The 282695-nt window shown below is 42.7% G+C and overlaps 29 protein-coding genes across 42 annotated transcripts; 17 read left to right on the forward strand and 12 right to left on the reverse strand.

Annotated features, from left to right (window-relative positions):
• Positions 1-8502: 8502 nt before the first annotated feature.
• On the forward strand, positions 8503-11928 carry LOC128309729 (cathepsin K-like). Its single transcript, XM_053046192.1, has 3 exons — positions 8503-8553; positions 11499-11656; positions 11733-11928. Exons 1-3 carry the CDS (start codon positions 8503-8505, stop codon positions 11926-11928), a joined length of 405 nt encoding a protein of 134 aa, XP_052902152.1.
• A 6639-nt stretch (positions 11929-18567) lies between these two features.
• Positions 18568-25436, forward strand: LOC128309854 (uridine-cytidine kinase). Of its 2 annotated transcripts, XM_053046336.1 has the most exons (7): positions 18568-18769; positions 18961-19026; positions 19119-19455; positions 19524-19621; positions 19683-19731; positions 22114-22233; positions 24544-25436. In XM_053046336.1, exons 1-7 carry the CDS (start codon positions 18662-18664, stop codon positions 24618-24620), a joined length of 855 nt encoding a protein of 284 aa, XP_052902296.1. In that variant the 5' UTR covers positions 18568-18661; the 3' UTR covers positions 24621-25436. The 2 variants fall into 2 exon arrangements, with proteins under 2 accessions (XP_052902296.1, XP_052902297.1); XM_053046337.1 differs by lacking the exons at positions 22114-22233; positions 24544-25436 and adding an exon at positions 20394-21759.
• Positions 25437-27732: 2296 nt separating this feature from the next.
• LOC128297777 (protein crumbs) lies at positions 27733-57698 on the forward strand. Of its 2 annotated transcripts, XM_053033471.1 has the most exons (13): positions 27733-27903; positions 29613-29615; positions 43008-43148; positions 48021-49229; positions 49472-49678; positions 49950-50644; positions 50707-52841; positions 53285-54432; positions 54496-54620; positions 54688-54932; positions 55012-55183; positions 55409-55480; positions 56099-57698. In XM_053033471.1, the coding sequence occupies exons 1-13, from the start codon at positions 27846-27848 to the stop codon at positions 56327-56329; spliced, it is 6441 nt and encodes a 2146-aa protein (XP_052889431.1). In that variant the 5' UTR covers positions 27733-27845; the 3' UTR covers positions 56330-57698. The 2 variants fall into 2 exon arrangements, with proteins under 2 accessions (XP_052889431.1, XP_052889432.1); XM_053033472.1 differs by lacking the exons at positions 29613-29615; positions 49472-49678; positions 55409-55480 and having other exon boundaries at positions 27737-27903.
• Positions 57699-57913: 215 nt separating this feature from the next.
• Positions 57914-71812, reverse strand: LOC128297776 (protein pecanex). The gene is made up of 10 exons (XM_053033470.1): positions 71660-71812; positions 64427-69947; positions 64180-64340; positions 63957-64113; positions 63646-63888; positions 63430-63582; positions 63162-63355; positions 62434-63093; positions 60767-62353; positions 57914-60700 (listed from the first exon to the last, which is right to left on the reverse strand). Exons 1-10 carry the CDS (start codon positions 71810-71812, stop codon positions 60113-60115), a joined length of 9417 nt encoding a protein of 3138 aa, XP_052889430.1. The 3' UTR covers positions 57914-60112.
• A 1442-nt stretch (positions 71813-73254) lies between these two features.
• On the forward strand, positions 73255-78149 carry LOC128297791 (uncharacterized). Its single transcript, XM_053033490.1, has 2 exons — positions 73255-73647; positions 74523-78149. Exon 2 carries the CDS (start codon positions 74604-74606, stop codon positions 75414-75416), a length of 813 nt encoding a protein of 270 aa, XP_052889450.1. The 5' UTR covers positions 73255-73647; positions 74523-74603; the 3' UTR covers positions 75417-78149.
• A 1498-nt stretch (positions 78150-79647) lies between these two features.
• Positions 79648-81963, forward strand: LOC128297780 (uncharacterized). Its single transcript, XM_053033479.1, has 3 exons — positions 79648-79689; positions 79756-81799; positions 81881-81963. The coding sequence occupies exons 1-3, from the start codon at positions 79648-79650 to the stop codon at positions 81961-81963; spliced, it is 2169 nt and encodes a 722-aa protein (XP_052889439.1).
• A 244-nt stretch (positions 81964-82207) lies between these two features.
• Positions 82208-85994, forward strand: LOC128297779 (MICOS complex subunit Mic60). Of its 2 annotated transcripts, XM_053033477.1 has the most exons (6): positions 82208-82383; positions 82721-82872; positions 82984-83183; positions 83249-84448; positions 84684-84704; positions 84896-85994. In XM_053033477.1, exons 1-6 carry the CDS (start codon positions 82339-82341, stop codon positions 85519-85521), a joined length of 2244 nt encoding a protein of 747 aa, XP_052889437.1. In that variant the 5' UTR covers positions 82208-82338; the 3' UTR covers positions 85522-85994. The 2 variants fall into 2 exon arrangements, with proteins under 2 accessions (XP_052889437.1, XP_052889438.1); XM_053033478.1 differs by lacking the exon at positions 84684-84704.
• A 196-nt stretch (positions 85995-86190) lies between these two features.
• Positions 86191-87658, forward strand: LOC128297787 (thioredoxin domain-containing protein). Its single transcript, XM_053033486.1, has 5 exons — positions 86191-86461; positions 86529-86853; positions 86925-87086; positions 87161-87286; positions 87357-87658. The coding sequence occupies exons 1-5, from the start codon at positions 86332-86334 to the stop codon at positions 87568-87570; spliced, it is 957 nt and encodes a 318-aa protein (XP_052889446.1). The 5' UTR covers positions 86191-86331; the 3' UTR covers positions 87571-87658.
• Positions 87659-87941: 283 nt separating this feature from the next.
• On the forward strand, positions 87942-88654 carry LOC128297792 (ribonuclease P protein subunit p20). Its single transcript, XM_053033491.1, has 2 exons — positions 87942-88291; positions 88355-88654. Exons 1-2 carry the CDS (start codon positions 88055-88057, stop codon positions 88652-88654), a joined length of 537 nt encoding a protein of 178 aa, XP_052889451.1. The 5' UTR covers positions 87942-88054.
• Positions 88655-88712: 58 nt separating this feature from the next.
• Positions 88713-89503, forward strand: LOC128297794 (transmembrane protein 203). Its single transcript, XM_053033492.1, has one exon. It carries the CDS (start codon positions 88713-88715, stop codon positions 89166-89168), a length of 456 nt encoding a protein of 151 aa, XP_052889452.1. The 3' UTR covers positions 89169-89503.
• Positions 89504-96513: 7010 nt separating this feature from the next.
• LOC128297790 (transmembrane protein 235) lies at positions 96514-114039 on the forward strand. Its single transcript, XM_053033489.1, has 6 exons — positions 96514-96639; positions 102449-102578; positions 111927-112077; positions 112159-112357; positions 113210-113375; positions 113460-114039. The coding sequence occupies exons 1-6, from the start codon at positions 96514-96516 to the stop codon at positions 113564-113566; spliced, it is 879 nt and encodes a 292-aa protein (XP_052889449.1). The 3' UTR covers positions 113567-114039.
• A 1051-nt stretch (positions 114040-115090) lies between these two features.
• On the reverse strand, positions 115091-116150 carry LOC128297788 (carbonic anhydrase 7-like). The gene is made up of 2 exons (XM_053033487.1): positions 116075-116150; positions 115091-115983 (listed from the first exon to the last, which is right to left on the reverse strand). Exons 1-2 carry the CDS (start codon positions 116148-116150, stop codon positions 115091-115093), a joined length of 969 nt encoding a protein of 322 aa, XP_052889447.1.
• A 1633-nt stretch (positions 116151-117783) lies between these two features.
• Positions 117784-118737, reverse strand: LOC128309738 (carbonic anhydrase 2-like). Its single transcript, XM_053046204.1, has 2 exons — positions 118662-118737; positions 117784-118577 (listed from the first exon to the last, which is right to left on the reverse strand). The coding sequence occupies exons 1-2, from the start codon at positions 118735-118737 to the stop codon at positions 117784-117786; spliced, it is 870 nt and encodes a 289-aa protein (XP_052902164.1).
• A 1627-nt stretch (positions 118738-120364) lies between these two features.
• LOC128297784 (carbonic anhydrase 13-like) lies at positions 120365-124496 on the reverse strand. The gene is made up of 3 exons (XM_053033482.1): positions 124277-124496; positions 121684-121761; positions 120365-121590 (listed from the first exon to the last, which is right to left on the reverse strand). Exons 2-3 carry the CDS (start codon positions 121757-121759, stop codon positions 120530-120532), a joined length of 1137 nt encoding a protein of 378 aa, XP_052889442.1. The 5' UTR covers positions 121760-121761; positions 124277-124496; the 3' UTR covers positions 120365-120529.
• Positions 124497-128093: 3597 nt separating this feature from the next.
• Positions 128094-130598, forward strand: LOC128297789 (ADP,ATP carrier protein 2). Its single transcript, XM_053033488.1, has 4 exons — positions 128094-128206; positions 129166-129602; positions 129700-129827; positions 129908-130598. Exons 2-4 carry the CDS (start codon positions 129178-129180, stop codon positions 130255-130257), a joined length of 903 nt encoding a protein of 300 aa, XP_052889448.1. The 5' UTR covers positions 128094-128206; positions 129166-129177; the 3' UTR covers positions 130258-130598.
• A 411-nt stretch (positions 130599-131009) lies between these two features.
• LOC128297795 (vesicle transport protein GOT1B) lies at positions 131010-132900 on the reverse strand. The gene is made up of 4 exons (XM_053033493.1): positions 132589-132900; positions 132423-132514; positions 132049-132348; positions 131010-131157 (listed from the first exon to the last, which is right to left on the reverse strand). The coding sequence occupies exons 1-4, from the start codon at positions 132611-132613 to the stop codon at positions 131137-131139; spliced, it is 438 nt and encodes a 145-aa protein (XP_052889453.1). The 5' UTR covers positions 132614-132900; the 3' UTR covers positions 131010-131136.
• A 338-nt stretch (positions 132901-133238) lies between these two features.
• LOC128297786 (beta-parvin) lies at positions 133239-135135 on the forward strand. Of its 2 annotated transcripts, XR_008287249.1 has the most exons (4): positions 133239-133389; positions 133737-134098; positions 134167-134906; positions 134975-135135. XR_008287249.1 is itself a non-coding variant. In XM_053033485.1 (3 exons), the coding sequence occupies exons 1-3, from the start codon at positions 133272-133274 to the stop codon at positions 134782-134784; spliced, it is 1098 nt and encodes a 365-aa protein (XP_052889445.1). In that variant the 5' UTR covers positions 133239-133271; the 3' UTR covers positions 134785-135135. The 2 variants fall into 2 exon arrangements, 1 of the variants encoding a protein (XP_052889445.1); XM_053033485.1 differs by having other exon boundaries at positions 134167-135135.
• Positions 135136-136203: 1068 nt separating this feature from the next.
• Positions 136204-141701, reverse strand: LOC128297785 (glutamine synthetase 2 cytoplasmic). 2 transcript variants are annotated; one of them, XM_053033483.1, is made up of 5 exons: positions 141465-141701; positions 137749-137930; positions 137130-137662; positions 136815-137058; positions 136204-136738 (listed from the first exon to the last, which is right to left on the reverse strand). In XM_053033483.1, the coding sequence occupies exons 2-5, from the start codon at positions 137927-137929 to the stop codon at positions 136590-136592; spliced, it is 1107 nt and encodes a 368-aa protein (XP_052889443.1). In that variant the 5' UTR covers position 137930; positions 141465-141701; the 3' UTR covers positions 136204-136589. The 2 variants fall into 2 exon arrangements, with proteins under 2 accessions (XP_052889443.1, XP_052889444.1); XM_053033484.1 differs by lacking the exon at positions 141465-141701 and adding an exon at positions 138239-138246.
• Positions 141702-145696: 3995 nt separating this feature from the next.
• LOC128297778 (ecotropic viral integration site 5 ortholog) lies at positions 145697-154429 on the reverse strand. Of its 5 annotated transcripts, none has more exons than XM_053033473.1 (10): positions 153068-154429; positions 152633-152992; positions 152402-152560; positions 152085-152321; positions 151850-151873; positions 150918-151091; positions 150258-150848; positions 150081-150179; positions 148344-148453; positions 145697-145857 (listed from the first exon to the last, which is right to left on the reverse strand). In XM_053033473.1, the coding sequence occupies exons 1-10, from the start codon at positions 153668-153670 to the stop codon at positions 145704-145706; spliced, it is 2511 nt and encodes an 836-aa protein (XP_052889433.1). In that variant the 5' UTR covers positions 153671-154429; the 3' UTR covers positions 145697-145703. The 5 variants fall into 5 exon arrangements, 4 of the variants coding, with proteins under 4 accessions (XP_052889433.1, XP_052889434.1, XP_052889435.1 ...); XR_008287248.1 differs by lacking the exon at positions 145697-145857 and adding an exon at positions 148766-149348 and having other exon boundaries at positions 148341-148453; XM_053033474.1 differs by lacking the exon at positions 151850-151873.
• Positions 154430-175550: 21121 nt separating this feature from the next.
• On the reverse strand, positions 175551-176926 carry LOC128297782 (lipase 3-like). Its single transcript, XM_053033481.1, has one exon. The coding sequence runs from the start codon at positions 176924-176926 to the stop codon at positions 175682-175684; it is 1245 nt and encodes a 414-aa protein (XP_052889441.1). The 3' UTR covers positions 175551-175681.
• Positions 176927-177724: 798 nt separating this feature from the next.
• Positions 177725-186253, reverse strand: LOC128297781 (cellular tumor antigen p53-like). The gene is made up of 7 exons (XM_053033480.1): positions 186079-186253; positions 185405-185501; positions 185288-185321; positions 184166-184604; positions 183664-184032; positions 183181-183579; positions 177725-178428 (listed from the first exon to the last, which is right to left on the reverse strand). Exons 2-7 carry the CDS (start codon positions 185458-185460, stop codon positions 178367-178369), a joined length of 1359 nt encoding a protein of 452 aa, XP_052889440.1. The 5' UTR covers positions 185461-185501; positions 186079-186253; the 3' UTR covers positions 177725-178366.
• An 8827-nt stretch (positions 186254-195080) lies between these two features.
• Positions 195081-202410, forward strand: LOC128297482 (nuclear pore complex protein Nup98-Nup96). The gene is made up of 6 exons (XM_053033126.1): positions 195081-195561; positions 195726-197966; positions 198042-198282; positions 198347-201348; positions 201431-201543; positions 201612-202410. Exons 1-6 carry the CDS (start codon positions 195291-195293, stop codon positions 201927-201929), a joined length of 6186 nt encoding a protein of 2061 aa, XP_052889086.1. The 5' UTR covers positions 195081-195290; the 3' UTR covers positions 201930-202410.
• LOC128297483 (troponin T, skeletal muscle) lies at positions 202411-215032 on the reverse strand. 4 transcript variants are annotated; one of them, XM_053033131.1, is made up of 9 exons: positions 214984-215032; positions 212475-212519; positions 205387-205753; positions 205062-205280; positions 204867-204959; positions 204696-204776; positions 204390-204468; positions 203569-203702; positions 202411-203485 (listed from the first exon to the last, which is right to left on the reverse strand). In XM_053033131.1, exons 2-9 carry the CDS (start codon positions 212495-212497, stop codon positions 203396-203398), a joined length of 1086 nt encoding a protein of 361 aa, XP_052889091.1. In that variant the 5' UTR covers positions 212498-212519; positions 214984-215032; the 3' UTR covers positions 202411-203395. The 4 variants fall into 4 exon arrangements, with proteins under 4 accessions (XP_052889091.1, XP_052889088.1, XP_052889090.1 ...); XM_053033128.1 differs by lacking the exons at positions 204390-204468; positions 214984-215032 and adding exons at positions 203894-203972; positions 210955-210993 and having other exon boundaries at positions 203551-203702; positions 212475-212512; XM_053033130.1 differs by lacking the exons at positions 204390-204468; positions 214984-215032 and adding exons at positions 203894-203972; positions 210955-210993 and having other exon boundaries at positions 203551-203702; positions 205381-205753; positions 212475-212512.
• Positions 215033-221897: 6865 nt separating this feature from the next.
• LOC128297800 (uncharacterized) lies at positions 221898-224575 on the reverse strand. The gene is made up of 2 exons (XM_053033500.1): positions 224428-224575; positions 221898-224362 (listed from the first exon to the last, which is right to left on the reverse strand). Exon 2 carries the CDS (start codon positions 224338-224340, stop codon positions 222580-222582), a length of 1761 nt encoding a protein of 586 aa, XP_052889460.1. The 5' UTR covers positions 224341-224362; positions 224428-224575; the 3' UTR covers positions 221898-222579.
• A 227-nt stretch (positions 224576-224802) lies between these two features.
• Positions 224803-226326, forward strand: LOC128310134 (uncharacterized). Its single transcript, XM_053046695.1, has 2 exons — positions 224803-224924; positions 224986-226326. The coding sequence occupies exons 1-2, from the start codon at positions 224859-224861 to the stop codon at positions 226225-226227; spliced, it is 1308 nt and encodes a 435-aa protein (XP_052902655.1). The 5' UTR covers positions 224803-224858; the 3' UTR covers positions 226228-226326.
• A 1-nt stretch (position 226327) lies between these two features.
• Positions 226328-228692, forward strand: LOC128310135 (N-acetylglucosamine-6-phosphate deacetylase). Its single transcript, XM_053046696.1, has 5 exons — positions 226328-227344; positions 227406-227680; positions 227749-227967; positions 228039-228360; positions 228429-228692. Exons 1-5 carry the CDS (start codon positions 227116-227118, stop codon positions 228626-228628), a joined length of 1245 nt encoding a protein of 414 aa, XP_052902656.1. The 5' UTR covers positions 226328-227115; the 3' UTR covers positions 228629-228692.
• A 245-nt stretch (positions 228693-228937) lies between these two features.
• Positions 228938-229633, forward strand: LOC128310161 (40S ribosomal protein S14a). The gene has a single exon (XM_053046730.1). It carries the CDS (start codon positions 229067-229069, stop codon positions 229523-229525), a length of 459 nt encoding a protein of 152 aa, XP_052902690.1. The 5' UTR covers positions 228938-229066; the 3' UTR covers positions 229526-229633.
• Positions 229634-229763: 130 nt separating this feature from the next.
• Positions 229764-232491, reverse strand: LOC128297159 (anaphase-promoting complex subunit 4). Of its 2 annotated transcripts, XM_053032740.1 has the most exons (4): positions 232385-232491; positions 231991-232330; positions 231784-231929; positions 229764-231717 (listed from the first exon to the last, which is right to left on the reverse strand). In XM_053032740.1, exons 2-4 carry the CDS (start codon positions 232232-232234, stop codon positions 229798-229800), a joined length of 2310 nt encoding a protein of 769 aa, XP_052888700.1. In that variant the 5' UTR covers positions 232235-232330; positions 232385-232491; the 3' UTR covers positions 229764-229797. The 2 variants fall into 2 exon arrangements, with proteins under 2 accessions (XP_052888700.1, XP_052888699.1); XM_053032739.1 differs by having other exon boundaries at positions 231991-232419.
• A 6280-nt stretch (positions 232492-238771) lies between these two features.
• LOC128310238 (E3 ubiquitin-protein ligase TRIM33) lies at positions 238772-243898 on the forward strand. The gene is made up of 5 exons (XM_053046828.1): positions 238772-239442; positions 239662-241812; positions 241918-242081; positions 242163-242395; positions 242615-243898. Exons 1-5 carry the CDS (start codon positions 238826-238828, stop codon positions 242717-242719), a joined length of 3270 nt encoding a protein of 1089 aa, XP_052902788.1. The 5' UTR covers positions 238772-238825; the 3' UTR covers positions 242720-243898.
• Positions 243899-282695: the final 38797 nt, after the last annotated feature.

The raw sequence follows: 282695 nt of genomic DNA on the forward strand, positions 1-282695 counted from the left end.
ATCTAGAATAGCAACTAGGAAGTTGCTAAAATGAAGAAATTCATGAATTCTACGGTCAACTCATTATCGTGAAACGAATTAAAGTCACCAAGTATAGAAGACTTCTGCATGATTCCAACCCAGTAAAACAGTTCCTGTGTCCGATAAGTAAGCAATCAAAGGGTAATAAGGCGATTTTTATGTAATTCTCCATTATTAACAAGTTTCAAATAAAAAAATACCCAAAATCGTCTTATATCCTAATTCATTGCTCATTGTACCAGAATTCAATAGATAGTGCCAATATCGATAAATATCGCCGATCGCCGTCTTGATTGATAAATAAATCAAATCTTAGTTTGCATGCTCATGCAGATCGGTATCAACTTAAAGCCCTCGATTACAAGCCTTAGCCGGGCCGGTATGGGCCCACAACAGATGGAAAGCAACTCGCCACCGGTAATAGCCGATTTTTATCACCTTCGAACGGTAATTCTGGTATTTTGCTACCATGAATCGCTACGATCCAATATATTTTACCCACCGGCTAGCCGCCCGCTACGTGCACAGCGTGACGCCCCCGTACCCGGACATCTTTCGGCCGCATCTAATGCGAGCTGCGAGTCTATAAAAGCCTCATAAAAATGCGATTTCGTACCGAAAGTGCTTAAAACAAATCAAACCAATACGGTCGAACGGTTTCGCTTCATGCAACTGGCCGGACCCGGGAAAAAGGCCAAGATTAAGTTTCTGGTTCACCGTGCCCGTGCGACGACAACTCGGCGACACCAGGACGTCCCACAGTGCTCCTTCTAATCAGTATCCTCGTACCGCTGGATGATGACCGTGTTGGCACACGACGGCTGCCCGACTCCCTCGCGCAGCTTTGATTTAGCTGTTTTACGAGCCAAATATTTTACGACGAATAGTTGCCCCCCGATCCGCTGCTCGACAGGTGGCGAACAGGCGACTTTTTACTCGACCACGCGTTTTGAGTGCACCCTGAGGAATCTTCGACATTTCGGTTCGGTCACGCTGTTAAATTAATTTATATGTTATGGAACAATATTCGCCCATCATTGTCTTGGGTGAGGTACACAATGAGCTGGCTTGCATTTTTCCCCCCAAATGGACCTACGGACTGGCCATCGCCTAATGGCAGCAGTGTGGTTTAACCATTGCCGAGACACAAGCGATCGGTCTTGTCGATCGACATCAAGTAAAAAAAGAAACCCCAGTAGCCCCGCTGCGATCGAATTCGTCTCGGATCGGCCCATTCACGGGGTCGCCATTTCTTCCCATTCCAAGCGACCTTAGCTACTCCCGAGGCGTCGAGGTGATGATAGAGCCCGAAGGGAGGGATTGAAATATATGAAAACGGGTTTATCATCGCACTACCGATCTACCGTACCGCTGTGCACCGGGTGGGGTTGGTTCTGCGGGCAAGGTGTTGGTAGAATTATTAAATTTTGATTTGTCGATTCGGATGGCCCGTCGACTTTTTACGATCGCGTCGCTACGAACACCGAACCGGATTGTCGTAAATGGTCACAGCTGATACGGTGCCGTCGAAATTTACATTCCGGCCGGCCGGTTCCTGGTGAATTATTTTGACTGCTGCACAATGGGCGAAAGGCAAACAGAAATTAAAAATTATTGGATTACCATCCCGCTGCTAGTTCGCTATTGTTCACTGCAGCACGCATGTATGTGTCACGCGACATGACAACGAATTGGAATTGTTTAGTTTTTCTCCCTGTTCACTGTGTTGGTTTTTGGTTTTGTGCTTATTATATTTAACGACGTTAGCGCTCGAGAACACTCCTACGCGATCAATGCATTCGATAACTTATTTGCATTTCGTTTTGAATTTGGGAATATGCAACTCCTGCCATCGTAAGCAAGCAATTACATTATAAAAGAAATTGAATGGAATAAACTTTAATACATTTTCTTATTAAATTACTAACATACTTACTTATCAGGCGCTACAACTGTTTCGCAGTCTTGGACTAGAGTCCTTGTTATTGGAGTCCTCTAAACTGTTCACGTTCGAACACCGTCGGCTGCCAATTCATTATCCCGGCCATTCTGGCATACACATAAACGACATCACTCCATCTCAATTTGGCCTATCCATTTAGCCGATCGAAAAGAACTTCAAGGTCTGGGTCGCCCTGGGTTATTCTCATGACGTGACCAGCCCATCGGAGCCTGGCGAGTCCATAACCACGGTACGACAATAGATCCATCATACAGCACGTTGATTCTCGTCATTGTAGCGGTTCCTCTATTGTTCTTACACACATGAGGGGCCAAAAATCCTTCTAACCATCAATCTGTCGATGGTGATGTAGAGAGTTTCGTCTGTTTCTGAGGCGTATATGAGTAGAGGAACTATATAAGTTCTATATAGTCCCAGCTTCTCGCAACAAGGGTTTTGAGTAGAGAAGTTTAATCAGAGTATAGAAGGACACCTTAGAGCGTATCTCAACATCAATGCTGTTATCGGTGCTTACTTTGGACTATTTTTTAAACTGTACATAATTATGACAACTATCATAGTTTTTATAGCTATTTAACATTCATTGAGTTAAAAAACTAAACAAAGAAAATCGTAACAAAATAAACGTAAAAAGACACCTAAGTTTGTTTAAGCCATAATAAAAAACCATAATCAATATAAAATAGTTAATGAGATATTAATATTAATTAATATACATTAATGACACATATATTCATGAGTAAATGTATTAATCAGGAAACCACTAAAACCAACATTTCTATACCAGGACATTGTATTCTAAAGTGTTTTGAACCTTAGAATACATTTAGCAATCTGAAGGTTTGAATTACTTAGAATCGATTCTATATGAAGATCTTATACGAAAATAAACATACTACTATAATATACCGAAGATGAAGTAGATGAAGCTGAAATTGAACATATATAAAAACGAAAAGTAATAAATACAATTGAATTTTGAAGTAGAAGTAGATTCAAACAATAAAACAATACAATAAAACATGAAGAAAAAAATACAATAAAACGAGATAATGAAAGAAGTTAGAACAAAATACAATTAAATATTGTTAGCTTAGGGTTCGAGGCTGTCAATTTTATATGGAATATATGCTGTGATGAAATCTAATAAAATGAAATGCAGTAAAGGAGTTTACAAAAAAATTTTACACAAAGGCGAACAATATAGATCATGAGTGTAACTTTAATATAACTAAGCGAATTAAAAACAACCGCGTGTAGCAACGGTTTTTCTAATGTTGCAACAAAAATCACACAATATAACAGCAAATGCTTAACTACACTATAAATCTAATTCACCAATTTTTTAGTACAGGTTTTATTTTTATTTCTTGCCTAGCGTACTTGTAATGAAAATATCAAACATATATTACCTCACCAGGACATGTCGGATTGATAGCATCAACACCGCGACCCATAACGCCATATGCCATACACCACAACACCCAGTTACGTGTGGCTGAATGAAATCGAACTGACAATGAAATCAATTTGCAACATTAGCAACAAGGTCGGAGGTGTGATTGCTCGACACATGCACATTAAACGCCAGCTCCCCCCTTTTTCTTAGCTCCCTGCAAATGCACCCGCTCGACGTATCATCAATTAACACCAATCCTTCACACCAAATGAAGGTGTTATTTATTGCCAACAAAGCTACAGTTGCAAGCCGGGAACGATCGATTATCAGCCAAACTTGCAGCACAACTAACTGGTCGTCGTGCGCTGCATACCACTGTCATATGTTTCCCATGCCGTCCTGGGGTAGTCCGACTGTATTTACCAGATCACGTCAGCGGAGAACCATAAACTACCGTAATAACTTAATAAAGCCATTAAATCGATTGCAATTATCGGCTGACAGTTTCTCATCAAACTTTTACAGCTCACTTCTTTCAAAACGATCCTCTAAGGCACGCAGACCGACCGGGATGGGACCGAGGAGGGGGGGGGAGACTTATGTCGTGTCGTAGTTGACGCTGTTGAATGAAAACTCTTCAAAACTCACCATTCCGGGGTGCCGGCCCGAGCTGATCCACTCCCGGCGGTGGTACGATGAAAATGCCCCAGGAACTTAACCGAAGGGAGTTTGGAAAATTAATAGCTCCATCATAAATAACTCAATAGGCAGCTCGAGCACGGCCGATCGACACAAGCGGCCTGGTGATTCGAATGCGCATGAAGACGCGAAGAGATGATGGGAAGTCGATGCACGACGGGCACTGAGTACATGCACTGCATCAGACGCATCTTGCATCGGGTCAGCAAAACCATCGCACCCACCATGATCATGATCGGGTAACGCAATGCAATGTGGGAAAATGCAATTAGTTTTATATTTGCTGCAGTGGGCCCTGCACGGATGCCACTTGGTACGGTTTCCCGCGCCGCAGATCTACCGTCGGCTCGAAAACAGTCGGTGGTCGAACGGCAACCTGTTTGCTACTTCATTCATAAATAATTGAATAGGAACACCTGACAGTTTGTTGCGGCAGCAAAACGTTACAATATCAATACGATGGGAAAACACCACGTCCGCCGGGTCGCTTTGCCTCAGAAATGCAGGCAATTTTGTTTGGTTTTTAATTAATTTTTCCCTTTTTCGCCCGACGGTGGAAGCAAACATGCTTTTATGGATTCAATCAGCATTCATTTGCGCGAGTTGATGTATGAAAATCGTAAACCGAACACCAGCAATCAACTAATTTCACTTTCGGTTTTCCTCACTTTACACCCGTCGGGCGTCCTATTTGCATATATTGGAAAAAAATACTGTTCTATTGCATAAAAAGGACGGAACAATCGCACGATTAAATTTCTTAATCAAATCCCTACACCAGTCCACATCGGGTGACTCAATATGTTCATCAACTTGTCAAAGGTCTATGCCGCAAATGAAGCGTGCGTAATCATGTAGCACCTTGCAACCATTGCCCGAACATGGCCAACCGTACAGGGGATGCACTCGGTCACCACCGCCACCTTTCGTCGACCATAGCTTTCCGAGCAGTTCCGCGGCCGGCCCGATCCGACCACATCGCACAAACGGGACGAAACCGTGAGAAAGCATAAAATTGCGCCAAATAATGTTACAACCGGATCACCCGCTGGGTAGACCGCAACATTCCTTGCGGTGGCAGGTTGCGCCTAACCCTAATGCACTCTCCGCACTATTCCGGCCAGCGCTCACTTGGCCCGGTGCGGGCCCGCCAGCCACTTTGCAAGCGCGTCTCATTTGACCAAATTTGGATCTACCTTGCATCGCATAATCAAGCGATTTGACGCGACCGGACAACGGCGCACGGGGCAAAACCCGCTCATTACGGGCGTGTTGCAACGACCTTCTCGACAATAACACCCCAGCACCACCATACGGTAAAAACCGCTTTAATATTCCTCATTACGCCATAAACAGAATATTTTGCTAAAATATGCGCTCACTGTGAATTCGTACGGGTTTGGAGATACTTCTGGGGTTGTTTTTTATATTCGTTGCTCTCATAATTAGGCGCAACGACAGAGCAAAAAAAAATAGCTTGTCAGCGACATAAAACGACTAATTAAACACCCGAACGATCGGGCGTTGAACTAATTATTTACTATCCGGAACGAATCCGCATGTATATAAATCGGTAACGTGGGCAGCAACCCGCAGGACAGTTTGTGACGCCTGCGTCACTCAAAGGACAGCATGGATGTTGAATTGTGAAACTCGATTTAAAAAAAAAAAACACTCTTTCCCTGATCCTTTCAACGAAGCACAATCAATTTAGCAACCGAGTGGAGTGTAAAGTGCGCTAAGGATGGCCATAATTAAGAAGTCGTTAATACATACTTTTACATCCGCGCTGCATCCCACACCGTGTTGCTGAGAGAAAGATGGACAAGCTCGAAAGCAAACCAAGAACGCCTCTCGTGTGATCTACCGGACATTGCATCGATGAAACGTTTTGGTCGAAACCCCACGCGCGCATTAAAAAGAATTAATTTAGAGCAGTTTTTTGTTTGCTGTTGTTGTGGTTTGGGGCCCGTTCAACGGTTCCACCCATAAAATACGCTCAATTCCAGGGTCATGGACAGCGTCTGGCGCGAAATGGCGTGGTTGCGTGGATTCTGCGCGTGTTAATTGCTAACGCCTGTTTTGTGATCGAACCCGAATCGAGCGAACTGCCTTTGCCCTCCCGGGGGCAGTTGCAAACGAAGCGATATCGCAGACCTGCAGAAGGACATAAATATTCGGACGGAAATTTCACGCTTTGTCGCTTCGGCACGGTGGGTGTGGAATCTGTGTTGGATGCACATTAATTTTGGGGCGTGCAGCTGAAAGGTGTCGTGAGTGCAACCCGGCATCCCGGACTGTTCCCGCCCATGGATGCTTCGTGCGGAGTAGCTTTGTGGCTATTTTGTTTTGTAATATAACAACCAATGACTAGTTTTTGGCAATGTATACAGCTCAGGTGTGTTAAAGATTTTGTTAAATAAATAATGTTAAATATTGTGGAAATGGAGGGCATAATTCATGGATGATTCATGACATTTTTTTCAGAAATTATTTTTTATGTAAAACATTACATCGAATAGTTGAAATACAATCCTAAACTAGACGGCCATACCTAATACCTTTACTCTAGTGAACAGAGGCGTTTAACAGAAAACTAAATAAATTATATCACACATGTAGAATGCGATCATTTCAGTGCTGTTTTTCTCCTTTCACATCAATCTTAATCTCGCCAAGTACAAGAAATGCATAAAATATCAATAAAATAAATAAAGGTATCTTCCCAGAAGATTCGCCCTTCATCGTGCGTCTTTGGTTGGTTTTCCAATTTCGAATTTGGATTTTATACACCGGTAACTTCATGTACTCATTCCAAATCTCCTCCACCATCTGTCAGATGAACTTGAAAATTTGTTTCAAATCCCGGAGCGATCGAAACGAATACGAAACGAAGCGAATTGATGGTGATCGTCAGAATCGCTGTTACATGCTAGTGATCGCAATTCAAACTGCACATGCATGTCGATCTTAAGGCGATGATTTTAACCTGCTGTGCTGAAGGTGTTGCGATCGAAATTATTTCCGAGTGCGTAAATCACCCCGGTTCTATCCGATCTTGATATGCGGAAAAAGGCATTCGTGTGCTCGATATTTTGCAATGCTTAAAATCAACCCGTCATGTTTCGGTCGAATCGGGACATGATTTATACGTTTGAGTTTCAGTTAAGTGAAAACAAAAAGAATTGACCATGTTTTTGCCGGAGTTCCTTACATGCTTTTTGGATACTTGAGCTCCAAAAGTTTGGACAACTTAAACATTTTTATTTTTTTAATACTCCATGAAATTCTTTTCTTATTTTGTCATACTAAATACTAAGGATGAGTTTTTTTTTCAAAAAAATATTATGCCAACGAGTATAATAGATGTGGCCCCAGGGTTCCCCGATACACTATTTTGAATCGCCTTCTCATGTACATCCACATCTATCGCTTCCCAGCAAGAGCTCGTTGCTACGTGTTATTTATTTAATTTTACGAGCTCGTTAAGATTCCATTAGCACACCCAGAGGTTGGTACACATTTCTAATCATACCTGACACTAATTTTGCTTATCGATATTCATCGATTAATTGCACCGGCTCCCTGGGACGCCAGACGATACCTATCGAAACATGCACCGTTCCATTCGCTCGATACCGACGCTTAACATAAAGAGTAAATGCACCAGTAACGACAGTGTTGATAACCTGCGTGAACCTGCCTGAAGGGGCCACTGTAATGTCTGCAAGACATCATCATCATCACACACACACAAACACACGGTCAGCATACGTATCCTGGCCGGCGTTTTTACTTGCCGGATCAATGATCGAATGCTCTGCACTGCTCATGTCAAACGGTGTTATCGGTACGATCTCTCCACACCGTCAGACACGTTGTTCCAAACACTTTGTACGTCAGATTGGTCTGAAGATGATTAGCTAGCCCCGGCCCCCAGCAGATGTGGTCAGTTGATTCTGGTTATAGTCTTGCGCGAAAGCCGGTATGAACAGGTTGCAAACTCATTCTGAACCGCAGCAGCCAACAGCGGGACCTAGGACGCAAGATGGTGCGATAAGATGTTGAACTGAGCACGACGAAGCAAAAGATCAATATTTATATGTTAATTAATGTTAGATAACCGAAGACGCTGAGGCGAACGAGGGTGTCCGGCACTGTGTGGAAAAACTCCTGGGCTTGGGATGCTCCACAAACCACTGAGCGCAAACCAGCTCTTCAGCCCAGGACGTTTTACGTTGCAAGTTGTATTAAAACTACTAGGCTATAAAAATACACCCAAACCGGACTCCGGTGTGGCGTTGGGCAGAGGTTTATCACCACCACCGGACAGTGATAATAATTTATTTTCAGTGAAAAACTGCTCCCGATTCTATTACCTTCCTTTTCACGCGCCCATACGTTGGTTGCGCTGCTACACATGTGGAACAACAAGTTCCACTTCCTTTTGCCGGTGCCAGTTATCGGTCCGGTAAGTGTTCGGGACCCGCGAATGAGTACGTGTGCATCACGGTGCACATATAATCTGCTTATCGATGTGCTTTAATCTGAGACACCCGACACTGGCTGCAGTCGAGACGATCGTTGAGACAGGTGAAGTGAGACATGTAAATGCGGAAGGAATACGATCGATTCCCTCGTGGTTCCACAGATGGTACAAAAATCGCAATAGGACTACTCCTCAAGGATGCATGCAGTGTTCCATCGATGCACAAGATGTCATGAGAGAAATGGGTCCCGCAGAAGGATGCAGATAGTCCCAACGTTCCTCAGGCCATCGGCAGGACGTTTAACCAAATCGATAACTTCAAAGGGCACTAATAATAGGGCACCTCAGCGCAACCTAGCTACCCGACATCACGTTACAGCAACAGAAGATAGAGAAAGCAGTAGCAGCACGCGGTCCTGTCCGTTGCGGATGAAAAGTGTAGCGAATTTTTCACCTTAATGGACGCTGTAATTAAATCATGTACCGGTGCCATCTTCAATTCGTTCTTCCGCGGTATGACAACGAGATGGCGGTGGCTTCGATTTACGATCCACCGGAACCGGAGCTGTTCGGGGAGTGGGATGAAAAAAAACCATTCGGCAACGTCAGGTGATAAAATATGCACCATTTAGCACTGTGTGCGCGCGTCACAAGACACCGCCAAGCGCAACGCGCGACATTCATGCTTGCGGGCAGGGAAAAGCATTTTAAACACAATTCTTCCACGGGGCGCGAAACGTATCGCAGTCAATCGATGGCACTGTCATTAAAATAAATCAGTTGCAGAAATGATCTTTAAGGCCACGGTTTTGCGATCTGTAAATCATGCCTTGATGGTGTTGGTGGTGGCAGTGGTAGCGATTGCAGGAACGTTTGGTGTCTGGAATGTACGTAGCCTTCGTTCCACACTCGATCTGGCATAGCTCGTCTAATGAAGCACCTAATGGTAGATAAACAGGAAGCTTTTAATTTATTGCACACCAAACCCAACCCATCCCAGCAGCACCATTTAAACGATCTGTTGTAAATTATAAATGGAATGCCAACAGGTGCTTCATCTAGTTAATTTATGCAACTGAATTGCTATGTTTCGCATATTTGCGAATATCTTACAGGTATCCTAGTACAGTTGATGTAAGGCTAAAACAAAAATTATTTTATTTTTTAGTTTATTAGCAACTCAAAACCCACCAATATGACCTGCTTCTGTGAGTTTAAAAGGGTTTATTGCTTAACACTCCCTTAGTCCTTTTGTTTTGCTTTTACCTCTGTTAAATTAATAATATTTGCTACAATTTTCTTAACAAACATATATTATTTTTTGCAATAGTCTAGAAAGAACAGTGAAAATATGTTTACTAGTTCAAATCAACATTAAAATAGTTTAAAAAATATTATTATTAGAGAATACCTAGATAGAATACCTATTAGAGAATATTAGAGAATTAGAGATACTTGAAGCATCCACTACGATTACATGCTACCTAAAAGAGCTTCCAAACGAATCAAATGCCCCTTTTTATTTAAAATAATTGTGACTGATTTCCAAATTTTATCTAAAATTAAAGCCAAAATCATAAAATTTTATTTCTTCAAAACTAAATTTTTTTAATAAAAATCTTCTTTTATGCCAGAATAAAATTGCTTGAACGGACTAACCCTGCTTTGTTTCCACTTTAAGCAAGTTCTGCAGTTTCGCTTGGTCATCAATACTCGTCAGCTGTGTTAACCACAACAAACCAACAATAATTTGGGCCTCCAACCAAAAAATAGTTCAGCTAAAGGTGCCAACATATTGAGCCATGCTTGGTCAGTACATTCATGCAGTGTGAAACACTTGATCAGTTGAACAGTTGATTAACGCGACGCGGAGTTTAATTATCTGCGCTAGACAAACGTGAAAAATAGCGCCTGCATGTTCCGTTGGTTTTCGGGGTGGTTATACAAAATACAACAAGTTCCCTTTTAGTTTGACCCGGTTCTTATGAGACGTGTGTAAATGACACGTCAATCATACGCACAAGCGTGATACCGAAAGTGCATGATTAACAACTCACCACAGCGCACGCCGCCAGTTCAAAGTGCATGTCAAATCAATGTCCCAGCCACCGGGGAAACGCCCAACCGGCGAAGGCAACCTTTTGCGCTCGTCTTCCATTCGAGTTTGGCAAGAATGCAAACAATGCACCTTTCGGTGCACCCTTTTGCCACCGAACGCCGGTGGTTTAACGTATGACACTGAAGTGTTTGCTTTTTTTTGCTTTCTTTCTGTCCCATTGCAGTAGACGGCCCGTTTGATCCAACCCGCGTTACTGAGCACCAAGTGTGATTGTGAATTTGCAACAAAAATAAGCGAAAAAAAGCTAGCAGTGAAATATCTTTACCGCATTCTACGCACATCATGCGTCACGGGCGGCATTTATTTCGCGATCGTATCGCGATCTGTTGCGACGCGCGTATTTCGTGAAGGTGTTAAGCCGCGCTGTATGCAACGTCATTCTTCGCGGTGCGCATAACACGTCAGGATATCCCCATCCGATGACAACCGGATAATGTTCCAAACCATGCTTCAATCAACGCAGCTGATGAATGTCGGACGAGCCGGTGAAGTTAACCATCGGATATCACCGTATCTCGACGGTGAAAGTGTCATTCAACGGTGGTGTTGTTGCTCGGTGCAAGGGACCGGATATGTACCGAAAGATGGTGGTGTACTCATTTTATTGCCATGTCACCTTTTTGGGTGCATGATATTGTGCATCTTAAATTGTTTGCTTCTTCCTTACAGACATCCAACCGTTAATAGTCTTCTGATTTCAAATTAAACTTTAAATTAATGTATTTTTCCGCCAGGTTTTAAATTAAGCAGTAAAAAGCTAGATACAATTGTTCTTCTTATATCTCATCCTTCCATTTTCCTGATACAGCAAGGTCAATGTGCATTCAACAAGGACTATGCAATCGCCAACATTAGCGAGTGGGCGATCATGCCCAAAAATGAAGATGCCCTTGCGTATGCCTTGTGGAAGGTGGGTCCCATTCCGGTCAGCATAAATGCAGCTCCAAAATCGTTCCAGTTGTATAGGTTAGAAAATGTTACCAAAAAACAACTATTTCCTTTTCCTAATGTTGTTTGATTTAATTTCTCCACGTCTTTATAGCAATGGCATTTATGATGATGAGGCTTCATGTGACAACTCGAAAGTGAACCATGCTATGCTCCTGCTCGGCTACACTAAGGATTACTGGATACTAAAGAACTGGTGGGGTAGCTGGGGAGAGGACGGTTATATGCGGTTGGCACGCGGAAAGAATCTTTGCGGCATCAGCAACTATGCCGGTTATGTTACAGTTTAATTATTTTTGACACATTTTAAAACAGATTATTTAAGTATCTTATAAATAGTTCGAACCGAAACATAAACTCTAAACAAACTATTAAAAGCATAAATACAAATATTCAGTACACTTCATTTGATTACGAAACTCATAATAATTCTGAACGAGATTATTGTCATGTGTTATACTATTTGGCATCGATTGAATCTGCTCTCGTTCGAATCGCTACATTCCAATTTGTTGCACAAAGTTTTGCTTTCATATTTTATTAAACTAACCGTTCAGCCTGGGTATCAAGAGATAATAATGAATTCCACCAACACGATAGAACATTTAACGTACGCCGGTTTTCCGAAATTGGATCCAGCGCCCAAAACACCGCCCATTTCATTTTTTCATTTCGGCTGTGTCGGGTTCGATCCAGACGTAAACAATCATGCATAAATTTAACCTAATCTGATCTGTTGCTTTCTGCGTTGTGGTAGAAACAGAAACTCAAAGCCAAAATCCGTGCTGCATCCACGAGAATGGTTGCAATTGCTTCGCGTCGTATAAGAACCCCGAGAAGCAAAAAAAAAAAATGCATTACCACAATACAAAACCATTTCGAATGAAGTGTGAAAACGTCTGTTTTTGGGGATGTAAGGCGAAGCAAGAAGTGATGATGACACCTTTCGAAACGATTGCTCGTCCACCGCAGAAGTCACTTAGAATCGATCCGGAGAGGAAGAAAAAAAAACAGCTCAACCGATTCAAACCAATTGTGGGTTGTCTGCTTGGTCGAGTGCGGTCGACAAAAGTGGGCAATGGGCCTGCAGCATTTTCTGGCGGAAGACAACCGTTTGCCAAATTGTGTTTCCAGCATCAATAAGGTGTCCAGCTAAAGCCGTGAATTATTGCAAATCAAAAAACATTTATTCCAACACAATATACGATCCTGGATTTTGTGCGTGTGAATGTGGAGGAATCTTCCCGGAACGGAAGCGTTTCAGAAGCGACCAATGATACCAAGCAATTGACCAAAATGAGGACAGTTTTCGATGCGGTACCGGTGTCGTATAAAATTTAACCGATCGTAACTGTACGGTAATTTTCGGTCGTAAAACCCGTTCCGGAATTTTTCTCCCCCGTACTCGGAACAATCCTGTGGTGAAATTTCAAAATGACAGTTTGATAACCTTGTACAGCTGCTCCCCGAGATACACGGAATCTGAATTCCGTGGATTTGACTGTTTCATAGTCCAATGTGTTATCAAATTTATCAAATAAAAAGATTAGTCCATTACCAACACAATTAAAAAAAGCTTTATTTTGAAAACTTTAGTGCCCAACTTGTTTTATTGGTATCAGATGATAATTTTAGAGTACCTCTAGAGTACCTGCCAGAAATACTTCATTTGGTCGTTTATAGTGCGTTTTGTTGTATGTGGAGTTTTTCTGGAAACATCTTGTCAAAAAAGTGAGCAGTAAATATGTCAAAAATTATTATTCTAACAGATTGTGGCTGAATTAAATTTATTCTAAACTGGAGAAACACAAGCATTAGAAACAAAATTCGAAGATATTTAAGAAAAAGTTACAATATTGCATGAAAAAAATAGGTTTATATCAAATTTTAAATCCTATGTTGACTTCTGCAGATGGCCAAGTTAAAATAAAGTCTTCGCCCCTAAGATTTTATACCTCTCAGGAGGTAATGGATTAAGTATAGAAAAAAATGCTGATTATAAACCATTATTAATAAGTGTTTTGGTCATTAATGAGAATAAAAAACTACTGAGCAGCAAAACTGACAGATAATTTACAAGAATTTTATAAATATAATGGCTCAAAGGCTTCAAATTCTAAAATATTTAACCTTTTTCACATTGTTAGTCCGCATTACTGATAAACAAACCACCTATCTATGAAATTTATAATTCTTTGAGCATTGTACTGCTTTCCATGATACTACATCGTCAGCGCAAACATTGCAAGGAATTCCTTTTCCAAAATTCGATTACTGCTTTACTGTTCACGCGTTTTGTTTTCTTTTTTTTTCAACCATTACTGAACAATCTTCCACCGTCGCATTATCATTACTCAACCAGGTATCTTTGCGCAGGGCAGCAGGATACGCTAACGCCTTTGAATTGCCTGCTAATTGACGATGAAATGCAACCGATAAGAAACACAAACCCGAACCGTGCGCTTTTGACACCACAAAGCCGCATAACGCAGACTCCACCGCACCGGTGGTTTCTGGCCAGCCACACAGACCGCGCGAAAAAACGGGGTGAAGCTCATCGTCACCTCGGTCCGGCCGGATCCGCCGGCCTGTACAACAGGTTGCTACCATGGACCCCGCCCGTAGACGCATTGTATTCGGTTGATTTCGCGCGTCCGAATCGGAACGCTTCAAAGCCATTGTTCGACATTTCTCTATCTTGTCGAAATGCATCAAAAGGTAAAATAAATAAAGTGCATAAGACAGCAGCATCAGGTCCTGCAGATCCTGCTGCTACTTTTGCCAGCTGAAATGGATCTTACGGTAAGATAGGTGAAGCATGGTAGGGCTAGCAGGAGGCGGGATTTGGTTTACAAATGATCAACACTTGTAAGACGTCAGTGTGGCAATGGATTGCATTTTCACATCAGATGCACTGATACGATTGGTAAAAAAAATGATGGCAGGTTTATGGTTTAAAATTTGCAGTCAATTCCAGTGCTCTCAATGATAAAGAAGAATAAACTGCAATAAAATTATCCTAAAAATTTACAACTGGGAAGAAGAATTAAAACTTATACTTTTAGGGACAACATAGAACATAATACATAATAATAACTGTACGTTCTCTAGCTTTCTTAAGAATAAAAGATAAAGTTAAAGGGATGGATTAACAGAAAATTTATGCAACAAATATAATGATATGTGAATATACAAAGATTATTAAACTACTATTATTAACTTTTATTTTATTTTTAATTGCTTTTATAGTTTCACTTTAAGCTATGCTTAATTTGCAAAAATTTTATAGCCATAAACTTCCTATCTTACTTACTGTACCTTATAGCTACTACAACTTCTAACATATTTTTAATATTTCCTTCATGCCAACAAGAGCCAAATAATTTATCGTGGTCTAAAAGTCGTTTTTTAAATTTACAAAAACTTAGATTAAAACTGCTCTACGGGATGCTTGCATCTCGTTAGTTACAAGATACCATAAATCAACCCCAAACAAGCCCAGTCACAATGGGTGGTCAGCTTGACTCATTTTAGAACCACATTTTAAGCTTTCAACACTCGTGTGTGATCTTCTCCGCCGTTGGGAAGGCATTTTGAACCAGTAAAAAAATAACCTTCAGCAAATATGATAAATCATTCGCCCGGTATAAGTATAAATCAAACCCAGTTAGTAACGTTACCACTCAAACGGGAGCCTACCGATAAGGTGTTTCTTCTATAAGCGGCTTTTAAGTATTAGAATAGAATTAACGATTTTAATCGCCGATTCAGACAGTTAGTTGAAATTCAGTTTGATCACCCGCCACGAAAATTAAATTACGTTGAAATGTCCTGTAGCAATGCTGGACGTTGTGGTATGCTTTTAAGAACAATAACTGCCAAAAGTTTGCTCCCAATATTGGATTCCTAAATTTCAATGCATCTATTATCGGCTCGTCTCGTATCCAAATTCAAAGCCGCCTTACACGGTTGATTCATCTGAATATAATCTTACTAACCTCTCGTTATGATCTCAATGTTTGCTCAATTTCAGCATCGCGTCATGCACGTCGAAGGCTCATCAACCGTTTGCTTTTGGACACGGGAAAGTGAATAGTTTGATGGACGCATATATGCAATCCGTCACCCATCGTCCCGGTTCAAGCCAACTTTAACATCATCCTATTGGAAGGATCGCGCACGCAAATGAAATCATCACGGAACTGACGCCACTGTCACGCTCTTCTTTGCGACTCGAAGGTTCATTATTTTATTGCCTTTGTGTAATGCAATTAAATCAATATTAATTGGTACACCACACTCACACATATCTCTGGTAGTACATCCAAACATTGGCGCCTCATAGGTTACCCAAGCGGTGTGTTAAGCACGAGCCTTGTGGTTGACAAGAGATGGTTTTTGCACAAATATTGACGACCGAACAAAACGGCATCGCGTCTGCTTGTACCGCTTTAATGTTTTATTTTTATTAGCACAGTCGATCTTTCGCTCGTCGATGCATCTTCATTAACTTGCGTTTACAAAAGGAAGCTCACATTTACTTTAGCCGGTGAATTGTGTCTGTCGATCAAATTTGGTCTACTATCGTTGCTTTGAGGCTCGTATGTCAAGCGACCTTAAGTTATGTGCTACAATCTTTAGGCATCGACACACTTCCACCGACCATAATCAGTAGAGTTTCTAGTCTTTCTTTCCTTCTTGCTTTTAGCTTGATTTATGAGGCATGGTTTTTGGCCACGCCGATTTCGACCATGACACGATCGCGCGAGTATTTGGCGTCGTGCGTACAGATTGACTGCCATCGGCCACGAATTCGACATTACGAAAAATTAGCCAGACAAACCAACCACACTCGCACCCGAATGGCCCTCATACCGGTCACGTGCTAACATTCCATTGTTTTCATTGCTAGCATCAGAAGGCCAAAAGTTCGCGAGCCAACAGTGCGAAAGTGGTCGCGTTGCCTGTAAGCGGGTTGCGCTGATTTGACTGATCGGTTGGTTCATTAGGGCGGATTAGGTACGGGATTAACGGATGCTTCCATCCACGAAATCGTCGCGACCTTAACAGGACGGATAAGATTAACACATATTTCACCAACCATATTGACAGTACGTTAATCTCATTTCCAATGCTGCTCCACCACCATCGCTGATCGTCCGCAGTAAACCGGAATATTCCCGCCCACTAGCGTATGCATCGACTATCACAAAACTTCAACGATGCATACGGAACGGTGTTGCTGTCGCTTTTTTGTGTAGATAAAATTGATTAACCTATCCCACTGGTTCAGGTTCATACTTAAGACGATACTTTAATAACTGGACGATTGTAACAAAGAATTTTAGAAATCATAAATATATTCAAAGCATACAATCATCTGATACGATGCATTCTCAGAGAGTTAAATATAATTTAAGTTTAAATTTTAAACCAAACACAGAAACAATACATAGAAACTAAAATATATAAGAGAATAGAAAAACATGATAATGGACATCAAATCCTTTAAACAACGATGAAGTTACCCCGTTCACAACTCCTAGCAATAACTACAGACTTCTGACATGATACATTAAACAACCTAGCCAAGTCTTGATGGAAGGATATAGCTTTCAAAACTTTCAAGGGTAGTTGTAACAGAGAAATAGCATATTAAAATCATAATTCCCCAAAAAATTGTACTTGTAATTGGTTAATTGATCAACGGACCTCAGTACGCTCTCCTCGAGGGGCATTAGTTAAAATAGCAAACATCTCGACCTATAATGCAGATGGATTCCAGGAGGGCAGAGCGAAGCGAGTAGACATTCGCTGGATGGATTCAAGTCGTGCGTGCTGAACGATACTATGCTGCAGGACAGAATGCCAAAGCATTACGTTTGAACCAGGATGAAACAACTCGAGCGAATCCTGTAATATCTTTAATTAATAAACATGAAACAATATGGCATGACCGGCAGGACAACGAATAGCACGGAATATGCTTGCATCATCAGCGCAAAGGAGATGGTAGTTAGCTATTAGTACAATTGAAATGTCGTTGATGAAGATGATGGAACAGCAAACGACAGAGGTTGCTGCTTCGCGGTACGCCTGAGGACGTCAGCATGGTGCTGGTGTAGGGAATCTCCTATCCGTATCGAAAAGAAGCGATCGCTGAGGTAAGATCTAAGCACTGCAATTGTGTCTTTCGAACTGATACTGTCCCGAGCAAAGACGGCTTTACTTTACTACAGCAAACCGGTTCTGTATGTCGTTAGCGAGTTTAAAATAAATGTGGTAGTTTATATTTTAATGACAGTTTCCAACTAAAAGAGGTACTTTTCTACTCCACTTTCTCCAGAATATTCAGCAGACACTCCTACCGCCTTGTCCCTGTCACAAGTATTGCATACGCTTAGGCGAATATATAGCTTTGTGTCTGACTTTGAAGAGCGCAGCAGTATCCAAAGGGAACTTATCGGATTCCGATGGTTCACAATTAATTTTTATCCACTTCTACTGAGGAAGGCTTACATGTGGTGAACGAGTGGACTAAATGTAATTCATGCGGAAGGCTACAGTAAACATTAATAACATATAAAGGTGTTTGAAAAAAAACAGCACTTCATTGCATACCTTTAGGCGACATATCAATTTTGGCATTTTTATCCATGAGCATCGCTTATGTTATTTGTTTGCTTGTGGTGATCAAATGAGCTAGCGCATATGGAACCACGAAGCAAAAATATATTGTTTTCCATCAATTAAAGTTCTGCATTGCCTGTTCCAGAGCAAAATTTGTGTTTAGATACATTTACACTCTTCCAAAAGATTCAACTCGGTGATATACACAGAACACAATTTGACAAATGTCATTGTTTGTTTTAAAATATAAATAAACGTCTGTCACGGGGAAAATTCCTCAGAACCAGATGTCAAGATAGTAAAAAGATTCTCGTTTGCGTACTGCCGTCGTGCAGATTGATTTTCTCCTTTTCCCCGCCCAAAGTTAGCGAAAACTAACATTATTCCGTTGCAATGAGTGACATAGAATGTGTAAACGGTGCGCGATTGAACGGCAATTCAGCCGATGTAGTGAAAACACCATTTTTGATCGGAGTTGCTGGTGGAACGGCGAGCGGAAAGGTGAGTGCCTAGCGCGTACCAAGGGGTTTACCCAAAAGATTGCTGCGCAGTCTGCAGTGCAAATCAAAATATGGCCCCGGCCTTGAAATCGGTGCCAAATATAGACGGTCGTCATCTGCATGCCCCATCAATTGCTAAAACCTGCAGTCACCACCAACACACAACATTTCTCCTCCCTTTTTGTTCCGTAGTCTACCGTATGCAAACGAATCATGGAGCAACTAGGCCAAGCTGATATGGACCATACGCAGCGACAAGTGAGCAAACACAGCGTCCAACTTATTTACGTAATCATCGTTCGCTCACGCTGCACAATATGCAATTGTTTTCATTTCCATTTGATGCACAGGTCGTCACTATAAGCCAAGACAGTTTCTATCGCGAGTTGTCCGAGTCGGAAAAGGCGCGGGCCGAACGCGGTCTGTTTAACTTCGACCATCCGAGCGCCTTCAACGAGGAATTGATGCTTCAAACGTTGCAGGAAATTCTTCAAGGGAAAAAAGTGGAGATTAACGAATATGATTATCGAAGAAACGCAGTTTGCCCGGAAAAGCGAATTGTTATATATCCGGCGGATGTGGTGTTGTTTGAGGGCATATTAGTGTTCTATTTCCCCGCCATCCGTGATCTTTTTCACATGAAGTTGTTTGTCGATACCGATTCGGACACAAGACTAGCACGACGAGGTAATGATTTCATAAGTTTGTCATATGATGTTCGTCATATTCAACAACATTCAACTTGTATGTTCCAGTTCCACGGGACATTAACGAACGAGGACGAGACTTGGACCAAGTACTCAATGCTTACATGAATTTCGTCAAACCTGCTTTTGAAGAATTTTGCTCTCCGGTATGATACTGATCAATTTCATTCGAAGTACTGTATCTCACGAACGACCCATTCATTTCAGACGAAGAAGTTTGCGGATGTTGTAATTCCAAGAGGAGCTGATAATACAGGTAAATTACAGCTTTGAGTAAAAGATTTCCAATTTATAATTTGTGCTTTATTCTGTATAATCCAATACTGTTCGGTTGTGGAATTTTCTATCACAGAATTTTTCCTAGTTTGTTTACGCTTTCTTAAGCAGTAAAATCTTATATTTGATCTTTGATTTGTATAGTCATTTCTGGTCTGACTAAAACTGTACCAATTAATTACAATCGTTTTTGTACCTCCCATTTGCCTCTTAATTTCTTTTATAATTGCCTTATTGCACTTCTACCTTCACTGAAAATTGTGCGCAGTATATCATCAGTATGGAACGGGTTTTATTCTCTATCCTTTATTGTGGCTTGATTTAATACTTCTTCGATACTTTCCGACAATACCTATCACTATAAATTTATGTATGGTGTATGTGTGTGTGCGTTTGTTTTGTGTCTTTATTGTGTTTGTGTCAAAACAATTTCATTTTATTTTTCTGGGTCATGCATATAACAAAATCACGTATTTGTAGTTTCGATTCTGAAACTGGACTTTATCCAACGTGTTTATCCTTTTGTTGAGAAATAATGGCATTTCGCGCCGAATTTAACCTAACGGAGCAACAAGCAGCGAAATAGTTTCTACTGGATGTGTCTCTGATTTTTCTTGCTCATCTTTTTCTAACATTTTACAGTTGCGATCGATCTGATAGTACATCACATTAATGAGATCTTGCATCCCAGTGGCGGATTCAACCAGAATGGACATTAAATCGTGTGGGGTCAGTTAGGTCATGTTGGTTCTCGGCAAAAAATAGTCCTGCATCGATCATATACTACAGTACAGGACCAATCTGTGTTACTGGTATCACATGTAAACGCTGCCTGAGGATACAAACCAATGATCGTACCAAAGCACATCATCGCGAAAACGCAACCAGTGCGGCTCACACTTCTAACTGTCAAATGTTGTTTCGTCCGGACTTGCCACCGGAACTTAGTAATTAGAGCGTAAAAACATAGGCGTAACGGCAAAAAAACCTCAGCAAAACGCATGCCAAATCAATGTTCCAAGCTAACATACTGCATGACAGCTATTTTTTTATACAGTTTTTCACTGGGAGTTTAATAACTAGTATTTTTGCAGTAATTGGGCATTTAAATTCTTTACTGACATACATCCCGTAACTTTAATGGTAAAACGCTATTTAGACTGATAAATTCAAACAAATAAGCTTCTTGTGAAAGTTTATAACGTCCAGATAAAGTATTTGTTGTGGATATTTTGCAACCGATCCCGTTCATAAAGTCTTGCAACAAAAACTTTCTCTTTACTCAAATGCGTTGACATTTTTGTAACCGGAAGCTTTTGTAACAGCAGTTTCCACCAGTTCTACTAATGAACTGTTTAATAATACATCTTATCGTACCCCAGCACTTGTTAAAACAATAGCCTTTACAAGGCCTTCAGCCTATTGTGCCACATATTCGAAAATTTTATGCATTTATGCAACAACATAGATATCCTGTTCAATCGCATCAAACTATTGCAACCGCATTTTTCCCAACATTCCTCAATGCAGTTCTATAGTTAATTTGCAAGCGACCCAATTCAAAACACATTCCTCCTGCATCATCTGTCTGTTCGTGCCACTGCCAGGTTTAGATATCTATTTCCACGACCATCATTCAGCTAAACCAACTTTTCGTTTAACCATAAATCAGTGAATTGCTGCAGCGCAAGATTACACATACAAATGATAGTTTAAATACCAAAAACACAACTTTAGCCGTCTGCATTCCTCACTCAGACAAGGCTAATTGTTAAAAACACTCTTACTCTGATTTAAGATCTACGATCGCATCATCTGATTAGATGAACATGCGAAAAGCATACGTGTTTAGCATTAAAAAAAAGAAAACAGTACATCAGGAAAACGCAAAACAAATACGATACTACATAATCGAAACGAATGGTGATCATACAATCGATAAGACCAATACCCTAATAATCTGATAAGGCATGTTTTGTGTATGGCACAATAAAGAGGACATTTTTCGACAACGCATACATCGGTACGACTTATTTCATTTTGTTTTTGTATTTTATCATACTTTCCCTCATTTCGTATTTTTTGTGGGTGCATGCTCTTTTTTTATTTACGTACAATTTATTTCACCGTTGGATTTTCGACGACTCCACTACACTTACACACGTTGGTTGGTAAAGTCTTCTAATGCTGCAATTCTCGTCCTTGTATTAATTGTGTCTTTTTTTTGGTCGTACTTCAGTCCTCCTGGTGTAATTTGGTTAAACAGATACTGTTTTTGATCCTCTTTGTTGATAGTTTAGGTAATGCAATTGTCGCGTATAATCTCACTAAAATAATGTTCTGTTTATTCTCTTATTTCCAGTCGCAATTGATCTGATCGTTCAGCACATCCGCGAGTTTCTGAACAATCGCACCCGTAGCGATCACAGTCCGCATCTGGCCGCGTGCGGTACCAGTGCGATGAATCTGGCTAATGGTAGAGGTAAGACATCATTTAACGATTCCGATCCGCACTATCGGCCACACTGAGCACAGTGAGCAGGACAGCCGACCGTTGACCGTTCGAAGTTCACTCTTCTTGCTATCTTTCGCAAGTTCTTGTGTTTTTAGAATAATCATACCTGCCTGTGTCCTCCTTACACTGAAATGACATTTATACAAGTTGTAGTAGCTCCCACATCAAAAGACCCACCACAAAACTGATATTTCGTTTTTTCACCAAAAAATTGCATAGCTGATAAGCAAACGTAACAGCCAGCCGATTTAGATTTGGAATCTAATGCCAGCTGGCGATGAAACATCGATTACGTTAATAACACAATAGCAGCGATCAACTAAACACGTTCTGTCCACACACACACAGCCGCGTGCGAGCGCGCAGTGTTACTTATCGTAAATCATTTCTATTTAGTGTGAATTACTTCAGATTATTTCAGTTATCACTCATCTTTGAATCGTGCGTTGATACGTACATTCCGATTGATGAAACATAATTGCGTTTTGCAACATTTAACATTATACCACATGGAACTGATACATTTATTAACCACAGATTAAGTTATCATTACTAAACAATTTCTCTGAAACAGATTCATGCAATATACAAATTCGGTTGTTAGTAGAGATATTTAAATTGTTGCTAATGACACGATAGTTAGTTTACATAGCAGTTTACCAAATCATGACCGAGAAATACAGGCAATATTGCAAAGCAATATGTAGAGTAGATCATTAAGTTGTTTTGACGCGAGGGTTTTTCTAAGCGCTTGTTGATAATTTATCTTTTGTAGAATCGATAACACACTGCTTCCAACATTGGCATTTCAATTTGTAAAATTAGTCCTTGTAGCCACACAAAAGGAAATATCTTTATCCACTCGGATAGTGCTTACAGAACAGCAATTACACGCCCATAAGCTAGAAAAGTATAGAGCATCACCACTGTGCGGTACATAATACAACACGTGAGAAAGACTAATGCCATCTAGAGCAGTGGTAGAAAATTTCAGTGGAAGAAGCATGTAAAACATATACATTTTATATGCGTCTGTGTATTCGCTACACGAAGGGTAATTGCAGTAATTACCTGTTTTTCATTTTAAGATAATACGGTTTACATCATTGTTTGCATTTTAATAGACGCTGTGGCACTAATATTATTTCGTCTGCTTGATTTTTTGTCGCATATTATGTTTTTTTTTTATATAAATCAAATGTTGTTATGTTTATTTTATCTTATTTATAATCAGTCTTTTTTCTTTCATTAATCTTATGTAATCTTTACCACTATTAACTCTGTTTCGTTTCCTCTCTTTATACCGTATCTGATATTTTCTAGTCCGTTACTTCGTGTTCCACTAGAACGCATACATAGTATATAGATGAAACAGGAAGCTAAAACCCCAAAATTTACAATGAAAACCAATTTCTACGGGTTATAGAACCTTAACAATGCTACAAATATAGCCCAGAAAACTCGAAACAAAACTTTTCTACGGACACCCAACATCATCAATAGTACGGTTTTTAAACAATCAAATAATTCAGAAACAATACTTTCCATTTTGGAAATCAGCATGAAGACACAATAATAAAAAAAAAACATACACTCGATTATATTGAATAGCTCATTGAACATTTATAAGTTGATAGTAAAATCTCAACAAAGTTACAAACTAAATCCTAAATACTAACGGTTGGTAGGGATCAACAAACAAATGACTTGACTGCACCTTTTTTTGTTTGTGTTGAGAGATGGGTAAAATTTACACATATATTTATGTAGAAAGATAAATGTTTTGCTTATTCCTAATCTTGTTACCAAGCTGTGTATTGTGTAAGCACAGCTCAAGCTTCAAATTGGTACGGTCCGTTATACTGTTGTCCCACAGATGTCAACCATACCACTGTGAGAAGTGCCATTGTTATTAGTTTATAATTTATCCTTACATGTACTGCAACCATTGTACTGTTTTATCTGTTAGTTATTTGCTCAAACCAAATCAAAATTGTAATAAATATTCTGCTACTGGCTCGCTGTCTGTACTGTACGTGTCTTTGCACCTGACCAAAAGAATAATACATTCGTTGTGTACCCTGTGGAATTTTCGAACCCTTACTCGATTTAACTGCATACTTTTTTCATAACGATTTTCCACAACTTACGCTTACCACCACCAAGCTGTTGTACAGCGTATTTGATTTGTCCTATTGTTTTTTTTAACGCTTCACGGATGATAATTATTACAATTCTTTCACCTCTCTTGTACCTGTTGCTTTGTATTATCCGCAGCTCAAACTAGTATGCACTCGATATCCCCTTCCATGATCAATAGTCAGCTTTACGCGGTACTGTACGAGTACAGTTGAGCAGCACGTGAACGAATGCTTGTAAAGTATAGGGAAAGAATTTTTAAACGTCCAATAAATAGAGGAAAATCTGTGACAAAAACGTAGCAAATATCTTGAGAACTATTTAATATTTCACTTCAACAAATTGAAAACAAATTCTTGACAGTAGCCATTGAAGCCACCGGTGCATATAGCAAATAATTGTAAAACGAACCGATGGTACCCTTTCGGCCCTACAATAACTATTCAAGAGCAATATATCTTTTGTCGTTAGGATTAGATACGTTTGTGGTAAGGTATAGGCGAATGTCGGCACCAGGCGAATGTCGTTAACGCAGGTGTTTTGCTATTTACTAAGTTCGACATTCACTAAGCTCATAAGCTTGCACTTAGACTTTTCTTAGTAGTGAGCGATGCGAAATATTGAAGCAGTAGCAAAAAACCAATAGGAGAACAACATATGGTAACAAAACCTTAACCTAAACCTAAAGGAAACAATTTTGAAATCCCACTGTGTGATATCGTACAAAACGGATTATGATTTCGTGGATGTAAAAAACAAAACAAAACATATTTAACATTTTGTTTGACAAATGCACAGAGGCACACGGATCGTACGCTACCGATCGTCATGGTGCTTTGTATGCTAGAATCACGCATAATGGGCATAATGGACGAATGTACAACCGTAGACGTTTGCTAGCAGAGAGAAGAAAAACCAAACAAAAACTTTAAACTGTATGTACAATAGGGTAAAACACCACCAAATATTTGATTTATTTTATATCTTCTATTTGAAAATAAAGTTGTTCGAATCCATTATAAGTGATTTAGGGATAATAAAACTGTTTACTTTTCCGGTACAAGCGTGATGACAAGAAACGAAAGATTTCTTTTACATTTATGTAAAATTTGAAATTAAATTTTGTTTAGCTCATATTAAAAAATCAGCCGTTTTGATTTATTTCATTTCATATCGATCTTGTCGATATCGGTGTCGATCGATATCGAAATAAAATCAATTTTATATAGATGAGGATTTATGCTGCTTCGTTTAAAATATTAAGGGGGTAGTATACTTTGGCGCAATGAAATGCCTTGATGTTTGGGATATAAATATATTTTCGGAAAAAAGATAGCTTTAAGTAATTTATTATTTTATTACTATTTATTTATTTGAGTGACGATACTCATCAACTTGAAAAATATGGTTTCGAGATCAACGGGTTTGAAGTCCTCGATCTTAACGTTAAGCGAAACTGCTTCGCTTTTCAGTCTCTAACTTTGTAACGGAGTTTCTCGTGAACTTTATATAAAGTTTACGACTAAGCAAACACTCCGTGGAATTTTTTAAGCCAAAAATCAAGTTTTTTAATTAGCATACTGTAGGCGCTACACTTATTGTGTACGGTACTGTATTAGCTAATTGTGCATGCAGTACCGTGCCCACTGTCGGTGGATTTATTAGTTATAAATGTAATTTTTTAATACACTTTTTCTTCGATAAGTTTAAACACAATAGAAGGTATGTTTATTCTAAACACCCGTACGATATATTTAATATTTTTTTACCAACATATTGTTATGTCCATTACAAGCCTCTACTGTTATTTTTCACCTGTCCACACGAACACACTCACGCTGCGCCTACGCATACCTGCAGTTTATAGCAAACACACGGTGGCTACATTAGCAAAAGGGCCCATTTGTTTGGTTCCGTAGACCCGTGGCACTGTTTAGTGTTTTCGTGCGTGTTGTGCTGTGCGTAAAGGGTACTTCTTGAAGCTGTGCTTATACTAAACGTTCCCCTTCGAGCTAGTGCGTTGTTTGCGCACTACCATAATACAACCAATCGATCTTGAGCAGCACATTCAATCGTGCGTGAGAAGGCTCCATAGTAGCGGCGCGACTAGAATCTCACAGTGCGTAACGTGAGGAGAGCCTACAGTTGTGCCGCAGCGCTGCAGCCAACACACCAACACACTTCCAGTACGGCAAGGGCTGCAAGGGCGCCGTGTCGTCATGCTGCCGTGTTCCATTGTCTCGCCGTGCTGCGCCGTTGTCATGGTGTTCGGACGCCAAAGCGTGTCCCGTGTCGTGGTGTAGCCTGCTTGCCACAAACCGCGATGCGTACGCGAACGACGACGGTCAGTTGAGTTCGAAGTTTGGTCGCGTACGGACGGGTTTTGTAGCGTGCGTCCGGCGACCAGTACACTATTCGCGACCGCTGGGAGTGCGCGAACCGCATAGAAATATCGTTGTATCCCCATCGAGTTGGTGTCCCGCCGAAACAACAGCAGTGAAAAATTTATTTAATGTATTTTCTCTGTTCCACGTGTATGTGTTGTAGTTCATAATTGCTATCTGTGTGCAGCAATAATTTCAAAGTGTGAAGCAATTGTGCTTAGACCGGTTTTACGCCCCCTTCTTAACACACGTGAATGAATCGAGTGCTAGGCGATAGCAAAAAAAAATGCTTGCATAGATCAACACCGCAAGGGGGTTGATACGAGCAGCTCAACATCCATTCTCCCCCGTTGGCAGGGGTTCGTTTTGCGTGTGTGTGTGTGCGTCTATTTGTCTCGCGAAAGTGTGCGAAAGTGTGCAGCAAGTGTTGATCATTCTGTGTGGAAGAGATCGCTCGTTCTACGGCGTGTCATTTGATAGCGATTTTAAAATGTGTCACCCAAGCACCTGGAAGCAAGAATCCACCGGTAGTGCTTAGTGTTGTTGATGTTTGTCTGTTGGTACAACATTTTGCAACACGAGCTAAATTTTACTTTCCCTTCGCGAGCTGAAAAACCCCCGTCATCCGAATACACACCGATGAGAGTAGAAAGGAAGCACATGCGATCGTGCACCGTGAAGAAGAGAAAAACGACTCGAACCAGCATCATCATCATCATCATCAGTAGCAGCAGCAGCAGCAACAAACGCATCCCCAAACGCCACCCAACGCATCACTAATGCATTAAGCCAAAGCGTCATCAAACGGTAGTGAGGCGAAGGTTTTTGGTGTTTTCGCTATCCCGTGTTTGTGTCGGTGGAAAATTGAATGTTATTTTGCGAATAGTGCGTGAGTGTGAGTGGATGTGAAGGAAGAAAATATTGATAGAAAAGCGAACGCGCGAGTTGGGCGCGACGGCCGTTCAGATAGCCGGCGAGAGCGCGTGAAAGTGCATCGCGCTGGAGGGGGGGACCGAACCAAAAGGAAAGAAATAGGCGCAAGCTACGAACCCCAAGATGAGGATCCGCAGCCTGATGCTTGCACCGGTCACCACCCTCGGGGTGTTTATCATTGGTAAGTGTTTGGGGATTTTGTGTGCAAATGTGTTTAAATGTTGTCGTTTGAACTGCACAAACAGCTTAACCATCTCGCCACAACCAGTTTCAATTCTACGTTCAATAAATCCAGCGTAAATTCCCCTAACGAGTGCGCCGCGAAAAGACAAACACTTTTGGGTATGGAGTTTGAAGTCTCGGCAAAATGCAAGCAATTCATAGAGAGGGTAGTCTAAGCCGCGCGTGTACTAGACACCAAGCCCCAGGTATGAGTCACGAGCTGGAATTTTAACACCGTCAGCGCCGTTACAACCACAAACATCCGCTGTAGGGGTGGGTTTAATATCATGTGGTAACCACCACAACCAGCGACAACGGCGTTCATCGTAAGATCTTTTTTTTTTTGTGTATCTGCCTCCCCTTTTTCATGGCGTCACGTTTCGTTGGGGTTTTGAATTTTAAATGTAATCTTTTAATTATAAGCACATCATCTGATTGAACGTGCTGAAGATCGCTCTGGGGTGTTATTTATTTACATTTGTTTTAAGTGTTGTCGAGCTTCCCTATATATAAATGAAGAAAATGATTCCAAATAATATTAGCTTCCTTCAAACGGATCGCTTTACGTTAAGATTCAAAGCAGCAAAGTTTATCGCGTCGCATCCCGTGTCGTTTTGAGGAGACAAATCAGCCAGGTGCCCTGAACGAGCATGATCGTTTGTACCCATACACACATGCAGGCTACCTGTTCACACACAGCATAAAAGATCGTTTGTGAGGATGCCAACAAACGCACCCAAATTCCATCGGTTTCCCACTGACCCGAGCCGCACGAGAAGGCAACATAAGAACGTACGGCGAAACTCCTTAAGAAAGTCCCAGGCCACAACCTGCCTCGATGTTGGTGTGTGTCTCTGGCTGTGTGGTTTAACGCACACAGTCTGCTAAGTAATGTAAGGTTGTTTTATGTTTCCTTCTGGTTCTCTTGCTTCCCTACGCGCGACGATCTGCCGTGTGTTTCGTGATGATGATTGTTAAAAACACAGCGGGTATCAGCGAAAACCAGAAATCATCAGCATGTGTACAAGAACCTCAACGCAAAAGAAGGGAAGCGAACGTAGCGCTCTACCACCAGTGCGAACGGCATCGAAGTCGCCGTTCCTTCGGGGCACAAAGCAGTGGTATAAAGAGAACGAACGGACTGATCATCACACACACACGCACACAAATGCCAACCAGAATGATGGAAAGATCACGAAAGGAAAGGGGCAAAAGCAACCGTACCGTAAAAGCAGCACATCTTACGAGGGTTCGTCGTTTTCGTACCATTGAAATCTATCGTTGGCGGTGTTACCTTTCACTGACCCTGCGAGCGGAGTTGCGTTCTTGATCGTTGTTTTTGAACAATTTTACGAGAAATCCGCACAGTCCCTGCCCTTGCGTGTGTACCTAATTGGTAGGTTTTTGGGGGAAGATCGCGTTTTTAATGGGAACCAGCCATGGCTAGAAGATCGTTCCCCCAGTTAAGCGTGCGTAAGCAAATGGAATTTTACCCCGGTGGCATAGCTGTGCAATGAAACAATGAAGTTACTTCAGGTCGAACCGAAGATAGAATCATAAAATTCTAATTAGAAGCAACGACATCTTATTTTCCTTTTTAGCAGGTAATGAACAAACAAATGGATGAAATCATGTTGGGTAGCAGCTAAACATTTTCACCCCACCTAGTTAGTAGAGGGAATTTGTGAGAACGCTTCTGCCAGTGAGAAATCTGGTAAAAAGTGTCATGGGAACAAATAAATTTCCCAACATAAAAAACCAAATAGAACGATCATTAGATTGAACGATCAACACAACCCGGTGTCAAGTATTGATAAATTATCTTAAGCTGTTTTACAAGTATCTTAACTCAGTGTATACAACAATTTTGTGCTCTAACAGGCATCACATAATCATTTCCATTGTTGTGCTTGCCTCGTTTTATCCTACCCTTGATGGAGAAAAGTCTTGACCTTGAAAAAAATGAGATTAGAAGCTAAACAAGGCGAAAGGAAACAAACTCAAGCCGCTAAGAACATCGTACCCGTGATGAGACTCACGTTACACGGAACACGTCACTGAGGTTGGTCATTCTACGAATCGATAAATTACCGACAACAGTTCCGTCAGCCGGCCGGTCGATAATCGTACCGGCGAACGAATGCTGCATAAGGCAAACCGATGCCATTTAGTGTAATGCAATTAGCACAATGCATACGATGCCCTGTTGCTTTTTATGCGATGCAATTCAATGGAACTTTTGTGGAATTTATTAAAGAGAAACTCGTTTTTTTCTCAACAACACAAAAAACATTTCGCATTATTCATAGGTGAGGTAAATGGTTCCTCTTGCTTTTAACTGGAAACCTTTCCATTCCATTCGTCATAGAGATTAATGATCGTGAGCTAAAAATAAAGTTCCTTCCTATAGATGCCTGTTTGCCCTATGCCATCGAATTCTATCGAGCTTCTTGAAAGGCAGTCTCATGCTGCGTTGCGGGTGCGACAAACTTTCGCAACATGGCGTAATCTCGCACGTATGTGCTTTCTTTCACACCTCATCGTAACCGACAATATGCGTCAGTTCGTCATTCAAAAGGTGAATTCTTTCCCCGGGAAAGACGCCAAACAGCGCGCACCAAACACGCAAGACCTTCCCGGTCACTGTTCGACGAAGAAATGAGGCCACCGCCAAATCATCGACGGAAGAACCTATCGGACGACGACCAGAGGATGGGAGTTCGAAGGGAGGAGGGTTCGCTTCGCCCAAAACCGGATGGTTTGAAAATGTGTACGACGTTCCTTTTCTTCGGCCTGTGCCGGTGACCGCAATGACGCGACGATTCCAATGGCGGCAAAACGGCCAGCATCTTGATCTGGGGCAAGTTTTCAGGCTCTACGGTGCGCTACAATGCTGTCGTTGTGTAGTACAATCACGTGGAAGTGGACGAAGGGTTCAGAATAGGGCCGAAAAATCTTCGTCTCTTCCATAACTTGTTTCCGCCGCTGCGGTGATACGGTGAGGGTTTTTAAGCGTTTCGAATTTCACGACAGGGGAAGAGAGAACCGTGCACCAGCCGGAAAACGGGCGGTCACAGTGGAGAATTGTTGGAGGAAGTGAAGGTATTTTAACGCAAAGAAAATCGATCAAAGATCGTCTGCTTTGAGGCGACCTGTTTCCCTTACGTTTTCGATTTGAAGATCGATCGGACAGTGGATCGGAGATAGTGAAGAGGTCACGTAAAAGGAAAGCAACATAAACATGTGCGGTTTACAATGTTCCACAGGAAATTGTGGGCTTTAGAATACCACAATTGCCTAAAAAGTTGGTTGGTGCTTGGCAAGAGTTTACTTTACCTGCGGGCAAGTTCGAGTTCCTAATACAGCCAGTTATCGAAATATATTTTTAAGGTATTATGAATAAACAGGTTATTCCTTAATGTAGCCATTTGTAAATACAGCAATATGGAAGCCATCGCCAACACACACATACACCAATGATCCCATTCGCCATTACCATTTCACACACTAGTTTTGGCCCAAAGCGACCCGTGAGTGGGACACCATTGTTTTACAATCTTGTAACCCCACGCGATCTACACCGCACAGGGCGGCGTGTAGTAAACAGCAGTAAGCTACCGAAACCACCCGCTAAGTAAGCCATTTTTGCACACACAGCTTCACACCTTTTGCCAGTGTTCTTCCAATATGTGCCGTTTATTTGCATGTCGAATCGGGTTAATCGTCATATCGACCTCGAACTCATCGCACGCGGGACTTGGTTTGGTGCGAGATGGAAAAATGGCACATATTGGAGAACGCCCAACAGTTGCCAGCACAACAATAATGCCCGTTGGTTCATCAGTGGCAGTGGTTTTGGTAAGCGACATATGTTTCTTTTCTTACTTGAAAAGGTTTGTTTGCGTTACCATGAAACGTAACTGAACATATTGTCTCCTTCCAAGCTGTTCAGCAGCTAGCAACCATTCAAACAAACGGACCATTTGGTAGCTGGACTTTAATTGAAGCGAATTTTCACTACTGGCATTGTATTTATTTTGTGTACTATCAAACTCATAGGGGAGGGGGTGTTGTTGATTGGGGTTTGAAAATTATTTGTTTATGTTGCATGTAAAGTCCCTGAAGCGTCACCATGGGAACGTCACGCGGAAAGGCACGAGCAATTTTATGCACGTTTGCTACCGGGGAAAATCGAGTAGCCAAAACAAATTTGTCTTGTTGTATAAACATGTTTCGGTGAATAATAACAATAAACTTTAAATCGAGTCGCTTAATTCATCAACCCAACAGACATGTTGCAAAAAAGGCTTCACAAAATTGTTTTAATTTGAGCTGTTTTTATATAACATGTAGTAAATACAATTCAATTAATTGTCATTTGTGATATAAACAATTTAATCTAAAACAATAACACGCCATCAATGAGCAAATTTAAATGAGAACTGACAAAAAACGATAACTTTCGGTGAACTGTTGGATGCAAACCTATATAAAATTAATAAACCAATCAATCACTAATCAAGATTAATTTCGCATCCTTCAATTGACTTCAATTTAACTACTAGGACTTTTAAAAATAGGTTGCTTAGGGGATGTACATAACAATAAGGAATTTATGTAAACATTATGGTGTTCTCATTATTCCTGTATGATGGCTAGGTTGATTTTGATATAATCAATGTCATATTCATATGTACACTATGGTCAAATATGCAGGTGCATTAAACCTGTGTAATACATGTTGCTTTTAACTAACGATGCCATTCTGCATTGCAACACATTGCCCAACCTGCACCTGCACCCAAAGCCAAACCCAGATTTTTGAAACGGTTGAAAACTTCTTTCCCCATCTCATCAGGTGGTTCGCTTGAATGAGTCTTTTCGATAACGCTTTCCACAACACTGTTCCACCGTATGAAAAAGTTGAACGGGAAGTGCACAAATTGCTACGCACCAGTGGCATCGAACCGAACCCAACACCATTGTCACCTATAGCTTCGCTGCCAAGCTGTACTTTTCAGCCTACACTCCGATCAGGTCGATGCCGGTGATACCCAGTTACTACTTTAAGTGGATAATGTTGTTCGGAACAGAGGTTTCCATTCAGATAGCAGTTTTTTTCTGTTTTCACACCCACTTTCAACTCACCAGCGTAGCTTCTGTTCGGTGGTAAGAATATGGTCACTTTAAGTACGTTTGTACTATCGATTATATCGCACTTCGACCTATCGACTGCATTACCTTGAACGAATGTGTTTGAAGTTCACGCAACATTGCAAGTAGGTTTGTGTGATTTTCATGTAAGCTGATGTACTGGCTGAATGGGAAAGATTGTATCAACGTCAAACTACTTCAAGCTGATGGAGTTAAGTACATCAAATGCGGTTATCGTTGAGTAGGCTGCTACATTACGTTACACTGCAGCACCTTTTCCTGTTCCATCTAGTTGTCCAACTGTCGCCTTAGTCACGTGACCATTTGCATAATGACCCCAAAACTGTCCCTACTTGCGCCCATTGGCGACCTTTTCCATAGAACCCATGCTAATTGCCTCATCTTTCACCTTACACATGGAAAATATGAAAGACTCAAATTAGGAATCCATTTCTTTCCACAACGTAAAACTATGGGGCAACGTCCAGAAAAGGGGCCTGCCACAAACGCGACTTTTATCTCGCACGTCCCTTGCGACGTAACGAAACGTAAGTAAATGTACCGCAGCACCGCTGCAGTATTTTGGATCGAATTTCGTTCACCAACAATGCCACAACAGTACGCTAATGGTGTGGTGTAGGTGAGAATGGTCACCCTGTTTTCTGGTCCCGGGTATGCTGCGGCTAATGGCAGCTTTTTTTTTTGTTTTCTTTCTTACGTTGGGTTGTAATACTCACGGTGAAACCCCACGCGGGTATGGCCGCATGCAGGTGTGATTTTTTTCGATAAGGCAACCACCACAGCGTCCACGTGGCGTAACAATGAGCAAATTGGTAGCAAACCGTTTCACTAATGTTTAACGATCATACGCTTAAGTGAAGTAGCTAAAGTGAGTTTTAATTACAGTATACCCCAAATTGTGGTCTTGGACGTTAAATTATCGTCTATTAAGATATCAAAAGATTGTTCTGGAAATATTTCTAAAGATTAATGGTATTGCCTGCTATTTTTTATTATGTTTTAAAGAACGGTTAAGCCGTTTTATTTAGAGTCGGGTTAATGTAATTTATATTCACTATTCTTAAAGAATCATCAAAACAAATGAATGTAATCGAATCTCCATTCTTGAACTAATGAATCTCGAAGATTTGTTGTCTGAAAATATTGTTGAAGCTCTGAAGATTCACAAATTGAGAGATACGGCCTGACCATTCTCAAAAAATTAGAATAAATCACAAACCTTTGTAAATTCATATACAAGACGAAAAACTCACGATATGAAAGAATCTTTTCCACGAACCATCAAAGATTCTTGATCTATGATGCTGCAGAGATTTATAATCCTTTTGAAATAGATAAGTTTTTTGGGAACCTTGTTTTAAGATTAATGAATTTTCATATGCTCATATATCTTCTAATACCTAACATTCTTTACAAATTTAAGAATTTTCCTTGTTCAAGAATTAACGTTGATTCTCAAGTTTGGATCTATAGAGTTCATCTAAAGTCTATTAGCTCTAGAGTCTCTTTTGAATCTCTTCAGATAGTAATTTCAGATTTAAATAACTCCTTACTGAAAATTGATGCGAATGACTGTTGTCGAACGATTCATAAAGTACACGCTTGTATTGCTATTGCCGTTGCCATTACTCTCTAGCACGACACAATAGTACATGGTAGCAAAATTCCACCCCAAAAAACCGATCTCTTCAAACCACCGCCTAGAAACGAGCCGCTGTAATCTGATCGATCGCCATTAATCTGTTCTGCCGACAGCTAGACTGACATACCATGACAACTAGCCAACGGGAAACTCTCCACCAACGCTGGCCGCGCCAAATGTGTAGGGGAGAACGTGGTGTAACTTTGCTGAAAAAAAAACATTGCCGCGGAAGCGTTCAACGAAAACCAAACCGTCAACTGTGATTGTTCAATTTTGTTCGCAAAGCCTTTTTTTTACTTGTGCCCCTTTTTTTTGGATCATTACATAACGGTTACGACCGAGCAGTTTGCTTGTGTGGCGATATATGATTTAATATGGCGGGTCGATCACGGCAATGGAGCCGAGTGGAAAACGCTCTCCATAATACACGTGATCGATCTGTTAGGGATCGCTACTGAGATTCGAATCGGTTTGTGATTTTCCCGCAGAGAGTGTGTTGCACGGTTGGAACACCGAGCGCACCGTTTGCTTACGCTGATGAATACTTATTAATCATATTTCTTAACTTTCACACCGACTCAATCTGTGCCGCAGTTCGGTTTTGATCCGTAGGTGACTAATAGCATGAGGTAATAGGAAATACACTGCATTTCTTGATGGTTTCCTTTTTTTCTTATTTTACTGTTTGCGTCATTTTTCAACATGATGTCCTTTTGCCTCTAGCTATGCCATTTCTTGAAATACTTTTAATTTTAATTATATTGTGTAATTATTTGTTTATAATTTAAAATTTATTTTTAATTAATTATTTAATTATATTTCAATTCTCTTTAGAGACAACTAATCTAATGGTTCAACTTTTCACTATTATATTGTCCCATTCCAACTGTACCTTTCAAAAAATTGCTTATTTTAAATTTGCATATTTACAAACATTAAAAACAAACTCACACATCAACAATAACAAATAAAAAAAAATGCATTTCAATACCGTATTGCACGAACCGTTATGTTCCTCTATCCTTCCCACATAAACAACACAACATACGTTCAACAAAGGCAAAACAAAACCATTTTCCCGCAAAGTGACTGGTTTTAACACCGAACCGAACACATCGTCGGACACTCAAAATGGGAAGTGATCATTTGTTTACAAAACTCCTCAAACAGCTTACTCGTACCGTACTGCAAGATGGATACCAAACTTACAAACACACGCTTCCTGCATCATTACACGCGAAACCTTAGCGGCGCTCATTACGGGCGACGCGCGGTGCAACCGTTTCCATTAGTGACTTTTAATGACTTCCTCTACGACGAACGAAGAAACATGATCAATCGATGAGCAAAAGCATAAGAAACGGAAGGCAACAATGTTGATGGGCAAGGAATTTGGCCCAGAAGAAGAATGTCTTCTTTCGCCACCGAAAGTCGTGTTCTAAATCCAATTCGTGCCCATTACTAGTGCGATGGAAAGCATTCAATTTGTTCAACAAGAAGTGGGAACTGTATTTCATCGTACCGCACCGTAAATGAAAGAATCAACCAACAAATCACGCTGTACCTATTGGTCGTGATTTGTGCGCACACTCATTAGCGTATGGTGCGCTGAAAATTCACGATCACGAGTATCTCACGATCGTCAAACCGATGGGGTGAAAGAAAGTCCCAACAATTGCCCTTTTGCGATGGGTTTATGATCGTGTGGTGCGTAGTAAAGCGAATGCTTGATCGAATCTGCAGTAAATGGGACCTAATCATAATCACCATCATTAGACTACCGACAATCGCATGGAGCGTAGCGTTGAGAATTATGGGATCGTGCGCTTGTTTGTCGGCATTCCGAAGAACGGATATATAGACCACATGATTCTACCTTCTTCTTAAACACGGAACCGATGGCAATTAGAGCCCCAGAACCTAGAACTACACAGTAACGAGCTTCCGCGAACATTGAACCGCGGGACATAACGAAAGACCTGAACAGGCCCACGTACACGAACCTCCATTCCGTCGTGATGTATTGTCCACGGTTATTTGCACGGTGGGAAATGGTGATGTAAACGTTACGCATCGCGGACGTTTTCTGTCAAGTGGTTTTTGTGCTGCGGGTGCCAAGTTTAGATTCACCCATTTTGTCTTTATTTTCATCTCGCCCACTCCCGCAACCGTGCAGCACGCAACGCAAACCGCGTACGCAGCTTTGCGCGACATTTGTTTTGGTTCACGGGGCACGTAATTATGCTGCAATGGGTTTAAAAATCCGCACGTTCATTCCATTCCGGTTGCCGGTTGTAAGTTACCGAATACTTTGCACGCGTTTAGCGTGTGCTATTCCGGGACGACAGTTGTTTTATGTTTTAAGGATAAAAATCGGAAATAATTATTTAAAAGTATTTAAAAAAATTAAAATGTTTGATCATCCAAAACCTTCATAGAAAAGCACCGAAATATATGAAACGTTTCGAAATTAAGGCCACATTCCTATGATCAAACAAAAAAAACAACATCTCAATCGCAGGAAACTTTTACTTAAAAATATTAATTGGACGCAATCAGTGGAGTAAAATCAACGTATACACTGCAAGCAATTACGCTGGCGGTGATTATCCCTTTCGAGATAAGCGACCGAGGACCACACTACTCCAGTGTCTCGCAATGATTTTTCGTTTATTGGCTGTACGTTTGCCATACCCCACCCCAATGAAAAACAGATTACAAGCTGTTTGCCGACCATCGAACACAGACAAAACGAACAAATTACCCAAACTCTCTTCACGTGTGTTATCAGTTGGCGTGGGTGGCGAAATATGAAGATACGAATCACTGCTTCTGTCAACCTTGCCAGTGATGATAAAAATACTGTCCAACACGTGGCCCAAATGGTTACAATGGAGTCTTATCAACCGTGCCACACTAATCTATTGAGCGTGCAATTGAGCGAGGCAACATTAGCAATCGGACATTGTGTGACGTCACTGTTTTAAAACTGCATCGCTTGCACATATCCACCTCAAGGACACAACCACCCAGAGAACTGTATATCTCTCTCTTGCTCTTTTTTCTTGTTGCAATTCAATCGCAAGATGTTTCGCGATAATAATATTTTCTAATCGTTGGCAAGGTCAGCCGGTGCACTGTAACCTCCGCCAAGCAAGCCGGCTATCGACACAATATTTTCACTCCTCATTTCACTTTCATTGTGCGGTGAAAAACCTTCACGTAACCGCTGCTTTCCATTACCATTTTCACCCACTCCTCCACGCATTCAGTGATACAAAATGTAGTGTCTGTGGTTTTTTGTTTTTGGTTTATTTTTTGGCGAAAAACAACTCCAACCACTCCAAAGAAGTAGATCAGTTTTCCGACGCTCTTCAACTTCACCGCTGCGTGTGGTGAGAGCAAGTTCGAGGTGGAAAAGCGAGGCCATTAACCTACCGGTTGGCGCCATAGGCAGATCGGCAAATTATCCTATTTTTACAAGAGCCAATTTCTCGCGCTTGTTTTCCTCTACCATTGCCTGTGCGATCGGGTGGCCAAAAATTAGCGAACGGATGGACGAAACAAAACGGCTCAAAATAAAGACACTTGAAAAGCTGTTTCGATGCGCTTTACACCTTTCACTCAATTAACTTCATCAGGCAGGCTATCGAGGTTATAATGCAAACGAGATAAACGGACCTTCTAAATTGATTATTTTGCTAGAATCACCAGACATTATTTTGTTTAAATTACAATTTTATTATTATTGCATACGTCTTTGTTGACATCAAAAACAAAACATTCGATTTGAACGAGAAGATCGTGTATCGTCATGACCTTCCGTATCATCTTTCACTCCTGACCATGGAAATTAATCGTTCGCTTTCTACCGGCCATATTTCACCGTTTAATGCCAAGCAGACTGGCGTGCAGTGAATGGTGCCGTTTTGTGTACCCTTGGGTGAGTTGGAAACGTGTTTGCAACCGACAAGAACTCCGACATGGTCAATGTCGTTCGATCGAGGAAGATTGGCACGCAGGCCGATTTTAACGAGTAGCAGTCGTAAAATGGTGTAACCCTGTTTTATGCGAGAAGCTTGTGTGCGCTCTTTAACGAAGCATAGCCAGTACATTGAGCTAGTGTACGGACTTTTGCTACAGTGTCACGTGTGCCTAGAAGATCACCGGAGGCACACATTAGATATGCATGTGTGCACAAAAAAATCTAATCTCATTTTATGTAGCATGGTCCATTGACTATAGCAATAAGTCATATGGCATCGTCTATTTGGTATTTAGCGCATACTAATCTATCGCAGGAGTGATCTTGTTACACATCTCCATAAACTATGCCTCACAAATAGAACCACTTTATTATAAACATAATGTTATCTGTGGAAATATCTCTATGCTTCCTTTACGACACATTCCTTCAACGATGTCTAGATTGATGAGGATCACAATCGGACACATGATTCATCGCTCTTCACATCGCACGGCAAAACAATGCCCCTGCATAATTAATATCCATTAACGGAAGCACTACGTTTGCTTACCGCAGCAGAGCAATCTGCTTGCTGGTTGGCTTTGTTCTGCGGAACATCTTCAAATTCGAATCGACCACAGCGAAGAAGTCCATGGTAATGATACCTTCACGTTGTGAATCATACACGACCAAACGATCTCTTAGACAGGCACACAGCAGAAGCCTTCAACCTTATAACGCAAGCAGAAGACGCCAGCAAACAAGACGTGGCATAGATGGTGGTACCTCGCGCTATTGTTCTACCAATCGGAACAGGGATGTGCACAGTTAATTAAACTATCAGCCACTTACGAATGCAAAACGCATATCTAAATGCATCAAACATTCTTTACTGAATGCGATTTGTGCGACTCGTCTCGATCGGGCTTTGGAGATCTTGCCCGTTCCAGCGTACTGTTTGCGTTTTGTTCGGATAGCGATAGAATGGGGCTTTTTTTTCTCCAGTAAAATATCACTCCACCGTTTGACCAATGCGGATCGTCACCGATCAACTCCACAGAACCGTGACCACCACGGTAATGACCCCAAAACAAAAAATCCTGAGGTCTACTCACTTCGCCACACAGCGAAACTCCGGTTCTGTGGCTGTGAACGCAACGCTACCTTTTAAGACCACAACAGCATAGATAAATGGTTTCGGCGCGATCGTCACAACATGCAGCTAAGACAACGCGTGTATACACCCACCCCGAACGTTTCGTCGGTGGTGATGTTGGTGGCGAGGTGGGTTTGGGGTGCCGTATTAAGACGCCGTGCTTGAGTGAATCAGCATAGCAAATATGCAGATGGAATGTGTTGCGATTCGTTTGCACGGGCGAGTGGCCATCAGATGGCGCATTTCCATACCATACTAAGACGATGGCGTTAAGCCGATTCGTCGTAACTCGGGGAAGGTATTTGGCCGGTTTGGTTTGATTTTACAGTCACGTTTGGTATTTCGAAAACTGGAGCACAACGGTCACAATAGTTTTTTTTTTTCTATGTTGCGTTGAGGGCACATGATTTGGCAACATGTTTTCGGTTGGTATAATATTTATTTACTTTTTTATTGAACTTATTGCTGTGAAACATTACAAATATGTTCATTAGGTGGCCATAAATTTCAAGCCATTTCTTTGAATATAAAAAAAGAAAGTTGCTCTTTAGTATTTTTAATTGTACAAGTTTAATGTGCCATGTCTTATATAAAGGTGAAAAGTAACATAGTAAACCAACTCTGATGACAGCTACCACTAATGTTGCATTTGAATATGGTTATGAAACAATAAAATACCTAAACCATGTTATGACAGCTTATCACTGATCACGACCAAACAAGCCCACGCGAGAGGAAATCCTTCAAGCGAATGCCTATTAAACTCTCACCCGATTTCCTAACAGCAGACGAATGATGGCAGTTTTTCTCACGATCACTTACTGTCAAAGTCATTTGTTTGGCCTCAGCTTCGCGGCAATGGCATGGAAAATTTCCGGCCAACCGGTGTGCCGGCCGATATATAACGCCTGGTTTCACTTTCTCATACATGACAACTTTCATCGTCCGAAACGCCAGGCGGTGAAATTGTCTTTAATCCATGCACGCTATAAATTTGTGATGAAAATTACATTACAGCACTGAACACCGCTTCGCACCCTTTCCAAAACTCCCATTCCGATATGCTGCAGTTGCCGATCCGCTGTGGCGGTCGGGCGGAGCGCTATTAACATTCATGGACAGCATGTTAATGAAATTATCTTCACCTGCCCAGTGTCGCCTTGTGAAGACCGCACAGCATCGCCGGTGGGAAATAAAGGGGAAACACGTTCATCAACATGAAACTGTACCAGCTGGTGGTCGGATCGTGGGCAAATATCGGCCGTGCTTGAGAAAGGCACATTGCCGTACGCACGCTACTCGTTAAATGCGCTGCGAAAGTTCGAAACAATGCGTTTGCATAAGACCGAGGGTGACGATTACTGTGACGATGTACCACCCCAAACATGCCACCGTTATGATGGAGCAGAAACACGCGATCACCATATGATAGGAGGCAGACTAACTTTGTCACAACCATTCTCGCAAGCTTGAGCTGACGCTCAACTAAACCCATGCTGGAGTGCTGCAACAGATAGGAAATTATGCGAATTTCTAGCGGATTTTGATGAGCCACTGAATGGGTTAATCTATCGTCGTTGATTGCGCTGCACAGTGTGTGGTGAGTGTGGCTATGGATCTAAAAAAAAAGGAGACAATTCGACTTAAAAGATTTTTTGTTACTGATGTCGCCGCCATGTCCATATTCGTGTGGCACTGTCAATTGGCTCTGTGGCCGTCCTGAGCAGATGTACCATGACAAGTATTTTACATAAAGAATTGAAACGGGGTTTTTCTTCAACGGCCAACGCTCCAAAGTGGTTCTTGAAGCAATCAACGTTTTATGCAATGTCATGACATCAATTTATGTAACGGTACTACACGTTTTTCTATTAGAATTTTAAATTTAGGTTAAAAAGTTTGAGGTTTACGCGGAATGAGAAGATAACACCACAGGAGTAATAGTTGTTGAGGCAAATAATTACGAGATGAGTATTTAAGGTGAAGCATAACTTACTGTCGCGAATTTAAATAGATTTTGTTTGTTAACAGTTGATGTACAGTGGTCTATAAAACGTTTCTAGTCGATAATAAATGACTAAAAATCCTAGTTTCGTTCAGAGTCTGAATGTGGACTCAAATGCCAGAGACGTCATAGCAAAGTCTATGATATTTGGAAGTTTTTTTAATTCTTATAAAGAATCATGTTAGTTTTGCAAAGACCAAAGATTTCTGGCACTGTTTTGAAGGAAGAGTTTAGTCAGATGTACCTGTATTTAGTCTAAAGCTACGAGTGTTAGTCTATGTTGAAATGGATTTACTTCTCCAGATCTACACGATGAATATCTTACAATATATATCAGTAAAGCAAAGAAGTGTTTTTAAAAGAAGTGTGTAGAGTGTTTTTTGCCATGTTAATGATCTCACATGAACTTCTGACCACATATTTGGGCGATAGAATTGCGCAAGATATTCCAGAATTGCTCGTTTATTTGGGCTGGAAAACATATCATCTTCCAATGCCAGGAATTGCAATGGACTCACTTCCGAAGAAGAGTAGTTATGGGTGTGCTCGATGTCTTCTTAAAGAAGTGATATCCCATAAATGAGCGCCACAAGTTATAGGAAGTCGTGAAACAGACTGATTTTTGGACAAATGTCGTTCTAGTGAAAGGAGTACTAGCTATCTCTGGCTTAGTAGCAGATTGTCGTCTTTCCAGATTGATTTATAAAAGAGCAAACACTCAGTTCAAATTATTTTTTATGCCATTTCGAAGTTTAAGTTAGGACTCATCATTACGAGTGAGAAGAGTGACTGGTCCATAGGTTCCTTCGATGTAGAAAAATAGTCATGTATCCTCTATAAAAAAGATAGTTTGAATCACATTATTCTTATTAACTGTTGCCAGCACGACCTTGCTGTTCTTCCACACAAAAAAAAAACTATCCTAACTGCCAAATTATCAAATTTTATCAAAACATAGCTATTTTTTTTTGCCTCTTGGAGAGCAGCACAAAAGCAGATCTCCATTCCGTTAATTTATTGCTACCGTATCCATAATGAATTGCATCCCAAATAGATTGTTTTAAATTAACGTTTCGTTTCGTTTTTCTTTTTGCTCTTTCCTCTCATTATTTTTGCAGTGATCCTTCAGTGTTCCGTACCGACCGTGACGGCGATACAGACGGAAAAGGAAGCGTACTTCAATGGATCTGCCTACCTGAGGTTAAAAACGCCAATGACCCTCTGGAGCTATTCGGCGATTAGTTTCAAGTCGTGCCGAGGTAAGTCCATCCATTCAGGCAGCCACCAGAAGGTGGTCGTGTCCGCCAGTGGAGGGTGTTTTTGCTTTTCCACAAACAATTTCCACAACAGTGGAGAGAACGTACAGGAGAGATCGGTTTGGTCGCAAACCACGCCAATGATGGACGTTTTGTTTGTGCAACGGTAGCACGCTAGCGCATTGGCCGGCCCCGGCATTCAAGTTCATGAGAAAGGGTTTCTTCGCGAGATGGGTGGCATGGGTGGCATTCTCTACTACCTCCCAGCATGTTTTTACCATCCATGACCACTACACTCTATAAAAAAAAATAAGAACGCTAGAACAAGCAGCAGCAACCCCAAACCATCCACGGTCAGTTGATGCTTTCGTTACGCTTCGTGTATCATCGAAAAACTGTATCTCCATCAACCCCTTCTCCAGCCTTGTTTACAGCTGACCGCAAAATCGAATGGCTCGGCCACCGGTCCGGTGCAGTGGAGGGTGCAATAAATGAAAAACCATAATAAAATTGAACTCCCTCCCCCCAAAAAAATAAACGACCACCCGATCGTTGCCGACAATCGTCAGGTTTGATGCGCAATCGTTCTGCACACAGACACACCACAGTGGGGGCACACAGGGCAGTTCAAGGGGAATGCTTGCCAACCGCCGGGCCCTACGAACCACTCGCGAACGTAGAATGATGCAATTCCAACAGCACCGAGCACGTGGAACATACCGTTCTATGCCAGCAGCGGTTAGCTTAGGCTACGGTAACGGTAGCGTAATCGAGCCGCACACACTGCTATCTTAAAGCTATGCGCAAAGCAAACCATCGAAAAAAGAAGCGGTTTAATTTAGCGATAGGATAAATAAAATGCCTTTTGAGGAAATAAAAACAAAACCTCACGAGGCCGCTTCCGCTGGTACGAACCCGTGCAATGAACGGTCCATTTCGTCAGAATGAAGTGGATGAAATAATAGTGTGCGCATGGTTTGCTATTCAATGAGAACCAGCTGGTTGAGGGTTTTGCTTGCTGCAAAACACTTATTAAAGGTGGTGAGTTTAATCTAAAATGTTGAAATCAAAATCAACAACCAAACCTCTCAAGGATGAAACAATATGCGAGCGCAAGTACAGCTTATCTAGTTTCACATAGGTAGAAGACGGGTGCGATATGCGTTCCGGCAATCAGTTTTTCCAAGCACTTTTCACATAAATTCATTAAAATAACCATAAATCTTCAACAATGGGTGTAGTGTGACTGATGGCATTTGAAGCCATCCGTTGCTACCCTTTGCAGAGCTCTAAACCCTTCCTAAGCTCTAAGAGGTGAGGTGCACTCTATTGTTCGCATGATCTTCACACCACGATCACGCTCGAGTGGAATGTTTTTGCATCTCGTCGTTTTTTTTTTGGGGGAAAATTTATGTCGATAGTTTAACACTTTTATGCTCCAACCGAAACATACCCATGGGAAAACAACCGAAACTGAACAATTGACGGAACATTCCGATGAAAATGATTGGAACATTCTTTCCCTCCCGAACGTCATCGAAGCTAGGAAAGCGTCTGATGATAGACACTTTCACTGTCGCTTTAGTTTCACCGTCTAAAAGCCGAAAAAACGAATAAAGTTTGCGGATGCAAAATACCACACAAAAAATCAAGTACAACAGTTGTACCGGCCGTTCCCGCACACACTGCCGGTGTACAATGGAATGATTGCGCTGGTAAGAAATGCACGAACATTTAATAGACCGGAAAAGCGTCTTTTCTTATCGACAAACGCGCCCGTGTGTTCGTGCGTTGTAGCGCAAGGTGTTTCGATCTGTCTAACACTTCCCAAAACCGGTGGCGGTGGCGTTTGGTAGAGGGAATCGAAAAGTAATAGCCCTGTAAGTATAGTGTGCTGGTGAGATTCTGCTTTTTTTTGTGTGTGGCCCATTCAGTAAAACAGCAAATCGGTGATGGAATTTCTCTTTCAACGCTGTCTGTTCGAAGCCACTAATCATAGAGCGTGCTGCGATGGCGTTAAGTTACATGCTACAGAAGCAAGGCTGAATTTCTTGTGCATTTCATGGTAAGTTAGTTGATTGAAGTCTCATTGTTGGGGACGTTGGGGAAGCTGTGTGGCGAGTTTACGCTCATGCTTCACGCTTCTGATGGAAATGGATGCAGATTGAGACGCTAATTTAGTGTTTTTTTGTGATGAACCTTACCACTATAGACATTTCTGAATTCTTTTTGAGTTTCAAGTGAAATATGAATATGAACTGAAGTTGGAGTAATTTCGTAAAAGTGCGAAGAATTTCCCGACCTATCCACATTCTAGATGGTCCCAAACATCAAACTCAAACTTGGGCACACTTATGCTTTTTCGATAGTTTTGAGTTCAACCAGTACTGCCGAAGTAGATCTGGAATTCTTCGCACTATCTCAGCAGGCCTATGAAGGTGAAATCGATCGAACTTTGTTCACCCTTACGCAAAGCTTTCAGAATGTTAGCCACGATTGCTTGGATCATAATTCAATGCTAAGTCACTTCCAGGAATCCAGATCTACCTCTGCACATGTTTGTTCAAGTTTTACAAAAAAATTGCACTTTTACCAGTGGATTTAAGATGTCAGTTTCAAAAACATTAGCAAATAAATAAAAAAAACAGCACATAATATAATGAAATATCTCGCAGAATTCATGTGCTATTTAATTATACTCCATTCACCACAGATCTTCCCTTTTCACACGGAAACTCAAGGCATTTTTTGGTCCAAACTGTTGAGTCATACGACCATATTTGAGCTTTTTGCCACCGCATACCGTGTACGTACGGTTCACGAAACCACATGCTGCAAATGCTGCACAACTGCATCGAAAGGTGGTGTTTAAGTTGAGGCGTACGTGCGATTGTGTGTGCCAATGTAGGACAGGAATGGAATTAGTGCCTCCAAAAGCGCATGTGCAAATCGCAAAAGTAGTCAGCGCATGCAAGCAGTACATTGTAATCTTGTTTTTGTTTTTTCCTTTGATAGACTTATATTTAGGCTAAAACAAGCGATATCTCGTACGACCGTACGCAAACAGACACGCACCGCAACCGAGCTGCATGCGTTGGTTCTGTGTCAGCCAATTTGCCAATGGTTGAGTCATCGGTTGGCATGCAACCCTTGAGCATAACCCTTACAATCTTTGATCCCTCGTTTGGAGGCGTTCGCTGCCGTTTCGCTTGTAAGTAGAAACCGGATCTTTTGGTCGCAACTCCCAGCGTCAGCATTTGATTTTCCTTCTTTTTTTCTGCTTTTTTGCTACCCTGTTTCACGAAATAGGCCATACGGAAAGGGGAACATCTGTGCCGTAAGGAAGTGGGTTCTCGTGCAGTGTCGCGCTTAAGTAAATTTCGAGAGTGACTCGAATGGTGGCGTGAATTAGGGCCGGCTCTACTACCGCTACACGATCGCTTTACGCGATCACATGTGTGTTGGACGGTGCTTCCCTGTTCCGGTAACCATTGCCCATTGACCCTGTTCCCGGTGGAAAGTTCTTTATTGCTTCATCGGAGTTTTGTCGGGTTGTAATCTAGTTCCAGTTCCCTTCCTGGAACCGGCACAAGTGTCCATTTCTGATGCAGTTATTTGTTGTTGTTTCGAAACAGCCGTTAGCAAAAACTGCTCTTTTCCCTCCCGTCTGTCTGTGGACGAGGTGCGAAGTTAAACATATTGTGACAATTTAAGTCACAGGGGAAAAAGCCGTCAAAAGCCATGACGTAGCTATTCCGCGCTGCTGTTTTGCTGCTCTGCCCGTTGGAAAGGTTTGCTCCACTCGCATGTTTCTTTCACTAACATCCGTCCCATCCAACCCGGCAAGCGGACATGCATGTGACCGGGTGCTTAAAACGGTTCATTAAAAAGCGACAAATAACCGAGCGACAGCCAAGCGACAAACGCTGACCATGCGCCGGTCGGTGCAGGTTTTTCCTGCAGCTGGGGTGAAAATTGGTGTATTTGTGTATGTGGACTGTTCCTCCTCATTCGGTGGTGTACCAATTCGTTTTCTCGTTGTACCGTAGTTCCTTTTCCGGAGCGGTCCGTTCGTTGTGGGTGACAAATTGGGCTTGTGTCCGAAACTGTGTCAGCTTCGATGGGATGTAATCATTGCTTCCTGTGCAATGATTTACAAAAGCAGAGCTATTGAATCGAGTTGAAAAGTACAACATTTTTTAATGGTTCATACTATTGTTACTATTCACGTACTCATGTTCGAACTTTAGATTACATCAAATCTGGAAATAAATTAATAAATCTGATAGAAATTGTTAACATTTATAAACCTTCACGTCACATACTTCAGATGTTAATCACAAGCCATAAATGTTTTAAAGGTGAACTACATTCCAATCGGGTCCAATTATAACCGTCCTGTCTATTGTAGTCTTAGTTGTACACTAAGGCAGAGAGTCATAAACTTCCTATTTTACCTTTAACTTTCCCAAAAGCATTAAGAACATGATTGTTAAACCAACTCAACAAAAAAACGTTTCTCATACTGTGATCTAGTTTCACTTGACGAAATGTATTCAGACATGGTAATCGCCCGGCACTGCAACAGCCATCTTGAAAAGCTACCGTTCCATAACGATCAACTTTGGGCTTTTGTTCGTAAGGATAATCTTTTCGCCCTAAGCGATACGCTCATTTTGTGGGTCAGCTAGCGCAGCAAGCTCGTTAGTTAATTTCCATACAATACCATCCACCATATAGCTATCCTGTACATTCTTCCACTGCGACGGTCTGTTGCATCCCATTTATCCTGCCTCGTAGATCATAGATCAAACAGACACACACACACTCAACCTCTCCAATAATCACCGGTTTTGCTTCGATCGTATTTTGCAGGTGGAGAAATTCTCTCCCAACGCTATTCAGGTCATGCCCTACTGGTGTCCGTCCTGCCGGACTGGGTGTCGATCGTGCTATCAACACCGGCCCAGCAACCGATCGAGGCGCGCGTGACCGGTCGGCTGCTCGACAACAAATGGCACACGCTCGAGTTCATCTACCAGGCCGGCACGCTGTACTGTGTGATCGACAAACAGTCGACCCCGATCGCGAACCAGAGCTACAACGCGCCGCTGATACTCGATCAGGAGATCAAAAACGAAGCGGCGGTGCTGATCCTCGGCAAGCAGTATGCGGGCTGTCTGCTGCACGGTCCGGGGTTGGTGTTTAACTCGAGCGCCATGAACGCGGAAGCGGTAGTATTCGGACCGTGTCCGTTGGCCGCCGGACCGTGCTCGGATCACGACGTGCTCGAGGGCATCCCGGTGGACTATTGTTCGCACGATCCGTGCATGCAGCACGGGACGTGCATCTCGCGATCGGATTCGTACGAGTGTCACTGTACGGCCCGGTTCAAGGGCAAGAACTGCGAGATCGATATGGGCCCACCGTGTCTGTCGTACCCCTGCCAGCACGGCGGTACCTGCAGCGAGGACATTAAGGGTGAATATCGGTGTACGTGCGCACCGGGATATACGGGCGCGGTCTGCGAGACGGAACTGAGCGTGCATCCGCTGTGCGAGAAGAATCCGTGCGCTAACAATGGAACCTGTCGCGTAGCACCCGGCACGAACAACGTCGAGTGTGACTGTCTCAAGGGTTTTATCGGGATGCGTTGCGAGATCAACTGGGATGACTGTAAGTCGAACGTCTGTCTCAATGGGGGCCGTTGCATCGACGGTGTGGATGCGTTCACCTGCGACTGCAAGGGGACGGGCTATGGAGGTACGCTGTGTCAGAATAATATCGACGAATGTCTGACGAACCCGTGCCAGAACGGAGGCACCTGTTTCGATACGTACGGTACGTTCCTGTGCGATTGCCCATCGGGTTTCACCGGGCCCAAATGTCAGATGAGCGTAAACGAGTGCAAATCACAACCGTGCCAGAATGGTGGCACTTGCATCGATACACGGGAAGGATTCGAGTGTCGCTGCATTCCCGGTTACAACGGAGCGCTATGTGAGCTGGAACCAGGCTGTGGACAATGTCCACCGGATTCCGAGTGTGTCGCTGGACGATGCGTTTGCAAACCGGGTACCACAGGTAGGACGATAGAATTAGTTCCTTTTAAAACACCGAAAGCTACTGTCCCAATGTCCGCAAGATCACCACTCTCGAAGCACCACACTGTAGTCATCTGTGCATCAAACGTTTGTAGTTCATCGACACGATCATTTTAGTACGATAAGCACTTCAAAATTCCAAATTTATCAACAACACTTTTTTTCGATTGGCCAACCCATTGGTCTTCCTTCCTTTACTCCACTCTTTCCGCTCCATTGTAGGCATGGTAGGGCTTTGTGTAGAGCAAGTCACTGTCGCCGCCGTTACGATCGCGACCAACGCCAATGCCGCCGGCACAAGTGCACAGAAATCCCAGGCCCTCACTAATGCATGCGCTAGCTATTGCTACAATGGCGCCACCTGCGTCCCGGCCGGAACCGCCGGCTTCGGTCAAAATTTAACCTGCATTTGTGCTAGCGGATACACAGGTTGGCTAATAATGAATATTTTTATCGTTTTTAAGCTCCAAGCACACACGTTTATCACACGCACTGTAATAGCACCTAAGGATAATCTCCTGTTGGTACTGAATGGAAAGATTCACCAATGTCGCTACTGATCCGAATTTCGTACTGCTTGTCGCAGCTTCTTCACTTGTTTGGTAGCCATATTGGTGTCAAATTCCACACCGGATCCTTACAGATAACCTTTCAAGGCTTCAACATTCTTAGTCTAACATCTCTTCTCGTCATACACCAGGAACTCGCTGTGAATCACCCATTGCTCTACCGTACTCCGACGAATGCAACTGTCAGAATGGCGGTAGCTGTGCACCGAACGGATCCACATGCCTATGTCCACCGGGTTACGACGGTGCACGCTGTGAGCAGACGATCGGGACCAACCTCTGCAACCCATCCAACTGTGCCGAACCATACCGTTGTATCGGTGGCAAATGTCAGTGTCCGGAAAACATGAACTGCGACAATCCGTGTGCATCTTCGCCGTGTCTGCACAACGGTTCCTGCTATCTGCAGAGTCAAAGCTATGCCTGCAAGTGCACGTCTGGGTTTGAAGGCAAGCGGTGCGAGAACGATATCGACGAGTGTAAGAAGGATGGTATCTGTGGGAATGGAATCTGTCAGAACACGCCCGGCTCGTTCCGGTGCTTCTGTACGCCGGGATATACGGGGCTGAACTGTGATCTGGACGTGGACGAATGCCTTAGCCATCCGTGTAAGAACAACGCCGAGTGTCAGAATAAGCAGAACGATTATGAGTGTATCTGCCCGGCCGGCTACACGGGCAAGGACTGTAGCGTGGACATCGATGAGTGTGAAAGCAACCCATGCTCGAAGGGTTCGAGCTGCGTAGATCAGGTGGCCAACTTTACCTGCATGTGTGTTCCAGGCATGACGGGACGGTTGTGTGAGATCGATATTGACGACTGTGAGGTAGGAAAAAGACGTTTTATAATCTGTTGGTAACAGTTACTTACGGAAGCTTATCTTTGCAGAGTCAACCGTGCCAGAATGGAGGACGCTGCATCGATCAGTTGGGCGGATTCCAGTGCGACTGTAATGCTACCGGTTACTCCGGCATCTACTGCCAAACGAACATCAACGAGTGTGAATCGAACCCGTGCACCAACGGGGCTGAATGTGTGGACAAGATCAACGACTACCAGTGCAACTGCTTCCCAGGATACACGGGCAAGAACTGTGAGGAAGACATTGACGAGTGCGAAAGCGTGCCCTGTCTGTACGGCGGCACCTGCTTGCAGCGATCCAACTACAGCCTGTATCAACCGCTGCCGATCGCCAAGGGTCTACCGGTGCACTTTTCGCAACCATTTTCCTACTCGATCGCGGCCGGTTACGAATGTATCTGTGTGCCCGGCACGATGGGTACGAACTGCGAAACCAACATTAACGAGTGCGAAAGCAATCCGTGTAAGAACGGAGGCTGCGTCGATGGGGTCGGTAACTATACGTGCGAGTGCGATCCTGGCTTCGAGGGCTCACACTGCGAAACGGACATCGATGAGTGTCTCAAATACCGGCCGTGCGTCCACGGAACGTGCATGGATGGCCGAAACAACTACATCTGCGACTGTGATGGACTGTGGGGAGGCAAGAACTGTTCCGTACAGCTGACGGGTTGTGTGAAGGAACCGTGCCTGAACGGCGGCACCTGTGTGCCGTACCTGGAGAACGAAACACAGCACAAGTTCAACTGCTCCTGCCACCAAGGGTTCCAGGGTAAGACCTGTGACACGGTAACGACCATGTCGCTGGTAGCCAGCAGTCTGCTCGTGGTGAATACGACCCGTGACGAAGGATATGACATACAGCTGCGCTTCAAGACAACGCTTCCCAACGGAATACTCGCATTCGGTAATGGGGCCACCTCGTACATTCTCGTGCTCAACAATGGACGTTTGAACTTGCATTCCGCACTGCTCAATCGCTGGGATGGTGTGTTTATTGGTTCGGAATTGAACAACAGCAAGTGGCAGAAGGTGTTCGTAGCGATCAACTCCTCGCATCTGGTGCTATCGGCAAATGACGAACAGACAATCTACCCGATCAACTCGTACGAAGGCACCAACGGCAGCAATACGTCCTTCCCGATCACATACCTCGGTGGTACGATCCCCTCACTAGCACAACCCTATCTGAAACACATCGCACGAGCCGTATCGAGCTTCGTAGGCTGCATGGAGGATGTCGTAATCAACGGCCAGTGGGTGCTGCCTGGGCAGGAGCAAGAGTTTACCACACTCCACAACATCGACACCGGATGCCCTCGGACACCGCAGTGCGATCCAAATCCGTGTCACTCGAACGGCCACTGTACGGATCTGTGGCATACGTTCTCGTGTAGCTGCCAACGCCCCCACCTGGGTCACACGTGCAAGTACAACATCACAGCGGCCACCTTCGGTCACGAAAACACTACCAACTCCGCCGTCAAGGTAACGGTGAGCGATGTTGCCCGTCGTGCCATTCGCTCCGTGCTGGACATCTCAATGTTTATCCGTACGCGCAAACCCGCTGGTCAGGTGTTTTACCTTGGTTCCGATCCGGACAATCAGCTCATCAACACGAATCAATCGCCGAGCGACGATTCGTACGTGGCCGCATTCCTGTCGAAGGGCGAACTGTTGGTGCGCATGATCTTCAACGACACGCCGGAAGGATACACGGTCGGTGGCAATAAGCTCGACAACGGGTATCTGCACCTGATCGAGGTGATCCGCAATTCGACGCTCATACAGGTGAAGCTGAACGGAACGGAATACTTCCGCAAAACGCTATCCACCTCGGGTCAGCTAAACGCGCAGGTGCTGTACCTTGGCGGACCACCGCCAAACGCTGACACCATCAACAGCCTGTACAAGGACGATTCGGAGAAGCAGTACTTCAAGGGCATCATCCAGGACGTGCAGGTGTCGAATGGGTCGCACGCCATGATTGTCGAGCTGTATCCGCTCGGCAATGAAACGGAGGGTCTCGAGTTGCCCGCACCATTCGGACAGGTTACGATCGATCGGAACTCCGTGCTGGAGGGTATCGTGTCTGATGATCTGTGCCGCAGTCAACCGTGCTATCACGAGGCGTATTGCGAGAACACCTGGAACGATTTCATGTAAGATCTATCACTTACCATGTAAATGTACGGTCGGGATCTGCTTGAAAGAATGTCCTTTTTAGATGAAACGTACGGTCATGATTTTCACTCTGTTAAAGGTTATCCTTTTCCATCCACATTGATAAGTAACTGGCATTTCTCTCTATTTGATTCAACACTAACATGCTATCGGTATCTACTTACATTCGCTCGACTGTTAGGACAGTCAGTGCAAATGGTTAGATTTTGTGGAATCATTAGCGGATATGAAAAGAATCTGGAACAGGTTATCGAAGGCTAGGTAAATCGATACCCCCTTGAAGATTTCCCTTATCAATTGCTCGCTAGTCTTCTGTCTATAGATCATCATTCCCGTCGATCAATACTTTGTATCCCTTTTCGATACACATCAGTGTGTGTATGTGTGTTCTAACGATTCTCCCTTGTTTTGCCTTTCACAGATGCACATGCCCCCGGGGATACAAGGGCAAATACTGCCAGGACATCCAGTTCTGCGAGTTGCAAAAGTGTCCAATGGATGCTACCTGTCAGAACCTGGACGCAGGTTACGAATGCATCTCCAATATGACATTCCACGATGACAAGGAACCGCTCGTCTACACGTTCAACGATGCGGACCGGAAGGATACCAGCATGGACACGATCGAAATATCGTACCGCACCAAGTTCGGTGGCACCCTCCTATACGTGCACGATGGCGATATGTACTTCGAGATATCGACTATCCGTCAGCTGGTAACCATTTCGTGGCTGTTATCCGGCGATCTTCCCGAAACACATCGGTTCGAACGCGAACTAGCTGGTGAAGATGATAGCTACGACTGGCACACATTGCTCGTGAAGGTCAGCCAGGGCGGCAAGCTGGAGGCGGGCTGGAAGGGCTGGGAAACGGCCATCGATCCCCAACCGAGCTTGACGGCCGACATTGACTACTTCGCCTTCCGCCATTTGTTCTCCGGCCGGCAGCAGATCTATCTCGGCGGAATGCCCGAGATGGCACACATCGAGAATAACTCCGTTGTGAGCGGTGGCATCGACAAGGGTTCGTCGTTTAAGGGATGTCTCGGGGAGACCCGCGTCGGTGGCTTTCTGTTGCCGTACTTCCCGCACGAGCTCATCTACCCGGATACGTTCAATCTTACCGAGGCGCACTTTACGCTTAACTCGAGCCAACCAGAACAGGGTTGCATACTGTGCTTCCAGCAGTCGTGCAAAAATGGGGGCATTTGCAGTAATCCATCGGAGCAGTACGCTTGTGAGTGTCCGGCTGGCTATGAGAGTGACGATTGCTCGCAGAACATTGACGAGTGCCTATCGGCGAACTGCATGAATGGGGCGAGCTGTATCGACGGAGTGGCCAGTTTCACCTGCCAGTGTCTGGAGGGTTACGAGGGTCAGCTGTGCGAGATCGAGATCGATGAGTGTGCCTCAAACCCGTGCCACAATGGGGGTGTATGTCAGGATCTGTTGGCAGGGTTCTCCTGCACCTGCACGGAGGAATATGCCGGACCACAGTGCGATGTGTTCCGACTGGTGACGTGCGAAAATATGCCCTGTCGCAATGGTTCCCGTTGTGTCGATGGATACAGTAAGTGATTGTACTTCGTAGGTAAATTGTCCTTGTTCTAACCCCTGACGCTATGCTCGACAGATATGACGACCGGTAACAACTTCACCTGCACGTGCAGTGCTGGTTTTGCTGGACCGCTGTGCGATGTACCGTTCTGCCGGCTGGAACCGTGCCAGAATGGTGGCCTGTGCGACACAGAAGCAATGGTAAGAATTACTACGAACCCCCAAACAAAGCTCGAGATGGTATAACTTGAGTTCTAAATCTTTCCAGATTCCCATGTGCAACTGTTTGCCCGGGTACGTTGGAATGTACTGCGAAACGGAACTGAATGAATGTGAATCGGCACCCTGTCTGAACGGTGGTCAATGCATTGACTTCATCAATGAGTACCGTTGCAACTGCACTGGTACCGGGTTTGATGGTAAAAACTGTGAGCATGATATAAACGAATGTCTGCAGGAAAGAATCAGCTGTGGTGGACGTGGTCACTGTATCAATACGGAAGGTTCCTTCAGGTATGAGCGAATATTCGAAGCAGGCAAGCACGTGGCTCTATATTTAACGTAACGTGTTCCATCTGCGTGACTCTTTCAGGTGTCACTGTGAGGAAGGCATGTGCGGGAAGGATTGCGCCCAGTCCGATCCTTGCCAGGTGAATCCCAACGTTTGCCTGAATGGAGGCATCTGCGTGGAGGATTGTGATAGGGACCGAAGGTACTACTGCAATTGCACCGGTGGCTACACGGGCGTCAACTGTTCGGAACAGGTATGCAATCATTATTGCCCTACGGTGTGATAACGCTTTTACGGAGCAATAACACCGCGAGGCAAAGATTAACACGAATCCTTCATAAAAACAGCCGTCCTCCTTCCGGAGATCGCACGCACCATCGATCGAGTGATCGAGATCACATCATCATCGCTTATCTCACCAAACCATTATTCTCTTCTTTCTCATCTCTTTCCTCCGGAATCGACCGGATCTCGTTAGGCCGATAAGAGTTCCAATGAAATCAGCTATCTGGACACGGTTTACTACTATGTGCATAACTTTGTGGGGAGTGTTCTATTCTTACTCTAATCAACTCTTAACGCACCATTGGCCGCGATTTGAGCGATTCGTTTGCCAATGCTAACATACCAACAAATCGGTAGCATTTAACGAATATCGTCGCCATTCTCTGTACATGGTTTTGTTACGGTTTTATCGTTCGCATATGTTTCTCTTTATACTAACAGTCTAACCTTCGTTTTTGGTGTGGAATGCATGCTAACACAACTAACCTTACGTTAACCATTGAATAACAACTTCTTTTTAGGAGTATCCTTATTTGTTGATGGAAATTTTAACAAAACCTAACAAAATAGCTCACTGAAGTTTCACACAACTATCGTAGAGGATCTCCATCACCTACCACAACACCTCGATCACCTTTATAATTCATCTTCAATGTAAATGTTTTATTTCTTCGCCATTACCATAGCAAAAATTAAGTAATGTTTAAGTTATTATCTTCTTTTTGATCTTCGAGAACAAAAACCCTCTTCATCGCATGTCTCAAACTGCCTGTTCTAGAAGAGTAATCTCTCTTAATGACTTAAAAGCATGATTTAGAAATACACTTCACTATACAAATGCTATAATGGTGTACTTGGTTCTCCTAATCCTCTCCACCTGCAGGCGACACTGGAAGCGGAAGAAGCGTCCGGTGCGGATATCGCCCTCATCGTTGTGCCCGTGGTAATCGGCATTCTCACAATTGCCGGTGCATTGATCGGCACGTTCCTGGTGATGGCACGCAATAAGCGAGCGACCCGCGGTACCTACAGCCCAAGTGCCCAAGAGTACTGTAACCCAAGACTGGAAATGGACAACGTGCTTAAGCCACCGCCCGAGGAGCGACTGATATAGTGCGGGTTAAGGTTTCCGTTAACTGTAGCGTCTTTTTATGTGTTAGTTTTGTTACAATTTACTCCCTCGTACTGTGTACCCTACCTCCACGAATGTTTTCAGTTTCCGTCCACAGTCTGTCATTTGTCGCCAGACTTCTGCTCCTCGGGCAGGAGGAGACATTCTCAGTCCTGTTAGTGTCCCAACCGTAGCTCTATTGGGAACGAAATACACTCACACTCCCGCCCTCATGTGGAATCCCTGCACAAGGGGTTCGTATTGTAAAAAGTTAGTATAAGGATCGATGTAGCTGATTGAGAAAACGTTCCATTAGGCAAAACGAAACGAGACCAACCGGTACACGGACGCCCCAAGGAGCGCACGGTGCTTTGCTATTGCTTTTATAAATTTTAATGCATGTTTTTTGTTTTAAATGTAACCGCTGGTAGTAACTGTGTAACAATGTGATATCCATCAAGATTGGGTCGCTTCGCTTGATCCAGCGACAAACATTTTGATTTTCCTCTGGCTCTCGGGTGCGATAGATAAGAACCGCAACAACATGCAGCTTTGGGAGCCCTCCAATCGTTACCTGATTGGAACACCAGACGACAAAGCGGAACTAAAAATTCTTATCCAAATAATGTTCTAATCCAATTATTGAAAACTATTGACTGAATCAAAGGACAATCAGACTGCCAACTGTTTTCGATCCCTTACAGTTCTAAACAACAACAAAAAATGAACAATTTTGGCCGATAAAATTAATGTGCCTTCAAAATTACGATAGTGTGCTCCGTGCATTGATATCCTCACCACTCCAACGCTCAGGACAAAGTTTTCCGTGCAGGTTGAATTAGTGTTAATTTTTTAACTGCTTCGATAAGGTGTAGTACTGTTTTCGTTGTTTCTGGCGCTAAATGCATCCACCAATGGTTTGGAAGTGCATCGAAGCAAAGGAGAGTGGACCACACGGCACAGTTAAACAATGCTAGAAATCTTAAGTGAAAGAAACACCATAAAAGTGCAGCTGCAAAAGTAAACTAAAACTAAATACACTTAACACACCTTATAAAGCAAGCAAACGTTTGTTAGGTTTTCGTTTTGAAAACAAGACTCACTTTTAATAAACTCATCCAAGGAAGATAAAAAGCGAAATAAAATGATGTGAGGTAAAGGGAGGCCCCGTCGTTCGAATATTCTGTAAACTAGCGCACTGTGGCGGGTCATAATTTTACGCAAACCGACAGTGCTCAAAAGCAAACCGACGAATATGGTCGAGAAAGTTACTGAGAAAGAAAAACAACGCGAACCTAGATAGCCAGTAAGATAAATGATAAGAAATAGCCAGAGCGATAAACTTGATGCGTAATAAATTTCGTCCGATCAGGAACAGAACACTTTAACATCCACGACTGCACTGACTCTTAAAAAGCTTACGAAAGAAACTACGTTAGCCACCCTCTTTCGGATAGTACACGAATGGGCTCTTTGAGGCATCCAAGCGGAAGTGACTACGACTTAAAGCAAACGCATCAATCGAATGTTCGTTTTCCTTTCAAGTAACTCGATACGTTTGAAAAATTTGTTGTTTTTATTCTTGTTTTGTTAAAAAAAGGCAAAACTTGTGAATCCGTTCTAGATTTCCAAGAGCGAGTTTGATTACATTTGTAACAGAAACAAAACAAAATAATAACCGCTTCACCAAAATTCAGGCTCTGCAACTTCTCGTTCTTATGGTTTTTTTTTGTTTGGTTTGCTACACTATCATGATCGCTTGATAGTAGTCGTATAATAAGAGCGTTTCGTTATATGTCTCTTTGCGATAAGTGTGCTTTCTCGATGTAGCTTGCCACTCACTCTCGCTCTCTCTCTTTTTCTTTTTCGCCCATATCCCTTTTTCCAATTCATTTCCTTCCTAATTAAACCGATATGTACATACAAAAGCGAAATAGTATGGAACATATCAACATCAGACAGTAAAAACAACATTATATCTCCTTTCTTTCCCTATCTCGCTCCATGCGTTTGATACTAATAACACCCTGACGGAAGCTGGCTCCGGTCTTGTGATAGTTGATAACAATCTACGCGCGACTAACCATCCATTTTCGGTGCTTCCCCTATACCCATCGTACCTTTGATGAACCGGTGTAAAGTAATTAACTAACTAGGCAAACTACCCTAAAAACAATCTTCCTCAATTCACCGAACGAACGTGGGGGTATTGTAAATTAGGATTGTAAGCATTCTTCAGTTGAAGCCTCCATTTCACTGCGTGACGCTGACCGCTTTCACATGCAGCCAAGAATCGTATCTTACATACTCGTCACACAATGATTCCAGAGAATGCCTTTTTGCTTACTGTCTTGCTTTTAGGATGGTTGTGTAAACATTAGTTTCGTGATCTACGTAATAATTCAACGATTTTTCGATATAACGAGTAAACGTGTCGATATAGCATTGTTGGTTAGTTCCATGTTTCTTTTCGTTTTTCTATTTAAATCCTTGTTTCACTTCTTCCTATTTTTTATGTATTCCTGGTCCTATCTAGAGGGGTTTATTATACAATCCTTAAAACCATTCCTAAAGCGTAATAGAGGCAAGCGATCCATCTTTTAATCTATGTTACACGATATATGATTTCTTCTTCACTTAAACGTTAATTATCACATTTCATCGCGATCCCTTGTAGTTTGTCTGTTTGTTGTTTTTATTTGTTTTCGATTTCATTTTAGGGGATTGAAAGGGAATTTACCTTGATCGCGCTCTGATCGCACGCATCCATTTATCGCAACGGATGTGTATCGGTTCATACTTAATACGATGCCATTCAACACGAGTCTACCTTCTTCCCTGCGCTTTCCGATTTTTTTGCTTTATTATTTTTTGCTAGCTAATAAAAGAAAAGTCGATTAAAACCTTTGCATCGTGGCGAAGCAAAGTGTTGTTCAATACAAAACTTGCTAAAAGTTTAAAAGTTTACCACAAAAAAAGAAACTAACCACTGTTAGATTGCCTGCAACAACTACTGGTGACGCTTGTAATACGCCGGATTGATTAGAATATTTTTCGTTTTGAAACTACTGCTGTACGTTTCAAAGATAGTTAACGTAATGACAAATAAAAAAAACACTGATATTGCATAAAAACAAGTGATAGGTTGTGAAGGATTCACAATGACAACATAATACAATTTTGTAGCTAAAGCGCAGCAGCAATACTGAAAACTGTTCAGCTGAAACGGCGGATAACAAAAAAAAACGCTGCACACAACTTTGACTCACTCGATGTCGGTTTTGCATATGTAACGGTTTACGTTTAGGTAGGAACCTAATTCTCACAAGCTTATCGTGAAGAGTTATTCTTATCAACAATCGTTCAATCCTCATCCATCGTTACTGTTTCTCCAAGACTACACTATCTAACAGATACTGCCCGCATCAAATGACACTTTTCGCTACTACACCCGGACCAGTACCTAAATGACTGCGTTCTGTAGTGTTCCAAATACAAGTAACACTATTACAACTGGTCGTCTTTTTTTGGCAATGAAAATCCCACCAGACGAAACGTGTTTCGATCCAAAACCACGGTTCGTTACAATTCAACTATAACATGAATAAGGCGATGATGAAAATAGAGCTTTTTACATTATAACTTGAAGCTTGTTGCACAACTTACCAACACCAACAGACTGTCATGCTGATAGTAGAAGTTGCATAGTAAATCCTTATGTGATGTGTTTCGAGGACGCGATGCAACGGGCGATGCATGTGTGTTATTAGTCTGTTTGCAGTGCCGTTAATGTTTCGTAGGCGATGCATCCACTGATGAAGATGCATCCTGCTGTTCCATACTTTCTAAATCTCCCTTTGGTTGAGTTTCAACAACACTCTGATGCGTTGGTTCACATGAGGTGGAAGTAACTTGTGCCTCACACTGATTCAGTTGCACCTCGCTCTGTCCACTGGAGGTGCGCTCGTTCGGCACAGTCGTCGGTAATTCCGTTGAAGCTGCAACAGAAGTGTCTCCACTGCCCGTATTATCTAGGGAATGCTGGCGTGCCGGCGTTACGCTGCCGGATTCATCAGCCTTAACGACGATTGGGAGTGCATCCGGTCCGACCAACCCAATCGTATTGTACTCCTTTATGCCCTTTTCACCGATCGGTACGTGCCGATCGCCAATCTTCACTAGCAGGATGGTGCGATTCACGTTCGAACGAAAATGATGATCCGGATGGTTTGGTTGCCAATAGTGGACGACGTTGCCCACCATACCCTCCTGTGGGCTCCATTCCTTCCACGACGAGCGACCTCCGCTGGACCGAAATTGTTCACATGGCCAGGTTACATCGATTCGACGACCGAGGTCTAAGCAATCATAAATCTGAAAAAGATGTATTTTTACATGTGAATTTTTTCCTTGCACTAGCGCGTATAGACACTGCCTTACCTGTGACGCATCCACTATTATTACTTTCTTGTTCAGTCCAATGGCTGGCGCTGAATGTAGCCACTGAATACCGGGTTTGGATTCGTCCGATTGCGTCTCGCCCATTACAAACAACGAGTACGGTGTATCGTCCGGTGGAGAGAGAGTAAACGTCAGCGTACCTGGTACTCCGGGAATGCGGCTACCAGCTGCTACGCCACTGCCACCGCTGGCAAGTGCCGAACTAAACCCAGGACCACCGCTACAGAGCATCGATGAAGGAACGTTCGCTTTATGGATATACCCACTAGCGTGACCAGACGACGATTCGACGCTGCCCTGCTGCTTCAGCGTAGCATTAGGACTGCCACCAGCCGTACTCTGACTTTCGTCATCCGCACCGACCGAACTATCGTTCCCGCTACCACCGGTTCCACCCGATGCCGCCGCGACAGCCTCCGCCAACACTTCCCGGAACGAGTCTCGCTTATTTATCTGCAGCGCTCCCCAATCGATCCGATCCTTGCTAGTGCTTCCAACGTTGCGCTTAGCGATCGTGCTCCGTTCGCGCACACCCACCGTACCCATTGCCATCGCTTCCCGTTCTGCGTCCCGCTCGCGTATCAAAAACCCAGCTAACAGTGTCGAGCTGGTCGGTTTATTAATACTCGCCATACTGCCACGATTCGCCACAGCACCCGAGATGGACATGTTTTGGCTGCCGTACGACAGCGTACCTGCCGTGCCGGAAAGCGTATTATTTGGCGTCGGCGTATTACAGTACACGCCCTGCATCTCTGTCATTTCCCCCTCAATAATTGCACTGCCACTGCTGCAACCTTCGCGGCATCGTTGCCGAATACGTTTCCAGGTCCGAATCAGCATGGATTGTATTTTTTCCAGCGTTATTTCACCACCGATTATGCGGCAGAGCTGTGCGTTTGTTTCCGCATATGAAGTCGTGAGCGGTGATACGTAGATCGGATACCCGATCGGTTGATCGCACGACGAATTGATGATGTTGCGTAGTGCCTGCTTCGCGTTCTGTATGCTGCCCCGTTCGGGATTGCGATTGCGTAGATAGATGAGCTCCTGCTGCTGGCCAGCCCACAAACCACGGACACATTCCCGGTTCAGTTTGATCACACGAAAGGTAAGAAAACGCTTCGTAAGTCTTATCACACGATACTCATCTGAACCGTCGTCCATAACATGACGCAAGGCGAGCAAATTGGGTGTTCCTCTGAGCACCGCATTACGCCACAACGGATCTGCTTCGTGCGATATCACCAGTTCCTTGGTGTGGAAATCGATCGCATTATACAGATTGCTGTAATCATCGTACTCGTCCGGACAGAGGAAATGATCTTGGTGGAGCTTTAGAGACATTCGGACGGCCGGAGCCACAACACCATGCAGCAGCTCCATATCGGCAAATACCCACTCGTCTCTGGGACAAGTGATGCGAAAATCGCCCTTAAACAATGCATGCAATCCGTGGAGAAAGAATTCCACACCACACGACGAACTGTGGCTAGCGGTCGCAAGAGTTCTTCGTGCCAACAGTGCCAAAGACATGCATAGCGAAGTCACCAATGAATCGCGAGTCTATCAAAGCAAAAACAAGAGATTATTTTATATTAACAAAAACGAACTTTTATAAATATTACAGATTTTTCCAATCTTACCGATTTGAAAAAAGCCGCTCCATTTGCAGAACCATTCGAACCGTTATTCGAGGAACCCGCACCGTTCGCATGCGAACCACTGGATGCTCCATTCGAGGACGCTCCCACAGGCCTATTGTTCCCGTTCGTTCCACTAGATTCGCCACACTCCGCCTTATTCGTACCAACGTCGGTAGATCCGGCCTCCAGCCAACCATCTAATACAGTTGAACCAGTGTTGGTGGCAGCAGTGGCTTCCGAAGATGCTTTTCCATCCTTAAGCGCACCGCTACTACTATCCGCTTTGGTTACGTTAGCGTTTGATGATGAAGATACAAAACAATTACCACCTGCACTATCACCAGGAGCAGAGGCACCAGTTGTAGTGCCAGCTCTGGCAGCTCCCGTGGTTTTCCTTGGCGTACGCTCATTAAGAGCCGCCTGCAGCTGTTGACGTTTTTTGTCGCTACAAAACTGTATCCATTCGCCATACACGCACCAAAAACTGCTACGCGTAATGCCAGCTGCCCGCGAATCGTAGTCGTCGTCTAGATTGATGTTGAACACGGGATCTAAATCGACAAACTGTCGGTCGGTTGTGTGTTCGAGCGCTTCCTCAATTGCCTGCGACTGGAGCCAGCTCATCAGTTTTGGCGATCGTAACGTGTAATAGATGATACTCTGCGCAAGACATTATCTTGATTAATATGCATTCCTCAAATTGATATGTGACGTTGAAAGAAACTCACCTTCACATAATACGATATGAGCACCTTGCGAAACTCAAACACCTGCATCGTGGCAGTGGCCGAGTTATCCGAGATGGAGTAGCCCTCCAGCACGTACTTCGACGCCATTACCTGCCAAGCTAACCAGCGTGTCGTAAACATTGCGTTGGCACTTAACATACGTGGCAGATGGCCGATCGCGCAACAACAGCATCCTGTAGGTAGGTATAGTAGCAAAGGCATGATAATTCGATCGGTAAGATGGCATTAACCACACTCGTGTACATACCAATATTGTCTTCCACCTCTTCCGAGATTGCTTCCACTTCCCGCTGCTGGCAGTAGGTGCCCCGAAATTCGAGTCCACGCATTTGAAATGTACACAGTCCATTGCCGAGCTCGATAATGTGTACAAGGCAGTTTAAATAGTCAGAGGCAAGCACTGAAAAAAAACGAAAATTCAGTGAGTGCCAGTAAAGCTCTAAAAGATCTAAAATCAACTTACCGAAGCAATCTCCCTGGCTGACGTTTCCCCAGCGACCCATCAGCAGATCACCGCAAAGTGAGTGCTGCAGCGATCGCGTCAGGTGTTCGTAGAATATACTGTTTAAATTGTTATCATCCGCACCGAGATCACGCTCGAGCTGCGAGCTCAACCGTGTGTTTGAGTGATCGATGCGACGAGTATTGTAATCACGCTCCCAGAACTTAATCGGACGTACGTAAGAGGTGAGAAATATGGCACTTCCTGTGGATAGGTAAAAGACATGCAAAATGTAACACATGTAAGGAGGCGCATTGATGTAGATCTCTTACCAAGGAATGGATTAAGAGGTGTCGATAGGATTGCACTGATTGCCGTCTGCAGAAACAGCATTGCTGAGTGTGGTACACTGAACGGTTGGGCAAAGGCGTGAAACGCTGAACCCCACGTTATCTGCCACGGAGCAATGTACGTAACTACAAATTGAAGCTAGAAGGAACAGAGGTGAAAGTTAAATGCATGTCAACAATGTTAAAGCACCGGGCATCGTTTTACCTTTAACAAAAATTCTGCAATCTTACGATAGATGATGGAAATGAGAAAATAGTCCAACAGGAACGTTTCGCTCGACAGTTTGTAGTCCAGGCGGAAGAAAAGCACCGTGAATATCAGTATAATGTATTGGCTGCCAGTGTCAGAATATGCATTGCGTACACCTAAAAATATAAAGCGAACGAAATTGCACATAAAAGTGCATTAATATACCACACAATTTCAATGAGATCTCGTTCTTCAGACTTACATTTCAAACTGCACATTACGATCAGGATCGAACCAAACGTGAGACCAAATTTGTCCGCAATCTGACCACAATCAGCGGTCAGTGCGCTGATGAAGATGAGCGGATAGAGAATGTTACGCTCAAAGAAGCACAGCACCACGTACATCGTCTCGAACCACATGATCTTCGACAGCTTGTGCACCTCGAACAACCCAAACTCTTCCGGTTTTAGAATCGGTTTCGCAATACACAGCCACGGCAGATGTTTGCGCAGCTGTGGTACAATGTAATGCATCAGAAATCCAAGAATACAGGCACCCGAATGCAGTACGTGATTGATTTCTGGCTGCAGCACCGTAAACACCGTACTGCAGTGCAAGCTAAACATGGCCAACGACAGAACCACGCACACAACGGCATCATTTTTCAACCGACCCGTAACCGTATCCTGCAGCTTGCGCGGCAATGGATCATCCAGCTCTTTCGCAGCTGCATCCCGACCGGCTTCTTCGTCGAAGTCACGATTCATCTCATCGGTCGATCGGGCCGAACCATCGGCGCCTCCGTCACCGCTTGAATGTCGTCGGCCATCGTCCTTTCCATCGTCGCACGAATCGGACGATATCTTCGAGTCTTCCTTACTCGAAGAATCATCGTAATCCGAGTGCGTAAGCAGGCTCGACTTGATCACCGCCCAGATGTAAGTGTAATCGCTGGCACAACGCGACAAATGGTACGATACCGTCACCAGGAACGCACAATACATCGAAAACAGAACGTGTTGGGTTCCGGTTTCGGACAACGCTCCATACACTAATCCAAACAGCAGCGTACAGGCAACGATCGATCGTACGACGGAGAGAAACGAGGCGAGTAAACTGCACGATGCGTTACTGCCAAACAGATGCATGTCGATCTGCTCCAGGAAGTACATTGTGAAGGTATTGATCTGCGGGAATAGCCCCAGACTGAACAGTACAGGAAAGAACAGTATCCCCACCGCCAGTATGGTCTGGGCCGATTGCAAAAACGCAACGATCGAGATCGAAAAGCCAAACAGCACAATAGCCACGCTATCGTGCGTCAATCCGAGCTGGTATTCGCGCAGTAATTGATGTACACCCAACAGAAGTCCACAGCAAAGACAGAAGTAGATTGGGCGCGAGTACGTTACGGTTTTGTTGAAGCCATGTATCGGTGACGCCGCATCCGGTTGGACACTCTTGAGCAGCGAATACTGACTCCCGGCAATAACGAAGCAGAACAGGAAGGCGTACAAATCTTCGTAGAACTTCAGGTACAGCACCAGTGATCCCAGCAGCGAAACGAGCGTACAGAGTGCGATCGCTAGTACCACCTGTACCCAGCTCGTGTCACGATCGAACAATGCCAACAGCTGTAACCGATTCATCGATATGTTCAGATGCTCCCGGAAGCACAGAAACCGCAACGATAGCTTGTAGTACCGCTTGGGACGCACCTTTGGTCCAGATTCCCCAAACATCGAATGTGGCACTACGTCGATTGTACTTTGCGCGCGCGACAAACTGCAATCGGTTGATGCGACGATCGTCTTATCCGCGATACCGCTACCCGAGTTGATCGAAGCCGTATTGAAATCATCGCCCGCGGACGAGATTGTCCCAACCGTAGGGCCCCCCGATGCCAATCCATTTGTTCCGCCGACGCCGCCACTACCCATAGCTCCAATCACTCCCGCCGTTCCACTTGTCGATGGCCCACTGATGCTGATCGTTCGATGATGATGAAGATGGTGATGTATGTACGGGTTCGCATGTAGATGATGGTTCAGTACACCGAACCGTTCCTTTATCACATTTGCCGCACAGCGCAACCAGCGGTCAGAGTCGTCCGTGACGTAGAAATTTAAAGGCACCTCTCCAACGGCTCCCGGCATCAGTGCATCGTGACAGATACTACGCGCACCACCGGAATACCCAGCAGCGAAATTACCTCCACCGGAAGCCGTAGACGTCGATGCCAGCGATTGCAACCGTGTTTGAGGGTTTTCGAGTGCATCTAGGCAGTAGTTGCAGTTGTTATTATCATCGTCCCGCCAATAATCACCACCCGTACCGGTCGATCCGGCACCGGACGAAGATGATACACCTGCTGCTTGTGTCATTGATGACGATGTTCCAGCGCCACTATCGCTTCCTGCTCCATCCGATTTGAGCATCCGCAAACGACAGTTTAGCTGACGGTAGGGACGTGCCGGTAATGGTGCGGGTCGACGAAACGTGAAGCTAGCCGTTTGCTGCTCCGACAGTGCACTGTTCCCGGGCAGATAGATCGGAGGTATTGGCACATCCGAGCGATAGTTCAGAAACGTTATCAGTGGAGCGGCAGTTGAATTTTCCGGTATTCGTTCGGCTAGCAGCCGTTGGGAAAGGGAACGATTGTAAATTTTGCTACTCGTGGTAGGAAAGTTTTCCTCCACGCTCAGCCGCCGAACGCTAGCACTCCGACCCGGTGGTGATGTTTTCGGTATGGCTCCTAAGTTTCGCTGCTGTTGTAGTTGTGACACCGATAGGGAGGACCCGCTTGCCGCCTCCGTTGCAGTCGAAGCACTGGCTATGTTGGATTCATCTTTTGCCTTCGATCTTGCTGCCGTTGCTCCACTCGAGCCAGGAATCTGTGGATCAGATTCGCTTCCGGTAACGGCCTTCTTCAGTGCTGTTCCTCCTGCGATTCCATCTTTCGACGTGATACTAGCTTCCTTGGTAATTAGCAGATCTTTCGAGCTAGCACTCGCTTGCTCCCAGTCGCTCGATGAAAGGCATCCCGTTTCCTCGAACGCTTTGAGCGGTGAGCGCAGTATGTGATGGTGGTGTACGTGGTGCATGGTGGTGGTACTACTATCGCTACAGCTAATCGTTGGACTCGAGGATGTCTTCTTCACCTCGCTGCCGATCATTTTAGGAGGCACTATGGCACAGCAGGCAGGATTTTTCGCTTCCACAATCGTGGCCGTACCGACCTGCTGCTCAGAATTTGTTCGATGTGTACGCGGTTCCAGCAGCGGCGATCGTGAACCGGCATTCGTTTCCGTGTCGGAATCGGTCGACTGCAGCCCACTATCGGGATGTTCCATGTCCGATACGACACCGGTGCCGGCCTCCCCTGCAACTACATCATGAACCACAGCCGGCTCCGTCTCTGGAACTCTTTGTTGTTGCTGCTGTTGGTGATGCAATCGCCTTAACTGGTCGTGCAATGTGAGATCTTCTTCGCTATCACCTATCCGTTCGTTCTTTTTCAGTTCTTCCGCTGCATAATAATTGTCATCCCCCCTCTGAGTCGCTCTATCATCCGGCCGACTCACACAATCCTCTCGATCCATCTCGCGACCGAGGTTCTCTTCGTCTTCCTCAACATCCTCGTCCTCCTCCTCGTCTTCCTCCTCCTCCTCATCCCCGTCGTCCTCCACATCGTCATCTTCGTCATCCTCCAGCCCATCGCCTTCGTCCGAATCGGAATGCAGATCAAATCGTTGTACCGGTGGTGTGTTTTCATCACGCGCCAACAACCGAGACGCTGTACTCTTTACCGGCGTACTTTCATCCGATTGTTCCGCGATCGGATAGACCGGTTCGCTGCCCGCGTTTGTGGCGCCGGGTAGCACCGATTCGAAGGCAGCAACCCCATCACAACCGGTCACCATGAAGCCGGACGAGCTACCGCCACCGCACACATCCACCAGCCCCGTTCCACTGCTGCCCTCGTTTGATTTAGTAAACAAATTCAGGTACGGATTGCGCGACAAGCACTTGCTGGGCGGTGGTAACACAGTGTGCCGGGGATTGCGCAGCGTTTGGCCACCGATCACCTCCACACTGTTCGGGTGTGTTGGTGTAAGGTTCGGTATCGAGGCGGGACTGCACGTTTCCAGTGCGGCACTTTTTATCCTCCTTACGGATGTGAGTGATCGTGGCAGTGGTCTTCCGGTACCATTACCGCTGGTGGTGTTCGTAGTGTTCGAGTGTCGGCGTCGCTTGCCGGACGAATTATTACCACCCCTGCTAACCGTCCGTTCGCCTCCCGTCCCCAAACCAACCGAGCCTACTCCCTCACCGGACACACCGCCAACGATGGAACCACCACCAACGGGGCCACTGCTACTGCTCGCAATCGTCGGTAGCTGTAACGCCGACATGGTACTGCTGGAATCCCGCCTAATTGGAGTGGTTTGATGCAGGAGGTAGGTGATTTTGTTCGACGAATCGTTCCCACTGCCCGTATCCGCTATCGCAAGCTGTACGGCCGATTTCGTGTAGTTATGGTCCATGTACAGATCCGGATCGAGGTTCTGTAATGCCAGCATATGGTGATGGTGATGGTGATGGTGATGATGGTGTAGCTGATGGTGAAACAACGAACCGACCGATTTGTTGTTTTGATCATCCGAGCTAAGGTGCCGCTGGAGCTGCATTCCTCCTCCCTCTGCTCCGACAGCGTTCCCACTGCCACCCGGCCTGCGACGATTGCGCGTACCTTCGGCCATTTCTCCCCCGCCACCATGCGCCCCATCAGTTTGCTCATCCGCAAACACGTTGCTGCCATTCAGCTTTTCCGAATCGAGCGATATTTGGCGCTGTAGCTGGCTGTTCATGAACCGCTGTTTCCGCTTTGATTTGTACTGATGCCGTCGTAACGATGCGTTCGATTGTGCACCGGCCATCCGCGGTCCAGCCTCACCCTTCGCATTGCTTACTCCACCAGTCCCACCACTACTGCTCGTACCTCCTGCTGCCAATGGTAAATCGCCAAATTCACGGGTCATTTCGCGCATCACCGTTTCGAGCACCAGCTCGGAAAACCGATCCTGGTTGGGCGTGGAAAGGGAACGCTTGTGCGTACCGGTACTGCACACTTCCGCCGTGTGCGTTTGCACCGGTCCACCGTATCGTACGACTGGTGCACCGAATGGTGTTTCGTTGTTTGCCTCCGCGATGCGATCGCTTCGAAAGCAAGCGTCACTACAAGCCGCAGACGCAACAACAGCTCCTAGACCGGTAGTTCCACTACCGGTACCACCCGCACCACTACCAGCACCGCCCGCCGCGCTCGCAGCTGCCCCGCTCAGTCCACTATCGCTCGATTCGGAGCTGTTCTTGCGATGTACGTCCACCTTTAGGTCGATCGTACTGGTCACCTCCTGGTAGTCAATCGACATTGCACTGTTGGCGTAGCTGTTTTCGTCGCTGTGATGTTCGACCGACGTACGGGACGATACATTCACTGGTGGCGTACCGCCCACAACTTCCACCGTGCCAAGGATTTGCATTTCAATGCCGGGTTCATCGTCACCCGAGCCACCTCCGCCGATGCCAATTCCTGTGTCCACTTCGCGTGCTGCTTTCGAATTCGCGCTTCCCGGTTTCTTCAGGTTCGTTTCCGAAAGCGTACGTGCCCGATCGTACATGCGATGTAGCGCTACGTTCACCATCTTGAAGAACGTGATGATGATCGCGATCAGCACACAGTAAATGCTCCATACAGCTACGGTGGTCGGGAAGTACTGAAAGCAGAAAAAGAAAATGTTTTAGACAAGTTTGAAGTTTGCAAAAGATTGAGAGTACAGCAATTAAAAACGGAACAAATATATTGCAACGGTTCTCGTTGGACATCATCAAACATAAACCTTTTCCTAAAAGCCTTTCTAATAGTAATCTAATAGTTAGTTGTAATAGTTTCTAGTAGTAATACTAGGAGGGCACACTTTTTCCATTTTGGCCGCATGGTGTGGCATTAAACGGAATAGCATCCGTAATCTATTCACCTGCCCCGTTCGCAAGCCTAACACAAGTAACAAGGACGCATAACAAACGCCACCGTCTATCGCTTCGCACCAAGAAATGAAAGTGCGAACAGGTTCACGGTGTGGCCGTACTCGTTGTGGGCATCCTACCCGTTCCGCTCCCTACTTCCTCATGCACCGTCGAGTACTGTTCACCGCTAACCACCGGAAAACTGGTAGGCAAAGGTAGACAGTTAGACAGGTTAGGCAGCAGCCTTTTCGTACCGGCGGCTTGCCTATAAATTAGGACCAGTTTTCCATTGCCACACGGTGTAACACTCCACCGAGTGTCGTCGCGTGCGTGTATTTGTCACACTTTTGCCAGAGGAAATTGGGAAAGACATATTAACCAAAGGTGGAGACGAGATGGGAAAGTCGCACAATGACCGCCAAACGCTAAGGGCCATTCACAACGCTAGGGCGAATAATGTTGAAACACGATTTCCAGCGTATGGACAGTCTGGAACGGATAAAGTGAGATAAATTAGTAGCAAAACCATTATTAAACTAATTAACTGTTTAGCCAAGTCATCGTTTATTCCTGTTTATAAGATATTCTTCCTGGAATCCTTAAGGGAACCTTGAAAAGAAGTGTTAATTTGCTTTGCACACAAAACGTGGGAACCTTATATTTTGAGCTAGTATAAGAAACATATCTGCCATTACCCTATTATAAACCTTCCCATGTCCGCAAATTATCTGCCCCCGAATAGGGGATGATGCGTGGCGTGGTTTTCGCATCTCTAAAACATTATTATGAAACAAGGCCATGGTCAAGTGTAATAGCGTTTGCCATCGGCCACAACACAACAAGCCGGGTAAAGCCGTGGCTGTTTGTGTGTTGCTGCCGTGTAGTGCGCGCCTCGTGAACGGTAAGATCTACTTGAATCAATCGACACCGAGAAACAAACGGCTGACGAGCTTTGTCTCTGGCTTCCACCCTTTATCCCCGTACCACACCACCTTCGTCGTCGTTCGTGGTTAGAATTACGTGAGCAATACAAAGACGCCGTACAATGTAGGTTGGAAACAAAACTGCTTCTAAACAGCGACGCCTATCACAGTAGGCCGATATGCGTAAATGCTTATCAAATGGTATTTTATTCTCTTTACAACGTCGTCCCATTGACAATTGGCGGTTGGATTAATTAGGTCAGAGTAGTTTTCAGTAAACAGAACACTGCCTCTGCCTAATCGTATTGCGCCTAATAGTATCGCATCACGTGAGAATTCTTCCGAATGTTGGAGTCTGGCATCCGGGCAAATCGTTACATTGCTGGAGGTACGCTAATAAACGCGGGATGTTTATCAATTTTTCATCCGTGTTTACTTTGTCCCAAGCAGTCTAAAGGTCGAAAACGATGATTCATTCGCAGTAATAACAAAAGAAAAAAAGGTTTCTTGTTTAGATGAGCATCGTCTTCCTCACTTACCATATAAATGATGAACGGAAGGAACAACAAAAACAGCCAGATATACAGATGGACGGCATTGCAGAACACATTCTGATGCACGTCATAGTACCAGCCACCGGTTAAGCTGGCCAGCACACCCTGTCGCAGGATTTTTAACGTTTGCGAACCCATTGTTGCCTGTTCATTTCATGCTGCCGCTGCTGGTGGGCCACCGTTCGACGTTGCTGACCAGTTGTGGTAGTGCAATGCCCAGCTTGTGTGGCAACTGACCCGGTGAGCGTAGGGATGCGTCTACCATTCACATTCGTTGTCTCAGCTGGTTTTCGATCTTCCAGCTGGATCTTTGGCAGGAACAGGAATCACGCTGATGCAGCAGTGTGCGGGACGACCGACGGCGTGATGAATAACTGTGTGTCAGCTCAACCTGCGCTAAGCTTCTTCTACCCTCTAATTTGGCCTCAGGCAGTGGCACTTCGTTGTTACATCCAAAAACAAACGCTCTCGTCTGCACGACTATTTCGCACTACTATTTTCCGCACTATTCAAAACACACAGCTGCGCCTGTGAGTGCACCTATTTTTTCCACTGGCACGTTCAATAGCGTGCAACTCCCTCCTGGGTACTTCCGCAGAACCAATCAACTTTCTTTCAATCGCTACTTTCTTCCGAGCCACCCGTCATGATGATGCACACTTCACCACGTACAATTGCTTACTTGCCACCTTTTGTTTTCCACTTCACTGTACCAACATTTTACGACCTCACCAAACAGAGGACGAGGACGTGAATGTTGTTACTTCACGTGGGGGCTATGGATTGCACTGTTGTGGCCGCCCTTCCCCCCAGGCCAAGAAGAATTTCCGTCGCTGGAGGAGAATATAATCGACGAACGAACCGTGTGTGTGTTGTAACGCGCTCTGGTTCGCGAGATGATCTACTTTTGCTGCTACAGCACACCAGCACACCGCCTTCGCGAAGCAAGCGAAACGAATTGGCGAATGCTTAGCTGCTAACGTACACCTTTTGCCCTTGTGTAGCGAAAATATGTTGTTCCACACGCGATATACTACGAAATATTAGGGATGACTAATATTCGCAGGTTTACGAACTATTTTATGCATTATGGACGTTTTTTACAATAGTTTCGTTAAGCGAGAGAAATGGGTTTTGACATTCGTTTCGTTGAGATGTCGAGTTGACGTTTTCGTTAAATGACGGTTGTTGTGACAGTTGCTTTCGAACATCGATGCCCAGCTGGACAAGATTTTTGCTTTCAATAATTAAAAAAAAAACATCAAAAATCAATTCACAAGAACACTAAACCGAGCAAATCAAACACTTAAATGGCCGGTACTTTAAATCTAAACGTTGAAGGGATTTTTACACGATTTGAGAAATCAGTCGTCTTCGAAAACGAGAAATTATTTTCGAAACACACCTATCGCACACACTCGCAGTGTGCAACAGTCCAATACCCGAAACGAATGCGCTGTGGCCGTGTTTAGTGTCAAACGGTCAATGGTGGGCGCTCTGTTTTACCTTTTGTACAGAAAAAGAAACTTGATACGCGCAGTTTACCTCAAAGCTTATAGAACTAACTTTGGTGCAAACATTCAAGAGAAGTGCAAAACTTATCCTTTATCGTTTAGTTCTTTCGCCGACTGTGTTACGGTGCGATACAACGAAATAGTGCATGCGTGAGTAGTTGTGCCTATGTACGCGAGGTGTGAGTGTGTGTAGAAGCAAAAAGTAAAATTATGACAGCTACTGCAGGGGGCATCAGTATCACCATCCTGCTGCATTCGAATTGCTAGGTTTCTTGGCACGGATCAGGATTCAGAGATGCCAATCGTGAAGTGAGAAGAAAAAACCCTCTAAAACGTCGCATTTCACTGCATTAGCACAGAGTTTTCCTAGAGTGGAACAACGAACAGTGTGGAAAGAAACTGGTCACCGCCGAAAGGGTTTCAAACACATCAGACATTGCCGTCTGCGCTATAGTAAAAGTAAGTAAATTGTCCTTTTTTTCTTGGTATCTTAACATTGTTCCGGGACGCTTCCAGTTAGGACATAACCGCATACCGACCAGTTGCGCACGTCTGCCTTCCAAACAGGTCCACCAACCCACCCTATACGTAAGTGGGATGTGGGCGCTGTCCTTGTTTTGTCTGTGCGTGTGCTTTCCTTGCTTGGCCGTAATACTCCAGACCGTCCTCAATCCCTCTTGTGTGTCTCTGCCTCCCTGTGTGGGGGTGGCGCCACCTTAAGGTCACAATACCGTATGGCAAACGCTGATATGGTATTCGGGAATATGACACACCCTCCAACCTGTCGCACCGCACCCACGCAACGCACAACCCCTTTTTGCCACCCGTGGGAAAGTGTGACCGCATTGACTCGCGTTGATGCGACACAATTCCGGTGGTGAATGTCGCAGCATCTTTTCAATGTTTATCTAGCAAAGGTAAAGCGTCACAAGGCAATTGGAATTGTTCGATTTCAGCAATCCAATTTGCAGGTGTCTTGTGACCGTATAGCATCCGCGCACGGACTTTCGGATCGGTTTTGTGTAAACTTCTCATTCTATCGATGTGAACTAATCGCACAGAGAGCGCTGAATTCCGTTGTATTCCTTTTTTATTCATACCGACGATTCATTCGTTCTCTTCCACGCCCATGTTACGGTTAGTTCCGTAAAAAAACACCCCATTCGCCTAAGTGCTTCTGTACCGGGGAAAAAGATAAGCAAACCCGATGGCGTTTCGATTTACCTGGGCAAGATAAGGCACACAGGCAAACAATTGTAGACCATGCGTGTTTGCAGGGACCTTTTAAAGTGCTGAAGTTAATTGATTTCGCTTACAACTCCACATTTTTTCAGGCAGTACAGCAGCACGGAAGAAAGTGTCAAATAATATCGCCCAGGGGGTGACCGTTTTGGGTGAAGAACGCCAGCAAAAACATGAGCGATAATACGGCAGCACGGAATTTAAGCACCTCGAGCGGAGGTGGAACAGCAAGCGGTGGAGGTGGAAGTCATCTGACGCCGGGTGGAGCGGCTGGCGGTGGACTTGCCGGCGGGCTACAGCACGAGGGCAGCACAGAAGACATTGAGCGGCAGCTGGAGGCACTCGATCAGGAAAGCGATTCGGATTCGGAATCGTTGGAGGAGCTGGAAGCGTGCGAAAACATTGAAGTTGTGAATCCGGACCAAACGGCACCGGCACTGGACGTTACGATACGTTACACGATCTGCCTGTTCTGTAAGAAACCGTTCCAGCTAAAGAAGGAACTGAAGAAGCATCTGTTCGAGCACATGAAGAACCTGAAACCGATGAAGGAGAAAAAGATTGTGGAGAAAAAGTTCAAATGTCACAAATGCTTCAAAACGTACACGGAGAAGGCACGGGCCGAGAAGCACATGACTAAGTGCAAGAAGGTGTCGAAGCTGCTGCTGGACATGAGCAATGCTGGTGACGGTCGGATAATGGGTGGCAGCGAGTATGATGCGGCCGTCGCGGAGAGGAGTAACAAGAGTAGCATGAAGAGTGGTGGCAAATTTCGCGAGCCTACCTCACCGCGATCGCTCGTGTTCGATCCGGATGCAGCGGCGGACAGCGACGAACGCTGGTCGTCGTCGGCCGACGAGCGAAGGGAACGGAACCAGGTGGTACACTTCGACGAACGAACCACCAAAGGAGGTGGTGGTCCGGGAAGTTCGGATGAATCACCTACCTCGCCCGGTACCGGTGGACACTTTCAGAAGTGTTCGTAGAGTTCGACACCGGCGGAGTGCTACGATAGCGTAGTACGGCGGTGAAGATGATCCGGTGCATTCTGCAACAGTCGCACAGCATAATGGCGGTACCTCGACGGAAGGAATTCGTTCAACCGACAAGTAACGTCTGTCAGCCTGTGTATATCATCGAGTTCCTTAGTTATTTCTGTTTTTGGTTTTTCTTCTCGCATACGTACATGGCGCCTAAACGTGAACGAAACACCGAACGGTGCTCGGGGATTCAACCGCATGTTTTAATCTGCTCATCATATTAGCATCGCACTGACCTTCGTGGGTGGGACGATTGACACAATTCAATCGCTAGTAGCAGCTAGTGTGCTAGTGAACGCGTTTACAGTGCTAAAGATTGCTGCGCAACATAACGATAACATGCGAAAATTTCACGCAACTGAATGATTTGGATAGTGCATTCGAACGTCATCACGTTAGTTAAATAGGCATGGTTTTGTTGTTCGATTTAAGCAAGAACAACCTAACGAACCGATTTTTCCCTCTAATTACTGTATTACTTTACTTCCCCGTATAGCCCGAAAAACAATGCCAAACTAGCACAACGTAGTGCGTCGAGTTGCGCGCTTACATTCTATGGTTAATCGGGTACGAGTGATGGTAAAACACTTATCTATTATTACACGCTATAACTTATTTCACATACTAAATTACACAATATACGCTCCTTTGCAAGAAACAATCGCGCATAAACTCGCGAATGAAAAAAAAACAAACAAAACAACCATACACACATACGAAATGTAATGTTAGTATATTACTATAATCATTATTTAAAAGTTATGCATTGTGATACTTGCCACATACATTTAATTAAATTCCCTTTACCCAATATCTTAAATAACGTACCATTTTCTTTGTATATAAGTATAGTTTATATCATAATATGCTTGTGCTAATGTGTATATGTACGGCGTACGTACCCAGTGCGATCATTTTTATCTCTTGGCCAATGTGTGAACGGTGTGTATACAAAATGTCCACAGTGGATGATTCAATGTTTATTTGTTGCTTCAGTTTATTTAAACTGTTCCTACCTTTTTGTGTATAATGCAGTAAAATCCCGTATTAGTGTGCTCATGACCTAACTAACTATATACTGTGACTAATTGGTTAAATTGAGTCACGGATAAGTTTCCGCTTTTGACAGAGTGCCGATTACATGATCGACAGTTGATGAACTTGAACTGAACTGATGTGAGTCGTAGATTCATTTCGCTAAGATCTGGACAGAACAATGAGCTTTAGTTTATCCTTTTTTACACACTATAACCGCATGTTTTGCCACTCGCGTCATTATCCAATTTTTCTTCTTCCTTTCTTACTCGCTTCTCATTCGGAAAATAGTCCGTATTCAATGTTTTGGACAGTTTTTAATTGTCTAATAAAATTATGATAGCTGTACGACAGTGGTGTTAAAATAAGGGGAAACGATCCACTCTATGTATTGCCGTGTATTCGTCAATAGGAAATGGCAATTAATTAGAAGTCCTGTTGGTACTAGTCGAAGAACGTGCATGGTATTAAGATTGAATTGATCGTTAGCGTTTAGAAGATAAGGAATTGGGATAGGACATTCAACCGATGGAAGAATACATGAAATGGAAAAGAACGGATCTTCACCGATTTCGTGTGTATGGGTTGTACAAAAGCAAAGGTGCTGCTACGTGCGAACGTTCCAGGGTGGAAAGACCGCTTCATACAATCATGAGAGAGTACCTCGACGGAGGTACCATCCCCGAACTCCCCGGACAATTTGAGCGATCCTTCCACTTTTGCAGTAATGTGTAACACAGGAAAGGGAAACACTCAATCAAACAAAACGTTCGAATATGCTCCACGCTCCAGAGACACGAATAATGACTAAACAATAATAATTATAACAAATATACTGTTGAATATATCCACCTTTATACTTCCCTTATTGCTCTCCCGTACTTCAGTATATGCAATATCACGCTGTGTGGAAATATCACCTGGAAAGGATATACATTGGGGTGATGTGCGAAGCGGTTACTATCAAAATAAACACAAAAGACTTATTGTTGGTAGCGAGAAATACTATGAGCGTATTTATAAAACCAAGCTAAATTTCATTAGGAGGCTGGAGCGGTTTTAGAATTTACAATCATGGCGCGTGCGATGAATGTGAAATTTTGGAATGTATGCCAAAAGATTAGTTCGTTCAAAAGAAGCGTAAACGATAGGAACAGTAAGAATAAATCTTTGGTACGTGACACGGCGAATGTTCTTCTAGCGGGAACACATCAAATCACAGCTGTGTGTATCTATCTGTCTGTCTATCTGCCTATACGTGTGCATATTAATGAATGTCTAAATTGTTGCATCAGATGCGAAACTCTCAAATTAGCATGGCTGTATTTTTGGCAGGCGATAATTAGATTAGCCACTACCGAAGGCATGTTCAACCCGTTGGCTGTAACACGACCTAAAATACGAATCAAATTTTATAATTAATACACACTCTCGGTAGGGTTAATTTTTTAACGTATTTTTCCAATAGTTATTCAAACAAACATACAAAAATACACGAAAGCTCCTCTAAATAATGGGCAGTTCCTTAGCGGCGAACCCGAAGGGCCAAAGAAGACAGAACCTGCTTCACGCAAGACGTAGATCAATTTATTTTGCCAGCATTCGTTTAAATCGTCTGAAAAAGTATTTTTTGTAAATGAATTCCTCCTGCTGTACCAGCACTGAAGCTATAACAGATGCATCTCTTGCATTTCGTTACTGTAAACGAATTGGCGATAGAAATCGTGTAGCTAAAACATTAAACATTTTCCAAAACCAATAAGGTACTGGAAAATACCAATAGTTTGTAGGATGATATCTGTGTACTTGTGTGAATGTGTTAATGTATGTATGCGTATTGTATTGTTAGTAAAGTGGTGTGATGGATGTGGCTCAATCCGTTGAGCTTGAATAAACAGTTTTCTTTCAGTTTATGCGTTTAAACAAACTTTGCCCTGTACTACTTCAGAAAACATTCAGTTCATGTCCGTTATATGTGCGTATGCGTACGTTTGTATAGTTACTAAATAGTGTAAGAAATAACGTAAATCTTAACAAACCCCGATTGTTATGCTTCTTTTTTCAGCAGAAAGTAAGGAAAAGTGTGCGACGAAAAAGGGGTTAAGAACAAATCAGAACCATGTTTGCTAAAAACAAAAAAAAACCGCAATCAAAATGAAGAAAGTACACAGAACTATGTAGACGCAACGGAAAAGCAAAACATACGGTTGCTTTTGAAACGATTCGACATTTTGTACACAAGTAAGTGGAAAACGATTTATGCTAAAGAAAAATCCCGTAGATGGGGCAAACATTACGCATGTATCGAAACAATACGCATCAAACCAAAGTGTCGTTCAACAAACGAAAAGGGCCCTGGATGTTTCTTATCGGGGAAGGTTTAGAAGATGAATTAGTTGAGGAAATTTATGAAACATTGTTGACAATGATTTTGAAGAAAAATACAATAGTACATTAGAAGTGGTAAGAAATTACATTATTATACAGTATAGGCAACGGACAAATTAATCAATACAAAAAAGAAGGAAAGTAACAAACGAAAGACTTCAGTAGCTAAAGGAAACTGAACTCAAGTAGAATAATAAGATTGTTAAGCAAAAAATGAATAATCGCAGAAGGCAAAAATAAGCTAAAGACTAAAGCAAATATACTTTCCCGTCTCGGAAGATTCGAAAGTTATACGTTTTCACAAAAAAAAAAAACATTTGCCTAATAGGAAAACCGAAGTATCCTATCAATCGACAACACCCGGAGTGTATTGTATTGAGTTATAAATATAGAACCGGACAACTATAAAACCATCTCTTCTGCCCGATGTACTCTAGCTTAATGTGCATCATCTACCTTTTTCTCGAATGTACTGCAAAACAATAAAACAACACCATAACGTGCAATAATAGATAGTCAGTTCCGGAATGTATATAACTTACCCCTTTCTGTAATTGGTTATTCTCGAACTGATGCACTGATCGTACCTCGCCCTAACTTGATCCTAATTTATACCACTCATAACCTACACGTAAATACCATGATGTCTTTGTACCATGATGCACGTGTCAACGCAAGAAACGTATAAATCCATGTAGTCATTGAAGTACGTAGTCACTACAGAAGCACGAAGAACAAATTGAAGTTACATACAATGAGAACAAAATTTCCCTGCGATGATAATTTCCACGCCAAGGTATGTGGGTTCCTGTGGTTTTCTATGACAAATGGGTCTTTTACGCATACATTATTGTCTACGTAGCATGATCGGCTGTTGGCGGTTTGGAAGCTTTGCGAAAAAGTACGCCCGCGGCTCGAACCCATCGCCGAGAAGCTACGTTTACAGTTTCAACTGGAAGATATCTGCCATGCCGGAACCATACCAGTATGCGAGTTCGCTAACATACTGCTTTGTCAGCTTGGTGAAACCGTAAGCAAGGAAGAAATATGTGAGGTTGCCGAATACTTTAGTGCCACCGCAGGCCGAACATCGTACGATCAATTTTGTGATGTCCTGTTTGGTGAAGCGGTTACGATCAACTCTGGGAACTCTAAAGATCGTCTATCCGTGTATGAGCATCGTAAGCTGTCCCTGATGCTGATGACCATTGCAAAAGCGTTGCGCTTTCGGGATCAGGTTTTAAGGCCCTACTTTGAAGATTATTCGTTGACCACAAATTCAGAATCATTCTGTACGATACGCTATGCCACGCGTGTTCTGTATTTCTTGGGAGTAACATTGGCAAAACCCGATGCCGTGCTACTCGTCAAGCGGTTTTCTACTGATGGCCATAACTTCCATTACAAGGCGTTCATCGATGAGATTGATCAACTGTTCCGATATCTGGATGCGCACGATGGTGCACTCGATCGCGAAAAGGATGATGCGGCAGTCCCTACCAAAGTCATACACACCCAACTACCGCAAGTGGATCGTACGGAAATTGGTTCAATTTCCTTGGAACATATGATTGGTAAGCGTGTTGCTTTCCATCCATGCTTGGCACCAGCACGCAAAGACTTCGAAATAGCAGAACTACTGATGCGTGTACAGCGCCACATTTGGAATGGCACGATCAACATGAAGGACTTTTTCCAACAGTACGATCTACTCCGGTGTGGTTGGCTAGCTAAGAGTACTTTCATCCGATGTCTGGATGTGATAGGGCTATCGCCCCTCGGTCGATTGCCGTTGCATGAGCGGGAAATTAAACTGCTCTGTGAACGGTACGCCGATCCGAAGGATCCGTGTAAAATCCATTGGACAGCGTTTGTGAATGAAATTAATCGTGTATTTACCGAGCCACATTTGGACAAGGGAGCATTCAAACCGGTCGAAAGCCCTCCTCAATCGGTGAAGGATTTACCACGTGCTGGGAAACACACGCTTGCTTTAGACGTGTTTAACGATGCGCAGAGGCTTGTAATGAAATTGAAAGACAAAATTGCCTGCCAACGTGTGCTGATCGAGCCCATGTTTAAAGATTTTGATAAACATCGCAATGGACACGTAAGTTGCAACCAAGCTCGTGAAGTCTTTTCGATTTGTAATATACACCTAAAGGAAGAGGAAACATTCCTGCTGGACAGGGTCTACGGTGATGTACTGGGTTTCGATTATGATCAGTTCTTGAAAGACATTGGTGTGACCAAAGCTAAAGGCACGGAAGACATGCAGGCGTATCGGAAGGTCATCGAAAGTATTAACAAAGATGTGACGCAACCGTCGAAACCAATGCCTTGGGAAAGAGATATCGTACGGGTGTTGGCCAAGGTGAAGGCTCAAGCTGTACGACGTCGGTTACGTCTGATAGATTTTATGCAGGGATTTGACCCGCTGAACCACCATCGTATCAGTGCTGCGCAGTTTTGTCGAGGGCTTGCAACTGCTAGCGTTCAGCTAACTGCGAATGAGATGCAACTAGTATGCGAGTATTTCCGCACGCCTACCTGTCCAACGGTGGACTACAAACGTTTCTGTGATACTATTGCCGAAGTGGATTATCAGCCGAACCTCGAGAAGGCTCCATTATTGGTACCGTGTAGCCATTTTCCGGCCGACGAACAACCGGTTAATTTCTTAAATTTCAATGAGCGTACAATCGTTTCCAAGGTGCTACAGAAACTCGCCAGACATGCGGACATCGTATCGAACTTGGGATCTCTGTTAAAGGATTTCGATTCTCAAAACGTTGGCCATGTGGGGCGAAACCAATTGCTGCGTGCGCTTGCGACACGTGATTTGCATACGCGAATCTCAACCCGTGAGTTTGAAACTCTTTGCAAATATTTTGCTGTTGAAGTTGGTAAGTATACTATTAGTCTCTTATGCATGTTATAGAATGAACAATTTCTTTAATCCAAATTCTTTTCAATCTTCCGTTCAGGATTTCGACAGGAAGTAAACTATCGTGCGTTACTGGAAGCATTGGATTATTTATACACGAATCGAGAGGTTCATCCGTTTTGATTGCGTACACTAAAGACTTTCTTTGTGAAATATATTCTTTCAAGCAATCGAAACTAAGGATACACATTTTGCACGTGCACTTAACGTACTTTTTAAAATGTTCCACCCCAATACCGAATGGCGTTTCTACCTGTCAGCACACCAGCTGTCAACGAAATGTTTTTCTGCCGTCGTAATCGCTTATGTCAAGGTGCTCTCCCCCTTTTCTCTGAGGACTTTTTTCCCCTGCGGTATCTGCGGTATTCGTATCAGGTGCTGTGCGGTACTTTCTGCCACTGTCGGAACCAAAAAGAGGCCCCAAGATACCAGAGGCTTCCCCCGGAGCAGAGTGCTCGACGAGTGACACAAGTTACAGTGTAGCAAAGCCGCCGCAAAATGTATCGTTTGCTGGTGCAGAAGGCGCTCGCGAACAATTCGAAAGTACGTATCGACCGGACTGTGACCGGGTCAGGATTTGCAGGAGGATGCGAAAAAAGAGCGTGTTATGTCATAATATGCGGGGGAACTGCATGGCCCCGTATCGGGAGGTGCTACTATCGTATCGTTGCATTTTGCAAGCAAACAAACCAGTGTGTGCACCGTAGTTGCATGGCGCTTGATTGGACGGCTCTCAAAAATTGCTAAATTTTGTTACGGTATAGGTGCATTGGGGACGTTGCCCACCACCGAGCTGAATGCGCTTGACGTTGCAAGATGTGTTTATTTTTGTTGTCCCAGAAGAGCGTGATCTAATAGTTTGGTGCTTTTTCTCTTTTAGCGACCGTCCGCCCAGCTGTTCGCCGTCAGCCGTTCGTACAGTGGAAGCGCACGAAGATCCAACCTGCCACCGTTTCAGGAGGCAGGATTCGGAAAGGTGCTAGTGGTTCTATCTCCGTTTCTTATTGGTGGAGGCGTCGTAACATACGCCAAGTGAGTGTTTCTGCTGATTGTGTCTCTGTTTGATAAGATAATTCGGAGAGACTTTAATCGCGATCGTGGTATTTTTTTCTTCGATCACCTTATTCGATGTTTTTTTTGCAGATACGATAATGAATTCCGTAAAACTTTAATTACGAATGTTCCTGCGCTGGAACCGGTGCTAAAGGCGCTACTGCAGGAGACAAACCCTCTGGATGAGGTTTCTAAAAAGATGGACGATATTAGCAAAACAATCGGAGAGTATACGTCGACCATTACCGGGTTCTTTGGCGGTGGAGAAGAGGAAAAGAAGCAAGAAAAGAGTAAGATTCTTTAAGAACGCTAGTTTCAGAAATGGAATTATGAATGTACTTTTCGCATTCTCTAGAACCTGATTTGCCACCTGTCACCAAATCCAAGTCGGTTCATGTGCCCGTTCCTTCGCCACCACTACCAAAACCGGAACCCATCAACCTTTCCGAAAAGGTACCTGAACCGACCAAGAAGGCAGCCCCGAAAGTTGTTCCCAGCCCGGCAACGGCAGCCAAAGGCACCAGTACATCTGCCGCTGCTAGTGCGGTCGTTGCTCCAGCCAAAAGTGTTCCAGCACCATCGAAACCGGTTCCCTTATCATCCGGCAGCGAGACAGTGCCGAAATCCATCAGCGATCTCGAGCAGCAAGTCGAGGTGGCCGCTACGATTGCCATCAAAGAATATGGACACGCTGTGGATGTGTTGAAAACATACACTGAGGAGGTCCGCAAAGTGGTTGATGCATCGATTGACAAACTGGACTCCAGCAGCTGGACTACGCTGCGTAATCGTACCAGTGCGCGTGATACTGCACTCGAGGCGGCCGAAACTGCTGCCGATCAGGCTAAGGCGAACATCGAGAAGCTGCACGCTTTGCTGATCAGTCGCGAAATTAAGTGTTCGGACGAGCTGAAGGATAAAGCGCGCCAGAACATTGCCGCCTATCTGGAACATCTTAAGAAGGCAAAGGATGAAGTTTACGCGGCAAGGGATCTCGCATCGCTCGGTGAAAAGTACTGGAAGCGTGTCGAGTCTGCGCGGAATTATTTTGTCGACGAGATGGAATCCCTGTTCCCGGGAATCAATCTGTCCGAGCGTAAGCTGAGCCTTTCAAAGGACGAGCTTGACCTGTTCATACTGCACGCATACACGCAGGTGATCGCGCATCAGAAGGAGTTGCAAAAGCTGCAAATTGAGGGCGATCAAAATTTGCGCCGCGCAGTAGAAGCCGTGAGGGGGTCGGATCAGGCGGAGGAAGTTAAGGCACGGCTAGAGTACGAGATTGCCAAGGAAAAGCGTCAGCTGAACCTGTTGAACCAGAAAAAGCTGTTGCACACACGGGCAGAGTTGGAGCAGCAGTTGCGAGAGCAGATGAAGCGCCAAACGGAGGCACACATCGACCATCTGAAGGATGCGCTCACGCAGAAGGAGGTAGAGATGAGGCGAAAGTTCCAAAGGGAGCTGGACGAGAAAATTACAACGGAACAGGCTAGTTACAAGTTGCAACTTGCGGCCATGTTGGGCAAGCTAAAGGGTATTCATAATGCACTGGTCGGTAAGTAAAAAGATATCGGAAATTCGATGCTAACTTTCCCACGGAAGATTGTGTGGTTCTGTGTGTGGTCGCTAACAGTTTGCCGTGTTCTTTGCTCTTCTTTCCCGCACTACACTACGCGCTACATTCATATAACTGTATGGATGCGTCACATCCGTTCCTTGCTTCATTCCATTGACTCATTCATTCGTGTCGTCATCGTTAACTGCTTTAAACTGTGTGCTAACGAGGACAGAGATAGATACCGAAATGAAAGGTACATATATAAATGCGTATGGTTTATGCAAAAATAATGTGCATGTTTATTTTAGACACTTTTGTTCTCTTATCCACTACACATATACTTAGTTTAACAGCACTACACTTAGCTTAATATCTCCTACACATGTATTGCTCATCATTTCTTTGACCAAATGGTTTAATGATTACGTGCGTTCATATCCACAGAACATGCGGACGCTGAGAAAAGCGCACATCAAGCACAAGCCCTGTGGGGCGCCTGCCAATCACTGTGGTCTTCGATTCGTAGCGGCCAGCCCGGGAAATCGTGGCGTGATCAGCTGCGCCCACTAAAAGATGAAATTGCAGCCGTTGCCCGCTCAGCGGAAGGAGACGAGCTAGTGGCCGTGGTTTTGAAAGGTTTGCCCGAAACGGCCGTCAAACGAGGTGTCTATCCCGAGGATGCTCTGCGCGAACGTTTCCTGAAGGTGGAAGAGGTTTCGCGACGGTTGGCCCTAGTTCCCGCAGGAGGTGCCCGGCTCCCGATGTATGTGCTATCCTACCTGCAAGCAGCCCTGATCGCTCGTCCCGATAAGCCGATCTCGCAAGACGAACTTGAAAACAAACCGTTTGACTTTAGCAAGCTGGACACGTATGATATTTTGAACCGCGCCCGATACTGGCTCGACCGCGGCGATCTTGTAAAGACGGTCCAGTACGTTAACCTACTGCAGGGAGCACCACGCAAGGCCGCGCTAGATTGGCTAAACGAGGCCCGGTTGCTACTGGAAACGCAACAAGCTGCCGGTACGCTAATGGCGCATGCCGCCGCTAGCGGTGTTCGATTCCTGTGAGGCGACTGATAGCGTATTATTTAACAGCCTTGGTCTGCTGAATGATTGACCGGCGTAATTGTTACACAGTCTGGAAAGTGTGCGCTGTGCGAAAAAAAGTTATATCCGCTACAGAGCGTCGTTTGTGTTGTCCAATACCCTTTAGTCTTGTCGCGGGTGTGGTGTAGCTGATGCTACCAATAGATGCAAAACGAAAACCAGCCATTCGGGTATCAAATAACTTAGAGCAAATCGGCACCAAGTATTGTTAAAGACACATATTTTCGTTTCCCTCTGTTCCATCACGGCACATTGGTTGATTTTTTATGTTTCCCTTGTAATCGTTCTGTAGCAAATGTAAAACTAATGATTAACAGGAAATAAAATATGGCATTATGATAGGAGAACCTATTACAGCAACACCATTTGCAAGATGATGGACCGCCGGACCGTATAGTCAGAACAAGAACATTATTTAATAAAGTCAGTCATTTCACACGGAACATTGCTGAAGTTATTATTGCCGCTTTAGAGAGAACTTTCCGTGTAGTAAGATGAAACGGATCTGCGATTTGAAAAATAGTCAAAGGGTCAGTCAAAATTCATTCGCGTCAACCCACTGTTCCCGCGCATGCTGTCAAATCCGATACTGACAGCATGCACTTGTGGCACGGCTGTCATTGAAGAACATTGCGTTGGCGAAGACTTGTTGATCGTGCCGCTTGTATCGGGAATTTCTGTGATATTTTCATCATACTCAACATCATTCCAGTGATTTCTGTACTTGCTACATATCCACAATCCATCCATGGTAATCGTACCGCGACAATAATGCTCAAGATAATCTTGTTTACGCTTTTGGGCTTTACCGGCATTTGCCGTGGGTCCAGCTTGGAGACTGTTAGTGAAGATGATCTCGTCAAGAAATTTCACAGCCATAACAACTTCATTGTGCTTTTCTGTAAGTAGGTTCAGCTTTACTGATCGCTGCCAGTTGCTTCATTCGTTTCAATTTGTATTCCTTTCAGCCAAACCGAACTGTGCTGACTGTGACAAATTTGAGGGAATATTATCGAAATTACAACAGGAGCTTGAGGACAATCTACAGGCACACGCTGTTAAGGCGATAAGCAGCTCAATGGCACGGCTTTACAGCCCTAGCAAGGAACCGGCCGTAGTGTATTTCCGTCACGGAGTTCCCTTGCTGTATGATGGCCCGATAGAGGAGGATGCTCTGATCGGCAAGCTGGTACAGAACAAGGATCCTAACGTGAAGGAACTCTCGGATGAAACGTTCGAACATCTCACCCAAGCATCTAGCGGTGCCACTACCGGCGACTGGTTCATTATGTTGTAAGTATACAATAAGCTCCTTGCACCAAAGTTCCGGAGAATATGGCTGATCTTTTTTCCCGCGGTTTTAGTTACACAACAAATTGTGTCGAATGCCAACGACTCACTGCCGTTTGGGAAGCGGTTGCTGCCGATCTGAAAACGCGCATGAACGTTGCACGCGTGCAAAAGGACGGAAAAGGAAGCGAAACAGCCACTCGCTTCCAAGTTAAAGCTGTGCCGGATTTCATTTTGTAAGTATTTTGTAGACATCGGTTGTATATGTAATGAAAATTCATGTTGTAATCGAATTTACCTTTACATGCAGTTTGCGACAAGGGAAATATTATCGCTACGAAATAAGCAAATACGATATCAAATCATTCGTAACATTCGCCCAGGATTGGTACAAGAATGCAAAGGCTACAAGAGTTCCAGTTCCATTGTCACCCTTGTAAGTTTTTCACATCGTGTTGGCGCTAGAAGTGAACTAATCAGTACTGTTTGTCCAATTCTTCTTTCAGCGATAATCTCGTGGAATTGGCTGTGCAGTATCTTAAAGACATGCCAAGCATGTACGCTAAACTGTACAACGAATATCCTATGGTGGTGTACGCAATGGCCACAGGATTGTTGTTCTGTGTCGGTGGTTTCGCTCTGGCCATAATATTGGCCATCGTGACGCGCTGCAAAGCAGCATCTCGAGCAAAGAAGGAAACAATCAAGAAGGCAAAATAAGTACTCCGGACGTAATTTGAAGGTAGAGAGCAATAACATATTTGGAAGCAACTTAAGTAATGTTCAAATAAAATGTTTTATACAGTAACAGTAACTTTGCCCCTACAATCTCAGGTAAAAACTCAGTCGTCAATTGTCGCTTTCATTAATTTATTGTTCCTGGGGAACAGACGGTGGCGCTGAAGATGGTCACTGATTTTGCTTATCCGCCAGGTCGTGTCGATTTTTTTTTGAAAAATGGAACAAATTTAATCCTTATCATCCATTGATAACGTTTTCTTAGTTCGATAAATATTTATTTGATATGGGCTGTCAAACATTCTGTCCTGCTCGTGGCACAGCTGTCAGGCGAAGTAAACAAATAAACCGTGTGCTACCCGCATATCAGCGCGTTTCGTATAGTGAAAGTTTACAAACGAAAATTCACTTGATTACCGGATGGAAACGATCGCTTCAATATACAATAGAATAGGCCTTTTGTAGAATGTCAAGCACGGCAACCAGCAGCGATGGACCAGGACAAGTGAAAAAGTCCACGGAGAAAACTCCGCGCAAAAGAGACCGTACTGACGGCGGTGGTGGTGGATCTGCCGGAAAAGGAAACGGCACCAACAAGTTCCAGCGTAAACCAACCGATCGGCATATGGTTAAGAACCGAGTGCTACCCAAGTACTTTACACGCGAGAACGACATATACGTTACATACAAGTCCGATTTTACGGTAGTAGCCTACACATCCAGGGGTGTTTGCTTAATGTAACCATTTCTATCCTTTCCTTTGTAGTACCAACTGAAATCTTGTCTCGATATTCTTAACTCGGCGCTTGGAGAAGTATTTCTTCACTGTACCGGACGGGCAATCAATCGTGGAATCAATTTGGCGCTACGGATAAAGGCTGAGTTTCCCGAAGCGTTTGAATACGAGGTTAACACGTCGCAGATTGTCATTACGGATGATTTGCATCCACTACATGACGAGGACGATTTTATGGTGCAGCGGCGCATGAACTCATGTTTGCACATTCGGATGTACCGCACGATTAAGGTGAAACCATCCACCACTATCGAAACGGGGAAAGCCTAACCGGTAGTGCACCGTTGTTCGTTCGGTTCCCGGGACCATAAGAAGACACACACGCATCATGTCGGAAGAGGTAGAAATTAAGACTTACTTTAAGCTGGTAGACGTTGTTAAATGGATTGGTATAACACAGTTCGAAATTTTGGTCAATCTGTTAGCCTTTCTCGTGTTCACCATTCTCCTCACGGTGAAAGCATCGAGCGGTGAGCTGACAGGTACGCTGACGGCTAACGAATGGTTAGCCCTGTTCTCGCCAATGTTCTGCGGGGATTTTTGTAACACTTACTTTTGCATCATCGTCGGCATAAGGATGTACCTAGGTAACAAGCACCGACAGGCAATGCATCGACTAGTTTGGAGCATTCCCTTTCTGCTGCTAACGTCCGGGTTCAAGTATCTAGTGTGCATGAAACTGTCCGGCCAGATACAGCTCGAGTACAGTGAAGTGTTTTCGCCCATGTTCGTACTGTTGCAGATGATTGCGGTGAAGGCATGCCAGTACAACCAGCAGTCCTGATCGCACGCCAACCAATCACGCCGTGAGCTGCTATCGTTTAGCAATGATGTGGTACTGGGAACGGTAATTATGCAGTGAGAACTACTATTTTACTATATTTGGCTGGCAGCGCTATGATTAATATTAATTAATAATAAACTTCAACATGCTCATAGAAGACAGAGTTGTAGTCAGATTAGAAAGAAATGAAGAGCATAGATAAGTCAGTTAAAGTTCAGCAAAGAAAAGGGAAAACATTCTTAGTTAGAGTGGCAAATGACAGTGATAAATGATGGGATTTTAATATTTAGTCATTTTCAAGACCCAATATTCACGCTATTTTCTTAAGAATTGCAACTAAAGCTAAAGTTTAACTGAAATTTTTGAATCTAATCAATATTCATTATACATTATCCGAATGTTTGTTTGGTGCAAAGCAGCGGTAACAACGAAGATTTTAATTAGTCACACACTCGCACTCTACCTACATGTTAGCGAAGCAACATTGTATCAATAGGTAAGTATTGCAATTGGGGACAACTACTGCAGTAGCTAATCGTAAATGGCAATTATTTTCTCCCCCTTACCTTTCTTTCGTTTAAGCTTTCGTCTAAAGCCCGAATAGAAGTCCGGTTTTCAGCACTAAATCATCTCGATCGCAGCAAAAAGTCTGGCGATCGTTGCGAATTGATCGTGCCCGACGGTGGAATTGCATGTGTGCTTTCTCCACACGGTGAGCATTTCCCGAGGCAAAAGCTAGTACGAGGCGTGCTCCACAGGTGAGTAATACCACGCTTGTTGAAACAATTATGTTTACACAGCAGATGCACGTTTATTCATAACTTGGAAAATTGTTGTAAAATGCACTTTTATTTTGCATTACACTATTGTTCGCATCAACACGTAAATCTACCTTTTAATTACATATTTTTTATAACTTAGTATGCCATTTTCTTATCATAAGCAGTTTGCTGCATGAAAATCTTGGCTGCATACTAATCTTCAGAATCCTTCCTCAAGCGCGTATCTACTCTTTCGTAGATTCCGAAATGAATAAAACTTCATCTAGATGGACAAAACTTCCACAAAAAAATAGTGCCACACATTCCAAAACGACCGACTAACTAGTAGTAGTACCAGCTGGTAACGGAATGCCAATCCAAAACCAAAAACGGCAACACATGCACATGCCTTTTGTCGCAGAACTTAATCCGGTTTTTGCATCCAAATTCCGCGCGGTTAGTGGTGAAAAGTGCCTACCATATCTCCCCGCATACGCCCTGTTCCCTTCTCGTCGATGTGCGCGAGTCACGTTTTAGTGTCGGAATTCCGGCGCACGGATATATATTTGGGAGAAACCATTTTCAAATGCACACCTAATCGCACAGTGTTGTGTCCCCAAGTGTTTTGGGAGCTACCATTGGGAGAAAATGAGAGTTTTCGCACACGCCAGTAGAAATCGAAAGCAAAACGAAATTCGACGCATTTTCGTCGTACATCGACGCCTTAGGAAATATGTTTGACTTTCGATCGAGAGCCGAATAAAGCCCCATGCAGTGATACATTCGCTCGGGATGATGGTAGTGGCCCGAAAGTGGATTCGTAGTTTTTGGAACTGGCTAGAGCTAGAGCCAAATAGAGGCGGTTGATGAGGAAGAAGGTGGGGAGGGGGGTGGGGGGAGGGGGGAACTGTACGATTTCCATTTCACTATTTAATCCCTTCCTGTATCGCACTTGGCCGCTACCACCGGGTGCAGCTCATCACATGCTGCCACGATTGGCCAAAAATGGCCACCGGCTGTGAGAGGTTTGACTAATTTTCACCACTCACCCACCTCCTCGGGTCGTCCTCTTCGGCAAGCGGATTGTGAAATTGAAAGTGAAATGTGTTATTGCTTTCGGTTCGAACGGATGGTACGGATTGGGGTACGGAAGTACGCGTTCGTTTTGTATGGCTGGATAAATGGTTTAATTTTTTTTAAAGCATCATCGTGCATACATCTTCCACCGGCGCAGATGGGTAGCTTCATACAATGGATGAACAATGCATGGTAAATATGACCACAAAACTTAAGGGGTAAAAATTAAATATTGAATTGATCCCATAGTCTATTAGAGTTTATTGCTAGAAATTATGACAGCTGGAGAAAAGTAAACTTTACTTCAGTATAATGATGGATGCTTTTAATTTTTAGAGTGAGAGAATAGGCAAAGGAACTAACCGTACTAAAAGGGTATGCAATAATGCAATTTTCCCAAGTGGTTGATGCTATTATGTTTGCAATATCGAAAAACAATAGTAACTGTAGTCGTATACTTTTATTTTGGTCGAATATCTTTTAATTAGTATTTAAAGTTTATGATGTTAGTGTTATCGTATTATTCCATTATTTTCTGTGCTAATTTTCGTCGACTAATTTTATAAATCATTCAATTCATCGTTTGGAAAAAAAATCTGTCATTTCATCCTGACGGTTTGTCTCTTGTTGCCAAATATGTCTTTCGGTCTCTATGTGATTGTTAAGGGTTGGTCTCACATTCAAGAGAAAGTGGAATACATATGTAAAAAACACTTAAGTGTACAATACAAATCCTTTTCGGATCACTGTAAACAATTTTTTTGTTTTGCAGAAGCTAGTAGATGATGTAGCCTTCATTGTGAAAATTATTGTTAATGATTTGAATGAAAGCTAATTTAAGAAAAATACTTATTTAAGTGGCAAGGTACATTACGAAATAAGGACGAAACAACGTTTTCATACGGGGATGAGTTTTCCCATTGATTGCCAACTTAACTGTAAATTTAAATATTTTTGACATCCTACATGAGTACCTTTCCTTAAAGTTAGAAAGCGATTCTTTTATAAGCTCGTCTAACAAAAGAAACATATATCTTAGCTCAACTCTTCGTGGAATCAAACATTACAAACCAAAGTTTAATCCAAACTGCGTTATAATACAAAAAAGTGCATGGAAAATCTGCCACGAATTAAACTTTAGTATTAAGAAGACCTTCCTTTTCGATTCGAGCGCATTCAAATCATTCGAATATTATTTAATTGATATTACCTACCAAGCGTTACAGGCGTCTTTATTGGTATTTTTTCTAAAGAGTATGAAAGAGTTAGTTTGTATTTTAATGTTTTTTTTTAATATTTGCTAAAGAATTCATGTTTAAATACGCATGGTGGAACAATTTCACTCCAATGATTATTGGGTTTGCAATAATGCAATTGCAATGATTATTGGGAGTGGTCCAAATGACTGATGCGGTGATGAAATAAAATGGCGCGGTAGTTCTAATGTAATTTTAAAAGCCAATTTCTTTAGCTTATTATGATTCCAGTGTATGTAATTTTTTCTGCACGCAAGATTGAAATATATCTGACTCTAACATTCAGATGCAATTCCTGACACAAGTAGGGTTTAATAAGAACGAACAATCAAATATCATTTTTAGCGCTGGTGATTTCAAACGACCGTATAACACAATTATGTCTTACTACTATTGACATAATATGAATCGGTTACATAAATCATCAAACAAAACCGCACCATAAATATCACAATAATACATCGTTCATCGACTATGGAACAGCCGAATGAATGAATGAATGAATGATACGATTGTTTAAACATAAACCAACCATCGCGATCGGTCGCGATCAACCGATGCACCCGAATTGCCCCCACACAATGTTGGACAAACTCTCACTCCTTCGGGGCCAGGAAGACACTGCACAAAACCCCCCGTTCCGATGGGCACGCCATCAAGTGAAACAAACAAACGATATCAACCGACCCAATACGGACGTATGTGTGGCGTATGTTGAAACTACCTGCGGTGGGATCCTTCTGCCTGTTGGGACAAACCACGCACCGTTTACATTTCACCTTTCTCTTTCGCAATTTCGAACATCCACTGCTCGCTGATGGTAGCCACACCGACTACCCTGTGTTCAACAGTGCATACCAACACGTTGTCGGGCACGGTTCCTCCCTTTGAACCCTTCACCGGTATGCGGACCCTTTCTCTGCTGTTGACACGATCGAGCCCGAAGGTGCGGACGGTCAGGATTCACATAGGATGTTTTTGTTTTGTTTGTTGCTCCATGATGAATGGCCACTGGGACGCAAAAATAATGCAGCACGAAGTAAAGGTGTACGGTGTGCGGTAAGAGTTCGTCGCTTAATGCTAGATGTTGGATGTGGTTTTGCTCAACACTCCGTTTTTCTCCTTAGCTCGTGAACTTGGTGGCGGTAATGGCATCGTCTCCTGATGGGATACCGCGGGATGGGTAGAAAGTTTTTCACCCCAAGAAAGGAACCGGTACGTACGCAATTTAAGTGCTTGCGCTTCGGGGTTGGGTATGCGTATTGAACGAAAACTGACACACCACACCTCAAGTGGAAGTATTCTTTGGTTTTGTATTGTGTTGTATCAGATGCATTTTTGGAAGGTATGTTCGGTGTGAATTTGGGAAAGCCTTGCTAGTAGTAAAGTAAAACACATTTGTTATTTACATTTATTCTTTGTTACGTACATGAGAATTTTTCATTGTCGTTTCAATGTTTTTTTTCATTTACGGGACGGTTTTGTAATAAATTTGTTACGACTTATATAAGAATATTTTGTATTAGTCGACTTTCAATGCTAAATTAAACAGACATCAGACAGACATCAAGGCACTAGATTTATTTTTGAATGTTAATTTTAATTGTTTCATTAAACGCTTACCTGCTAGGGATGCTAATTGTTTAAACTGAGCTTATGGCATGTTCTTTTCACACCTTGTATCTACGTTTATGATGGAGGAAGATGTACGTCCATTGTCTGAGATGCTACATGGACACGAACCCTTGGTCAGTGCAATTGCATCGTTGTTCACGGTGTCAAAAGATGATTTCACCGTTCCGAGTCTACCTGCCAGCGCCCATTACCTGAAGCCCGATGTACTCCCGTACCCACCGTGTAACATTTGCATTCCGGTTATTGCAGGTGACTCGATTCTTTCCCTGCTGCTCGTATACAACGGTCAGCTGTGAGTAAAATCTCCTCTCCGTGCTAGAAACCAGTATCCGATCCGTGCCACGCACCGATAAGAAATTATTCATCGGTAATCTCTCCCTCGGATAAGGGGATGAAGTAAAATCGGAAAACGTTGCCACGATCGCCAAGGGTTGATCGCGAGCGACATGACACGCCGTGTGTATGTGTGTGAGCTTTTGGTGGAAGCGCGCGAGAAACGGGAAGCCCACATTCCTGTAGTTAGTTTTTTTTTCATCAAATTGAATCTTCTTTCGCTTCTGTCCCCGTACGACTCGAGACTGAGGGATGAATATGCTTGTATTATGACAGTATGGGTGTGCACTTGTGTGCCATTCCCAACCAGTTATTCAGAGAGCAATAGAGATCTCCAATGTACTTTTACGTGAGAAGTTTCTTGAGACGTTGAACCTGCGTCGAAGACTCACAGGTGTTGGTGTTACCCTGCACCGTCCAGGTTTCAGGGATGGCTGATCGGTTAGTTTCCATCAATTTAATAAACACTTATACCACACAAGAAGTGAAAATGATTCTCTTTCCTAATTGATTTTGTGATCTGTGTTGTCCTGCCCGACATTAATGCGTGTAGTGTTGTGCTTAATGAATATTTTGAGAAGTGTCATTCATATGAATCTTCAGTAAACAGTCATCAAGAGACGACTCCCAATTGATGCATAATTTTTCAAGCCTCAATGGTCTTAGATGACTCATCTGATGTCATTCGTCAAAAGACTTACAAGATGCAAGACTTATCTTACGGTTTTCGCGTTGAATCTTCAGTAAAAAATAAATCCGAACATTCGGATAATAGTATCTGTGAAGAATTATAAAAGTTTGATCATTTACCGAACTTTAGTTTCATTAGTCTATGCAATTGAAGGCCACTTCGAACTTGGTTTATTCCACATTTATTCAAAGCTTCTTTTTACAAACATATTTCTAAAAAGTTTAGATTTTTCATAAATAATTCAGTTCCAAAAATTACTAGAACTTTAAAAGCGGATGGATATCGATTCATAAATCACCATAAAAGAGATTCAGAGTCATTCCTCCGGTCTAAGGAATCATTCAGGTTTATGATCGAAATTTTGACATGACTGAAATTACACTGTACGAACTAAGAAGAAACTTTAATAAACCACATTTCAAGTCAAGTCAAGTGGGGTCAAGTTTGCCATTTTTGTTATAATTATTTGTTGGAAACAATCCAATATTTGAAAATACAACATGAAAGTATCATCACCGGCCAGGCCTGGCCATGTTTGACATACCTGCCTGTTAAGTAAACGCCGTCGAAAAGAGGAAAATCCAACCACCCTCATGCGCAAGACGTGAGCTAGGAGAAACTCTGTCCCGTTCGCAACCGTGCGCGTACGTACCGCCGCAGTCTCTCAGTCGAGCAGCAGTGGCCGAAGATGTCGGACTGAAGTTTCCAGCAGTGCCGTTTCCACGTTTTGCTATTATTACCCACCATCATCTGTAAACGGAGTGTGTTTGTGTGAGTGTATGTGCGTGCGTGAGTGTGTATATGCGCTTGTGTGTCTTTGCGCTGTGTATGGCAAGTGTTTAAGGGGGTTGGTTTGGTTGTTTTCGGGGGTTGTTTCCGTTCGTTCCGCACTGATCTAGTTTATCTGCAGCCGAAACGGAAATTGATCGCAGATAAGCATTTCACCGATTGAGCAATTGAGGCCGTTTAGATTCGAAGCTAGCTAAAACAAAAAAAAAGCGTAGCGTAAGAAAATAAACGATCATCCTGCATCGATCGATCATCGCACATCCTGCTGTTGTGGTGGTGCGTGTAGCGTTGTGTTGATGTGCGGTACACGATTGTGTCGGTGTGTGCTTTTGACATACATAAGAGTCTAAAGGAATGTGCCCATCATCATCGTACAGGATCAATGCGAGATCTACTTCTATCGTGCCAGTAACGTTTCATTCTCAGTGGTGATCTTTAAGCCATCTTTAAGAGACGAACCTGATACCAGTGCAAGCGTGCATGTGTGCCGCCCGTGTATGTGTGTGTGTGTGTCTGTGTGCGTGTGAGCAATCGCAAAAAAAAAGCGTCATCTAACGGAGGAAAGCTGTAGCTGGTGTTGATTTTTCTTACATTATTTGCGCACACCCCCTCACGCCCGGCTGCTGTGTGTCGGCTGTGTCTGTGGTTTGGTACGTACGAGTGTGTGCGTATCGACGATCATTTGAGCAAGAGCCAGTGCCAGCATCAAAGCCCTAAGAAGCGTTAGCATCATCATCATCATCCAACGGAGAGCGAGAACAAGCGGAGAGCAAAAAAAAACCTCCAGAAAGCACCCTTCCAAGATGCCCTGCAGTGCGGTAACGCTGTCGCTCGCGACGATATCCGCCATCATCGCCGTTGCCCTGTTGGCAATCGCCTTCTCCACAGACAACTGGCAGAGCTATGAGGTGAAGCGCACCAACATACAGGTACGGTAAACACTGTGCGCCAGAAGCGCTTCGCTTTCTTTCAAACATTTTCCGCAACGCAACACATAAACCCGTGGGGAAGTGGGGAAGATTTTATGTTTTAAAGCTCCGTATCATGCCAAAAATTGTCTTCTTCTTGCACGTTTCAAAACGCAACTAAACACCACACTGAACGGTGTTTGTTTTGCTTGCCATCAACAATAACCTGTCTTCGCTGTATGGCGCTGTATGGGGCGGAGACTTAAACGCTACATCAAGCGACAAACCCTTTTGCGATGGAAAGTGCCGCATGGTAAACTTTCTATTCCCGCATGGTCGCAATCTATTGAGACAATTATGTGTGGGCCCCTTTTGAATGTGAGTAATTTGGCTAATTTGTTTGCGTATTCGTGATGGAAGATATAGAATTAAAAATAGAATGCTTGTGGTAATAGAATTTTTCTGTTCCACCGTCAAGAGATCACCGTCATCCCATCCCACTGGTAACAATGGCAGCGCAGAGATCCAATTATGTCTTTAGCACTTTGCCTTGACTCTTGACAAGTGCCGGAACGGTCAATCATTTCGCGAGCTTTGCAGTGGTGGTAGTTTATTTTTTGTTCTTCGTTGCATTGTACTGAATTATACAAGACAACATTATACACAAAAAAACCATTCACTCCGGCAATCATCCGGCAGCCATGAGAACTGGGCAATAATAATAATAAACAGCCCAACAAAACTATCTCATCTTTTCATGATCACAAGCAGCGGGCAGTTTGGGTTTGGCCTTGACGCTACGGCCCGAAACTGTATCGCATGCCGGGTGTACCCAACTACCCAACGCCAAACATTAAACAACGATACTACCACCAAACATGCGCCCGGCTTGATGCATAATAAGGAATTGTTTCCGGCACAATTTATTTTCCAACCTGAAGTTTGCACGGAAAGTTAAACAACCGCAAAACTGCTACCCGTGTTTGTGTTTCCTTTCGTACTGGGAGTCATCGCCGGGTGCACTGTTGTGCGGTCCGAGGAAGAAATTGTGCATGCTACAAGAAACGTATGAGTATACTTGGATCGTTTCACGCGTGAATGTTTGTTACAGTTTGGGCCTCCGGTTGTTTGCTGTGTACGCCGTTGCAGCGTCGAAAGCGACCCACACCCGATCGATTTGCATACAAATGGGCGGGATGGTGGAATTTGTTGGGCCTGGACGCGAGACAAAAGCAGACAGACATCGGCAAGTAAAAGATGTCACCCTGCACGCTTTAACATTCCAAACCAGCTTTCTTTCGAGCTGATGTGTGCCGCATTATGATGCGTGCTGGATAGTTTTTTTTGAATGATTAAACCATACCACTTTCTAGCGTGAAAAGTTTGTCAAAGCATTCAACATTGCTTACCATTCGTATGTAACAACCGGACCGTGTACTGTGCGGCATGTATGTGTACCGAATTGTTGCGTCAAAACCGGCTCCGGTTTGGCCAACCTACGCGATAGCAACCAAGCCATAACAGGACCAATCCCCCGGAGTGCCCGGACAAACTCTGCAGCATTCTTAACGACACCATCTGGGACTGGTGTGTTCTTGGGCATAACCGGTCGCATTGGTATAACTTCGCCCAGACGTCACCTTCTGCCCGTTCTGTTCTGGATCCTGTTGTGCACACAACTTCGCACAATTGCACATTCTCTGGCTAACACACACACACATACATCTAATCCTTGTGCCTTTCGCTTGATCGTACGTGAGCAGGAACCGCAACGGGCGCGAAAGAAACAACATACAAAACGTACAACCTCCGGCTCATAGCCGCTACAGCAATAAAGAAAAAATGTAGTCCACAAGTTGTTTTTCCACTTTTCCCTGGTTCCCTGTGTATGCTGGTTCCTCCCTTTGCTGCACATCAACAAAACACACAGCCACTACCTGTTTGCGTGTCTGTTCTCTTTCACAATTTCTCTCCACTCCACACGGGTGATCGCGTTCGTTCGATTGTTCGTGTTTCCTTTTCTGTTGGTTGATCTCTTGGCCATTTCTGGTGGTTTTATCTTCCTCACTGCTATCTGCTCTGCCTAACGGAGCATATTGGAATTTCTTTCAGCAAACCAGAAGCAGCAGTATAAACATTCATATACACGTGTACCAACGATGTGTGCTTTTACAACATGGAAATGATCTAAGAATTCACACATATCACGTACCACCGTGACGGTTCCAGCATAGTTGAGGTGATCATGAGCGATCGTAGAATTGTTATTAGCATATTCACATACACACTCACACACACACACACACACCATTACGAGCATACACTGACACAAAACGTTTCAAATTGTGCCCTTGCAATCACTTGCTGAGTAGAAAAGTGGGCAAAACTGGAATGTCAAAATCGGAAAGCCCAACCATGTGTCGCGAAAGCTGTAAGGCACACACATACATACCATTCCTGAAGCTGCTAATCGCACAAGCAAATATCACGACAGAGAAGCCAGAAAAAAAAACAACAACGACATGCCACACATCTCACAAAACAATCTGGTCGCATTCTTCCAAGTCAATTCCGTACAACAGAATTGGCCCGTGGCACCATGTTTCGGGCTCTCCGTTTCTGCATTTCAAACGCCTTTCGTGTGGAGTGATTACTTCATCCATACGCGCGCGTGTGTGTATGTAGGGGGGTGGTTTTTGTGCCAAGAATTGGAATGCCTGACGACAGCAGAACCGTTCGAAGGTTCTGTGCGAGGTTTTTGAGACACCAGCCCAACGCTCACGACCGGGCTGCAAATGTACCGCAACGGCCACAGAAATATACATTCGGGTACAGTTTGGCCACTTGAGCAGGACGGCATAGAAGTGCGTGAGCCATGCGTTTAAGTTGTTTATTTTCTTTGCATAACGTTGTTTGTAAAGTAAATAAAAACCGCCGCCTTGGCAGACTCATTCTGTAGCGTAAGCTTATGCTCAAGTGCGGGCACGAGTTTGCTGCCACGAATGAATGAAAGGAGAAGAACCGTTTTACACCTTGGTGCCAAAAATTTGGTGAGTGTGTTGCAAAAGCATCACCGTGGTCACACTTTTCTGGATTGCCACAGCCGGTGCTTATATTTTGAGTAAATAAATTCTACAATTGTGTCATTTTGTGTTGTGCAATATATTAAAGTAGCTGCTTTTCAAAGATCATTCATTAAATATCTTTATTACGGTTTCGTAATCGTATATGGGTTTTATGATCTATTATTGTCTCTTTTATAATTCAAAATTCTGCTTTAGACTTCTTTAGATTCGAACTACCATAATTTTGACGTTTGTTCGTTTAGTAATGTCAATGTCCAAGATCTGGATTATATTTAAATTTATTTTTGATGAATGACAATGACAGGCCTTTTTGTAAGCGTTAGTTATAGTTATAAAAATATAATAAGAAACACTATGGACCATTTATATTCATTTCAATTGTCTCAACAAGTCCAAAGAGGGAAAAAATACACTTACAAGATTTTTCGTTATTTTTAAACTTGTTAAAACGATAGGTTTGTGAACATTTTTACAAGCAAAAATACAAAAATTAAATTCTAAGTCAAAGAAGTTTAATGAACTCATAATATTATTGGTTTTAAACTTATACTTGAATCATGGATAACGAAACAAAAACTTTTTAATCAGATATTTTATTATGTTAAAAGTAACCAGAAAATTAAAAAAATATTTTAAAAGAAGAAATCGTTAATCCAGCACTCATCGAGCCACATTTAGTACTGATGAAAATTCCAAGTCTACTAATTCTCATGGCTACGAGAAATCCTGGGAACCAATTCGTAAAACTTTGGGGAGTTGATTTTGGGGTTTTAACTCAGTTGTTCTAGTTAGTTTGATAGTAGTTTGTTTCTTTCACGAATAACGGCTAAATCCTATCCGGATCAAACCTTGGTAGCAAGAACTGACTATCCGGCTACGTGCTATAAGTAAGTTAATATAACCTGGCCAATTCTAACGAAACTAAATAAAATATCGTTTTTTCTATATTTTGACAAGTCGATAACTACATAAGTATTTCTATTTTTGTCCCTTTTTCTGCGAGATAATCCTCCGGTAGGACTTGGGACTCGACCAGCATCCTCGTCTTTTCTTAGTAACTCTGCAGCTTTACACACCAAGTATTCAACGACCCCCATTTGTTCCAGGACTTTCAACCGTCATGTATCTGCTTGATTCTTCCTTTGCAGCTCCATCTTATGATTTTATATCTCTTCACAACACAACAAATACCTCTTCAACTGTCAATGTCAAGTACAACTTCAACGCCCACCCACCCACTACTAACTGTATACGTTTTACTGCACCCCAAACTATAATTACACATGCGTATCGATGTTTTTACGTTTGTTTTCCTTCTACCTACCTGTAAAAGCACCCCAACAGACACGTGTTTGATGAGCTATGCAAAAGAAATGAACCAAGAATTCATTCTACTAAAACAACACTGCTGCGCTTAACGTAATTAATACACCGCACAGTGCACAGTGCTGGGTGGTAATTATCGCCTTCGAGCCTTTTGGCGCTTATAACAGAACTAATCTGCGCGTGTAACCAATGGAAACCGTAACACAGTTATTACGGTTGACCGTTGCAGCAGTGATGAAGAGAACAGTGTTTGTGATGCAGACCACACACACACACACATGATCGTACCGAGTGTGCACCTGAGTACAGCGTGGGCAGAGTATGTGAGTTTTCCCCAGTTTAATTGTTGAGTGATTCTTTCGCTAAGATGAATCGCGTTTAGACAAAAGACAAGGCGTGGAAATGGTACAGGGAACCTGCATCGCCACGATCGCCGTTGCATCTTACGCGTTAATCGAGGCGTCGCACCGAAGCTTTCCTCAGTTCAGTAACCTTTTGGTACATGTGCATCGACCGTCTGATCTATTTATTTACATCCCCGCTCCAACCGGTAGATCCACACCAGTCTAGTGAAAAAAGTGATGTTGGAGTGTTTTTTGTTTTGTTTTTTTTTTTTGTAGTGTATGTGTCTGGCATTGTGCTTTAGTTTCTGGCACTAGTTTTTTTTTAGTTTACTTAACCATACACACTACTAGCACAGGCAGCCATGTGCCATGGCCAACATTCATTAGCCGGGCGTGCGTGTGTGTATGTTGTGTGTTTTACTCTTGAAGCTTTTCGATCCGATCTCGCACAGCAATCCTGTTTGCGATCGCGTTCGGTTAAGCTGATTGATGGCTTCGAGCGGAAAGACCCGTCCAACGCAATGGTATTCGTTTCGGCCGGATGAGACGGCCGTCCATGTGTGTACGCCTGCCTGGCAAGCGATCCACCTTCCATGCCACTTTCACAAGTGCCGCTCGTGCCATATCGAGTGCTTCGATGATGGGATTTTTTTTTTGTGATTTTGCACCCCATCACTCTCTCTTCGCCATTAAAATGGCCTCCATTTTTGCACAAAATCGCTAACGTCCGGGAGATGAACCTTGTGATTAGTGGGAAAGGACATAGCCCCATCAATGGATTGCAAGCAGCAACAACAAAAAAAAACAACGAGTACGTTTACATCTACTCGTCGAACAGGCCCGATCGCAGCTATAAAAGTACTTGCGATCGAAACGAAATACAACGAGAAAAAAAAATCACACAGAAATAAATCACCCATCAATCGGAAACTTTCATTTTCATTTCTTATCGCCGGCAGGTTTATTACTAATCGAGTGTGTGTATGTGATTTATACACTGCTTTTTTAAGCTTGCATGCCTTTCCTTTCTTTCGTGTGTAATGTTTTAATGCTGATTTCCTTTTCTTTTTGCAGAACTTTATTGCAAAACATCCAGATGCGGCTGCACTGACCGATAGCTTCAACAACCGACTCATCTACTACACGCGAACACGCGGTCTTTTCCGGTACTGCTACCCGAAGGAACGTCCTCCAGCATCGTCCGGTAAGCTTGAATACGCTTCTTCTAAACCGCGCAAACATTGTGCTTCGGGCTTCCAACGGCAAAGTCACGCAGTTCGACGTGCGTTTGAAGCACCATAAAAACCAATTATTCAGCAAAATGGGACTTAAGTGTGATTTTCGGGGCCGGAAAGAGAAGCCAAATAACCGATGCAGGTAGCAATCGATTAATGCTTTCAATCTCAGAATTTACGGCCGCGAAGGAAATAGGGGCCCGCAGCGAAGCAAACAAGAAGGCAAAACCAAAAATATACACATTGATTCGAGATTTGGGGGTTCGTCGCTTTATATCGAGGGTTGGCCTTCAAGTCTTTTGTTCGATGCCTTACCAAAACGCATCGGTTCGAAGCGTTTGTTCGTTCGATTCTAGTGACGTTTTCCTACGGCTGGCCAATGAATGGTGGTGGATGCAGGTGGAGTTTTTCATCTTTTCAAGGCGTAATGCGGATGCTGCATTGTGTCGATGCTATGTGGCTCCCGTACGCTCGAAGGTGGAGTATTCTCACAGGTTCTGCTGTACTCTTCTCCATTCATCACGACCGAAGACGAACGAACGATAATGTATTCTCTGCTGCCAGCAGCTAGCATCATTACACGTTCCACGTCCATTTGTGTATGTGTGCATTAGTGTAACGTGGTAAAAAAAACGACAACGAAATACGCTACTGGCATTTACACTGTGATGCTGAAATTGCTTCGCTGAACGTTTCCTGGAAATTTGAATTAATTGTTCCGAATGAGAAGAGCCGTACCGGAGCAACACGGCATGCAATGAGAGGCAGAGGGAGTATGGATTTCGAAGAGTTTTATTGAACCACATCCACATCACATCTTCGATCGTACCGGTGTGTCCATTTGGTGCCGCGGATCAGGATGTTTACTGGTTGAGCTTTTCCGGGATGTAGTTTTTAGTTTTATTTGCTTCTTTCATTCTTACGCTTGGAAGTTAAGAATTTGTTTTGAGCTTCAATGCTGACAAATTTGTGTGCGCGCGGCATAAGATTAGATTTCCACAGCCGCTGCACGTTCTCACGATCAACGTTTATGGCACGGACTTTCCGTTTCGGGCTTCCGTTGTCCTTGGCGGCTGTCAGCAATTCAACCGTTTGGCCTTTCATAAATCTCGAAATCTTGGCCCGTGCGTCCATGAGTTTCGACTGTCACGGAAAAGACACGGAAATCTTCACCTTTCAATTTCCTCCCCCCCCAAAAACGATGCGACGAAGATGAAGCGGGCCAGCTTTCATGCAATCGGCGAGTGTATAACAATTACCATCTTTTAACATCGCATTTTATGCTTCAAGCGCGCATCAGCTCCAGCGATTTTAGGAGAGAAAGATGCTAATAGCCGCTAAATTGGGCGTTCCCTCCCATGGCCACAGGCCTATGAAAAGCGAGCATTAAAATATGCCAACTGAACGGTTGTTTGTTCTGTTGATGCTTTTTTTGTATTTTAATCTTCGGCTTTTTTGTATGCTGCTCGTCTCTGCAAACAGGTAACCCTTAATGGAAGGAAACAACCGTTTATTCCCATGGGAAAGAATGGTAAATTTTATTCGAAATGGAATCAACATAAACCTAGACGGGGCTTGCCAAAGGGAGAGTGGCAACACCCGAAAGAAAGAAGGTGCAATTTTTGTTTTCAACACCACCATCAAACCCGAGCCACAGTTCACCTATTTCTGCATCACCCACCAACCGGTGGAAGGTGTTTTAAGCTTTATGGCTGTGTCTGTCATAAAGTGAAATTCGGTCTCGCTGAGAAATTGTGATCTTTTTGTCGTCCCACCCAAATTAACTGAACGCACGTAAACCAAGGTGACTTTAAGGTCCTTTTTAGGGATGGACAACGTCAACCCGTCACACCAGATCCGGCCCGGGGATCACAAGGCAAGGTGTACACGATAACGCGACTGCTGGCGGCAAAACATTAAAGACACCGAGGAGAGGGGGAGAAGTCCGATATTTCTCTCCATCGTTATGTGGTCGCTGCTGGCTATAATTATCCATGAATTCTTTCCGATTTTTGCACAGTTGGGTAACGAGGTGACTGCAGCTTTGCGATTTCTAATTCCTGCCTGTTATGTTGCCGCACCGTAACGATCAGCCGGTGAAAATCGGGTGATAGTGTGTGGTTCCTGCCTTATGGCGGCGTTCAGCATCAGCATCAGTCAGCCCTAAGTCACAGCAGACGTGGAACCGTATGGACTGATGAATGTCTGGGCGCTGTTCAATATCCATTCATGCACAAGTTATGCTTTCTTCCATTTGGGTAACGTTTTCCTTCCCTCTCCTCCCTTCTCGCTCTCTCCAATCCCCTTCTCTCCCTTTCCGGAGCGATAACCTTCGAAGGGGAAAGGGATCAAGTTAGGTCATAGCGGGCACACCACTCGCTTATGTTTGGACCCTCGTGGCCTTTTCGATGGAAAAAGCCGAACCGGGAGCACAATTTTCCCTAAAGACATTGCCCTCTCTCGTTTGCCACAGCACCGGTTAAACAAGATTGATTTTTGCTTGGCGGCGTTAACTGAAGCAAGGAAAAAATATAGTACGTTGTTGCTCTTTTTTTGTTGCCTCCTCTGTTTCGCTACACGGTTTTCACTTGAGCGGCAAAAGTGGCCTAACCTGACCATCCGAAAAGCAAGATATACGGGGCTACGGATTACGTAAACTGATGCGAAGGAAACCTACGTGATGGGACCGTTTTTGGGGAAGCTTTGTGGAAAAGCCCCCTTCGACCGATCGCTGCAAACCATCTTATAAGCGGCACAAATTGTGTGATAAAGAAAAAAATACACCGCACAGGCTAAGGTGGAAGCATGGACTGGAGAGGAAATAACATGTAAGCGAACTGAATGAAATTACTTCTACCCTTTCGTTAGCCGTCCGGAACTCACTCTTACTCGATTTTATGCGCAATTAATGAGTTTCTTCACCATGAACGCACCGCTGTTTTGTGGTCCAAAATGTTGCGCCAAGAACACATCTTCCTCCCCACAACGATAGTACTTTCCGAACCCGCGGAAAATGGGTACGGTAAAAGTGGGTAGTTTTAATTGAATTTTAACCTTGTTTTTTTTGTGGCTCAATTTTGCTCTCAGATCGATTTTTCTTAGAATGCTTAGAACTGCGGTGGGCCGGGCTTGTGCTTGCGAATGTTATTAAAGTTCTTTCGCCGCCGTCCAGCCTTTCAGCGAAATTTGCTTTAAAAGAAAGAAAGGAAATTATTTTTCGGTACGGGAAAGACGGCCTATTATGTGATTAGATACGAGTTTTTGAACCTCGCTAGTTTGCTAGAATATAATTCCATTTTTTTTATTCAGCTTAATCCGTTCTCAGCAAAAAGCGAAGGTGTAACAAATTTAAAATGGAGCAGAACCATGCGTTGGAAATTTAGCTTTAACGGCACGGTTGTTTTATACACATTAGTTATGTAACAACTAGTGTGTTCTTGGTAATGATCTTTAAGTCAGTGCTGTTTTCTAGAAAGTTTGAGGTTTATTATTGTACAAGTAGTATAATTGTTAGTCAAAGTGCCTTGCTCAAAAATAGGCGAATGCATTGCGTTAAAAAACAAATTCTCATGATCGCAATATGATTTAGTTATTTCTATACAACTTTGCACGCGTTTGCTCATCTATAGAGAAGAACAAGAATTGTTGCGAGCGACGATTTATTTCAGCCTACTAGTGATGGGAAAAATGTTTGTTTTGCCAGAGTCGGATTGATCCAATTTCGGAGTACGCCGAAATCAACTCCAAATCTACTTCGACTTTAAACTGAGCTTGGAAGTATGATAGATATGCTTAAAGATCTGAAAATAATTTGATGGATAATGAAACCCATTAGAACACAACCGAAATCAACCAACCGAGATAAAAAAAAAACAAAACAGAGATTCCATGAAATCGAGGAAAATACAAGAAAACCCCTTCAGAAAATACTGAAAAACGTGCTGAAAAACTCGCAGAAAAATTAAAAAAGCATGTTTTTAAAAATCTGTGAAAATCTGTTAAAAGCGATAAAGCAATGTCCCTAAGAAAAATAGTTTGAAAGTTTATGGGAACCTGTTTTAAAATCTATGTGGAATTTGTTGCAATCAGAAAAAAACAGAATAATCCTTCAGATAATCAGTCGTTAAAAATGTTTCTATGATAAACGAATGATCATTCTGTATGTACAGAACCAGATTAACTGATGATAATTCGCACATCTTCAATATAGTTCGGAGCATTCCAGGAGTAGTCGAAGTTTCAGTCGATTCGTGAAACAATTCCGGATTTACACTCACAAGTACCAACAGGAAAATTTCCACGAACAGGCTAGATATCGGATAGTGTTCACGACTTGATGTCCTGAGTCGAATCTAGGAAGAGTCCCAAAGTGAGGTTTAAATGCAGGTTCATGAGACACGAAATACACTTTATTCAAACGTAAATCAAGTGAAAAAAAAAAGAGTTAACTAAACGCTAAACCAATAAAATTGTAATTATTGGACGCAATCTTCATTGCAGGACTCAACTGGAATATTAAACAAAACATTGGATGGACAACAAACAACAAATTCGATTAGAAATATGAAGAACAAACACTACCATTCTTTTGTGGAAGTAAGAGTAAAGCTTTCTCATGCCTTAAGAAAACTGTTTTACCCTTTTCCCAGCTTAGATTGTTGACCATCTAAAACACTTATAGGAGTGTTACAACAATCATTTTTCATTCCACAACATCCGATTTATCAGATCGAAACGAAATAGCACCGCTTGCCATGACAGCGTCAAGTCATGATTGATGATTGACGGTTTTCGACGACACTCGATCAAACCATCAGCATCGTCCAAAATCTTAATCTCAAACACACTAACCTAACGGCAATGTTTCATTCATGCCGTGGTTTTATGCTTTTGTTTCTGCCTTCTTTTACCTTTGAATCATCTCAAAATGGTGCCAAACGGACCGATCTAACGATCCGTCCACGATCGGATGGCCAAGATTTAGGTCGTAGAAAAAAATGACGCCGCTGAAAGTGTTCGCCCGTTGAACGGAAACTGTTTTCTATGGTGGCGAGCTTTTCTTAATGAAATGGAATAAGAAAGAAAACGCAGACACGCACACACCAACGCTACTACCAGGGTTGTAATCGTCGATGAATTAAAAAAGTGCTACAACACGAAACATATTCTGCACGGCAAACGAATTTCTGCACCATCAGAACGGGATACATTATTACACTGATGCAGAGAGACGGCCTGTGAACGAGTGGCCTAAAATAAAGGAAAATATCGATGCTCGATTCGCGTTGTTAGCAGGTGGAAATGTGTTTAGCGCCGAATAAGGTAGCCACCCCGTAAAACATCCATCGAAGGCGGTTTATTTTGCAAATTGTTTGCATCTGTAGTTTTCCTCTTCTTAACGTCTCTAAACTGGTCCGGCAACCATTTTACACCTTTTACTCTCGTTTGATGGAGCGGAAAATGTGTCGGCTTATGTGTGCGTGAGTGTCTGAGTGGACTATTGCTTGCGGTAAATTTGGAGTAAACAATTCGCTCCTACCGCAAACCTTTCGGTTAATTAACCTGAATAATGAAGCACTGGCATGTACTGGGGCGAAACAAATGCAAAGCCTATGAAGCTTTTTCAACCATGCTTAACTTTACCAACCAAACCAACCAAATTAACTTTTAAAAATCACCGCCTACTATGGTTGTCTACTAATCTCCTGGTTACTGTCAAATGACATTAGATCTATCGTTATTTACATTTCGCCATTCAACTGTCAAATGATTCCGCTGCCAGAGTTCATGCTTAGAAAATAGATGATTGTAGATTTAATTGTTTTGCGAAAACGATTCAATAAACATCGTCTTTGCGAGTGACCTCATCAACGTTGAATTATAAAAATAGCAAATGATGTAACCAGTTTAAAAGTGGATCGACACGATTGCAACTTGTTATCCGGTGTCCTTCAAACCGTGCCACCACCAGTCGCGTCACAATCGAAACACAACCGTTTTGCGGAAAACTTATCAATCGATTCGATTGCTGCTTTGTCCTTGCTTATTTAGGTGTCCCCCTTTGCTTCATCATTCATTCATGGCTCATGCATTGTGCTGTGGTTAATCGTAAAAAGAAAATAAATATTTTGCTGATGTTGCCATTTTGAGTGGTACCAAAATGACTACACTTTGCAACACACCTACACAGATGTGCATGGCCGTTTGATTTCGAGTGCCCGGCATGTACCATTGCCTCATGTGGCTCATTGGCGATGCGCGAAGGATTGCTTCGATGCGAGAAAAAGAAACCGACGCATCCGTGACACATACACACGTGCATGGTTTGCGTAATAGTGGCGCGTTATTCTCCGCCTAGCGTGAACCTTTTGGCGTTACGATTGACGTTTGATACGATCCCGGTACCGCCAACACAACGGGGTACGTATTCCCGTGGTAGGAAGGGGTAGCATTTTCATTCGCCATGGCTTGACCGGCATCAGTAGCTTATTGTTTTGAAGGTTAGCTTGCGATTGAGTCATGATTGGTGCAGGCGGTGAAGGTAAGGGAGACGACGGTTTCGTTGTGATCGTGATGCGATCGACGAGTAGGTCGGTACCGTTGTGAATCGCGTCATGTTTTTCTAACTTCTTCTTTATAACGGTGACAGCATATTTATGAGTGCGGTGTTGCGGTTCGTTAGGTTGACCGATTTTCGAGGTTTTGTTGCAATTTTTGGAGTACATCATTTCAAGGTGTGCAAATAGTGCTTTGTGGCCAGCAATACTTCCAACCTAAACGCTCCAAAACTCTTATAAATCAGTTCTGTTATCGTTGACTCAACAATGTAAGGAAATCACAAAAATCGCCAAAAATTATGCAAATAGCATAAGAATATACTTTTTAAATTTTTGTTTATTTTTCACGTTAGAGCTAAGTAGAATATTTTTAGGCTTTTTATATTGGTGTGTACTTTATACATACAATCATTATACAACCATTGTGTTGTACCATTATACAACATTATATGAACATTATACTTCACACGATAGGATCGCTCCAAAATCCCATCCGTTTCAATCTTCCGAAGCAAGGGCTGACTATCCGACTACATTGAAGTTAAAGAAAGCCAGAAACGGCAGGAGGTTGTTGTACTGATAAAGAAAAAGAAGAAGATACAACATATATACTATTTCAAAGAACTAAACTTGATCAAAATGGTTCAATAATTCTAATGTTATTATATTCTATAGTAGGATAAATTTGATTCAGATTCATTACCATTAGAGAATCTTTGAAGCAAATCTCTATTTAGAAGATTCACAAATCTTCACAGATTCGGGAGTGGCCAAAAGTAAATATATCTTAAAGGATTAATACATTCTGAAAGACTCATGAAATCATCTCTTAGGAATCATGATTGTATGCCTTATTCTGAAATGAAGCTTCTTTAATAGCTTAATTTGAGTTGTAGAGCTCCTGGAGTTGCTGAAATTGCCATTAAGATTCATCAATCTATGAGGATTATGGAAACTTTCGAAAGTCAACTCATGATTTAAATGCCTCCTTATGGAAGATTTTCATTCCATTATATGAATTCTTACAAGATCCATTAAGCACAACACATTTATTTATCGTGCTTGATGACTTAAAATTATTTTCCATACTACTTAATTTACTTTATGCGATATCGTTGATTATCTTGTTTGTAGTATCCATTTTCCATTCGTCAATTACTAATACGCTCATTTGCATGCGCTTGTAACCAATTATGAAGTTTGTTTTCTCTACTCATCTAACTTGCTAACACGATTTGACGGAATGATCAAGCAACAGTTTCCAGCACCAAATTATACCGCACCGAGCATGAAATTCGAATCCTCATCATCATTTGCCGGTCGGTCAAACAAGTTTGCCATGATCGTTAGCCAGTGTGCAGAAATTATGAATCAACACCGTCTCATATCTCTTCATCGATAACTCTCACTTTCTTCATATGCTGGTAAGAAGCACCTCGGGTGCGATATGTTGTGTGCATCTTATGCGAAATTACCATTCCCACTTTCTGGCCACCATATGGAAGAAAGTGATCGCTGGAAGTTTTACTTTATTGCACCATTTGATTTATAGGTCTGCTGCTACCCGCTTGCATCGGCACACTGCACCGATGCATCCTAAAGCCACTTGGGAAGTGCAATCCGTACCAGTTCGCACACCGTCCAGACACACCGTCGGCCGAACGCAAATCGGTTGCCAAAAGCGCAGTAACGATGTTGGCGGGTGGATAATGTAAAAAGAAAGACCGACATTTTTAAAACCCATGCGCTCACACGCACACACGTGCTCATGTGCGCGAAGTCGAGATATCTTGCCAAGCGATCGACATTTGGTGTGGAGATCAACGAACGCATAACGGCCGCCCACCCATTTTGTATGCAGCGTTTCCCATCTTTCCCACCATCGCACACTTCGTACCTTTCACATCCATCAATAGCAAATTGCATTTTGTTTTTCCACTGCATCTCGAAACTATGCGGCTCACTTATTTATGCATTATATCAGCGAGATATGGCACGAAGTGATACGGCAGGGGCCCTTGATGCGGCGAGTGGAGAAACTATTTCTAATTCGTTTAATTTCTTCACGTTCTGCCTCTTTCACTCTTGGATCTCTGGCGTGACACATCGTGCGGCACGCGCAGCATCCTACCAAATCGGCACACATTTTGCATCTCACCCTGGTGAAACTGCGCATAACTCGCATCCGATCTTTCACATTTCAAACCCCACAATGCAACCACATGCATCGTGCACTGCAATCAATCGGGTGCGAAAGGGTGTGAAGTTCCGTTTCGAATTTTTCGGTGGCTCGTACTCGCACATGCCTTCCACTACGGCCACATCCCAAACCCAGTGATGGAATTGGGAACGGGTGTTGGCACGTTGGCCTGGATACGCCCTACGCCGGCGCCGCATATGCACACCGTTTCATCTTGCACCCGAAAAATATACGCCTTTCATTTCACACTTCTTTATTTCGCTATTAAAGTGTATGCCCGAGATCGCATCGTTTTAAATCAATGATCCATGAGTGTGTAAGTGTGGAAAGCAAGCAGAAGCTGAATGAGTTTTTGAACGGGAATTAGAAACTTTCGGTGCCTATAGTACAATCACCACAAAACGAAACAATGAGATAAGGGAGCGATAGCATACAGCAAATTCCGTGATGACACACATTCTGTACTGTACGATCACTTACTAATGAAGAATATTAACCATATGAGTAGTATGGCTATGCTGATTTAAACTACTAATGAGCTCTTTTTTCTCGTTTAACAGTGCAAATCTATCTTTCACCGGTCGAAACGCATTGCTCCAACATCGACTACTTCCCCGCCAACGAAGAGCACAAGGAGTCGGACTCGTTTACCGATGACATCATGACCCGACTCCACCTGGCACGTTCCGTCATTGCTGCCTTTATCCTGAGGTAGGTGGTGTACTTTCTTTCTCCTTCCCAATGCATACCGAAAAACACCTCCATTACTTATCGATCATATCATGTTTGCAGCTTCGTTGTCATTTTCTGTGCCTTCTGGACTGGGCTGTCGGGATGCTGGAAGCGTTCGGCCGGTGCCATTACGGCTACCGCCATCCTCATGCTCACCGCCTGCCTGCTCGCCGCTGGTGCGATGGGCCTGTGGCACACGGTTGAGTTCTTCGAGAAGGAAAAGGTCGTCGGCGAGGAATACTACCAGCAGTGGAATAGTGTAAGTACAGGGAGACATGTGTACAGCAAGATGATGTTGTTTGAGGAAATGTTGAAATGAGCAGTCTACCAGCAGATTGGCAAGTTGAAATAGTCGTTCGAAAGTAAATTCATCGTACAAGTAATGAAGCTTGTCATTGTAATGCCCAACATTTTAAACGACTTTGAAGGTGCGAACGGGCATTCGTAGTACATTTCCCTCGCCTAGATCAGAACTTGTTAGCAAGGCCAATGATAGTGTCATCTTCCTATTCCTTCAATTGAGTGGAACACTACCCTTAGTGGAACACTAAGTGACGGAGGAAATCACACCCCCAAGCTTCAAGAGCAATATGCTATGATAGTGTCACCATCATTTTGGTTTTTGCGAGCGAATCTTCAACCCGTATCAGGCATGCATCTGCTATGTAGAAGAGCATTAATCCAAGGATGTCTATGTAATTAGCGTTTGCCAGTATTTGATCTGACTTATAGAAGATGATCCACGTGTCTCGAGTATGCCTCCTTAGTACTGGGTTGAATAGTAGACAAGCCAGTCCATTTCCCTGGGGCAAAGCCTTGAAGAAGCTAAAGGGCCTTAGAGTTTTCTATTCACTCTCATCTGGCATGCGAGCGTCGACATTGTCATTTTTATGATTAGGTACAACCCGGAAACTTGGTCGAAATTTCAAAAGAGTTCATTGCATCGTACAGTTTGAGATCAAATAAGAGACAATAGGAGTAGAGCCGTATATGCGCTGCACTCTAGCTTAGCTCCCTTCTTATTCATGGGGTAGATGATACCAAGTTTCCAGCCATAAGCCAATAGCATAAGCAGAAACTAAACATCTACACTTTTCTTATCCCTCCACAGGTCCTGCGAGACAATACTCGTCTGTCGTACGACTGGTCGTACATTGTGGCCTGGGCCGGTGTGGCCTGCAGTCTGCTGGCATCGATCCTGCTGTCCGGTGCGGCTGTCTGTCTGCGGGGTGAACGTGAAAAGGAAGAACAGCTTAACCTCCAGTATCTGATGCCCGGTAAGCAGCTGCCGAACGCTAGTCTCGCCGACCGTGCCCACCTTCCCCTCGCTCACATCGCTAACCTGCTCTCTCCCGTTTCAGTGTATCCCCAAAAGCAGCCTCCCTACCCTTACGGTGGTTTCCCCCAGCCTCAGCTCTATCCGCAGCCATACTACCACGGATCGCAGTACGGACCGTACAACTATTGAGTAAAACTTTTCCACCGCTACGCAGAATGCGAACAGAATGGAAGAGAATGGAAAGCATGTGCATAGTAGAGTGCATCAAACTGCATCCATTAAAAAAAAAACAATAACACACTCAGAATATCTGAAAGCTAAATATGAAACTGTTCTGTTTCAATTTTTCGGCCCCAACATTGCCCAGGATGTGGCATGCGGAATCATTACGTCATACTTGGTGGATAATGTTCAGTTAAAAATTTAATTCGACTCTAGTTGGAAGCTTTTGTAGCAATTTGCGCTGATGAACGTGAAAACTTTTACTCAATACCTTACCCACCCACCCCAAAACAGGGCACCCCGGTTACATTCTTTAATACTCTTCCTGAGGGCTGCATAATGTCTTCCAATACCGATCGTCACCACGATAAGTTTCCTGTTTTGGTTCGATTTTCCGAACAGCGATCGCCATCTTCACCCGATGTATGAATTTTCCATTTTCCGACGTCTTAATAGTCTCTCCCACCACCTTTAGTCCACCTGATGACCACCCGATGTGGAGTGTACTAAAACAATAACAATGCAACTTAAACGAAACGGTTGAAACAGTCTGTCTGATCGAGTGGTTTCTATTTTAACGCAACGCAAGTAGCATCGCATTAACCTTACCTTTACATACGACTCAAGACAATCGATTTCCAAAACGGTCCACGGCACTGCGTTCCATTTCGATTTGTGAATGTAGCGCCTTTAGGTGAGTCGTTCTAATGATGAATGATTTATTATTTTTTGTTCACTCGTCTACAATAACACGATCCATTCATCCAGTTAGATTAGTCCAAACGGACGACCGTGCGCACGCCGTTCGTCGATGTGCGTAACTGCGGACGTGTTTCTTTATGTATTATGACTCGAACATGTAGAGATAAAAGCTAGTGTAGTTTCATACTGTTTGTGCTAAGTGGAAAAATAACGATAAAGCAGGAGACGGCAGGAGAAAAATTGAATCATACGCTCGTAACATAGTTTCAAGAGTAAATTTAGAGCAAAATAAGGTAAAAGCATTGCATTCGACGTGACAGTACTGAGAGGTATGGGAAGGTTTCACGAAAACCCACTTATTACGAACTTATTACAATGAGCAGTTGAGCGAATGAAGCGTGAATGGAATGGAAAATAAAGTTTAGTATTTTTATTTTTAATGAAACAAATTGTCGCGGTTGTTTTATCTTTATTGTTCGTTGCCGTGGTCAAGAGTTCACTCCCTCCATATCACAACAACGCAATTCATCTACATTTAAATCTTATTGTATTTGTTTAAGTAGCAAAGGAACAATTATTTGGTACAGGTACCCTTCGTTCTCAACACTCAACGGTGCACGTGTTCGGTTTACCGCCACAGCGAGGATCGTGTCGACATACGATTTGCGCCTAACAGTATGCAACCCGGAAGCCAGCTTGTCGCTGCATGTGATTACCGGGGCTGGTTTGTCCGATTAGAACTTAATAGTAAAACAGAGAGCTACAGTTACAGCTCCAAAATTCTGACATCTAGTAGTAAAACACCCTACGAGTGTTCTGCGGTTGAACTGGGCGATAGTTCAACGATATCGGTGCCCCGTTCGTGCCGATCAGCGAACGTAGTCGGTTCAGTTCTTGCTCCGTCACTGCTAACCGCTTGGCCGACACGATCCAGTTAACCGTCTCGAGGCATGGGGGCGTCGTAAGACTACCCTCGTACGAATAGTACGGCCATCCCATCGTACCGACAACGTTCAGCAGCGTAAACGCCCGGCTAAACGGTATCTCAAGCGTTGACTTCGGTTGACGCACCTGGGGCAAGAAGTTAGCCCACGAGTTTAGCGAAAAGCTGGACGAGCTTGGTACCACCTCGTACAGGAATCCGACCACAGCCAAACCATCCACTTCCGCCTTCGCCTTGTCGAACGAACTGTACAGACCGTTGTAGAACACCAGATGTAGCTCGAGCGGGAAACGGCGCTCATCGAGCGTATGTTCCGATCCTTCCGTATTGTTCGGACCCCAGTGGAAATGCATCTGCTCGAAGAAGTACGCCGTCTTCAGGGGTCCTCCGCGCATCATCGGTCGCGTCCGGTATGTCCAGTGGGGTGTAAACTTCACCGAGTAACCTTCATTCTCAGCGGTAATGGACGAGGGCATGTTGGTCAGCCCAACGATCTCCAGCGGTACCTTACGGTTTACGACCAGCGCCCTGGAGGTGACGATATTTATAGGACTCTGGAACTGAGCACCACAGGCCGGCGCTACGATGGGCCAATTCGGTGGACCAAGCGGATCACGTAGCGAGTACGTCCAGGACGGTGCACTAGCTTTACTTTCTTTCAGTTCGTTCACATCGAAGCTGATATCGTTCGGATGTGCTGTGCGTCTACCCCACAGGAACTCACTTTCTTGAGGATACTCTGCGAATAAATTCGGGATGAATATTATTACAACCAAACCGGTACAGTTTACCACCACGCGTACTAGAAACGCTTGCTGTAAAAGCATTACCTCGAGCGAACACGACCGGTTGACAGGCTAATAAAAGTGACATACACAGAGCACTCATTGTAGTTCGCGTACACATGGAACGGTACCGTACGTAGGAATTGATTTGTAGAAAAACCACCTTAAAGCCCACTCAGCCACTAACTGTCCGAACTAGGTAAAAGAAAAGAGCAAACCCGAACGACCGAACCACGCCTCGTTGTTCTAGCGACCTATTTCAAGATCCGGGTTTGACAAGACCTTACCCTATGCCAAACCGGCACTAAAGTCAATGCGCGTCTTGTGTGTCCCGCACCGGTGGAAAGCTGCACCGTTTCTGAATGCTGCCGTCATCCGGAAGCCTGTTTTTAAAAGAACGTTCTAAGTTGGGGGGCACTGCTGCTGCTGCTGCTAACAAAACAACCCCTGCTACTACTGCAGGAAATAGCAGCGTTAAAGCGATAGCGATACTCCAGGAGTCGTGTTAAAGTGCACGGGAGCCCGACACTTGGCCGTGGCCGTGCGTTTTGTTAGTCTCTGCATAACGCTTGATGGGGTCGGATTAAGGCAGCGCCCGCGTGTGGTGCTTTCGTTTTCGAATAGAGATGACTTCACATTTCGCGTGTTTGCCTTTTTGCCCAAAAGCTGGATGACAAGCGACCTTCAGCAAAAGAGTGCTGACCGGAGGATAAGCAAATGTTTGCCGTGTGGCATAAATGTTGGCATAAACTTCGTTCCGGAAGAGTCGGGATTTTGCAGTAAGCCTAAAAGGGGATTCTTTTATTGGGTGGAAAGAAAGATTACATACACACAACTTATTGTGAGCATAAACACTAGCTACACTGCAAGGTCATTTCTTGCTGACCTAGTTATGGACATGAACATTCCTAGACGACAAAGCATTGGTTGATCACCACAACACAATCTTCGAAGGATTCAAAATTGGGATATAAAAGAATAAAATAAAACAGCGCGTTCTACCATGCAGAATGTATTTGATCGTATAGGATAGTGGTAAAATGTGCGCGGAGTGCATTTTTCAAACGCCTAATTCTCTAACACTTCGCATATGGACACAGCCGTTGATGACGTTGAGTCCGAGTCCGAGGCCTGGGTGAAATGTGTCTCTCGCCTGTTTCCCAGCTTCGCTGCCAACCTCTATGCCGTCCATGCCACGCCTTGCTCACGCGCCCACATCGCAATGTCCGAAAACGCGCGTTGATTAATAGGTTGACCGTGAAACGAAAGCCCTCCCTTAAGCAGCGGTTCTAAGCGCACGCCTGCACGCTCCCGGAAGGGGTTAGGGAAATGGAGAGCAGCCAGTTGGTAGGACGGGAGCAAAGGGAGTTGGTCTTAGCTATGTGGCTATGAGCAACATAACCAGTTTGTCGCTCACCAAGTGCACGAACTATTTAACCGAGTTCTGTGTTCTTACTTTTGTTGCTATGATCTGTCGATTTTACGAGTACTGTCTCTCTTATCCTTTTTTTCTTTTCTTTTCTTTTTTGTTCGTGTTCACTCTAGCACACACACCCACAGACACTAACTCTGGCCGCTAAGTCACCGTGGCCAGTAGACGATGTCCATTAACATCCGCAAACGTGCAAACGGTGTGCTGGTGGAGTTACTAATACTGATAGTACATATTGCAGTTCCAAGGTCCCGGGGATATTCGATACAAGCGATTCGGAATCGGTACGGAATTGGGTGAATTCTGGAGCATGGAGCACATCCTAGAACCCGTAACGCACCACCGTACGCCCGTTCAGTGGCTGCACCGGACGGAAGTTATCCACCAGCGGTTTATCGTTCGAGTCGCGCAAATTCCGCAACTCGTCCAGATCCTTCTGTGCGATCGGGGCCGCACCGTCGCGCACAATCCACGTGACACTTTCCGAGCAGGGCGGTGTTGTAAGGCTGCCCGCGTACGAATAGTACCGCAGCCAGGTGCCACCCGCCACCGAGCTAAGACTAAACACTTCCCGATCTTCGAGCGTGATCGTGCTACCGGCGGGCCGGATTTTTGGCAGTGGCCGTGCCCACTTGGCACCCGGCTTGACCTTGTCGCCGCCGATCTCGTACAGTACGCCGAGCACGGTCAACCCGTCCTCGTGACCGAGGGCCTGCTCGAACGTACCGTACTCCCGCTTGAAGAACACGAAGTGCACCTCGGCCGGGTATGCCATCCCATCGAACGTGTGTTCCGAACCGCGCCCATTATCGGCACCCCAGTGGAAGTGCATCTGCTCGAGCACGTACGGTGCGCCCAACGGTAGGGGCCCACCGACCAGGATCGGCCGTTCGATCTCCGTACTCCACTGGAACGTGTACTGTGCGGTATGGCCATTGTTGGTCACATTGATCGAAACCGGCTTGCGGGTACTGCCCTCGAGCACCAGCGGTGCCGCATGGTCGAGCGATGGCAGCGTAGCGTCCGAGCGCACGATATCGATTGGGCTCTGGCGCATTCCGCCACAGTCCGGATCGGTTTCGGCCCAACGGTCCGGGTCTTCGTAGGAGAAATCACCTAGAACAGTCGCACACAATAAGCGCGGGAATTACAGTTTGGTATTTTTGTTTCGCACCGACATTTCAGCCGCCAGCTACTCACCCCGTACACCGCCGAATGCGCACAAGGCAGTAAAAAATAGTCCATAGTAGTATCCCACATACCGGTGTTTACCCATTGCGAAAGCTGCTGGAGACCTGCTAAACGGCGTTATTGTTTGATGAATGTGGTTTTTGTTCACTCTGTGACAAAATTGGAGAAAAACTCGACGTGCAGTTTTTGCTCCTTCGCTAAGCGCACTCACTCACAATTGCTCGGTCGGTGTAAATGGAGTACAGTTTATGTACTCAAAATCCGATGGGGGCCCCTTTTTCCGTACCGTACGGTGCGAATTGGTTGATGGAAAATTGTTGATCTTCTTCCGGTCGCTCGTATGCGCCCTTACCTACAGTGTGGGTGACACCGTTTGTGGACGATGCAGGCTTCACGCCATAAGTGTGATTATAGCGCTAGATGAAGATAATGTATTGTTTAGCTAAATGCTTACACTTTTTATTACAGCTTACCCGTGCATTAATATTGCATGCATTAGTTTTTTTGTTTAAAAAAAACTTTTAGTAACTCATTGCATACAAAGCTCCTGAAGGACGTGTTTTTTTAGAGGTTTCTTTAAATCAGTTCAAAGAAAAAAAGCACAATGCAAATGGAAACCTTTTAGAATATATTTACTTTGGGCACTTACCTTAAAGTGCGACGCGTGTTGTTGAGGAAAAATGTCGATTGAATTTGATTTTTTTAATCAAAAATAGATTAGTCACACCGCAAAATGTATGTCACACACTATGAGTTGTGACAAAAAAGCTGGGGGAAGTTTCCGACTATCGCACCAGATGCATCTTGCATGATCGCTCCGGAACCATTTTGTAACAGCAATTAAGATACGGTAGCAGCACGTGCTACATAGCATGCATGTCTTTTCGTCGTATGCAGGTTGGTTGTCCTTATACTCATTCGGAAGTTCGTAAAGCGTAATTATATTTATAAAATCCCCCAGTAATTACATTTATAAATTTCGTAGTTCATGGACGCATCTTCCTGCACATTTAATGAGTTCTAGAACGTTCGATGATCATTTAATTGGCGTACAGAAAAGCTCGTATAAATTTTATTGAATTTAACGATACAAAATGAATAAAAAAACAAATCAAACTAATTTTAATATTAGCGCACGTGTAAAATGTTCAAACAAGGCTTTCATTCCATTCATTCAACTCATTGATCCTGTATCGATCGGAACGGTCGATTATTGCATTTATTCTTCAACATAGTATCTTACATTTTCTTACTGCAGTTGCTAATTATAATTCAGTTTAATAGTTTCGATAGATGATTTGCAAATGAAGTTTCTTCTTTATGGCTTAAAGATAACGCTTTACTGCACTCATTTTTAAACGTAGCCGAATAGCCACATTTACGCTGGTTACATATAACGAACATTCCGTTACAACGAATATAGGAGAACTGTAACAACTTAGAACTATTACTTATGGTCCTTGTTCAGGCAATTTAACACGCACTTCAACCAGTAGATGTACGACTACATATATCAAGGTCACTCAACGTTACTTAGTTTCAATGACACCGAAAGAACCAAGGCTTTGATATTTATTTTTGGGCACCTTGGTATATAATTTCCTTAAAAAAAAAAACAATGTTTCGTACCACGAATGTCAGCGCATGATTTATGCAAAAACAGAACCTCAACACCACTCAAATGCACTGGATAAAAGATATATGTATTTCACTAATGTATAATACTTAGTTCACTGGACACGCAGTACGTGCAGGTGGTAACAATGAGCAATAAAACGCTTGCTAAACACTAACGATGACAATCCTTTGGTATTACGCTGCGAAAAGGCGCTGTTCAGTTCAGCTCAGTCAGTACAACGCTACGTCCGTAGTACGCTTCAGTACAAGAACACCCGACGATGGTTAAGCTTCTGGACCGGCCGGAAATTGTTCACCATCTGTCCGGTCGGTGATTGGAGCCGACGGAACTGCTTCATCTCCTTCTCCGTCACCAGCAGCGGTTTGGTAGACACGATCCAGGTTACCGTCTCCAGACACGGCGGTGTCGTAAGACTTCCTTCGTACGAAAAGTAAGGCCACTCCACATCCCCGATCACCTCGTACAGCGGAAACGTATCAATGAACGGGATCGTGTACCCACTGTCCGGTGTGATGACATTGCGCAAGAACCGGGTCCACGTGTTGAGCTGCTCGTCCGCCGAATGTTGATAGATCTCGTAGAACAAACCCACCACGGCAATACCATCCACCTGTTCCCGGGCCTCCTGGAACGACTCGTACAGTCCGTTGTAGAACACCAAATGGATTTCCATCGGGTACCGCTGGTAGTCGTACACGTGCTCCGATCCCACCGTACTGTTTACACCCCAGTGAAAGTGGAACTGGTCGAACAGATACTTTGTCTTCAGCGGGCCACCACGGAGTACAGGACGGTCGCCGAAAGTGCGCCAGTTGTAGGTAAACTTCGCCGAATGTCCATCGTTCTGCAGCAGAATCGTCTGTGGCAAATTGGTCTGTCCATCGAGACGTAGCGGGCGCTTTCGACCCACGAATTGTGCGCTGCTGGTGTTTAGTAGGATGGGACTTTGGTACCGGCCTCCACAGCGTGCATCGACGCGGTGCCAGTGCGAGGGTCCATTTTTATCTTTCTCGTTGTACGAGAAGCTTCCTGCAGCAGCCGGTGCACGAGACTTTTGCCGCTCCAAAGCCGGTTCCGGTTCGTTTGCCTCCGCTAGGTCCGCTTCGGGATCGGGTGGAAAATAAAAGTCCGGGTTCGAGATGGCAGTCAGCTTCGCTCGACGTTGATCTTGGTTGAGTGGTTTAGGAGCGGACGGTTCGTACTCGTCATAGTAGGCCGGATCTCTGACGCTAGTAAAAGCGCCTGATCGCCTGGTAGGATTGGCCCGATAGGTAGAACCATAGTTGGGTACGTTCAGTCCTGCAGGAGAGAGACACGAAGAATTACGACGATGTTAGGATAAATTAACATCAATAATCGGATGGTGACTTTTGTACGACTCCGACTACCTACCTCGACATGGTCGCCAAGACATGAACATTAAAAAGTTCAGCAAAATCAACTGCCCGTGCCATTTGAGTAGCTGCATCTCTGTAACGTCAAACATTGGATAATAGTCGAATTAGAATTGAATTGAACAGCACCCTCTCAATATTAGAACACTACTTCGGATAGAATTAAAGTCCGGCAGGTACGTTCTGACGACCTGCGTGATAAAAGGTAAAGTAGACACTGCTGATCTTTGCGCTTACCCTCCGCTACCTAAGCAAACATTCTTTAAAAACATTGCACGTGATGCTCATGATCACAAACCACAGATCCCGACCACGGCATAATCGCACCAGCCGCCTGATAGCATGGTAACCGTGCGAACTGGACCGCGCCAATGGCCCCTTTTTTATGGTACAATGGTTCGCGGTGCCAGTGTTTGATTTACCAGCGCGCTTTACACTACGCTCCAAGGTGGAGGACGTTATGCTTACCGTTTTGCTACTCGCCCACCATTGAAACAATTGACCGATGAATCGTTGGATTAAGTAAACTAACCGACAAGATACGGACGATCAAGTTCAAGGTCTCCATTATCAGACGGTCGGTACATTATATTTGGGACTGTTTCACTGTCATTATATCCATGGATCACCGATCGTCTTGTGAGAAGTTTTTTGTGTTGCAAAAAAAAAGCTTTCCGTTACGCATCATGAGAGTAGAATAGAAATGATGTTCATTATAGAACGATCTTTTTGAGCAGCTTATCAAAGTTCAAATGAAACGTGGTTTAGAAACATTAAAGATCCATTTAAGCATAGAACTTTTATACAAAAAATGATACAAAATGACCAAGAAGTGATCTTCCACCTATTCTTACTCTTACGAGCATAAACTAACTATCACGTAATTTATTATCGGACTACTAAGATGTAGCTGGAATTATTAGATACTACCATGGATATTGTGACGCCTTTGCTGGAAAAAAATCGCTCTAGAGAAGACCTTTAGAATTCCTTTTTCTTACATTTCAGGCCGACTTCATGCGTCCAGGCAAATGAAGTCACCTATCAGAAGTTCGGGACTATGAACTAGGGGTAGAACTTAGATAGAAGATAAAGAAGATACGTCTTTTTCTCTGGTTGTTCACACAATTTTCGTGATTAACTTTCAAAGTCGTAGCTGAGACAACTACCAGGATAGATCTGGATTTGTTTGCACTTTCTGTTCTGCTCGATTCTGTTAGAACAAGATTTAGAAAGTTTCCAGGATTCCATATCTATCTTGACGCATTCTATATCTATTACAACACTGCACTGTTCCATCATGCCATGTTCATCAGTAATGAACACCGCATAACACTTGATTACTCCAAGACATACCTCAATTTGCTTCAATTTGTTTCACACAATAGCACAAATACTATGCACTTTCGGTTCACGTTAATTACTTCACAATTTGTTCGTAAAATAAGTAAATGTACCGTAAAAATGTATTGCTTTTCTGCTTTTTTGAACGCAACGATCGTTGGAAGCGGCCACTCTCGATTGCGATCACGGTTGAAGTAAGTTCCTCGATTCTTTTTCGCTTGTGCCGACACATACGACAGAACGTTCCTTCAGCTTGAACAGTGTGTTCTTCCTCGCGAAAAGTAGCCGAATGAGTAGCCGGAACCGAAAGCGTGTAAAATTCCCCTCAAAGGCTGCACTGTGCCGCAACCACAGTAACGCACGCACGCACGCAATTGGAACTGCTGGACGTGTGGCGCGAGTTGCCGGGCCCGGGGCTTTTTCGTTGGACGGTGGTTCAATTAAATTAAATCTCCCTACTCCATCCAAGCAGGCGTCAGATCTGCGGGCTCGATTCACCTTCGAGATGTGTGCGAAGAATGATGAATGTTCCCGCGAACCGAAACCGCAAATCGTTCGCACCTTTACCCTGCACCACACTCAAGGTTCGGCCAGCCGTGTACGGCTCATATTCCGCAATTTTGCAAAACCGTGGTCGATTTGATGTTTGTCTAGGATCGTTTAGGAAAATGTAGGTTTCCAGATTTGGCTAGTTAGATCAACACGGGTGAAAGGGGTCAACGCGCGCACCCATGGGGTGGCAAGCTGAGGCGAGACTAATCGATGATCATTGTTGTCCATCATCATCCGTATCGTCATAATTCAAATCTGACCGACTTCGGAAAGCACAATGGCCAATGGAAAGCGATGATCGCGCTGCCGACCCGCCGGAGGTATGTGCGCACGTTTTGGAACCATTTTGGTCCGACAACGGACCCTTGCGTAACGGACTTCATGTGGTTAAACTTTCGTTACAAGTGTACGCTGTGTACGCCAGTACCTTGCACTGGCTCTGGCCTTTTACTAAGATCCCAGATGCAACGGCGTGCTTAGCGCATCGACGTACGGTTTCGCGCGTGCTTGTTTGTTTACAGCGGTACCATTACTGTACCGCTGAGCGAATACGCTATGTTTAAACCGGCACGCGCAATGTTTTTCATTCATAAAGCTATACCGCACAACAATCAACACACACACACAAACACAGCATACGCGTGAGGCGGCACTCCGGCTCGATCGACGGTGGGAATTTCAACGCCGCTACTTACCGGTTTTAAACACGCGACACACTCCGCGTTGTGGATCGTTTAGAATTAAAGCGGGAAGTTCGCTGATAAGGTGCGCGTCACTGTACCGGTGATTCGCCCAACCGGCCTGTGTGGGCCAATGTTTGTAAACCTGTTCGCGACGGTACTTCTTGATGTTTTGATCGAGGCCCTTGTACACACGCTGTTGTTTGCTGGTTGCCGCTTGTCGCCGGATGGTAAGTGAACACTTGCCGGAGGTTAGCACTCGATTGAGCTGCCCTTCCAGTACCGGCCGGGACTTAAATAGTGTCCAATGGTGTCGTGTAGTCGTAGGTCGGGTTCTCCACTTTCGACCGGGACTGACGGGCAAGGGCTCGAACGATTGGCACATCTTTCCAGTGATGATAGGGAATTTTGGGATTTACTTTCCCCCGGCTGGGGCGATCGACGGCAAGACAGACCCATAAACCGAACGATCACGAATGAATTGATGTAAACAGCTAATAAACCACTAAATCCCTTCGTTTGCTCTATTGCACTCTTTTATGCAGGGACTTGTCCCGGTCACAGTTTCCTGGTGACAACAGTGTGATGGTGGAACGCTAGAACCATCGTATCGCACCTGTGTCCACCGAAGCCAACAGGATGCAGCATTAACAACCCATTAGCGTTGAGGCAAATGTGAGGCACCAGGTTCGATAACGAACCCAGCAAAGCATGCCGACATTCTTCAACGACACCATCGTTCAATAGGTGGAAACAAAAAATCGCTTGTAATTAAATTAAAATTAGACTTCCCTGTGCGGTACTTATCATCGAAAGGGTGCAGAAATGTGCGTCTCCAACCTGACAATGTAAACCGGTCCGCAAAACCTAGACCCAAGCGTAAAAGCGATTTGTTTTTGCTTCGACGACTAATCTATGTTTCCCTTTGTTATTGACAATTAGTACTACGATATCATAACGCACTGTTGATGCGTGTTGCTTTTACGACCGCCTGCCTCTGCTTATCGTGGTAAATATGTGCGAAAAACATTGAATAGTACATGTTTTCTCTGTTCGCCTGATTATGCCTGTCCCACCTTCTTACCCGTGTTGAGTAGCTGCGACAATTGTTAATGCTTTGGACTACCACAAATCGAACATCTTATTCCAAAATTGTATTCTGTCAATTGGAGAATTTCAGTTCTACTCCCGAAGATGTGACTCAAGGAATTCCCGTACGAGATGGGCGTGGAATGTAACGTTTTATATGTGTTTTTGTTTTGCAGTTCAATTTATAACATGTAACTAATTGCAGTAACTGACTTTCCCGCCCCCAGTTAACGGTTCAGTAGAAGAGTACGTGAATCATCCGTACGTGCGGCCAGTCTTTAACCAGTAGTTGAGTGCATCGAGACACGCGTTACAGCATGATGGATTCGTTGCGTCATTGACGTAATTGTAAGCAATATGTTAGAAATTCCCTCTGGGGACGCATTCGTTCTCCCGATGGTTCTTTACGGTGTGGATTTTCACTAAAGTGTCACCAGATTGATGTTGTAAGCGTGGTTGGTTAGTCAGCATCGCGAATAATTCGGGAAAGTCTAGCGAAAAGTTTAGAATTCCTGTGGGATTTATTGTCACTTGCATGAACCAGGCTGTGGCCTTTAAAGTGGACTACCGAACTGCTTCCTGCTGCAAAAAAGCAATCAATCTTATCGTTGTTGACAAATCAAGAGCAACGGGAACCTGTTTGATGAGATTTCGTATCATTATAGTGATTTTTGCACAACGACCCCATCGGGCATCGGGGGTCAAAACGCTTGAGGGGAACTATCTTGCACATGTGGGCTAGGCTAGTTTAGGTGTTAAATAGTATTCCATTTCTCAATGGAATTCTTTGTCGTCTGCTCGCACGGAACGGTGCCCATTACAAATGTCCATTAGGCATTCGTCTCGGTCATGTGGGAGATAATTTTTTTATCATAAATGAACGCGTGCGTATGTCTAGAAGCGGAATGAAACGTAAACCATGGACAACTGTCGTTACTCATACCCACGATAAGTGGCACGCATGTTTAATGCACCGATTTTTTATCTCCCTTTCTTTATATTGTTACAAAGTGCATATAGAAACAGGTGGCTTAATGAAACAAATTATTCGTTTGTGAAACGCTTTGGACTATCAACTTCGTTGTCTTGTTTATGCGCGTAATTAAAATAACAGATTGAATAATTGCTTACTACTTACTTATCGCATACTGTAAGATTGCGGACTTGGTTTGATGCTATTCATTTGATCCAGTCAAATGGGATTTATCCACCCAAACCCCCTTCAGCTTCTATATCCTTATATTCTGTTTTCTTTGTCTGGCGATGTAAAAATCACGAAGCGATAAGCGATATTTATATTTTTATTAAAATACTTAAGTGTTCGATGTTTCACTATTTGATTTGATTTGATTTGATTAGTTTAGTAGAACTTTTTAACCATAGTGACCTTGGATTCACCATCCCTGTCAGCAGTTACTTCTGGGTGAATGCCTGTTGTTCTGACTTCTCGACGAAACTTCTCGAATCACTTTACTCTCGATCTTCATCTTTATCCTTTGCTGCACTTTATGCATTATGTCCGCTGTCTGGCGGCCGGATGTGGGAATTTATTCGACATTCTGGCTTTTCGGCTTGCAGATTTGATCGCATATTATAAATGCCAGATGGATCATATTCCGCGCACAAACCGTCCCTCACGCTCACTTCGACTGCGGTAAACATTTCTCGGTCCTTTTAATGAGGTTACTTCCTGCATTGCTTGCCTGTTTGATAGATATTACAGAATTCAAATGATTTCATTGTTATTTAAGCGATTATATTCGTATCCCCGTAATATTCCCCATTGTTCGTAACACACTACTACACCATATGTTCGGCCGGACATGGCCACAATCGAAGATCGGAAGAAATCATTGACCCAGAGACACGATTCGATGCATTTCTCACCTACAAAAGTACTTGCACTCTCGGCAACAGCTTCAGCAACATACGCGTCCGTAAATAGACCGAATACAGTGTCCCCACCTTCAGCCCACCAAGCGGCCGCTGAGCCCTCGACCATGCTTACCATGTAGTTTTTTTTGTCTCCGCTAATCGATGGGTGGTTAAAGTATTCAAATTTAGCGCACTATCCTTACTACCGCACCCATCTCGTACGTACCTTCGTGTGGGCAAAATCCCTTCCCAGTGCATCGGCATGTTCGGTTCGTGGTCAAGCTTTGAACTACAGCCAACGATACCAGCGGTATCTGGTCGGGTGCGCGGTGATGCAGGATACACCGTACGGGTACCCGTTGTAGATCAAGGGCAGGCGCACACGCTCGCTATTTACACGCAAGCCGTGCGGCGAGTTTCGCGAACACGCCAAGAAGTTGGGTTGGGGTTTGGAAAATCGGGAGGGAAATGATGCACGATGTTCACAAAACCACGCAGCCACATGCACCCAAATCCAGCAGCAAGGGCTAGCAAGGAAATGGGGTGGATGTGATGATTTCGTGTGTTTGTCCAAACAATTCCGCTTCTACCAAACAAAGAATCAAGACACACAGCGATCGCAACGTAAGCGGTAACCTTACAGCAGACAAAACCCCCATGGTGGCAACGATCATATGATCCACACACAGACCATCCTTCGGTTCGGGTGCAGTTCGTTAAGATTCGTTAAGATCAATGCATTTTGGTGTGATGATGCGCGCGCAGATGGTTTGCCCGATCCGCCGATTTTGCCGAAACGCGATCAAGGGCTTCGGATTTGGTGTAAGAGCATGATAAATTCAACGCCAGACGTCACTCTCTGTCCTGCGGTCTTTTAGTAAGGATCCCATCCAATAAGCCGCGATCTCGTGCAGCCTACAGCAGCAGCCCACCGAAAGTCACAATAAAGGATATTTCATCCTTCAGCACACCTTAACTCAAGTACGTATCGGTAGGAACGTGTCGAAGGCGAATCAGCTCCTTTAGCAAGTGTTGTGTTTCGTCGTTCGAAAAAAAAATATATGGGAAAAGAAAAAGTTACGTAATACAGACGCCATTCTTCCAATTTCGTCTCTAGTATGTGTTAACTACGCCATCCTAGTAGTGTAATCAGTGCATTCGCATCGGCAAATCCGTTGGGAAATGGAAAAACAGACTGTCGCGTCTTGCATAACGCATGAAGATCAGATGACTCAATCGAACGGTGCCATTCTGCGTAGTGATGTTTGCATGCACAGTACACTCGATTGGGTGTTGACCTCGCGGCAAGTGCACTGCCAAGCACGCCAACAAATGGCGTTTCGATGAAAATAGAACATCCGTGCATGATTGCTTACGAGACTGGTATACGGTAACGATCGATCGACCATGCAACTGGGTGGTGATGCAACAGGCGGGTCGCTATTATGCTACTACCCTGCTGATTCTCAGCTCGTTAGGATTGGAGTGAAGCTGTACACGTGCCTATCCTAATTAAAAGGCGTCATTCGCTTCTTTTTTCACTGTTCCCACTTCGTCTGAAGTGTTTCCACAGTGAAACATTCCATTTCCTTTCGGTGGATAAATATAACGATGTGTTATCTTGTACTCTTGTGTTCGGAGGACGTGAAGCTACATGAGGCTTGTGTCACTGTGGACTGATTCTACCTTTGCTTTATTACCAGGGCGCATGGCGTCTAGTGGAACAAAAAAGTTTCGATATATGTTGATAAGCCCGCCAGAGCAAATAAATTAATAATCATGGTGAATCCCCTTTGGAAATGGAATATCTTTCATAGATCACCTAGATAGGATGTTATCCCTCTCGTCTAGACGAAATAAAAACAAGAATACCCCTGCAGACCGGATTCGTCCAACCTGGGTCACCCAAATACTAACCTCCCTTTTCCGATTCTTTGCAGTAAACACCAACAATGCCGGGACTTTCGGATCCAGTTGCGTTCCTCAAGGATTTTGCCGCCGGTGGCATCTCGGCCGCAATCTCCAAGACGGCTGTCGCCCCGATCGAGCGCGTCAAGCTGCTGCTACAGGTTCAGCACATCTCGAAGCAGATCGCCGAGGCCGACCGCTACAAGGGCATGGTCGATTGTTTCGTGCGTATCCCGCGCGAACAGGGCTTCAGTGCCTTCTGGCGCGGTAATCTGGCCAACGTCATCCGTTACTTCCCGACGCAGGCCCTCAACTTCGCCTTCAAGGACAAGTACAAGCAGGTGTTCCTGGGCGGTGTGGACAAGAACACCCAGTTCATGCGCTACTTCGTCGGTAACCTCGCCTCCGGCGGTATGGCCGGCGCCACCTCGCTGTGCTTCGTCTACCCGCTCGACTTCGCCCGTACCCGGTAAATGGCCGCCTGGCGCGTGGCGATCAAACGAAAATGCGGTCCGTGAACCGTATAAAACTAACCAACAAACTTGCACACATTTCTTTTCCCACAGTTTGGCTGCCGATGTCGGCAAGGGTAATGAGGCGCGTGAGTTCAAGGGTCTGGGCGATTGTCTGGGAAAGATCTTCAAGACTGACGGTTTGGTCGGTCTGTACCGAGGATTCGGTGTATCCGTCCAGGGTGAGTTGGAGCGAATGGAATGGGTGGATCGTTGAGCTGGTTCGCGTAAAACCAACACATCTATGCCTTCCCATTCACAGGTATCATCATCTACCGTGCTGCCTACTTCGGCTTCTACGACACTGCCCGTGGTATGCTGCCGAACCCGAAAACTACACCATTCTACGTCAGCTGGGCCATCGCACAGGTCGTGACCACCGTTGCCGGTATCGTGTCCTATCCCTTCGATACCGTCCGTCGTCGCATGATGATGCAGTCTGGTCGTGCCAAGTCCGAGATCGTCTACAAGAGCACGCTCCACTGTTGGGCAACGATCGCCAAGCAGGAAGGTAGCGGTGCCTTCTTCAAGGGTGCCTTCTCGAACGTGCTGCGTGGTACTGGCGGTGCATTCGTGCTGGTGTTGTACGATGAAATCAAGAAACTCCTGTAAACCCTTCCACCCTTCCTACTAGCCTTACCCTCTCCTGTACCACCCACAAAATCCTTTCCCTCGTTCCTAATCCCTATCCCGCTGTAATCCCATTCCATTCCATACCAAACTGCGCACCGCACAGTGTCCTAATTCCAACGAAGAAAAAACGAACACAACCGTTACCAAAAAAAACGCCAAACGACTCGGAACTTGGTGTTCGGATAAGCCTTTTTTTGTAAAAAAGCTCGATATACATTGCGCTCACACTGTAAGCTGTAACCGGCTGTAACGGACCGGTGTTTACGCGTCTTCCATCCAACCGACAAGTAAAGTGTTTTATCGAGCCCTAGTGCCATAGAGATCCTATGTTAATGTATTTAATTGTGTTCGCAATCCACCCACAATCGTCGTGTGTGTGTGTGTTGGTGTCTGTGTTTCATTCGATGCTCTGTACAGTACTCGACTAGAGACGACAAAAGGACAGAGCAGGACCCGCACATCCGACGAGAGTCGACCGACCGACCGATCACGATCATGATGTTTTTATTCGTGATCCTTCGCGTGTAGATAGAGGGAGTTTGAAAAAACTCTGCATTAGACGTTAAAGAGAAAGACATTTGAGGCAAGCATGGAAGCGACAGGAAGTAAAATATTGACGAAAAATAGCAATAAAACAAACAAAAAATCATTTTAAAAGTACTCAACACCATGTGACTTGGACTGTCTACCTTAACCGCATCTCATCGAAAGGGAGAGCAAGCGGTGCGCGACTGTAACGATTCATTTATTGGTTAAGATTTTAAATCAAACCACCCAGTACCAATCGGACAGACACACTCTTTCGCTTCATTCGCATCGTTTTTCCTGGTTTAGTATGGTGGGTCGTACAATGTTTTCTCAGTTGGTGTAAGCATTTTCCTGGAAAGAAATATTTTTACTTTTATAAGCACAATAGTCGGCATGGCACGATAATTTTGAGGTTGTTTGTTAGATGAGATATTCTACGGAGAAACGATTTAGGATGTTAATTAATTAATGTTAATAGATGTTTGATTAACCTAACTAAATCGTACTTTAGGCCCTGTTTTTCCCCGTTTTTAAATGCGACGTGTTGGTAATATTCGTGGCTCATCGTGCAAAGCATCAACTAGCAGTACAATTATATCATAGTTTTCCACAAAAAAGGGCTAATTAATACAAAATTTATTATCTTATGTACATATTGCTGATAGGAAAAGTAGTACAATCATGATACATTATGGTTGAACCCTGCATTCGTTTTGTTTTCCTATTTACCCCACAGAGCAGTGGATGATGCTACTTTGTCTATCTGACTTTCGAATCCGTTGGATGAATCAAAACGAAACAAGAAAAAACAGACGGAAAAGAATGCACAAAACGAACGATCTCTACTATAAAAGATGATTTGAAAAATCATTGTCTTTTTCACGCAGCACCAACCACAAAGGTTGTTTTGGCTCACTCAACAGTTTCAGTTGTTATCGCGGTTTTTGGTTGCACGGTTGTAAACTTTTCATTAAAATAATTCTAATTAAACGAGAATTCACGAATCCCTAGACCGGTACAATTAAACTTAACGTAAACGAGCACAAATACTTCGATCAACGACAACGTATTCCACTTCCAGTTGGTCACTTTCTAGCTTTTCATGTGTGCAATTTCCTTTTTTGGATCGTTAATCGATAACGACCGGCGGATATACACCGCGCTGACATTTAACAAACCGCCACCAGGAGACGACGACGATCACCGATCACTGACGGGAAATGCTAATTAATCTTATCATACCGTTGTTCGGTCCGATTCGCCAGCCAACCAGTCGACAGTCCTGCTAATGCCGGGCATATTGAGGATGTTGCCTAGCACTGGTACCCGACGCAAGAAGTTTATGGCCACTGGGAAGAACCCACTAAACAGCAGTATGAAGCCGTACATCTCGATCAGCATACCGATCAATGGATAGCCGAGCAGTACGATTGCAATACCCCCGAAGAATGCGATCGATGCCTTCATTTTGTGCTTTTGAAAGAAAAAGCGAAACGTTCGTTCTAGTCCAATCACGCAAGCTAACCCACATACGAATAGTATCTGAGATAAGAGAAGAATAAAGAAGCATACATAAGTACAATATTCAAGCCATGCTGGTGATATCGTTCACTTACATTTCCTATTGCCAGTAGTCCTTTATCGAATAGTAAAAGAGTGCCCAGGAACAAAAACGTTATTCCGAAGCCAGCCAAACCGACTCCGATTTCTAAAGCAGCCGAAAACGACAAGACATTCGCATTAACGATTCATTTGTCCGCATTGTGCTTTACGCATACTTACTCTGTGTGTCGGTAATTTCGAACATTGTACTGCTGTTTTCCGCCTATTCGCAACCCGAACTAAAATCTTTGCCGTAATCGTTTGGAAAAGCGCTGCAGTGTTTGGACCTGCTGTTTTCTCCACGTCATTCGGCGCGGAAACCCTTCGCAGCTTTATGTCGCTCCGTGATCCTTTAAAATGCAAATTATCGATGTATCCCTTGCTGGGTCGGCGCAATCAGGTGTCAATGGACTTGTTGATTAATTATGAACCATTGTAATCCGAACAATAATTGAACAATCGGCGGAAAATGATGAAAAATTTATCACCAAAAGTTGCACCAGTTGCACTCAACAAACCGATGACATTTATTTGTTTGACGTAGCTGACTGTTTTGGCTTGAACTGTCACACCCTAGCTCCCTTCGGAAACGCAGAAGATTCTGGTTTGAAATTATTACCAGTAAAACACTTTGGTAAAGAGGATTATTTTGACTCAAGTGAAAAAATTGCAATACCTTTTAGCATTGCACCTGTACTAAGACCTACGCATTGTTCATTTGATGTAATTAAAAACGATTTTCTTCATAAGTTTAACGCCCCTGCTTGTCGAGCGACTTTGGCTGCTGTCAAACAGCTGTCAATCTATTATTGCAAACAGGAGAAAAACAACAATCCTAGCGAAAGTGCAACATAAATTCAGGAATGTCCACCTTAAATCGTCCGAAATCTCCCAGAACTCCCACATCCGGGAGAACTGATAAGGAGGAGAGCATCTGGGACAAAATCGGTACCCTGGGAAGAAAGAAACGCATAAAGGAAGGTATGCTTAGGAGGGAACGACCGAAACGATTATTGAATTGCTGTGGCAACAAAAGTGTACATTACCTTTTATGGTAGCTATTCCCGTTGAACCAACGGGATGAAAAGTGTTGTGATTCATTATTTGTAAACTTACGATTGAAGTCCGAACAGTTGTTCGTTATGGTTTATAAAGATTGTGCCTCTAATTTGTGATTCCTAGCACAGTTGTGATACAATCCATCTTCCACCCTAATCATATGGGAGTGTGGGTTGATCATCATACGCCCAAACAATGACGTAAACAAATCTCAATGTGCTGAGTAAACTTTACATTTTTGTATGAATTTTCTATTTCGGTCTCGGCAGTGCAAGAAATCCAGGAGGAAGGCAAGATTGCGATAGACTCACCCGGAAGTCCCAATGCACCGATTATCCCCCCGGAGGATTACAATTTGGAGGACAATGAATCTCGCTCGATTATTCAGCCTGCATCGTTGCAAATGCCAAAGGTGAAGGAACTGCTCCAGGTGCTGATCGACTGGATCAACGATGAGCTGGTGGAGGAACGTATTATCGTCACCAACATCGAGGAAGATTTGTACGACGGGCAGGTACTGCAGAAGCTATGGGAAAAGCTGTCCAACAACAAACTAAACGTGCCGGAAGTGACACAGTCGGCCGAAGGTCAACGCCAGAAGTTGTCCGTAGTGCTGAACGCTGTAAACCATGTAAGGCTTCAACCGAACCGAAATTGTAATATGATGTATTGATATGCTAATTAACTTTATGCTTTTAGACCCTTGGCTATCACCATAACACCCCGAAATGGACAGTGGAAAGTATACACACGAAAAACATTGTTTCGATATTGCATTTGCTAGTCGCGCTGGTACGCCACTACCGCGCACCAATTCGTCTGCCGGACAATGTCTTCGTAACAGTGGTAATGGTACAGAAGCTGAACGGGAAGCTCACTAGCCAACGGTTCCAGGAGCAAATTACTCAATCGTACGACGATGTCGGTATGCGCTGCGAACCGGACGCATTCGATACGCTGTTCGATCACGCCCCGGACAAGCTGAAGGTGGTGCAACGTTCGTTGATTTCGTTCGTGAACAAACATCTCCACAAACTAAATTTTGAAGCAGCCGATTTGAGCACCGACTTCAAAGATGGTGTATTTTTGTGCTTGCTAATGGGGCTGTTGGGAGGATTCTTTGTACCGCTGCATGATTTTCATCTAACGCCGAAGGATGCGGATCAGATGACGCACAATGTGGCGTTCGCGTTCGAGCTGATGATGGATCAGGGTTTGAGACCGAAGGCACGACCCGAAGATATTGTGAACATGGATTTAAAGTCCACCCTGCGGGTGCTGTACACCCTGTTCACGAAGTATCGCAACAATCCTTGAGCATCGGTGCTATAACCAAGCACGGAGAGCCGTAATCAACCCCCTCACTTTTAGACAGCTAACCAATGTGCCTTCAGTTTTTCTATTGTATGTAATTGCAAACGTATATAGAGTATTAACATGTAAGTATGCGAAATCAACCCTTCGGTATTGGTGTCTCGGAGAGCTTTAATTTATCATTTCTTTCCAGAGGACAACTAATTATATTTATACCCATTGGGTTTCACGGAAGAAGAGGTGCCTTTAACGTGTGTTTTAATGTTTACAACTTAACTAGTGATTAAATCCGTAACAGTCGATGTTGCTAACGTTTGCAGATCAAATAAAAACAAAACAAAAACGTTTGCGAAACTAACCAAACTCAAGGATGAATCTTCTGGCGTTTTTGTCTAACGGATGATGGTGAGTATATTGATAGTAATGAAAGAAACACGACAAACGTGTTATAATCTAGCTGCGAGCTGAACCATCTTTACCAAACGCTCGCTGGCATGTTCGAAAGCGATCACAAATTCAAGCGAGAAACAAAACCAAAAGACTTTCAAAAGTTAATTTAAACCATTTGCAATTCGGCACGATGATTGTGAATGCTGTAGGAATTATATTCCGGTTTTTATTAGTGGTGTAATTGCTCTTCCTCGTTTAGAGGCAGTATCTTAATTGGCGCTATTAAGCAAACAGCAACTTAGCACCTCTCTTGCGAGCGATCGAATTAGTGTATTAAAAAGCAGATAAACATAAAGGTACGATCGAAACGTACAAATGCAGCAATATGTTACACACAGTTGTTAATGAATGTTGATTTCCAGCATAGAATAAAACATTAGCATGCAAACTGCTTCATTGAACTATTCAAACAATATAGGTGAACGCTATAAATCTGTCCACATGTCCGGACAAATTTATTTATCGTTACTAATTGATATGCACACTGCGTAAGTAGTAATGTACGCATGTTGAAGTTTAATCCCTGCATGCGCCCGCGTATCGCCACGTTTGTTTGCAATGTGTGTAGGTATGTAACTGCAATTCATTACACGCCGGTTGTCACTCACCGTGTCGTTCAAGTTCAAGCGCAACCCAGTGAGTTTCTGTTTGTTATATTTATTACCTCGGGTTTCTTTCTACTGCTCGTTCTACTGCTGCACTTGCATTACCGCGGTGTAACAACACAACACATTTGCAACGGTTATAATTGCACCACCAAGCCTATTGTCGACCAATGCGGCGTGGGTAATTATCGGTAAACAAGACAAGTGATTTACGGATCGGATATGCGTGTCATGTCGGTGTAATAGCCCGATGCTGAGTTAATCGTTACCGATGAGTAACTAGTTTTCCTCACTGGTGGTTGTTGTTATCTGCAGCAAATACCTGCGCAACGGATGTTACACTACAGCTGAGAACAAAGTCAAGCACGTGTTCATTAACTTTTTTTAAAAATGTTTTTACATTTTTTTTATTTCGCTTTTTTCAAGATTGCACAAACAACCTATCTCATATGTTTCTTCAGATAGTAAACACGCTTCATAGCACGCTGAGGTAAGAGAAACTGATAATAGTGGAGTTTGCAAGTTACATGTCCTTGCGTAACTGTAGTAACTAATACTGATCTACTAAATAGAGCGGCAGATTAAAAAAAACAATAAAACAAATAGACGATCCTATTATACAAACGGATCTGCAGATGCTGAATGCATTAATAGATTTGATGATTTTTTTTTCTCTCTGTTCAGAATGGAAATACAACTCTCCAAAACTTGGAATGTCCGACGACACGAATACCGAATGGTTTGAATATCAGTTTACTCGTTCAGGCATATTGTGCGCAGAATAGCCTCGGAGACACTGTACGGATCGCAGTTGGAGCTGGGGCGACGATCCTCGAAGTAACCGAACCCTTGGTCGGAAACACCGCGCGGAATACGAATCGAGCAGCCACGATTAGCGACACCTGTGCGAAAGTACACATTGAACGTTTCATCTCACTAGTGAACCGGACCTTCACACGCGCGATTCGTTGTACTTACCGGCATTAAAATCGTGGATCGAGCTGGTTTCGTGTTTTCCCGTCAGACGGCGTTCGTTGTCCTTTCCACCGTGCGGATCGTAGGCACGGATGTGCCGTTCGTGGTGCTTCGACAGCTTAGCGATCGCGCTCTCGATCTCAGCCAAACCGCCAGGTTCGCGCATCGTCTTCGTGGATACGTTCGTGTGTGCTCCCGCTCCGTTCCAATCGCCCTGCATCGGTTTCGGGTCCAGCGTGGCAACGATCTGGTCGAACGGAACGAGAACCTTGAATATCTGTTTCAATTTTAAATAACACCCCAACCATCGGTACGTACTCCAAACTCTTCCGACACACGGTGCAGCAAAAACCGGGACATCCACAGATCATCCCCAATCTGGATGCCTTCGCACGGTCCCACCTGATATTCCCACTGGGCCGGCATAACTTCCGCGTTGGTGCCACAAATCTTTACGCCCGCGTACAGACAGGCCCGGTAGTGTGCGTCGACGATGTCACGCGCGTACACCTTGTCCGCACCGACCCCACAGTAGTACGGTCCCTGCGGTCCCGGGAAACCATTCTTCGGCCAACCGAGCGGACGTCCGTCAACGTCCAGCAGCGTGTACTCCTGCTCGATACCGAACCACGGCTTTTCGTCGGCCGTCTTCTGGCACACCTCCAGGCACGATTTGCGCTTGTTCGATTCGGTCGGCGTACCGTCGTAGTAGTACGTTTCGCACAGCACCAGAATGTTGTTGCCGCGACGGAACGGATCCCGGTAGATGGCAACCGGGTGGAGGTAGACGTCCGAATTGGAACCTTCCGCCTGGTAGGTGGAGCTACCGTCATAATTCCAGATTGGTAGCTCTGTGCAAAAAGCAAAACAGCGAACATGCTCGTTAGTTAGAGACATGCGAGACCCGGAACGGAACGGAGCGGATCGAAATGCTTACCACTCGGGGACTGGGGAATGAAGTCGAGCGTGCGGTCCTTGCAGCGGACGTTCTCGTCCGTACCATCGATCCAGATGTACGTCGCCTGTATCTTACCGTCCGGCATCGGCAAGGACATGTACTTGTCGAGCAGCGACTTGTTGATGTGCGCATTCGGCGACAGTTCCAGCGTTCGCGACATTCTGTCGGGGATAGAGAAAACAAAGCGATTCACGACTCATCATTGATTTTTCCGCTTTAAACCCTACTGCAACGACCTGGTGGCCGTGAGTATATGGCGATCGGAACGAAATCTCTTTATGTGAACTCTACTCGTCACTGCAACGTCAGCAGTTGCAACGCATTCTATTTTTAAACGTAACGCGGATGATTAACCCCACCACGGAAACAATGATCGCATGGAGAATTCTTTGTAGGGGGTAGGGCGGCATGAAGGCAAAAATGTCACCAGATGTAGCTCCAACAAGATCTCTTCCCACACGACACTCACCCAACCATCTTGACGATGTTTTAGAGGCAAGTTGAAACCAAATAACTCAATCGTCAATGAATTTGCGTTAGGAATTGATTCCTCCAAAAACACTCCCCGGCCGATTGCTTGTAAACACAGTGCTACACCTAGTCAGACTGACTGGTCCGGTGCCGATTGCTCCATCTTTTATCGGTACGATCGCTTCGGTCGAACGGACCCATTCAACGGCTAGGTGTCAAAAGTCCGTCACCCATCCAGGATCGGATCGGTGCTGGCCGTTGGCAAAAATCCATCCAGCCATGGGCGCTTGCTAATTAACATCACCGCCGTCTTGGTGGTGGTGGCAAAGCATGTTCATTAGAATAGATGGGACACCGGGCGCACAGGTGCTAGTGATTCGATTAGTATGATTAGTTGAGACCGTGAATCTGACGATCGTATACTGCCACCTACAAAATGGATTGGCTGAAAACTGAAACCTTTTGTCGGGATGTGTAGAGAAACTGTATTGCGTAGTAGATGTGGACGACGGTAGTAGATGAAAGGTTAGCCCTACCAATCTTAACTGCGGGTGACACTATAGTGCCAGTTAAGATTGGTAAATATTGTTTCACAAACAGAAGGCTGAATAGACGGGTCTGAAAGATGATCCGTTAACCCGGTTTAAAAGTGACACAATGGATGCTCGATTCTATTCTAACGATCGATCGATCGTATCAGTGTCTATCCAGTCGAATAAATTTGGAAGAGTTGTATATAAAAAATGGGGAGCTCCGGTGGTATATTGGTAACAGTGCCGGTCATAAAAAAAAATCCCTGTATCCCGACCAATCCCCTGTACTCTGGGCTTTACTATCCAGCTACGGATAAATAAAGTTAAACTAAGCTAGAAACGGCAGACCTAGAGAAAAAGCAGCTTTCAGGAATTTTATTCAGGGGTAATTGGTGTAATTTTGTTGCGGTTCGTTTCATCATCAGCTTAGTAAATTGTAAAAGGGCTTTAAAACCTTCCTGCTAAAAAGAACCGATCGAACTGAATGGTCCAACAAGATAGTAATATTTCTTTAAATCGCACTCTTCACTCCCTGCCGCTTTACTGCTACCACACAAAGATACGTGCGATTTATCGCTCCGTTCTGCCTGTATGGTAATTTATTCTAATCCCAATTTTTCCATTTTTCCAACCCCCACACACAATGAGGAGCGTATTTTTCATACCACACGAACCGTTACCGTTCTTCATCTCTCTCGCTCATAAACCAACACCGTTTGCACACTTTATAGGCTTGCGTATGGCCACAAGTGCACCAGTTTTATCATGCACCGTACTGTCAATTCATCAATCGACTGGCATGGGGAAACGGAAACGGAGCGAAGGGAGAGAGATGGCAAGAGGGGAAAACTAACTCGGTCACCATCAACCGCCGCCAGCTGATGCACACCAGCTGGCCTCGGTCGCGGTGAAGGCTGATTGCATCGACGCGCATCTGTCAACGGTGTTAGCGATCTAGCCCCGATGCGAACGGGTGTTGCTTTCAAACTCTACGCGTAATTGCTCACAACTCTGTGTATGTGTGCGTGGGGAGGGGTGGGGTTTGTACCTCACCATAAATGAGTGCATTTATCTGCATGCTCGTGTGCATAAATGCACAATTACTCGCAAAATTGATACCATTGCCTACTCCGATCGTTTCTAACCGGTTGATGTTCCTTGAACCTGACCTTCAAACGATCAGTTTGTTGTCTGTTCATTATATGCTTCCTGTTGTGCTAACAGTTAAACTTTAAAAAAGAAACCTTACTATTAATACATTGTTTAAGGCAATTGTTTGAAGTATGGAGCATATTGCACGAGTGATGAATTTAATTTGCACACTTTACTTTCACCGCAGCGCAACATATAACAACACCCACCCATCAATAAAATCTTCTTCAGCATTCCAACCCCCGTGCTCATCTTCACTGGGATGGTTGGATCAAGTACCAAGCGCCTCCACCAGTATCTAATCCCCACATGCATATGACACGGTGACTACATTCGGTTTTCGGGTGTTTAAAGGGCACGTCAATTGGATAAGTATCGCTGAGTGGTATTATGCAGAAAAATATTATCCAGCGCGAAATGGGTGCCATTGGCGTGCGCAACAACAACATTGCTGCCCACCAATCAACAGGCCTCCCCTGCCGTACGGGTCATAATGGGCCACCATTTGCTCGACTAAACGAATCTGCTTGATACATAAAGCATTAAACAAACGTGCGATGTATTTGTGGGGTTGATTGATTCTAATGGAACATGCACATAATAGCCTGAAGGGGGTCTTTCTTATTTGCAAAGGGTTCGTTTTCTATGAGCACGGAGTGGATGGAAATTCAGCGTATAAAGGTGCGTGATCGAGAATGATCGAGAATTCGGGAGAATTGGTAGTTCAAACTGTTAAACTATTCGACAGATTATCTCATCGTTCTCACCCTAATTAACATCCTGCGCTATTTTACCTATCGTCCCATTCATCATCTCGACGCGTCGCTTTCAGCTGATCATGTCAACAACAAACTCGGGCCACATCTTTCCCCTTTCCTATTCTCTATCTCTCGCTCTCCATCGATCGCTTTATATATTTAGTTTGATGTGTCTATTAAAAAAAACAGACAAATACAAACCATCCACCGGTCTGGGGAACCCTGAGCATGTTCCTCCACTTTCGCCATTACATGATGCACATCCGGTGCGACATGCATTAGAAACCCCCACGCAATAATCAATCCCCAATGTGCCGCTACCTGGCCACAACATACCACGAAAAGAAGCGCAACAAACCGAACCACAAATTTACGTTTTTGGCAGCGTATGGCTCAACCAATGCCGTTGGTGCCAGAAATTGCCAGCAAGCGTGACGTTACAAGATTCGCCAACATCTTCACTGATGTTCGACGGTTGCATCCGGTGCATCAATGTGCAAGCGCAACAGTTCAATCTCACTTCACTTTGGTTGTGTTGTCGTGCGATCTCTGATGCGTGATAGCGAAAACAGGGATAAATTCCCCGCATTACCAAAGCCGGAATGCGTACCAGAATGCGAGTTCAGTTTCATCTGATAAGCTTCAGCCTTAGTGATTTCAGTGACGCATTCTTCACAAACAATGCCACCTTTCATATCTGAACAAAGACACGTTAGATCGCGTTCTGTGATCAGCTCTTTATCTTCAGCCTTGTTTCACTCCGTTCGATGCTAAAACTCACGTTTGATCTTGTCGGTTTCAGTGTCGATCGATTGTTTAGAACAAATGCAACGATAAGCTGCCTTCTGCACGCACGCACACGTACACACACACACACGCGATCAAGCTGATATGCTAAGGAACGGTGGTCCAGATATCGAACGAATGAGTGCGACTGTTGAAAGGAACTCCCGGTACTACGGAACGATGATAGACACGTGCACACGCTGGCCGTACGAACGGTTGACTGTGGATGGTACGGACATCGTTCGGTTGCTTTATATCGTCGCAGACCGATTCAATCACCGATCGGGTGTACGCGCCGTCACCGAGTTGCGGAGATGACGTCACACCACAAACAGCAGTTCCCGCGCCCGGCGGGTGGTGGTGTTGTATGCAATCCGGACGGAATCGTACTCAAAACAAAAACCCAACAGTTGTGGCAGTACCTGCAAGCACTTGTTGTGCTACCAACACCACCATATCGACAGCTGGAAACAATGGTCAGGTGCAACCGTGAGTGCCAGGAGTGCTGTGGAAAATGACTCGGCACGGGCATTCTTTCTTGAAGGTTGACGTTAGTGGCACACTCGTCCCTTATCACTCTGGCATCGCTTTTGCCTTTCCACCACAAAAGGACAAACGTGAGACGGAGACGTTAATTTCGGCCGGTTTTTGGCGACATTAAATTGGCCTGATGGTCAGCATGGATGCATAATGATTGCGTTAGGTATGATCTATTAAATTCACATAAACGTGCCGACACAGTACCGACGATGTCGGTGCGGCTCGATAGCATTCGACACGGAATAATTAGGGGTTTTATTTCATTTCCTAAACGTTACAGATTTTGAGGCAGATTTGGACGGTATTAAAAAGTCCAGCATTTTCAAGAAATTGCTCGTGCATATTAAGAAAATTTCGGTGCCTTCAACACTTTTGTTTGCCATTTAAAAATGAAGTATGTCATCAGGGTTCGAATTTAAATTGAAATAAACTAAACGCGTAAATAAACTGTGGAGTTTGAATTAAAATGTCAATAAATAAACGAGACAGCTCTAACTTAACTGTGATTTGCTTTGCTCAACGAAGGTCCTTCTAATACCTCGACTTGTATTTCGTGCGATCGTTTTTTTATTAAACTATTGATCGTTTGGGAATAGTGTTGAATGAATCTCAAATTTATGAATCTTTTGAGAATGCAATCATGGTTTGATTTGACTCTGATTTGACGAAATAACCATTTAAGTAATACATTCATTAAAAAGGTACTTTAGAGTCGCTTTAAACACAAAAACACTTTAGAGTCTAGTATATAATATAAGATCTTGTTTAAATTAATTAACGAACAAACTATATTATAAAAAGGACGCTTAATGGAAGGAGAACGCAGTTGTGGTGGCAACCTGCATAATAAGCATTCGTATAAACTCAACAACCAACAATTGGAAAAGTACATGCACTAAATTGTTTGAGGGATTAAATACACACAGTAGCTCGGAAAAAAACAAGAATATATAAACTTAAAAAAATGGAATTATTGAAAGAAAACAAGAATTGGCGTTTTAACACTCCGTTCTTTGGAGTGCTTTTAATAAATACTAGTTTGTGGTGATTGGTGGTCAAAAATCATTGAAATGCACATATTTTCTATACATTAAGAACGGAAATATTAAAGTTAAAGTTACAGAACAACGATTGCGAATAATTTATCAGTATTTTGCACATAAACCAAAAGAAGAATATTACTTTAAATATAGAAGTCCGTAAATGTTGCATAGACTATCTCATCTATAATTCATGTATTTGCATAACGTTGTTAGAACTTATTGGAAAATTTAAAGAACTAGAACGATTGGAACCGAATTACTTCAATGCAATCGTCGGAATACTTATTTGATTTATTTTTCACAACTTTGAAAGATTTTAAGCTTTACGAGCTGGTTGTCAACATAATTAAGTATTAATTCAATGAGTCAATTATAAAATTGACAGCTACTGCAAAGTTCCGCATCTTAGTTTTAGTAGTTATTGCAGTATTGCTATTCAATTCGATCCTCGAATGTTGCCATTTACACACAACACACAAGGCTATATGGGTCATACAGGCCTTTAAAATCATTTGTTAATTATCAACCATTTCTTTATGAAAACAGCATCTCTTTCCGCTCAGCTCAAGATCAGCAGCAACTTGCGTAATAATCAGTTTCCTAGGCCGTTTCCGTTACGCGTCGGATGAACACAAAAAGCTTACCGCGCTGCCGACGCTCGCGTGATTATCGTCTTCACGCTGTGAGACGACACCGTCGGTACGGAACACCTGGTACGGTCGGAACTCAAAATGCGTGCGTGATTAGCTGGATAGTCGTATATCCGAAAGCGTTGTATGCGTCGTTGTATGTTTATATTATACACACGAACTTTGAAAGGTTCTTCCTTTATCGCTACCGAGCAGGCAAAGATGGCATTAGGTCTAGGACGACCACGTTCCGTCCTTTTTCTGCACGTCAGTATACTAGTAGCGAGTCAGACAAGTAAGCAACGCTTCAGGCAAGGGCAAAATTAATCAATACCAAGTAAGTTGTTGAGTGAGACACCCGGAATTGACTTCGTGCTGTCATGTCTCTTTATGAGATAAATCTCGCAAGAAACTATCAAACAGGAAATGTACTCATTCACGTACAGGCATCGTCTTACCGCCCTTAGTGACCGGCAGAAATTTGACATTTCGTCCTTCCCTAGCTGATGCGTGCTCAACTTTGTGCGCGTTAAAAACGGTCGTAAAAGAGATTTTTATGGACGAATTTGCGAAATCTGCGATGCCGCTACATTGTTGTACATACCCAGCCCCTCGGTCAAGTGTATGCATGGGAACTTAAAATTCCTCAACTCCCCTCATCTATGCACCGATCATGTCGTTGCTACCCGGCTTGGTGTGCAGCGAAACAATTGATAAATTATGCATTTCCCCTCACTACGACTTGATTGCGTACGGTTCACGATTCACTCACATCTTTTACCAAAGCTTCGGCTTTAAACGCTGTTTCCCGAAGGAGTGGCCCGTGACGTTGACATGGCGCATTATTTATGGGCACATTCACATTGACCTGCAGAGCGCGACTCGCTTTCCTCGCTGGACCGTGGATCTTCCCCTGCCAAAGTACAGGTTCAGGATTTGAGAACTTTCATTTCAAGGCCATTCGAACATTCACACTCGTCTAAACCTCTCCGGAGGTCGTTTAACTTATGTATGAACGCCGACCAGAACGGTTGGATTCGTGGCCATAAAGGGAGTCGCAATTGCTCGAAATTGGAACCACAATTCGTTTTTGTTTTCGTTCAACAAGGCACCCACCGTACCCGCTAGCGTCCAGCAAAAAGGGGGCCGTATGCCATCGCTGTGCCGGAAATAATCAACTGCACGCTAACGGGGTGTTTGTCCACGGTCGCCGCCGAACCCAGCCTAATCACCGAACCGATGCTCTCGTGACGAATGTCACCGCCGGCACACTACTCACACATCTCGTGCTTCTTTCGGTTATTTTTACGTCGAATCCGAATTTAAAATGCGTCGCACCGCATCGCACCGCGGGTAATGATTGGATGAAGATCCAATTTGAAAAGCGTACGATCACGCGACAATCCGTGCATCCACGTCCAGCTGGTGCCGCACAATAGAACATGTCACTTTCCCGCGCCAAACAGATGGACAAACATCTGTACGCTGTAAACACACTTTTTTCCGCGTCAATCAGTATACGGCGTACATGCGCGTATTTGTCATGCTTCTACAGGCAGATCTAATTACGGCTAGTTCCATTCATTGAATCGTACTACCAAGATCGGGTCCCTAGTTCCACCCGGTTCCCACTCTCACCTTGACGCCCCACCGCTTCTTCTCCCAACAGGGCGGGTGGTAATTATCGCAGTAACAGGTCGCGGTCACGTGTTGCGAGTGGATTGCAATTAAAACGAACCACGGTGGGTTTGGTTCGTACATCGTGATGGGTGTTGGTAAAGTGTCGAACACTATAATACCATGCTTTGAAGCGACAAGTCAAACAGGTTATCGTCTAATATCTCCATTTTCTCTTCACTTCACTGGCCGCACGCGATACATAGCGGTAAACATTCAAAATCCAAACCAAGAATGATGAGTATCGATTGTTACATTCGGTTCACAATGTCAAGGAACTTTTCCCGGTTCATAGAACCCATCTAAACGATATAGACCTGAAATATTCTTTTACGGTTTACTTTATTATTGTATCATTTTCCATTTTCCTATTGGTTTAACACACGTTTCGATTACCACTGCAATGTATGAACTATATACGTTTCGTGATTTTTCGTGTCCTTCCGCTACAGCACTCGGCAAAGAAACAGTTGTGAGTTTAGTTGACCCCCTTGTTTGCCTGATCATGTTGCCACCTTTTATGACACACTATCCAAATGCTCCTATGCTCAGTAAACTTGTTTGAAAACGCAAAACGGAACGTTATGTGTATGATAAGTGTGGTTTGTTGCGAATGTACTATGAAGTATAAAAGTTGATATTCGACATTTGTGTCCCTTGTTTGGTTTTACACCAATCTAACTCGCTCTCTCCCTCTCTCTATCTATCTCTCTCTATCTGTTCTCATCTAACACTTCCGGTGTAGTCCAGTTACAGTAATACCCTGTGATCGTTTTGTTGTTGCTGTTCTGTCGTTTCTCGTATTTAGGAATTGTTGTAACAAGATTGTTGTTCTTCTGTCTCTATTCAATCCCTTTTCCATTTTCATTCAGCAAACTTTCAACCAGACAAACCATGCATCCAAAACGCTAGTGCTAAACACATGGCAATGCAACGGAACTTTTTAATCAAACCACCAAAAGACTATCGAATATCAAAGGGTTCCTAGTAATTTGGATGTCTAACACTGTTACCACAAAATTTCGAATTTATTTAAGTACGTGTCTACTGCTAATCTGTGTGTTTGTTTGTTTTTCGCTTTCATAACATCCACGCAACATAGATTGTTTTTCTTCGGAGCAAGAACTTTGGAATATCAATGCAAGTTATGAGAATTGGACAAACGCTACTGAGATAAGTTATGCTATTTAATGCATTAATGCTGCTATGCTTAGTTAGCTAATTATTAAATATCGCAGAATGTTGAATGTGTTAGTAATATACTTGCCGGGGGAACAAACGTAACGCATTGTCGCAACGTATCGTTGGGAAATGATTGGGTGTGCTGCTTCGTTAGGTGTTTTCCAACCGAACCGGTTCAAGTGTTCTACTGTTTTTACCGAGCTGGCTTTCTACGGTGCCAATCATTATTTTCTTTTACTCACTTCTTCCATGATAAATCGTTTCTGTTTTGGCACCCATTTTACCTGTGTTTCTATTGCTGTTTCAGGTTTTGTTTTCATTTAAATTTGCATCACTTAGTACCGGTGTCTTGTGTTGTGATTTACGTCAATTCTTCAATGTAAAGCAATTGGTTGAATCGTTAACACAACTCAACTACTCACTAATGTCACTTATCTTCATCGGTTAAATTCTTGTAATATATTTTTCTTGTATTTCGTTGAGGTTGTTCAAAGAGATTGGGTTCTTTCTTCCTACGCTTTGATACAAGAATGAGTTTTTCAATTCATTTAAATATTGTTAAACAAACGCATACCATTCAAGAAAACCCAAGATAAGATTGGGTCACACGGCTGTCACGGTCACAAGTGGTACACGGTTTTTCAAAAATGACCAAATAAGAAAACATAATCGATTAAACAATAAAATAAGCAACATCAAACAATACATAAACATACCGAATGTTAATAGCTTTCTCTTCTCTTGCCTCCATCCAAAACACACGCACATATATAATCGTAATGCATAAATTTGCTTTTCTTACATAATCATACAGAACTGAAGCTAAACACATTTACAAACAGCAACAGAAATAAACTCTAAACTAAATTGTAAAACCTTTTTACAGCAGCTGTATTCTTTTGCGTTGCACCAGTGTGCGTGCGCTCGTGCATCGCATTGAAGGATTGTGATCGTCTGTGGCAAAATGAGTTCGATTTTAGAAAGCAATACCCATTGTACAAAAAAACCCTTTTAAATCGTTTCAAAGTAATCCATAACAAATAAACATTCTATTGCACTGTTTGGAATTGTTTAGAACGTATAACGCAATACTGACAAGTTTTGTGCAGCAGTCGGTGAAAACAGGGGAAACGAAAGAAAATAGTAACGTAAGTGTTAAAAAATAATAAACTCAAGACATTTACAATGCCTGCACACTAAACAAAGCGTGTGGTGAATGGAATTTGTTAGCAAACATACATTCGTTTAAAACAGGATGACAACTAAAGTAGTGCGTAGCGAAAGCTTCTTTCGCTGACTTATGGACCAAGAGCCCCTGAATATGCGAGTGCATATATGAGTCCTGAACATAACTTATCGAATTTATAGGACATAGGCAGTGTAGCGTATGCATTGCAAACACTAAACCTCAACGTAGTGCTATCTGTCGCCGACGCTTCCTTTTGCTATACCGCTCTTGTGTTGTGTCTTAGTTTTATGCGCTTAATATAAAAAACATACTTGTGAGGAACCTTTTTCCCGATGCTTGCTTTGTCCATCACAATCCATATTCATACTAGCCCGCTAATTACTATCACTTTGCACTCATCCGTCTGGGCTCCCACGGGAGGGAGAGTGAGTTCAATTGAAGTGGAAAGATGCAACATCAACAGAAACATTCGCTGCTCAGATTGACGACTCCATAGCGTTTCATTACGCGGCTATGTGTGTGCATACGGAGTTGTGACGTCACGGGAACACACGCGCTTTCACGAAGGAGAACCAGAATTTGCTGCCTGTGGTCCGGGAATGTTCATTTTGGACGAAAGCTGTATCTCGGCAAAATCGATCTCATTCGAATCTATCGACTGTATCGATGTGCTCTTGATCTTCCGCAGGTTCAACGCCGTTCCACGGCTTTTGATGGCAGTCAGCTGAGGGTTTGTTGATGCATGTAAAAGAAACACAATGATTAGACTCATTATCAGTTAAACATTCAAACATAGATAGATACAAGCTAAGTGGAAATTTTGAAGGGGGGGTTAGTAGCATGCAGAGCGGTACGATACAATATGACAAACAATAGCTAGCTACGAAATAAAGATTATAATAAATTCCACATTTCTACACTCCAACTAATTTACTCAATATTGGGATTGGTGAAGGTCCAAACAGGTAAAGATGCATGCAAAAAAACTGTTACTACAGTGACAAAGCTGGCCATTTCAATGATTAATGTTGTTAACCTGTTCAATTTTACAACGCCTTCAATCCAATTTCGTTTACCCTTCTTGATTGGTGAACTCGTTGCAGCTTAAATGGTTTTCCTCCTTTGAAGCGGTTTTACAACGGCAAGACTATAAAACCGTGTTCCCAAGATGAGCTGTTTCGTGCTTCAGATCTGTCTCGGATATTCTTGGATTTTGATGGTTGAAATTTAATTTCCCCGGAGTGGTGGTGCAGATGATTACTCGTATTCTTCAGTGGTCTCGCAAACATTCACATTTGGCATCCAATTATCTCTAGTCAACACAAACACGTCTACATCTACGATGATCGTTTATGGTTGGTACGAATATGCTCCAATGAGTATGGTTTATAAGTACTATAATTTAGTGTTGTCTGCGACTTCTTTCGTTGGAAATCAATTTCTCCAGATTTCCAATTCCGTTACGGGTAACGCGCTTCTGGAAGCCATTAGCAAAATGCGCTGTGCTGATTTGATTTGTGCTGTAAGTAGTGTTCCTTACCGACGTCCTTCTTCCTGGGAATGGTTTATTACACTTATCTGTTTCTGGAAATGTCTTCAATAACCATTACTGTGCCCAGCTGTGTGCAAAAAAAAATCACACCATACTGGCTAATACTGTGTGCAATTACATTCACTTCTTACGCTATCCATTTCCATGGTTCAGTCTCCGGACTGGTAATGGGGGTTGGAAACTACACACGTACATGATAGTCATCCCCAGATGTGCGTTTTTTGCATTATTGTTGTTATTTTTTCACCCAACACCCAACCGATGGGACGAATTATTACACCACGCAGTAGATGCAAGTGAGATAGGTCAAAGATACGGTATAAAAAAAAAAACGCCAAAAAGAAAAGCAACTTTATACGTTTTGAATTTTATGTACAAACTGTGTTAATAATTTTAGCACATTGCGGTGAGAGTGTTGTATAACAGAGTGTGTTCAGATTGCCGTGTAAGTGAGTTTTAATGACACCGAGTAAGCTGCGCGTTAGAGCTCCAAACACCGATGATTTGAACCATTAGAAACTAAATTCCCAATATTCGATTAGCTTGTGTTTCAATAAACCATATTAACATTAAATCGATGTTATCGATGAGTTTTGCAATGTTGTTGTGTAGTGAATAATATTAAAACAAAGCTTGTTAAAACAATTAACTCTTCGTATTATAACTCTAACGCATGTTAGCTCCAATTTCAAATCTGTTTAATGTGTAAGTGCGCCAGTAGCATTGAAGCAATGGCGGCTGTGTATGTACATAAGAGCTCTTCATCGCCAAAGTCAGTGCTATAATGTTCGTATCTTACCTCAGCTTTTAGCTCGGCGACCTTGTCCTGTAGATCTCGGACGCGGTCTGATTCGTCCAGATTAGATCGCAGCTCTCCCTCGGCCAACATTTCCGAGTTCTGAAAGAATAGTGATCATCACAAGTTTAGTTTTGATTTCAGAAATTCCAATAAAGTACAGTATTAAACATTACAAACCTTTGTTTCCAGTCTTGAAATTTCTTGCTTCAGCTCCGCCACCGTTTGACTTTGCTCGGTAAATTTAATCTTCACATTCATTAGCTCGTCCTTCATGCGAGATTCGAGATCGGAGTAACGGTGCTGCTGTTCGCGTGCTTTGTTCGCCAGCTCACGTTCCCGAACCAGGGCTTCTTCTAGATCTTCTTTCACTTTCTTGCTCTCTTCGTCCTGCCGCCGAAGTTGATTCGTCGAAACCTGTACCTGTGTTTCCAGCTCCATCACCTTCAACCGAAGCTCTTTCAATTCGGTTAACGTTTCCATCTCCCGTATACGAGTGGTCATGAGTTCCTCCTCGAGCTTTTGTAAATCTTGCGAACGACCCGACTCCCAGAACAGCAACTTCTTTGCGCCGGAGTCATTGCTCTGGGCCGGATCGTTGCGCTGCTCGGAAAGTTGCCGCTGCCATTGAGTACTCAGTTCCTGCACGCGTTGCTTCAGATCCTTGAGCGATAAGCTTGCCTCTGCTTCGCGCAATTTGCTTGCAATCAGCTCGTCCTGAAGATGTGCTACCGAGTTGTCTGTGGTGGTTTCGCGCAGTCGTTTTTTATCCTTCAAAGCAGAAGATTTGAATTTAACATCATAGATATTGTGGAGCAATGAAAGCCTTAATACGCTTACCTCTTCCAGTTCTTGGATCTTAGTCTTTAGGTTACGAATCACATCTTCACTTTCAGCGAGACCCTGTCGCACCTTGACCAGTTCTTCGAGCAGGCATGAAACCATTTCGTCTCGTTGTTTTAGTGCTTCTTCCTTCATAATCAACTCATCGAACGAGTTCTGCCGAGAGTTGTTCTTTTAAGAAAAAAATATTATTAGACGAACGAATGAAGCTCGTGAATTACATGCAACTTTTTTGCTATCCAACATATGAATGAAGTTATAAATGAAACGAACGCAAAACAATACACAACTGGTGTAACAATTGTTTTGAAAAAATTTTGGACTGTGAACTACAGCAAAACATACATATCTTTCAGATATGAAAACATTACATGAACTAAAAATTAATTAATCGCTTCAAACCATGCGGGCGTAACAATGTCATAAGCAAATTCATTTTAAAAAAATTCGAACATTTTCTAGAATGATACTAAGAACTAATGAAGTAACTAAACTTTTATTAAGGACATTTTGGAAACGTAATACTTTCAAATGGAGCCAAATGACACAGATATATGTACAGTAAGTTAATCATAATCATTTGAATGATATAATTACTATAGAAATATTTCATGGTGAATGCACGATGAATCTCATGCTTATGTAAATTTGCTGGAAATTTTTTATTTCAAGTGAAAAAGTATCTGGTAAAAAGCATATAAATTGCTGCATGCTGCTTAGTGGTAAGCTCGTGTGTGCTGTGTACTGGTTAAAATGATAATTTATCCACTCGCAACGAAATGAGCATCAATAAAAATAGTTTATAATGAATTATCGATTCGTGTTTAGAAGGCAAAAAAAAACATTCGCAATTCCTACAGCATTTCATGCCGAACAAAACCAAAATATTATATTCATTGCTTATTTGGATCGTGTCCTTCGAAACTTACGGATTCGAGCGAATTGTCCGGATTCTATAATTCCCGCAAAGATAGCAATACCACACATTTCACGGAAAAATGTGTCGTAAAAACAGACGTAGAGAGAAAGAGAAGACACAAAGTAGAGAAGTAACACAATCATCAACCTTTTCCGAAGCAATCCTTCATTGTCATATCCTCTACTTTGATCTTTTATGGTTACAACTAACCGTTGCTTCGGTAACTCTGTGTCTGCCATACTTACGTTTTCCTGCAGTCGCAAACTTAGCGCTCGCACCTCTTCATTAGCGTTTTCTAGCTGATGTGATACTTCTAGATGTGCCCGCCGGAGTGCCAGCAGTTCGGACTGAATAGCGTAGCTAGTTTCTTCTTCTTCAGCGCGGGAAACCTGTCCCCGAACGAGCCGATCAGCCAGTTCTGCACTTTCTGCCTCGAGTAGTTCGTTTCGCTTTTTTAGCAAACGATTTTCGCTCCGTAGCCGCTGTTAAATCAAAACGTACAATGGTTTAGTTCTGAATATTCCAGCGGTAGAAAAAAATAGGTACTCGTATTACAACTAACCCTTAGTTCCACCATTTCCTCCTGTTCCTTCTTACGCAGATCAGCATATTCTTTCTCCATCTTTTTCATCTTTTTCGTATTGATCTTCACCTGGAAGGCCAAATTAAATAGTCCATCCGCATCGTTTTCGACTTTTTGCGGAAGCTCTTTCTGGAAGTACTGCAATTTTTGAACGGATAATAGAAGAATCGTTGGCACATTTGCTCACACAGAAAACAAAATATAACACACCTTAAGCATTGCTTCCATGTCTAACGAAAGCAACGTGTCCTTGCCAATCGTAAGAAGTGCAATCGCAACCTTGAAAATAAACTCCATTCCTTCCGACAGAAACACATCCATTATCCGACAGCTGAGCGTTAGATTCAGCGCGGTAGTGTACAGCGTCAGGAACCAGCTCGATGCGTACATAGACGTTTGGAAGCTTTGCGATTGAAAATGTAGATGTAGCTCCGGTATTTGCTCCTGCACGATATTCTCCAGCTGGTACATACACAGCCCGAGCTCCGCCATGGAGGGTTTGAACATGTCGCGCATGCGATACTGTTGCATAATTTGCACAAGAACGGCAAACGCTTCCTCCTCGGGCATCTGCAAAATGAGAGTTAACATTAATGATGGCTTTCATATTGTACGAGCAGATCAACATTGCAGAATGATTCTTACCTGCATAAGCAGCAGTCCAACAATAAAACCAGATCCCTGACAGTAGCCAACTTCACGATCGTGCAATGAGTACGCCTTCATCACATTAAACAGTGCCTCCTGGCCCAGTCCATCCTTCTCCTTGAAAAAGTCATGCTCCGGGTATGTGCGGGCAATATCACGACGTATCACCTTCTCGCACGCACTCGTCGCCTTAATGTACTCGGCATACTGCTTCTTATCCGCGTCGGAAGCCCCACACAGCAGCTGCCATACGATCGCCCGGAAGTGGTGTGGTATGCCCTTGCGTACCAGCTCCTTTACCGTCGGTCCTTTGCGCTTCTGGCTCGCCTCCCAGTCGGTGACGATGCTGGCCCAGGTGGACCAAACATCCTCTTCACCGACCGAGGAGGCGCCCGAATTTAAACTGATCTGGCTCGTGTCGGAGCTCTTTCGGCTGTGGGCCGAACTCTGGAGCGAGTTGAGACTCTTCGAGTCACTCTCGATCAGCTTGTTGGCGGCCTCCAGTTTGGCTAGTAGGGATAGTTCAGAGCTTGGTAGAGTTTCGGTCATGTCCGGGTTCCTTAGACTATTGCTGTCCGTTTCCGACACCGTGAGGGTCATACTAGCGGAGCGCGGCGGGAGAAAAATGAAGGAATGGCAGCAGGTGGGACACGACACGCGACAGGATGGCGATGGTTGATGATGTAAGGAATGATCGGGTGTCGAGAGTATTTAATTCACGTTCGTTTCTATCGTTGTGTTCGGAGCCGAATGGTCGAATGAGTGCGGTTTTTTGTGCTTCCGTGTGCAAAAGGATAATGGGAACCGCTTCATATACGCTCTTTCAAGAGAAATTAGTTCATAGCTTAAATTTGCAGCAAAGTACAGTCCGTCGGCGCTCGGTATCGATTTGAAAGACGAGAAGCTGCGTCAAGCCCGTTACGGAAGCACGGAATGTATGTCGAACGACGAATGTCAAAAAGAACTTTTCGTCGCTTCGCTTCACCCAGCGGTAGCATACAGTGCCAAAACTTGTAGGTATTTCCTATATTCTCCTGTCTTTGTGAGTCGCGTAGATCGTAAAGCATGTACTGCGCTAGTGAAGTGTGTTGGCAAATTTCCTATTATTACTAACCATATCCATAGATCCTGCTCCTTATCTACTCTTTATATAACTGCACACACTTTGATAAATAAAATATCCTTATACTGAGTAAACTTGTGCGTATCACTTGCGTTGAGTGCAGGTATTTGTGTGAACTAATAAATAAATCTCTTACTTTTGCGACGGGGGTTCGTTTGTGTTAAAAAACAATGAACCAAAGTCAACAAGAATACTGTTAAATATACTTGTTTTAAATGTTGGTAGCACCGTTTGCTTTAAGCGTTTATGTCTTGCAAAGAAAATCACAAGAAATTATTCAATTGACGGGAGGTAATCGTAAACCGTACCAATTACAGGGATGTGTGTATTAATAATGTATAAATAAAGCGTACTTGTTGAGATGTGTGATGTATTAATCTATCGGTGCGCTAGCCAGTTTAAACTTAAAGGAGAGAAAAACAACACAAAGCATAAACTAAACTACTAACAGAGGTCACGAAAACACAGATACACGGATGGCGTAAATAATAAAAGAAAGCGTAATACAACAACACCGGTTACCGAACAACCCTTCGCCAAGGAAGCCCAATCAAATTTTTAATACTTTTAAAATATTGACGAGTGTACAGCTAGGCAGAGGATACCTACTACCCACGCGGTCGCAGGACAGGAAAACGAAGGAAAACACTACACGAGCAAAGCTGGCGCTTTAGGCTTTAGGTTTGGTTGTGTTTGGCTGCGTTCGCGCTACTACGAGGATTGGGCAACGGATATACGGAGGGATAATTGTTTTTTCGTTTAGCTTTTTACGAAAATTGGCATAAAATGTGTACACACTAGTTTGACGACTCTTTCGCCCACTCGTTGTGCGTGTGTTTCTGTGTCGAAAAATGGACGTCGGCGGCGGTGGATTGGTTTAGGTGATGGTGTTCGATGGTAGGTTCGGATTGCCGTTTTGGGGTATGCGTTCAATGTGTCCAAGTTGCCAATATGCCCACAATATTACAGGCAAATCGCTGCTGGTGATATATCCTGTTGCGATAGAATGCTGCGATGGTGAGGTGCTGGGTGTTGTAGAGTGAAGTAGAGCGTTCTATGCGCTGCGAGATGGCTTACACGATGTTGCGCGTGTCGATTGCGGCCAAGAAAAAGATGCCGTAAAGATGTGGTTTCTTCCTTACACACAAATTTCTATCCGTCTTTTGAGTAGTGGCAGGAATTCTAAAAGTAAAGAAAAGAACACATTATTAGTATCAAGCATAAGTAGGTAAGAATTTTAAATAATAACGCCTGCTGAACTCATGACTCTTGGCAATCTAACAAACCATTCAGACATCGTGCACATTACAGAGCATACTTTATATGCTCATTTGCTGTTTTTATCCATGGAAAAATAGCATATAATAGCAAGCATATCGCCATACTCGCCCCATCCCACGTTAGGGATTATCGTCGTTCCAGAGCATACAAAAACACCAGAACGCGGTCCGCAACTGGACTGGAAACAAACCCATTATCCTTGTTCTATTGACTGACTGTCTACGGCGAAGAACAAACACGAAACAGATGGGCATCGTGCTGCATCGTATGCTCGTTTCGTGTGTCTCCATTTCCATTCCACCACAATCGACAAAATGCAAACAATGGATGAAAAGATAGTTTTCATCTCACGATCAATTCAACCTCACAACGTACTCACGGGCAACGCGGAGAGACGATGGACGATATAGTTTTCTCCATTTACATTACACACATTCACTCACCCATGTAAAACAATAAACACGCGAAAAGTGTCTTGTAAATGCTACATGTTCGCAAGAAAATGTTCGTGTGTTGTTCATTTTCGCACACATTTTTGTGCACTTCCGGCCGGTTGCAAAGTGATAAGCAAACTCCCAGAAAAAAAACCGGAAACGTCCTGATGCTGCTCTTAACAACTAGCCGGCTATGGCAAACTCTCACACCATCAGACAACTTTCTTTGGCGGCTCATCACTGCCCCACCAGCCATTCTCATTTGCTACCATCTAATTGCTTTACGATCTATCTCAGGCATTGAAAAGTATCTTGAACTGAGTGTCCACCGTGCAACTAAATGAAGATATTACAAGTGTTAGCTAACGAATAAAATATGTGTTTTTGTTCAAATTTATTGTTGTTTCGATAGCAATTATGTACATTTTTGTTACTTGTTATTACATTAAGTCAGTCCAGTTAACCAACCAGATAACCAGCCCCGCAAGATCGTTCAACCACTTAGTTAGCGACTCTGGTCCGGTTACATTGCATTGCGCCGCATATCAAGTGCATTTTCTGCAAGCAAAGTGCTGATGATGCTGCTGTTGGATGGTGTCGGACCATCCACCAATGGCAGTGAATGGGGATGTGTATGGAAAGAAGCCACTAAACAACAACAATGCAGCAAAAAAAGCCACACAGCCACAACGACGATGAAAGCGAGCGAAGCGGGAAAGCAGCACACATTGCAGGAATGCATTGCATTGTATAATTAAAGTGAAAATAATGCACACTGGCAAAGAAGCTGGCCCATTCCATTCCATGCCACGCGGTATTTCATCTTGCAAGGTATGAAGTGTGTACGAGTGGCATTTTTTGCTTCTCCGTTTTCTTCTTCACTTGACAATATGATTCATCACGCGTCGCGCGCGTCTTCGGCGGTCCGGCCGCGATCGGGCGGGATTGTGCAACAGTTTGTCTGGCCGTTGGGGGCCGTTCGTTGCTTGCATGCTTACATGTGTCGGTTGACTTAATTGGAGCAGTGTACGACCAGCCAATTCGGTAGCTGCCTGCGACAGCCACCCATTGTAGCACGTGCAACCGTTTATTGAACAAACCTTGTTTGGGTTTTGATTCGTTGCAAACACAATCGAAGAGAAATTGATACTTTTTGCAGCAAAAATACGATTCATAGTGATGAAACATACAGGCACGGGCGATGGGAAAAGGTGAACGAATTTGTACCTAGGTCACAATTACAACACGAAGCTAACCACTAAAACCTACGTTAAATATTATATCGTTCGATTTAACTTACTTTACTAAGACAATTTGTTTTATAGAAATCACCGATAAGAAACTTTAACCGACGATCCTGAAACCGAGAGTTACCGCTCAAAAATGATTCTAAACATTTGAAAGCATAACATAACAACAAGAAACATAATAAAAAATAACAACGCAACAACAGGATTAAAAAAACATAAAATAAAAGTAGTAGTAACAAATAAAACATGACAAAAAAATCCTAAAATGTTACGAACGATGACAGGAAATTTATGAAAAAACAAGAAAAAATATCGATTTGATCCTAGGATATAAGTTAAGCTAGGACTTATGACATGTCCGCTGATTATTACATTGAAATCAGAAATGCCAACCTGCCCCAGGTCAAAGGAGTTTCCCAAATAATGTATGTAGATCAAAAAAGCCGGTAAACGGTGTAATAATATATATGTTTATTATTACTTACTATACACATATAAATATCATTTAAAAAATCTATTAAGCCACCAGAGAGTTCAACCTAAAAAGTATCGGCCAGTAACTCAGAACCTCCAACGGTCGGTTCATTCATCAGTGTTCTCAGTGTTGCACGGTGGAAAAGTGAATGCGAATGCGTTTGTTTGTTTTGTAGCGTTACTACTAATGCAAGTAAACGCACAACCACTCGCGTTATTTTATTTTTTGCGACAATCCGGTTGCGACTCGCCAGCAACAGGAAGTGTACAACAAGAACGGTCACACCAATTCGGTCCCTTGCGGTTGGGTGTTGGGTACGGTTGTTTCTTGTTTCCCAGAAGCAAAGCTACGACTTTTCACAGCTTTTCTACAATGAAAACAACTCTACTCTCGGGTTTTGCTAACATGAAACGCATTAACGACCACTATTGCGAGCGCACATTATCTCCGCGACTAATTTCGACCAAATGTGCCTTTTAGCTGTTAGCGGCGTGTGTACGAAATGGACTATAGCGCCGCAGCCGGTTGGCGAAGTTCAAAAGCATTTCCATCGTGATTTGATACGCGCGTGTTCTAATTTTTGTTTTCAATTTCCCGCTAGGTTCCCGGCACCGTGTACAGCACGGCTTTGCATGATCTGTTACCACCAGTGAGCACCGTTATAGGGAAAGAAATGGGCAGCGTACACAATTTCTTAATGAATTCTTCGCTTCAGCAAGCGAATGTGTGTGCTGATCTCATTCTACAGTTTGTAAACCAATTTAATGTTAAAGCATATATAGTTCGTTCGATTCGTTGAGTATGGAATATTACAAACACATGTTTTCAATTTTTTCTAGAATTTAACTGTTTTTGAAGACTATTTTCATACTTCGGAAGAATGACTGGGTCACCGGGGAACATTTTCTATTTTCTAGAATTCTATTGCGCTTCAACATCATTTCTCAAACTAAACGTTTGCTTTTTATTAATAAAAATCTAAATCATTATTCACACCCCTTATTCGAGGAATTCGGGGGAAATTCGAGAAACTTCACGTTAAGAAGGTAATTTAAAATTCCATTTATATCGTCATGTTCAAAATTTGTAAATTTTAAAGAAAACTTATTAATATTTCAACCCGAAGCAAGTATTTTTGCAATTGAAAATAAGCATTATTAAAAAAAACGAGACTCAACAAACGGACACGTCTTAACATACACGAATCGTTACATCTTGCGCCTAAGTGGGATGAAGATTCTGTAAGTATAGTGTGATACTTATTGTTTTCGCACTTTTGTAACTGACATTGTACTGTTAGCACACAGCTGGAGAGTAATTCAACCAGTCTAAACACAGACAACCATTACAAACGTGTTAAATGATATTAAAAGAGATTGGTTTTTCCCTAACTCAATGATTAGCACAGGAGGTCGGTCACGTCATGCACATTCTTCTTTACATAACTGACTTCTACATAAAAAACATATTAGACTATATATAATGTTATATTATGTTCTCCAAAAGTATGATAGTTATGCGTCATGTTGTGCGGAATCTATTTACTGATCATTAATCTGCAACGACCCCCGAAGCTTAATAGAGACGTTACAAGACCGAAAGCAATAATAAAATTCTGGAATTTAGAATCTGGAACTATTATAGACTAACACTGCTTAACATAAACGTTCTGTCCCAGCGATCCGGTGTACTGCTAAACCGACACGCTGATTCATTCGCATACCTGTATTCAACGCCGGACAGAGCGGTGGTCATCGCGATGGATTAATTAACGCCAATTACCTCATGGAACTGCGCAAACAACACACGGCACGCAGAAACCGAAAGGGGGCCATAACAGACAGGGAGGGTGACAGCACTACTTCCTACGGGGCGTTTGAAAAACATGCGCGAGTAACGTACCCACCACCCCGGGCCAGAGTCAGGGAGGTTCATCTCCGCTTATCCTGTCGCGCGTTGCATTGAGCTGCGCGAAGATGCGCGATACCGGAAAGCAGACAAAAGCAAACGCCAAATGCCACAGCAATACGCACGTACACCCGCAGCCAAACGCTCACCCACCTCCTTCTTGTTAGTTTTACGCTTTTAGTTTCCAATTTGATGCCCATACCATCATCGCCGATGCTTACTCATGCAATGGGATTTATGTGTTTTCGTTTTATTCGTCATTTTTTCTGCTGCTTCTTCGTCTATAATTGCTTTGCTAGGTAGCACCGTGCACACACGGTGTGTGCTGGTTCGTTTCGCTACATTTTCCACCGTAACGCATTCGCCGCCGCACAGCAGAAAGGCCACGTGGTGTAAACCCAGGCCGGTCGCACACGGTGGCGCAAGATTACACCGATTCCCCCGCGGACCATGATGATGATGATGATAGCGGTTTGGTAACGCAGACGAAATCAGTACAATGGACCACCCAACCCATATCTCGCTGGTGAAGCAGTGCACCGCAGTGCAATAAAGTACAAAAGCTTCAAACTTCAAAAGCTTCAACCAGTAAAAATGTGCAAATCAAGCTATTGGCAATAATTGGGTATAAATCGTTATTAAACACAAGATAGGAAATAAAGATAGGGTAAATGGGCAATAGAAAAGTGTAGCAATTTAGCAGCGAATAAAGGATGGAGATGCAACATATTAAACTACGGGGAGTTCCTTCTGTTTGTCCTAAAAATACACCAACACGATGACATAAGATCGAGCTGATCCTAGCGACAATAAGTGTATATTGGAAAATGCCACACCTATCCTACCTATACACTATTTTATAACGAGTCGATCTAACGCACCGCTACATGAGATCAGAGTGGCGAGACCTGCTGCTTTTCCAGAGAGAAATCCCCCAAGGGGCCAAGGAGCATTGGGCCACACTGGAAACGGATAGTTTCCACTGGTTAATTTGCATTACCGACCAAGCCTCTCGCTCTCGCCCAGCCCCAAATTCCCCAGTCTCAACCCATCAACCCCATTCGCAATGCGTTTCCCCCGGACGGACGGACGTTTGCGAACTTTAGGGGTTAAGCAGGGAGTGCAAATTTATCATCATCTCGAATGACACTTGTTTACGCGCCCAGTCCGCAAACTGACGGTCGTCCCCAAACAGTCCGCCGAGGAAAAAGACATTTCACCGTTGTCTGCACAAACGAAACCGGGCGGGTGAAGGTAATGGGATTTTTTTTTCTACTTGTCTTCGTCTTCCTCCTTGGCGGGGCGTCGAAAACGGGGCGTGAAAGTGGAGGATAAATAAATTAAGTTAAAATTGAATGAAAGTGAATTTTATCGTCGCTAGAGCTGCCAATTTGTGTGGGTCGAGCGATCGTTCGATGTGAAAACTTTCGGGCTGGGAAATAACGTATAAACCGAGAGGCAAAGCTCGCGAATAATAGTGTAAGTGCTACGCATCCGGATGGGAATCTCTGATTGTGACGTGCGAGGTATAAGTTACGATTATAATAATCTTCATCAATGTTTTCTAATTATAACTGCTAGAGCATGTTAAAGCTAAAGCTAACCCCGTGTGAAACGCATACTTGGGAGCGTGGAATTTCTATTGAATAACCTACAGCTCCTAATGCAATTTTTCTAACTAATTTAGTGATCTTCGAAAGCTGTAAATAAAAATTTTGCTGCTTTAAGGACATATATTGTTGTCATTTTTAAATACTTTAAGTACATACAATAATAAATGTTTCTTAATTTTGGCTGCTAAACCAGCTACAGGTAGTCCCCGAGTACTCATAGTATTCGTGTATTCACAAAGTCGAGATACGCTAATCTTCCCGTTCCAAGATTATTATTTTATAGTTGAAAAATTATTTTTAAAAATGCTTCTAAAAATTGCAAATGAATCATTAGCGAGAAAAAATACATATTTACATCAGCAAAACAATGTCATCTACGTTGGTACGGCAATGGTACGTGTTCTTCGGATGAGTTTTCAGAACTTCCACCAGAAGCGCATGTTGTCGCGCACCCATCCTACTGAACAGGCAAAGAGGCGCAAGGAAAAACCTACCGGTTGGTTGTAGTTATTGCGTAAACGTAGCCAAGCAAGCAAGAATTAGGCAAACAACACACTTGCGGTGCTGTCAATGTTCATCCCTTACCCACTTGGCTAACGCAGTCGGGCTAAGCTTTTGCACAATCGGAACGTGCTTCGGGACCGGGATTACGGAGTGCACAACAAAGTAATTAGCAGCAAAAATATAAAGCTGCTAGTACGATTTTTTTACCGACCAGATTGGCTTCTTTCAGGTGGTAAAGTGGTTAAATTTTGTTTACCCTAGTGATGCGTCCTATTTTTTTTTGCTAGAATTTTTGTTCACAAAGAAGTCCCTGTTTTGGTGATTCTTTCTCGGTTAAATCGATCGTCACGCACGATCCCTTCTAAGGAGCGAGCGCAAACCAAGCGTAAAACTAAGCCTACTGCTGCTGCTGGGATCAGTTGGACCGTTGCTCGCAAAACCTCAGGGTTGGAACTCCAGTTTATAAGACCTATGGAAATTCTTATGAAAAAAGTGGTTTTTCATGGACGTGTTGCATGTAGTTAGTTAGGGGTTCAAATTCTAAATTCCTTTCAACCTGTTTGATCTTCTGCAAGCTTAAATCGAAGATGTTCGTGGCATTTCAGGATTTTAAAACCATTTCTCGTTGCTTTCCAAGCTTCTGCACTGGAATGTGTCGAGGTACCTCTGGAATCCTTTTCCCTATTAGATGTCGAAAACTATCTTCCCAAAGCTTTAAGAGCGCCAGCCGAGGAAGTCTTGAACAGAATCAATTTCAGGTTGCGAAAGTTCCAGCAAGTGGGAAGAGTTACAAACCATCATCGACACATGGCTAAGTGGAAATGACATCATTTTTTCCACTGAAACACGACACCCCCGTCGAGTCGATAAATGTATGCAAACATAAAAATATCATCATGTAAATATAATTGAACACATTATTAATACATTAGTAGTGTAAATTTCCTCAAAACTAGAGCACTATATTTTCACTATAATTGTTAGCACTGATATCTTCACTGCTGCGTGCAATGTGTTGCTGTGTGCAATGCTGTTCGTGTACGTTTTCAGCAAATCATCGACCATTACCACCACCGAACACCATCCACACCCCATATGAGCCACACATTAAAGGGTGCGAGCAACAACCAAACAGGTGCGTTCTTTTTCTATTCTACCGCACTCGTGCAGTGTTGTCGAGGGCAGATCATCGTCATGAAGGCCACCCAACGGTCGGTGCCCTACGGCTCTGCCACACCGGGCGTATCATCATGATCCGCATGGCTGTCTGCACTGGGCAGTGCAAGGGCTCCATCGCCTAGCGAACGTGCCGCCGCCCCGGGGGTTAGTGTTTGGAAAAATTTATGACACGCTCCAGCGATCCGCCCCACCACCATCAGTGGCGAGGCGCGCAGACTGCACAGCAAACCCATCTCCCCCCCGTACATAATAATCCCGCACCAGAACCGTGCTTCAGGCGATGCAGACCACTGACTGACAGTTTGGTAGACCACAAGCATCAAAACGAACCAAACAGCAACGCTAAGCAGCAAACCCACAAAACTACACAACATGCCCAGAACAAAGTCATGTTTCTTTTGTTAGTGTAAGGGTAAGGGCACATCGCAACAAATCACCCGGCGCCGGTATGTGTGCCCGATGTGCGGCGGCTCGGGGGATTTGTTGATGTGAAATTCCAGCAGTGTGACAGCATTACTTCAGTCACGCGAAAAACTAAGGCAACAAATTTCACTTCACGGCTGGCAAAAAATTAAAGAATGTTTTAATTCATCAAATTTTAGAAGCAGAACATTATGTGCTAAACTCTCTTGGACACTTGGCGCGATGAAGTTTGCATCTAAATTAAATGCAAAATTTGCTTTAAATCATCAAACATTTTGCTCAACCTTAAAGTCAATAAGGCCGGTAATATATTTTAGTGGAATAAAACAATCGATCCTTGTTCGCTCTCTTTCAAAAGCTTCCACAACCAATCCGTTCACCGGGGCACGGTTTCTTTCGTCCTAGCAGAAACAGCACCACGCCGCCTAATGAAAGTCCAATTTTCCGTTATGCCAATAGAACCACAACAGTGCACAACAACAAAAACTCCAAAACAGAAATATTAAAAATTAAATAAATGGGCCTCCGTTCTTTCTTCGCCCGGAAACGAGGTCAAATCCCACAAGCCCTAGTTCACGTACGGCGCACACGATGTACGCGAGAACCGGGTGGCACATATGGGCTTGCGGGACGTGTGCCCCCATCAACGGACCGTTCTTCCGGTACGTGTGTCGGTGTGTGTGTGTGTGCGGTAGGAAAAGAGTTACCTCAGAGCTACATTTTTTTTTTGGTCACATATCGACGGATGGAGGATGGGGCCAAGGATGGGGTCACAGCATTTGCTTGTTAGGAGCTATTATTTATTTATTATATTTGGTCACTTCGAATGTCAAACTTTTTCCTTCACCAGACCATTCCAGGTGTATTGCTGTTAGTATTCCTCCTATAGTAAGTTCCTCAGTTTTTATTTATGGCATAAATTTGATTAGCTCTTTCCACATCAGTCCGACCGTGTTTACAAGGTAATTGCGAAGGGGGATACCAAAACCGTGAGTGTCTACAAGTGTCTGACAGAGGTCGATCGTTGTTTTTAGATTTTTTACAATTTTGTATTCCACCCAGACGAACCGAAAAACTCTTTAAACGTTGTTATATTTTGAAGGAACAGTTTACTTTTATATTATAAAAATTGATGGATTATATATTATAAAAATTGATTCAGTCTCGAAAGTGTTGTGATCAGTAGTTCTGTTCTTACAAACGACGAATTCTCTCATATAAGTCGGTTTTTAAATATTTTCTCTTATTTGAAATATCCATTAAACACATACGGACGTCCGTAACACCCTGAATTTGTTATGTAAAGTACATCACTCATGTAAATATGACACAATATTTAAAACATAACAACAAAACAATGCCGTCCAACAAAGTAATGAATGATAACAAAACGTAGAGTAACGTTTTTTTTCGTTTAGAAAATTTCTTAAGGATTTCAAAAGATCAGCAGAATGAAAGTAAACTTTGCAATACCATGAGCCTTGCCACCGCATAATGATGTCACCGAGAAGACACTTGAACGCGTCGGCGTTTACGAACGGGTTCTTCCGCTTCGAATGCCACATGAAGATTTGGTCGCGACACTAATTTTGGCATTGTATTATTTGTATTGCACCTTTCTACGGGGACCACCTCATTTGTCAACCGTAGAAAAAAAAGGTTAAATAACCTTTGTGAAGGTAAATTCGGGTGCACCATGAAACCTTCGCTGCCATGAAGGGAATAACTTCATACCCTTTTTTCCCCAATCTCTCCGGAACAAAATACAAAGAAAAGTCGTAAAATTCTAAAACCATAAAATTCGTACCCATACTTGACCTCATTAATTACCGATGCCACGGTTCCCTCCCGCGGTGAAGGTTTCACCCAGGGACAGACGGTGTGGTTGTAAAGCAAATTTCCAATTGCACCCGGGGCACCGTCAAACGCGAGGTTTCCCTTTTTGGGCTTCTTCCGTTCTAACGCTGCTCGCCCACCGATAACAACTGAAGCAAGCTTTATCAGTACCCCATGCACCAGTTTGAAAGCGTATGTTGCAATCGATACAGCGATCAAGTTCACCGGACACTTAAGAAAGGCGGCACAACCGTTGTGGATGGAGGTTTTCAGTTTGCCTTTCGAATGACCCTCTTCACCGTGCTGTGATGGCGCACTTGCTGCAAGCATAAAGTGAAGAACCATTCATGCGTTTCATTGAAGGTGTACATCGTACCTTGGTGTACGAACCTTTACAGCGAGCAAGAGGAACGATCAAGTGGTGTTTTGCGACATCGAGGCTGTCGAGTGGATTATTGGCGCAGTATTTTACACAAACACACAACAGATGGACAAGGCAAGTGATTATTTCTATACTCTACATCCGAAGATAAGCTACCTTACCCCTACTTGTACAATAACACATTTGGTGACGATTACAGCTCGAGTGTTACTTGCTAGTGGCGATCTAGAGCTTCATTCATTGATACTGTTTTCCCGAGTCGTAAAAGGAACAATTTCTTATCGAGACAACTACTGAAAGTATTGCGAAAGCCGTAATCAATTGCTTCTTTATCTAATTCTGTAAGTTCTCCGTCTAAATCGGCATATGCTGTTAATTTCTAGGACTGACATCGCATCGGAAGAAAATATCCGTCGAAAATATCAACTGTATGGAAACGAAAGACTTCAATTTACGTTTGTACATTATTCATGAAGTATGCGTTAATGGTAACTTATGGGCAAAAACAATACCTGTACATAAAAGTTGAAAATCATCAAAATGAAATGCTAATTTTAATCATTTTAATGTAAATTCACAGTACTTCTGATTCGATCACACGCAACTAACAAAATATGGATTAAGCTCCACTGATCGTCATCTACCTTTTGTGCAGCACGAACACGGATGTTTATACAACTAGTGGGCTATTTCCTTCGAAAAATTACATGTGGCAACCGAAAAAAAAACAAAACAAAAAATAAAAGCATTTTGTTTGCTCGATCTGGAGAAGTTACTCTACGGAACAGACGGGTTGTTGTAACCGTTTTTTTTTCAAACACGATCGTCTCAAAGAAATGTCTGAAATGACTGATCTTCACCTTGCACAAACTTTCCGTCGCACGCCACATTCGTTGTGCCCGTAGGGTGGGGACATAATCGAACCTTGAATTGGTCTCATTCAACACACGACAAACGGCTAATAAAAATGGTTCCAGTAATTCCTATCCATCTCCCACACAGCCTACCATCTGCATCCCACAGTCTTTCGTCTAAACATCGGCTAGCACAATGTCTCACAATGTTGTGTTTGTGTGCGTATATGCTCCAAAGACAGAGGCTGTCTATCCATTAATCCAACCCACCTGAGTTGTCTGGTGGTGCTACAGGAAGCCGGAGATCGCCACGAGTCAATCTGTTATAAACCAGGGGTCGCCTCAATGTATATATCCAAGCCTATTGTCCCCTTAGGTATTAGACCGAGGGAAGCATTTTTTGTGTGACACAAGGCCCATACAGATGATATAAATTTCTTACACAAAATTGTAGAATAAACTCGTTTTCCAGGAGTGGCTATATAGGTCTCTTGGCATGATTTTCGATCAAATACACCGAGGGTATCGCGAATGGTACCAAACCTTGTGCAATTTTTTTAAATTGATCTCAGAGTCTCAGAATAAATTGAAGCAATGGCGTTGTTTAACAAAACTAAAATTACATTAAGAAAACAGCCGAGGTAATTCGACCGACGATCTCACACTATGACGATCCCTGCTATAAAATATCAGAAGGTGAAATACGATAGACTTTATTCACGCGCCATAAGAACAAGGGGTAGCTTTAGTAAAACAGACCAACAAAGGAAAACTAACGTAAAACCGGTACAAGAAGATGGATTGGAAACATGTAACAACTGAACGTTTTGTCCGCAATACTGAAATACAAACATGAAAAAAAATTAAACAAATCAACAAACAACGCTTGCAAATTAATATGTGATATGTAAGAGGAACAAAAGCCAATATCTTACACTACTAATATACTATTACTATTACTGCTTATAGTGTCCAAAGTTTTCTTCTACGTGATCATTACTGAAGCACAGTGTGACATGTATACAACGCGCAATAGCCCATCGTGTCAACGACCGCCAAAAAACGCAAACCAACAGATGCCGCAAAACCAAGGCGCGGCGTGGCAAACGCATCATCACCCGCGCAACTGATTTTCTTCTGCCAGTTTTCTTTATGTAGGTCATCCTGATTAGGTGCTGAAGAATGGAGAGTGATGCGTTGTGTTGCAGCTTGATGCTTCTGTTATCACAGCTGTTACACCATCGCCGGAGCAATTTCGAGTTCGACGGTATGTACGTAACGAGCAGTTCGACTACGGATCAATACGAAATTGTTACGAAAAATAGTACCACGATGATAAAAAGGTTTGCTACGGAAGGGATTTGAAGTTGGAAGAATTTACAATATTTTCTTTTTGACTACATTTGTCGTCCGTTCGATCGACTAAACGAAAGGTGTTAAAACGTTGTTCCACAAAAAAAAGTAAAACACATTTATAAAGCTTTAAAACTTTAGCTACACTAATCTTTCACACACATTGTGCTTCCTAGTTCCTCGTTTCACTCTTCCACGTCGTTCATCTAGAGCACCATGCGGAACGAAGGGTCTTAATTTACACCCGCCGCCCAAACCAGACCCGCGCGACCTCAATGACAGAGGTAAAGATGTGATGTGAAGGCACGAAACCTCCGTTAATGAAACATGAACATCTTCACGTGCTGTTGCTGGATAGAGCGAATGAGTTGCTGGCGGCATAATTTTAGAAAGAATTTGCACTCCGCAGCATTGAGGCCGAGGGAAGGGAAAAAGCCCAACAGACAGTTACGGGGCGTGAGGTGGGGCGATTTAATGTACGATATGCCGAGGCGTGCGTATGGGCGAGAGCAAGGGAAGGTAAACTAATTTACCATACGCCCCAAATCGTCCGCCAGACATGTAAGATGGCAAAAAAGCGCGAGATAGATGAGGAAGCGGAACAGACAAGCGAACCAGACAACGGGACGGGATTGAAAGTGGATGTGTAATTTCACAGATCGAACCAAGACGGAAAAAATCACCAAAGTAGGGCCTGGCGCTGCTGCGCTGCCTTCCTGTTACTACCCAGCTATTAGGTTTGATTGCTGGCAGAAGAGGAACCGATACTATCGGCGTCATAGTCTTTGACGGTATGGTAATAGGAGTGGAGAAATAGTGCAACGAGACAAACCATTCCAGCAGCAACAATATCCGTCATCTCTCTCTCTCCTTTTTTCAAGTGGCGCTTCGCTTTAGGGATGCACACACTTTAAAAAAACCTGATAACTATTATCGCGACACACGTGCACTTGGGGATCACTTCCATATCATTAGTCGAACCGAACCGACACTCGACGCTAGAGCGCTGCAAAAGACAGCGGGGTTCCAAGCCGGTAACCCGTGTAGACCCTTTTTCTCCTTCCGCAATAGCCTCAATTCGTGTAGGCTACGCTCCAGCCTCATCCATTCCGGGCCCCTTACATCCCTCACATTAATAGTCCGTATGGCGAGTTGGAAGCGAATACCGGATCGATCGACTCATTAGCGGTGCGGGCTTATGGCCCACAGCAAAGATTGATGGTACCGATTTTGTCCTCGGTCGATGCATTAGAAGTGAACAGATTTCTCTGCCTCTCGGCGAATCATTCCATCAGCTCCGCAGATTGGATGAAAATATTCAGCTGGAACTAACCTCCTCCACCGGCCAGAGCTAGCAAACAGAAGAAGGTTGAAATATTTTTATGCCACTTGAAACCGCTAATGCACGGGCACGTTTTCTGGCGTATTGACGTGTACTCTCGCAAAGAGTGGCATACGTCCATGGTGCCATAATACAACCATTAAACTTCACGTGGGCTCGTGTTCCATCCAGAACATCGTCGCCGTTTTGCTGGGTAGCATATGGCCAGACAAATATTGACCTAGATAATGTCTTCCCATGCTAAACACCGGCTTTAGCGCCCAAAGAATGTTGGAAACCTTTCTCGAGCTTTAAGAGATTCTAGGGACAAAATGTTGAATACAGGGCGATTCGAGGTAGAATCCGTGTTTTTTTGTCGCAACTATTGAGCAAGTAGAAAATCATTTTATAATTGTTTGTCTACGGTGTCATGTTTCACACCGATCATCAACATTCTTAAAGTTTATAGCAAATATTAGGTAGTTAGTTAGGGAGTTGGATAATAGATTAGATTGATTGCGTCTAATTCAAAAACTAACATGTATTACTTTTAACGTAATAAGGAATCTTATCACAAATTCTGCGTATAATATTCCTTCAGTTCCCAAAATAGGCAAGTAGTGAGTCAACGGAAATATATATTCTGACACAACAAACGAATTGTTTGTGATTTCGATTGGATTCTTATCACAACTATTATGTCGCTAACAGGATCTCTTTTAGATATCGCTTAGATATCTAAAAGAATTATAAAAACATGATAACTTTAGTTTCATTTTGTTTAAATAACTAATCAACCGTTGTGAAACATCTTTAAAGCCTCGATACATAATGGACCACACCAAGCCCGTGAGTTGCATCTCAGCTGCATTATTATCGATAGAAGAAACACTTGATAGACCTCCTCACTTCACCGAAACGTGCCGGTGACAGAAACCAGACACACGAACCAGTTAGCACGATTGGACGGGCGGGGAATCTTCATACCAGGCCAACCGAAAAAGTTCAACAACCCGCAAGGGAATGCTTTTGAAAAGAGCACGAGAACGCCAAACGTGAAACGAGAAATGGGAACAATAAAACTCAACGAAACAGACTCCAGCGCAAACATAACTCCTTTACCCTGCAGATAGAATACCACGAGCATATTCTAGTGCTACTTATGCTCGGAACGGTACAGCACAGGGTAAACATTTATTTATACCAATCGATTTATTGAGTTGGGTGTTCTATGCAGTGGAAAAGGTAAATGAATGGGTTGAATGGGTCGATCAGAACCATTCGCTGCTGGGCAAAAACTACAAATGGTAAATACACCGCATCCCATACATCTACGTGGAAGTCTATGTTGTACAACATTTGCCGCAGCTCGTGTAATGGACTTTTTTTCCTACTGTAAACAAAGCTACGAGTTATTGGCCATCACCATCATGCTGCTGCTCGTGTCAACAAACCGTGTTGTAAATGTTGTAAATGAATGGCAGTTTAATGAATGTTACAAAAGAATTTCAACAATAGTTAAAAATTCGTTTTGTAAATTCTAATCAATCATAGCTGCTCTTAAATGCTCCGTAAAAGGTAAGACTAGACGCGATCGTGCGTTTTATAAACTTTGGTGATCGTCACGATCAATTTATCCACGTCGTGTGATCTCTCGTCTTGCGAAACCGATAAAGAAAATCCCGGTGATTAATGCAGTGCGTTACAATCCATCTATCTAGTGTATCATTCGTTTTGCAGACTTTACTTCAAACCCCGACAAGACGGGACACAATCGAGCGGCAGGAATATTTTATTCATTAAGTTTCTCTCCTGTGCCCCACCGGATAAGCCGAGGGAAACGTGCAAAAAGGGAAAAACATTTTCATCTCTTTAAACGCTTTACTGTTTTGCACATTTTGCCTGCTATCGTTATGTGAGCTGGACGTACTACATTTCCGGCAAGTTTGCGAAATGCCAAACGGGCAATCAATTTGCAACGAACGTCGCCAAATAGTTTCCTACCCCTTTCCGACATACACCGGCTGTACTGGTTGGCCGGTTGAATTTTCATCAATTCACAGTCGATTAACTCTCTCAATCTCATTTTTGGGCGGGGGAGTGATTTGTATTCTTTTAAGCGATGACAATAAAGGTGTACAATTTCGGTACAAATTGTTTTGTTGGTGTACTTTTCAACGACTAGGAAGGTACGTCACAAGAACAATTATGCATTTAATTTAAGGTAGTACGCACAGTACGCAAAATCAAAGAAAGCATTTTTGAGCATAAAAATCCTTAGACTATCTACTTTATCGAACACTTCACTCGCAGATATTCATCATATATATTGTTTTAAAGTAACAGACTGAAAAGCGAAACAATGTCTTAGAAGCAACGGAAGGCCTAACTTTAAACGCGATCATCTCGAAACTCTGTTTTGTAAATTGGCAGACTTTACAACTTCGTTCGTTTGATTGGAATGTCGTTTGATAATAGGGATTCTCGATCATTTTTTCTGTTATCGACTGTAGCCGTTTTATCTTAAAATACGATTGTTCGGCGCAAACATGAAGTATGTTTTAAGGGACCACGCTAAACATTCACTTCCAGTACTACGGTAACCATTCTTCATACTTGCAACCCATCGTTTGGCAAAATAAAAGCCGAACTTATGCAGTGTGTGTGTTTTCACCCATGTCTGACCTCGAAAATACTAGCAACAAATACCGTCAAATCGACGCACCCCAATGAAATCCTTCGTCTCCATTCAAACAGAACCAACAAATTTGATGGTTTTACAAGGCAAAGGAGATCTTTCAAGTAAAAATTAAAAGATGCTCAGACCATCTTAATCTCTCTGCCTTATGTGCGTTATATCAGTTATGCGTTATATATTCGATCAGATAGATATATATACATCTAAAAAAGCGTAGTAATATACCGTCAACTAATGTATCTACTTATGTGCTAAAGCATGGTTGAACCCGGGACCGGCACGTGTCCGATTAAAATACCATTTTAGTACATCGATTGCCACAAATATATCTGCTCCACAAATATATCTGTCCTGCACAAGGATTCGGTAACACGCTTACCTGTGTTTTTTTGTGCCACTCCGTTGCGATCGATTATATTTTGTTGCCTGCCGTCACCTCGATCATCTGTGGTGAAACTCGCTTGTGGTGCCACGCTGCCACCTCGCTTAGCTCCTTTCTATTGCCTTTAGGCCTTTTTTCTGTTGCAAACCCAGAGCTGTCGATAACACACCGCGTATCCACTACTTCTTCCTTTTGGATTTACGCAAAAACGCACACATCCATAATAACAATATACATTCCCATGCGCAGCTAACTTCAGCTTGATCGCGAATCACAACTCTGCTGTTGCTTCTCGCACCGGTCAACAACGAGCGGCCACGTTTGGAAGTTGATACCTTCCGTCGATCATCACATACACGCACGCACACACACATACACACGCATACACACTAAAGTACGCACTCCCGCGCACAATGCGAAACACTAACACGATCGCAGCCGCTGCACTGCATTCACTTCTTCACTCCTAGTGGTATCTGCGGTGAAGCGTGGCGAATCGATCGATGATGACTAACCATAACCATCTACCTTCCAGCTTGCTTGCAGCACAGACACACTACCTACAGCGTGTACGGTGACGCGAACACAAACACACACTGCTACAGTGGATGCGCGGTGCGTACGATCGCGCGATCGGATATGTGAAGTACGCGCACGGCTTTCACGGCACGCAGCCCGCGGATTGCACAGCTGATTTAGACACGGTGGAACGAATGGAGCTGAAACTCACACACCTGCACACAGCACTGCACCCGATTGGACTCGTACATATCCTCTCTCACACACACGGGACACGGGTGGGATGCTTTCTCTTTTGCCACTGCCACTATGTGATGCACCTGCACCCCAATTGAAAAGGCTGTTTGCTGCAATGAGATGATAAAAACATAACGATTACTGATAGTGAATATGATTCAGATTTGTGAATCTGAATGAAAGACTCTGAAACTCGATTCTAAAGAGTAATGAATTCATGAATCCTCCAAGGGCCATACAATACTAGCAGCAGTAGGGTTCTTTCATGAATTATTCATATTTCAGTTGCTAGAAACATTTAAAAAATGTGTGAACCCAAAATTTATTGGCAACTCATTGGAAAGCTTTTCAGGGATTCGCGAATTCATTTGGGAGTTCATGAATCTTTGATGATTCATGAATCTTCTAGGATTCTTTACGAATTTATGATTCCTCTTCATGACGATTCATGAAAGTTTAGAAACTCGACATTCAATTCTAAAGACTCTTTACATAGGATTCAAATGAATGAGGCTACTCGAATGATTCATTAGCCACAACACTGGTCAGTAAAGCTCAGTTGTACTGCCGAGCCCCGCGGTGCTGGTTTCGGTGCAGAGTGCACCATTAAAAAGCACAGGAAATGTCGAGGTTACACGGCTGCCGTTCGCCTACGGAGTTGGTGACGGGCTTGTCGGTTTCTCGTATTGGATGGGGATGGATGGATGGATTCCACACACCCGTTATACGCGCCGTTGGTTGTTGGTACACGTTGCTCGCGGCCTACTACCACCATGGAGCAATGTTATTGTTGCCATTGCCGTACCGTTTTCACCTCCAACCATGAACACACGACAAATTCGATTTCTCGTTCATGCCACAGCTCCCACGAATGTAGTTCCATACTATTATTTTTTGTGAGTGCCGCCAATACGTTAAAAATTGCGCTGCAGGAAGATACAAATAAGGAAACTGCAACGTGGTAAGGGGTATGATGATTGTTTTTCCCAATAGTGGCTTTCGCTGCACGGTCGTGAGGTTCTTTATCTTATGGCCGTGAAATTGACCGGAGGGGAAAGAGCATGAGACGATAGTGCACTTTTGCACCGATAGGAAAATTGACCTTTTTGAAGAAAAAAGAAAGGGGGCGGCTTACGCACATTTGCACACCACAAACAACCCCTAACGTAACCAAATGTCAACGTATATGAACCCTGCTTTGGGGAAACTAGTGAAAAGGGTGAAAAGGTTTCATAATATGTGTCTTTTTTTTCATTCGCTACACCGCGACACAAACACCTTCCAACTTGCAACGATGTCACGCAAGTAAACAACTTTCTTTGGCAAAAGAAAACAACAAAACCACACGCACCCACTGTTAGTGGTTTCCTATGGTTACTAGAACATAAAGTTGGCATCTGCAATTTTTTCGACGATATTTTCACTTGTGTTCTTTTTTTGTTACTCTCTTTCGCGTACACTGGGATTTTCTTGTACGCATCCGTTTGTCGCACACACATATCTACGTTGACGCGACCCACCCACTCCCAACAACAACGAACAGTGTGTCTGCGTGAGATGGGAAGAGGAAAATTTGCTCAAATTTTCATTCCACAGACGATTTTCGCGTACACACTGTTGACACTCCCCTTTGGTGCCTGCGTTGCATGTTTTTCGCTGTACGAATCGGAGCTCATTACGTTTCTGCTTTCACTATTGTTTCGAACATTGCACAAAAACACACGCACACACGTTCTTGTTCATGATAACACAACGTTTGATAACAGCAGAAACATTACCCGTGTTTTTCAGCAGATGAGATGAGAACAGCACTTGTCTCTTCGACTATTTTCTGAACACTTTGCCGAACAACAGCACTTCTCCGTTGTTGCCCCGTGTTGTTGCTCGTCTGCTTTTGTGTGTGTTGTGCGCGGTGGAGTGTTGCTGACCCCGTGCCTATCTGCTGGCGCGTTCAGAGTAATTTACACGACTGCAAGCAAGCGCTCGCTAGGCGTGTCATTCACAAGCTGAGCTGCGCTGGTCGGTGGTTACATTCGTTTGCGGGCACCTTAATATTTTGACGTTTGAAACGCGACAAACCGTCTATAATGATGGATCGAGAAGTAAGTTTCAAGAAATTTAAAAATCACGCCGTTGTCGATTGTTTCAAACAAGCGTGTGAAGTTCAATTTTAAATTAAGTTACTTTTTAGTGGACTACTAGAGATTATTGACTATTGAACAATTCTAATTCAATGCACAATTTTGCTTATGGAGTCATATAAAATATGACTTCCGGTTCGAATGGGATTTTGGACCAGTCCTATCGTCTGAAGACCGGCGCCGTTACCAATGCACCACCGAGACGCCCCTATTGATATGACCAACTGTTTCAAATTGCACATCACAAGTATGTTAACAAGAAACATTTAATTTAAACCGTATTTGATCTATTTTCAAGTCTAAGTACTTGCCACCGGCTGAAATAGCTAGATAACTAGTCATATCAACGCTTACTTGTTTTACTTACCTGTTTCTTTACTTTTCAGTTTTAAATTCCAACTTTTTGCTGCACGCCAAGTGCTTTTTGAAGTGAAAAACACATGTTAATCTGCTCATAAATTCCTTTATTATACGATTCCTATCTATCAGTCATGTTTCTCCCCGTAATCCATCGCAATGGCACACGATTCGTGGCTTATGTTTATTGCAATGTTTAGCGTTGAGCTTTGTTCATGAATGCTTGACTATCAGCAAACGCTTATAATAAAATCTATTATCATATACTTGAACGCATATGTGAAGTTCAGTGATGTGCGCTGCACTGCAATTTACGACTTAGAACTATCGATTCCATTCAATTAATCCAACACTTCAGCGGATGCCATTCCTTCCATCACCGGTTCATACAGCAAATGCCGAACATCATTCGCTATCAGAAAGTCCAAATGGGTGAATAAATCATCGTTCACCAGTACACTTTTCTTCAGGTTGGGCAACTTCGCCTCGAGCCTGTGCACATCTTCTGGAGTTGCGAGAAAATCGTTCTTCCCGTAGTACATCATCACCGGTGCGGTTACCAACGAAAGATCGTACTCTGGCGGTGTGGTCGTTCCGTAGATGAGCACATTTTTCAGCATGCCATAGTCGTACATTTCGAATCGATTCGACAGAACCTCCTGTGCGTAGTGAACCAATTGCTTTGTGGCCGATCCGGCCGGTGTATGGCCGAACAGAACGGGTAGAATCGATGGATCCATCTGGGAGGGGTTGTATCCTGCCAACAGGAAGAGTAGATGGGCACACATATTTATCTTCGAATCGGGCGGACAGATGTGCTTGGCGATCTCGTGCAGAATCGGTTTGTTGGGCATGAACTCGCCGACTCCGAACAGGGCCAGTAGAATGTCGAGCGTTTTCAGGAACTTGGTCATGAACCGCAACAGTGGACTTTTCATGTTACCCATGAAAGCGACCGGTGCGAGCGCATTCATCTGGATGATCTTATCGTTGTATTCGGGCCGGGTGGAAGCCATCACGAAGAATCCCGTAGTACCCTGGGAGTGACCAATGTACTGCAAACGCCGGTGTCCGGTACTGTCGAGTATGTAGTCGATCGTGGCCGGGATATCGTACCGTCCGATTTCATGCCAGGAAAACTTCCAAAAGGAATTATCGTCCGGGTTGATCGTGTCGTGGTTGCGTGAGTACCGATTTCCACGCGCATTTCCCAACCAAACGTCATAGCCCTGGTCCGCCAGAAGGTAGGCAAATGCATTACCCGGGCCGATCATTAGCCAGTCGGCCGAGCTGCACAGCAGACCGTGCATCAGAAGCACGACCGTTCCATTCGTGTGGCCGGGACTCTGTACACGATGTAACGTCAACCGGTAACCATCCTCCGTGTTAAGCGAGTGTTCCTCCACGTCGTATCCGTACTTCGACACCAGCTCCGGTACAGACAAACGTCCATCTTCACTGTCCACTTGAAATCCTGCCCTAGCCGAACGTGCAGCGGCTATACGGTGCGTGTTAGCTGCTAGCAAAACCAGCATAAACCACACCGACGACAGAAAGTTGCGTCCGTTCGAAACGTTTTGCTTCATACCGCTGACCTTACTTGATCGTCTGCTCAGAAGATACTACACCTTTGCAACCGGTTTCGCGCGACTTAAAAACTCTTGCCAAAGAGCTTGTCGCGCGAACTTGGTATCGAGTGTTCCGCACGGGCAGATTAACAAGCTGCAGCTAATACCAGAAAAGTGCAATCACACTCGTCTTCACAACGTATTGTACCCAACACTTGACTCCACTTTACACAATCGACTTTCTTCGCGTCATTCAAGGACCTTTTTCCACAACACATTACACAGTGGGCCATTTAGCTGGAAGGGTAAGTGGATCAGTGGAGTTTACGTACAAAGTGCATCGCGTGGTAGCACTTACAATTCATTTTTAGGGCAATTTGTGATACATGTCGTGCTAATGTTAAGACATGACAGGAAACTTCTAGATTATCTAACGAAAAGATTAGCAAGCGAAATACTTGCCCAATGCCTACGAGAGCGAAAGAATGCAAAATGCCAGTAGATTTAAGTGAGCCTATAAATATCTTCAAGTACCTCTCTCTTCAGGTTAAACCAGCAGTCGATAAGAATGTACGGTCGTTCACTAACGGAAATTTCGATCTGGTGTCAAAATTGCATACATTGCGGGGTTATGTGAAATCGACATTCGACGACTCTCTGCGAGTAGTTAGCTGCGCTGCAATTGCATACTTTCAGGAGTGATGTAGTCATCGAATAAAGCGCGCATGGAACTTGCAAATGAAAACGCAAGTATTAAAAACCAACTATTTTAATGGCATGTGTTTCGAGTTTTGTATTGTCTTTTTCAATTTCATTTTTATGCAACTGTAACAGTCTGCATTTTTCACTCAGAATTATACATACATCGTAGGTAACCTTATGATAGAAATAATCCGAAACTAACGAAATATTAGGAAATACACTGTACTATATCAGTTTCATTTGCAATGAATTCTTCAAACTTCTTACTTGATAATTACTTTTATACTTATAGTCGCGTTAATGTTATGACATGTATCGTTAGTATTGGTTTACAACAAAAATATTAATTGTTTGATCGTTAACTCAATTGTTTTAAGCGCATTGTCAACAACGAATATACGTCCAATGGCTTTGATAGCTTACGTAACACTTGGGAATAAAATTAACATACATTATTAACTCTAATTTGCGCGTGATCGCAAATTGCCATTATCTGAATGTACTGTTCCAGGTGCACTTTTGCATTACTGTTTTACAAAATAAAATACAAACATTAATGCACCTGATGCTTAACGATAAGTACAATGATAGTACTGTTGCCTATTACGCATTACTGGATAAACAATTAATTAAACTTCTATACAAATAACCTTCACACTACAGCTTTACGACAAATTAATGTTTCCTGCCTAACCTAACTACATCCTTGCATTGCACTGCTTCGCTTTGCATGGTGCGATGTGTCCGGTAGGTAGGCTAAGAAGAGTCATAATCCAGGCTTGGTTGATCTTGCTTTTCCGCGGATCTCTCGAAATTTTCTGCAACGATCAAATTTAACAGTCGTAAATGGTCTTACTTGGCATAATGATTGTGGCTGAGTGACATTGGAAATCGAGAGTAGGCGTAATGAAGAAGCGTCGTGTGGTGTAGCCAATCCCCGAGTATCAAGTATCAGAATATACCAAAGCAGCGAAGACAAATGGAACATTCAATGTTTGCTACTGGATTATTTTTCTTTATAAATTAAAAAATCTCTCTCTCTCTCTCTCCCTCTCTCTCTGTATAATTTTCACTCTCATTTAGTGTTAAGTTGTTAAAATATTTGCTCTTGCAACAATTGTTATATAAAAAGTAGAAAAAACCGCACGAAAAAGTAGTTGTGCTAGTGTCCGACAGAGTGCGCTAAATTTTCATTATCGGCGATTACGCTGCATTCGAGCATTAATGCATTTTTACTTCATCAACGTTTTTCTTTTTTTTTATTTCACGGACGTGGCAAGTTTTGACTTGCGCAAAATCCGAACCGGCCACTATGTGATTTAATTTTACAGGCATAATGCGGCACGGAAAAATGTTTAATCCTGGAACGCACTTTTTTAGTTTTGGCCATACAGAAATAGTACATTATATATCTACAGCACTGCACTTAAACATTTTTCTTTAAGTTTTGGAGTAAACATTACGAAAAAAACAAAATATTGAAGTTATAAAGACTTATTTCATCGGCACAATAACCTCAAGAGGTCTAAGGCCAGCCATGTCTTGCTTTCTTTGATTTTATATTCCCATGTAACTGGATAGTTAGTCCCGCGAAAGGGGGATCGATCCGGATGGCATTTTGGATCGGTCCTGTCGTGTGAACACGGGCGCCGTTACCAATACACCACCAACCTCACCAAGAAGTTATAACACTACAAGTATTATGACACACAGTAATAGAAAGACAGAACAGAGCGAATGAACTGATGTACGCAACATCATCCGACGAAGGATACACTCCAAGCTCATACAACGAAAAAGTTCGTTTTCTTCCAGTAAAGAATTCACAAAGAAATGATTCAACTGTTATTGGTCAGCATATCAACTTTGAGCAAAGCTAGCAATGTCTCACAATAGCTATTATGAACTCAATTATTTCCGAGTTGGTACAATCGTTAAATAATTTGAGATAAACTGTTGCTTTTGGGCAACCTATACACGGGTACACGACGTTACGAAGCAAGATCATTTTACGTCCGTAGGAGGTCCCGACATCTTAAGGACATCAGAACATTAATTAAGGTCTTCGAGTGCCCATAAATCCGCCATTCTCAAGCCGGACTATCAGCCCAATACCAAATATCATAGGAGTCATTTCCCCGAACGCAGGACTTAGCATCCTTACTTATTCAGCACACAATCTTGGCCTTCTGAAGTTCTCTAAACCGCTCACAGTCGAGTACCGTCGTTGGGCCAGCCTTTCTGGCCGACAAGTCAAAGCCATCACTCCAACTCAACTTTTGCCTACCACGCGCTTCCTCTGTCCATGTGGACGACTTAAAAGACCGGACGAACCGAGACCTCCGGTGTCATTCTCATGGCACAACCAGCATCCCGATGTATGACGAGTCTAATCCGTAATATGATACCGATTACATACATACGAGGATAAAATCCTCAACATTAACTGCCTTTCGAACACGGCTAAGTATGTTTCATTTGCTTCGGTTAAACTTAGGCACAGGAAGTCGGAAAGCAAAGAATAATTATATATTAAACATGCGAATGGATGATCGCCGTGGATAATTCGTACATATAGCAAGCAGCCAAATAAATATTGTTAATTATGTTGATTTTCAGTAAAAAAAAACACTTTTTCACAACTGGTCAGAAATTGTTGTTTTTTTACCAACATATGCGTATTTTTGCTTGGAAAAAAACCATTTATAGGATGATTAATATAAAATATGACTCACGTCTAAAATGATATTAAGTGTGTCAAACATTCAATATTATATTATTATTTACAGCTAACGCTGTGTAATTGCTTAGTTCATTCAGCAACATACTCTTGTAGATAACAATTATTCCTGTATGCTCGTTGAGAGAAGCTTTAGGCTTAACTGTAAAACAAAGAAACGATAAAAATGCAATCCGGAAATGGTGAAGTTTACGAAGAATAATCACTGGCAATATATATTGATAAATTACATGCTTTATAGATGCAGTACATAGTGTCCAAAAAGGGCACCATTCACTAAGGGGTCAGAATTCTACACTATCAGTCTTTATCTTGATTACACTTTACCTAAATTTAACATTTTTTTTTATTACAAATTCCCAAGATCATCAGAAATGAAATGTGCATTTTGATATACACCACTATTCTATTGGAAACGGATCGAGGCCCAGTGATGTAGTTATGGTAAAGGCAGTGGTCTTTTACAATACCATTACCATGATTCCATATTCCAGATTGTTTCCCCGTAACAAGGTCTAACTACGCAATAAAAATGAGTAACATTATTAGCAATGGCAGACATGGAATAGGTAAGTCGTTACACCAAGAACAACAAGAACTATCAAAATTGTAAGGGAAAAAAAAGGAAGAACTGCTAAAAAAAATAGGCCATTTGTATTATCAGTAAGAAGAACCGAACATGATGTAATCTTACAGCTTACACTCACGGCAACTGCACTAGAAAAAATTTAATTAAATGATACGGATAGTTTTATAACGTTGATTTCTTATTTAGTCACGATGAGATCTATTTCTGTACGCTCGAAATATTCTTTAAAATATAACCAAACATGATGTTTGATGTTCAAACCAATTTGAGTTTTTCCTTCAGAAACATTTATAAAAAAAAGCCTAAACTACTGTAGAGTGCAAGTGTAGTTGATGCAACTACAAGCGAATTTAAGTGCATTTGTAAATTTACAAAACACAAAATTAAACGAAAAAGCCTTCCCTGACCACTTACCCTGGCAATAGTAGTAACAATAGTAACTTCCCGTACCATGAACACACCCACAAAAGGATCATAACGATTTCACCGGGGTATGACCGGAATCTTCGTCTGCTCCAATACGAGTGCCCAAGGACGTGCAGCAACTATTGAGAGACCGGAAATCGGATGTTAAAGCATAATATGCACGATTATACGTGCAATAAAATGGTTGTGTTATTCGGGCCGATTGTAGGGGGACAAGCAATTCAGCAATTTAAAACGTTTCTTTCATAACACTAGAGTCGTCTAATTAGACATTATTTTCGAGAAATCTTAGAGAAGAAGAGAGTGAGAGTTCTGCGGCTGCTTTGAGAGCTATCATTAAGTCGTGAAGATCTAATAAAAGTTATAACCCAATTGTCAAGGCTTATACCGTATCTAAATAGTTTAAATTAAAGTGTAGCAAATTAAAGAAGGGCCCCATTTAAGGATTTCAAAAATTCAAAATTGGAATAGGAATAGGTTCACATTTTTAAGAATTTAAAAGAATTTTTTTAAAGAAGAGGTTTGGAATTGACATTATCAAACCTTGAACGTATCAAGAAGCGGATTTTTTAGCCTATGCCTTTCGTTATTTGTCGTTGATCAGCATCCGGGTTACCATTTTGCATATGCCTTCAACGATCGGTGCCCTAGGCCAGATTGTCAATCGGTTGGTTCCTGCTACCCTCCGTCGTCACGACAGAAAAGCATACAGTAATTCGATGTGACAGCGGCCAAGGGTTCGAAACGTCAACGAGACGCCGGGGCACAGGGTTATGTAAATGCTGTTACGCCATGAGCGTCAGCAGTTCCACTTCAATAGCTTTGGTTTTGGGGTCCGGTTGGCTTTACTCCTTCCTCTCGATTGCCACTCACTTACGCACGTACACACCCACCGGTGTGCACCACCATATATCAAAGCTGCCATCTCTAACTCTCTCCTCCGTGTACAACTGGGTCGGTTCTCGGTGCTATTGTGCTTTTTACAAGCGTCCAATGGCGTTAAGTTGTATATTGATCGGTCTCCTTGAGAGTTTGAGTTTGAAGTGATTGAACACATAACCCGTTTTGGCGGACGGTTTCGTTTATGGATGAATACTAGGCCCGTATATGGCACATTGCTTTATTTCCTTCGTGCACTTGCTATTTTGTACTTTGTTGAATGCACATTCTTTTTTATATTATTTTATGATTTGCTCAGATGCGTTTTCTTATTCTTTTCATCCTTTTTTTGTTGTGGCTAAGTATTTTTTGCCATCTTTTTTTATTTTTTTCTGTTTTTTTATAAGCCCATAATTTTTTGGCTTAATGCCCATATTTTTTGGCATGTTGATCATTCTGATCTGGATGTTTTTTTAACTGTGTTTTGTTTTTTCCAGTCTTTTTTTTTGTATGGCTCATGCCTTTTTTCAAACTTGCAATCTGAGAAATCTTACATATTTTTTCATCTTTTTGTACTGCACGGTCATGTACTAATACCTTTCGATCATAGTACGAACCTCTAGAACGAGTTGTCCCCACCCTTGTCTCGTGTGGCATGTCTCGGAGCATGGTTTTCTTCTCCAACACACATTACTCGTGTCTCTCCTTTCTACTGCTGAATAACAACATGTGACACATCCCCATCGCTCAGGCAGGGAGGAATTAATTAATAATATTGTTACGTGTAAAAAAATCGACAGCACTTGGAAGCAAATATAAATGTTTTCAGTGATACAAGTAAACATAGGAATTGGCACATAGGTCAACATTTCTTAATGGGAAACGATGAAATGACAAAAGAAAGTATTATCTAGTGATGACTCGAAGAATACTTACTCCTTACGCGTCGACAGTGGGAGAGATATTGGGCGTATCGAGTTTTCTCCTGTTCATCTTTGCAGCTGACCAGGATCGAACTCAGATGCTTGAATGCGTACATAGCTACATCTGCAGCGCAAGCCAAATCTGGCAACCGCAGTGTCAGCACGACAGCCGAACTATCGTTGTCGACCGTGCTGTTGTTGGACAGAGTGCTCAACGAGCGCCCCAACGTAGTGAACGATGGTTCTCGCTTTACTTGTCCCAGCATTGAGGACGTAGCCACCGCCACTGATGTGGGCGATGTACGAGAGGTAGTTGAGATGGTGCTGTTAGCTGTAGCTTTAACATCCGTACTCGAAAGGCGGCTTATTTTACGCGGGGGTTGATCGGTGCTAGAAACCACCGTTTCATTTGCTGCAACAGATGGAAAATGGTTTCGATTACATTTCAAACCTCATTAATTCCCTTCATACAAAGAAGTGTAGTGTTTGAACTAACCTTGCTTACGTTTATTCTTGTTGCTCTCCCGTCCCGTTACTTTCTTTTCATCCTTCTCCATGTCGCGCTTAGGACAGCTGCAGATCTTGACACAGATCGACTTTCTGCCCAGCAGAGTGCCGTGTTCGTTTTCCGCCGTGAAAAGAAGCGTCGTCGCACGCCGCTCCATAGTTGGGCATGAATTTTGGCACAGAAATTCAAGCGAGACGGGAACCGTCTGTAGTTTCTGTTGATTCACCGATCCGCCATTGTTCAGATCGACGAACACGGCTAGCCGATCCTCAAAGTTCACTCCATCTTCCCTACCGGTGTACGAGGCTTCCGGATTCAAGCACCGCACGACGTGTTCTTTGAACTTATAATCTTTAGCTGTAAAACAGTAAACATGAAACGAATTCGACCCGATGCATAATGTATTCGCCGTGCCAACGGCGAAATGCAAAAAAGTATATATTTAAAAGTTGCTTTAAAATTTATTTAAACAAACAAACGATAGACTTACCGCCATCCTTCGATATGTCGTCCTGGCATCTGGTGATCGTGTTGTAAGCGTACTGTGAGTTGGAATATACCAGCATGATGCGTAGTTTCAATGTGCCTTCGGTTGGCTGAGAGAACGAAACGTCAAATGTAACAGGAGTTTTCTTCTTCACGAACAGCTTTTCCAGATCAGTTGAGTAGCACCAAGATGAGGCACTGCACGGTTTACCACTTATACCGACGGTGAAACTTAGCAACGGATGAGTAAATTCATCGAGGATTGGCGTTTTCTTGTAGTGATTTGGTGGTTCCACTCCATACATCGTGGACAATGCTGTTGGCGTTTCGGCTTCAAACTTTACGCACTGCATATCAACGATGCCATTGCCCGGGAAGAAATCGCTCATCAACATTTCATCTATATTACCACCTGCTGGCGGTGGTGGTAACAGATCGTTGGTCTATAAAAAGAATGGGAAAAGAAGTTTAAAGCATAAAACCATTATGTTGCAACGTATCGTGATGTTCTGCACGAAAGTGATACTGCCAAATTAACGCCAAACATTGACTTCATTTAAAGAAAAATACAACAAAACCAATCCGTTTTTGATAACATTTAAAATTAATTTCTTAAAGAAAAATCATTTAAAGTGCTACTTTCTGACATAGCACGGATCACGTACGATCATGTTGATTCATGTTTGATCATGTTTTTTTAACACGCTGGGCGGAGCATAGCTCCACATAACAGTATGCGTGATTTTATATTCAGCCACATCTTCTCCACCAGGTTCGCGCGGAACCACTCGCGAGAATGGCTCGCGCGTTAACCCGTTTTTACTTTGCGTGTAGTAGTGTGCCGGTAGGGCTTTCTCACTGCTCTTTCGTCCCCAACACACCCCTATTTGGGGGGGTTAGTTAGGGGTAGTGACCAGTCCGTATGTGTGCGTACGTATGCGTGCAAGCTAAACTTTTTATCAGAAAGAGGTAATGAGCCGGAGCATCTTATTGTGATTGACTTATGCGGCGCATTTATGGTCCGTTTGTGATTTTTATATCACAAACGAAAATAAAGGGAATATCAGAGGCATAAACGTGGCTGTATCCCATAAAAAAATCAAAAATTTTATCATCAAACACTTACATTCATGCGGAACAGTGTCTGGCAATCTTCCACGCTATAACGAGACAATGATACACAAGGGAAAAGCATTAAAAACTTTAGTTAATGAACGTTGAAAATTATGATATTTTTACTTACTTCTGGCACGATCCGGTGTTGATGTCACCGAACATTTCGGCATTCAGGAAATCCATGCTATTTCGATGCTTACAATAGCAAACTTAGATACACCTACCTGTTTGCGGAAAGAAAAGAAAACTTGCTTAGCAAAATCTATAAGATCATTTTCTCGGGAAAAAGGCACGGTCTATCTTCGGTGCAGGTAGAGAGCCAGGCCTTTTTTAACGGCCAGAAGGAACGAACAAAAAGGAATTAGAAAGAATCTCCGACAGTACCATACCAGTACGAGAAAGAAGCATAAAATGAAACGTCTGAAACTGGCACTGGTATGTGTGTGAGTGAACGCTTCGAAGAAAAGCATAACCCTGACCCCACGGAGAAATCGCACCAACCGCAATATTGTGTAATTTCGCATACGACGTACAAGTGGAAACGAGCCCCTCATTATGCGCACCCTTTGGCCCTTGATTTTTACACATTTGCTACACATCGCATCGGAAACCAAGCCTCCGGCGCATGATTTCTTTGTTCAAAAACCGGTATTGAAAAAATGACTCATCTTCATACGCGCCATCTTTAATTTTATATGCTCTCTGCCGTATAGTAATTTGCCGGTTCTGAGTATTTAATCATGAATTCTACATGTACCAAACAGGTGACGATGGTTGTTAAGGTTAAATGGCAATACTTACACACTTTAGACAAGATATTTTAATCACAAAGTTCACATTCAATCACGAAAAGTTTACTCGCAACTGCGGGAGTAAAAAACACTTCACTACCTTAGGCTCACAACTGCTGACAAACTCATGTAGAACTTGAAACCACACAGCACACGGAGCATTAACGTACAACAACCGATCGCACCAAGCGTTCAAATCAAAATAACACAAGCCAGCTCCAGGTACGGGTTTCAATGCTTTGGCATTTTGTGTCACTTTCTTCTTCCTGTTTTCCTCTTGTATCTCTTCCGTTTGTCGCAAACGTCAATATTATTTTTGCACTTGCATTTTTAACAACCATTTCACTCTTTTCTAATATTAACAACGTTTTTCAAATGTTGTAAAATTCGATTCAGTGTTGTGAAAGTTCGTAAAGAATTTGCATAGCAAAAAATCGCAATACAATTTAGTTGATGGCGACGCATATTCCATGGTAACATTATTTCCCACACCCAAGAATCATTTTTGATTTCACATCTCTTTTTTAAATTCTTTTCTTTCAATGCCATCTATGATTCTCTCGCCAACACTTTATTTTTCCATGTATACTATGGATTTACCAAATGAAAATTTTTAACACGTATCGACGTCCACAGACGCGCAATTTGAGAATGTTTTTAACCCAAGCTCCAAAACGGCACATGAAAAGACGTCTTTCCGCGGTCTTTTTGGGGACGAAAAGACCGCGGAAAGACGTCTTAATAAGACCTCATCGGACCAACTGTCATGGCGGCACAAAACATCAACCGATGTACAAAAAGTTGTGCCGCAGCAAAAATTATTTTTTGTGCCACTTTTTCTGAGCTGTTTTTGCGACGCTTTTTTCCTTCGGTCATCATTCCCCAGTTAATCCCTATAACAGTCCTAATATGCAAGCTGCTAGCTATTTATAGAATTGAACTTGTGTATGGCTGAATGTGCAAATGTTTCTAGCGCTTTATTGAATTGTCCTATGCGTTTGTTTTGTTTGGAAGACGACTGTAGAGCAAGAAAAGCAACAATGGTGTAATGAAGTGGAAAACGTATTGCTGTTGTATTTCTTCATCAACAAATCGCGTAAAATGCGCAAAATTGTTGGTGTGCAACCCGGTAATCGTTTTGATGTACAGGCAGTCCCCAAGATACGCGGTTCCTCTTATACGCGGATTCGGAGATACGCGGTTTTAGGAAATTTGATAGCTGAGCTAGTTTATATCACAAAATTCAATCAAAATGGTAAAAAATTGGTCGAAAATACCTTTTTTGTCTCATAAAACATTTGTTTTTAACTTATTTTAATGTAATATCGCCTGATTCACTGCATAAATTAAATGCAGAGAAGGAAGTCGACTCTGTGATTTTCAGGTATAAACGAAATCGCACCAGGATTCGACTTACGCGAATTTTTCCCGGGTTATAGCGGTCCGCTATAATAGCGTATCTCGGGGACTGCCTTTATTTATCATCTTTGACCTCGGCCACAGAAAAAATGTTTTCTTTATATTGTTTGAGATAAACACAGTGCGATAATTGTGAATCGTTTCAGATACGGTAAACGCTTCCGATGATGCCATTTTACCATCTGACTTTCTCCTTCGAAAAACTGCATCGAATCGGCAATAGGTTAGAAACATATCCATGATGTGTTATCAACTAACCGAGGATTAGAAAATGTTTAATGTTTTGCAAACCGAAGTTAAACAGGTGTGTCATCGTTCCTGTATTACACAAAAAGTCATTTCGTCAAGGATGAGACCAATAGGGACAAAAGGAATTATAACAGGTGGGCTGATAATTGTTTGGCCTAACACATTTATCGCGCTAGAAGATTTTTATCCATATCATATTTCGTTTGTACCAACCTTCAAACGAATTCTGTCCAAATTTGACAGCACTCGGGCCATAACCTAATGAGCTAGAGCATTTTGTGTGACGCAACTTTTGTGCTTTGGGTAATCATGGAAAAGAAGGAATTTCGCGTGATGATAAAATATTAGTTTTTGAAGGGGAAACATATAGTTAAAGCCAAAAATTGGCTTGATGAAGAGTCTTCGGACTCTGCTCTACCAAAATCAACCATCAGATATTGGTATGCTAAATTTAAAAGTGGTAAAATGAGCCCTAAGGACGGTGAACACAGTGGAAGCCCAAAAGAGGTGGTTACTGACGAAAACATTGAAAAAAATCACAAAATTATTAGGAGCACCCATAATGTGAAACTGATCGAGATAGCTGACACCCTAAAGATGTCTAAGGAACGTGTTGGGCATATCGTTCACGAGTATTTGGATATGAGATAGCCCTGTGCAAAATGGCTGCCGCGCGAGCTCACATTTGACCGAAAACAACAAAGAGTTGATGATTCGGAGCAGAGTTTGGAGCTGTTTAAGCGAATTTAATCCGAGTTTTTGCGTCAGTATGTTACTGTGGATGAGTGTTGGCTTCTCCACTTCACTCCAAAGCCCAATAGACAGTCATCCGAGTGGACTGGACGCGATGAACTTGATCCAAAGCGGGGGAAAACGCAACAATCAGCTGGCAAGGTTATGGCGTCAATTTTTTGGGATTCACAAGGAATAATCTTCATCGATTATTTTGAGAAAAGAAAGACCATTAACAGCGTCTATTACATCAAATTTTTGGAGCGATTGAAGGACGAAATCGCCAAAAAACGGCCGCATTTGAAGAAAAAAAAGTTTTGTTTCGTCAAGACAACGCACCGTGCAACAAATCAGTGAAAACAATGGCAAAAATTCATGAAATAGGCCACGAAATTCTTCGCCACCCACCGTATTTCGTAGATCTGGCTCTCAGTGACTAACTCCATTTCTCAGATCCCAAAAGGATGTCCTCTGAGAAGAAATTTTCGTCGGATAAAGAGGTGATCGCCGAAACAAAGACGTTTTTTGAGGCAAGGTGCAAATATTACTATAAAAATGGTATCGAAAAATTGAAAGACCGCTATAATTGGTGAATCATCCTTGAAGGGACGTATGTTGAATATAAAAAAAAAATTTGGCCAAAAAAAAGTGTTTTACTGTCATAGGCCAAACAATTATCAGCCCACCTGTTATTATAACAGAATGTTTGCAATCCTGCAGACCCGGTGGAAGAGATACAGCATCATGATTATATCTGCCTGTGTAATAGGGCAGTGCACTCCTTTCTTTCAAATAAAATCTTGCCTCGTGCTACCGCAGTGCTAAAACACGCTACCTGCAAAACGTACATGTATTTCATTTCATTTCTATTCTAAGCCAACAACTGTGTGCATTGATATAGCTGATGTTGGTAACTTGTCGGTTGTTTTGGCTGTTATGCCATATGAATATATTACACAAATAGTCATTTCGTCAAGAATAAGACCAATAGGGACAAATAGAATGATATTATAAAAGAATGTTTGCAATCCTGCAGACCCGGTGGAAGAGATACAGCCTCATGAGTACACCTGCCTGTGTAATAGGGCAGTGCACTCCTTTCTTTCAAATAAAAGCTTGCCTCGTGCAATCGCAGCGATAAAACACGCTACCTGCAAAACGTACATGTATTTAATTTCATTTCTATTGTAATCCAACACCTGCGTGCATTGATATAGCTGATGTTGGTAACTTGTGCGTTGTTTTGGCTGTTATGCCATATGAATATATTACACAAATAGTCATTTCGTCAAGAATAAGACCAATAGGGACAAATAGAATGATATTATAAAAGAATGTTTGCAATCCTGCAGACCCGGTGGAAGAGATACAGCCTCATGAGTACACCTGCCTGTGTAATAGGGCAGTGCACTCCTTTCTTTCAAATAAAAGCTTGCCTCGTGCAACCGCAGCGATAAAACACGCTACCTGCAAAACGTACATGTATTTAATTTCATTTCTATTGTAATCCAACACCTGCGTGCATTGATATAGCTGTTGTTGGTAACTTGTGCGTTGTTTTGGCTGTTATGCCATATGAATATATTACACAAATAGTCATTTCGTCAAGAATAAGACCAATAGGGACAAATAGAATGATATTATAAAAGAATGTTTGCAATCCTGCAGACCCGGTGGAAGAGATACAGCATCATGATTATATCTGCCTGTGTAATAGGGCAGTGCACTCCTTTCTTTCAAATAAAAGCTTGCCTCGTGCAACCGCAGTGCAAAAACACGCTACCTGCAAAACGTACATGTATTTTTCATTCATTCTATTTCATTTCATTTCTATTCTAAGCGAACAACTGTGTGCATTGATATAGCTGATGTTGGTAACTTGTCGGTTGTTTTGGCTGTTATGCCATATGAATATATTACACAAATAGTCATTTCGTCAAGAATAAGACCAATAGGGACAAATAGAATGATATTATAAAAGAATGTTTGCAATCCTGCAGACCCGGTGGAAGAGATACAGCCTCATGAGTACACCTGCCTGTGTAATAGGGCAGTGCACTCCTTTCTTTCAAATAAAAGCTTGCCTCGTGCAATCGCAGCGATAAAACACGCTACCTGCAAAACGTACATGTATTTAATTTCATTTCTATTGTAATCCAACACCTGCGTGCATTGATATAGCTGATGTTGGTAACTTGTGCGTTGTTTTGGCTGTTATGCCATATGAATATATTACACAAATAGTCATTTCGTCAAGAATAAGACCAATAGGGACAAATAGAATGATATTATAAAAGAATGTTTGCAATCCTGCAGACCCGGTGGAAGAGATACAGCCTCATGAGTACACCTGCCTGTGTAATAGGGCAGTGCACTCCTTTCTTTCAAATAAAAGCTTGCCTCGTGCAATCGCAGCGATAAAACACGCTACCTGCAAAACGTACATGTATTTAATTTCATTTCTATTCTAAGCCAACACCTGTGTGCATTGATATAACTGATGTTGGTAACTTGTGCGTTGTTTTGTCTGTCATGCCATATGAATATATTACACAAATAGTCATTTCGTCAAGAATAAGACCAATAGGGCCAAATGGAATAATATTATAAAAGAATGTTTGCAATCCGGCAGACCCGGTGGAAGAGATACAGCATCATGATTATATCTGCCTGTGTAATAGGGCAATGCACTCCTTTCTTTCAAATAAAAGCTTGCCTCGTGCAACCGCAGTGCTAAAACACGCTACCTGCAAAACGTACATGTATTTTTCATTCACGGCCTTTAGTGCCACAAAAACTATACAAATAGTACCATCAGCTACACAAATTCAACATGTAAAACCAGATTCGGACTCCGAGGGTTGATGGCGTTTAGAGAAACTATTCCGACTAAAAAGTATTGCGATGTGGTTGGAACTATCGCTGGGTGTGTCTACACAGGAATAAGGCAACACAGTTGTAGTTCGGGATTCTTTCCTCGTTCTTGTTCATACAAGCTATCCTGTTCAAAAACACAATCATTCTGAAGAAAAATCTTTCAAGCCGTCTGCTTCACTGATTGCGATCCTATTTAGAATCGGTATCAGCTCATGAAGGTGATGCAGCTACTCAATATATTTGGATAGTTTCGGGAAAGTCTTCTGAATGATATTTCTATGAAGAAAACAACCGTATTTTAAAATAATATCGACAAAAACACGTTTATTTAACTGTTTATCTTTCCCTTGGTGTTGTTTACACGAGCTTGATGGTGTTCTTCTTTGTTTTCTTGTCTTTGTCTCGAGAAAACAACGCACAAGTTACCAACATCAGTTATATCAATGCACACAGGTGTTGGATTAAAATAGAAATGAAATGAAATACATGTACGTTTTGCAGGTAGCGTGTTTTAGCACTGCGGTTGCACGAGGCAAGCTTTTATTTGAAAGAAAGGAGTGCACTGCCCTATTACACAGGCAGGTGTACTCATGAGGCTGTATCTCTTCCACCGGGTCTGCAGGATTGCAAACATTCTTTTATAATATCATTCTATTTGTCCCTATTGGTCTTATTCTTGACGAAATGACTATTTGTGTAATATATTCATATGGCATAACAGACAAAACAACGCACAAGTTACCAACATCAGTTATATCAATGCACACAGGTGTTGAATTAAAATAGAAATGAAATGAAATACATGTACGTTTCGCAGGTAGCGTGTTTTAGCACTGCGGTTGCACGAGGCAAGCTTTTATTTGAAAGAAAGGAGTGCACTGCCCTATTACACAGGCAGATATAATCATGATGCTGTATCTCTTAAACCGGGTCTGCAGGATTGCAAACATTCTTTTATAATATCATTCTATTTGTCCCTATTGGTCTTATTCTTGACGAAATGACTATTTGTGTAATATATTCATATGGCATAACAGCCAAAACAACGCACAAGTTACCAACATCAGCTATGTCAATGCACACAGTTGTTGGCTTAGAATAGAAATGAAATGAAATAGAATGAATGAAAAATACATGTACGTTTTGCAGGTAGCGTGTTTTAGCACTGCGGTTGCACGAGGCAAGCTTTTATTTGAAAGAAAGGAGTGCATTGCCCTATTACACAGGCAGATATAATCATGATGCTGTATCTCTTAAACCGGGTCTGCAGGATTGCAAACATTCTTTTATAACATTGTTCCATTTGTCCCTATTGGTCTTATTCTTGACGAAATGACTATTTGTGTAATATATTCATATGGCATAACAGACAAAACAACGCACAAGTTACCAACATCAGTTATATCAATGCACACAGGTGTTGAATTAAAATAGAAATGAAATGAAATACATGTACGTTTTGCAGGTAGCGTGTTTTAGCACTGCGGTTGCACGAGGCAAGCTTTTATTTGAAAGAAAGGAGTGCATTGCCCTATTACACAGGCAGATATAATCATGATGCTGTATCTCTTAAACCGGGTCTGCAGGATTGCAAACATTCTTTTATAACATTGTTCCATTTGTCCCTATTGGTCTTATTCTTGACGAAATGACTATTTGTGTAATATATTCATATGGCATGACAGACAAAACAACGCACAAGTTACCAACATCAGTTATATCAATGCACACAGGTGTTGAATTAAAATAGAAATGAAATGAAATACATGTACGTTTTGCAGGTAGCGTGTTTTAGCACTGCGGTTGCACGAGGCAAGCTTTTATTTGAAAAAAGGAGTGCACTGCCCTATTACACAGGCAGATATAATCATGATGCTGTATCTCTTCCACCGGGTCTGCAGGATTGCAAACATTCTGTTATAATATAATTCCTTTTGTCCCTATTGGTCTCATCCTTGACGAAATGACTTTTTGTGTAATACAGGAACGATGACACACCTGTTTTACTTCGGTTTGCAAAACATTAAACATTTTCTAATCCTCGGTTAGTTGATAACACATCATGGATATGTTTCTAACCTATTGCCGATTCGATGCAGTTTTTCGAAGGAGAAAGTCAGATGGTAAAATGGCATCATCGGAAGCGTTTACCGTATCTGAAACGATTCACAATTATCGCACTGTGTTTATCTCAAACAATATAAAGAAAACATTTTTTCTGTGGCCGAGGTCAAAGATGATAAATAAAGGCAGTCCCCGAGATACGCTATTATAGCGGACCGCTATAACCCGGGAAAAATTCGCGTAAGTCGAATCCTGGTGCGATTTCGTTTATACCTGAAAATCACAGAGTCGACTTCCTTCTCTGCATTTAATTTATGCAGTGAATCAGGCGATATTACATTAAAATAAGTTAAAAACAAATGTTTTATGAGACAAAAAAGGTATTTTCGACCAATTTTTTACCATTTTGATTGAATTTTGTGATATAAACTAGCTCAGCTATCAAATTTCCTAAAACCGCGTATCTCCGAATCCGCGTATAAGAGGAACCGCGTATCTTGGGGACTGCCTGTACATCAAAACGATTACCGGGTTGCACACCAACAATTTTGCGCATTTTACGCGATTTGTTGATGAAGAAATACAACAGCAATACGTTTTCCACTTCATTACACCATTGTTGCTTTTCTTGCTCTACAGTCGTCTTCCAAACAACACAAACGCATAGGACAATTCAATAAAGCGCTAGAAACATTTGCACATTCAGCCATACACAAGTTCAATTCTATAAATAGCTAGCAGCTTGCATATTAGGACTGTTATAGGGATTAACTGGGGAATGATGACCGAAGGAAAAAAGCGTCGCAAAAACAGCTCAGAAAAAGCGGCACAAAAAATAATTTTTGCTGCGGCACAACTTTTTGTACATCGGTTGATGTTTTGTGCCGCCATGACAGTTGGTCCGATGAGGTGTTATTAGGACGTCTTCCCACGGTCTTTTCATCCCCGAAAAGACCGCGGAAAGACGTCTTTTCATGTGCCGTTTTGGAGCTTGGGATGACCGAAGGAAAAAAGCGTCGCAAAAACAGCTCAGAAAAAGCGGCACAAAAAGTAATTTTTGCTGCGGCACAACTTTTTGTACAGCGGTCGATGTTTTGTGCCGCCATGACAGTTGGTCCGATGAGGTGTTATTAGGACGTCTTTCCACGGTCTTTTCATCCCCGAAAAGACCGCGGAAAGACGTCTTTTCATGTTCCGTTTTGGAGCTTGGGATGCAGCCGGTGCCAGGGTTGTGTAGAGGGTAAGTATGCCCTTTTATATTTGTCACAAAAAGTCCCGCTTAGAAAACGAATTTTCAAAGAATGAGTAAACTAAACTTTGAAAAAACTTTCATTCAAAAATGAACCATTTTTGATTTTATCATACGCACAAATAAACGCAAATTCAATCGCATAAATTAAATCTGACAACCCTGTCATATGGACGGCAGAAGAACTGTCAACCGCAAATCAACATGGTAGCGTCAAAAATGCCATTGTTCTGCAAACAGTTTGATCCGCTACGTTCTCGAGGTCACATAATTCACGGTAAATCGCGATAAGCTGCCCGAAATAATTGTATAAATTAGTGAGTGTGTAAAATTGTTACAAAATTGAACCCATATTGTGCAATTGGTGCGGCGATAGAACGTCAAGAAATTGAACCTATCTTGGATCTAGAAAAAAACCCCACGATTGACAGTGAGGTTATGTTGGCGCGTTTTTTGACGGCTGCCTTTGAGTGAGTGGTGGATTGTTGTGCATATAGAGTTCATACAAAGTGTTAAAAATTACCTAAAACCCTAGCTCCTGGGCTAGAATTCCGCGCCTCAAGACACATCCACGGTGTGGTATTGATTAGCAGTGTGGTACACGCTTGTTTGTTACTGTTTACGCGTTAGCCATGTTCGGTGCAAAGCCTGGAGGCTTTGGTCAGCCTACCACCAACACGGGATTTGGAACGTTCGGGACGAACACGGCGGCGGCAAGCCCGTTCGGGCAAACTACTGCATTCAGCAAACCGGCAACGGGTGCGTTTGGTGCGACTCCAGCCTTTGGCCAACAGCCCACGACATCCCTCTTCGGACAAACGCAGCAAGCTGGAGGACTGTTCGGGGCAAGCACCAGTACAGCACCCGCCTTTGGTGCAGCAACGACGCAACCGGGGTTTGGCGGTAGGTAGCGGCAGAGATAAAAGAGCAATGAAAAGTGCATTTGTAGTGACGTCATGCTGTAACGCTATGAATGTTATTGCGTCGTAAGAAACAATTCGAAATGCACGTTTCGATAATTTTAATGAACGGATATCTGCCATAATGGTTCTGTTATTTTTTTTTAGTTTTCGGTCAGACACAACCCCAAACAACGTCATTATTCGGCACGCAAAACAATACCGCTGCGAACACGTCGATGTTTGGCAATAATAATAATGCATCGTTCGGTGCGGCTAAACCGGGCGGTTTTGGTGTTTTTGGCCAACCGGCCACCCAAACGACGTCCCTGTTCGGCCAGTCCACCACAAACAACACGGCCACGTCGGGTTTCTTCGGTCAAAACACGCAAACAGCTGGAGGTTTGTTTGGTGCGGCCAAACCCGCCTTCGGTGCAGCAACGGTACCGGGTGTTGTCGGTGGCAATGGCACTGCGGTGGCCAAATACCAACAAACCCACGGTACAGATACGCTCGTTAAGAATGGCCAAACGACCACCGTTAACACGAAGCAGCATTGCATTACGTTCATGAAAGATTACGAAAACAAATCGGTCGAGGAGCTGCGGTTCGAAGATTATGCAGCCAACCGGAAAGGTCCTCAAGCGGGTGCACCCGGTGCCGGAGGTCTGTTTGGAGCGGGTACACAATCGACGGGTCTTTTCGGTGGTACGGGCGCGACGCAATCGACCGGTTTGTTCGGACAAAATCAAACCCAGCAGACCGCCGGTGGGTTGTTCGGTACATCGACCAACACGTTCGGTGCCACTACGACTCCCGCGTTCGGTACAACAGCGGGTAGTACGTTCGGGAAGCCATTCGGAAACAATCCAGTAGCAACATCGGCACCGGGCTTTGGTTTCGCCCAATCCACTACCTCTACGCTGGGCGGCGGTCTCGGAGCAAACAAACCAGCGTTCGGTGCAACCGGTACGACCGGCGGATTGTTTGGGCAAACGGCAGCTCCGGCGACGAGCACCTTCGGACAGACATCTTTCGGTGGATTTGGCGCGCAGAACACGGCCACCCAGCCGGGCGGCTTGTTCTCAGGTGCGGGAGCTGGAACGGCAGCTCCAGGAGCTGGTGCGTTTGGTACGCTGGGTGCTCAGTCAACACCGTCTAGCTTCAATTTCGGTACGAACACACAAACCAGTGCTGCCGGATCGACACTGTTCGGGGCGAAGCCTGCCAACACATTCGGTACGCTCGGAGGTACAACGTTTGGACAGGGAGCAACGTCTAATGCACCCACGTTCGGGCTCGGGACAAACACAAACGTCGCTGGTGGTAATTCATTTTTTGGCAATACCTTCAATAAGCAAGCCGCACCAACATTCGGCCTGGGGACAAACACTGCAACCGGTGGCGGAATAGGGGGAGCAACCGGTGGACTCACGTTCGGCACTGGGTCATCATCCCTGTTCGGTAATACGGCAGCTAAGCCGGGTGGATTAGGAACGGGAACTAGCCTGTTCGGTAATACGTCCACCCTCGGTACCGGAGGTTCCTTCGGAGCAATGAACATGGGAACATCGTTCGGAGCTGGTACTGGTGCCGGTGGCCTCGGTATGACAAATCTCGGTGGACTCGGCGCTATGGGTCAGGGTGCAGCCGGACAGCAAACCGTACCTATTCATCAGCAAATCCTTGCCATGGCAACTTCCCCGTATGGTGATAACCCCATCTTTAAGGGCATCAAGCCGCTGGCTGGACCGTCGGAAGAATCACTGAAACCGACAAACCCTTCGGCACAGAAAGCGATTCTGGAAGGATCCAACTATCAGTTGAAGATATCTTCACGTAACGGAAGTACTGATCGCGTGAAAGTTAAACCACTCGGTGCGGCACAGCTAAAGAAGTCGATTTTCGAGGGTCTGGAAGAGTACGATAGCACACTGGAGGATAGCTTTACGCTAAAACCGAACGCGAAGCGATTGATTATCAAACCACGTTCTACTAAATCGACGATCATAATTCCTGAAACGATCGGCGGTGGTACCCGTGAACCACAATACAATCTTTCCGGTGGTTCAAACGCGTCGAACGTTGGGGACGATATTCCGACACCGACGCGCCATTCCGGGGTTGGTGAATCGTTCCGTAATCAGATTCCGATACAACCAACCGATACGTTGCCATCGGGGAAATATCACCAGCAGCAATCGCAAGGCACGGCCGATAGCAGCAGACGAGTGTCTTGGTTGCAGTCAAATGTTCTCGATAAGGTGCGCCAGCAGCAGCAACAGCAAGGCAACAATCAGCGCTTGTCGGAATCGGTGTTGGACAACACGATCAAAGAGTTTGCCGCGTCGTCTTCAAATATGCGATCAGAACGAGCCAGCTTGCTTTCTACGGGTCTTAATAGAGAAGGTAAGATTATTTGTAATTACTCTATTAATTACAGTGTATCAGTATATGTTGCACCGTGCACCGTCTTGTTTTCAGAAGCGGGAGAATCAGATGATGCCGGCAATGGTGCAAGGAAGGGTCTCGCTAAGGACAATACATCCAACACATCACCTGTGCTAGGGAATCAAACGTTAAACGATAGTTTCATCTCAAATCGTTCCTTTATGAACGAAACAAGCGTAGGTGCCGGAATTGGAACGGAATTATCTACGTCCGTCGCTGCCGTAGTGGAGGATGCCGAACCACATCCCACAGGCATCGTGTTGCGTCGCGTAGGGTAAGTATTATTGAAAGAATAATTTCGTGTCGATGTACTTTTAATCTAATCCTTACCTTTACAGCTATTATACCATTCCTACGCTTGATGAAATTGCCCAGCTAATGGATGAGGATGGTCATTGCGTTGTCCCGAACTTTACCATAGGTCGAAAAGGTTATGGTAACGTTTACTTCAACGAACCGATTGACGTTGCAGCTCTGAATCTGGATGAGATCGTCCACTTCCGCCACAAGGAAGTGATCATATATCCGGACGATGAGAACAAACCACCGGTTGGAAGTGGTCTTAACCGGAAAGCTCAAATTACGCTCGATCAAGTCTGGCCGCATGATAAAACGCTGCACGAACCAATTAAGGATCCGCAACGGTTGGCTCTGCTGGATTACGAAGGGAAGCTGCGGCGTGTGTGTGACAAGCATGACACACGATTTCTGGAGTACCGACCCGATACGGGCAGCTGGGTGTTTAAGGTAGAACATTTCTCCAAGTATGGTTTAAGCGATAGTGATGACGAAGACGCAACACCAACCGATCCAAAGAAGGTGAAAATCATGCCGACTGCACAGCAGCGCAAAGAACTGCAGTTGCGCGTGAAATCTCCCGGTTCAAAGCAGCAGGATAAAGATGGTGAAATGACCACTACCTCCGTACAGGAGATTAATGACCTTCAGCAGGGAAAGGCTACTGCGTCGTCGGATACAGCGGCCAATAATAATGCGACCCGCCATGTTGTTGCGTTCGAGAATGGTGATGAGGATGATTATAATGCATCACCGTATGGTGATGAAAATATGAACTTTTCCACCCAATATTTGCGAGATAATCCGACCAGCCCGACAGCTGCTATCGCAATGGAGATAGGTACCGATCCACACAAAATACAGCTCATGAAGGCGTCCTTTTTTGCCGACGATGAATTCGATGGACGCTCTGTAACTTCGGAGTTTGGGCACAGCGAAGGAAGGGACAGTCCCGATCAGATTGTGCCCAGTGCGGCATCACGATCGAATACCAACACCGCTGGAGCGGGCAGATTGCTGCTCCAGAGTCTATATAGCAGCAACAGTGCGAGCACTGTACTGCAGCGCAAGTCACACGCATCAGGTGGTGTAATGCTGAAGGTAGATGGAACTCCCTCGGTGGGCTTTAGTCCGGGCAGCCTCATGAAAACATCTACTGCTAAAAATATGCACGCCGGTTCCACGTTGAGTTTGTCGTCGTCCAGACAAACGACAGCATCCAAACAGCAGCAAACGGCGGCAGCAGGCGTACAGCAAACAACGTTGCCCCCCATTGCGCGTCCGACCGGTCCGCAAGCATTGCCGCTTGCGTTGAAACCAAAAATAGAATCGCTGCATCCGATCAACATTGTGATACCGCTGTCTAAATCCATCCTGCGCCGGTTCCTGAACAATAAATCGAACTTGGCCTTCTTTCATGGACGCAAATTTAAAGTTGGCTGGACGTACGGCAACGCCATGGTGCAGCTAAACACGCGGGACAACTGTGCCGAGCTGGTGCGTCAGTTTGAATCCGTCACCAGTGGAACATCACCAGCTTCAAGAGCGAAGCTGCTTGGGATCGAAGCGGTGAAACCATTTTTCCTCGGACGCACCGATAATGATTTTTCGCCTGCAGCTCTGCAGCTGTTACGCGTCAAATCGACGGCCGAACCGATGCTGATCGATGATGATACCTTTGCACGCTCGGTTGAGGGTCATTTGCGCGTGCAGTTGCGCCACTGTGAGCGACGGGATGCTATGGCGAGTGATTGTCCCCAGTTGATAGCAGGTGGTAAATATCGAACGCTTGAAGATCATCTGCAAGAAGCCCGATCCTTGCTTGATGCCACCAACGAGCAGTACAGTGAATTGTGTGCACAGGTGTGGGCCCTACTAGCCGCCCTTTGGGGAGCAAGAGAAGAGCTGGAAGGAGTAGAGGAAACCCGTCATCTGAGCACCATGTTCCGGCGAGATTTATTCTCCGAGTGGATAGAGGACGTTGTAACGATTCGCTCGCAAAAGAGCGTCAATCGGGGCGAGAAACGCGACTATCTAGATCAGCTGCTCGAGCTCATCCACACGCATAAGGTGCTTGAAGCGTGCGAGTTGGCCTTCACCAACGATGACATTAATCTGGCAATGTTGCTGGCACAGATTTCCGGTGGACCGGTGGTGCGGCATCTGCTGAAACATCAGCTTACCTGCTGGCAGGATTCGGAGTCGGACAAGTTTATCGATCCGCGACGGCTGGAAGTATTTATGGCGATAGCGGGCATACGCATGATGAGTTCGTCGCACGGTTGCATCAACATGCTAGAGCACGTCGATTGGTTGGGTGCGTTGGCGCTTCATCTGTGGTACATTTGTCCACCGACCGCTTCTATTACTGACGCGCTGCTCAAGTACGAAGAAGCGTTCCTTTCAACCGAATCCTTCACCCATCCCCCATTGCCACCGTACCGGGCGCGGTATGTACAGAAAGGGCCGAACAATGGCCCAATACATGATTTGCGCTTCCATCTGCTGAAGCTGTACTCGAAACGTAGCCATCCGCTTGAACCCCTGCTCAATCCGGCCTCACACACGGCCGATCCAACCGACTATCGACTGAGCTGGCTCCTACTGCAAGTGCTCGAAACGCTTGGATATTACCACTGTTCCGAGTTTTATCGCAGTAAGATCCATGTCGAGTTTGCTAGCCAGCTCGAAAGTCACGGTTTGTGGCAGTGGGCCGTATATGTGCTGATGCAGCTAAATGATCAAGTCCAGCGTGAACAGTCGATTCAACAGATACTATACCGCTACATACAGCTTGTGCCGGATAGTGCCGGCGAGGATGATGACAGCGTCGAGATGGAGCGGCAGGATTATTTGGCACGAGAAAACTTTATCGTCGAAGAGTTGGGCATACCGGAAAAGTGGATCTTCTGGGCGAAGGCAGTCCGAGCGGGTGCCGTATTCGATTACAAACAACAGGCCCACTATCTGCTGCTGGCTAAGCAGTGGTCTTTGGCGCATGATATCATATTGCAACAGCTTGCACCGGAGTACGTGATGAACAGTAAGTGTTTGGAAAACATTTTGATTGATATGTCATTTGACGAAAACAAATTCCCCGAAATTCACCCGTGTCTTTGTTTTAGATAAAATTCCCCAATTGAAGGCCATGCTGGATGCCATCGAGGACCCCAAACAGATACCGGATTGGTCTACAAAAGGTCAAATTTTGGTTGATTTCATTGAGCTTAATGAGAAGGTAAGTAAATATTAAAGAGTAGTAATGTAGAAGAGAAGGGACTTATTTCTACCTGTTTCTTTTCACAGTTCGAACTACTGAAGGATGTAATGGACGAAGAATTAATTCAGCACCGGTTCGAGAGTCTAAAGCCGAAACTTTCCGAGCTCTGCTCGGTGATTAAAATGTTCCCGTGTCCCACACCGAAACACACACTGCTTCAGAGCGAAATAGCGCAACGGTTGGCCTACCTGATTCGCACACACTTCGCCGATGACCCGCAGATCAGTGGCAGTACGCTAATGCGCGGCGCACTCGAGCGATTACCCTTGCCAGAGGAGCACGTGCTGGAAGAACTAGACCACATGCTGCGTGCATTCTTGATGGAGGAGTTGAAACAAAAGTGAACGATTCGGAATCGAGACCGCAACAGTGAAGCATAGACGTAAGCTAAGTTAGCATGGTTGATTTACGGTTGTAGGTCCTCGTGTAAGGAACTATTTTGTTTTCGTCAACTAGGCTAATGATTGAGCATAGTGTGGCGGTAGGTGAACCGGTGGGTTGCATTCCGTGTCCGTAATGGATCGTTGGTGTACATTACGATTGTAGTCATTACGCTTGTTTGCGATACGATTTTGTTGATCCCATGCAGCTTCGTACACCACGCTTGAAACCCACTTTAAAATTAAAGTATATTATCGAAAGGAAACGGTTCGGGTTCCGCGGTACAGCTATCGCGTGCCGCAAAATATGTTCTTATTTCATGTTATACTACTAAGTGACTGTATGCGATATAAAATAACGTAAATAAATAATGAACAGTGGAATTGAAATTGTTGTGTGTTTGTGTGATTGTGTTAAAGGAAAACAGTTTGTAGCACGTTGCGGTTCCGGTTTTGTGTAGTTTGTAATAAATAATTTATTTTTTTATAAAGAGCGTTCTTCCTTTAAATAATTAAATAATCAATTAAAATAGTAAACCTTCATTGACAGATGTTAAACTGAGATATATCCAATATTGGGCTCGATGTTCCGGAGCACAAGCTGTTATTCTCTTCCTTAATGTATTTCTTCTCTCCGATCTTGTTCTAACCTCTGCTTGATCTTCTTGTTTGCTCGTTCTCTTCACGCTGCAGTTTTGTGATGTTTTTTGTTTGTTTTTGTCACCCCGTTCGTTCTTCGTTCTTCCACCTTGCAGCTTTTGTTCTTCCATTTGTTTAATGCATGCTTATGTTAAAATACGTTGAGTACTGCTATTTGCTAGTTCGCTGATGTTTACACGCCCGTTGTTGTGCTACGTGCCACGCATTTCTTTCCGTACCTACACACGTTTCCGTTTTAAAAGTAAAACCGCCGGGTCAGTGTTTGTTTGCTATGTGTTCTTCATTTTCTTCATCGCACCGTTCGGTGGAACTGAACAGGGCAGTGTCCCTATACCCAACTTCCGCGCGATTAAGTGCAACTTGTATAGTGCAGCGTGATCGTGTAAGCACTACCCACCGACTGATTCCGTTACTCGATTGGAGGAAAGTAAGTTTTGCTTCTTGTTGTTTTTGTTGTTGTTTTTTTTGGAAATGGTAGTAGAAAGTAGTTTATTACAAAAAAGAGAAAGATAGAAATGAATGCTTTTCGATAAAGGTGACCTGCAAGGACAACTGTGCGGGTATGATGGGGACGAGATGTGTCCGGTTGTTGCCAGTAAGCAGGAGCAGTTGGCGCTGTTGGTTGCTGGATGTAGCAGCACGCACAGCACCAACAGTGAGGTCGTCTGCACCGGTGCACCGAATGTCCGTCACCGCCAAATCGATCTTTGTGCCCTACATGCCATCCTTCATCGGTGTCGTCGCCGTCGTCATCGTCGCCGTGTTTGCATTTATTCTTCCTCTTCCTCTTCTTCCTCTTCCTCCTCCTCTTCCTCTTCCTCCTCCTCTTCCTCCTCTTCCTCTTCCTCTTCCTCCTCAACCTGTGCCGGGTGAACATGGACACAACCGTAATTAGTATCAGTAATCCGCAGTCTTGCAGGTAAGCTCCATTCGCGTTACTTACCACCTCCTCAACGACTTCCTCCTCGACTTCCTCGACCTCCTCATCCTCGGGCTTGACCTCATCCTCGCCCTCGGGGGTTTCGGGTTCGCCAGACTTCTTGCCCGGTCGCTCGCCGAACCACTTCGGAAGTTTGGCTGCGAAAAAGAGGAAAGGATCGATATTAGATAACATTCCTAGACACATTAAGTCTTCACGATTGTTAGACAAACACGCAACATGAAAACACAACAGACATACAAAACTTCTGTTGATACGTGTTGTTTGTGAAGATGAATATCTCAAGTTTGGTCGTGTTGCAAGAGTGTTTCATAGTGTGGTTACTTACATTTCTGGCGGCCTCCGAACTGTTCCTTCCTCTCAGCCCATTGCTTCTCGAGGCTCTCTTTGTTCAACGTGTCAAAGCCCTACCGATTCCAACAGGACAACAGTCGGGAGCAGGAGTTACGCGTATACATGGATCAGGTTAAACAATATGAAACAAAACAAAAACAATGACGTGAAATGAAAACATAAAGAATTATTATTTACGAACAGGTGTAACTAACTGGTGACGGAGTGTGGAGAAATTCTTCTCTAAATGTGTGTGGCTATTTGAATATCTTGAAAGGGCAAGTGTTCGTCAGTAACAGATTGAGACAAAGGTTTAAAGTTAAATACATTCAGATAGTCAGATACACCAGGCTATTAAAATAAATCATTGTGTGTGTTTCGGAATGTTTTAGACTAGACACTCGTTTGAGTACAGAGATAAATTAGCATCCTTGTTTCACACCACAGGTTGAGTAGATCGTGGTAGCGATCGAGATCACAGAAAGTCTTACTCTTTGTACGCGCCATAAACAGTTCCTGGCGTTGCGCCCACTTTTTGTTAATTTTCTCCTGATAGTACGCGCTGTAACCCTGCATATGCGATAGATTTTCAAGAGTTTAATCATTGCGTGCTTTGGTATTCGTTTAACATGCTAAGAGTGAAACCAATAGAGGGTAGTTTTCTTGGCTGTTCTGAAGGAAAGTTGCGTGGAGTTCGCTGGATGCATCAATTCAAGTAAGAAATCGGTCCGCTGCGCTCGCAGTGTAATTCTGGGTAATGATCGATCAACGCAATTTTAAATTCCAAAAATACTTACACCTTCGAACAGCTTCTTCTTGTCATCGTAGGAGCGGGTATCGACACGACGTTCGTATTTGGAGGCGACTTGGATCTTGGGCTGTTAACCATGGCGATAAGGCAAAAGATCAGGATAGAAGATCATTAGCTTCAGGGAAGTACTTTCGGAGCGTGAGCCACAAAGACTTACCGGGTATTTGCCGGTGAGGGCTTCCGGATCTAGACCCTTCTTCAAGGCCTTGTGTCTCAGCTGCTGCTTCTGTCTTTCTTTCAACTCTTTCAACTAGACGAATTCGGGAAGGAAATCGAAAGAGAGTGGGAACTCATCAGTACAACAGAATCTTCATGGTGGTATTTGCATCGATTGGTAAGTGTCAATACTTACGTCGTAATCCTGACGCTTTTGCCTTTCCTCCAGATCGTACTTCTCTGTTTCCAGCTTGACGATGGTTTCCCACAGTTCGGTGGCACGGGCGCGCAGCGTATCCGCGCTGAGACCATCGATCTCCAGGGGCTTGATACGGAAGGACAGTGAGATTTTCTTTTCCTCCTCCAGCTGTTCCTTAGTCTTGTTGCGTTCCATTTGGGCGTTGGACATGCCGAACTGTATGTTGGTGAAACAAAAAACGGTGATCGGTCAGTGGTCGTTCACGTGTCTAAAAAGGGTCGTGCCTATCGTAACAGGCCCTTGCTTCAAATACAACACTTACGGAGCTATCCTTCTTGGTAATGGTAAAGTTGGGTCCCTTCTTATCTTTGTCTTTCATGGCCTGGAGCATAGCTTGACGCTTCTTCTCGGCCTCTTCCAGACGCTTTCTCTTCTCGTCGATCTCGCGCTGCTTCTTCTCCTCGATCTCGCGGACGCGGCGCTCCTCCTCTTCCTTCTTGCGTTGAGCCATACGCTGCTCCTCTTCAGCTCGGGAGACCTTACGCTTGGCCTGTTTGTCCTTGAGCTTCTTGAGTTCATCTTCTTCCTTGGCTCGCTGTTTGCGCCACTCGTTAATGTACTCCTTCAGCTGTTCGTCCAAGTCTGAGCGCTTCTGGTCCTGGCGCTTAATGAACTCGGGATCGTCTCCCCTGGTTGTGCGCAACAGTCACGTATTACCGAACATTCACGCACGGTTCGCGAGTGAGATGTATATGCAAGAAACAAGAGCACAAAACCAGTTGAAATAATGGAACGACATCAACACTGAATTCGTTGATGCGGGCTTTTGCGGCGCACGATAGGATCACGCCCGTGCATACGGTTACCCGGAAGTGATCCGAGGCAGCAGCAGCGCAGTAAATGTTGGTATATAATGGATGCAGTTTTGGTCTTTTTTTTTAATTTAATTCTTGTTTTGTTTTATTGTTTGTTTTGAGTTCTTAGCTTCATGGTGTAGGTGGTAGGAAAAACACAAAAAAGACACACACACACACACAGTCCAAAATGAAAAGCCTTTTTCTTGCTTCTTTTTATACAGGCACATTCACGCATTTAGTTTGTTTGTAACGGACAGTCAAGAGTTGTTGTGTTTGTATGTGTTGGAGTAAATGTTTGTTTTTGTAAAAAAAAATTATCGTTGGAAAATTGAAAAAAGGACATATCGATGTGGACACACGTAGAAAACAGAAAAACAAAACAAAATGGACATAGAAACACATTTACATATCACATTGAATCAAGCAAAACACGCGGACAAGCGTTCAATGCACATACATATATATATGTTTCGGCAAGAAGAGAGCAAAATTCAAAAGTTTCACGAGATTCCGGAACGATCTTTTGTCGGCCGCTGTCGGAGTATCAAAGGAGCGAAATGGCGAATGACGGCGACGATGCGACGATCACGAAAACAGAAGGACAGATCCGATGGACAGGGTTGGGATGTGGCGCTATTATAGTTGAAAGCGAAAGCAGTTGTAGTGTGCTTGATGGGGCAATGAAGAGTAATGTTTAGGAGTCCTATTGTTGAAATTCGAACAAAATATTGAGGAATTTGGAACATTGGAATGTCAATTAGATAAAAATTTCTAATTTAAAGTTCGGTTTTATCGAAGAAGTTGAGACAAATTCTCCTAAACTATAGTCTCATAAAAGTACTGCAAGCGACGTTAAAAGCGGATAGATCACGCGTAACACGTAACGGAGACAAACACAAGTCCCCCAGGGAAGTCCCCGGTAAAGGAACATGCCATTCTCAAGCATCTTTTCGTAGGCGGCCATTTTGAAACAAGAAAGTAAAAGACGGTTTGTGCAAGCATTCTAGTTCAATTAGGGCTTCACATCATTGTCCCAATCAGAGACCGCCATTTGGACGCTTCGAAGAAAAAGTTTGGAGCATCTGGACCATCCAGGACCATGATAAGTGAATGAGAGCGAGTGTAATGTATTAATGGCTAGTGAAAGCTTCAGGTACACGTGGTCCTAATCCCGGCAGGCATTAGTGTTCCCTGTTACGCCATTCGAAGATATGGTGTTAATTGTATATGTGTGTGAGAGAGAAAGAGAAAGAGAGAGAGAGAGAGAGAGAGAGAGAGAAAAACAAAAGGGAGTTGCGTGTGTGGTTGTTGTGATGCGGCGTGTGATCAAAATGTAATGCTGGACATAAAATGGCGTTTAAATGTGACTCTCACTTACTCGGATTTTGCTGCCGGCCTAGTAGTGGTAATTGTATTTTGCAACGTTTATATTATTGAATATAATATTTTTTTTTGTGGAGATTGGTTTGTTGTCACGGTACCACGATGATGAGTTTTGAGGGGATGGTGATTTGGTGTGGGACATTTTTCGCAATTCGATTTGATGTGTCAATGGTGCCAAAGGTTATGATATGTTTTATAACCATTTTTTGCAGCAGTTGAATTATTTGTTTGGTGGTTTTGTGGAGGGTTTGGTGCGTCGTTTGGCAATGAGGCAAGATGATGGTACATTTATTACACAAAGATAAAAATGTTGGCCACGAGCCGTGGTTCGGAATCGGATGGATGTCAGATGGCGTCAGCAGGCAAGTTTTTGTTCGGACGGACGAACGGACGGACGGACGGACGGGCGGGCAGGTGGGCAGGCAGTAATATAATTTGTAGGGTTGATGCATTTTGGGATGCATTTCGATGCAGTGCACACACACACACACACACGGAGTTGGGGTTTCGAATGAAACGAATGACAAGGTACCGTGGATACCGCGTGGATAACAGCATATGGTGAGCATATTCGGCGATGAGGATGACAAAACGATTGTACATACAACGAAAACAAAAATGAAAAACGGCGATCCGTTCGCAAAACGAATAAAAATGCGTGTGCGCGTGTGTGTATAAAACGAGATAAAGAGAGAGGAGAAAGAAAAAAATACACAGGGTATCAAAATGATGGTACCACAGTCGATTATGTACATATAGAGGGGTACAAAAAGTTAAAAATATAAAACAAAACACTAAAAAAAAACACTTAACACTATTTAAAAAAAAAGACGGACATGTTGGAGTGTCACTCCACTTGCTTGGAAGTGTCTGGTCTGGTAGCGCTGATCATGTACGCTGGAAGGCGCTGCGTTGAAATGAAAGCAATAGTGATCATCGATATGTGTCACGGGGATCTCGGTTGACGGTTGGCCCTTTCCAGTGGCAATCAGTCCATTTAAGTAATACTGTTCATCCTAAGGAACCGCAACGGGTTCGCAGGAATTAGGGACAAGGATATATTTGACACATCATCACTAGCCAGCATGGAATTGGGCAATTTGCGACAACTCTGGAAACCCCCGTTTCAGTGTCCTAATCTTATCAAATTTCATTTCAACCTCCGTTTGCGATCACTACTCCTTGGTTCTTATAACTACAAGGGTTAGTGTTTTTTTTGTTTCGTTTTCGTCACAATAACAATACACACACATACGTTCGCGCGATTAGTAAAACACTAGTTTACGTTGCCATTTTTCTTTTCTCTCTAAATTAAAGCATTCCGTGCACTAGGGGTATCAAGATGGTATGTTGTTTGTTTTAGGGAAGGAATTTGTTTTTTTTTTTACAATAACTACAAAAAAATGCTTTACCCACTTGTGGTTGAACGTCGACGATCAGTTACATATGTAAGCGGAGCAATAGTGTTACGACTTTCTGTTCTTTTTTTTTGTTTGCTTTCCTACCGGGGAAATGGCATGGAAAACAATGGTTCGGTATGATTAGTACAAAACCAACCTTAAAGTACACTTTTAAGGGGAGATACACAGTACAGCAAATTTTTTATATTATTAAGGATCTTTTTTGAAGTTTTTGATTGAACGAAAATTTAGTAAAAATTATAGAATACTAGTCGTCACCCAAAGAGTTGGCTCATTTCCTTGTGAAGACTCAAATTCAAACAAGCTTTTCGATAAACAACATGCCGTTTAGAGCCGGTTTAATTCAAAGCCGGAGTTTTCAAGCCGACGGGAAAACATCGTCGGGCTGGAATATATTTACTTTTCCGTTAAAATTCTTCCAATCCAAGAGTGAAATCAACAAGATAGTATTTTTTGAACATGTTAGTATATATCTCCCCTTAATAATATCCATCATCGTCAGCTATTGGACATGGACAGATCCTGCTATGTGCAAATCAAATATGACATCATTCAAAATCATTGTACAGTTTTGTCTTTTTAAAACGTTCATAAATACACTCGATCACTTGAAACATTTCATCCAAAATGGGAGTCCGATCCAAATCTCTTCACGAACGAAAACTTTACATACAATTCAAAGCACAGTTTACATGTGTTTGCTAGGTACAGCTTTTCCAATCTAATGCACGCACACTATACCGTAGCTGTGGCGTGACGCAAACCAAAATCTTAAGATAAATAGCAACAAAAAAAAACCTTACACTATCCTTACAACTAGATCGTTCTACTAATCACGACAGTAACACGCTTTTGGGTATATTTGGTGGTGGTAGTAGTAGTTTGAAGGATGGTGACGGTATGGGAACGGTAGGTTAACACTAATGAAGGTAAACGGAACCAGAACGCAGGAAATTTTTGGCTAGGTAACTACAGGGAACACGAGGACTTACTTCCTGGAAATAGAGAGAAAATTCTACATTTAGAAATTTTCCTTCAGTGTTGCGTTCATTGCTTGGGGGGCGCAATTGAGGAAGTTGGCGACTTGTTGGAAAGAGGGTTGGTAGGGGTTAGGGAAAAAAGAGGTCTTTAACTGATAGAATTAAAAGTAAAAGATTGTGCAACAGAAAGGAGATGCTAAAAGTGTGCATAATAAAAGTGCTACACACGCTACACTTGTGCGGAGTCAATTATGCTGAATAGTGCCACAGCAGCCATTAGCATCCAAATATTGGAAAACACAGGATGTAAAATTTTAAAAGCAAATTGGGTTCGATACTGGTCAACTTGGGCCAGGTGTAAATATTTTTACAACAAGTTTTTAGACAGTTATCGCAACTAGGTGAGTAATATTATAATTATTATCCTGCATCAATACAGCATTAGTATTCTGTTTCGTTGCGGTTACCGTTACTGTTCTATAATGATCAAGCTGATTCTATTTTTTTCTCTAAACGGGTTGCACGATATTAATACACCTATATCTAATAGCAACCAACGTTAACCTTCTTTTATCTATTCGATTTACAAATGCACTTGAAAGATTACGCAAATACTTTGAAGTTTAAGGTCGGACACGAGCTGTGAAGTAGTCACGATGGCATAAGTACAGGTAATCCCCAAGATACACTATTATTGCGCACCGTAGAGCACCGAATCAAGTTTCTGCGTATGATACGTCCATGTCCTATATCGTTTATAATGGAAGTTTGTAGAATCGGCTTTATCCACTCATACTGCAATTAACATTGTGAGCGACATTATAAAAGTCAAATAACAACAATTTGACAACAACAACAACAACAAACAATTTAAGTATATCGATAAAAAGAGAAAGTATCAGCTACCAATTTATTTATGTTTTTTTTCTTAAATAAACTCTCTGAGCTGTTCTAAAGTTGAAACCCTGCGTATCTTCGTTTTTTTGTATCTTGGGAACCATCTGTATTGCGTAGCAGACGCGCAATAGAACCATGGCTAACTAGATAGTAGAACAAATACTTTATCATTTAAAAAATGATAAACATCTCAAAAAGGTAATAAAGAGTCATTGAGAAGGATAAATATATATCAAAAGACAGAGAGAGATAGCAAGATAAAAGGAAAGAAAGAGAGAGAGATAGATTGGACGACAACTGAACCTCAATGTGCCACGTTTTGCATTTGGGCACGAGTTTTGCATGAACTTACTGTTCTTCTCTGGTTTCCTCGACGACCTCCTCCTCCGAGCTAAAAGAGATGGTGTTGGTTGGTTGAGAAAGGGATTGCATTAAATGAAAAATTAGAAGGAAAATTTTGATGGTACGATTCGATCGCTTGAACCGTAATTGTTTTTTTTTCTTAATTTTATATTAAATTTCGTTTTACCGTGTTCCGAAAGCCAAAAATGTAAAAGAAGGAAGAAAGAGGGAGAGAGAGAAAGAAAAAAACAGAGGACATCCACTTGCGCTTCTAAAAGGGCCACTTGTTCGTGATATATGCTAGATCAAATGCCCGAGTGGTGGAAAATAAAATAATACTCTTTTCTGAAAAATCTACACCGCAGCAAAGAAATCCAAAACACGACACCAGGAAGACCTTAAAGACAACCATGTTTTGTTTAACCCACGTCGTTTAGAAAAAAGTTTCGTCTGCACAAATAAAACACAACCTTCATTGAAGGCAGTACCATTACCAGGACCTAAAAAACCCATTTAAAAATAACTCAAAATAATCAATACTCCTCGATGGCAATAGCTTACGTTTGCATGACAAAAAGAGAAACAAAAAGAGAACGGGTATGCCAAATGGAAAAAATACATCAAAACACTAATAGGCGATACAGTGTGGTGTAACGTATAAGCTACGTGAAAACAAGACTGAACAGAAAAACGAAAAACTTGTGTAACATATGAAAAAAAGTAACAGTATTTAACAACAAAGCATATTAAAGCTACTCGTAACCATGAAAGCTTGAACGAAAATGGTAGGTAGAATATGGGGAGCTATGTGACAGGAAAACAAGTGTTCATCACTTTTTGTTCGTGGATTTGTAAACAACGGACTTAAATGCATGGACTAACAGGGCGTAGAAGGGTAATCTACGAACAGGTACAAATACGAGGAAATAGATCGATGAAAAGGCACTGGCGGAATTGAGCAAATGAACTGGGAAAAGTGGCGTAAATAACGAATTTGATGTACAAATAGCAGTACTCTAGGTTTAATGCAGAGTGGATTTAGCTTAACAGAAACAGAAAGTAATGTACAAAAGAGAGAAGATTACGAAACAACAAAAAAAAAACAATGGATAACGAGAGATATAAAAAATGGCAAAAATACAAACAACAAGATAATAACGTGTAAAACTACGAAAAAGAAAAAAAACAAGGGGAAGGAAATAAGTTGCAAACGACACGAAGAATTGTGAAAACGAAACGAAGAAAAAGAAACGAAACATGAAAAGTTCATTTAAAAAACGTGGCAAACAGACAGTAGAAAACGAGAAACTGTAACACGGGTGTAAAAATAGCACAAAAAACGTAAAGTAACCAACGTGAAACTACGGATGGAACGGTTCGGGGTGGCTGGTGGGGCATATAAAACTGGGGAGGCGCGAGTTTGTGGTGGTTGTGAATGGTCAAACGAGCAGTACGAGTGCTTTTCGGTTTTTTTATTTTGTCTGGGGTGCGATCGTGAACATGAGGTGTATTGTGGAGATGTATACTTACGAATACTCTTCATCATCAGACATGGTGGCAGGGGTACGCTAAGACCTGGCGTGTGTGGGAAATGGTAAAAAGAAACAAGGGAATAAAAAGATGTTAGCGAAGTTGCGAATTTTATGGGACTAAAATATTTTGTCTTAATAAAATGAAAGTCATTTTAACGCTACTACACGTTAAAAAATATGAAAATATAAAAATATATATCAAACGTATCAAAGGCAATCAATTAAAAAATATATATATCAACTAACGTAACAGAGCATGAAAATAAAGATGAAAAATCTTTTGCTTTGAAAACAAACAGGTTTCCGTAGACCATCGACATGAGGACGATCGTACGTGGCAATGTTCTAAAAATAGCGAAATCTATTTCTGCTTAGCCTGGGATTCACCCAACTGGTATAGAGAGTGAAAACGACCCAGAAAATGGAAGAAAAGTGAAAATCACACACGCACATGGAGATCAACCTGTTCAAAATATGTGAAAAAAAAACAAAAAGCACCCTCGAGTTTCCAGGGAAAAATATTTTACTCCATCAGTCACACAGCAACACCTCCTCGGCGTAACGTAACATTCGAGTTTCAAGTAAATTAGGCAGATACCAAACGGTGCCAAACGATTACAAAATGTCGCCCACGTATTTAAAATTGGGTTGAAAAAAACGTCGTGAAAGCAAAAAAACCTGTCATCCCTCCCATGGGCCATTCCGCAAATGGTACGCAAAAAAAACAACACATTCAGGCAACAGGCAGCCGTCTCGCGACAGCGCGAAAGTCTATTTTTAATCTCAATCTCGCATTTCGCCCACGGGTCAAACGGGACGGGAAATGTGTGTGTGTGTGTGTGTTCTTGTTTTTTTTCTTTCTATTTTGTTTCGGCTTCGTTTTTCGTTCTTTTTCGATCTTAGTTGAACCAAATCTCTAAATCGCTTATCCATCCTAGACATCGCGCATCGGTCGGTTTGCGCATACGCAGGCGCATAAAAAACAAGCATACATACACCAACACACGTGTCTATTTCGGGAGATGTGTGCACGGCAGCACCGTTGTGCCCTCGGAGCCGAACAGTGTTGCGTTGGGCCGATGGATACCGAAGCATGTTCTTCCATCCCTAGGCTAACCATATCTGGTTCGATCGTAACCGGTTGCAAAAAAAAAACAACAACAACAGTATGCAATCCTTACGTTACAAAAGGTGCGTCATTAAAAGGAGTATAATCAACGTTTAAAATCGGAAAATTAAATTGAAAGTTGTGTTCGTTTCTGGGAGGAATAGATAACATTGTGAAGAAACAACATGAACATAAACATAAAAATAAAGGGTAACTTCAGTTAAAAGGTGTGTGGCTTCAAAATAAGCTCCAAAATAAACCGAAATTCGTCCACTATACTATATGCATACTTCGAGTAGATTGGAAGCTCTCACGAGAACATTCCATTCCGAGACTCAAACCAATCATAAGAAATGACTCCCATCAGTGATCGAGATCGCAAGGAGAAGTTTCAAGACTGCAATTGATATGCAACTGAAAGTAATGAATCGGGAAATTTTGTTTCACGTTCTTAGTTCAGGAAACATTCAAATGCTGCTAGCTGGTGTTCAATGTGTTAAGCGACATAAAGAAGGCTGCTTTGCAAAAACGGCAAGCTTCTCGTCCAGATCAACCCCGTTAATAGTGATCACGTACTGCTCCCCCAGGAGAAAAAAACCATGTTATGCGATTGCGCATATTTCGGCCACATAAACACACATACACGCACGCACACAACATACACACAGACAAACACACGGAAAAAAGCCCAGGGATCCGTTGGTGTAATTATAGCTCCAAAGCAATAGCTCGTTTTCACCATTGCGGCACAGTGGGATTTTTCGTTTTCTTTTTTTTTTGTTGGGAAGAAGGAATCAAAAACACATTCTGCGCCAAACCCTTGCACATTTTTGCATAGCCTGTCCGTACGCGGTAGCGTTAATCCGTCAATGCACTCATCTTCTGCACACTTTTCAGCTATTATCAGTCCTTATCTACGCCATTTCCAATGATGGTGATGTCCTGTGGCGGTGGTTAATGGTGCCATTTTGCCGTTCGCATCCGTTTGAAAAAACATCATTATGTAACTGCATGTTTTTTCTCCCACACAAACACACGCACACACACAAACAGAGAGACACACACATACACGCTGACCGGCAGATAAGTTCAGCAAGAGCACTTTATTGCTAAAAGGCACGTCTGGCTTGAGGGAAGGTGATGTGCGTTACGATACGATTTAGCACTGACTCGGAACCGTCTCGAACTTGCACGAACGTCTGTGGGCACTGACGAGAACGATCACCAGTATAGGAACTTTATCAGAATTTTTTGAGCAAACAAGTCTTGATCATATTTGTTCCGCAGCAGTGGAAACCATTGGCAACCTATCCTGTCGCTATTTCTTTCCTATGCCCCTTTTTAGTTGGCGATCAACCGATGTCTCTTATAGCAAAAATGGATGTTGACCAACACTTACTGCTTCTACAAGAAAATGAATGTACGCACTGATCCGGCGGCCGTCGTCGAACTCAGTGTCACTGCAAGCGATGACTGAATCAAGCAGCACCCGGGACCGTTCGATCCGGCCTAGAAATGATCGGGCCGAGTCGGGCACGATCGTGGGTTGCGAACTTGTTGGTCGTTTTTTTTTTCTTCTTTTGCTTCACACCGCCACACTTGGGTACCTTCATGCACTGGCTGTGCGCCCGTATGTGATGATACATGTCAGTGTGTGTGGGTTCGATATGTGTGTGGCACGGTCTTAGCAGACCCAGCAAAAGATTGCACATCGTGCTACGATCGTGCAGGGTTTATGTTCTATTTTCAGTGCGACCACGAACATTTTCCTGCCCCGCAGAAGTAAAAGGCAACGAAGCCATGCCAGGCGCAGATAGATTTACTGTTTCGCATTTCCCAGCGCTGTGTGAGTGTTTGTTCGTTGTAACCGAATGTGTGCCGTGCTGAGAACGTGAGGAGAATGCGAGAGCGTGGGCTAATCTGCGCAGAACGGTTGAATGGTCGTTGATTATTCCTACCCTACCCTGTACTATGTAGGATACGCTAAACCCTTCGCCTTCACACTACGATACGCTGGAAAAAGTGATCAGTTCAGAGTAGCGTAGAAAAAAAAACATGTATGTGCTAGAAACTAGAGTCGTCTTACGTCGATGTGCGTGATCGACCAGTCGGCATACATGATCGTGCGAAAATATGAACGAAAAAAAACAGATCCTATCCACCAGGAGACAAAGAGTGGGTGTTTCCTTTTGTATCAAAGCACCACAAAATAGTAGATCCGATCGGATTGCTCAAACGAGCACAGCAAAAATTGACAAAAACAAAAAAATACTAATACAAAACGTTACATTACCATCACCCAGCATGAGCAAATGAAGAGCATGTGCTTAAGAAAGCTAAATCGAACGTTAACGATGCAGCAGCATCACACGTTTAAAACGCACAACTTACCGAGCATTCCACAGATTCGTTTCGTTTCGCACTGAGCGTTCTTTTTTTATTGTTCGTTCGTCTTTGGCAATCGAACCGGACGTTACACCATCGTACTCGTTATGTGTCGATTTTTGGACGGGTGTCGCATGAATAATAGCGCATCAGAATAAGATATGAACTGATGCAGGGGCATTCATGCATGCCCGAAAAAGTTGTATTCATCTTGGCATCGTCGACTGTCCGATGATTATCCGGTTATATCTTTTTTGAATATATACGGAGAATTTAGGAAATTACACATATGCCCTTGTAGAAATATAAATAAATATAACAAATCGTCCTTATGCTTGTTTAACATGGGACACTGGGCGTCTCCATTATGAGTTAAATATATTTATTTACAGGAATTTGTTTTTTTACTGCAATGTTGTATTCTAATTATTTAACATTCAAAACTCGATCCCACAAAATGTATAATTCTTGGAATGATTTAAAGTATTTTTAATTGGTCGTTTATGTGGGTTTAATGTTGCACTACATCTTCTAGTAATAATGGAGACGCCTTGTCATTTGTACTGGTGGATTGATCATACTGTTGCACTGTAAATGTTAAACGTCAAAACAAGGATTTTAATTATAAAAAAATAATAGGATCCCCTAAATGCTAACGTTTGTCGCATTCATGTGTCAAAAATGGTAAAAAGCGTGCATTGTTTGCCAAATGGTTGATTGATTCCGCGCTGATCTGTCTTAAGTAGCTCCCAATCGGTACCGGCAATCCACCGGTGAATGATGGAATGTCGTACACCGAGCAGCTAAATGTGGCGTGTCACCGCTGACGCCGGCTTCATCAACCCGATTACGGTGAACAAAATTTCACGCTCCACCAAGACTGCGTCATATCGTGACAGATAAATATAATTTCTTAATTTCGTACGGCCTACGCACGCTCGGGGCTGTGTCTTTGCCTGCACGTTGCCAACGAAAAAAATGAAACAACGTCCCAGGTGAGACGGAGAGCAGCAAGCAGCAAATCTTTTTTGTTTCGACCAGAGCTCCTACACGTTACCGTGCGTGCCGTGCCTACGGTGCACCGACTGCCCGGCCAAAAGGACAACTAACTGGGTCGGGAGCCAATTTTTAAAGGCTCGCTCAAAGCGAACGGTAGCAAAAGGGATGGTAACGGAATCCATTGGGACACGATCGCGTTTGTTATTTATAACGGGTAGAAACGGTTAGCTTCACAGTGGCACACAGAGCGCAGGTCGTCTGTGGGAATATGTGTGCGTATACTCGAAAGCACGTACCCTGATGGTAGTGCGATCATCATTAAGCACCCCTCAACAGCTCAACGATTCAACTGTATCCGTAAGTAGCTCCGTCAGGTGGTTAATCATTCACGCTGGGGTGAAAAAAGGTAACGATCATTTTTCAAGCTCAATGAAGCATTATCCCTGATGTGCAGGGAAGGAGGAATATCCACGGCCATGCCGTTGCAAGCAATTTGTAGCAAAAAGGTCAGGATGCGTTTTTTATGCATTTTGTTTTGTGATTAAATACATCTCACCTAACCGAACTATGGCTGTGCCAAAGTGCAGGGAACGATCGTATACCGAACCACCATACACAAAAGACAAAAGGCTCAGTTCAGTCTTGACTAGCCAACCAGTACCTGCAGCTACATTCCTGCTTTAAATTACCCATTTGTTTGGCTGCGGATGCTATTTATGCGACCTATTTATAGGTTTCTTGTGTGGTTTTAGTTATTACACCCACCGGTTTTCTTTTCGCTACGACACACCAAGCTTGGTGTGGGACACGAGAAATCACACGTAGAAATGGGGCCAGAGCTGGGGCGAACGAAACGGAGAACCATTCTCCGTTTACGAATGGATCGTTTCTAAGTATCGGGAAACGGGTTTAATCCATTTTTTTTTCAAACTATGTCAACTTGTCGGCATTGCAGAAAAATCCACGAAGATGTTGTAAAAGATGGTCATTCGATTATCATATGGCAATGGTCGAAGAGCTAATTGAATTTGGTTGAACAAGGGAGCGGACCCAGTTGTACGCTTGTATCATATAAATTCGATTTTAGTACAGCTTTTTAGTATAATTTTAAATAAGTGTTTTCTTCTCCTCAATACCATCACAGAAAAATATTAATAATATTGCATGTAACTATTTCACTACAAATCAGTTCAATTTCAGTTTCAGTTCAGCGACAAACAATTTAACAAATCATAAATTCTAATCACATGTTCTATGTACTTCCATAATTTGCTTCTTTAAGCAAGCATGTTCTATCGAGAAAATATAAGAACATAGCCTTATAAATATCTTCTTTGAATTTCATTTCCAGTATTTAAAAAAAAAAACACAAAAAAACATCTATAGATTATTCCAGACATTTACGCGATACGGCGCGTCACACTCGTTACCATTTTGCTGAACGTTGATAAACGTTATTTCACACGCACGCAGCAAATATGTACAATAGTTGCTGGCGTACGGTGAAGGTCCAAAAAACAGAAAACGATTTTCCTTCCAACAGATCGTTCGCCGGTTTACTGCCCACACACACACACACAATACAAAACTCGTTGCAAAAGTTTTCCCTGCCCGCCAGAAAATCTTCCCCAGATTCAACGCCTTAGGCTTCTGGCGATGTTAGAGTTGTGTTGTCCAAAACGATTGCTTATTTGCCACATTTTCTTCGCTATTTACACCCACCGGCACATTGACCATTGTGGAGCGCTCACTGTTTCATGCATGAGCCCGTCTAAACGATGAATGCGGTCACCGTCTGTAGAACATACTGGTAAGTTATCATGTAGCAAAAAAAAAGAAACCTCGGGAAAGATATGAATAAACTGTGAAAGAAACATCTCCCGCGCACGATCGTGTGTACCAGTTTGACTCCAAACAGTTGACAAACTTGTGGATAAGAAGGTCATAGATGATGGTGGAAATTACATGACACTGGGCTGAGGGAGGGCTTGGCTTGCGGAGCCCCAACATACAACACGGACACGGAGTGGTATTTTTAGCTGCACAAAATAGTACAAGAAATTCAATCTATAACGGATCGGAGTAAATGTTCGTAAAGACAATACAGCGCGTTCGATTAACGATGACATCATGGCGCACCAGGCGTCTTCATGGGATGGAAAATATCAAACCTTGGGAATATTTCCACAAACTAGGTAGCTCGGTACAATTTTAAAACGAATAGTGATATGAACGAATAATACATTTATGCTTACAGTGCTACATTTACCACATTGATGTCTGAATTGGAATTGTGTGTTGTCGACAGAGTTGGGAAAGAATCGAGTATTTTATCATTCCTTCGGATTAGCTTCTTTCACATAATCGTCGTTATATCAAATCAAGTAACTATTCATTTTATTGTCTTCAACTATTTGTGGATAATAGTAACAAGCAATGGCCCAGCGTTGGCTAACATGCATGAATGCAGTTTGATATCGTCTTATTGAGTTAATTATAACACAAGTAGTGTTGTTAGTTCTTCAATAGAGATTTGAGAATCCGATCATTATGCGATTGCACATCCACACACTACCATTGTTCACGCATCGCGGATCCACATGGCCCATGATTGCAAGGCCTTCGGTTTGGTAGTTGCAATATGCCAGGTAAGAGATGAATCTTGAGATCATTTGCTCATTTTAAATGATAAATATTTTTTAATTTCTATTTTTTGATTTAGTGGAGTTAGTTTTTTCCATCTATATTTGTGTGTGTGTGATTTTTTAAACACCGTTCTTCTGCTGCTGCAGAACCGACAGCGAAAATTGGTAGGTTTATTTTCGTACATCATCAGCACTCGCTACCGGTCGCCCCTTGGCTTCTACTGCCCTCTATCCGCCCCAGCGGCACACACATCTAGCATCACGAACACATGTATCACGCACCGGCCATATTCCATTGCGATCGATGGCATCGTGCGGTCGCGTGTGTATTATTTAATTCGATAAATATAGAACAGTGCACGAATGCGGTACGGTTAGTCACCGTGCAGGAATGAAGCGAAGCAAAACGATGCGCAGTGTACGCTTGCGCGATCGGGGCGGACTGTTGCGCAGACAAGTTTTTTTTCTAATGGCATTGATGCGAGAGTACGAAGGAAGCAAATTTCAATGCGATTTGCCCGTAAAAACCACTGGGCTACACAACACGATCACCAATGGAAATGATCACCAACACAGGTGAAACGCCAAACTTTGTCGGATTCCATGGCAGGGATGTTTCAATGGACCGTAATGGAAGCAGAAAAAAAGCTAAACGAACACCTTCTACGCAAATAATGGACCGCACCGATGTGTGATTCGACCGATGGGAGTGTTTACATTTCTGGAGAAGAAGGTTAGAAGTTTAGAAAAATGTAAAATTACGACCGAGAATACCGGATAGCGTTCACGCTGCGGATCGGAAGATCGCGAATGGTAGGAATCGCAGGTGTTTGCTAGGCCATTGGAAATGGCAGGACAAACGGCGACTCAAAATGCGTTATACAAAGTCGGGAATTAAAAAGAAACAATAAATTAAGACTATTAAATTAACACCCCACACAAAGAGAATTTTATCAAATCAATTTATCCGTTCAGACAGCAAAGACATCGTTCCGATTTTCCTTTGTTTTTCTAGTGGAAGAAAAACATCTCACTCTTCAATTGTGTATCTTGAAAATTTAATATAAAGTGCATTCTGTCATCCTACGTCTGTCTACTACCTTGGTCCTCGAACCCCGTTCAACACAGTCTAGTGAATTTAGCAAATTTGTTGAAATCTGAATGTGATCTAATTATACGTCCCGCCGAAGCAGTACGATACAGCAAATAAAATAAAATGAAAGCCCACCGGATATTTCTCTATATTACAGATGGTTTGTAAGAGTTCACTTGCTGTAGTAGTGTTTGCGGTGTTGCACCGGGTCGGTGATCATAAATTCTTCCTATGTTTCCATGCATCTCTTTGCTTCGTCCAAGCAACCCGCCCGCCTGCCAGAAAATTTGTCGATCTATAAATTGGTTCCCTTCGTATTCACCATGGCCTACTCTGGGCGGGAAGCAGGTGCAAAAAGATGTTGAAAGTATTATTGCACATGGGGAGGTCACATTAGGATGTGATTAATATTTTGATACGCGTTTAGCTACGCGCACAAGCTGTTGGGAAAATTTGTGCATAGTTTTACAAATTGGTATGTAAAGAAATGTTAACAATTTGTCTACATGATCAGATTGAATGATTAGGCAATTTCAACCTTTTTTATTACAGTATATTTTCAAAAGCGTTGGTTGGTTACATTTGGTAAAAGGATTATTTATCTAAGTAATAAAACATTCTAAACTACACGATATGTACGATATGTATGTCTTAGCGACTAGATATATAACCGCAATAACATATTCTCGTCAAATCAATCTTCTTACACTTTCATTCGATCATGTAGATCGTTAACGAAAGCCAATGGACTTATTTAAATTGTGTAAATTGTCTCGATCATGCAAATCTTTCGATACCAGGTTTATAGTATTTGTTTATTTTGGTTAATCGTTTTTTTATTATTTCTTCAAGAACGGCCAGACCGTATTGCTAGTTAATCGTTTTCAAAAATATGAAAAAAATGATACAATGCATGTATTAATTTTATTCAAAATCAATCAATTGTTGAATAACTTTAATACCTTTAGTTTAATATATTAAACACACTATACCTTACCAATTTCATTCTACATTTACCAATTCAATTTCACAATTCAAAAATCTTTTTTGTTCAAATGATACACAAAGGATCTGAATTTTATCCATGTACAACGCAAGAAATACATGATTAAAATTCATATCTAGGTTATTATTATACAACTATCACCTGTTCGTTTTTGTTTCAACTAATCTATGGAGAGCCTGTGGGGCTGACATTGAGCAACGTAGAGGAATGCTGTAGTGTATACAGTATTGGACAAAACATGTATAAATTTACTGTCTTGCAGGTGTTATAAGCCGCGTATGTCGTCACTTCAAGTGAACTGTACCAGGAATAAAAAAAAATGACTACCAGGAATAATGACGCCAGTTTGGTAATAATGACGCCAGTCTTGCTAAAGACTCATTCTACTGCCGGCATTGTTTCTAGGTTTTTATGATTGTAGGCCGAATAACATGCATGTAGTCCGATAAGAAGGGCAGAAGACTGGAATAAGCCATTCTTAAAATTAGATTCAGTAATGAAGCGGGGGGGATTCAATAATGAAGCATATTTACGAAAGACACAATAATAAACAAATCTTTTAAAATTCAATACTTTTCCCTCAAAAATAATTCGTGCAATTGATGTGGAATCTGATCACGGTGAACTTTCAAATTCAAACATAGCAATTCAGTCAGCTGTCTTGTTTTGTGCAAATTCAAACGGTGATATTGAACGATCATCGCAAAACCTTTTAGATAGGTAACAAACTCACCTCAATTACTCAAATTACAACTAAAAGCTAACTAAATGCAGCTTTCTCAAATGATACATGAGTCTTACAAATAAACATAATTCAGGTTTTTTTCACCTGTATTGTTCGATACTGCAGTTCTATCTTCTCATTAATTACTGTTCTTCCGTACCGTCTTCCATGTAGCATGTACGGCACAAATGTGCGCAATGTGCACCGCAGGTAAACTTACCACAATTGTTGCATGACATGCGAGTGCTTTTATTGCGTGCCCTGCTGCACAGGTAACAACGGCCTCGCGAATCTTTCCGATTCTCAAACACCGGGACGGTTTCGTACTCTTCCCGATTTATCCCCAGAAAGGTAGCGATACGCTGTTTCAGTGTACGCGATATTGTTCTGTTGTCCAACCGCCTTCGTGCCTGTGGACGTAGAAGCTCTAGTGACATGTTGACCAGAAAATCTCGCCGGCTTATTTTGTTCTCGTCTGGATTGTTTAATTGATAGATACACCACGCATTGATGGCGCTCAGGTTCATGAGATTGAAAAAGACGACCATCGGCCACCGGCGAGTGCTTCGCACAACATCATACATTGTACACATCTGCTGGATGCTTTGTACAGTACTTTTGGTCCGATTGTAAAGTTCTACCAGCTGAAAGAGCTGGTTCTGCTTTTGAATTACTTCAGACTCTTCGCTCTCTTCCGTTTCGATATCTGTAAAAGAGGACATGAGTATCAGCAGATCCTTCCGCTTAGTTACGTACGACACCAGCGTCAATGCGTCGTTATATGCAGCCAGGGTGGTATGTTCCGGGCGTCCCTTGCTCGAAACGAATGCTTTTGGAATGTCCGGGTACGATTTCTTCACCTCGCCTATTACCATCGTTCGGCTATTGTATAGCTTCTTAATCAGCTCGGGTGATGTAAATGAAGGACCGAGTACGACCGTCTTCTGCTTTCCCTGTATCGGTTCGGTCAATCGCATGGCAACATCGATCGGTGCGTAACTCAAGTTGTACGGATTTTGATTATCAGGCACTAACATTTCCAAATTGCTTATGTACGAAGTTTCGCAGTCTGCCAGTAGATGAAATTTAAATCCCACCCTGCCAGGAACGCTTGTCAGGAATTGGCGGAATTCACATTTCCCTTTAAACTGTACCGTCTGCTCATCCAACATAAGGAAACGTCCGGGACGGACGTATTTCTGGCAGTTGCTGACTATACGCTCGTACACCGCTCTTATCGGCGCTAGCTTATCGCCTTCCGTTTCCTCTAAGGCCGCTGCTGGATCATCGAAACGAATGTTCCGAATGAGAAAATGGTACCGCAGGGAGGACATGGTAAGATAGACGGCTTCTAAACCGGTGCCCATTTTAGTGTCGAACAGATACTCAATGTTTTCTCGCCCGTCGCGCACCGTACCGGCAATAAATAAGATACCGAGCAAAGCTCTAATTTCCGTTTCATCTGTTAAGTTTGCATCACGCTCGCGGGAGTAGTTAGGCTGCTCAATCTTTATCTGCTCGTTGGTGTATTCGGTGATCATGGCAATCACGTCCGCATCTAGAAAAAGGGACAAACAATCGGCAAAACCTTTCGCTGATTTTGCCAACCCAATCGGGAGAGAACGGGGATGTGCCAGTTTGCGCCCCAGTGTACCAGCTTGTTCTGGTGGTTGGATAGACCATACGGAATTCTGAAGCATATCCAACGCACTATCGATGGTTTCAATTTTTGTCACATATGTGTTTGTTTCTTCGTTTACCAATACCGCACCCTCGGATGTGTTTGGTTCGTCGAGCGAATATTCTTCAATATATTCGATATCCTCGTACACAACATCTTCCTCCTTCACTTGGATTTCTTCCCCGTCATCCGACACCCATTGAACGTTCAATGTGTGCGCCATTTCTTAGGCTGTGATTTTTTAACTGAAAATAATGCAATAAATGAACGCTGGCCAAATATTTGTCAGTAATCAAATGCAGATATTTACCGATTTGTTCGTTGCAGTAATATTCAAAACTTTCGCCAAAGAACTGCTTCGCTACTGCGACAAACGTAAACAAGATTTCGCTGGCTTTGCAAGGTCGCTTCCAAACCAAATGTCATCCGTTCGAGACGGTCTATTTTGGGTGCTGAATTATGCCGTTGCAGGAGGGTTTTTCGACGTTTTCAGATGCGCGGATAAATCTGCATAACATAATGCACTCTAAAACCACGTTGGGCAACAAAAATCACCCAAAGCAATGCGCTTTTTAGAATCCGCGTACCAGCGATGCAAAGATCATTTTTGAATGACAGCTGCAGTTGTTGTGTGGTGTAATCGCGTGATGTGGTGTAAAGAAATGTGTCAAATGTGTCAAGAGCACGTTGAGCAAGCTTGTATTGTTTGTAAATATATCCCACGGTATTGGCGCCGGTACAATGAAGGAACGCGTTTTAACAAATAATGAGAAATCATTCGTGCAAAAGGCTATTCTTGAATCGATCGTAAGTGGTACAGGACTTTGCCTCCTTAATTTGATGTTAAAACTCTGTTCTCTTCTTTCAGCGTATCGATGGCCGAACACTGGATGAGTTCCGCAAACTAAGGATAAGCTTCGGCAGCGAATGGGGCTTGGTACTTGTGATCCTGGGTGAAACCCGAGCTTTAGCACGGGTCACTTGTGAGGTAGTGGAACCCAAAGCGACTCGCCCGAACGAGGGCATGCTTTTCGTTAATGTAGAGCTGGGACCAATGGCAGCGCCACACTTTGATGGTGGCCGCCAATCAGATGAATGTGTACAGTTGAATCGCATTTTGGAGCGTGCGTTGAAAGATTCGGGCTGTGTCGACCTGGAATCGCTCTGCCTGGTGTCGGAGGAAAAGGTTTGGACGCTGCGTGTGGACGTGACCGTGCTGAATCACGAGGGCAACACCATAGATTGCTGTTCAATAGCTGCCCTGACAGCGCTTGCCCACTTCAAGCGTCCGGACATAACGGTCGACGGCGAGAACGTGATCGTGCACACCATGGAGGAGAAGGATCCAATCAAGGTGACACTTTTCCACTATCCAATTTGCGTGAGCTACGGTATTTTCAACCACGGCAAAATAGCCATCGCTGATCCCACCTACCTGGAGGAGCGTGTCGCTGAAGCAAAAATGGTTATTGGTATCAATTCGTACGGTGAGCTTTGCGGGTTGCATCTCGGTGGCACAACGCTCACGAGTGCCGAACTGCTTTTGCGTACATCGTCGAAGGCAAGCAAACGGGCCCGACTGGTGGTGGAAAAGATTAAAGCCGCCATCCAGAAGGACAATGATGATCGCGAAAAGGGTTTACCGGTCGGGTTTGCGGAAGGAATTGAACGTAACGAAACGACGGTACACGCCCAGGATAGGATGCAGGTGCGATTGAAACGTTTCAAGCTGAAAATTGACGGAGAAGAACGAACGGAATCTGACTGTGGCGAGGAAACAGACCCCGACGATGCAATGGAAACAATTGGGGAAACTTCTGGCGAGGTAAACAATGAACCGGATGAACCGATGGCTGTAGATGATTCGGAAACAGTTGTAAAGGTTGGTGAAACTGCGGCCGTATTAATACCGGTTAATAAGGATAACAGCAACCAATGGGTAACGGAAGAGGAACTGATGCAGGCGAAGGTAAATACAGGCAAAAAACGATCGAAAGCTGGTTTGAAGCGCAAGAAGAAAAGTTTACTTTCCCGGCCAGAGCAATGTGGATTTATAGATGTCGAGAGCAGCGAGGAGGAAACAGTAACGCTTACTTCATCAGATATATGAATAAATTAGCTTTATATGCTCCTCTAGCGATTATGTGACAAAATAATGTACAGTGAGAAATATTTTGTGCGAAGCTTTGGGAATTAATCGCACAGTACGCAACCATCAGTACGCAGCCAACATTTGATAGGTTTGTCAACTTTAGCGTAGTGTGTGTGCAAGCGGAGATAGAATAGCGTATCATCAAAACAAACCAAAACCACAAGAAGTGCAGATAAGATTTCTAAGCACGATCATCTTGGCCGATGTTATTAGGCCATACGTTATCAATTTGAAACCGCATAAAACCATAAAGCGACATAAACCAAATCACCACTAATCAGATCATAGATGTGTGTTCTGCGAATGGTACGATGATCCCGTGGAATGATAAGCTGGGTCTGTTTGTTATCTGACCAACAGAGAGAAAACAGTGAATCCCAAATCCAAATCAGTGTTTACAGCGCTAAAACTGACCAATAGCATTCTTTAGATAGGAGGGGATTATGGAAGCGTCACAACCATAAGGAAACAGAGCTGCAGCTTCGTGCGTTTGTCCTTGGGACGGTTGCAGTTTTTGTTTTATAAAGAGAGCATATCATCGTGCGAAAATGGTTATCGCACTCAGTTACCAGCACTCGTTTGCCATCGAAGGATCTTTAGTTTGCGTTTGCAGCGCGCTAGAAGGTCACCCGATTTGTGACGATCGCTACTTGTGATCGCCTCACCGTAGTGTTTCATTCCGTTCGATTCCAGTTGAGCATTGGCAGAGATCGAAGACGTTTGTGCCGAAAAATAGTGCGTGCATATTTGCTAGTAAATTGTCATCAATTAAAGTGATCTTGACCTGTGCTGTGATACGATTCTGCTCTTTGTTCCGTTTGTGTCAGAATCCGTTAAAGTAGAACCATGTCAATGAGCTCCGTAACCGTGTCGGAAACGGATAAGAAACTGACCCAGTTTCGGAACTGTCGCGTACTACGCAATCATGGGCTAGTACAGGACGATGTTTGGGTGCGCGGTGGTAAGATCATCGATCCAGAGAAAGTGTTCTTCGATGAAAAGTTACAGGCGGATGTACAGATCGATTGTCATGGTTGTATCGTTGCACCAGGCTTTATCGATCTACAAATCAATGGTAATTTAAGGGTTTAGCTTTTGCTTGTGTCGAAATAATCATGCCCCCTTTTATTTTCCAGGTGGATACGGTGTTGACTTTTCTTTTGATGTTGAAACCGTCGAGGAAGGAGTACGAAAGGTAGCCAAAGGACTATTAGCTCACGGTGTTACATCGTTTTGTCCGACACTGGTCACATCGCCATCAGAAACCTACCACACTGTGTTGCCCCGCATTCCCAGAACGGCAGGCGGACGACATGGTGCTACCGTGCTGGGCTGCCACGTGGAGGGACCGTTTATTAACACTAACAAAAAGGGAGCTCATCCACCGGAGTGTATCAAAGAGTTTGATCAGGTATGAGGCAGTATGAGCCGATGGGTAAACTATCGACCCTACAAACCATTCTATTGATTCATTTGAAGGGTATCGCGACGGTGCGCGAGGTTTACGGTTCGATGGATAACGTGCAGATAATAACGCTCGCACCGGAGAAGGTCGGAGCTACGGAAGTCATACAGGACCTAAGCAACAATGGAATCACGGTTTCGGTGGGCCACTCGATGGCAAATCTAAGCGATGGTGAGATTGCGGTACAACACGGTGCAAGGCTCATCACGCACCTGTTCAACGCAATGCTTCCGGTACGACTCAACACGTTTGAATGTTTGATAGAATCTTGCAACCGTTATTTAACTCGTTTGCATTTTTACAGTTCCATCATCGTGATCCGGGGTTGGTTGGATTGCTGACAACCGATAACATTCCGCACGATGCGCTCGTGTACTTTGGTATCATTTCGGATGGTGTCCATACGCATCCGGCTGCTTTGCGTATCGCATACAAAACGCATCCGACCGGTTTGATCCTGGTGACGGATGCTATATCGGCTATGGGGCTGGCCGAAGGACGCCATCGCATCGGACAGATGGAGATAGAAATTCGTGCCGGGCGAGCGTACGTCGCCGGGACAAACACGCTGTGTGGTAGCATTGCCCCGATGGATGAGTGTATTCGATTCTTCAAAAAGGCCTCCAGTATGATTCATTTAACCTTTAAAATTTAAACATATAATGGTTATACCTGTATCCCTTTTCGTTCGTAGATTGCTCTATTGAATACGCGTTGGAGGCTGCTTCCCTTCATCCGGCCCGTTGTATAGGGATAGAGAAGCGCAAAGGAACATTGGACTTCGGTGCGGATGCCGATTTTGTGCTGCTGGACGATCAATTGCATGTGCAATCTACATGGATTGCGGGAGAGTGTGTCTATCGAGGCAAAGAGATTGTCTCAAACGCTTTGTAAAAGCGTTCCGGCGTGCCAATCGTCATTTAAATATGAGGACAATTTGATAAATAAATTGAATAAATGGTACTGTTACTGTTACCTGCAATAAACGCTCAAATATTGTATCAATGATTTCGAGTTTTTTAGCAAAACTGTGGTCAAAGCGTAGATTCTCATAATTTCTGGGTAATATCGCAAACGTACCGGAAAAGACGAAATTGAACGATCGGTGTTGTTTTTCCCCAAGATTGATACATGCCTACAACGCGTATGCGGCGTAATCGCTTGACATTACGTGATGTCAAATTTGACAACCGGCCAAACAAACCAAAGCATGCAGAAAATAAAATTCTTTCCTTTTTCCGCCACCATCTAATCGAACAACATCAACGTTCGTTGCGCTATTTCGATTTCGGTGAAAATAAACGTTTTGCTAGTTATTCGAACGCCGCAACCATGGCTCCATCTCGCAAGAACAAAGTAGTGAAAGAAGAAGTCCAAGTCTCGCTTGGACCGCAAGTGCGCGATGGTGAGGTCGTGTTCGGCGTGGCACACATCTACGCCAGCTTCAACGATACCTTCGTGCATGTGACGGATCTGTCCGGGAAGGAAACCATCTCCCGGGTGACCGGCGGTATGAAGGTGAAAGCCGATCGTGATGAAGCTTCACCGTACGCGGCCATGTTAGCTGCCCAGGACGTTGCCGAAAAGTGTAAATCGCTTGGCATTACGGCACTGCACATCAAGCTGCGTGCTACCGGTGGTAACCGTACGAAGACACCCGGACCGGGTGCCCAGTCGGCCCTTCGTGCGCTCGCACGTTCGTCGATGAAGATCGGCCGCATCGAGGATGTGACGCCGATTCCATCCGATTCCACCCGCCGCAAGGGTGGCCGTCGCGGTCGTCGGTTGTAAGAGCCGAATTCTTCATGGTGGATGGTGGTTGTTCACGCGTCTCATACTGGTGGACGTTTGGTATCAAGGTCGTATTGTAAACAGAAGAGCATAATAAACGACGAATCAACCACTTATCAAACGGTACACTTTCAGTGTTTTCGTCAGTGAATGTATCACACAATCTCTTTGGCACAGTTATTTCTTTCGTATTCCTCTGTTTGTCACAATTTCAACACTTGAGAAATTTTTATCCACCACATTTTATTGTTCGCAAATTAATGTTACTATTCTTACTCTTGAACCGATTCCTGGCTGTTCTCCAGACTGCTGTTAATCTGCGACGATGTATCCAGTATATCATCTTCCTCCTGTCCATCCATATCGTAGATGCGTACGTTTTTCATTGATTCGGACAACAAAGCAATCACGTTGCGCTTGCCAGACACGGCAATTTTATGACCATCGCTACTTTCCAGCAACTTAAGCGAACCTTCGTCGATAAGCGTGTACAGGTTGAGGCTAGTACAACCGGCAGCATCTTCCGTAAGCGTTTGCATGTAGCTTCGCGTATCCACCGTACCCAAAATCTCACGCACAGGGGCAAGATTAAGCTGAAGGAAGTAACAACTCGCCGCTCGGTCATCGTTTGCTGTTTGAGCGCGTAGCAGCAGTGAAAGTGTTTCCTCGTCGTAAAACTCTACGTGCTGGAAGGTAAGCGTACCGAACGTGTCAAACCGCTGATCAAAGTATGGTTTCTCTTCAAAGTGCAGTCGCACGGGCTTCAGACCGCCATCGTTAAAACATTCCACCAGCAGCAGACTGCGACTTGATTGAAGGATGGCCAGCAGCGTCAGGTGGTCCCGTGTGTGACAAATGAATGCAAACGACCCCACATTCACACCGGACAAGACCGACGTTGTTTGAATCGTGAGCAAATTCTTCTGCCTGAAGTCTGACCCAACTACCTTACCCGGTTGGTCGAACAGTTGACCGATGTGCTTCCTCAGCAGCTTTTGCTGCTGAATCAACGACATGTTTTCATAGTGTGGATAGATAGCATCACACTTTCGCAAACATTCGTTTTGCTCCAGCAATAGCTTCCATCCATTTTCGTCCTCCTTCGGCATCGGACGGATCAGGGGTTTATCTTCCAGATACTGGCCCACTCGCTCGAGATTGAACTTTCGACGGGATTCCATCGTTCCCCGGCTTTCATCGGCAGCCGTGCTTTGTGCGGCCGCATCAAAGTTGCTTAAAAACTGAGCCAAATAATTAATCTCGCGCTGGGTAATAGTGGGATGGTTTTCCTGTAACGATTCGTCCATAACGCGCACTATTACGACGTACAGCCAGCGGAAAAATATTTTAAAATCTCGCTTCGAAGCATCGATCGTTTGTTGCAGTTCATGAGCCTTGATCTGGAGCGCACCACAACTACGCAGCACTTCCGTTGCGTTGGCCATGTCACGCATTAGCGTACCGTAGTAGAACCGATTGCGCAACATCCCGTCGAGTGTGTTCAAATGGTAGAACACGGCATGAATGGCTGTGTAGAGCGGTTTTACTACTAGCCGTTGGATGGTGACATAGCTCAGTTCTATACTGTAGCCCAGCTTGCGGAGACCTTTTTCAGTGAGATCGCGCAGCAGGAATTGCTCTAGCGATGGTGACGCGGTACCGAACATGAGCAGTTCGAGAAAGTCAGCCGATATAGAACCGTCCGGTTGGTCCTTTGCGTAGTTTGTGAGCTTGTTGTCCATCTCGAGCAAAACCGTTTCCCATGCTTCCACGATACAGTCAGTGGTTTCGTTCATGTACGACATAGTGTTGAGTATTTGGGCGTACTTTAAGGCCAGGTTAAGCACGGAGGGAGCATTTTTGTGCAGTACATCATTCTCCAGCACCATTACACTGAGTGTTTCATTTTGTTCTATCCCTACGATCAGTTGCTTAAAGTCGTGGCTCATCTTTATTTCCCGAATGCAGGCAGAAGAAGTCGAAGGAAGGCCAAGGGTGGCGAACACATCGATACTACCACAGGGCAGCATGCCCAGAGCGGAGATATACACCAAACCGGTCGTCGTTCCAATGAGAAGAATGCTTAGGATGTGCTTTGAACAGTAACTACTCCTGTTCGGATTTAGAGGTTTTGCCGATGAGGACAGTGAACTGAGTACTGGTAGCTCTGGGAGATACTTTGTGTGGCTAGTCTAAAAGCGATTGCCGTTGTAGGGATTAGAAGCATTGTAATGGTGAGCTGTTAGATGAACACTTACCACCGAACTGTAACTGACATCGTTGGAAGCCATCTCATCAGTATTGTCTGTCCAGCTTAAACACGTAATATCGGTTTTTATAGTGAAGCTATGGATTTCTTCCTTCGTTTCCAGATCGATCAACAATATGGTACCATTGCTGTAGCCTAAAACGAGAGCATTGTAATCATTTCAGCAGCTGGCAACGATTCATTTACCGAACATTACCGATTGCGATGAATTTCTCGCACGGCCGCCATGCTATGCCTCGTACTTTCAGCCCTTCTTCTGGAGGGCTCAGTTGCCATACCTTTTGCCATTTTAATCGATGTAGAAACACTTCACCCTTTTCCGTTCCGAACGCTAGCAAATCCATCTCTTGGCTCCATTTGAAAATGTTAATTTTGCTAGCAACATTTTTGTTGCACGTTTGCTTCATGAGATTTCGCAACAATCCGTATTGGTTAGCCATGGTGGAACTACTTCTACTGGGGAAACTTTCCTCAAGAACTTGCTGGAATGCTTTCTCGTTCCGCGATGCCGGCAACAGTATGGAGTGGATTAATCACTGATGTTGATACATTAGTTAAACAGCTTATAAACTTAAAACAGTTAGCCTTACGTGCGTAATGTATCTGTGGGCTTAATTTTTAGATATATTGGGCTTGATTTGAATAATTCGATAATTTCAATCAGGAAATCGCATTGTTGTGTAGATATGAGTTGATTGTTTACACCTAGGTTAATTCGGTTAATTTATCATGACTTTGCAGGGTTCTCATGAAAGTAAACATTTCAAACGAATTTGCCGCATTCGTGTGGTATGACATATAGAAAATAGAATAATTATATTTTTATCTTCCTTGTCACTTCAAAAAATTTAAAAATTTCTGCGAAAGTCCGAACATTTATCAGAGTGGAAATAAAAATGTCTTGCCAAAATACCGACATCGTGCTCATGTCCCATAAACGTCAAATTCGACATATCTTGTTTAGGTTGTCAAACTGGATGTACATTATCCAACCCGTGCGCAAATGCTCGAGTGCGCCGAAGCAAACCAAGAAGCAGGGCAGAGTGACACAGGAGGTCCAGATTTTACACGGTCGGGATTTTTTCACCGCAACTTCAGGATGCAGGTAAATTGGTCTTCCGTTTTGCAACAAACTCGTAACATCTCGTGTCTACATCGCCACGATTTTCTCGATCTCAAGTAGTGATTGTGCAGTGCCGTGCGGTACTGGACCGGTGATGCAATCACATTTTCCGGGCGTTTTAAAGTGAGAACTTTCGCGTACCGAATAGGAGGGGGAAAACAAATCACAGCTTCACCTTTTCATCCATCACCTTTAGCCCACCGGAAGTTGTGAGTTCTGAGGTGAAAATTCGTATAGAACAAACTATCTTCGTCCAGCAGGGGTAGTGCAAATAATGTGTGTGTATGTAATGTGGCGAGCTGTGATTGAAGCTGCGGATGGATGATTATGTGTATCTTCTTTTTTGCATTCTATTGATCGTAGTATCGCAGTAGGTAGTTGTGCGGGGATGGTAAGGGAAGCAGTTCCCGTCCGATTGATATCGATTTAATCCTCGCGTCGGGCACTAGGGGTTGCCCTTTGGCATTATTGCCCAATAGTGCTAAGCAGCTAGTATCCGTCCAAAGGTGTAGACTTCTATACAGGTGAATATTTGCGAAGAACTAGGAGGCCTTGCGAAGGGTTGTCTCTGAGAAGAATACGCAATTATATCGCTATAAAATTGTCGCAGTAAGTCGTTGCACACCTTTCCCGTTCGCCAGCCGCTGTATACGCCGCACGCGCATTCTGCCGTGAAGCGAATCATATGGGTAAAAAAGGTGTGCGCCAGGAAGGTGGTCGGTTGTTTGGGGTCGTGCGTCTGTGCGTTCTGTGGCTGCTGTACCTCCCACCTAACTCAATCGGGGTGGGTTGATGATGGTGATGCTGTGGTGCGTTTGTCCTGAAATGTGCTCCACTGACAGCGCGCGCACTTCAACGGCGTGTGCATGCGAAGCAGTGTGCGCGTATGATCAGACCCGGTGGCATAATGGCGTGCGAGCATTTTACGTGATTTCGACGGTCCGCGCGAATCTCATCAATCAGGCAGGCCATGCCTCAAAAAAGGGGGAAAAGCAAAAGAACTGCAAAGAACTTCTAATACGCACATGGAAGCACAGCATGGAAAGTATAAGGACCATGTGGAAATTTAGCGCAGCAAGTTATTCGGACCATAATTTAGAGAGAACAAACGGTTTCCCAAGTGTTTGGGTTTAAAATAATTTTCAAATTGCTGTTCTATTGAATTGGAATGGGATGTTCTGAGCGAAAGATGTCCAAATATGAAGTCATAATTGGAGTGCTGTTTCGTCACCAAAGTAAGGTTATGTTGTGTCATGTTTCAACATAAAACAGGTTCTTTTTCACTGACACACACACAGGACAAATATAATTTGAAAATATGATTACAACATAATCACGGCTGTCTTACCACCACCCAAAAACATGGGTGGAAGAACGGATTTGTTTTTACCGTCTGATTTTTATTCTCGGCCCCCTCATAGATCAGCAGCAGTAGGAAGCACACGTTAAATGGCATGCCGAATTAAAAATAGTTCTGCCTACCACCCGAAGGAATATTCCCAAACCAAGATTGTATTTATCCGATGGTTCTGTGTGAATGTTTGTGCGCGCAATTAGTGTTGTTATTTTACCATATGACATTTTGCTGGTGGCGATTATTAATGCAATTTATTTTTTGCAGTGAAAAACTCAAGGACATTGTACATTTTACAGAGTTCCGCAATAGATACTGCATACTGAATTGCGCAAACCAAACCATTGGATATACGGGTTGGATGATAATGAAACTCAAATAACTTTACTGATTTGGCGAAACTGTCGGATATAGTATCGCGTGCACAGTTCAGCAAATCCCAAATCGGTCAGGCCGTTTACATACCGGCAGGTTCTACAATTGATACATAAAACCATTCAATTATAAATGTATGTAAAATATTTAATTTAATACTAAAAAAACATAAAATATGTAACATCTTATCTAGTTGGCATAACATCGTTGCCACACGCGCAATACAATCTGTCCACTAAATTTTGTCTGGTCCATGGCTACCATGGCTTGGCTTACCCGATGCTCGCAATACTGTTTGCCTCTCTCAGTAGGCGAATTTTAATGGAGCGAAAAATGCAGCATCTTCTCGCTCCGCAGCAAAAACCACGCGTGTTCTGTAATTCTTGCTCGGAACTCCCACCCTTGGTCGCTGCCGCACCGCATCGAACGGGTCCTTTTAATAAGGGTGTGGATGCGTTATATGCACCCGCCGTGTGTTTACATGCAACGGCGACGCAGAACGGCCACCGTACATTTTTCGCTCTCGTTCTCCGTATTCGCCAACAGTTTTATGCTCTCACGGCTCCGACGTAACACCAAAACCAAAGGGTACTAGACGCTTTTTTTCGTCGTCATACTTCGTACACGCTCAGTTGCTAGTACGGGACGACAGCAGCCACTGAAGGATTCTGCCAGCAGTAGCAGACGAACTGTCGTCATCGTCCTACCGTGATACCGTGGGTAAGTGGATTACTAATAACTTAGTCGTCTTTTTTGCATCATTTTGCAAACGGTGAACTGTTTTTGCTCTCGGGTTGCGAAAAAGCGTATTGGTGCAAGTTTGAGTGATTTATGTAACCTTTGAATACAACCGACTGCCAGGCAAAGGGCCCACACATAGAATACTGTGGAATGTGCGAATTGTGACGAATTAAAGCACCCATTGAACACGGGGACTATCCTGTGCAATACCGAAAATTAGTGAAAAGAACAAATTACTGTGGGTTATAAAACATCGCTTCGAAAGTGGTTCCAATCAATAGTGCTGCCGGAAGTGTGATGAGGTTGTTGGATATTTTATGTAATTCATAAGTGATATGTTCCACATTTTCATCCGTGTGTTTCGTGTTTCTTGATTGCCTCAGAAAACAGGAAAAGTATCGATTTTTAATTCCTAGCCGGATAGCTTTGGATGTTGACCATAAATCGATTGTTTTGCGGAATAGAATTAAACATTTTTGTGAAATTTTGTGAATGAATTGTTTAAAAACTGTTGCAATTCTATTGGTTCCACTTGTATATGCAATGCGACAGACAGATCAGTTCAGTCGACCATTGAGTACATTTTCCACAAACGAAAAGGATTGCTAAAATGGATATTACTTATTACAACTTCATGCCCGTTTAGGGTGTGTTTGCCAATTTTCTCCAGTTGTAACCTTTACCTTCGCCTACATTGGCGCGAGAGAGTCGCGCGTGTAAACGTGGGTTGTGTCTCTTCCGTTCGTGGCAGCGCACGATCCGATTCTGGGGTGGTGTTATGCAATTTTCCTACGTAGCTTTGCAGAACCTGTCCAAGGCTTGCTTTACGTTTCATTCCGGGTCGGATTGGTAGATGGTCTGCTCGGTATTGGTGTGTACCATACATACCGTAACATCCGCTTAATCCCTTTTGGCGTACTGCTTACAGTAAAAATGTGCCGCAAATGTCCCAATGTCAATAAAAAGGGTACTACCAAGTATGAAGGGTATTTTTAAGCTCTGTGAGAGGACATATATGGCTATTATGATTAAAATTTTATCTAATACTACTTCAATGAAATAATTATGTAATGTTTGACCATTGAAATTCATATCAAATACTAAATAGAAATTAGGTAACATTACATTGTGTTACAGTTTTCCACAAGCATCATGTTCATTCCGAGTTGTTACGACGTTTTGAAAGCTTAATTAAGATTTACGGAGCTTAACATGGTGACGCATAGCAAGTTGCCATAAGTGGCGCAAAATTTACAGAATTTCCTTCACTTCTCGCTCAAGCTGTAATGATGCTTGTGTCTGATGATAGATTTTGATGTAATGGGAAGATTTTTTGTTTTTGTTGTCCTCCAGGTTTTCTTCTTCCTTATTCTACCATTCTTTCTGTCTCGTAACTTCTGCATGAGTTTCAATTAGTAGAATTTGATAGTTGCATAAAGTATTTCTGGAACAATAATACCATAGAAGTTAGTAACTCAAATTTGATGTCATGTCCAATACTTGCCATTCTTTGTCTTGGATTTTAAAGCTTGATGTACGTTTGTTTTTTACCATTAGCCTCAAATGCCAACACGTTATCCTGTTGATAAGTGTACGTTGCTCTTGCACGATTTCAAGTTTGGAGCTTCTTGTAGCAAACCATCGAAACCCAAGGTTTTTTTCCTATATGTGGTTCTCTATGGTTCTCTGGGTCTGATTTATATTTCATAAGCAGTAAGACGCATGCAGAGGAGGCACTATAGGAAAAAATGGCACAGATAAAGGTCACGTGTGTAAGAGGAGGAATAATCGTCGTGAAAGTCCAGCCTGGGGATGGAAAGTGGATGGCACTCGACAAGGGTTGCTTAGATTTCGAACAGTAAGGCTGATTCGTTGTAAACAATCTTGGAGAGTGCTTTTCGTTGGAGTGTTTCCGATTGTTGGATTACTGTACATTCGGTGTAGGTTTTTGGTAGGTGGACCGCATTTTTATAGCTTTTGTCAGAAAAAAATTCCACTCTTAGGGTCAGTCCAGAGACAAGCAGATATATCCCTATACATGACCCGTTAGCGTTTATGTAAATGAGTAGGCCATTCGGCGGGGATTTTATGTCCGCCTACTTAGGCAAGCTGTTTCATTCTTAGCCTTCCTTCTACAGAGCCTGCGGTGAGTTATGCAACGTTCAATGATGTTTTATTGTTCGTCATAATTTAGGATGGTTAAGTGGTATTGAATTCGCCATGACGTCTTGTTCTTGTGGTGTATTATAATTTTTTGAATATGCTTGACCGACAATATGTTCATCGCCGACATAACACTGATGTTGAGATACGCACTAAGGTGCCAACCGGTCATTCTACAGTCTGTGGAAACTTCTTCATTCAAAACACCTGTCGCGACGAACGAAATTGGGGCTATATAGAACTTATCTAGTTCTAATACTCATACGCCAAAATTGTCGAAACCCTCTTAGCTGCGTTCCAGAGGAAGATGCTCAGAAGGATTTCTGATCCCGTATGTGTGAAAGGAGAATGGAGGTGGAAGAGCCGCTACAATGACGAACTCTATGAGATGTACGGCGAACTTACTGTCGTACAGCGCATTAGACTCGCCATGCTCCGGTAGACTGGTCACGTCATAAGAATGACAACGAACGACCCAGCCCGTAAAGTCCTTTACGGTTTTTTAGGTCGTTTACATGGACAGAGGAGGCATGGTAGACCCTATTTGAGATGGAATGATGGCGCTCGACCGTGAGTGGTTGACCGGATAACCGCGAAGCGGTTTTATCGCCTGATAATGCAATGAATAACAGTGGTTCATGAGTAAATAACTATGCGGACAGTAATATATCCAGTTAGTTTTGATATATTTCAATTTTTAAAAGCTAATCCTGTTTTAATTCTTTTCCCATCTGACAGATTTTGGGCTGTACTGCACATAAACCAGCAAAACAGCAGGCCTAAACAGCGCAAACATAGCACTCATCTGGTGCATTGTAAAGGAAGAACAACGCAACCATTTGGAATAACGTTTTAACCAGTACCAAAGATAAAAGAAAAGCATCATCGGTTGTAACATCCAGCAACAGTAGGCCAACAAAATATACGCATATCCTGGAACGGTTTAAAAATATCACGATACAACAACAGCAAAGTCAGTGGCTACTTCGATTAGAAGTAGCGTGTGAAGCTTCTGCACACAGTGAAGTTTGCTAGCAACAACGCTGGTGTCGCGCATTGGTCTATTCTGTTGCCATCAAGTAAGTTTAGCTGTGCACAGTCAACGGTACGCATCTTTGGTTTCGGCTACTTGTGGTGTACCGATCGCAGAACACTTACGTCAGTGATTCTTTACGGTGGTGGTTTACAACAGTGCAGTGGGCAAATAGCAGGGACCATTGGCAGTGTTTGTGGTTGGTGGTGGTGTGGTTGTTATTGTGATTTTCTGAAGCTAATATGACGCTTGCTGAAATGTACTCTTTCTCGACCAGTAAATCCGGCGGAAGTGCGAACGGTAGCGGTAGTTCGCTAGTGTCGTCGGCTACTACGTCTTCCGGTGGATCTTCGACGGTGTCGACTTCATCGGTTGCTGGGGAAGTTACGGTTAGCTCTACGTCCGCTTCAATTGGGTCCACTATTCAATCGATGGTTGTTTCGGTGGCCGCTGCTTCGCCGGAGTTGGTTGTTGGTGTAGCGGAACGTACGATAGCCAGCGGTGTACCAGCGGTATCGAGTGCTACGGCTTCGTCAACGACACTGACGAGCTCTACTGCTGTGGCCATTTTACAGCAAACGGTACCAACTAGTGTCGCCGTGTTGGTGTCACCCCGTTCGGATCAACTCGTGTCGAAGCTGATCGGGGGTCCATCGCCGAACAGCAGCAGCAGCGTTTGCAGCAACGGTAGCAGTACCAGCAGCAGCATGTTTCCGGAAGTTTTTAAGCTGGACGATATGCTGGATTTGGAGAACGTGGGCAATAGTTCGCTGAGCGAGAATGGCAGCTCTGGTGGCGATTTTCAACTGGATAACAGTTCGCTTTCCGATTTGATGGAACAGGACTGTACCCTTTGCAAGTAAGTGACAAGAATAATTATTCTTGCAAGTATACTTTATTCTTTATGAGTATCTTAGTTTAGTTGCTTCTCTTGCCGGTCTCATTTCTGGTCTACTAAAGTTATTTTTACCTCGTCGTCAGATAACCTCTCCTTGCAACGGGAGAATAATCCGAAATCTACCGATTGCTTTCTTTAGACAGATTTCATTTAATGATTTTTTTTTATTCTGTATTTCAGAAACAAATTCACTTCGCCACGTGTGCTGTCCTGTTTGCATGTGTTTTGCGAGAGCTGTCTGGATAAGCTGTTGGCCGATAGTTCCGGTGATAAGATCCTTGAAGGGGGTAATGGTAGTACGATCGTTTGCACCATTTGCAAACAATCTACTCCCATCGGCCCTAAGGGTGCTGCTGGCCTTCATCAGGATTACATTTTGAGCAATGTTCTTGATTTGTCCACTATCGAACCAGCACTGCTAGCGTGCACCTCGTGCAAGAGCAAGGAAATGGCCATATCGCGCTGCAATGACTGTGCCAACTTTTTGTGCGATAGTTGCGAGTATGCGCATCAGCATATGCGCTGCTTCGAGGATCATAAGGTTGTGCAGCTGGAGGATTTGCGCAAGTCGTCCGAAAAGGTGGCCATTCACAAGCCGCTTTACTGTCCGGTGCATGCGACGGAAAACTTGAAGTACTATTGCTTCAACTGTTCGACGCCGGTATGCAACGAATGTTTGATCGGCGAGCACAAAGGGAACGATCATACCTACCATATCATCAGCGAGGCCGAGAAGCCGATGCGCCAGGAGCTAGAGTGTTCGATGCGGGATGCAAAGTCCAAAATCGAATGCTGCAATCAAGCGACTGCCAAGCTGGAATCGTCACTGCACGAGTTACAGAGCCAGTACGAGACGGCACGTGGATTAATTACTGAGTCATTCCAGAGCTTTAAGGCGGTGCTGGAGAAGTGCAGGGAAGATGCGCTGAAGAATTTGGAAAAGCTGCATTCCGAGCGAGAACTGAAGATCATGGATCTTTACGATAATGTTGCGAAATCTGTGGAAAAAATCGAAGTCGCCACTAAGTACGCCAGGAAGGTGCTGGATCAGGCTAATGGGCCGGAACTGTTGAGCCTGAAAAGCATGATATGTGCCCAACTGAGCCAAGTAATGGGTACTGCACCAAAGGGTGACGTAAAATTCTCGATTGAGTTTCAAAGCAACTATGAAAAATTCCAACAGCTCGTACCGGAGCTGTTTGGGAAATTCCGCACCGAATCTTGCTTACCGGGGAATATGAACGAAACTACACCATCGCCCACACTCCCCGGCGTGCCAATGATGGTTTCCGAGGCACACCACCAACCTGGGAATGGAAATTGCGGACTTAGCCAGGGTCCACTAACTGCATCGGTAACGGCCAGCAGTCCTATCTCGCTACCAACCTCAATGCAATCGTCATTCGACGGTGACATATCGACGCTTGGCCCTGGTTACATTCTACCGAATGTGCTGACGCCAGAACCGGCGACCGGAGCGGGAACGATTTCCGGCGCTTCAAATCCACTCAGTGGCACGCCATCACCAGGCGTCGTCGTTGGATCAGGACCTCCAACACTTCCCGGTTTGTCCAGCATTGCCGAGTATAATCTTCATCGATTGGCAAATTTAGCCGGTGAATCATCCGCGAACGATATGACCGATTCAATTGTACCTGTGGTCAACAGCAATCCGGCGACGGTATCGACCGCTGGTTCAACGCCGAATTTTACACTGGCTGACTTGATATCTGGCAATCAGCACGCTATACAGGCGCTGGCCAAATATTCTTCCATGGGTGGTCAAGATATGGGCAATGGTGCGATGCTAACGCCCCACCCGAGCCTGGACAATGTGCCGATGATGAATGATTTCCCGGGCGTGCTGCCGGGCTCGACATCTCCTATCCTGCCCGTTCCACCGAACATGCCGTCTATCGATGGTCCCGGGATGAATGGTGCTGGTAGCGATATGGCTATGAGCCGCTTCCAGCCGTCGATGTGTGTGAATGGACGTACCAAGGCCACGCCGATGCAGATTCGTACGAAATTTGGTTCACTCGGCCAAACGAAGGGTCAGTTCAACTCGCCGCACGGCTTCTGTTTGGGCGTGGACGAGGAAATCGTTGTGGCCGATACGAACAATCATCGCATCGAGATATTCGAAAAGAACGGAACTTTCAAGTTTTCGTTCGGCGTACCGGGCAAGGAGGAGGGTCAACTTTTTTATCCGCGCAAGGTGGCTGTCATGCGCACCAGTGCCAAATTCGTGGTGTGCGATCGGGGCAACGAGCGATCAAGGATGCAGATTTTTTCAAAAAACGGCCATTTTATCAAGAAGATCGCTATCAGGTGCGCTAAAAGGGGTTTGGCTTCTTTTTGGGTTGGGTTGCTCGTGGCCCGTTTGCGAATGGTACATTGCAAGGTTAATTATTATATTTTCTATCTTTCACACAGATATATTGATATTGTTGCCGGATTGGCCGTTACCAACAAAGGCTTGATTGTGGCGGTAGATAGCGTTTCGCCGACCGTGTTCATCATTTGCGAAGACGGCAATTTAATACATTGGTTCGATTGCAGCGATTTTATGCGTGAACCGTCCGATATAGCTATCAACGGTAAGTTTAGTGCTTTTGTACAAGACTGCAAATAGGAGAAATATTCAACGTTACTTTTACAACTTTGCTACATTATCTTAGGAACGGACTTCTTCGTGTGCGATTTCAAGGGTCACTGCGTGGCAGTATTTGCAGAAGATGGTACGTTTAAATATCGTATCGGCAGTGAAAAGATAACCTGCTTCCCAAACGGTATCGATATATCTGATGCTGGAGATGTACTGATTGGTGATTCGCACGGTAATCGCTTCCACGTCGCTTGCTATTCGAAGGATGGACACTTGCAATCGGAGTTTGAGTGTCCTTATGTGAAGGTAAGCTTGTAAACAATTATTCACCCTGTGATTGCGCTCAAACATCCATGTTCTCCATTTTCAATTTCGATGGAATTCTTAAATCTTAGTGTTGATGACGGTAGGCCATACTATAGTTCAGCTGTTGAGTTTTTTTGCATTGTCAACCAAACTACAATGTGTAGTACAGCGATCGGTACCTTGTATTATTCTTAAACTGATGTATTTTTCTTGTTGTAGGTATCTCGCTGCTGTGGACTTAAAATCACCTCCGAGGGATATGTGGTAACTTTAGCCAAAAATAATCATCATGTCCTAGTCCTGAATACACTGTATATTCAGTGATCAATAGCGGGCGCGAGAATATTGAAACCTAACTACTAAGGCATCTTGCACACCTTCTCTTCCAAAACAAAACGTTAATCCTTGTGCACGTTAGTCTCCTCGCTGACCACGTGCGTGGGTATCATATTGTTCTATTCACATTTTTTATGATGTCCATTACTTCACGTCGTGCTGCAACAACAAAAGCAAAAAAGCATTTTAGGCACGACCGTCGTGGAGTGAGCGAGTTTACGTTATAGCCAACAAGTAAAGGACTTTTCATCCAAGTTCTGTTGGCATACGCAAAAATCCAATACCGATAGGAACATTGGGATTTATCGAGCTTTCGTGGCATGATTTTTATGTCGCGATATTGCTTATAGTACACGTTTTCGAATTAGCAGTTTTCGAAGCACCTACTACCATTCTCCAGAGCCGCTCACATATTTGCAACCAAAAGCAAGAAGCTTTTTTTTTAATTCGCCTACAAGATGGATGAACGATATTACTAATTTCTAGAGCAATGATTATAATTATTTTAATTGTTTGTGTTCATCGTAGGTAATTGTTTTGCGCATCTGTAATCTGTATGTTATGTTATTCTATATTTATTAATTGAAGATGACAACAATATATGATCTCTGTTCTTGTGTTTACATCGATGTAGTGAGACATTGGCAAAACACTCTAATGGCGCAGGTTTACTAACCGTATTTGGTTTGGTACAAGAACGTACTGTGGGGTTTCCTAAGTGTAATAAGAACCGCCTCAACTATTATATATTTACAGCGTGAAATGTGTGTGTGTGTATGTGTAGAAGAAAAGAGTATATATGGCATAAGTCGTAAAGAAGCGCACTGTCGGCGACCATCCACATACACAACGAGCGTGCATTATTCGTAACACAACAATATTTCGCATTTATGCGCTCAAGTATCTCTACATTTATTAACGTTGCCGTACAAAAGGAATTACACTTTTGGACAAGTCCAAACATATAGCAGCATATTGTAAATAGTATTGAAATGGCGGTGTTTTGACTTTTTCACCTGGCTAGATATTTTATCTGATTCGACATAAACGAGATCCTTTTTGGCATTAGCAAGCAAAGAAGAAAAGCTTCCAAAACAGATGAATTAGTCATAGAAACTATAAGTTGATCCTTATGATATGACGCATGGTTTTTAATAATAATAAACCCCGCCGTGGGAGCTGTTCGTTAAAAAAATTATCGAAGCAGAATGTTCGATAATACAAAAAGTAGGATTTTCAAAGTATTGGAAAAATTGCAGTGAGTTATTACCGATATATTTTTTGAATGGAAAATTACAAATCATATACAAATGGGGAAGAAAACAACTACGGACGACCAGAGTGGACGAGTGAGTGGGAGGAGAGATTGCATTGCTATCATCTTTTTACACTTGCGCAAAAGTCGAAACAGCAATATAATTTTTCTAATAGCCGAATTGAAGATAAATATTATCTGAAGGTACAGCACTGCACTGCATACACCACTAAGTGGCTGACAAAAGAAAAAAAATCATCAAACAATGGAATGGTTAAGTTTAGCAAAGAGCATCGTTCCTCCTTATTTAATTATTATTGTTAAGAATTTTATGGTTGTGTTATTGGCAGATTTTTCCGATTTTCCTGACTCAAGTTCCATGTTTCTTTTTCCTAGTTTACTTATGTGTCTTTAAAACTAATGTGTAAGATGGAATGACTTCGTTTTGTCGTCATTAGGTTAGAGTTGTAAAATGAAGCACATATATATTTTGTTTTATTGCATCCGGTCTGTACGGGATTTTGCCTGTATGTTTTGATTTTAATGGTACAGAAAGACATTTTTTGTGATTTTTTTGTAGTTCTGTAATATTTTAAATGTGGCCATTTGCGATTTCTCGCAATGAAGCACATTGATCGCTAAGTACAGTACACCAGTAAACAATGTATTTCTTTATGCGATAGATTTTTCCCACCAACGAAGCGCGACTAAAACTTACAGTAAAATTGAATCGGTCTATGTTTTCATTTTAAACTTTCAAGCAGTATTTGTTTCTAATTGTTAACCTGTATATTGCTTGTGTGATTTCGTTCTTTACACATTGCTAGGCTTCATGTAGACGATAGGCTTCTGTATGCTTCTTCCTAAGAATGAGTGTGTTCCAAATGATGTTTTAGCGGACGATACCGGCCATTGCCCCTTTTATTCCTTTCGCTTTAAACTAAAAATAGTTGCAGCCCATAGCATTATGGGATCTATAATTATAAAAGACATACATGTTTTAATGTTATTCTCTTGTTTTATCGACAAAACCCTTTCAATAGCAACGCTACATTGCAATGTGCAATTAAAAAATGTCCAAAAGTAAGCGACACTTGTCTTATGTTTTGTTTGTTTGATGTTCTGTTTTTAACAAGTATCATTCCAAGAGGTACATTTTTTTCCTTCAGTAACACGAGGTACATTTGTTTCCAATAATAATTTCAAAATGAGTTAGGCTTATCACGGAAGAGAGCAGGGTTAAATTGTAGTATGACAAAAATGTTGCAGTTTTTGATGATTTACTAAATATTTGATATTTATTCGTATGTAGATCTTTGTTTTCAATTATGACACTCATATTAAGCCACTTCTGCGGTGAGAAGAAGAAGAAGCATATACGCCTGTATAAAACCTGAACAACACAACTCAGCAACATTATTGGTTACAGTTTTTGTAAAGCGTTAGTCTGTTCCTTTTGAATTTTATTGATTTGAAAAAAAAATAATTTTAGTATAATCTATTGACCAAATGGCTATAAGCTTTTTTGTAGTAGCGTATCATCATAAAATGAATCATAGGTTTCCGTGTTTAAGTCAACATAAGTTTGCAATCAATGGGACAATATTATATGTTGGTTACGATCGAACTCTCACTTACAGTAACTTTAGTTTCTATTAGCATCATTAATTTCAGAATCGTTAAAAAATCATCGAAGAGATCTTGTCGAAAAGCAAAACTACGAACATTGTCTAACGCATCTCTTAACATTTTGGACGGATATTCACGTTTATGTGATTCCCGTGTTATGTTAGCTGTGAAAGACGGAAAGTGTACGGAACTATAGGACACAGTCAATAATCAACTATATTTTTGGAAAACCACAAAGCATTAAAGTTGTGCAGCACATATGAATCAAATTTGAAGCAGTTAGTTTATATTTTGCTGCCAATTTTTATTAATGACTTTTTTCCATTTTGTTTCTGTGAATCTCGCTTACAATTATTCTTAAACGCATTTTTTGTTTAGATATTTGTTTGGTTGATATATGTGTTTATGCGATCGAATCTCGAAAACGGTATTTTTTGTGTTCAATGTTGCGTAATAATAAACTCTCCACGCATCGGGAGATGCTGGAATGCAATATTTAGATGCCATATTTTAACATATTGTCCAAGCAGTAATGGTAAAAGTTTTAAATTGTCGATTAAAATACAATGGTTTATAGAAGATGTTTTATATAAACAGATACATAAAATCGGTTTTATCTCTTCTTGTCTAGCAACTCAATGTTCCATTTATTTTCAACGCAAAGCTTATGTGGTTTGGTAGATGTGTTTGTTTTAATTTAAAAAATGCAAAATATCTGATATTTATCTTGTCACAACCTGTGTGCATTTGCAGTGTTTCTGATAACGGATATTAAAAAGCATGTCTACAATACCACAAGTCGATTTAAACTTATTGGCTAAAAAGTGCAGTAAACCGAGAGAAAATTAAATTCCATCTTGAATTATAGATAGCCAAACATAAAATTCAATGGCTTCCGGTAAAAATGAAACTAGAAATGCATTTTTGACCATAAAAAATAACAAAATTTTACATAAAACGATAAATGACAACAAGAGAAATTACACACGAAAAACAACCAAACAAAATTGGTTTTTTCATATGATATAGAAAAAATCGAACCCAAAGCAGAATATTTTATAATTGAAACAAAATATTTTTTGCCTTACATTTTACATTTATACATCTATTAATAGAAATATTGCAACGATTTTAGAACGAGCAGTATGCGATGTAAATAGCGGTTTGTCGCTCAAAGTGCTCATAGCAGAGCGCGAATACTACCAGTGTGTACCGTACTATACTATCAAATGGCAGTAAGATATTTTAAATTAATTTGACCGAATTGCATAAAATTGTGTCAGAATGTACTGTATGTGCAGAAATAACGTTTGGCGTACCTTGAGAAAAAAACTATAACAAGGGAAATTTATGTTTTTATGCTATACATACAGCCAAGTTGAAGAAACGTTGGGTGCGAAAAACGATGAAAAATCAATCCCCGATAATAGAGAAAAACAAATCATAATCAAGTAAAGTAATATAAACGTTCACATCTCACGGATACTACGACTAAAACGATTAAAGTTCCTTCTCAAATCAATAAATTTATCGTTCAATGAATCCAGCGAGACAGTTGAGGGTGAGTGTACCCGCATTGGATTTAATTTACATAGTAATAGTATATTTTCCCACATAAAAAGGAGCATCCTGCTGTGCTATCCGGGTGTTTCTTTAGGCTGTCTTATTTTGGGGCTCGCCAAACGGTTTGACACATCTACAACTTTTCAATCTACCGCGTTGATGTGTGTAAACTCTGCAGTACTATAGCAGTTCCTTAGCAGTTTTTTGCAGCATAGTTATAGATTTAGCGTAGGTTTTACGGCACAAATAAAAGCTGAAATTTGATACGCTTTTACAGTTTTAAATTTACATTTTATTTACGCTTACGACTGTTTGTTTTATCCAAATTAGATTAGGCATTACGGCGAGGTGTTAGAATTATGTAATGAAGATACAGATTATTTTTATCGTTTTATTTTTTATGAACCTCGTGAGTGTTTTTATATTGTTTAGCAATTTATTACTGCGTAAGTTTTACTAATTTAGTCGTACGTTTTTGATAACCGTATCTACTATAAGAGAGTTATAGTTTCGCTTTATTGTAACTCTCAATCAATTTATGTCGAAAAATCGAGCAAGCGGAAAACTCTTCTCAAAGTCACTCTCAGTCAAAAATACGGTGTATAATAGAAGTTACGCTCCAAATTATACGCTTATATTTATGATGAGCATCACAAGAGTAATGCGAAACGTAACAAAATTCCGAAAGCAATTTACAGCAGGGTGGCTTTTTTTATTTTTGTTACGAACACGTTACATACACGAACATGTTATGTCGCATAGTTTCTTTTTAGTTGCATAGCTCCATACCGATTTAATGAAAGGTCTATATAGGGCAGATAAAACCATTTTTAGAGCAGACGTAAACACATATCATCATTGTAAAATCCATTGTATGAAGTCAATTTTGAATGAAAAATCAACATATTGTCAACATAAAGGCAATTGGATTGGATTTTAAAATCGCATTCACGTGATACTTCGATTCGTTATTTTTCAGTTTATATAATCCAATCACTCCATACAGTATGTATTTTTGTTTTTTTTTAAACTGCGTAACACTTGCTCAGAATGCCGTATTACAGGGTGAGATTATAGTTGAATTTAATAGAAACAGATCACGAAATATTTTTGGAAACTGCCATTTGGTGGTAGAATCCGACAAACATAACATCCTGAAGTATGTAAACAGTACGGTGTTTTAAACAAAGCAAAAAATAGAGACTAATTTAACCAGTTAGTAAGTAAAAATAATCAAGCAACATAGTGCCATCAGTAGTAAAAAACAAAAACAAAATATTTTATTGCGTTAAAATTCCTTTTGGAATAGTTATTTTCATTTATCGCGTATAACCGTTTGCGTTCAGCGATGGGAAACGTTGATGGGAAAAATAAACAAACAAAAATAAAATATACATAATGAAATTAATGTAAAATTCAACAAACGATAGTTTCAGATAAGATTTGAAGAAAAACCTCTTGCAGAAAAAACAGGAAACGTCCGTAACCGTAGCGAGACGAACGACAAATGTCGAAAACTTAAGATTTTTAATTATTGTTTCATCGCGTACGTTTTTGTTGTAAAAACAAAAAAAAAACAAAGCAAGGAAGATCTTTCGATGGTTGTAGAAATGTTTCTTGTTTGAACCAATTTTGTCGCAGTAGATATTAAGCTTTTTTACGTATTTACATAATATATATATATATATACATAATATATATACATACATGGGATGAAAAGCCAGGGTGAAGCAAAAACCATGAGTAAAGCTAATCGGCAAACATGTTATATTTTATCTGATGCACACAGACAAAGATCGAACAAAAATACGTCAAATCTAACTAAAAACACCCTTTTTAACAGAGAAGAGGAGAAGCCTTTTAAATCGCACATTTTGTATCTATTTAACAAACAGTTGCATGGCAAATTGTTGAGGAACATAACAACACTTTCATTCTTCATACTGTAAAAACGTTGCATGATCATACGATACCATGATCAGAACTCGAACAGATTTGCGAGAAGAAAACGCTAGGAATGCTAAGAATTATGGCATTAATTGACGAGAAACAACATTACAATCTGTTGACAAGGTTGGTAAAATTTCGAAGATTTTTTTAATCACTTTCTTGCGAAATTTCGTTGTTCATTATTTGCACATAATTTCACAAATTGCAATATAAATTTGAATACTGGTTTGCGAACATGCGTCTGAATTAAAATCAATTGCCAAAATTAAAAGAATCATTTACTTAAGTTAAAGTAAAGTTTTGCTCTGCCTTGCACTATTGAAAGTATATATATATATAAATTAAAACAACAAGATACTTCAAACTAGCATCTACAGTTCCCCGTTTTATTCGATTGAATCCTTCCAGTTGATTCTGATTTTAATGACGTTTTTGGAATGTTCGAATGCATCTCCTCAATTTCAAGCAACAGCACATCATTCGCACTTGGCAATGAATCTTTCAAACAACCCCGACATGTGTTACAATATTTTTTTTTCTATTTCTTTTATAATTGAAAAAAACGGAACGTATTGTTCGGAACTGAATGCAATCTTTTAGAAATAATAAAATACCTTTACACAAGTTAATTAAAACACCTTTTCAAACAAAACCTAAAACTTCTAAAAAAAGCGTTTGTCGAAAACTCATTAATGAAAACCAGGGAGTCCTACTATACATATATATGGAATACATACAATTTGTAAAGTACAGTTCTAGCTTTAAAAAGTAAATCCAACAGCGAGTCTGCAGAATTTTCTATTTTTGTAGATCGATATTGTGTATCTGAATTACAGCATATATACACACACACACTTGTGTTACGTATAAATATACCCCTTATTGAAAAAAAAATATCGTCCTGAATGAAGAGACCATGTCAGGGTCTATAGAGTCATGCATGCTGCAAAAAAGCGAACCGAATCAATATAGAAAACCCATTGTTCACAATAACTATTTGAGATCAATTTGATAATAATATAAATTACATGCAATTATAAAACGCTCACGGTTCTACGACTTCAAAGCAGACAAGAAACGTGTACGGCACAACAATGCATAAAGCGCGAATGCGAGAAAGAGAGAACGAAAACGAAAGGCAGGTAAAGCTAGTGCTAAACAAATACGGATGTGGAAACCCCCCCCCCCCCCCCTTCTACTGCTACGAACTGTTGGAATGTCAGAGCTATCGGATTTTGAAACAATACAATCACCTATAATATTTTATTACTGATCTTCTTCACATCTTCAACATTCAATCACACACACAAAGAAACAGAATAAGAAATAATGCACCCAGTACAGTGGAAGTATGTACAAAAATCTAAAAATTACGTATAGAAATATCTACTTATGCACTTGTGTAAAATATTTATATGAAACAAAAAAATAGTAGACAAATATTTAAATCAATTCTAACGATGTATTCTTTAAAGTCACATTCTACGTTTCTGCAAAAACAAAAAAAAAAAGAAAACACAATAAACAAATGGAATCTTTTAACACTGCAAAGGAAACGCAAAAGGAAGCCAATGCGGAATGAGATACGTATTGCGCAACAGAGCGCAATAGGCGGAGAAAAAGGCGCATGAATATTCTGACTGCTCGTAAGCAACTATAGAATATTTGCGCAAAGAACGCTAGCCGCTGCAAATTGTGGGAGTTTTAATGAAGAAATGAAGCTATTTACATGCCTACTATACCATGTTAATACGAATTTTAGACAACTTCTTATGTATACAAACCGGAAGCTAACAAGAGAATGAAACCTAGTATAGAGAAGCGAGGTGAAAACAGTAAAGCTAACCCTATTTCCCAACTGTGGCTACATACATCACAAGCTCAGCCGTTCGTTTGTGACGCGCATTGTACAAAGAACGCATCCAGAACGTTTTTTTCAATACTTACCTATATCAATACAGGAGATTCGGGCATATATAGAGTTCGGCGTCCAGAAACGATGCATTTGAGGTAGAGCAAAAAAGGGAAAAAACAAAAACGAGGGGCAATGCATACAATTTATCTTATTTACTCAGAAGGCAAATATTTAAAACTGCACGATAAAGCAAATAGTCAAAACCATCTCTTGCCTAATAGTTTTCATATTTAGCATTATTGAACGAGTACTTGCAGTACTCGGAATATTGCGAGCCGGAGGAGCGTATTATTAGCCTTCTGTCCATCCCAATTAATGCACCTTTCCCCGGAGAAAAACATGGTTGAACTTTACGTGGAGGGATGATCGGCGAAAGCGTAGCTGTTCTCTTAACATGAATGCCAAGAATGGGAAGCGAAATGAGCGTAACTGTGCCATGCCAGAGGAGAGAAAGAAGTGTGAATGTTTGTTTCGTTTGTTTTCACGTATATACACTAGGATAGTAACCAATTCCCGACGCGTGGTACATAATGGTTTGGAGCGCAATTATTTCATCTCCCGCTTTGGATAGGCCTAACGAGTTGTTTTCGTTTCATTGCGCTTAATGTCCACTGTTTTGGGGCCGAAAGAGGTCTATGCACCCCATTATCCCAATTTCAATATGTTCCTTCCCCAACGTACGGTGAAATGATGGAAGTGTGCGGAACGCATTCGGCTGTAGGGTTAAGTTCGTTTGGTAGATGGTTTAATTTATGGTTTTAGTTTGTAGCTAGCAATCCTTTTTGCAGTCTTTCGTACACGATAAGTCTTAAGCACATCTGCCGCACGGTGGCACTAATTCGTCTAATCCAATCCACTTTACCGTTTGGCCATTTTGCATAGTAAAAAAAAGAAAAGATCAATCGAGCAGATGTGAAACAACTGTTGTCGAAAAAAGACGTGAAATATCTGCTAAAAGAGACAATGGCGCGCGATAGTGAGTGAAAGTTAAACTTAAAAGGATATTGTTTTTTTTTTATGATTACTGTATTTTAGTTTATTTGTTTTACACCCAAGTCAGGATTGTTTGAGATGACAATAGTTAAACCTTTACTATCATTTTACTATTGATGTAGTGCCTTTTGCACGGTTTAGTGTTAAAATGTTTTTTTTTCGCTTTTACACAAGGAATGTACATAAAATTTATATAAAAATATATTATATACATACAAATTATACATGCAGGAATTTACAAAAAGAAAAAAAACAAATAAAGTTTTACAGTTTTATTTACCTTCGTCTCCCGTTGGTTATTTATGTTTCTGTGTCTTTTTTGTTTGTGTTTTTACTGATTGTTAGGCTTATGATCTATGTGCATTGTTTTTCTTTTTTAAACTATTCGTATTATGGTGTGGTTGATACGTTCCGTAGATATAATAGTACACGTTGCTTAAGGATTTTGAAAATGGTGTGAAAGATTTTTGTTGTCTATACATAAACGAAACGAATAGAACGCGCCTCACATTTGATGTCTTCCCAGTCCCTTTGATGACCTTAGCCCGTAGAATTTCTTATTTATGTTTTATAGTAACAAAACGAGAAAAGTAAAATAATAAACATACCAAAACAGTGCGAAGGCACCACAATTGACCATCGTTTAGCCTTTGGGCAAGCTCAGCTGAGCCATTTTGTAGTGAAGTTTCAGCGTTAGTGCACCACCAGCTTTGACGCATTCACTTAAACAATGTATTTTTTTTATTTAAATATGCCCATATTAAGCGCCTTTGTTTTGTTTTGTGTTTCTAACATTCTTGCTAACGGAAAGTTAAGTAGAAATGAAACGGGAGCTAACGCATTTAGTGTAGTTAGTGCGTAATGCTGACGATGAGAAAATCGTTAAAAAACCCCTGCAAAGATGGTGAAGTCTCGCAGTGCTTTCAGAAACAACATCCCCGCGATGGTGTGTGCACCGTGTCGTAGAAAAGCCACATTGGGTGGCAAACTGATTGTGAGATTGATAATGCATCGTGGACCGTGCGAAAGGGTTCAAAAATGAAATGAAGCGTAAGGGAATATAATATGAGTTTGCTAACATTAGGCACAATGAAAAGTGTGAGTTATTACTATTTACTTCACTGTAGCCAGATGGCAGATTTCATAGAGCACTAGAAACCATGGAATATTTACAATTAGGCAAACCATCGAACGCGATTTCGTTTCGGCACACTCGTGTAAACCGAGAAACACTAGCAGAGAAGGGTTAGAAAAGACAATATATTAAACAAATAACATAGAAACAAAATGGTCTAAACAACACAAACCCATGATTAGCATTCAGTTTTGTTCCAAAGAAAACGTCACGACCTTACGAAGAAGAATATTTCACGATTCAACGCGGTGGAACAGTTGAACATTTATACTCTGGCAAAAAAGGATACATCAAAATAATGGGCAACACTAAGTTGTATAAACTTTAAACAGACGTAGAGAAATGCACAGTTAATAACCACCATTCGATGCTGTTGTGGCAACTCTGCTAAAAAAGGAAGGGCGTTACCTTTGGGAAACCTTTGTCTAGCTGTTAGTAACACATTCACAGCCATTTAGATCCAGGGTGAAACGGATAAACGGAAAGCCACAGAAGTAATAGTGTGTTTCTGTTTTGTGTTGTTGTTGTTTCTGTAACCGAACGAACGCTAACCACGATTCCTACTACATTCACTTCAAACGCGCGTTGTCAATAAACCACTTTGCGTGAATATATAGTATTTTTTACATATTTAGCTCGTACACGGAAGCAACACTACGCTGGCAGCGATCTCTAGATCTCCAGAGTAAAGAGAACATTAAATTATACCTTATATATATATACACACACATGCCCATATATATATACATTCGTATAAATGAGTATATATAGTAATATATTCGTGCATATATGCATTTAGATATACTTATACGTATAAAAAAAAACAAAAAAAGAATAGACCGACATATGGAAACTGAATTTTTAAAACATAGTTTAATCTAAACATTAAAAAAAATCTTTGAAGTTATACCTCTTGTAGTTCTTTTCAATAAGAAACAAACTAATGCAACACAATATTAGCCTATCGGGATGCACGTGTTTGTAAGCAGAGAGAAACCGAGACAAACGAAGACAGAGAAAGTCTTGCATATTTCTTCCAGGCGCAACGGTGCTAGTGTAACGGCATGCAGCATAGTGTTGTGCATTCGTGAGTGGTAATGGTCAGTTGGGCTGTATTTAACCATCGTATGGTTCCTTCAAAGTCGGATCCACCTTTAACCATTGACTTTCGCAAACACGATGACAGTGCATAGGGCATAGGTTTGAATTTTAACAAAGGTCTTGTCGACATTACTACCCAATTCTCTCTCTCTCTCTCTCACACACACACACACAAACATCTTCACGTAAATGCTTGCTGTTTTTGCTTGTTAATGAAAATGTGTCCATTGTTCGATAAACAAAACAAGAAAATCTTGTAAGAAATTAGAGGCGTGGGATATGTGCTTCCCCCCCCGAAAATGGTAGCTTCTGAGGTGCGTAAGAAAGGGTATAAATTAAACAAATGTTTATGTAAATCAACTGTTAGCTACCTGTTTTGGTAAAAAACAAACAGTAGTCGTACCGTTTGAAGTAACATTCAAAGTTTCTTAAATATTGACCATTGTTTACTGCTGCTTCACTTATAACTCGATGGCGCAGAAAACAGTATCTCGGTCAGAAACTGAAGTTGGTCAAATGAAAAGAAATGCAAGAGAAACCCAGCGTGAATCGATAAATTTCACTACCAAAAACGATATGTTTGATAGAGCATCTTTTTTTGTCTTTTTTACGATATAAAAATTCAATTATTTTTCCCAAAACAAGATATATATACACACACGCGCATAAGAACATATATATATATATATACATGTATATATATAGTATGCCTTGTCTTTTTTATATACACATATTTATTATACACAAAATCTATATATATGAAATATATATATATATATATACATATACAAAAGTACGTGCTAGAAAAGGAAGCAGTTAAATAGAAAAACACAACTTACTGTAAACAACCAAAAATCTGCGAAAATTAGAAAGAATCAGAGAAAGAGAAAAGGAAAAAAGAGAAAGAAGAGAAACAGAGAGAAAAAGTTAGATAGAGAGAGAGAAAGAGAGAGAAACAGAGAGAGAGAGAGAGAGAGAGAGAGAGAGAGAGAGAGAGAGGAAGGGGGAGGGAGCTAAGAAGGAAGAATTAGTTGAAAACAAATACAAAAGAGATAATTAAAAATATTTTGTGATGAATTGTGTTGTTTTCATTCCATAAAGGAGGCTTTTAAGAGTAGAATGTAAGAATGGGTTATAAAAGCGCAAAGCAAAATGGCGCGTATGGCAGCTGATACTGAACCAAATTTATTTTCTCACAAGCTAAGGGTGGGTATTTAGACAACTAAACAGTCCAGATAGATAATTTCTGTAGGAAACAAATTAAACCGTTAGGAATGCAACATAGTACAATGTTTTTGTTTTTGTTTGGTTCGTATCTCTTCAATGGAGACGCCTAGTACTTGATTCACCGCCGATGCACTTTTGCTTTTCACCCTTAACAGTCATTCTGGGTTACATCTGGGTAGCGCGGTGTTTCATTCGGTCGAAAGTTTTTTTTTTTTCCAAAGGCTACTTGCAACATTTGTCCTTAATGGCAAAAACGCGAACCATGCGTTAAAAGGGAGAAATAAACAAAATGCATGCGTCAGATGGAGACGCCTGGTACTTCAAGCAAATGTGCGTTGGAATGTGGACGAATGCGAATGTGGTCAGAAGATGCGGTTATTTTACAACGTCGTTTATTTGTGTATTTGTGTTGTTCGAAAAAAAAATAGGACAAAATCTAGCAATGAAGCCAAAGAAACAAATAGGCGACATGCACGAGAAATGATGAAGCGAAACAAAACAACAACGGTACGTGTGTGTGTACGTGTGAAAATGGATGTTACAAATGATGAATCATACTGTCAGTAGCTAAACTTCAGATTGAAAGCAATAATTTATATTACAAAATTAAACAAACAAAGAAAAAAAAGTATTACAATATTTATATTCGTATACAGATATTGTGTGTTTGTGTGTGTGTTCGCATGTGTGTTTGTAGATAGTGCAAACACGTGCTCCTACACGGGCCGTATCGGTAGTAAGCACCAAAACTATGTCACCACACGTCTGTGCTGTGATGGTTGCAAACATTGACGCAAAAACGGAAAGTATAGCCACTCTTTGCAAAACTGAAGGGCCTGGAAACTACACTCTATGCAACCTGTATATCCGGGTTGCAACCAGCGATACACAATGAAACTCGCAAAAGATGCTAGTTCCAGAGTTTCTTTAGCCCAATTACTGCAACTTTTGAACAAAAATCTGTCAGTAACATGTTCCATCAATTTAGTTGCTTGTCCTGTGGGAGACTTCGCAACATTGGTTAAAAAGTCCCGGTTTGAGTCATGCATTAGGCCTCATGCTCCCAAAACAATGCCATGGTTTCTGAGCTAGTAGTATAGCACGAATGGATACGCGTTTTGAAGCTAAAAGGAAGAATATTTGGTGCCAGCAGCTCCAACAGCAGTGTCGCTGGTGTCATATGACGTGAAGGGATGATAGAACGGTCGTAGCGTAGTGTTCTAGAATGTGTTTCCCGTAGTGTGGCCACAGCAGCACAACAATTTTTATGCTGTTTAACAAAGCGTATTTCGTTTAAAAATGTTTAAAACATTACTAAAGCTAAAATGATAACCACTTCGGGGGCGTACGTACCGCTATAGCAATCTATACGATCGTCCCACGATCGACTTGTGCGATACAGCGCTTACCATCCTTTTCGATTATAGTACGGTTGTGAAAATTATGAAATAAGAATAGTTTTGTCATTAGCGTTTTTGGGTTTCATATTGGTACATTTTTCCTACCACCAACTGCGTACCAACTAGAATTAAACACCACGTTGTTAATTGGCATTATTTCCAATGAGCGCCCCTTACTTTATCGAAGATAAGCAAACATTAATCCCGAAAAGAAGAAAAACAGAGCTTAGCCAGACGAAATTATTAGTCACAGGTGTGTAATGGCAGTGCGAAATTGGTAAGCAATAGCTACAGATACAAATATAAACCGTTTGTTCCGCCGTCAGATTAAAGTTTATTGCATCTCTCCTAACAAAACGTTCAAGACAAACACTTGAGTGCTCAGGGCATTCGACAAGGGTTACTTGGTGCGTCGTATACTGTAACGGTCAAAGTAGCACATTTTCTTTAAAAAAAAGTTTTTAACTTTTTATTTTACGGTTGTGTTTAGGTACACTAAGTTAAATCTGTTTATAAGTATTTTTATCTTGAAAACGATAAGGTATGATAAGGTATGACGTAAATTGGATTATTACATTCGTTTTTTTCAGTGTTATAATTCCACATATCATATAACATTGCAACTAATTTTTTGATCAAAGATACGAAATTGGATTAAGGGAAGAAAATGGAAAATAATGTTAAACTTTAATTTTATTAAACACTCTATACAAAAACTTAATCTATTTTTAGAAACTTCCTAGAAACATCCAAGAGTTCCAAGAGAGATACACACAATTTGTCATTTTTTGTTGTTATTGTTGACATTTTATTGCACTTGACGCACCTTAAATGAACAATGATGAACCCTTAAAAACAGTAGTAAACGTGTTTTGCGACAAAAGATAATAAAAAAAGAATAAATGCGATAGATGAGGGAAATAAAAAGTAACCCCTAGTACAGCAGAGAATATTATTCTTTGCCAAGTTTGCACCATTTTTCAAATTTCGGCTTAAAATATTGTCCACTTTTGGATGCATTGAATTATACTGGAAGAAGAAACAACGCAAAATGTAAACATACACTTTATATACCGATGACTAGGAAAAGAGATAGAGAGAGCGAGAAAGAGAGAGAGAGAGAGAGAGAGAAAGAAAAAAAAAGAGAAAAATATAACTTAAAAAAACCCAAGAAAATAAAACGTTTTTTGCAAATACCTCCAAACATTAGCGACGTCGACATTGACGCTTAGCAAGTAATAAATTTACCATGGACTTTAAGCAAATTCTTACAAAACTACTAGTTTCGAGACCAGAGTATACAAAGATAAAACAAAAAAAAAGATTTAAAAACAAATAGAACCAGTAGACTGCATTACAACTAAAAAAAAAAGGACGGGGCGGATAAGCGATACATTTGAATCAAATTTGCTATCTTGGGCTAGCTTAATACAAAAGGGACATCGCTTACCGGACACTGTACGCGCACAGTATTTGGAAGCGAACCTGTGCGGATTTGGCGTTCCCGCAACGTTCCCGTACGTCCTCACCGTCTGTTACCGTCGGGGTGGCTTTTCGTTTTGAAAAGGTAAATCGAACAAATGGTTTTGTGTGCTGTGTACGATGCAGAGTGGTATTTTGAAGGAAATACTCGGACCTGCTGACAAAACCCTGGAAGACAAAACGATTAAACCGTAGACGTATCACTTACCGAAGAAGCAAACGAAAGCTAAACAATCCCTCGATACCCTCAATTAATGTTTGTTCCATTCTACCTTATCTCGAGCGTTCCTTCGCGTTAACCGTTGTTAAAGAAAAAAAAAGAAATGAATAAAAAAAATCATGAAAGCTACCGGCGTTTCCATACAATACCAACACCAGCCTAGGGCACGGCGCGTATTACTTACGTCTTTAAGCTTTGCTCCAGATTCTTATCCTACTTCCCACCAAAATTGAATATTTTTCTAGCAGTAAGCAACCCCCGTCGGTTAATCCGTGGACATAGTAGTTATTAGTAGCACATTAGCCACGTATTAAAACAGCGAGCAACAACAGAGAAGCGGAGCGGATGAAGTGAGGAAGAACGAAACATTAAGGTGCGCAAAAATGCATAACTTTCGTCGCACATCGCTCGGTAACTCGGTAACTGTAACGGTCTCCCTGTACGTTGTGGTTAATCATTAATGCATGAGATGTGAGATAAAAATTAGGATGAAAACAAGAATAAAAAAACTATCAGGGTGTATTTTTGTAATCTGTTACTGATAGTGCCCGTCTAAAGTGTGTTGTTTCTCATGTTATGCACCATAGCGTGATAAACAAGCAAGCCTCTACAAACTTGGAGTACGTAGTGGCTTCCGAATGGGGGAATAGAATCACTTTCAAACAGTGGTTCAGTGGTTCGATGGCGCATAGAAACCATACGTTTAGATGTTTTAAAAAAGAGTAGAGGGAAACAAAAGCAGAAACCCCCTCTAATGGACAACAACAAACACCGTAAAGAAAAAGGGTGAAATGCAAATTGCCCAACTAAACAGCTAAAGCAACACTAGCAGGTGCAAATGTAACGTGGAATGGCATGCTACAATCTTATACACACAAAGGCAGGAGAAGCAAAAAAATAAATCATACACACCCACACGACAACAACAACAACAACAACAACAAAATTAATAAACCCAACAGAGAAGAGAGCACACAATAGAAAGAGGGAAGCTTCCTTCCTCGAATAATAATGAGGGGCATAAGTAAAAAATAAAGAAAACAAAAAAAACAGAAGGCATTATATATACATCAAATATACATTTTTACTGCTTAAAGTAATATTTTTTGATCCAGTTATAGCAAAGCAAATGTATTTGAAACCTTTAACGAATTAAAAATCCTATTGAAAAGCCAGAACAAACAACAACAAAAAAAAAAACAAAAAAGAGAAATAAATAAAAAAAAAGGATACAAAAGGAACACACAGATCAACCATGCGTGCGGTAATATAAATAAAGAAAAAAAGAATGTAAGCAAGGCAAAATGATGAAGCAGTAGCATTAGCAAGCACACGATCAGCTGAGACGAGATTGTGACAAAAGACGCAAATGCAGTATGGTTTTAAAATGAACAACAACAAAAAAAAAAACAAAAGAAAAAAAAACAAGAAAAAGAGACAACATAACGCAATATTCGTGATAAACATACATATATTTCACTGTTTTTATTTGTGAAATTTGTGGTTCTTTTTCCTCAAATAATAAAACGAAAAACAAACGAACAAACAGAGCAAAACAAAACAGAAAAAAAATTATAAAACCAATACAAAGAAAACCAAAAAAGAAAAGATTAAATAAAGTACGTATTCATTATACTATATTATACATTAGCAGAAATGGGCGTTATGCAAGCATGTGTTGTTTTTTAATTCACGAGAAATTGGGTGGGTAATTTGGTAATGTTTGAATGTGTTTCACTTGTTATTTCAGTTTTATTTTGTTCATTCTAGAAATTACGGATTTTGTTTAATACTATCACAAACCCAAGAACGACATTGTTGTTAACTAGTTGGCTACTGATGAAATCTCTTTAGTTCTCCATTTCCGGTGCGTTCATAATAATGGGAATTGGATAGTGATTTGTTTGTGGGGTGGTCCGGTGCTGTGTTGGAGGAGTTAATTTATGATCTTCACAGCCTCCTTCGGTTGATATTTTCCACTTCCGTTTACACCAACAAGGCAATGAAAGCCTACCGCCAACAATCGGAGTAGGCTAGTCGCTTGATAATTCAAGAGGTATACGACGATGGTAAACACAGTTAAAGGACATACCGAAACTTGAAGCTGCCAACAGGCAGGATATACCGTTTCAGTTAGTTTATAATATGATAAAATTATTTGCAAGTGTCACTAAATCAGTTGTCTAGTTGTGCACCGTAAAGGAAGACCTACTGCATTCTAATATATCCTGGTACCATCGATTCGTGCTCGTTTTGTACCGCCTGATATTTAAATCCCATTGTTAGGTGTGACACCATGGTTTTACCGATTTTTTACCGATTTTAAAACCTATTAGTTCATTGGCCGTACATCATTGGTAAACATTAATCCAAGGTTTTAAACACCATCATGTTTTAATCTTGTTTGCGATTTGCTGTACACGCTACATGATCTATTCCTCTACATTTTGATGAGTTCCTCTGAGTTGCGGCTTTGTCTCCAAATGTGATTGTTTCCTTACTCTTATTCAATTTGTTACAAAACGATATTACTAACACATCATCAGCATATATGTGGTGTGAGTGTCGAGGACGAAAAGAGAAAAGAGAGCGGATGTAAACGTATAAATAGAGGGGAGAGCGGTTCGAAGAGAGAGTCTCTTACAGGAGCTTGGCGAATAAAGAGGTTAAAGCAGATCCGCTCTGTGTGATCCTGATCGTGGTGTTTCTTGTCTTTTTATTACATAGAATGTGATGCAATCATATTGTCTAGAGTTATCTGTTATCGGGAAATTCAGCTGTAATATGAACAAACCCATACATATTGGATTACCTGTCGTATTCATTACTTGCGGGATCAACACGGAGAGACAGTTGACAGCTAAGACCGCTAAAAAGGTGAACCAAACTCTAGCATTTTTGTTTCGGATGGGCTTTGCTAAGGTTCAGACTATCTAGCATATGTTCCCCCGACAGGGCGTCGTTGCATTTACACTGAAATCTTATTAAACATTAAACAAACCAAGCAAACTTTAGTGCATTCAATTTTTTCTAAAATCATTACCATTCAACATTTAGTCACTTTACATTCAATTCGCACGTTACTTATTTAAATTTAATTGTTGTTATGATATGTCCTATTGTATTAAAATGCTACAACTGCATTGCTCAAGGTGTGTGATTGAAGCTAAATCTATGAAACCTTATAGAAACTTTTCATTATTTTGATTATTTCCCCTTTTCATTTACTAACTCACTGTAACAGGTATAAAAAGTTTCAACCAACAGGATATTCTTTCCCGTGCATTATCAATTATGGTTTTCCTTGTACGTTTTTGCTCGCCACTCTAGAATGATTCATTTGAAGTACAAGAGTCATCGAGGGCAAACCTTAGCCCGTCGCTGCTTTGATCATGACTCGCAACAACACACATTCGCAGGCTTTCAGCAGCAAAGACTGAATTTAGCGCGAAAAATGAAGCCAACCACGAGTCAATAAATTAAACCTACTTCACTGTCCGTACCTGAAAAGGAATCGGGATGCCAGTGGGTGGCCGTGCCGTTACAGGGGTAGGTTTCAAGAAGATGACTGGTAAGAAAAGAAGTGGGAGTGATAGAAGAAAAGGCAAGCAAAAAAAAAATCACCACAAATCCCCACGGAAATCAAGCCAAACGTTTGATGACCACGGTGGTACCACCGTGGTACTTTTGTCGGGTGCCGGGTTTTTGGGGAACCGGTCGGTCTTGGACCGTTTCGCTGATGATGAGCAGAATCATCATTCGCAAACACTTCGCTGGCGGGTTGAGCTTCGAGCAACGCACGTGGAGGCACGCGGAGAGCGACCGTGCAAGCGGTGGTAATCATACTCTTCCCGCCCTTCCCGGGCCCGTTGCATGATTAGCTTCCTCTCACCTACGGTCACGCGGAACGGTCCGTTTGTTAAGGTCGGTTTTTCGGTCGGCAAGAAAACGGCTTTCACCGTGCCCACCCAGTTCGCGGCCGGCTGGTAGAGACGATTGGTCGCGGACAATAGGAACGTAAGAAGCTTTGCGGTTCGCCGGCGTAAGCAAAGCGAATCTTTGCTGAAGTGCGGTTAAATAATTAATCGTCGGGCAATCGGTCGGTCCTTGGGGAGCGTTCTGTTTTGGTGCAGTGTTTTTCGTTCGCGTTCGCGTTGTTGCCCCGTGCTAGGGCTTTCGTCTGCCTCGAACCACTCGACCTTGGCTGCAAAGAGGATTTGCCGATGGTGGAAGCGGTAAAAACACCTCACAACGATCCCGGGGTGGTGTACTGCATCTTGAGATATTTATGTAGCAACGCCACAACAGGGAGAATGGATACGAACCATTGGTTGGTGTTGTTTGGTAAAAATAGTTCTTCGAAGAAAGTATGGTTTTTTGATAAAAGCTTGTATTTTCCTCTCTGTTTTTGTGCGGCAGGCGATCATCAGGCTAAAGAGAGCTTAGTGCATGGGGCGAATGAAATGAAAATGCCAAACACAGCTACTACCATCACAGGCAAATGAAATGGTAAGATCGAAAACACAATTTACGATAATCAGCTAAGGCATTTATTTTTAGCCTTATAAACTACCGGCCTTATCTTCCAGCTAGTTATCAAAAGTTATATCTAAAGAAGATATTACCAACCACGGTCACCAATCCTCTTTCGATTATGTTAGCGAGATTTGTAATATTTGGAGCGAAGATTTGATTTGGTTTGCGTTGTTGAAGCTTAAAGCTTTCCGCACCAAGCTCTCATGGTCGAACATGGTCACCAGCGGTAAGTGGTTTTTGATGGCAGTTTGCGTATTCATCAACTAGCTCGGGTTAAGATCGTTCGATGATGAGCTGCTAAAGAGAGCTCACGTAGCAATCGGGAGCAGGAAGTGATTATGGAGGGATGATTAGAATTTCCCTAATGAGACCACCGCTCACGCTAGAGTCTGCAGTGACTGTGGGCTGTGCTCTTGTGGCTCGGCAAATAAAGGCACCAGGCTATCTTCGATTAATAAACGGGGATAGGTATAATTTGCGAACTTCCTTATTGCTTCATTCACTTAGATTGATTGTGTGTCAGCGCGGTTGTGGAATTTAATATCCTAGCAAGCTTAGCACTAAAAAGTGTTTAGAAGGTGTTATTAGATAGATTGCTGCGTGAAAGATTGCATACATTTGGGCGCCTTTTAGTGTAGCTGGGTGGCCCAGGTGGTGGTGTATGGATAGCAGCGACGATCTTCATACGACAGGACCGGTCTAAAATTCCATCCGGATCAATTATCCACAGCAAGCGCTGACTATCCGACTACATGGTAATATAAGCCAGAATATATTTTATAGCAGGGTAGCAAACAGATTATAGGTGTTAAATTTAAATGTTAAACCATTCTTATGTGTGCTGCTTATAATACGCTGTTTAAAACTTATCAGGGAAATAATTTCATATTCTCAATCATATCCAATAATTCATATTCATATCATTTCCTATTTTGTAGTTGATAAAGCGACGATTAGCAGCAACGGTTTAGACGTTAGAGATCGTTACAGTCGATTCAGCACCGCAGCGTCAGCAGCATACGCGTTCGAAAGGTGGGCTGGTTCCGAATTGAATAAAGATTTGTAGGACACTTACAATGCTAGCAATGACACTGAAGCGAGACGTGGTTTTATACGTTCCTAACGTAATATTCGTCTTGATACCACTCAGAAGCAAACGAATGCAGTAATAACAGGGCGCGTTATTAAAATCTGAATGATCCTTCTAGCATCACAGTCACGATCACGCTGCTGTGGTCGCGGCATGCTGCATACTTGTTATCAGTATAAAGTGAAATGAAAAGTTTCACTTTGCAAAGTATAAAGTTCCATTCCATGTGGCAAATGCTTCTCGTAAGTTGTTATCCTGCAGTACTGCTCAACGTCGAACCATTGTCCCTTCACGGGTATTGTCTTCTGTTTTGTAGGTTGCTATCCAACCGTTACGTGGAACCAAACGAAAGTCAATGCAAGGTATCTATTGCTACGCTAGTTCGGTTGGGCTTTTGATCACAAACTCTTAATGAGGTTCCACTGTGGATGATGGTTAATCGAAATTAGATACTCCATCGTGTACCGTGGGAGGAACGTTGCCGTGCCGGTTCATCGCAAACGTTCGAAACCGTAACCGGGCAGGATCCCGCACGATGGAAACAAAGTAAGTGGAAGTGGTATATTTCATCAACAGTGCCGGTTGCTGTGATGAACGGTTCAGTTTAGTTACCTGCTGCGGGATAGTGCGGGTGTTGCGTTCGTGTTGTTGAGCATCATTAAAACTTTCCGCTTAAAGTTTCTGACGAAATGATATCCAAAATTGTGAGAAAATGGGAAAATTTTGAACGAAAATCAGTTTTTAATTTGGCAGTGATGCTAGTTTTAATTTACTGTGAATTTAAAAGAGCAATGTTTCGTGCACTGCAAAAAATTAAAACGCTCCATGGTTTTATGTTCAGCTTCTGATTCCAATTTGTTTGGCCTTCTCGCTTTTTTCCTGTTGCAGCTCTATTCTTATCACGCTCTTTCCTTATACGTCATACATGACTTTTTTAAGTATTTTGTATGTGTGTATGTGTGTCAGAGATAAGGTAGTCATGGTATTTTTTCGCTATGAAAAAGTCGAGATAAACTTTTAATTGCCTAACGACCTCTTCAAAATCCAATTAAAGTGTGTAACGTGAAAAACGAGACGATATGTCCGTTGCGGGAGTATAATGTTCGTCCCCGCCATTGGATCGCATGTGAAAGTCAAATCCCGGGCCTGTCCGGGCCCCTGGTAAACTGATGATTTGTGTGATTTTGTTCTTCTGCTTTATCCCCAACATTCAGGTAAATTCCTTGCCGTAACCTGATTAAGACTACGCAGAGCACAAGGGGCGTAATTAGTTCATTAGTAAAATGCATTTAAAAGATGTATTAAGTGGTGTACGTTTTACGTGGAAGGACTTACATCTCATTCGGGTTTAGCTGTTTTGAAGGGGATGGCGTAAGAAAGAAGCTGTAAGCTTCAATTTATTAGTCTACTTCAGGAACGACCTCGATTCGTTCGCCGAAATTTGATATTATTTGTAAAATTTCTTCATTTCCTTAATCAGACATAGCTGGAGGCGTTTAGATGTGTAGAGCTTGTTCTGTACGCATGGCGTGAGAACAGTTTTACGAAAAAAAAACATAAACATTTATAAAGGAATATTCGAACATCAGACCGGTTCTAAACCAACGGCCTCTTCTAATAAAAAGTCATCAAGCTGATGGTTCTGAAGCAAGTGGACAAAAAAGGACAGTGAAATAGTTTATCATATGAGCTAATTTCTACTGAAATGTGGTATCCGTTGTTTCGTTATCGTATAAATTATATTTGTAAACATCGGCCAACTGGCCACCTTCAAACACTACTCACAGAACAGTTTAGCCCAGTATCAATGGGCCACTGAGGCCTATGTTTGAGCACACGTGAGCAGATCACTTGCCGAAATAAACATTTCTTGGCAAACTTTGTAAGATTCTGTTAACTTAATTCCACCTGACATTAAATTTGTCCTTGGCGATGAATAACAGGAGCTCCTGGTCCATGATGAGACATTGAGACTCCATCAGGCCCTGGCAATAAGTCGATTTTACACGTGTTTACACAAACCTTTTCGCGATCTTGTTTTTAGCGAAACTAACGCCAGTTTTTTAATGTTCCAAAAAAATGACATGTTACTCAAAATTCCTGGAAAAAAATCGAGATGCAAACCGGATTGCAATCCAAAATGAGATGAACAGCGCTGAATTTGTGTAGCCTGGATTAGTGTAACAACCTATTCGAATTGTCAGCTTGCCTAAACGTTTTTCCAATCGAGGGAGCTTGAACCATGCGGTAGAATCGTATTCCAGTTGCCAGATTCTGATTTTTAAACGGAATGACCACTGATGGGTTGAACGAACTGGATGCCCGCGTAAGCCATAGGTGATTTTTTAACCACAGCAAAGCGTAGAAAAGTGTATGATAAAATACACATGCGTTTTAGTTACATTAAAAATAATCGTTGCTGAAAGAGTATGTTGCCTCGTATATTCCATGCTATCTGCTTATCCGCCCTAATTCCACTGTATTTGCATCGTATTTAACATGGATTTGCATATGTTGTGTTACAACTTTTATTCATTCAATATTCAGATTTTTTTTGTAAATTGCGTACTCTTTTAATGTACTCGTGGATATAATACTTGGCAACGCTATGGAACACAGAGAACTCACAAAATCAAAGTGTGGCTGGTGCGGCAAAGGGACAAAACCCTCGCAACCATGCAACAGAGTGTTTACAGGGTGTTAAACACCGATACTTTCCATCGCAACATCAGAATATCCGCCGACTAGCCGCACCGGTGATGCTCTTTGGTTTTTGGTCGGAACCCGTTGCCATAGGCCGGGCCGATAGATGGTGGTTTGGCAGTGTGAAACCTAAACTTGCATGTGCTTGGTTTATTGCTGTTGGTTACGGTTTAAATAATGCACAACGCGTTGTGCTCGCGTAACAAACTGGAGCATAGAATGTGCGCTAACACGTGCCCAGATGGTGTGTACAGTTTACGCCTGTGATTTCTGCACTATCGGTGATGCGTTTGTTGGTGCTGGTGGTGAGTTGCAAATCCGCTGGTGGTAGAAAAAAACTCTACATACCAACAAGTGAAACTGATAAAAAATTTAGCTTTATTCCGCTCTCGTTTTTCTGTTTTAGCGCAATATTTTTATGCTTTATTTATATGCCACAACGCAACCACGTTCCATATTCAGATAGATGCGAGGGAAGGAGCTTTTTTCTAGTGTTTAGACGTTGTGTATTCAAACTAATACCTTTTTCACAGTATTGAATGAATGTTAGATTTAAAAAATAAGCTATAAAACTACCCGTTCGTTGTCTTTCAGCTCAATGAGACTGGTGCGTTAATAGTATCTGCATGTTTCTAGCGAAAAATAAATACTTTCACGCAACCAAACTGTTTGTCATACGGTGTGAATAACTCTTAAGCCTTTTTTTATTGTATTTCATACTTTCGCCTGCTCAAAACTGCGCCTACCTGGCGACGCGCCCATTAGCTATGAAATGGCAATAAATCTGTCGAAAAATAAAATCAAATGTTCACCTGCACAGTGCAAGACACGACACGACGCTATCGCTATCTTCGCTTGATGCGTCCAATCGTATCAATCAGATAAGAGTGGAATAATAAAATAAAAGGATACTCCCTTGAGCCGGGTGATATTTCGGTGCTTTCCCCATAACGGTGCCAGTCGCCAGTTCCCCGGGCCACGTTCGCTGGGAGCCTTCGTTTGTTGATTTGCGTTTCATTTTCCAGCCAGTAGCATTGGCAAGATTGAGCCGAATGGATGTTTTTTTATAGTTTTGTCGTTTTTATCGTTTTCACCGATTGGAAATCGTGCCGGCTGTGTGCTGTTGTTCCGCTTTTTTTTCTCTCTGTTTTTGTTTTGTTCTGACGATTGCGACCCTTTTCCGTTTCATCTAGCTACGGTGATCGTTTTGTCTCACTATCCCATTAAATGAAGCGTCGACGGGTGATTCTGGCGTGTTTATGGTAGGCAAATGGGAAAAGTTTTACGTTTGCTCCGGTTTTGCGTAGTTGACTGTGGCACGCACCCGAAGGGTGAATGGGAAACGATAGCCGATTGCGAGTCGATCCGGGAAAGCTTCACCGATCGATCGGAGTCACGGCTTTGCGTTGAGGTGGATAGTTTCATTGGAGCGTGTAGTGTGTACTGCCGTGATTGATTGTTTGAAATTATGAGTAAACAGGGATGAAGAACGGCTATTAAGATTATGTTGATGTAATATGTATACGTTGAGTTAGAACAATGATTAAGCATAGTATTTTAGTAATAATAGTATAGCTAAAAATAGTAATAAAATTTACTATTTGGAAAATTAATTTTCAGAACAGAACATTGAATGTATTGTGACGATTTTCAATAATAATGTTTGCATATTTCATGGCAATTTTAAGAATCAATAATATGAATAACACAGTACACAAGAAATAGGACCTAAAGCGATGCAATGCGCATTGATTTCGACTGTGTGTTGTTCTAGAATACTTAGTTTTAATTACAAAGAAGAGAAATTTCATATCATATCAGGTTGTTAATAAACAGTATTTATTGTATTTGTAACTGGTTTATTGATCAATGAACCGCAGGGTCGTCTCGATAGCACAACAGATATATAAGCAAATTTACAACTATATAGTAGGCTCGAACACGTCGCAGACCTCATTGAAGTTCCTGGTATTTTTATGGTATTTTCCAAAATGATATTTTTCTATAAGTTTTCCATAAGTCCACATCGCAAAAATTGCAATGTAAGAAAGTTTCGAATAAATTTACGAGTAACCATGTGTAAAAGGTCAAAATGAAACTTTCAGCAATTTTATATGCATTTCTGTTTGAAAAGTAATAAGAACATCAGTGTTTATACTTTTCAAAGTATCTCATGTCAAATGGTCATTAGAGCAAATGATGTGATTTCTGTAAGCTTTATCGTTTCGTCCCTAACCAGTGCTGTGCTGTTATTTAACTTTCCGCACAATAATAAATCTGTTCGTAGCTGGTATTTATGAAACACTTTTTTCTAGCACCACCCCTGCTTTATCGGATACGTTCTTCGAAGTGTCACGCAACAAAGTCGTAGAGATTATACTCAAAGGCAAACTTCCCACTGCTCCAACCGGGAGATTGAAACCGCCAAACGAAACTGCATTTTAAAACTCGCTCTGTCTGTCACTACACCGAAAAATGATAAGCGAAATGACATGGCCTGCTGCGCATCGACTTTCCGACCGCCGGTCACAGTGCTTTGGCCGGCGGTTGGTGGTGTGGCGAAGAGAAGAAAGTTTTTATCGGACCCTCGAAAGGCGAACCACGAGAAGCGGCAACCGGCTGCGAACGAAAACAAACTAAGTAAAACCCGAGTTTATAGCAAAAGCAACTCAACCATTGGGTGACACTCGGGGGTTTGCTTAATGCAGTGAGTTTCTTCGGAGCCGCGTTGTGGAATGGGAGGTCACAAAAACTTATCCCAAGACGAATTTGTCCCGAGAAAGCTAAGATTTGTTCATCCACCAGCGATGGAAGTGTGACATAATGTGTTGTTGCAGGAACGATGTTTTGTGGACAGTGGAGAGAAGTTTTCCCTTGCGTTCTGTTGCTGTGGGAGTGTGAGTGTGTGTGTCGTTTTTACGCCGTAAGCTGTTTATCTCCTAGATGCAGTAGTATTTTGCGCTGGAGTGCATAACTTTGGCGCTTCATTACACACTTTCGCTTCTACAGCACTTTGATTGATCATCGTAATCAGCCTGCCCAGTGGGGAGAGTTAAAAATTAAATCGTAAATTCGAAATAAAAAACATAACTTGTAAACATTATCGTCGTGCATAGTTGGACGTACTATTCGGGGTAAATCATCGTCAGAAAAGGCAAGCAATGCAGCGTGGAATTAACACAAACTTTATTCAGTGCTTCACATAACTATATGGACAACTCTTTCTGTCTTTCCTTAACAATCCTTAAAAGGTAGATGGTTGATGGTAGTACAAGTACAATTTTCTAAGCATTATTGCATGAGGTAGTGCGAAAATGAACGCCTACAAAAATACGTGTTAACCTTAAGAAATGCTTAGATTAATAGCACAAAATTATTCTAACGTGCTTTAAACAAAAACATGTTTTGGCAATTTTTAAATTGTTTACTTAACCAACCTTAAGGTTTTCATTATGTATTTCATAAGCGAAATTAGGACATTTAGATTTTTCATCCTTTAAAAAATGTTGGAAAAACAGAAAAAAACATAAACACCATTACAATGAAAGCTAAGAAGAACCAATCGGTTTAAGGCTTGTCAAAGAAATGTAATCCTTAATTTTTAACAATTTTCCTACTGCCAAACACCCGACTTTCGCTTTTCATTTCTCTCATTGTATAAAGCAACTGAGTTTCAAGCAAATTTTTTTTACGTTGTTTTTATGTATCGCATCAGGATTTAAAGTAAATTGCAAACAAAAACACAATTTGCAGTTTTCCTGTTTTATAATAATATTACTTTACTAACGCAATTTTCTTAAGGCTTTCCACTGCGCTACAGATTGCTGGTGTTAAACTGAAACCGCTTTCGCAATTTTACTATTTAACAACTACTATTGTACAGCATTTCAATTAAAATATAATGAAAGAAAACAAAATTGACCATGATTTCCTTTATTCTTAGCGTAAGATATGTACCTTTAAGAAATTACTATTTATTCATGTATAAAAACTCCGTCTTCCAAAAATAGATAACATTTTAAAGCTGTACATAGCTTCGCTCGTATATATCCTGTATGTATGTACGCACAGGTACACAGGTTAAATCACGTCCCATCGTTTGCTTTTACCGTGGCCGATGACCGTTGGTAGGGCGGGGTAGAGAAAAAGGTGTGAGGCCAATGCAGCCAATCTACCGAACAAACGAGCGTCGGTAATGTTCCGGAAAATGATCATTGCTATCGTTAACGCTTGTCCCAGTGGCGATCGGAGGCATTTCCCGGTTGGTGTACGTTGGACTGGTACTAACAGGGGAAATCAAAATAACAGACAGACATCGAAAGAGAGAGAGAGAGAAAGAGAGAAGGAGAAATAAAATGGCAGCTTTGGATCAAAGAAGCAGATAGGAAAGGCAAGGAAAAAGAAAGCGAACATGCAGCAATCGCCAAAGGCTATTGGCTTCTAACGATAGGATAGGCGGAAATCAATTGAATGAGTTCCTAACATCTTGCTATTCGTTTAATGTTAGTGCAGTATGTGTCGATAAACGTTATTAAGAAATAGGGTGATAGTAAACGTGGTGAAAGACTAACGAAACACCGACCCGATGTAGGGTGTAGGTGGAAAAGCTCTTGGGGTGTGGCGAGACCACAGTATTTGCCATAGGGAAAATGTTAAAGATTCCCAAAAAAGGATGTTAATGAATTAAACATTCACCCTAGCTTTTTTTAAAAATACACTTCATTCCCATAGTAAGACTTTCAAAATGAGTAGCATGTATACTCTATGGATGATAATAATTTAGATTCCAGAGCATCACCAACTATATTTCAAGATAGAAGGCCAACCAAAAAGAAAAACACTTACACAAAAAACCAAACATCCACACCCTCATCCAATGCGGACCATAATAAAAAGCAACTACCCACTCGAGATAAAATATGAACGCTTCTTTGCGGTCAATTGAGCCTGATTGTGCATCACGGCATTGCGACGTTGGCAGCCCAAAATACCGGACCACGACGTTTGGCGAAACCATCTTTTGGGACGCGGTTCGCCTGCTTGGCTATGGGCCATCTCGGGACTACAGATAGCGTAATTGTTTGTGGTCAACGTCGTCATACGGTATGCACACGACCGGTACTGATGGAGAAAACGCGTTGAGCTGTTTGTAGTATTTACTATGCGGTGGTGCAGTATGATGCATGGGAGATGGTTGTAAAGCTGATTCAATTATACAGTTACAAACGCAAACAATATGCTACGCGATAAGTGCAAACGTTAGTAAATATACACCTTGTCAATCATTTGATCTTGGTTTTTGTTTGATTATGGTTAAACGTTACGCGATTTGATCTATTTATTAACGAGAATAGCAATTACTGGTAATTACAGTGCTGTGAAATAAGGGCCCAATATAAATAAGTGTTTATACAGTGGTTTATATTTAAAATGAATTCAAAACACTTGCAGGACATTAATGTTCATATAATTCGACCGTTTTGCAATAAAACGATTAGTTTAAAATCTTTTAAACATGAATTAAGTGGTAAAGTCCTGCAATGTGCATTACACACTTTTTTGTTCTGAACGTACAACTTGATTGAAATGATGATTATGATATAAAAATTAAGAGAGATGTGTAAAATTTCAGTAATGCTAATACATGTAGGAAGGTGTATAATAGAGCAAGTTCCTTCATTGTACTATTTGCAACCAACATCGCGCATTTCTTCAAACAGACTTTTCTCCAGTTATCCTTGCTAGCTACCTCCTGACAACCGTGTTGCCAGCTTTCGCCTCAACTGTCACAGGGTGATTCATTCCCTACATACATTCATACTGATAGATCTAATTTATTCTTATCCAGCACAGCAAATTAAAACAGCAAGATTATGAAGTCTTTAAATGGTAGTTTTGACCCATTAATTTTACCTAAGTGTGATTCCTCCAAATTACCCATTAATTATACATACGTTATCTTTGTTTGATGATGTTTATAACTGTACAGCTGTGTGGTAAAAATAAGACTGTTAATAAAAAAGGATGGAAAACTCACCAAGCGCCGGGTACTTATTGTTGTTCGTTTGTTTCGCATCGGATTGAACTTGAATCGCTGGAGGTTAAAAGAACCACACAATCATTCATATTTCTACCCGAAATTATAGCAATTACTCATGCATTCATCCAAGAGCTATATACCCTTCAGAAGAACGTTCATCCGTTTGATCTGTTCCGACAATTGCGCGCCCAGCAGTTCCAGGCGGCTCAGTCCGCACCAAAAACCGTGGCCGCGTGCTCGCATAAATAATTCGATTGTTTTGAATGCTTCCAAGCCTGCGCCCGAACAACAATTGTCGGTAGATGATGAAAGCAATGGAACAATAGAAACGTGGAAAAGATGGGCTTAATATTTCACCATCTTTTGCGCCATAATTGATTTGGCTACAGACCGCAAATTTTGAAGGCCGCTTCCGAAGCGACCCGATGGATGCCGGTGGCGATTTTAGCAGCCCAGCAGCACAGCTAGAAGTTTTGCGATCGGTATGGTTTTGTTCCACCTTCCGGCTAATTTAATCAATGATTCATTATGGTAATAGAAAATTTTACAGTAATTAATTTACAACTCGTTCCCCGTTTCGTGTCTTTGGGCGTGTGGCTGAGACGCTGGCAAAAGGGGAAAGATGGTTTTGATGAACTTTTGCTAAAAATGGCCTTGGGAGGTTCGATGTCGGACTGGAGCCACACTGTACGGATGGGCGAGAAACTTTGACTGTACGAGATGTATCCAAAACGCAAGCAAATCAACAGATGTTCATCGTTCGCCCTCGGTAGCAAATAGCAGCGACTGGCTGGCACAGGACAAAGGCGTCAAACCGAACCAAACTGACGGGACCAGGCACGTCCCGCGCTTTCATAATAGGTGCGACCATAGTCCACAGCTAGTCCATCGCGAGCGGTATGAATGATGGTATGATTAACGTCCCGGTAAGATACCCCGCAAACCGGTTACTTGAAAGCGGTTGATCAGCAATCTCGAACACCGGAGCGTGAATAAGTAGCTGAGTGAGTATTGAAATGCTCTTGAACTGTCTTTAAATTACCGAAGAGGCAAAATGGGCTCATTTAATTGGCTTTCTTCCAAAGTGCCGTATCGTGCCGCACTTGGCATTCTTCAAAGGCGTTCAACTGTTTGATTGGCACTAGTAGTTCAAACGCTTGCGGGTGTGGGTGTTTTTTTTTGTTTCTACGAATCCGCTCCTGATAATGAATCGTAAACTGTGGAGCTGATGGGCGCCGAGCGATTAGCTTTGCCGGATGTAGTAATGTCCGAGAAAGACGATTGAACTTTAACTAATTATCTGGAGCTTTTGGTGAGTGTTTCACTTTTATGTGTTTGAGAAGTGTCAGGAACAGATTTGCTTGAAGGTACCATGGACCGGTTGCCCAGTTATGTTGAAATTGGTTGCTAATTACGATGAAATCGTGAAGATTTTGTTGTTGTTTAACATAGGACAAGACAATACAATTCATCTTAAAGGTGTTATTTATGGAGGTCTTCAAACTATGTTTAAAATGTCTAACTTACCTAAGCGATGTTCTACTTTAATCTTAGAAAACAATTTAATTTTTAGTTCATCCAGATCGTAATAGGCTATGGCCTAAAACTATAAATTGTATATGGCAGAAATGTTAATTGGCTGTTAGTTTGTCATTGTATGCTAAAGTTTACTATGTTTAATGTTTATAATCACATAAGCTTGATTTAGATAAGTGCTAAAAAGGTGGTATAATGTCCAATCCTTTCGAATTGTTTTGTAACTAATTTGGAACTGTGCTGCAAAATCGAGAGAATCGTGCATAAGTTTCATACAATTTAATCCGATTATTAGATCAAAGAACCGAATAAAGTTCATTAAGGTCAACGCACACTGTATTATTTAATGTCAAATGAAATCGTTTGGAAACTTCTAATGCATGGTACATAAAACACTGCAAAACCAGTCATGCAAAGTCACCTAAACACCCTTACTAACTTTCAGCTTTGAGTTATTTTGATGAAAAGGTGTATAGCAACGTATATGCGTTCTTGTTCAACTATTCTTCACCCTTGGCCCGATGCCACCTACCGTGCCCCGTTGGCAAACAAACAGTGCCCGACGCTCTGTGTCGTTGTTTTTGCGCTGGCTACTTACTTTCGGTTTTATGGCCAAACTTTACTTCAGATTAATTCGTGCCCCGTTCCCAGGCCTTCCGTTCCAGTTGGTCTGGGTGAATTATGCATCATTTATTCTAGTCCCATACACCATACCCACAGCAAAATCATAAACTCTCCCGTTGGATGTGCACAAAACTTGTATTGTATGTTTTTTGTTTTTTACTTTTGGATGGTTTTTTTTCGTTTGTGTAAGTGTCTTTGGTTGAGTTTTATGGGTTTCGCACAATCATCTTCCCGTTATGTTACCCACCCTTTCCCCGAGGCCGATGGAATGGGGAGCATTTCCTTCCGAAAGCACCGAAAGACTGATACACACACACACACACAGGTTCTTATCTTCGTGGCAGGGTCCCGACCGAGGGCAGCTTTGTTAAACCGAGGAATAGTGTCTTTGTAGAGGCCCCTCGTGGTATGCGGTGAAAGTCGTAAAAAAGAAACTATTTGTTTGCTTAAGGCAGTTGGCGAATGAGTTGTAAAGCAGGTTCCTTAAGGAGCACAAAACCCGAACATGACACAAGCGGGGTGGAATGGGCATGAAGAGGCGTTTAACTGTCTTGAAAAGAATATTCGAGATGTCAGTAGAATACTGGAAGCATTTTGCTTACGGTCCACCATTATGGCTATTATTTAAGTTTTTCTTGTTGTGCCTGCCGCACATAGAGCAAGGAAACAAAAAAAAAAACACACAGTAAGAATTAAGTCGTTAAATGTTTTCAGTCACAGCAGATAAATTTTCTTTTTTAGCAACTAAGAGGAAATAAAAAAAAGATTAAGTATAGAAAAGTTTCTTTCTCTGTTGTTGTCTGCTATCATTTTGTCACTTTTATTATATTCTCACTGTCTCAGTGCCTCCCCCTTTCCTTTTCGTTTTCGTTTTCGTTTTCCTTTTCCTTTTCCTTTTCCTTTTCCTTTTCCTTTTCCTTTTCCTTTTCCTTTTCCTTTTCCTTTTCCTTTTCCTTTTCCTTTTCCTTTTCCTTTTCCTTTTCCTTTTCCTTTTCCTTTTCCTTTTCCTTTTCCTTTTCCTTTTCCTTTTCCTTTTCCTTTTCCTTTTCCTTTTCCTTTTCCTTTTCCTTTAACTTTTCCTTTTCCTTTTCCTTTTTTCCCAAACAAGGCTAATACGTATAACATACATATAAACCACAATCTAGCCTGCGTTTAACATTAATATCTGCCCTCAGCACAGCGCCATGTTTCATTTTCCCTGGTTCTTTTATTAACGTTTGATCAAATCGTTTGCTTTTCCATTTTGACTCGCTTGGCATCACGCATGAGTTTCATCTAATCAATCCTTTAAGTAAAGATGAAACACAAGAACTGGGAAACAAAGCAGAAAACCTACTTTCAACCCATCTAACGTAATCCTTTTTTTTCTAACCGACATAAGCGACATAAGGGCACATTTTTTATCGACAAATATCCTGCAATACCTCGGAAAATATGGCCCAGGCAAGGCAGGGCAACCGGCAGTTTCGGATGATGATACTATCTGCCTTACCGAAAGGTACTAGGCAGACTCGGAAGGTGGCTCTCAATATCGGCGTGTATGTGTGTGTGTGTCTGCTCCTTCGTGCCATCGTTTAGACATTGAGAAATACTTTGAACGGAGCGAAATATCTTCACTGTCGAGAGAAAGGACGGCCAAAAAGCGAAAGAAAAAACCATACCACCTTTTGAAGTTGTTTCAATATTCACACGCTAATGTTATGTGCTTGGCGGTGCTTGCTTTTTTGCATCTTTCGTGTGTGGGGGTTTTTGGGCAAAACAGATAGCCCACAAGAGGAGGAAACCTCGGCGATGAAGAAATGTACCGATTAGCGCAGCAGATATTCCATGCCAAGCACAAAGTATGTCGTTCGGCCCCCGGTTACCACGATCCACGGGAGCGCATCCATGGAAAATCGTTGCGCCCCAAACTTATTACAATTTGTAACACATGTTACGGACGCTCGGTAGGTTGAGGCCTCAAGGGGCGTAAACCGTACGGTGCTATCGCCCGTCGTCGGTGGCCACATCCACCCGGCCGGGATATTTCCCGTGATTTTGTTTTTGAACTTTCCAACTCTAGCTACATCGCTGGGTAAAGGCGCGTACGGGCGCGAGCATCAAAGTATGTTGCAGGGTAAATGGGCATTCGTTTATGTTTGTTTGATTTTACTTGCCAGCCAACAACGCAGTGCCAAGCGGGCAGAAAAAATAGAATACACATAACAAAAAATGAATGAATGAAATACATGAATCGTATAATAAGGGATTTTCTTCTAGCCACATTCGGTGTGTGGATAAGATTATATTCAATTAAGGCTGGTATGTGAATTCAATAAAACTCGCCGGCGTGTGGCGTTCGCCAGAATGGAAAAGCGAAGCAGCATTCGTAGGGATTACTTTTTCGTACATTGGGTGGTTTTTGACGGGAACAACATGAATGATTTTGGCCCGTATTCGTGTGTGAGTGTGTGATTACGGGTTTCCAAGACTCGGCATGTGCTGAACGGATCATTCCAGTGTAATTGGTTCGAATTCAAAAGCAACTCGAGCAGGTTATGTTTATCTACTGCGCATACTGCACGGTTCGTGGTGTATGAAAATGCTTTCAAATAAATATAGCTACAGACAGTCTTCAACCCCTTGCTTTGTGTTTTATCTTTTAAAAAAAGTATAAAAATGAAAGATGGTAAAGTCGAAAATAATTCCATTTCAAATGTATTTATTGTTTCACAGTGGCTTTTAATTGGCCATTTGTATAACTCAAAAACATAAAAATAAATGTTATACATAGGTTTTATTGAACTCATTGCGCACAGTTTAAGCAACAAATTAACAAATTAAATTAAATTGGTTTCATACCATTTTTTTATATATTAAGTCGTATTTATTTTCAATGGATAATGGAGGACTCGCAACAATGACGAGCTAAACGGGCGTACAGTGAATTTAACTTACCAGATTCCGGATGCCGTTGATTCATCCACCAGAAACGCCAGGATAACGGATTGGCTGAGGACCGTTTTTGAAAATTGCTCATGAGGCTTCCGCTTAACCGTTGTAAGATAGGAGACTCCACATATTATCATTCCCAAGGCCTCCAAGGAGCTTGAACCACCATGCTGACATCAGCTCTGAGGTGACAGCCTCTGCTCACAAAATAAAGCTAACGGTTTTACAGTGTCTCACTACCCAGCTCGCACGGTGCTTGTCTAACGATCAAACGATCAGTAAAACAGCCCGCCTGATCAGCGGTTTGTACCGTGACTCAAAACACAGAAGCGGTTGTGTATTCTTTTGGAGTTTTTTCCATCCTTGGATCAGAAATCATAGCAAAAGACCCAAAGTTCTAAGCGATCTAATCGGCTGTACAACTGAGGTGGAAGCATACCAGTTCCAATGTGCGTTACCCTTAATAAAGGATTCTAAAATCTGGAACAACCGAAAACAAATGCTATGGCTCTCTAACCAAAACAACCAGCTGTGAGGACAATGATTTGAAGGGATGGCAGACAACCCTGTGCTACCACATTCCAAACTTATGAACACATTCCAGAGATTCAGAAAGCCCAATGCTGCAGTGGCACTATCCCACATCGACTGAAGGTATTCCTGGGAAAAATATTCGACAACTGAACCAAGCTACTAACAAACCACCCATCATTTTATTCTGTACCTGTAGGTCACTAGAAATATATTCCATACATAGAAACTTTGGACAGAATACATATGCAATATTTCCAGAGACTCTTGATCATAATTTGGTTTTGTGTTAAGTACTGAACAGAGCCTAACTATCTGCCCCGCAAAGCCTTAATCGAATTAAGCTGGTGGATCAATATGCTTACATTAAACAAATATTTAAAAAATGCCTTACATATCCGAGATTTATATTGCGATTTACGTAGGGTAAATTGTCCGTCATCAAGGCCTAAGAAAAAGTTTCTTAAAGCTAAGCTAAAACTCGTAATGGTGACAGCATGTGCTAACTACATTGAGCTTTGAGTGTTATTAGTTTGAAAAAAAAACCTTTGGATGGCCGCAGGACCAAAGTTTGATTAAACATGGGTTATTAAAAATACGCCAGTGTTAGAAAAAAAACCTCAAAAAATATTTTAAGAAAAATATAACATGAAAAGCAAAAGCATCACCAAAACCGGGACAGAAAAGACATTTTAGAATAGATAATTTACCCACGGTTATGCTTATTGCTTGCGCACCTGCCGGTTTATACTACCGGTTCAAACACCTTCACCGACTTTGTTCAATAATGCTGTTAAAACCACCCGGGGACATTAATTAGTTTGGCGTCTGCAAGACGAACTCTTGCACCCGACCTGCGGCCAAACCAGCAGAAAAAAAGGGTGGGCTGCTGTCGATACGCACAAAAAGCGCTCAATTTGGCAAATGGGAAACACCCACCGTTCGGATTGGCTTTGATAAGATGGTCCCGCTTTCGGTGTCGGGCTACTTAAGGTTTGCGCAAAATTATGTCCCCGGCCGCTGTCCCCGGAACTGTCGCAACAGCCGGAACGTGAATTTCAGGGCACCCACGGGAGCGATAAAAATTGTCGGTAGGGAAATAAATCCGTTAGAATTATTTTTATTGCCCAACTGTCGCGGCTTCCGTGAAAGCTGCTGCTGCATCGCCATCGTGTGTACCAGCCCGGTTCGGTGGGTGGGAGCACGGATTGAGGGATTAATTTTTCATTACATCGGCATCGGCAAGGTACGAAACAAGCTGCCAACTCATCAGTAGCCACCGCGTCGGTTTTGCTACCGTAATTACGTGATGGGTTTTGGTGATGAGCACGGGAGTTTTTTGTTTGCTGTAAAATTCCGATCTAAAAAAGGGCTAAATAAAAAATGGGATTGTTGCGGTGCGCATCGGGGCTACGCAACAGCGATAAAGTTGGGTACGAAATTAGCTGCTAAAGGTAAAGGCTACGGCAAACGCGAAATGTTTAATTTACTACCCTTAAAAATTTCTCTGCCGCCGCATCGTCATCGGAGGTGTTAGGTTTGACCGCCACCAAGATCGGTCCGTCCGTCTTGGAAATTTTCCTTTGATGAGGGAAAACTTGCAATTCAACAGGCAAAAATCAATCATCAATGAGCGAAAGCCCGTGGTTATGCCCCTGCCCCCGGTAGCCACACAACTTCTCGACAAACAATTTCTTTTGGGATTTTTCCCACATTTTTCATCCAACCTCAACGAGGGAATGGGCGTACCGTTAGGTTTACCGAAGTGGAGAAAAACAATCCTCTCACCTATGGAGCTGCGTTTTATCCAGGACCAACCGTTTATGTACACACACACACACACACACATTTATAGAAAAAAGTGTTGAACAAGTGCTAAAAATGTGGCGTGGAGGCTATGGAGCAGCACATTATACGCCACCGCTTAGTCGCCCTCCTGATGCCAATTAATCAATAGCGTGAGTTGTTTCCGAATTTTCTCGGGTGTTTCCCTTTTACCCTTCAACCATTTTGTCTACCATTTCGTTAAACTTGCGTACCGAAAAGCACCTCTCCTTCCCCCTAAAAAAAAATCCAACGAAAAACACACAGAAAAGTAGGACCAACCGAGAAAATCGGCCAGCTTCGCATCTTTTTTTTCTGATCATTAATCACGGCAGCGATGAAATGCTGATTTGAGACCAAGCACTGCTGTTGAAATGGCAAGCTGTATTTTTATCGATACGTAACCAACCCTGGCAGCTTCTCTCCTGCTGCTGCTCCAACGGGTACTGGGAAGTGAGTTCCCGTCAGGTATATCAAGTCGAGCGGTTGAAGTCCGTTGTAGGCCTTGTTGTTGAGGTGCAAAAACAAAACAAAAAAACGAACAAAAAAATCCCTCCGTCATCACAAACAATCGAACACAATTCACCGCAAGGGTACGCACGCACCGAAACCCGACCCGGAACAGGGGAACGCAAGCGCTCGGACAAATGATCGGCCCCGGGAAAAGCTGTGTCCGGTGCAAATGTAGCGTTTGATTTGTGCAATCGCGACGAAATAAAATGAGCAATTTGTGGAACACAATAGCACGGGGAACGGTTTCATGCTTTCAGCCATTTCCGCCAGCCATTGGACAGGAAATGCGTCCGCAGTGTGTCTGTGCGTGTGTGTGTGTGTGTGTGTGTTTTTTGGGAAAGAATTTCTTCTGCGCTTTGCGAGCTCCTGCGGTTCATTGTTGTGCCTTTTCCGTTGTTGTTTTGGGTGTATTCCCCTTTTGGTCTGCATTTGGCTTCCACCTGGCGTTAGATGATGTACGGCCTGTGAGCAATTATTTGCCACCCACTCGACCTTCCCCGATGTGGATGGGTGGCTGTGTCGGTTACGTGTAGGGTGTGTGGGTTGGTGAAGGGGGTTCGGAAAAGGTTTTTGTAATTTGTGAATTATACATTTTCGGTGATGAATATTTATGAGCCGCATCTGCACAAAGCACAAAACTACACAGTCTCCGTCCGAACGGTGTGTGTGTGTGTCTGTACTTCACGATGTGTGACGGCTGGGATTTCGATCTCGTGAGACCAAAAAATGAAAAACTATTGTTTTATGCTGGTTAAGGTGTGCCTCAGCGTGTGTGTGTCCCCGAGGGACGACAAACAAAAGGGAGAACAGTGAAATATTGATTGTTCGGTTTTGCAAGTTGATGAAATTATCACATTTATCAAACCCGGCTTGCTGTCACTCGTTGGTGGCCACATCTTTCATCGCAATCAGTCAAAACAAGGCACGCTTAAGGGTTGGGGGAAAAAAGGAATGACCTGCGTTTATAAGCGACACTATCGATGTTATAAATGTGGTTTTTAATTGAATTATTTTTTTTGCAGAATATTAATTACCAGATAATTAAGCAAAACAGTGCGTAACGCAAATGTAAGGTAACAAATTTGTTGTTGCTTAAAGTAGATAAATGTCTATAAAGTCTGTGTTGTACAAAGTCTAAAACTAAAGCAAAAAACGAAAATAATAAATAATGGGGTTTTTTACACTAACTCTCGACATTGTTAACGTTATCTAAACGTATTTTTGTAAAAAAAATTAAATTTTTTAATTTTTAAAATAAATAAAAATAAAAATTTACATTTAAATAATTTTGTTCTCATTTTTTTAAACATTGTTTTCAATCATAGATTTAAGCTAGAATGTTTAGTCTCGTATTGCCTAATAAATAATTTTTTGTAAGAAATTGTACAATAAAGTGAGTTTCCGTGCCCGTATAGTTTGCATAAAATTTATTGCATGTAAATTTATAAATAAATAATTTTTAATGATTTTTTTCCTAAGTCCGAATTGATTACCTAACCTTTTCCCTGAAAGTTGTATTTTTGACATGAACAAAAAGTACGACATTTTTTTTAATTTGTTTGAAAATTGCAGTTTTTTTATTATCGTATATCTTGAAAATTGCAGTTTAATTGCATTTCATTTTTGTTTACGAAACATAATTTGTATCTACCACTTCCACTTCTCTAACTCTCAAATAAATGGACAAAATTACAAACTAACTTAAACATTTTTTGTTAGTGTTTCAGAAACAAAAATAAATGCATGAAAAGGATGCACGAGATTCC

This window comes from Anopheles moucheti, chromosome 2 (genome assembly GCF_943734755.1).
Source record: "Anopheles moucheti chromosome 2, idAnoMoucSN_F20_07, whole genome shotgun sequence".
Classification (NCBI taxonomy): domain Eukaryota; kingdom Metazoa; phylum Arthropoda; class Insecta; order Diptera; family Culicidae; genus Anopheles; species Anopheles moucheti.

Bases quoted from the DNA above. Each gene is read 5' to 3' on its own strand.
- LOC128309729 (XM_053046192.1), top strand. From the start codon at position 8,503: ATGTGGAACAACAAGTTCCACTTCCTTTTGCCGGTGCCAGTTATCGGT. The intron at 8,554-11,498 runs GTAAGTGTTCGG...TTCCTGATACAG, and splicing joins CGGTGCCAGTTATCGGTCCG to CAAGGTCAATGTGCATTCAA. The intron at 11,657-11,732 runs GTTAGAAAATGT...ACGTCTTTATAG, and splicing joins AAATCGTTCCAGTTGTATAG to CAATGGCATTTATGATGATG.
- LOC128309854 (XM_053046336.1), top strand. From the start codon at position 18,662: ATGAGTGACATAGAATGTGTAAACGGTGCGCGATTGAACGGCAATTCA. The intron at 18,770-18,960 runs GTGAGTGCCTAG...TTTGTTCCGTAG, and splicing joins GTGGAACGGCGAGCGGAAAG to TCTACCGTATGCAAACGAAT. The intron at 19,456-19,523 runs GTAATGATTTCA...TGTATGTTCCAG, and splicing joins CACAAGACTAGCACGACGAG to TTCCACGGGACATTAACGAA.
- LOC128297777 (XM_053033471.1), top strand. From the start codon at position 27,846: ATGAGGATCCGCAGCCTGATGCTTGCACCGGTCACCACCCTCGGGGTG. The intron at 49,230-49,471 runs GTAGGACGATAG...GCTCCATTGTAG, and splicing joins TTGCAAACCGGGTACCACAG to GCATGGTAGGGCTTTGTGTA. The intron at 50,645-50,706 runs GTAGGAAAAAGA...TTATCTTTGCAG, and splicing joins TCGATATTGACGACTGTGAG to AGTCAACCGTGCCAGAATGG.
- LOC128297776 (XM_053033470.1), bottom strand. From the start codon at position 71,812: ATGGGTTCGCAAACGTTAAAAATCCTGCGACAGGGTGTGCTGGCCAGC. The intron at 64,341-64,426 runs GTAAGTCTGAAG...TTATATTTTTAG, and splicing joins CGTAATGTGCAGTTTGAAAT to GTGTACGCAATGCATATTCT. The intron at 63,889-63,956 runs GTAAGAGATCTA...ACCTATCCACAG, and splicing joins ACCTCTTAATCCATTCCTTG to GAAGTGCCATATTTCTCACC.
- LOC128297791 (XM_053033490.1), top strand. From the start codon at position 74,604: ATGAGCGATAATACGGCAGCACGGAATTTAAGCACCTCGAGCGGAGGT.
- LOC128297780 (XM_053033479.1), top strand. From the start codon at position 79,648: ATGAGAACAAAATTTCCCTGCGATGATAATTTCCACGCCAAG. The intron at 79,690-79,755 runs GTATGTGGGTTC...TTGTCTACGTAG, and splicing joins ATGATAATTTCCACGCCAAG to CATGATCGGCTGTTGGCGGT. The intron at 81,800-81,880 runs GTAAGTATACTA...TCTTCCGTTCAG, and splicing joins ATATTTTGCTGTTGAAGTTG to GATTTCGACAGGAAGTAAAC.
- LOC128297779 (XM_053033477.1), top strand. From the start codon at position 82,339: ATGTATCGTTTGCTGGTGCAGAAGGCGCTCGCGAACAATTCGAAA. The intron at 82,384-82,720 runs GTACGTATCGAC...TTTCTCTTTTAG, and splicing joins CGCTCGCGAACAATTCGAAA to CGACCGTCCGCCCAGCTGTT. The intron at 82,873-82,983 runs GTGAGTGTTTCT...TTTTTTTTGCAG, and splicing joins GGCGTCGTAACATACGCCAA to ATACGATAATGAATTCCGTA.
- LOC128297787 (XM_053033486.1), top strand. From the start codon at position 86,332: ATGCTCAAGATAATCTTGTTTACGCTTTTGGGCTTTACCGGCATTTGC. The intron at 86,854-86,924 runs GTAAGTATACAA...CCGCGGTTTTAG, and splicing joins GGCGACTGGTTCATTATGTT to TTACACAACAAATTGTGTCG. The intron at 87,287-87,356 runs GTAAGTTTTTCA...TTCTTCTTTCAG, and splicing joins CCAGTTCCATTGTCACCCTT to CGATAATCTCGTGGAATTGG.
- LOC128297792 (XM_053033491.1), top strand. From the start codon at position 88,055: ATGTCAAGCACGGCAACCAGCAGCGATGGACCAGGACAAGTGAAAAAG. The intron at 88,292-88,354 runs GTAGTAGCCTAC...TTTCCTTTGTAG, and splicing joins CATACAAGTCCGATTTTACG to TACCAACTGAAATCTTGTCT.
- LOC128297794 (XM_053033492.1), top strand. From the start codon at position 88,713: ATGTCGGAAGAGGTAGAAATTAAGACTTACTTTAAGCTGGTAGACGTT.
- LOC128297790 (XM_053033489.1), top strand. From the start codon at position 96,514: ATGCCCTGCAGTGCGGTAACGCTGTCGCTCGCGACGATATCCGCCATC. The intron at 96,640-102,448 runs GTACGGTAAACA...TTCTTTTTGCAG, and splicing joins TGAAGCGCACCAACATACAG to AACTTTATTGCAAAACATCC. The intron at 102,579-111,926 runs GTAAGCTTGAAT...CTCGTTTAACAG, and splicing joins ACGTCCTCCAGCATCGTCCG to TGCAAATCTATCTTTCACCG.
- LOC128297788 (XM_053033487.1), bottom strand. From the start codon at position 116,150: ATGTGTACGCGAACTACAATGAGTGCTCTGTGTATGTCACTTTTATTA. The intron at 115,984-116,074 runs GTAATGCTTTTA...ATTTATTCGCAG, and splicing joins ACCGGTCGTGTTCGCTCGAG to AGTATCCTCAAGAAAGTGAG.
- LOC128309738 (XM_053046204.1), bottom strand. From the start codon at position 118,737: ATGGGTAAACACCGGTATGTGGGATACTACTATGGACTATTTTTTACT. The intron at 118,578-118,661 runs GTGAGTAGCTGG...CGACTGTTCTAG, and splicing joins CGCATTCGGCGGTGTACGGG to GTGATTTCTCCTACGAAGAC.
- LOC128297784 (XM_053033482.1), bottom strand. From the start codon at position 121,759: ATGCAGCTACTCAAATGGCACGGGCAGTTGATTTTGCTGAACTTTTTA. The intron at 121,591-121,683 runs GTAGGTAGTCGG...TCTCTCCTGCAG, and splicing joins GTCTTGGCGACCATGTCGAG to GACTGAACGTACCCAACTAT.
- LOC128297789 (XM_053033488.1), top strand. From the start codon at position 129,178: ATGCCGGGACTTTCGGATCCAGTTGCGTTCCTCAAGGATTTTGCCGCC. The intron at 129,603-129,699 runs GTAAATGGCCGC...CTTTTCCCACAG, and splicing joins CTCGACTTCGCCCGTACCCG to TTTGGCTGCCGATGTCGGCA. The intron at 129,828-129,907 runs GTGAGTTGGAGC...TCCCATTCACAG, and splicing joins ATTCGGTGTATCCGTCCAGG to GTATCATCATCTACCGTGCT.
- LOC128297795 (XM_053033493.1), bottom strand. From the start codon at position 132,613: ATGTTCGAAATTACCGACACACAGA. The intron at 132,349-132,422 runs GTAAGTGAACGA...CTCTTATCTCAG, and splicing joins GACTACTGGCAATAGGAAAT to ATACTATTCGTATGTGGGTT. The intron at 131,158-132,048 runs GTATGATAAGAT...ATTTCTTTCCAG, and splicing joins GCGAATCGGACCGAACAACG to GAAAATGCTTACACCAACTG.
- LOC128297786 (XM_053033485.1), top strand. From the start codon at position 133,272: ATGTCCACCTTAAATCGTCCGAAATCTCCCAGAACTCCCACATCCGGG. The intron at 133,390-133,736 runs GTATGCTTAGGA...CGGTCTCGGCAG, and splicing joins AAAGAAACGCATAAAGGAAG to TGCAAGAAATCCAGGAGGAA. The intron at 134,099-134,166 runs GTAAGGCTTCAA...TTATGCTTTTAG, and splicing joins TGCTGAACGCTGTAAACCAT to ACCCTTGGCTATCACCATAA.
- LOC128297785 (XM_053033484.1), bottom strand. The intron at 137,663-137,748 runs GTAAGCATTTCG...CTTTTTGCACAG, and splicing joins CATTCCCCAGTCCCCGAGTG to AGCTACCAATCTGGAATTAT. The intron at 136,739-136,814 runs GTAAGTACAACG...ACTTTCGCACAG, and splicing joins GATCCACGATTTTAATGCCG to GTGTCGCTAATCGTGGCTGC.
- LOC128297778 (XM_053033473.1), bottom strand. From the start codon at position 153,670: ATGACCCTCACGGTGTCGGAAACGGACAGCAATAGTCTAAGGAACCCG. The intron at 152,322-152,401 runs GTTAGTTGTAAT...TTGATTTAACAG, and splicing joins AGGAAATGGTGGAACTAAGG to CGGCTACGGAGCGAAAATCG. The intron at 145,858-148,343 runs GTCCAAAATGAA...CAACATGATCAG, and splicing joins TTTGCCGAGATACAGCTTTC to GCAAACAAGGGGGTCAACTA.
- LOC128297782 (XM_053033481.1), bottom strand. From the start codon at position 176,926: ATGAAGCAAAACGTTTCGAACGGACGCAACTTTCTGTCGTCGGTGTGG.
- LOC128297781 (XM_053033480.1), bottom strand. From the start codon at position 185,460: ATGGATTTCCTGAATGCCGAAATGTTCGGTGACATCAACACCGGATCG. The intron at 184,033-184,165 runs GTAAGTCTATCG...ACTGTTTTACAG, and splicing joins CGACATATCGAAGGATGGCG to CTAAAGATTATAAGTTCAAA. The intron at 178,429-183,180 runs GTAAGTATTCTT...TGATCGTTGCAG, and splicing joins CCACTGTCGACGCGTAAGGA to AAAATTTCGAGAGATCCGCG.
- LOC128297482 (XM_053033126.1), top strand. From the start codon at position 195,291: ATGTTCGGTGCAAAGCCTGGAGGCTTTGGTCAGCCTACCACCAACACG. The intron at 195,562-195,725 runs GTAGGTAGCGGC...ATTTTTTTTTAG, and splicing joins GACGCAACCGGGGTTTGGCG to TTTTCGGTCAGACACAACCC. The intron at 201,544-201,611 runs GTAAGTAAATAT...TTCTTTTCACAG, and splicing joins TCATTGAGCTTAATGAGAAG to TTCGAACTACTGAAGGATGT.
- LOC128297483 (XM_053033130.1), bottom strand. From the start codon at position 212,497: ATGTCTGATGATGAAGAGTATTC. The intron at 210,994-212,474 runs GTAAGTATACAT...CATCTCTTTTAG, and splicing joins TCTGATGATGAAGAGTATTC to CTCGGAGGAGGAGGTCGTCG. The intron at 203,486-203,550 runs GCTTACCTGCAA...CACCCGGCACAG, and splicing joins TGGTAAGTAACGCGAATGGA to GTTGAGGAGGAAGAGGAAGA.
- LOC128297800 (XM_053033500.1), bottom strand. From the start codon at position 224,340: ATGGCGCACACATTGAACGTTCAATGGGTGTCGGATGACGGGGAAGAA.
- LOC128310134 (XM_053046695.1), top strand. From the start codon at position 224,859: ATGAAGGAACGCGTTTTAACAAATAATGAGAAATCATTCGTGCAAAAG. The intron at 224,925-224,985 runs GTAAGTGGTACA...CTCTTCTTTCAG, and splicing joins AGGCTATTCTTGAATCGATC to CGTATCGATGGCCGAACACT.
- LOC128310135 (XM_053046696.1), top strand. From the start codon at position 227,116: ATGTCAATGAGCTCCGTAACCGTGTCGGAAACGGATAAGAAACTGACC. The intron at 227,345-227,405 runs GTAATTTAAGGG...TTTATTTTCCAG, and splicing joins TATCGATCTACAAATCAATG to GTGGATACGGTGTTGACTTT. The intron at 228,361-228,428 runs GTATGATTCATT...TTTCGTTCGTAG, and splicing joins ATTCTTCAAAAAGGCCTCCA to ATTGCTCTATTGAATACGCG.
- LOC128310161 (XM_053046730.1), top strand. From the start codon at position 229,067: ATGGCTCCATCTCGCAAGAACAAAGTAGTGAAAGAAGAAGTCCAAGTC.
- LOC128297159 (XM_053032740.1), bottom strand. From the start codon at position 232,234: ATGGCTAACCAATACGGATTGTTGCGAAATCTCATGAAGCAAACGTGC. The intron at 231,930-231,990 runs GTAATGTTCGGT...CTCTCGTTTTAG, and splicing joins CGAGAAATTCATCGCAATCG to GCTACAGCAATGGTACCATA. The intron at 231,718-231,783 runs GTAAGTGTTCAT...AATCGCTTTTAG, and splicing joins ATGTCAGTTACAGTTCGGTG to ACTAGCCACACAAAGTATCT.
- LOC128310238 (XM_053046828.1), top strand. From the start codon at position 238,826: ATGACGCTTGCTGAAATGTACTCTTTCTCGACCAGTAAATCCGGCGGA. The intron at 242,082-242,162 runs GTAAGTTTAGTG...ACATTATCTTAG, and splicing joins GTCCGATATAGCTATCAACG to GAACGGACTTCTTCGTGTGC. The intron at 242,396-242,614 runs GTAAGCTTGTAA...TTCTTGTTGTAG, and splicing joins TTGAGTGTCCTTATGTGAAG to GTATCTCGCTGCTGTGGACT.